The following is a 286,176-nucleotide window of genomic DNA, read 5'->3' on the forward strand; positions in this document are numbered from 1 at the left end:
TGGTTCATATCCGGGTGCCCCCTCAAAAAGAAAAGAAAAGAAAGAAGTATTGCACCCTTAGGTACCACGGTGGAGACATTTTCACATGGACCCCCCAGACATGGCGGTTCCTCTTCGGTGCCTGCGTTGTGAACCAGCGTCCATTGCGGATAACCCAGTTTCCTTCCCCCCCCCCCGCCCCCGTGTCTCTTTAAAGTGCGGAGCAGAAGTTCCCCCTCCGAATCCCTCCCACCTGCCTCCCTCGCTGCTCTCCCATCATCGCCCTGACGTCAGGAGGAGGAAGGCGTGCGGGTACCACGGCCTCCCCCGTGTTTAAAAATCACCAGAAGGCTGCCCGTGAAGAGGGAGGGGGAGGAGAGCGAGCAGGGAGCGGAGCGAGCAGAAGCCTCGCAGCAGAAGGAGCGCCGCTGGCCGCAAGGTAACTTCCTCCGCGGGCGCGCAGGGATGCTTTGTGAATTGGCGCCGGGGGGGGGGAGGAGGTCCCGCGGGCTCCAGACGAGGGTGGAAGGAAGGGGACAGATGGGAGAGGCCACGCCGAGGAGGCTTGATGGAGCCGGCTGCCGAATGGTCTCGCGTGGGGTGATTCGCTTAACTCTTTTGTGTCGTGGCTCCCGGGTGGCGAGAGAAGGTCCTCTGGCGCTAGGAGCGGAGAGGCGTGATTTCAGCGGGGGGCGAATGGCTGTGGGGGAAGGGTGTTTTCCGTGCAGGTGGTGATGGCGAATAGCTGCCTGCCTGTATGGTAGCTTTCCTTTGCAACCGAAGGCTGGGGTCGCCTTTCTCGTCTCCTTTTCCAAGGGGTGAGGGATCTGGTCAGGAAGGGGTGTGTGTGTGTGTTTAAATCTGCTTTGGCACCTAACAAGTTATAATGGACACGGCAGCAAGTCACAGAAAGGACTAATGTGAAAGCACTAATTGAAGCCTGGTGATAGTCCTACAAAAAAAAAAACCTAAAGTAGTATTTGGTTTGCATGGCTTTTGATGAAGCTATCAGAAGGGGCTATGGTTGTTTGGAGTCCCCACCCCTTTTTTGGTCCTGTCTTTCTAGCTGGCTGCCTTTCTTCTTTTCTCTCTCTCCCACCCCCACCCAAATATCTTGTTTCCCAGTTTCCAAGGATGCTTCTGTATTCAGATCATAAAGATGGCACTTGAATCTCATTGGATAATCCGGCCTCTTGTAAATGTGACTGCTTAACCAGAGCTCCACCAGAGGGATGAGACTGACTGTTTTTAGATAAGGGGATTGAGGCCTTGAAGGATGTAACCCAGGGGTTTTTTTGTTATAGTTATTTAAAATTTCTTTCTTGTTGTAGTTCTTTTTCACCGAAGAGGTGTCTGTCTGGAAATGAATGAGTCGATTAATGTTCTCAACTGCATGACACTATCATCATCACCAGTCTTGGAAGGAAATAGGCTTTTATGAGCATTGGCTAGATAGCCTTTGTATTTTTATTTTTTTAAAAAACCCTGCTAGATAAAAGTCTATGGAGAACAGTATAAGAGAGAGAATAAATGTAACCTGTAACCTGGTTACAGGTGACCTGGAAATCTGTAACCCGGAGGAAAGGATTCAGACCTGCTTTATGAATGTGGTTTATTTAAGTATTTATGGCTGCTTGTAGTCTGGTAAGAATAATCAATATTTTATAGCAAACCTCTTGGGCGGTGTGCTTTTAAGATGGGCATCTTAAAAATGGTACTCTGTTTAATTCTGTGACTATGGGCCTAATAAACTAGTTGTGGTACAAAATCACGTTTACTAGTTCATGTGTATGGTCCCAGTGCATGTCCAAACTGCATGTGTGGTCAGGGACTATGCTTTGTTCCTAGGATGGGGCATATGCAACCTTTTGGATGTTGGAGTGCAAGTCCTATTATCCCTGGCTGTGGTGGATGGTAGTTAAGAGTCCAACAATATCTCAAGGCCACAGGTTCACCTTTCCTCTTTTGGGGTTTCTAGCTCCATGTACAATCTGTATATCCATAGGGATTGTATTGTCTAGTACATGAAAATTGGGAGTAGGCACTGACGCCACAATCCAGCTCCTTTTGTGCCCATTTGCTGTCTGCACAGTGATCCTGTGAAAAGCCCTCTGGCCTGGTGAGTCCATGGCAAAAGGAAGAACATGGGAACTTCCTGTTCTGGAGCTCAGCATGTGCATACATTGACTGCTTACTCCAGCTCGCTCCCACTGCTGTTGTTTGAAGCAGAGTACACATGTTTTTAGTCACAATCCATAGGTATCCTGTAGCTTCTTGAGAAATACTCCTGTTTGACGTGCTTTCTCTCAAACTGTCTTCCAGTCAATTAGAAAATGGAAGTTGTGGTTAGACTGAGGAGTTGTACATTTCAGGCAGCTGTTGAGCATGTGACAGCTTCCAGGAATTGGAGTTAGGTGCAGGGAAGACAAATCCAGTGATGCACATTGGGTGAAGAAGGCATCCTCACCTTTTTCTCAGGAGTGAAAAGCAACATTTAAAAAATGACTTGAAAAGTAGAGGGGAGACATGACCTTGATGAGTTTCAAGCTGCTAATGTGGACATCAATAAAAATACATAACTGAGATTCTGTCCCCTTGACAAAAGACTTGCCTGCCCCCCCCCCCCCCCAAATCCTGGCTACGTCCACATAGCCACAGTCTCTTAGCCTCTGGCCCTGCCCAGATCTATGACCACAATTTAAATTGCAAGCCTGTCTGAGTAGGACAGAGCAACACTTTCTGCCTACGTAAGTTTGGGGTCAGCCTATTTCTGGAGGCTTACAAGCCAGAAAGCATATTTTGTTTTCTATCTCCTTTATGAGTTCTCTCTCTCTAAAAGTTTGAGGTGTGGCTATATATGGGAAGGTGCTAAGAATAAGTATGTGTGTTTATTTGGTGGGAAGGGAGAGGCTTCCACAAACACCCTGCATAAATGAACACTCAGTTCTTGCCTTAAGAAAAACAGCAATTTTATGATGTCTTGCATAGAATATTGAGGACACTTGATGGATACCAAGAGCCTAATGTGTATCTCTGAAAGGGGCAGACACCGGAAAGACTTAAATCAATTTCCACTTAAAAATGCAACCGAGGATAACTAGTTTAAGATGCAATGCTGGAAGTAAGTTCAGAAGTAACACCACAGTGGGGTTGCATCTAAATAATGTAGATGTGCATAGCAGGGGTGAGCAATCTGTGTCCTTTGGTCTAATTTAATGTGGCCCTTAGTCTAATTTAATAGTGGCAAGGAGGAGAAAATGAAGAAAGGAGTGATAGAAAGAGACACACAAATAGGTGGGAGGAGCTCTCTGGCCCCTTTCACTTTTTGTTCCAGCCCTCCCAGCTTCTGGCACTGAAATTTCACTGATGGTACGTGGCGTGTGACAGATTACTCCAAGGGAACATTCCTCAATGGAGGATTTTTTTTGCCTTTGATGCATAGGAGTACTGTGTATGGTTAGCCTCTGAGAAAGAAGGTGAGAATCTTTCGGGTGGGAGAAGGCCCTCTTTTAAGCTCGGATTTTTGTGTGAGTATACATTGATACACCACTCTTGCACTTAGTATTAGATCGAGGGGGGGGGGGGGCGGGTCCTGAGCAGTGAAACATGAGTGTGCTTTCTGGGCAGTTGGATTCCCCTCAGTCTGACAAGATATTTCAGGTATGTAAAAAGGAGAATTATGGGATTTAAAGATGAGGGGCCTGAGAGGAAAGAAGGGATTGGTCTGCGGGACAGCTTATGTTAATCAAATGTGTACGTAGTAGCTTAGCGGGAAGTGCCATCTGAGAGATTTGTTCTGCCTGCTGCAGTGGTGGCGGGGCTGGAGAGAGTCTGGGGCTGTTTCTCTATGTAAGGCACTTCCACTGGGACTAAGGAGGAGGAGGAGGAGCAGTGTTAGAAACTGGGATAGAAAAACTAGGAGCCAAATGTCTTCTGGGACCTGGGTTGTTTGGCGCCAAAACAGAATGTCTAGTTGCCAAACTAGGGAGGGGGGTTGGTAATACTTTTTATTTATTATTTTGATAACCGTGAACTAAAACACAATTCATATGACACATTATTAATACCACATTGTTAATTGTGGTAGAAATTGTTAATACATGTTTAATTTGGTGTTTACAACATTGCCTATGCTTAACATATACTTCGAGGCTTCAGATCACATACATTTCAGTAATCCTTGAGTGTCAGCCAGGAGCAAAAAAAAGGGCACCCAGACTTTTTGAGGTGCTCACAAATGGAGAATCTTTAGGAGCAAAATGCACCTAGCGCCCTGCTAATTTCGAACCTGAAGGAGGAGGAGGAGGAGGAGGTTGTCGGCTGCTGCCACCCAGTGGACTGGTTGTAAGTAAGAAGATTGGGGCACTGGCTTGAGAGTAGGCTGAGGTGGGTGGGGCAATCCCTAATGGACTACCGGTTATCTCTAATACCGTACTAGCTAGCCTGTGGGCCGGGAAGCATCTTGCAGAGTTCAGCAGCCTCTTTTCAGCCTGAGCATTACTGAATTTAAAGCAAAGTAAAAATAAACCCAATAAATTGCATTTAAGAATAAGCTGAAAATGCTGCTTTATTATTTATTATGGCAAAAGGTTTTGTAGACCGCAGTCCTGTATTATCAGGTACATGAAGAGTTGCAGTCCTATAGACACAGGGCTAGGGGATTTCAAAAAATAGTTGTTAACACCAACATCCAGGCATTGTTAAGCCAATTATGTGTAGTGTAGCTAGAAAAACCTTTGTCTTGATTAAACCTCAAGTTGTAGCACTGAATGTTTTAATGGCAGTTTTACATGCAGCCCCCCTTCTGAAGTTCCTTTGTTCCAGTATGGCCACCTTAAGGTCAGGTACAGAGTGGCCTGACAGAATGAAGCTTTCCTCCCACTGATTTTATTTATTTATTGCCATTTCTGATGTTAGATTTGTGTCCATTCCTTTGTGCAGAGACTGGCTTGTTTTGCTATGCATCATCTGCAGGAGGGCCATTTTCTGCAGACGATGGTGTATATCTAATGGGAAGATAAGCAAGAAAATGAACCTGATGTCGTTGTGGATGGCTTCAGTAGGTTTGGCCATAGTTTCGCTAGGTAGACAATGGGACAGAGCTGGCATCTGGGTCTGCAGTTACTATAAAATGATACCACAGAAAATCACCTTCATAGAACATTTCGTGTTTTGAAGTGTAAGCTGTTGAGCAGCTGATGAAGAATGCTGCAGTTCTGTGCTGCCTTTTGGATGGCTTGTTCCATTTATTTTCTCCAAGGCCATTGATTGCCAAGAGCATAACTTCTGCAGTTTGTTTTTGTGAAGTGGTTTGTAGTTGGATTGCAGTCGTGATGCACAAATCTGCTTCACCATATTTGAAATCTGGTATCCAGAATAGGAGTAGAACCTGTGACTTTGGCTTTCTTTTTGAGTAATGGACTAGAATCCCCTTTCTTGGCCTGCTTGTGCCATATCACAGGCCTCTGCTGCCATGTCCTATTCTTACTTTTCACCTTTTATTAATTGTGACACCTGAGAAAGCTCAGGAGGCCTTGCACAGTTAGCACGACTTGTCTTGAAACACTTTTTGGGAGTAGAATCTGTGGTGGTTGTTTCATGATGGATTTCAGTTGGTGACTTCCATAAGCAATGAAGAAGACTGGTAATGTGTGTGTGGTGTTCCTAGGCTTTTATAGCTGGTTGCCATCATGCCTTATCTGTGAGCTTTCCAGAGCATCTGGTTGAGGGACAGAATGATAGATTATGTAGACTAGGCCTCTGTGTGGTCCTCCAGGTGTTGCTGCACTACAGCTTCCATTAGCTCTTGCCAGCATGGCCAATGGTCAGGGATGATGGGAGTTGTAGTCCATCAACATCTAGAGGGCCACAGGTTCTCCACCTTGAGGTATTCCTTTGTTCCACCCACAATGGTGGTTCTTGTCATCTTGGCACCCTGGAAAGAGCTGCTATAAAATGTATTTTGTTAACAGTAGTTCAAGGGTTTTTGAACAGGGAAATGAAGTTTGGTATGGGACAAAACAAAAATATATTATTTGGACGCCAAAGTTTGATCTACGTTCTTCTACCTCCTCTCACATTTCTTCTGAATTTCCTATTATAGTAGGCCTGTTAGCAGACTTACTGCAAGACAGCATGATTTCAAGGGATTAATGAAATAGTTCTGCTGCTTTCTAAATCTGCAAAGTACTGTAGTTACTGATGCCAAGTGTTACTTCTTTTCATCCTACTAGCCTGCCGTTTAATCCATTGGCTATGAATATACAGAGAGTGAAATCGCACCCATAGAACACAATGATGGATATCTCTTCAGGGATGATTTCTGACAACCTGCCACGCCCCCCTGTTCCAGTAGGCTACAGTACATGGGCCTACAACATCCACTTGGATAGCAGTGGAAAGCCATTCCACTTCCTGTGAACCAGAGAACGGCTAGTGACCATATATATATCCAGTTCCTAGGTATCCACGGCACTCATCCTTTCTTCTGGAAAAGGACTAGTGGGCCTAAAGTGGAGTTAGGACGACTCCTCTTAAAGACGAAACACAGCTTCTGACATCTTTTCTCTCATCCCTGCTGAGCGGAGAGCAAGCCTCTTACACTGCACTAGCTAGTTCCTGATGGGTAGGTCTACCCACCTATCAGTCCTTTTATGTCCAGTGATGTCCAGTGACTAGATTTTACATGAAGGATTGAGAGGAGTGCACTCAAGATGCGCTGATTCTCCTTTCTAGCTGCTGATAGATTTTGGTACTTTTTGAATCCGCCACCATTCTCTGTTGTCAAATTCAAATATAGTGCTTAACTCTACCAGCAGCTAGAAAGGAAACATCGCTGCGTTCCTAATTCTTGTTCTGCAGCTTGGCCCTGTGGGTTTCTGTTCTGTGCTTGATGCCTCATGACATCAGGTGATAGACAGGTGGATAGAAGTGGGTATAGTTTAGGCCTAGGGTTTCCAAACGTGGATCTCCAGCTGTTTTTGGACTACAGTTCCCATTGTTCCTGACTACTGGTCTTTCTAGCTAAGCATGATAGGAGTTGTAGTCCAAAAACAGCTGAATACCCAATTTTGGGAAACCCTGGTTTAGGCTAAATAGGGAAGCTTGGTGAGCCTAATTATGATTGCAGACTGGAGGTTATCTGGCCTTAGGCCTGTGTTTGGCGCTGAAATACCCTTGGTCACCATGATGGAGGACGTATGGCAGAAGGACCGGGCAGAGGTGGCTTTAGGGTACTGTGACTGGTTTGGCTGCACTGGTTGCTGGCACTGCAACAATGATGTAGAATGGAGGGCGAGAGGCGGGGGTGGGTGGGTTTGCGCTGAATTTGAGCATCACACAGGACGCTGCTGAAACTTGAGAGCCCCAAGTACGCCACTAAACAGGAGAGTGTGACCTTGCTGATTCTACTGGATCTCTTGGTGACTTTGATACCACTGTCCATGGTATCATTCTAGGTAAGCTGTCTGTGGTGGTGGTGGGGTGGGGTGGCATTCCTCTGTAGTGGTTGTGGTCAGGTAGATAATTCCAGAAGACTGGGCTCGGGAACAGCCTGGGCATTTATACCATGGGGTCCCATAGGGTTTCAACTTCCATGCTATTTAACATTTCACATGAAACTAGTGAGTGAGGTCATCTAGATATTCCAAGTGAGGTGCCATCAATATTTCAGTGGCATCCATCTCTTTTTCTCCTTTTCATCTGACTCAGGTGCTGAATCAGTGCTTGGGAACAGTAATGGTCTGGATGAGGGCCAACAGATTGAAGCTTGGAAGTGCCGCTAATTCTACTTCACTTCTGAGCCATGCCCTGTGCTTACCTGAATATAAAGTATAACTCTGTAACTGATCAGATATTCTTCTGAGACAAAACTGATCAACAGAGCTGCAATAAAGAATTGGTCAAAGGCAACCATAATTTTAATTTTAATTTATGTTTTACATTTTTAATATGGAATACTTTGCCATTGTAATCTGCTTTGAGACCTAGATGGTGAAAAGAGCTGGATATAGTCTTTAAAAATAAATAAATCCAGTTAACATTAATAATTTACCAGCAACAAACATGGAGGCTGGTAAGAAATTAGCACAAGGCCAGCTTATCACAGAACAATTTTGGACTCTGCGGCTAGTCTTAAACTGGGTGGTTAAATACTTAATGGTCAGTAGGAAAAGCATTTCGCTCTAAAATCTGTATTTGGTTCTGGACTTATTTAAGTAGGCCTAAAATGCATATATGTTCTGGGTTTTCAGTGTCACATTTCAGGTTAATGATTGAGTGGTACTGGAGAGTTTGAATTGGAAACATATACTTGATTTCTATATAATTTTAATATCCCATCCTTTCCCCAAGGAGCTCAAGGACTCTTTCCCAACCCTAGTTTTATCACCTCACCGTTACAGTACAGTGCGGGAGGTTAGGCCCAAGACCACCCGTTGAGTTTCATTGCTGTGTTGGCATTTGAATATGGGTTTCCTGGTCCTAGTTCAACATATTAACCACTACACTATGCTAGTTGGCCATATCAAGCAGGGTCAGTCTTGAATGTATCCATATGAATGAATTAACATATGCACAAGCAATTACCATTTGTCTGAGAGCCCACACTGATGAGAGTTGTAGTCCATCAAGACATCGGGATGGAGGCGGCTGGCCTAGAACATTTAAAAAACACACTACCACTGACATTGCATATTTAAGGTCATTATATCCTAGTTATCTGTATCCCCTGATTGTTCTTGCCTTCTTCCCCTATTGCTATAGGGACTAGTTTTTGAGTTGGCCAAGAGGCGTTCCGGTGAATCTGTTGTCTTTTGCTGCCATAATTTAGCCTTGATCCCTGGTTAGGAAGCTTGCATGATTTCTCTGTGTCCTACTATGGTATTATGTAAACACCCATTTTGGCGAGTGAGAAGGAATGCAAGTAAATAGGCGCCTGCTGCTAACCAAATAGCTGAGCGCTTAAATCCCCGTTCTTTTGGCTTAGTGACAGGTTTGTGCTCTTTGAGTCAGCTGGTTTTCCTCTCCCTCTCTGTCTCTGTGTCTCATGCATACCTACCTAGTTACCGTACCTTTCTTTTCCTGGCCACGTATTGCTGCTACTGTAGCATCACAGTGCCTGCAGCATCCTTCTGTTTTTCACGGCAGGGTGGACTGGGGGACCCCAGGGGAGCATGGGATGTGTAGACGATTTGGGCTTGTGAGATCACTTGCAGAAATACTGTAATTCCTTTAGCCTTGAAGTGACAGCTCACGTAGCAAAAGGAGAGAAAGCAAATGATGTTATAATTCCCACCAAAGATTAGCAAGCTAGATATTTGGAGGATAATACTGAAGCCATAGACGTCATGCAGCCACCTTTTAATTATCTGCACAGTTCTGTGTGGATAATTAATATGGCTAAATAAGCCTGAAGCATCTGTGTTGCAACTGCATCTTGGGGGGGGGGGTTCTTTTCTTTTGCAGTGTGGTGGTCAAAAGAGACAAACCCAAAATGTCATAGGAAGTGCCAAAAGGTAGCATTGTGTGATGAAATGTAATTATCCAAACTGAGCTGCAGCATTTTTATCTCTTTTAGAAGTGACATTACAATGGTTTCTGAGGTTGGGCTGATCTGATCTCAAGGCTAGGAAGATGGAAGTGTTGTGTGCATCTTCAGCATTGCAGGCTTTCTACCAGGAGTAGCCGATAATGGTGCCCGCCAGACATAGCTGGACTCCAGCTCCCATTCTCCTGATTCATTGACCATGCTTGCTGGGGTTGATGGAGTTGGGAGTCCAACACACCTGGAGGGCACAACACTGGCTACCCCTCCATTAGGCAGTTAGTTATGATTCCAGAAGCCTTTTCAACCCCAGCCTGCTCAGTTCCTCAGTCAACTAGTTAGAACTATTTATTCCTCTCTGGGCTAATGACGACACGGACACAAATTTTTAAGTACCCTGGAATGCTGCTGTGGAAGTCTCCATAGATCATTGTCTTGGAGCCCACAGACGTGCTGGTGGCACCACTGTCAATCAACTTTTCCATTACTTAGGACTCTTCTTTTTCTGTTTGCTTGACAGGTTCATCCCAAAGGCTGAGAGTCGTTGATCACCTCTTTCCGGTTGACATACCAGAGGACAGCCACACTATGTCATCTGACCAGACTTCTCAGTCCACTGTGCCACCTCTCCACTCTCCAAAGTCACCTGTGTGGCCAATTTTCCCTTTTAACAGAGAGGGAAGCCGGATCTGTGAGAGAGGCGCCCACCTTCTTCGGGACTTACCCAGCCCACTTCCCACAAAAAGAACCAGGACATACTCTGCGTAAGTAACCAGACTGTGCCACTAAGCTAGGAATCACCAGGGTCATTTCCCCCCCCCCATTCTAAAATTGGTTAACAATTAGACTTTGACAATGTGGAATATACCAGGGCAAGGGGGCTTGGGGAGAGGAGGAATTGAGTTTGTTCTGAATTGTACGCATTATTTGATTGTGGTCGAGTTCTGACAGAGTTCTTTCAGACTTTGATGGAAAGTGGTGGTGTGATAAGACCACAATGACACTATTTTCTGATAACTTCGGTTAATTCCCAGTCAAATTGTCCTATTGAATCATTTTGTATTCATACCCCAGAGTCTTCTGAGGAGTCCTTGGCACAAACTATGAATCTTGCAGTTCATGAGCAATGCTACCCTTTCTTGGAGCCCATCAGTTGTATAACCTGTGAGGCTTTGAGGAACCTTACTCATCTGGACTAGAGTTTAAACATTTTTTTGGTGGGGGGGGGAAGAACTCTAAAGCAAAGTAAGAGTTTCCTTACCAACAATTCACTCTTTTAATTCAAACTTGCCCCAACATTCCTAGCTATGGTGGTTGTTGAATTGAGAGATGTTAGATTGTGCAAGTTGCTTTTGAATGTAAGTTGTTGTTTTTAAAAAAATGTTACCGTCTGTCAAATTTCAAAAAAGTTTTTGAGGCTTTGCTAAATTTGTCTAAAATTTTGTTCCAGCTATAGTCTGCTGCACTGTGGGGGGGAAATGGGAGTCTTGAAACCGTGAGGTTGTGTAGAAAAGTAACACATGAACATTTTCCTAGCTGGAAATGCCAGTGTGGTTTAGACTGAGTCTCGAACTTCTTTCTTTTTCCTAGGACGGCTCGTGCTTCCGCTGGTCCTGTCTACAAGGGTGTGTGTAAGCAGTTTTCACGCTCCCAGGGCCACGGTTTCATCACCCCGGAGAGTGGCACAGAGGACATATTTGTACATGTGTCTGAGTAAGTTCCATGGCTGCAGAGCCTTTAACATCTTATGTTATGATGCAAGTTTCTCACGTCTGAACAGTCACTGCTCCTTTCTCTCTCCCAAACCCTACTTGTGTCAACACTATCATTGTAAGGGCACATTTATGAAGGAGCCCTGTTACCTGGATGTTGATATATTTCTTAATAATAACGATGACGAATTAAACAGAAATTAAGAAACTGCTGAAATGTTGTTTACTTTTTCTTTTTCAGCATCGAGGGGGAATATGTTCCAGTAGAAGGAGATGAGGTCACATACAAAATCTGCCCCATCCCACCAAAGAACCAGAAGTTCCAGGCTGTGGAGGTGGTGCTTACCCATTTAGCTCCACACACAAAGCATGAAACGTGGTCTGGCCAAATAATTGGATCGTAAACTTCTTTTTGAGCCTGCAGGACAACCCCACCAAGGAGGTGGGGTTGAATGGTGTGGTGGGTGGTGGAACTGCTGGAGCAATGGAAGAGAGCCCAGGCTGCCAATTCTTGTTTGCAGTGTGACATGTTGGCATTTATGTTGTCTTTTCTAAGATTTACCTTTTGGTTTGTAGCTGTGATTTTTTTCAAAATGGCAAGCAGGAAGTGGAAAAGGGTTGCTGGGTGGATTTTCTCCTATGTCTCGTGAGCTCATAATTGTACCTGAATGGACAAAGGAAGAGCTCTGGGGTTGTTGTTTTTTTGGTGTGTGTTTATCCAGAAAGGCAGACTGGTATTTGTCTTGCTGCTACCCTAAATGCATTAACAAAAGTCTTATCTATTGTCCTGCTCCATTTAACAAATTCTCCCATTGCTTTTTCAACGGGCTGGTCCAGGCAGTCCACCCAGGGGAGTTTGCATTAAGTTCTCTTGTTCTCAGCCAGAGTAGGTAAGAGATGCAGTAATATTTTTTTTTGGGGGGGGGGACAATTGTACATTGCCTGAAGACAGTGTCTCCCAGAGCTCCACACAGATTGTGCCATCTTCAGAGACACTTGTAGGTATGTGCTTTTTGTCCCATCTTGTCCCCCTCCCCCTCCCCAGCCACCTTGCCCTGTCTAAGGGAGGGACCACATGACTTGCACTCCACTGATGTTGCTCTTGTTGTCTGTTGATCAGTGGTTTGGCTACCACAGCTAGGCTAATTTTGGCAACCGGATTACTGGTTTGGTGACAGATGCTGCTTCTCCCCCACCCCAACACCACCCCTGCACACATAATTGCAACTTGGATGTCTAGTATCTCAAGGATGTTGTGTAGAGAGCAAGTAGAATGCATCCCTGAAGAAGCAGTTTTTGAAAACTATCAAGATCCATGAAGTCCCTCTCTTGAGTGGTATTCACAACTGAATTTGTCAGATCTTTCTGATATGACATAAAATAAATTACTTTTCTTACTCAGTCCCCTGACTGAACCAGGAGACAAGAATTCAGGGGTTGGGGATTTGTGGTTAACTGGGCACGGGACATGATCATTAAGGTGAACTTGCGATCATAAGCTGTCTTGGAAATGTCAGGTCCTGTGCTGCTTCTATCTGTCCAAGGCATGATGTGAGTTACTTTGTGCCAGAAGCACTGAGTATTAAATTATTGTGAAAAATGCTGGTCTGTTCTCCATGCCATTGATACAGGTTTACTTCAGAAGCAGATTATTCTGAATGCTATGTTGCAAGGAGTCTTTATTCATTTAAATTCCTGTTGAAATATTCCCCCCTTTGGCAGATTCTTTCCAGTGGCTTTTTATAAGAACATAAATCAGGAGAGGAGGAGCCAGGAAAGAGAATATATATATATGAACACTAGAACAGGTTTTCTCAGGGTAAGGTGATCATTTGCTTGGACTAGAGGTACACAATAGGGTGCCCTTCAGTTGTTGTGGACTACCACTTTCATCAGCCTCAGCCAGCATAGCCAATGATCAGGGCTGATGGGGAATTGTGGTTCAGAACACCTGGAGGCACTATGCTGGTTATCCCTGCCTTAGGCATAGCCAGTTAACAGAAGGCTAGACATCCTTTTCAGTGTTGCAAAATATGTTCCTACAAAGTCTAAGATTGGAATCTTCCTGCACTGGATTACACAAGCCAATTGAAAATCTGCAACTAATACTTGACCTGTCATTATAAGTTCTTCCATTCTAATTGGACTCTGTACTCTCCTGCACATAGCGGTGGTTTGTTCCAGAATGCCCCAGTTGTGGCAGTGCCTCAGCCCCAGCTTGTTTCACTTTCCAGATTTCTTGATAGCAGTGAAGCGGTGGTAAAGAGTGTGTGGTACAGACATACAAGCCCTGCTCAGACATAGTCATAGTCTTCCTGCCTTAACTACTGAGATTCTCCCTCTGCCCCGTTCCCCCATCCTGTTACTCCTAAAGTAAATGCAGCTGCACACTGATGGCAGTGCAGTGTCTTAATTTGCAACATAATGTAATGCCAGAAGAATCAATACATGTATCATTTCCCCATTGGTTTCAAACAGAAGATAATAAGTTGGGGGAGGTTGACTTTTAAGTCTTCGCTATTAGACTATTACCCTGCTGACATTACATTGCCCACACATATTAAAATGTAAGCCCCCCCCCAATACATTTGTTTTGCTTAAAAATAATGCAATTAAAGAAAATACTGCAGATGAAGGCATTTTTGCTAGAAGAAGAATCTATTTGAAACAGAATAGAGCCTCTGCGATGCATCTGTTTTATGCTCTTGGGCAATGTATGGTGGTTCTTGGCCGTGGATATTTGCTTTGAGAATAGCATTTTGATTTTCTGCATCTCCAGAGATGTAGGCTTTAGTATCGTCTGCATGTGTTTGCGTTTTTGAATGTTGCAGATCATGTTTTCTCAAGATGGATGTTTGGACGTTCTCCTACTCTTCCTACTATTATCCTAACCTGTACATTTTGGTGGCCCTCTGTATCCCTAGTTCTGTAGCTAATGAGGGTCATGTGCACAAGAGATGGAGGAATCGTGTATCTATGACAAGATTCATGGGCCAGTAATTGATAATGGGCTCTAGTGGCATTGTATCTAGTTATGGTTCTTGTCCAGCCTTCCCCAAATTTTACTTCTCTCCCCAGGATATACAGGGTCATGTCTAAAGCACAAACCTGATTTCTAATAGATGTTCTGAGTAGAATCCCCACCCCCAGGATAGGGTGTGCATGGTAGGAATTTGCATGGTGTCAATCAGTTGCTAACCTCATTCTGAACAGTAGACTGACAAGTCTACAGCTTCTTGGGCAATATCATATCGGATGTTGCTTGACCTTGTAGAGGGGCTGAACATGCATCGTAAAACTTTTGTATGATGCACTAGAAGTGTACACACCACTGTTGTAGGAGCTAAGAGGGGTGATTAAGTGGCAAGTATGCACGTGAGAGGCTTAATTTGAGAGTTGGAAGGAGCCTGGTGGATAGAGCCCAAAGTATGCTGGAATCGTGAGAATGAGACGGGTGTCTTCAGAGTCGTGCTTTTTGTACTTGCGGTGCACCTTCAGAGGCTTTCATGTCATGGTGTGTGGCTGTTTAATGCACACCTGTCCTCTGTGGTTCACATCTGTGGGACTTCAGTGATCGTTGGTCTTCTGTAGCAGCGTTTCCCAACCTTGTGGTCCAAAAACAGCTGGAGACCCACAGTTGGGAAACAGTTGCTCTACAGTATAGAGCAGAGCTGAGGAACCTTTGACCCTCCAGATGTTGCAGAACTACAACTCCCTTCAGCCCTAGCAAGCATGGCAAAGGATGGGGGGAGCTTTAGTTCAGCAACATCTGGAGGGCCAAAGGTTTCCCACAGCTGGTGCAGAATTTGCACAGTTGGGTGCTGGAGTATGACTGTGCAGTCAGCATAGACTGCATACTCTGCAAGAAACAGGTGTATAATGGCAGCCTGGTGTTCTCTAGCGTTGTAACATCATGCTTTTTTCTTTCTTTCCAGGAGCAATTCTCATGTTTTCAGTTTAGCACTACAGTGTCAAACAATGATCACAGGAAAGTGTGTGCAAAGATGCCCAGAGGGGGAGTATTTCCCTCCATGTGTGCTGACGATGATGGAAGACTAAATGTAGTCCTGTTAGAACACTGGGGTTACGTCCACACCATACACTTAAAAGCACATGGCTCCCCCCAAAGAATCCCAAGAAGTGTAGTTTGTTAAGGGTACTTGGCATGGTAGCTCTGTGAGGGGGAGACTGCATTTCCCAGGATTCCTTTGAGGAAAGTGTATGGTGTAGATATGATCAGAGTAGCTTACAGTTAAGTATGTGGGCTTTGGTTTCTAAATGAAATGAGGACTGGCCCTTCAGGAGCCCATGGTCAGATGGATATATCTAGAATGCTTTTGGGTTCAACTACAGGTTAAACGAAATCATGAGTCTTTCTGGAACAGACTGAGCATTGCAGGTATATTTTTGAATATACACCCTACATCTAGAAAAGAGCGCATTGTTGAGAGGTTCTGACCTAACCCACCCCTGATGTGCTACTTTCCACATACAGGGAACCAAAATGATGACACCACCTCCTTGTACCTACTTTGTTGAAGGAACAACCTGGAAACTCTGACAATGTGAATTTTCTAAATCTGTAGCATACTATTGTGAACACAACCATGTGGTGTCAAAATAGCACTACTCAAAATGGCTGCCAACTACATTCTAGGGAGGGTGTTGGTTTTCTCTTGCTTCTGAGACTAGTTCTTCCCAAGTTCTAATCTGTTTGGTTATGGAAACATTCTGTGTCCTCCTCGGACTAAAAGGACAACACCCAAAACTATGTGTCTTGGAGCCAAATTGTACAGAGGGGCTTAACCTCTCTGTATTTGAGATAAAATGAGAGGAGGGAGGTGTTTATTTTAAAGGCATAGACATTGGGGAAGGAACATGTTTTAGTCTTTCCCTCCCAAGGTGAACAAACAGCCCAGTGGAAAAATGAAGCAGGAAAAGGAAGCAATTTCCCATGGTGCATCCAGACCCCCGTGTGTGACCTGCTTCCTGTGACAGCCAGAGGGACTTCCTGCTGCTGTTCTGCTTACGTTAAACACCAGCAGCTCCTTGGCTCTGCCCCTACCCTTGAAGGTGCAATAGCAGTGGAAGTGCCACAAAATGGCATCTTCTCTCTGCGAAAGCTTTTGATTCTTTCTGAAATAATCTTGTGTTACCTATGGTGTGTCTGTGTTTTTACAACTTTTGGTGTGGTCCTTGCCTGTCTGACCCTGTGTTGACCTTTGTAACACCGGCAATAAACCATTAAAGTGACTTTCCCACAATTCTCTCCTGTTTTTGCATTTTTCCTTTATAGGGCGGTTCTTTGGTACAGGAGATGATACCAGAATGACGTTACAAAATCTGGATCTAGGGAATTGGGTGGCTAGTCTTCAGGTGTCTGACTGTCCTGTTCAAGACAGGTGGAAAAACTGACCACCATGGGCCATATATTCTGCCCAGATGGCACCTTAGGAAATATGTAAGGACTCACCTGGCATCTAAAGTCCTCTTCAGGCATTGATGTCTAACCATGTAGGAGGTGTGGGGCTGTTCCATGGCTGACCACCTCCTGTTTAGGGGAAGATCTAAAGTGGGATTGTAAATACATTCCACTAAAGGCACTGACAAGCCTCCTTGCGACTGGGAGCTCCACTTGTGTAGGGTTCCCACAATCCCTTTGCAGACCTCCCTGCTCAAGCAGAAACTCTAGTGTTGCAGGAGATGAGAGCAGCATGTGTGCATCCGCCCCTCCTGCAGTTAGGCCACATTCACACCATACATGTAAAGCACAATATCACTTGAAAGAGTTCTGGAAGCTGTAGTGCCACAATCCCTCTCCAAAGGAACTTTGGGAATTGTGAGAGGAAGAGGGACCTCCCAACAACTCTCAGCACCCTTAGCAAACTGCAACTCTCATAATTCTTTGGGGGAAGCTGTGACTCTTTAAAGTGGTATCAGCGCTTTAAATGTATGGTGTCAATATGGTCTAGGACAGGCTTCCTCAAACTCTGCCCTCCAGATGTTTTTGGCCTACAACTCCCATGATCCCTAGCTAGCAGGGCCAGTGGTCAGGGATGATGGGAATTGTACTCTCAAAACATCTGGAGGGCCGAGGTTGAGGAAGCCTGGTCTAAGGCATTATAATGCTTTAAGGGGACAACAGCCATACATGTAATCATCTAGCACAGGACTCACTATTCTGAATGACAGCAGCTTTTCAAAGTTTCAGGCAAATGTGTTTCTCTCCCTCCCACCACAAGCTTTTATGTGGAAGTATTAGGGCAGCTTCCCCCAAGCTAGTGACCTCTAGATGTTTTAGACTACAACGCTATTATTCTTGGCAATTGGCCATAGGGATTGGGGCTGACTGAAGTCCAACATAATCCTGGCTGGAGGAGGCTCTGTGAGGGAATTGTATCTGTGACCTTCACAGATAATGTAGGTGGTTGGTCAAAATAAGCTGCCAAGTTGTTACTGTTTGTACTTTTGTCTGAATTTGAGCAAATGCAAATTACCCAGAAATAACAAAAACAAATAGTACTGATTTTCCTGTGCCTTCATTATTATTATTTAGTTCCACATTAAGTTACAATATTTAACTACAAACCATAGAAGCCTTGGTGTAGGAGCTCAGCTATCTGTTTGTGATGCATTAAAAAGCATATATATATATATTTATCTAGTATATATATAAAACAGCTGCCTGTGAACAAAAACCCACAAATTGGTCAGTAACAGACATCTGGTTTTCACAAAAAAATAAGCATATATTTCTCATTAACTGAACCTTGCTCTTTTTTTGGTCCATTCTAAAAAACCCAGTCGCTCTGTGTCGGAATCGGTTCATTCCTGTAAAAGTCATTCAAATATCTCCGGCTGAAAAGGGGAAAGGAGGAGTAATCTCTTCAAAACAGAAACACAGCAGCATAGGAGTTAAACCAGGTACAAGTGAAGATGCAGACATGAAGACACAGTATTAGGTGAAAACATCATTGATGCAACTTTTCAAACCAGACTTCTCCAGCCTGGTGTCCTCTGTTAGACTGCAGTGTCAATCAGCTACATTTGACTTCGGTAGTTGCAAGGCTGTCAGTCCTGGAGGGCACCAGGTTGGGAAAGGCAGTGACAATCACCTAAGATAAACCCCCTCCTCGCTACCCTTTATTTTCAAATATCCATTCATGCAGGTAGCAAGCTGTGGTCCTACACTAGTGTATTGTATATAAACCTTGCGTTCATGTTCATATGAAAGTAGCTGGAAGCATTCATTGCAGATGATGATATTATGAGCTACGTTATATGAACATTCACTTTGGAGAGCTCCATGTTCCACTGAGTAGGGGAGGGAATAGGGCAGCCTATTTTCTACTCATAAGAGGCTGCCCTGTCCTGACTACTACAGCTGTAACTTTTTTCCCTGGTGTTTCAGTTGAACTGTATAAGCTCTGATCTGCTGTGCCATACAAAGCCCACGGCCTGCCTTGAGGCAGAGGGTGATTAGTACAGACACCGTTTCTGAGACCTATGGAGTGTCTTCTAGTGAGGAGGAGTACATAATAAAAGGGTTGTGCCCTTTCTCCATTCATGTTTTTTGTGCTTTCCTCCTTTCAGGAATCTTGGGAGGGGACAGCCTTGTAGGACAGCAGGTATCCTGAATTTATTTACCTATTTAAAGGGCACTCTACCTCTGTCCTCCTTACGCCCTGCTCAAATGTGCTATGGACTGGATGTCATGCATGGGTGAAAGAACCTCTTCCCCTGGACATATTGCTGGACTCCCAGTGTCCAAAGCTGAAGTGGTCATTGGTGATGGGAATTATAGTCAAGTCACAGCTTCTGTACCCTTGATCTGCTGGCACTGACAAAAACAATGCTCAACCTCATCAGCATAAATATGTAAAATATGCAAATTATCAACCCATAACTGGCTCCGAGTGAAATACATTGTTGGCTTATTGGAAAATATTGAGATATTTTTTGACTGGGATAAAAGAGAACGATGAGGACAAGTGTAGAAGGGAATAGGATACAAAGGGCAGACAAGACAATGGCCAGAGGGGGAACTTAACAGATACAAAGGTAAGTCAAGCCATAGCATCCAGTTCTGTATTTTTTTGGCTGCTTGGAAGGCTTTGCTTCCAAATTCACAACACTGCATGAAACCATGAGAGTGAGGAACTGGGTTTTTTTGTTTAAATGAAAAGTCAGCAGCATGAAGCAACTCAACCTTAGTGTGGCACAGTATTTGGAACGTATATATTAGGGTTGGGCGATAATCTGGTTTTCAACATTGTGATATAGCCACAGCTAAACATCGTGATATACCAATATATCACAATGTCTGAAATAAGGATGGAGCTATGTAGAGGCGTCGGTTGGCTTCACAGTTTTTCCTGCATCGTGATTTTTGCCAGTGACTGCTCTTGTGATTTGCTGCTCCCTGCAGGAGGCAGGGAAGAGCTGAGCCACAGAGTTAACATTGTGATTTTTGCATAGCAATACACACACACACACACACACACACACACACACACACACACACCATGATTCATGATATTTTGCCAGGTCAAAAATTATGAAACTGATACCATGAAATGGACTTCAAACCAGTTTTGGATGATATATCATCCAGTCTGAACACACACTATGATTCATGATTTATGAAACTGATATCACCATATGGCCGCCAAACAGGTTTTGGACAATATATTGATATATCGCCCAGCCCTAGCATATATAATTGTACTCTGACAGTATCTAATGGGAAGTCACCAACCAGAGGAAGAACCTTTTGCAATTAACCATCACTCTTATCACTATTTTTATCTAAAGACAACTGGCTGTGGTAGAAACAGGTAAATCTTTAGTCTCTTTGCTTTTGCTGCAATAGACTAACACCATTACCCCTCTGGAAACTAAAGAAAATATTTCCATGTTAAATATAAAAATCTAGGGTTTGGAGACTACAGTAATGAAGGCTGCTACTCTGTCTACACTGAAGGTAATTTAAAATAGAATACTGTACATGTATATGCTTATGGAAAAAATAAACAGTAGCAATGTTTGCTACAGTTTGGCTATTCTCAGTAGTTTATAGCTAATTTCACATTCAAACATTTAGTAAATCTGAACTTTAGACTTTTAATCAGACAAGTCTAGAAGGAAATCTACATCGCAATCTGATGACTAATCAGGAATGATATTAAAGCTACAGCTGTAAACATTTCCTCATTCATAAACCTGGTTTAATTCATCTGGATTTATGAATGTGTGGATGCATTAGAACTTGGTCCTTCTGTTGCCCTATGCTCAAACCACCATTCTCCCCATTTTCAGTGCAAGTACCATTGTTTATGTAGACAAAACAACAGATATACAGAAGAGGGAGATAGCTGCAGGTTTGGGAAGAGCTCAAGAAGAGCAAAGGATTTTTAAGGAAAACAACCACCACCCAAAATAACTGCTGAAGCCTGAAGGTGCTCAGGGGCCACAGAATGCTTTCTGAGGATGGAATGGAATGTCCGGGGGGAGAGCACTGAACAGGAACTCTCCACACTGCAACATTTTGTTGAAGGCCCCACTTGTCTTTAATACTCTTTACTTTGGGGGCTAAATGAACATGTTGCCTTTGTTACAAAGTTCTTTACAACAGCACAATCCCTAACATTGCTCATAGGTCATCCAACTAACATAGCTGAAATCTGTTTAAAGATGCACAGCTCAGCACCGTTGTTCAGCCTGATCAAGCGATGGAGATCTGTGTGCAGCAGAAAGTTTCTGTACAGGTATCACTTGCCAGATCAGGAAGCACAGGCATAAATGAGATGTGCATCACAGTGTGGATGCCAGCATCCATACTGCATTGCTTTCAATGGGTGTGAAGTGCATATCCCATCCACATTCTAGCACAGTAGCCATGTGTCAATGTCTAAAAAACAAATCAAAACAATACTCCTGCTAGGAGGGGCCATTATTTATCGTTCAGGTTGCGCTCTCCTTTCGCACATTAAAAAGGCTCTCAAAAAATAATCTGCCAACCACATTGATGGTTCAAGAATATGAAAATACTTGACAGGTCTTGTACTTGTAACACTACAGGCCCTGCTCACTTTTAAATATAACTTTAGTGTCTTTCTGAGATTCGTCTCAAAAATATCGCCTTGGCATTTCTTCTAGAAATGGAAGGGGGTATATAAATTTTTTCAATGATTATAATCATCATCTCAAAAATAGGTTCATTTGTGTGAATCTGTGGGGAAGGGTGATTATTAGCTTCCAAATAAGAAAGGAAAAAAAGCCTTAACTAGAATACAGGTTTCACTTTAAACATAAACAACAACACTTTACCTCGTTTGGTGGGAATGAGGGTATGGCAACTGGGGTTCTCCCCAGTAGCAAGAGATGATGGCGCAACTGATGAAGAGCTTTCATCATTTCCCTCCCATTCTGACACTCCAGCTCCCGTTTCCAAAGTGCATTTTGACCTCGGGCCTCAGCAAGTCCTGAAAGGATCCAAAAGGTGCTTTCCTAATGTGAGTGAGGGTCTCGTCCAAGTGATCGAGAGCAGCAGGGACACCCCAGGTCAAGATTCATTCACTGTCTCTGGAAAGAAGATCTCCTGGCACCTCCGGACTGTGTCCTGGGGAGACTGGATGCTGTGCCCCACCGTGCGAGGGTCGTCATAGATTTCATAATCATTCCCACCCTAAGGATAAGAAGAATCTTTACTATTGGCTGCTTAGAATTAGGATGCTGGAGGTGGTGGTTAAAATGTGCAGGCAAGTATAGAATACAGTAAGCCACAACCTGGGGGCATTTAACATGTGAGCATTCAAGCTCAGCGTGCTTGGCATAAAAAAATAAATGAATAAAAGGGGGGCAGAAAGGGAGTGGGTGCCCAGGAAAAAAGACTTTGGCAATCCCACCTGCCATTGCACCCAATGTGTTTGGACTATACACAATTTTGGCTTTAGGTGTACTCCCTCTGTGAGTGGCAGCCTTACTATACTTGAAAAACACAGACTCGTTTCTGAGCACAATTCAAAGTGTTGGTGCTGACCTTTAAAGCCCTAAATGGCCTCGGCCCAGTATACCTTAAGGAGCGTCTCCACCCCCATCATTCAACTCAGACACTGAGGTCTAGCGCCGAGGGCCTTCTGGTGGTTCCCTCCCTGCAAGAAGTGAGGTTGCAGGGAACCAGCCAGAGGGCCTTCTCGGTGGTGGTGCCCGCCCTGTGGAATGCCCTCCCATCAGATGTCAAGGAAATAAGCAACTATCTGACTTTTAGAAGACGTTTGAAGGCAGCCCTGTTTAGGGAAGTTTTTATGTTTGATGTTTTATCGTGTTTTTACTATTGTGTTCGGAGCAGCTTAGTATGGCGGGCCAGGTATAAATAATAAAAATAAAAATTATTATTATTATTATTATCACCATCCAATTTACGCCCCCCATTAAGGCAGAATATAAGAGTCTCCCTAACAGACCTTAGATTGATTTATTTACTTCAAGTCATATATGCCACACCTTCACCCAAAAAATGGATTGCTGGGAATCACAAGTGAGCAGGATGCTGTTGCACTCAGGTCCCACTTCCCATAGACACGTGATTGGCCACAGTGAAAATGCAATGGTGGACTAGATGGTTTTGCACTTCAGTTCTCATCGTTTGTGACCATTGGCCCCTGGCCAACTGGGACCAATGAGAGCTGGAGTTCAGCAGCATCTGGAGAGTCTCAGGATCATCACCCTTGCCAGGAGGAGGCTCAAGCCATCTGAAACCGGCAAGGAATTGAAAATAATGCAGAGGTGGGCAGTGAGACACAGAAATCACTGCTTCTGGAAGGCACTGTATTTATTGAGCCCTGGAAAGAATATCTTCCCCCCTCTCCTGCTCGCTTCTAATCCTGACCTTGGGTTGTGTGGTGCCTATCGGATCAGAAGGTGGTTTCTGCATACCCAAGGGACTGCGTACCCTAGTTATGCAGAATTTGTAAATTAAAAGTATTTCTTGTGGGACCTTACTTCATGTAAAACCTAATCTGAAGTGATGCTGCTGCTCACGGTATTGATTTCCCCCTCTCATGCATCAGTAGTCATGACCTCACATGACCTTTAGTAGACAGATGCTGACAGGGAGGGAGGAGAGCCAATGAACCACACTATTTCAAGCATGTTTTATATAAGTGTATCTGCGTGTAGGTTTTTTTCTGTTTTGTTTTGTGTTGTGTTGGGTGTGCTTAATTGGTGAATCAAATCTCTGCAAAGCACCTACACCAGATAATCAGAATGCGTCCACAATGCACCTGAAAGCAATTACGTAAGAGCTAAAGTGTGGGCTGCGCTGTAAGATTCATGATGAGCACGTGAGACAAAAGTTGCCCACTTCCTTTTCTCCTTCCTCGCAAAGCTTCTGTGCAAATAAATCCCCTTAGAGACATTGAAATGAAATGGCACATTAACAGATGTCTTTGCATTTTCCAGTCACCAGAAGAGGGCACTGTTAGTTTATACTTGCTTTCATGCAGTCCAGGTACCAACTTGTAAGGCTGGAAAATGTGAAGGAGAGCCACTTCAAACCTTACAGCAAATGCTCACATCACACGTCAGTTGTGTCTTTTCTGAAACATCCAAAGGGCATTTGCACATCTGAAAACAGGCTTTCAGCCATGGTCCCCGGGTCTATTTAACATATGTTTTGAAATACACTAATGCCCTTTAAACATTGTAGAAAAGACACAGTTGAGCCACAGTGGAAATGGGAGTTTGCTGGTTATTTTAATGCTGTAGAAATTGGAGTTCTTGTTAATACCCAGAAGTCAAAAATTAAAGAATCCAAGAACTCTGGCCAGGCGGGAGATCAATTTTAAAGTCTTCAAACAGTTTTATTAATATAGAAGCAAATTCCAGTCAAAATAAATTCCAGGACAAGGCCCTGTTTCGCTAATTCTTCCTCAGCTAGATTTTCACTGTCAAGGCATACAGAGAATTGGTACACCTTGACCATGAAAATCTAGCTGAGGAAGAATTAGCGAAACAGGGCCTTGTCCTGGAATTTATTTCGACTGGAATTTGCTTCTATGTTAATAAAACTGTTTGAAGACTTTAAAATTGATCTCCCGCCTGGCCAGAGTTCTTGGATTCTTTAATTTTTGACTTCTGGTTATTTTAATGCAACGTAGCTCTGCAGAGAGCCTGCCAGTTTAGATATGGACAGCATTATCTTCCTCGATCCTACACAGGGCTTGGCCTCTGGTCAAAGAACAGGGGTTTGGTCAGATTTACTTACTGGACTTGTCTCATTCCCAAAGAAATGGATGGTGTCAAATCTCTCATCCTCAAGGATATCGAGGCAATAGCGCTTGTCCCAGCCCTCAGGGAAGACGTCAAAGCTGATCATCCCACCTGCCAGAGGGGGAAAAGTGTGATGCAATTAAGCGAAACAGACTGAAGGTGGAGGCTTGCAGGAAAAAAGGTCACCCCTCAATACCTCAGGAGCAAATGGCTTTTGTAGAATAAATTGTTCCGTGATAGATGGCCATGCACCACAGCTGCCTGCCTGCCTGCTTCTCTGACACATTAATTCAGTAGCTGCTGTTTCTATGGCAATGGGACTGAATGGCGTCAGCAAGGCCCCATCAGCCGAAGGCACAAACAAGAAACAGTTGGCTGGGGAAGTGTGAGGAGCAGGAGCTAATGACTTTTCAGAAAAGAAATATCTATAAGGGGGAGGGTGGCTCTCAAGCTTTTTGGCTGGAGGGCTGACAGGGAGCCCTATTCTAAAGTGTTCTTGTCTTCTAAGTACAGTGGCGCAGGGATAGGTGAGCCTGTTAACTGTGGGACGAATGTAAAATGCAGATTGGTCCTAGCATTGGATCACTACAGGGCAGAGCAAAGGACTTTTGCCATGAGACCTCATTCATTGTCACTTTGGCAGTACTACATCTGTATTCCACATAAATTATTCTGGCATGCTGGTGGCAACAGCTCCAATAGCAACTGCTCCCACCACCTGCCAGCCCCCTAGTAAGGGACAAAGAGCCCACTATTGCCAGCACTGTACTCCTAGTCACATGTTAGCCACATGAAGGATGTACACATGATTAGGACCACAATTTCAGGTTTATGAGTACAGCCATTTCCCCCTTCAGTCTGCTGCTGAATGCGTAGAGGTCAGAGGGGTGGCAGTGAAGGGGGCACACATACTTGGGATGGGGGGCAGGAGCACAGAGGGCTAACAAATGGATAGGGTTGCGCCCAAAACAGTGCAATGCTGCCAGACCACTGGGATATTAGGCAGAGCGCTGCTAGCCACAGACATGCTCTGATCCTGGCAATTCTTGGCAAAGCAAGTGATCCCTCAGTTAAAACAGCAGTCCTTCCAAGCACACTAACTTGGAAGTATGTTTCACTCAACTAAACTTTGAGGGTTTCAGAATAGTATGGAAAAGAAACTCATCGCAGACAGGGATCCTCACAGGGAAACCTCTTTTAAGTCCTGTAACAAAGCACTTACCCAGCTTTTTAAATATAAACAATTTTGCTTTTCTAAGACCCCAAAACTAATTGTGTCAAGCACCCAAAGTCACTTAAAAAAAACTTTTTTATTGTCAGTTTCTAGCACAAGAATAATGAATTTGTGTGCACGAAAGCACAATGCAGCCAAAACAAGAATATATGCATATTCTTCTTGAATACAAAATCAATTGTTTTTTCCTATCCATTCCTCCCAAATCACAGAGAGGACTAAGAAAACTCTCACCTCGGGAAAACCGCAGGCCTTTGCCAGCAAACTCCCTCTGCAGGGCAGCTACAAACTTCTCTCGAATCCTCTCTTTCTGTAAAGGAGATGAACAGAAAACAAGTTAGAGAGGACTGAAGAGGGATAAGGAAACATCCCCCTCAATTACTTTGATCCTTGTCAGATCCCACTTTCCCTCATGAAACACAGTATTTTGTGTTTGTGCCTTGCAATTTCTTTCAAAAAATGTGACCAGTCAGAATAATATTCCTTTTTAGCTCCAGCTTACAGGCAAGGTACCCTAGCAACAGGCTTAATACTTAGAACACACACACAACACAACACCCTGGGGTTCTAACAGGCTCCAGTGTGCCACAAATACATTCGGAGCCTAATGCTCATTATTTACCTTGTCCAGTTCTGAAAATTCTATTCGTTCTTCCAAAGTGCAGCTTCGACCAATAGGAGAGATGTTCAACATTCCATTGCGAAATTCAATAAACGTCCCCCTGAGAATTATTATTTTTTTAAAAGGGGAAGAGAGAAGGAGAAACTTGAGTATGTGGTTGTAAAAAAAGGACAGTTCTGTTGCACAGCCTCATGATTTCTTTAACATGAAGTCAAGCAGAATCTTCCCGCGGTGATACAACACAAGGTCAAACTAATCGCAAGAAGAGGAACCTCTACCTTGATTATGGTGTGTGGCATGCAACTTTTCCTAAGAGAGAGCTAATCATAGATTCCTCATGGCCCTTACCTATCGCATCTTACTTCTTCCAGGGTTTTTTTTTTCCCTACGAAGAGCTGGGGCTTTTAGAAGTAAATGCCTAGAATACCACTCTTTGATGTTTCATTTATTCAGGATGCAAAATTCCCATGGACAAAGTATGCAGTGTGTTTGCAATGTTGGGCACAGCATTATAGTGTAGCAAAATAACATAAACTGAGCTGAGGTTAACCTGTTTTTTTAGAAAGTGGTACTCACAAGACACAACATCTATGAAGGCTAAGTTAAATCAGCTGCACACAGAGTTGCTTTCATTCTGTTCTAAACACTGACTCTTTACAAATCTATAGAATATTGGAAAAAGTGGGAAAACAATAGCAACTGGTTACCCGGTATAGTGAATACAGGGCAATGAGTTTAAACTCCAGAAAGGAAGGAATTTCTTCTTAACATGTTACCCAACTCTAAGAACACTTATGCAATGAAATAAAGTGCTGAAAGAAATTAGGGAATATTTCCCTTTCAGGTAGAAGAAGAAGAAGAGAAGAGTTTGGATTTGATATCCCGCTTTTCACTACCCGGAGGAGTCTCAAAGCGGCTAACATTCTCCTTTCCCTTCCTCCCCCACAACAAACACTCTGTGAGGTGAGTGGGGCTGAGAGACTTCAGAGAAGTGTGACTGGCCCAAGGTCACCCAGCAGCTGCATGTGGAGGAGTGGAGACGCGAACCCGGTTCCCCAGATAACGAGTCTACCGCTCTTAACCACTACACCACACTGGTGTAACAGTGAAACAGTGGAAAGGTTTCTGTTATGTATTATTTGAAGATTAAGGTTCTTTGTTTTAGTTGGGCAGGCTGGATTATCAACTTTGTGGTTCTAAATACTCACATAGTATCTGGAAAATAAAAAGAGAGACCTGAATCCTTTGATAAGTTAACTTGAGGAAGGAAAGCCCCTCCCCAAGCTCAAAGCGACATGCTTGTCCTAAAAGTCTCTCTGGAGAAGTTGGGGGCACTTCCTGAACAATGGGACTGGGACACTTCCTTAAGGGGACAAGCCGGAGTCTGCATGCCCTGGAATAACAAAGGACCATTACCGTTTCTTGGGCAGCTTTAGAAGTGCCATATAGTTGAGGCAGAAGTTGATCAGATCTTGCAGAAGTTCTTCCCCAAGGTGGTTCTGGATAGCCTGTCAAAAAAAAGGCCAAAGGTCACACTGAGCCAACAGAGTGCAATTCTCTTACCAAATCCACCCACATTGTGAACGTCAGAACAGGCAATGTTGTTTTATTATATGTTGAATGGAACAAAAATGAAAAGAGAGGGGCAGCACCAAAAGGACCAGTAAATAAAGGAAAAAAGGAAGTGAAGATTCAAAATGCTGCTTGAGAATTTTATTTTGTGCTGTAATGTGCTCGACATGTTTTTGACATATCACTTTGCACTAAAAGAAATCACAACAAGGATTAGATGTCCACATTCCTGCATTGCAGGGGGCTGGACTAGATGACCCTTGGGGTCCCTTCCAACTCTACATGCATTTATCTAAGGCCTGGGGAGGGGCCTTCCTGCTATGGGAAGAGCCAGGAGCAAAAGATTATCCAGTTCCTCCTGTGAGGAGATGCTGTGTCCTCTCAGGGCTAAAGCGTTGAGTATTCTTTACAAAATCTTTATTGTCATTTCTGACCCCCCTGAATATGTCAAAATGTCAGAAGGATGTTAGGCATATTCCTTCACAAATTAAAATTATTCAAGCATTACTTCAAAGTTTTGCCTCCTTTTTTGGAGGGGGGGGGAACCCTTCCTCAATAAAATACTGACCTATCAGATGACTGTATGGAGCCAGATAACCTGAGAGGGTTTGGATACCATCATCTCTCTCTGAGAGATTTGGCAGGGAAGGAGGGTGAGAGGAGGAGGAAATTTGCAGCCTTGGTGGCAGAGCACAAAGCAGCGGGGCCTACCTGCTTGGAGACCAGTTGCCCATTCTTGTACTGCACGGTGCCATTTTCTGCAAAGACGTAATCAAACTTGTCGATAACTGTGGGGAACAGATTTGTAGGGGCAAAAGCGATGTTGAGGAGAAGAAGTGAAGGAAGGGAAATGAAGGTGAGAGAGAAATATCAATCAGTCAGATGGATAGGGGCTGCAAGGGAAGTGGATGCTGAATCACAGGATCTCTGTGGTTTTATTCTGACACTTCAGCAAAGTTTGACTTGAGATGCCCTGCAGGTAGTGATGCTCATGAATGCCGGTGGTGATGCTCCCATTTTACAGATGAAAGTGTGCAAGTTGCTGAGTGAGAACTCAATCCCCTGACAGACACAGCAACAAAGCTGAATTGTGCCTGCCCATGCTCTCTTTGTATGGCCTCCTCCCCTTTTCCATTTGGAACGACGTCTCAGTAACTCAGAGTGCAACCCTGAGCTTGTTTACTCAGAAGCACGTGTCTCTCTGTTCAATGAAGCTTACTTGCAAGCAAATGTGCACAGATCTGCAGCTATAGGTTATTTCACACTGGCCTTTCCCAACAGGGATAAAAAAGGCCAATGCTGAATCAGCAGTTGACTTTCTGTTTAAGGGAACATTAGGTTATCTCACCTTTTCTCCAGTCTAGAAGGAAGGTTTTAGAACCTGATATTATTCTTTGTTACTGGGGGAAGTGGCAATGGAGGGAAATGAAAAGGCATGGAACAACCGTTCTGCTTTACTTCTGTGAAGGGGTGCAAGTCTTGCACTTAGGACCACGGGCTCAGAGGAACCCCACCAGCTAAGTCTGGAAACATGGGCTGTGAATGAACTCGTGATGCCATTTACTGTAGGATTCCCTCCAGCCTTATTAGGATTATTGCAGGCCAAATAGGATTGACTGTTTGCAGTATAAATACAACAGGTGGATCAACTGGTGGCTTCCTTCTCGGCTTCTCTGGAAGCTGCTTCTATTCCGTACGGTGCCTGCAGTTTTCTGGATCCCTGTTTCTATATTTGTACCAAACAAATATCCCATGATGCCCTTGGCTCTGTCCCCATCTCCGCCTTTCCCCATCACCTCAGTACCTCCCTCTTTGCTGTGCTCCTGTTCCTGCTTTCTCTGCTGGGACCTTCATCTGTCTTCCCTCGTGATGTACCTGCATTGGAATAAGTCAGGCACACAGCTCTTGTTGGACCTGATCAAGAGGACGCTGAAACTGCATTGGGCCAATTTAAATCCACCCCTTATAGATATGGGATATAATGAGATGTCTTGGAAATCCTGAACTGAAAGTGCAGTGGGTAATGCTGCAGATATAGGGAGTAGGATAGAGGTGTCTGTCCTGTCCATGTGGCTCTGGAGGCCAGTTAACCCACTTTCGAAGGCCAGAGCTGATTCCACTTCCCACCAGTCTGAAGCCACAGGAGAACATGCTGAGCTTCCAAGGACTAATCGGAACCTTCCAATGCTGACTTTGGCTTTGTGGATCTGCAGTAAAGTTATGTTACAGTAGCATAGAAATGCCACGACTGCCTTGGGTTTGATTCTAATATGCAGAAACAGCACATGGATATTCCTTCCCAGGCTGTACCACTTTAGAGTAGTAAAGAATCACACATTTGAATGCCTCTGCACATAAAACAAAACTCTTCAGACGTGGCCTGTTTGGGTGAAGTTTAGGCCCAAACCTCTCCCCACACTAGCTTTCCTTGAAAAAGGATAGAGGTGCACGGAGTCACATGATCCCCACCCCTGCGATCTGAAATGGTGCAGTCCACAGCAGCCATACCACACACTTTCCTCTGCATATGTCAGTTTGCCCACCCATTGTTCACCAATATGACCGCTATGAATGCTTGATTTTGCAGCAGGTCATTGGATATGCTTCCATTAAACAAAGCACCTAGAGAGCAGAAGTGTGTATTGCTCACCTTCATCTCCTTCTCCCAGCTGCTCAGCTATCTTGGAGTAGTCTGAGCCACCCACTACCCCAATTAACACTCTTGTACGCAGCTCTTGAAGAAACTCGGCTACTTCAGGCTTAATTTTCTGGAGGGAAAAGGAGAAAGAGTGGTAGTTATTGGCATACCAGCAGGAAACAAAAACTATTGAGAGACAATGTGTTGCCTTAGAGCAGCCTTCCCCAACCTGGTGCCCTCCATATGTTGTGCACTACAACTCCCGTCAGATCAGCACTGGGTGGGGTGATGGGAGGTTGTAGTGCAAAACATCTGGACGGTGTCATGTTGCAGAAGGCTACCTAGAGATTAACAAACTCATTGCAGCGGAATGAACATTTGTAACCTGAAACAACAGAAAAAATGCCAGGAGAGCTGGTGGATTTATGCCATAGAAGTAGCAGAGCAATCAGCAAAGCAGAGCAATCAGCAAAATGAAGAGACTTATGCTTTTTCTTCCTGGTTGGGCTTTGATATCATAAAGCAGGTGTGGTGAACTTCAGGCCTTCCAGGTGTTGATGAACTACAATTCCTACTCCTGTGGCTAAAAATATTAACTGAATGGTCAAAGTGGTTAATCAATTAATTGTTTAATGTGTGATTTAAAAAAAGATTTAGCTGGAGTGGAAACTGTAGTGTATGTTACAAATAATGTGACAATTTAGATCTGATTCCAAACGCATACTGAAGTTCGCTACACCCCATCTCACCCCGCAAACAATTGAGATTTTTCTGTTATTTGTCAAAAGGAACAGTTGTATTTTCATTGTAAAGGGCTAGCATCTCAGCAGCTGGCATCCTTGGACAGCTGCCAGGGCCCCAGCGCCACAACAAGGTCCACTGTTGATGCCTGTCCTGCCTTGCCCCTTCTGATCTGGTACTGAGTGCCAGGTGGTTGGATACAGCCATCTTTTTAAGTTCCCACAATGCCCCAGACCTAGGAGGCACTGTGGGAAACAAAAAATGTTGCTAGATACAGTTGCCCACTGCTACTTGAAGCACTGGCACCATAGCCAGAGAAGCCCACCAGGACCCAATGACAAGAGGAGGGGGCCTGCCAGAGGACACTTTTGCCCAGAGTCCCCTCTCAAATCTGGAGCCAGCCCTGCCACTGACTATCATCAGAAGCTCTTGTGAAATGAACTGTACATTTATTTACACTGGTGAAAATTCACCCAGCACTTCAAAGCAAAAAGCAAGGAACCTCTTAGCGATCCAAGCTCTAGCTGTTGGGAACAAAACCATATATTCTTCAGCACCTACAAGAGTCAATTTAAAACACACACACACACACACACACACACAAACACACACATGTGTCATCTAGCATGTTTTGCAAATGAGTTTAGCTATGGCAGTAGCAGACATTAAGAAAACACCACCTGCACCCTCATTTATGTCTCTTACTTTGCAAAATCCACACGGCACCAGCATCCTGCCACAATTAAAATATTAGATGGTTAAATGAACAACCAAACACTTAAGGGGCAGGTGGGTCTAATTCAAAGGAATCATCAACAGAGCAATGGGAGCTCACATGATCTGCATGCAAAGGAAGCCACTCTGCCAACCCTTCAGAGTTGCTTGGACATACTCTCTCATCCACAGCGAAGCAAACCACCTGTAGTACGCCAAATCCAACACTTCTGGACATGCCCTATGCCCTTCCAAGAGAGATAAGACTAGTATCTGAGTAAATCAACATTGTGATCACAAGGCAAATAATATTTAGGTTGTCTCCTTGGTTTCTCCCCCCCCCCCACTAGGATTTTATCACCCAGTGAATCTAAAAATAAATAAATTTGAGGGGTGGAGTGAATGGGCACTCTGCCAAGCAGCAGAATGTAGGGACCTTCTTTAAGCAGCATTATGAAGGAACAGATGAATGCAGCAACTGATGTCCCAAAGCTGCAGCAAGACTTAAAGCAGTGTTCAGGGGATGACTGGAGTTTGAGTCAAACAACACCTGGAGGGCTACAGGTTTGTTCTTAGTGGGTAGGGCACCATTTGCACTCCAGGCAGCCAAATGGTTTGGGCTGACAGTGGTTATAGCATCATATACTTGTGAATGGTTAGTGGCAACAGCTGTCTAACTGTGCTCTGGAGTTGCTTTAAGAGTTTATTAGTTCTTCAATGAGAATACCAATAATGGCTACCTTCTTTGACTTACAGCTTGCCTGATATTATCCGTATTTCCCTGCAATGTGCAGCATCAGGTGAATCCTGTGGGTCTTACAGGTAGTTTTGATGCAGAACCACCCCACACCATTTCTTTAGTCTGCTGTCCAAGTTAGCTCCTTCCTGAACCTTGGCATACATGCAATCTGAGCAATCCTCTGAGATGTCCTGTAGGTCAGGAACATCCCATGAACTTAGCACCTCAACCACCCATCTCCCAATTTCCAAAAAGTGTTAAGCTTGCCTTCGTGTGTATGTGCAATGTCAATCACAGCCCACCTGGTCCTGGACTCCATAAATACTAAATTTGGTTCCTCCAGGGCCAATCAGAGGTGGAGGGGATGATGCCAGGAGGGTAATTTGGCCTGAATCTCAAGCTCAAAGGGGGTCTGAGTTTTAGATAACTTAATTTTTTTGCATTGGATGAGTTTTGCAGCTTGTTTCTATACACATTGGACCAAAAATGTGACACATTCTCTCAGCTCAGCTCAGCAAATTTGGGCATATCAATGCAGTTTAATGCATTACTTTGCTTAAAATTTAATGGAATGCATCAAATCTTTTTATTTGATGTGTTGAAAGTGTCTTCTGCTCTAGGAAGTGCTACTTTACCCTTTGAGCTAGAATCTTGTGAAACAGACATGAAACAATCTGACACATGGGCAAAAGGTTGCATAAGAGAAGCTTAAGGACTGCTATTCAACCTACCAATCTGGCACTGCACAAGTGTTTTTGGAACAACACTAGCAGCTCTTTTACTTCCATGTGCAGTACTTTGGATCCAGCCCAGTGGTTAATACTTTGAGGTGGCTTTCTTTTTTATTTTTTTTTCATCCTTCCAAAGAACAGTAACAATTAAAGTTGATTAAAAGACACATTTGTTTTTCTAAGCAAGGAGCCCTAATGTGTTCTAATTGCCTGACACATCCACCTTGCAGTTTGAGGAGGTGGAAAGGCTTAAAACTGAAGACCAGTCTCTACATTGGACATAATCAACTGCTAAGGCTTTCCTGCACTTGTGTGCAACTATAGTCTGAACATATATACTGGGCTCCAAGCCAGCAGGGACACAAAACTCTTAGCTTTGGTTTTTTCTTAAAAAAAAAAAATTAGTAAACCAGACATCTATTTTAAAAAGTTAGAAAGCAAACTGTGGAGTCAACACTGTAAGCCTTATTAGGAAAATAAACAGCTGTTGCTAAAGTCTTTTAATCACTTTTGTTAAGCAACCAGAGGAAGAAAAGCTGTCTGCCCCCACATAGGACTTGGAAAGGGAGCCTCCCAGAGCACCAGAAAAAAAAATAAGACAAGCTTGCTATTGTTTCTGCCAGTCCGACACTGGATGGAGAAGAATCTGCTTTTTAAAAAAACAAAAACAAAAACAAAAAGCTACTAATATTACTACTATCTTTCTAAATTATGAAATTTTGCACCCCTAAGAATTTTGCATCCAGGGCAATAGCCCCTGTTATGTCACTGGAAAAGTCCCTGGAAAAGACCCTGATGTTGGGAAAGATGGAGGGCACAAGGAGAAGGGGACGACAGAGGATGAGATGGTTGGACAGTGTTCTCGAAGCTACTAACATGAGTTTGGCCAAACTGCGGGAGGCAGTGAAGGATAGGCGTGCCTGGCGTGCTCTGGTCCATGGGGTCACGAAGAGTCGGACACGACTGAACGACTGAACAACAACAACAACATGTCACTGCGATTATGCTATGCCACTGCGATTAAGCAGCAGTTCTTGCCAATGCAAGGACCCAACCCACATACAGCATACAGGACCCAGGAAATCCTGTTGGCATCCCTGCCTCCAAGTTCCAGATCCTAGGAACAAGAAGTAAGCAATCACATACAGTAGTCCCATTCTGCGTTGCTTGTGAGCTTCCTAGAGTTTTCACCTAGCTGACCAGTTCGTGGAAACCAATAGCTCAAGCCTATGTCTGCTCAAAAGTTGCTCCTAGCGTGTCCAGCGGCGCTAAGACTGCAGTCCTCGCTCCGACACTCTTGCTAGGAAGCAAGCCCCACTGAACACAGCGAAACTTCCTTCCGAAAAGACCTACAGAGGATCGCGCTGTTAAGTGCTGCAATATTGCAGATGCACGTCCGCGGTCCGGTCCAATGCGCACCATTCTTACGTAACCGTCTAGCGGAGATGCCCTGGAGCAAAGCCCAGACGCCTGACCCGGCAGCCTGCCTGCATCCTGACGGACCTCTTGGCCCGCGGTTGAACTCTTTCGTAACCGGTTGCAGGAAGGAGAAGGGGGGCGAGGAGAAGCGTCGCTCTTGCCTTCCCCTCTGCCGGGCTTGGGCGAGCTGGGTCCGGACTGATCCAGGCACCTGCTCTGCCCACTAAAGCGCCAGAACCCGACCGCAGCCGTCCAGTCATCCGGACGTAGGAAAGGCGCGACTCCGGCGTGGGGTCTCCATTCAGTCCAAAGATCGCCCAAGGGCGACCCGGGCGCGCCCTCGAAGCGGGGAGGGGTCGGTTGGGGGGATCCACTACCTGGCGAGGCGGCGTGAGGGTCCCATCCACGTCGAACAGGCACAGGATCCGCTCCCGGCTCCCGGTGGCAGCCATTGCAGCCGCGGGACTCCTTCCCTCCTCCCTCCTCCTCGGCGGCGGCGGCTCCTTCGCAGAGACGAGGCTGCAGTTGGCAGGGAGGCGGGAGGGAGGCGGTGGCCCGAAGGCGACCCAACTGCGGCGCGAAGGGCCGCCCATGTGACTCGTGTAAACCGGCCTGGCAACACGTACACCCGCCGTGGGGCGGAGGGACCTCGGCGCGGCTCCTTCGACTCAGCTTGCCTCGTCCTTCCCGAGGAAAACAACGCAGAGCCGGGCAAAGATTCCCACCGCCACCGTTCCCCTCCGGCGGCGGCGGCGGCGGTGTAAGGGACGCCCGCGGTACTTCTCTTAACGTGTTGACATAGTCGTCTTGGTTTTTCCCGCCATCACGTTTTAGCAAGCAGAAGAAACCGACGCGGAACACAGAACAAAAAACACTTCCACGAGGAATTCTATGTTTTTAGCAGTAAGCCAACTCGAGTCCCTGTAAGGGGAAAAGGCGGGATGTAAAAATACATGTAGTGGTAGTAGTAGTAGTAGTAGTAGTGGTAGTAGTAGTAGTAGTAATAATAATAATAATAATAATAATTTTATTTATACCCCGCCCTTCCCAGCCAGAAAACCGGGCTCAGGGCGGCTAACATCAATTAAAATCACAACAAAAAACATAAAAACGATCAATTTAAAATAACAGATTAAAATACAAATTTAAAAATTCAATTAAAACTGCAGGTCTCAATTTCAAATTAACCCACCAATAAAAGCTGAAGCATAAATATTAAACAAAAACCAACCCAAAGGCCAGGTGGAACAGCTCCGTCTCCCGCAGGGCCCTGGTCTCTTGTGATAGGCTGTTCCACCAAGTCGGGGCCAATATTGAGAAGGCCCTGGCCCTAGTTGAGGCCAACCTAACGTCTTTGTTGCTCGGGACCTCCAAAAGATTATTATTTGAGGACCTTAAGGTCCTACATGGGACATACCAGGAGAGGCGGTCCCTTAAATACGAGGGTCCTAAACCGCATAGGGCTTTAAAGGTCAAAACCAGCACCTTAAACCTGATCCTGTACTCCACCGGGAGCCAGTGCAGCTGGTAAAGCACTGGATGAATGTGGTCCCACGGCAAAGACCCGGTAAGGAGCCTCGGCACGGCATTCTGCACCCGCTGGAGTTTCTGGGTCAGCTTTAGGGGCAGCCCCGCGTAGAGCGAGTTACAATAGTCAAGTCTGGAGGTGACCGTCGCATGGATCACTGTGGCCAGATCAGGGCGAGAGATAATAATAATAAGTCGTATGTGAAACTCCATACATACCAGGTATACAAAAGGATGTCAGAAAAACTGCAGTAGGTCAGAGACACCGCCTAAGCAAGTGAGCTGTAAATGGGAAATTAGAATCAGGAATATGAGAATCAGACAATGCTACCATTCAGTGGTTTTGTAACTGACTGACTGACTGAACCCAAAGGGTGCTCATCAATGGCTCCTCTTCATCCTGGAGAGAAGTGACTAGTGGGGCGCCACAGGGTTCTGTCTTGGGCCCAGTCTTATTCAACATCTTCATCAATGACACCAAATTGGGAGGGGTGGCTAATACTCCAGAGGACAGGATCACACTTCAAAATGACCTTAACAGATTAGAGAACTGGGCCAAAGCAAACAAGATTAATTTTAACAGGGAGAAATGTAAAGTATTACACTTGGGCAAAAAAATAATAATGAAAGGCACAAATACAGGATGGGTGACACCTGGCTTGAGAGCAGTACATGTGAAAAGGATCTAGGAGTCTTGGTAGACCATAAACTTGACATGAGTCAACAGTGTGATGCAGCAGCTAAAAAAGCCAATGCAATTCTGGGCTGCATCAATAGGAGTATAGCATCTAGATCAAGGGAAGTAATAGTACCACTGTATTCCGCTCTTTTCAGATCTCACCTGGAATACTGTGTCCAGTTCTGGGCACCACAGTTCAAGAAGGATACTGACAAGCTGGAACGTGTCCAGAGGAAGGCAACCAAAATGGTCAAAGGCCTGGAAACGATGCCTTATGAGGAATGGCTTAGGGAGCTGGGTATTTTTAGCCTGGAGAAGAGAAGGTTAAGGGGTGATATGATAGCCATGTTCAAATATATAAAAGGATGTCATATAGAGGAGGGAGAAAGGTTGTTTTCTGCGGCTCCAGAGAAGCGGACACGGAGCAATGGATTCAAACTACAAGAAAGAAGATTCCACCTAAACATTAGGAAGAACTTCCTGACAGTAAGAGCTGTTCGACAGTGGAATTTGCTGCCAAGGAGTGTGGTGGAGTGGAGTCTTCTTCTTTGGAGGTCTTTAAGCAGAGGCTTGACAGCCATCTGTCAGGAATGCTTTGATGGTGTTTCCTGCTTGTATACAATTTTGTTGTTGCCATAACAAACAGCACATTCCCTTTCTTTGTTTATTTATTGCATTAGTCATCTTAGGTGGCTGCTGGAAGGTTTCACACTAATATTTCACCCTGATGCAATTAGGGACATGATTAGAGCTGGCCCTGAACATTTTGCTGCCTGAAGCAAAGGACAAATGGGCCTCCTTTAGTCCATGTACACGTGTTGGATGGCTGAATCTTCATTCAACTGGTTCTTTGCTCAAAGTATCGGACAATTTATTTTTTACCAGCCAACCTGATCTCTGCCAAGCAGCATGAGATTCCAGGGGTTTTGACACTTAACCAGGGTTTGTGTTTCCTTTGGCAAAAATGAGGCACAGTGTAGACTCTAGTCTCTTTTTGAAATATGGTTTGTTTATACATATTTACACCTGAGTCTGGATGTAGAGAGGGTTCTGTGCATCACCTCTCAAGAGGAAGTCTCATGCAAAAGGGGCACTTTTTCCTGTGGTGACAACATGCCCCCTGTAACTCTGGCAACCTCCCCCTCCCAACTCTGCTATTGTCTTTTGCTAATTGCCACACTGCTGGGTGCCTTTTGTCAGGGTAATGACTTTCCCACCACCTGTTTTGTTCTTTGATGGCACCTCTCTCTGCCAGTCTCCTGAGGAAGTTGGCTTGACTTATTTTTAGGTGTTGCTAAATCCATTGATCAAACCCCACATTTACTAATTTCAGAAATTATGGGGAGAACATGGCACCCAGGAATTCTAGGGGATCATCCCCCACCCACTGCAAACCCATAACAATATACCACAGGGATGGAGATCAAAACTTCCAAAATTCTAGAATAGCATTCCAATTTGTACTAACATCTAAATACTGAGGAAAAGCAGGTAGACTGATAGAGCAATCTGAAAGCTATCAAACTAAAGTAGGTCCAGCCAATTTCAAATAGAGGTATAGGATTCCAAACAAAATCATGCTGAAATGCTTCCTGCCTTCAGGACTGGGCATATTGTTTGCAATAATAGTTAGTTCATGCTGATATAATTGGTGAAATCATAGGAAAGATATGACAGTTCACTCTCCCAGATAACAATGAAGTCATCTGTCTATGCCTGATAGCTGCATGGCATGATTACATTTGTTCATTTGTCCTGAATGCTGGGATGAACCCGAAGCCATCAATCATCGCATTTGGATGCAAATGATAAATCAAAGATTACTGTGTCGGAGTTGTGGCAACAAATTGCTCAAACAGAACAGTTATCACAAGTGCTAGCCTTGCTCAATGCAGGCATTATTATCATGTGTTCATCCTTCTCCCAGACCTGGCAAAATATTTGGCTTTAGAAGGCAGCTGCGGTAACTTCTTGAAATTATGGTGAGCTATAATTTAAATAGCTTGTTAAAGATTCAGTGGCACTAATTTATTATAGAATAAAACATATATACATTTTCCTCATGAATAATAATTGCTGGAAAAGTAATGTTAGCCATGCAACAGAAAGCACTGTCTTTTGGATCCCCTAAGATTAAGTTATTGGGACATTATTTTGAAACTTTAAAAAGCTTGAATAGTCACCATATTCCCTTTTGGATCTCAGCAGGACTATAATCTTAGTTCGGATGGGGAATGGGGTACAGGACACAATGCCTCAAGAGAGGAGGCACAAAGCGCAGTACCAGCCATGATTTCCAAGTGCTCAGGCTAGTGTGATATCTTTCACCTGTCATCGTTCTTCTGTGTTATGGTCTTGGAAGTGGCCAGAGAAGGCACAGAACATTTAGTTGCATGCATAGGATCATTCCAGGGTCACATGCAACTGCATTTAAAATGAAATGTTGCCGTGCCCAAGCAACTGTATAGCTGGGATAGGCCAAGCTATGAATTGCAGCAGGGTTTCTAAAGAGATGTTAGTCCACAAAAACTTTTTGTTAACTGCTTTGAGGTTTTCTACAATCAAGCAGTATATCAATTTTATGAAATAAATAAAAATTCCCCTTTATCTGTTTCTGCTACGTACCATTTAGTGCTGCCCTGTATGGTTTTTTTTTTTTTTTTTTTTTTTTTTAAAAGGCTAGATCGGCTAAGCTCAGTTTTATCTTTCCCATTTATTTTACAGAAGGGAATTGAGGCTTGACTTGCTTCAAACTGGTGGCGTGACCAAAGGCAGCCACTCAGTCTGTGGTGCTGCAAGTGGAAAGTTCTTAGAATGATTATAGCGCAAAGGCATCCCGTGTGTGGGTGCAGAAACAGAATTACTAAAAGTTCAAAATTAAGCAGACATTTCAGTTAAAAAAATCTAGTGATAGCACTTCATCAGGAAACTGTGTCCATTAAGGAACTATTTAAAATTTATCTGAAATATGTGTGTTAAGAAAATACCAAATTTGAATAAATAAGAGATTTTTAAAAACAAGTATGGGCCATAGGCAAAACTGAACCACTAGGCATTGTGAACCAGCTATTTTAAGCAGCTGATCTTGAGTTTCATGAGAGGGCAGCACATTGTTAGTCCCTTACCTTTATTCTATTTTTATTGCCAGGCCATATCCGCAGCATAAAAAGTTAAAGTGCTATGACTATGAGACCACTTTAACAATTTTGGCTTCCCTCAAAGAATCCTAGGAACTGTACTTTGTTAAGGGCGCTGAAAGTTTTTGGGATACCCCTATTTTTCCCCACATAACTTTTTTTTTTTGCCTAAAGAATCTCACTCTGACAGATATCTGAGAAACGAAGGCTGAGCACTAAGGAACCAAGTTCAGCGTTACTAAATATGGAAAGGGTGCAGCATGGCCATTATAACTCTCTCTGTGGATATTTGCTATTGCTCCTTAATGAAGCTGAGCTTGGCAAAAAGCCAGCCACAGTCCCAGGTGATTCTGAATGCGTCAACACTATACAGCCGCTTAGTGAGAAAGTCAGGATCCCTTTGCTCCTCTGTAACCTAGGAGAGAGAAATGCACACTCATTTTACCACCTTTACCAAGGCTGAACTTGTGCAAGGATGTATGAAGGTGATACGGTTTTCGTCCTGCCTTTGATCACAACCATAAGTCTCTGATGTTCAAGAGAGAACAGAAGCTGAGAGGTGAGTTTGATATTTGATTTGCACCTCCTGCTGTGACCAGAGATCATAATATGGGCTGATATTATCTGGGAGAAGCTAACTTTAGGCAATACAAATGCCAGTGGCAGTGGAAATGAGCTTTGGGATTCAGAGGAAAAGCAACAACACAAGCTAATACCGGTTGAAGGAAGAAGTAGCCCCACAATTCCTTTAAAAAACCTCTCTAACCTTGAAGAAGTTAATAATTATCACTAATTATGGTCACTAATACCCCCCCCTTTTTGGGTGTTGACCATATATGATTCCAGGACTCTTGGAGGAAACTGATTTTAGACCCATTTCAATCAGGTTTCAGGTCCGGTTTTGGTGCCAAAATCACCCTGATTATCCTGATATCCCTATTCTGGGATAGAGACAGAGTTAATGCAATTGTTGATTCTGCTGAACCTCTCAGTGGGTTTTGATTTCATTTATCATTGTATCCTCTTGAACTAGCCATATGAATTAGGAGTAGGAGGCACAATGGTGCAGTGTTTCTGTTTCCATTTGTGTCTGGTACCAAAAGGTAGTTCTGGGGAACAATGCATAGCATTTTGCTGTGCCTCTCAAAGATTCTGTGCTATTTAAAAATCTATATGAAGCCACTGAGAGAGAACAGCAATATGCAGGTGATGTTCAGTTCTGTCTGTCTAAAGAATGTACATCAGGAGAGGCAGTGGGTAAATTTAATTTGATTAAATCATTTGAGGGACCAGTCCTTCTAGTCTCTTGCCTACAAGCAGGACAGAAATGGAATCAGCAGTGCAGTGGGATGGGGAACTTTTGGCCCTCCAAAGCTTGTTGAACTCCCATCAGCTCCAGCCAGCATGTCAGGGATGATGTGAATTGTAGCCCAACGTGAGCCAGGGGTTCGTTCACACATTAGCTACTTCTGGTCTAAGCAGATAGTAGGCTGGAGGGTGTTGTGGCAGTAGAAAAAGGGCATATGTGGAAAGGTTTAACCACCCACCAGGTGTGCCGGGTTCTGCCCGACATTGGGGGAGCCCAGTGCGCGTGTGACATCATGTGTGTGGTGCATGTGATGTCACATGGTGGGAGGAGGCCCAACGGGCCTGGCACACCCTCCAAAAAGCCTGATGGGGCCTAGTTGCAGCCGTGGGAGGGCCCGACAAAGCCCGTTGCAGTTGTGGGAGGGCCCAATGGGACCTGTCCGACTGAGGAATATTGAGGGGGCCCAGCCCCCTCATTAATTTTTTTTTGGGGGGGCCTCGGCTCACCATAGATTACGCGCCAGCCAGCCACACTCCTTGTCCACTGAAAATCATTGCCTTCTGAAGCTACTTTTCCTTACTAAAAGTAGGGATAAAGTATGTTCCCATGCAAGTCCCATGTGTAACTTCTAGCTTAAGGCCCAATACAGTGGTACCTCAGGTTACGAACTTAATTCGTTCTGGAGGTCCATTCTTAACCTGAGGTGCACTTTCACTAATGGGGTGTCCTGCTGCCGCTTTCCATTCTCATCCTGGGGCAAAGTTCTTTACCTGAAGCGTTTGTAACCCAAGGTACCACTGGTATGTTAAAGGTCTGAAGAACTAAGAACAGGCACCTACTAGTGCCACCTAATGGTAATGTATTGTAAGAAATGAGTTGACATTCTACCAAGCCATCATAGTTGTGACAAATTTATTGCTAATAGTACGTTCATCTCCTGGTCAGTCATAATCTTTCTGCTTCACTCAATCGACTTGGGCCACTATGTAGCTCTTTACACAGCTTTCGTACCATTTTTATATTGGCTAGAAGAGCACTGTATTCCTCCACTGTGGCATCTTATGTGCATCAGGAATACTTTACAAAGGATATGATGAGACTGGAGTTTCAGCTCCCTTATTCCAAGCCTTAGATTCTAAGGCTTTGGGTTATTCCGCATGTATGTATGCTTGAACCAAATTCAGAGCTAAAATACCCCAAGTTCTGCATTGTCATGTTACATTTGCATGTATTTTCTCTTCATAATTCATTCTAATTGTTCCTCTTCTGCGAATGTTGGGAAACGATTAGGAGCTATAGCTACCTTCTGAGTCGTGGAATCTTTTTCTACCTCAGGCTTCTGAGGCCCCTTTTCCAGACAAGCAACTTCCTATTAAGAAGGCCTAGATAATCTCATCAGTCCCAGATGGTATGGCCAATGGCCAGGGATGATGGGAGGAGTAGACTCTACCCGTGCTCTTTTTCCTAAACTGTTTGATTGATTTGTTTTTAATACTGCAACCCACCCTGGGACCTTAGGATGACGGGGGGGGGGGGGGTTAATAATATAATAAATGATATGACTTGTATAATACAGTACAATTCCAGACTATTAAACAGGAACAGTGATGATAAAACAAAAAAACAACGAAAGAGACCAAACTCATTTCTGGCAAAGGCTTTATTTTAATTATAAAATGGCAAAATGGAATCCCCAGAAATGACAGATCCATCACTTGAACCAAGACTCTGCTCTCATACAAGAGCGGATTCAGGTTCCCCTGCCCACTGTCAGCCAGTTTAAGCTGGAAGTGTATCTATCCATTTACACACATATACACGTTTCATTTTTTATAAATACATGGGACTGAGTGGAATGCTGGGTGTGAACATGGCTGTCCTGTTTAATCGTTTTAAAACAAGCCCTTGACTATGGAATATCCATACTCAACCATGTTAACTGATAGGGGGTAGAAGATACAACTGGATAGTTTATGTCCTAAAATGCAGCTTCTTCTAGAACTTTCCTAGATGCAGAGGCTCTAATCATTATTGCACACAAGTGAAGAAAGAGCCCATACACATTACAGAACAGAAACAGGCTCATCTCTTTACTGGAAACAGCAGCGGGGGACAAATTAGGTTCCATAATGCAAGAGGCATCAACTACTTTCAGTCCCAGTGAAGATGTCCAAAGCTGCAATCCTATATGTACTTGCTTGGGAGTATGGCCCATTGAAATCAGTGGGACTTACTTCTGAGTAAACATACACCAGATCACACTGCACATTCCTGAAGTTGCGGGAAGGAAAGTGCTTGGAAGGGTGGTCAAGTAAGTTCCAGGACTTATTCCACTTCTCTATCTGGCCAGATGCACCAGTCAGCTGGAGAAAGGCATGTAGGAAGGAATAGAATAGAAGGAATGTTTATGGTATACAAAGGTAAAAACGAACTGCTGGCATTTCTCAAGCTGAAAACCTAAAACATGCTTACTACAAAGTATGTTCCATTGAACTCTATGGACTTAAGTAGGAAATAGATAAGCTTTGGTTGTAGTTGTAGCAATGGAAGGAAAAAACTTTAGCATAGAGTTGTTCAGTGCTCTGGCAACTTTCAGCAGGGTGGTTTTTTAATGGTTACTAGACTGCTGTTCTTCTCTCCTACCACAAACCCCCATCCATTGTAATAAATGAGGGGAGACAAGTGTGTTTTTACAAGCAGAAGATGATCTATTGAAAGAACATAAAGGACCAGATTTACTGCTACCCTACTTCACACACAGAAATGGCCATCAAAACAGGTTTAAAATGCTACCAGCAGAACACATGAGGTTGCCAGGTTGCAATCTGGAGATCTTGTCCAAAGGTTCTGAAGCAGCAGAGGTGGTTACCCAATTCCTTCACCACTCTCTTCATCCCTTCCTTTACGGCCTGCCATTGGAAGAATTCCATACCCGGAAAGAGATGAATGGTGGTGGCATGGGGCAAGAGAGTAGCCTTTCCTGCTGCCTCAACCTAAAGGCATACACACCATCTTCTCAGATGGTAATCTAGCTGCTTGTTTAGGGTTGTATTTCAAATTAACAAATTAGTGAATACTGCTGTATTTTAGGGTACATGTGAATATTATCACTGAGCATTAACAGAGTCCCCCTGTTCCTGCCATGTATGAACAGAAAATTATAGCTTTCCACTGTGCATCTTTCAGGAGCGTTAGTTATTGGGGCGGGGGGGGGGGAATCATCCTATTGTTAAAAAAAGGGCATAGACCTTTCAGAGTTGATTGATATTCAGTAATGAATTGATCATTTTGAATTTGGCAAAGGCCTTTATTAGGCAGACAGGGCATTTTCAAATGGTAGCAGCTATTGCTCCATAATGCTTTCCTGAAAAATGCTCTTGAGAGGGAAGAGAAAAGGTGAGGAAAGAATGATCCTTTTGCTTCTGTTCCTGAATAGATGACCCACCAAATATAATCTTCAAAAAATCTGGAAGACATGATGTTTTGGATTACTGGTATATGTGACTTTTAAGCAGATGGTTCAGAAATGTACTTAGACCAATTGTGTCTCTTTGTTTGCAAAAGCAGCTGCAGGGACTCCTGATCCAGATAGGGACCATGGTGTGGGAAAAGTTCCTAACCACTGAACAAACATGACAGGGTAGATATTTTTCAATCATGTTCTTAAGACATGTCTAGTTTGAGAACCAAGCTCCCTCTTCCTTAAATAGTGGATGATAATATTGATTTTGGACTTTGTTCCAGAGCAGCTATTATTTAGCAATTAACAGCCTTTGTCTTACCTTAAAAAAATAATTGTGATAGAAGGTATGTAATCAAACAGACTTTTCTGTTTATAGACTTTTCTGTTTAACATGGGTAGACTGCTGAGGAGGTGAGATCCCAGTTCTAACACGTTTTTCTTCACATAGGGTTAAAAATTATTTCCGGGGATGATCTCACCTGACACTGGAGAGAACATACACAGTCTCCAGTCCACTTTAGGTATTGCAAGACTTGAATGACTTGCAGTCACTCATACTCAGAATTAGAAATCCATTCAGTAGTTTACCATAGAGATTACTGCCATAAAGGAACTAACCTATATTATCAAATTAAGACAAAAATTAGTTTACAGTGACTGTTTTTAGCTTTTCCCCTCCTACAAAAGAATTAAAGGAACATTCAAGCTTAGCACTGAGTTAGTATTAGGAACTTCAGTGTTGCACGACTCACACCTTTTAGGTTATTTCTGCCAGAAATACACAGTAACAAGGGTAATGAAAATAAGCAAGTCTTGCGAGGAATGGCTTAGACTAGCATACTCGGTGCCACTCGCATTACTTAAGTTGTGCAATGGGTTTCCTAATCTCCATTTTCTCAGCAAGGGATATTTCAAAAGCACCCAAACATAACCAAGACAAAAACAAATTTAGTAAGTAAATACGCTATTTGACTTTATGACCATTTTCCCCCGGTAGCATTGTATCACATGCAATCCAGTAAATGCTCTCCCTGGAAAGTCTGGCGCACCATCTTGCTGTTAACGCTGGCATGAATGATAAGATAGGAATCTGGTACACTGGAGTTTAAAAAGTAAATGCCGTGGTGAATTGAGGCACTTTCCACCAGGTATGCTAGCTCTGTCCATTATGCCTGCTGAAATTATTTCCTCCAGGTGGCTGGATCTGAATAGAGTCGAGGAGAGGCCGTAGAGCTTGTCCAAAAGGTCTGAAGCCATAAGAAAGACATAAGGGATGGTTGGGGAAGAGAGAGTTTAAGTTTTCCAAGCACTCTAAAAACAAACGGGTTCTCAAGTAAAATGAAAAACAAAGCTGCTTATAGAGAAGAATGGGGTGTTGCACCTCTCCATTTGTGCCACAGCTGGCAATGTAATAGGCGGAGAATTGTGTTCCAGCATTCTCCCATATTGCAAGCCATATTGGGGAATATTTGTTTCAAACTGCATGCTGCATCTATTTTCCATGGCTGTTTTAGATGGGCCTAGATGCATAACAGGGTGTGCAACCCACTGAACCCTCCTCTACAGATGTACTTTTCAAAGCAATGCAATGCTTGTAATGCTTTTGAGCTAGTCCAGCCCAAAGCAGACAGGACTGAAAACTGACAATACTCCTAACTAATGCAACTAACAACCACATGTTCCAACAAGTTTCATGTCCAAAGAAGTCCAAGGTTCATCTCCAGCCACTGCTGTGTTTCCACAGAGTTTTGAGTAAGTCACTTCAAACATAACTTTGGTAAGAGCACCTACTATTGTTTCTCTGCCACCTGCCCCCACAACTTGCTTATTTTATAAAATAGCCTAAAAGCTCTTTAGTCCTAAAAGCTCTTTAGAGAATTACATTCTCTAAAGATGAAACAGTACCCCTCTTAGGCTTAAACAACATGTTACAATAAGCATGCTTTTTAGAAGCATGCTTAAGCCAGCCACTTTTATTTTGATGAAAAAGCAGCCACAAGTACCTTAACTAGATTAGGGCCCTGCCCTGGTTTCCTGTGACACATAACCCTCCCTGAAAGTGCTGTTGATTGCAAACATCACCTCCAGGGGCAAATAGAAGCAATGGAGGAAACCAACACAGACCCCCCCAATATTGATTGGGAAAATGTTCTGGAATGGGGCCCTGCAGTTGCTTTGTTTTCAAAATAACTGCTATCAGTTGCAGACTGCTTTTTTGGAAAAGGGTGTTTATCATAGTTTAGATCTTAGTGTCATTTGGTTGCAAGTCCGTCTGAAAGATATATCTGTATTCCAAGCTAGTAAAATCTGTGCCATGTCCTCAGTATTCCTGAAAAGCCATGGCTGTTAAATTTGGCATCAATAATATGGATGTAATAAAAAAGAGGACTCTACTTACGTTGCAAGAACTTCAGATGGAAGGTCAGTGATGTAGGAAGGGATCTTCCTCCCTGTCAAGAATTGTGCCACTTCATTGCTGAATGTATTGCAGTTATGGTCAAAAAGGTTATAAGCCTCTCCTCTATGACCCCAAGAAAAAGAAGTTCAGAGAGAATAATAATGAATGAATATAGCAAGACCGACGTCTTTCAGAGGGATTACAGGAATATATACTGTGTGTGCGTGTGCATATAAAGCTAATTCACCCCATAACACTCAGACCCGTGTTAAGAGCAGCTATGTAGGGGGAATGTCAAATGGAGAAGCTAGAGGTGAGATTTAACCTGTTTCCTGCTTGCAACTTTGCACCAAATTGGCCTCTCTTCATTTGGTTCAAAATGTACAGGCATATTTGCCTATTTGGGAATCTGGAATTGAAAGGCTACAAGCAGGAAATGGGTTAAGCATTCCATCCCCCAACTGCTTCTCCACTAAAAATCCTTTCTTCTCCAAATCACTTTTTAACACACAAAGCGTGTTGAGACTTCAATCTACATGCAGTTGTGTACTGTATTGAAGTACAGAAACTATTTAGAACTCACTTACCATTCTAAGATTATGACACAATTCTAATTTAACTAACCATAACTCAATAGTGAAGCAGCTTGGCAGGAAGGGGCATGGGCATCCCTAGCAACAGGAATTACATGCAGTCACCAGAATATTAGAATAGAAACGAAGCAGCATTCTCTCACCGGAATATAGATTCACCCAATGAGGACAAGTATTCCAAGAACAGCTCTTCTGAAACTTCTGAGCATCCCAGGTCTACAATAGAGTCTGGGGGCCCAAGCAGAGTCCCACCCTGTGAAGTGTATATGCAGGAGGATATTCAGACATCAAGAACAATTTACCAGTCTCCTTTGGGGAATATATAATGCTGAAATATTTCTGCACCCCCCCCCAAAATGCTCACATCAATTACCATATTTCCCAAAACACTAGTAAGAGCTTATAGCAGTCAAGTTCCAGAAGGACTCTTGCACATCCTCAGTTTGGAGGTGGTGAACAGAAGGAAAAAGATAACCAAATTTGATTCCTACTCTGCTTTGTTGCTTACAAATCAGCTTGAAAAAGGGAGAAATACTGTATTGTGGATTAAGAGGGGCTTAGGACCTCAGTACTGTATCAGCTATGAGAGGAAAACATTTCAGTTTCACTATACATTAAAATTACACCAAGTTTGATTGAATAAGTGGTTTAGAGCGGGGGTGGGGAACTGGATCCTGCTGATGGCCTAGATACTTATCTTCCCCCAACCATGGACCAACTTTAGTAGGTGGGTTGGATCATCTACCTGTCAATCACCTGACATAATAAAGACTTCAGGAGACTGACACATGTCAAAGTTAAAAGCAAGTTGATGATCAACGGTTAGAACAGCCTCTTTTCAATATATCCCTTCAGTGCCAATGATTGGCACAGGGACCACCTTGAAATAAGCTCCTTTTAACTAACAGCTGATTTTTGATTAGAGGGAGTCCCGTTGAAGTCTCTGCAGAGGTAAATGCTCCTAAAACTGGAATATCTCCTCTGCAGCGAAAGCTGTTTGAAGTGCTTTGAATACAACAACTTCCTTTGGAAATAAAATTAACGCACCTTTTAAAAATGGTGCATTTTTTTTCTTTCCAAAGGAAGCTTGCACTGCCCCTTGTGGAATCATTTCCATGTGCTAAGCACTGGGCTTGCAAAGTACCTTGAACAGCATTTCTGAAGTTCTGCCAATCAACTGACTGTTGGGCGCTTGGGAAGCACTGTGAAAAAGGCTGTTCAGCAGTGCCTGTTGTCCCTTTCATTCAAGCCCCATCTTTACCTACCCAACACCTGACATCCTACATGACCAGGTGTAGAGCAAGTGGGTGTGCCTTGGCTGAAATCGCATCTCAGGCCAACTGAGGAGCCTGAGAGCTGGAGCTTCCCCACCCTTGCTTTAGAGCATAATGTACTGGATGTTCAAGAGCTGGCCATAGTGCACTAAATATTCCAGTTACTGTACTTGCTATTTTGCTATTTTTCTGAATGGGATACAGAAACAAATCAACAAAAAAATATTGGGAAAAATAAGAGAGGGAAAAGTAGGTATAGAAAAGAAGTTCGAAGACTTACAGGTGGACAACTGGCGATCCCACCACTACCATAGAAGAACTCATCCCTGTGAACAACTATGGAAGTGTGCCTGAAGGGGGTGGCAAACAAGACAGGTAGAAACATATAAGTAGCCAGATACACCAGAGATTAAACATGACCAAGACTAAAAGTTACCTGCAGCCTCTAGCCTCATATAGTCCTATATCAATCTGTTTAGGAAGACTATTGAAAAACAAACAAACAGATCCTTACCTAATTTCAGACAGCATTTTCTGTCCTTACAAACTGTGAAAATAATTAATGAGTCTCTAATCAAATTGCCTAGAAAGTGTGTGAATGAGCCCTTTCTCCAAAATGTGAGGCAGCACCATCCAGCATTGAAAGGACCATGCAAAGCACCTAATAACACGGCCTAATTTGGTGTTGCTACTTTCCCAAACACTCATGAAATAGTTTGTGTAGCACATAATTGTGGAAATGTTTTATGCTATGAAAACACCAATTAATTTTAAGTCTAGCTACTCACCAAATGCCATCCAGCTGCTTACCTGCATATAAAAAGAAAAGGATCATTAGGAACTCAGTTTGCATGTTGCAATCTGTTACTCACTTTCCACTAATTCACATTTCCCTACAATACACTTACATGTAAACTCATAACAGTGCCTTTCTAAAAGAAAAAGCAGGAAAAATAGTGTTCTCCCCTACCCTAAAGTTGGTATTTGATGGAATTAGGAAGAGCTTGTGCTCTAATCCCTGGGTTTTATGATTACAGGGGAAGAATTCAGACTTTCTGAATAGGACACAGTGCTGATTTCTGAAAGCAACATGTTTTACCGTATTTTTCGCTCCATAGGACGCTCCGGACCATAGGGCGCACCTCGTTTTTACAGGAGGAAACCAGGGAAAAAATATTTTTCTGGTTTTCCTCCTCTAAAAGGCTGGGAGGGGGAGCGAAGGAGGCAGCAGCGGTGGAGGGACTGGGAGAGGAACATGCTACGGGCCTCCCCTGCCTCTCCCACCCTGCCGACACCAGCGAAAGTGGGGCAGAGAAAGGGGAAGCCCAGTAGTGATGATGTAGGGCTTCCTGTCCTCCCACCCCACTTTCGCTGGTGTTGGGGAGGTTTAAAGATTTAAAGACAGCTGGGGAGAAGGGGTGAACGCTCAGCCCTTCTCCCCCGCTGCCTTTAAAAAAAGCGGGGATGAGCCTCTCTGAAGGGGCACCATGCACCCCTTCAAAAAGGCTCATCCCCGTTTTTTTTAAAGGGAGCAGGGGAGAAGGGGTGAGCGTTCACCCCTTGTCCCCAGCTCCCTTCAAAGCAAGTGGGATGAGCACAGGGTGTGGGGTGGTGGAGAAAGCAGCTGCTTCCTCCACCACCCAGCACCCAGCGCTGCTCCAAAAAGCCTGATTTCGGGCGCTGGGTGGTGGAGAAAGCAGCTGGGATCCCGGCTGCTTTCCCCACCGCCCAGCTCCCCGCGCCGATGCAGAAAGCCTGCTTTTTGGATCGGCGCGGGGTGCTGGGTGGTGGAGGAAGCAGCTGGGATCCCGGCTGCTTTCTCCACCACCCAGCGCCCCGCGTCGATCCAAAAAGCCTGATTTCGGGCGCTGGGTGGTGGAGGAAGCAGCTGGGATCCCGGCTGCTTTCCCCACCGCCCACCTCCCCGCGCCGATGCAGAAAGCCTGCTTTTTGGATCGGCGCGGGGTGCTGGGTGGTGGAGGAAGCAGCTGGGATCCCGGCTGCTTTCCCCACCGCCCACCTCCCCGCGCCAATGCAGAAAGCCTGCTTTTTGGATCGGTGCGGGGTGCTGGGTGGTGGAGGAAGCAGCTGGGATCCCGGCTGCTTTCCCCACCGCCCACCTCCCCGCGCCGATGCAGAAAGCCTGCTTTTTGGATCGGCGCGGGGTGCTGGGTGGTGGAGGAAGCAGCTGGGATCCCGGCTGCTTTCTCCACCACCCAGCGCCCCGCGTCGATCCAAAAATCCTGATTTCGGGCACTGAGTGGTGGAGGAAGCAGCTGGGATCCCGGCTGCCTCCCCCACCGCCCAGCTCCCCGCGCCGATGCAGCACCCAGTGCCCGAAATCAGGGTGGGGGGAGGCCGCAGGGAGCGAAGCCTTCGCTCCATAAGACGCAGCAACATTTTCCCTTCCTTTTCAGGAGGGGAAAAGTGCGTCTTATGGAGCGAAAAATACGGTACTTTACAAACAGCTCAGAAGATGAGACATGATGCAAAAGGTCCTATAACTACTGTATTAGACAACAGATTTGCCAGGCTTGCAAACAGTTACTGGCCTGCAGTGCATATGAATGTCCAAATAACCAGGCGGAGCAACTTTTTGTAAACTTCTGAAAGGTAGTTCTTCTCACTTCTGTTAGAATGACAATTACTAGAGGAAATTATGGGTGGGACCTGGGGACAGGGGTAGGCTGTGAAGTATAATGCGTAGAACTCTATCATGATGATTTATTATAAATGTTAATCTTTCTTATAGTACAAATCATGTAAGTCCTTGTCAGGTAAAATGTATTTATTTCTCTTTTTGTGTTCACTTCTGACCAAGCAGTTTGGAGTTTCTGTATCTTTAATATTAACCTTCAAAATGCATGAAGTTTGAATACAACAGTGAAAGTACATTTTTTAAAAATTCTAACCTGGGAAAATCCCAGTAATATTCCCCCCTGCCCAATTCCCTACATATTGCTTCAGTCCTGTGCCTGTGCACTTCAGAGTAGGTGTCAACACATAAGGCTGCAGGTTTAGCTTTAAGATACTTGTACTGGCTTGCTGGTAGAAACAGAGATAGCTGAAACCAATATAAATTAAATTGGAATCACTGATTTGTGTGAATCAGTTCTCATTCAGTTACCTAGTGGCTCCTTTTAATCTACATTTATTGGAAAAAGGAATTGCTGTATTTATCACATACAAATATACTTCCCCTGTTTCTTGGGAAAGAATGTGGAATAACTTGCATAAGTCTGCAGAATAAAAGCAAAAGCCCAGCCTTAAGTAGAATAGAGTTCAGTGTGGGAGGTACTTATATTCCATGCAGGCTAAATGGATCATCTGTTGTGAAACTTTCCTTGTTCATAGTGACAGTGCAAACTCAGATGTGGAGATTTCCTTCAGTGAGCTTCATTAAGTTAACTCATTTTAGGATGCAAACTATTATTCTAAACTTCTAGTCTGTATGTATAAATGAAATGCTTCTATGTCTGTAATGTTGTCCTTTAACTCCCCTGCCTCTCATAACTCATGACAGACCTATTGTTGAACAGAAATTTTGCAGTGAAATGTAAATCTTGTAATGGAATTGCAGAACAATGTTATGTTCATCTTCAGAAATGTATAAAATACATAGGTTGCTTTTTGTATGCAAGCCCTCGTCTGCAAACACATACATGTCTGAAGGAGTAATTTCTGGTAACTTTGCATACCCTTACTTCAATATCAAAAAGCAACCACACTCTACTTTCAGGTTGTGTGATATTCTTCAGGTTGTTCCTGAAAGTGTCCAGGAATTCTCTCTAGAAATGTTGGACACTGGTGTCTGGATAGTGTTGGAGGCCAATAAACTGAGGCTGAATCCTGATAAGATGGAGGTGCTGTGGGGTGAGCGGTTTCTGTCTCCAAAAACTAGGTGGACAACTTGTTCTGTGAGGGGTTGCACTCTCCCTGAAGGCACAGGTTCATAGCCCGGGAGAACTCCTGGACTCTAACCCATCACTGTAGTCTCAAGTGGTTTCTTTGTCTATGAATGCATATGCCCAGTTGGTTCACAAGTTATGGCTGTTCCTGGATAGCCTGGATTCAGTTGTCCATGCTCTACTGTCTTCCTGCCTTGACTACTGCAATGTGGGGCTGCCCTTGAAGATGGTGCTGCCTTGTTGGGAATGACCCATGACAGGGCATTCTGGGTGGCTGTTTCCCCTTTATGAAATGCCCTCCCTGGTGTGTTTTGCCTGTTTCCCTCACTGCTAACATTCAGGAGGACTTTAAAACCATTCCTGTTTACTCAGGCATTTGAAGGCTTAAAAATACTGTTCTTTGTAACCTTGCAATTACTAGCCGTGTAGGTATGCTTTACATGTTTCTTAGTGTTTTAAATATGTTTTTAGTTTATTTTTAACTGTATTGGTTTACTGCTTTGGTGTTTGGTGCCCTGGACAACTTTCAGAGATAGAAATTTAAGTAAAAAATAGAAGGGAGAGCTAAGAATGTGATAAAAGAAGCATATTCTCACAACACTATACAGTATATTTCATAAAGCAGTCCAATGCTTTGCTCCCATATTCTTTTCTTAGTTAAACCACATAAAAAGCACTACTTATAGAAAAGTAGTTAATGTACTCTAGGCTTGTTAGATCTGTTATGACTAAGCATCTAGAACTACTTAATACAAGGAAGTAAATGATTCAAACCGGCAGCCCTTTCATCCAAACACAAACGCCTAACAGTTCTGTGCAATACAGTACTGTACAGTACTAAGAATAGTCCTTACTTCCTCGGTTAGCTTTCTACTGGGGGGGCGTACCCTGGAGGTAAGTGCAGATACTGTGCATATCATTCCTGATACGTTGAAAGGGTATAGTTGCTGCTGTTCCTTAACGTAACCCCCCGTCTACCCTCCACCTTTGAGTTGTGCAATCCAGCCCTCTACCTCCCCTTTGGGACGAGAAAACAGAGAAAGTTGTTCGGATTGCGAACAGGTAAAATCACCGCTTTCCCTATTACTTCGGGTCACCCTCCAAGTCCCGAAGAAGCCTCTTACGTAACATATGTGTGCGGGGGGCGGGGGAGGAGGACGGCGCCCGTTAAGGATCAATGTACTGTACATAACACAGACAGCGGTTAAGGATCAAGACCCACATCACCTCCTTTCCCACTCCCCGGCGAAGGGCTGTAGGACCCCTGCCTGTCCTCTTCCCCCCTCCCATTTGAGCCGTCAGCCACCCCCTTCCCCAATAACACGAGGAGGGCAAAGGCTTCTTCTCCACCCACCCCAGGCATCATCTGACAGAAACCGAGGCGACGGGGTCTCCTCTCCATCCCACCCCCGGGGCTCCTCTTACCGAGCATGATGGGGCTGAGGCGTCGAGCCATGCCCTTGGACAGGTCGTAAACGTAGAGCTTCACCGGGTGCAGCATCGGGGGCGAGTCCATGGCATTGGCGGAGGGCGGCAGAAAGAGGACGGAGGGGGCAACGGGGAAGGAAGCTCTTCACCGAGGCCAGTGGTAGTGGTAGTGGTAGTGGTGGTTAGTGGGTGGGCGGGGGGCCGGGAAAGCGGGGAGCCCAGCCGGCCCGGCTCCTGCTCCTGCGGCGGGTGATAGCTAACTGACAGAAGGGGACAGAGAAGATGGGAGGAGGGCAGCGGGGAAGGGAACGTTCGCCGCACGCATGCGCCGCCCCCACAAGGCGAATCCAGGTTGCCCGTCACGGCGCCTCTATGAGGGAACGGCGCTAGACAGCCGGTGGGCGGGGCCAGGGGGCGAGCGTGGTTTGGTTCCATGTGGGCGGGCATCAACGAGGACAATGTGACCTGAGTTATTCGGGGCTATTGGTTAGGATGCGGGGGGAAGGGCGGAGCGTAGATCCATTCCCTAGCAGTAACAGTTCGCATACTGACTGGTGGGCGGGGTTACTTAACGCAGGGGGAGCATTACTTGAATAACTGAGAGGAGGACCACCGAGCAAACTTCAGGCTGCCAACCATTCCATAGAAATAGGAAAGATGAGAGTAACAAATTCCATTGTCTGATCATGGATATTCCTGGTTCCTTTAGGCTTTTTTCCCTTCCCCAGGCGTACAGCCCACGGAAAACAATGAATAAGTGTAGGATTTCACGTACAAGCAAAAAACAGGGGTTCATGTTCTTCCTCATTTATTTCGTATTACGATGTGTGGTGTTGTTGCTTTTTAGAGTTGTTAATTGCCAAGTAGGCCGTTACATTTCATGTTGCATATTGGAAGGGCCCGGTGGGTCTGGGACAGTGGTTTGTGGCCCTTCGCTGCTTGCTATTCTTCCTTTTTTACCAAAAAATATACCCCAGCTTTTCACCATCTAGGTCTCCAAGCGGCTTAAGTTAAAGCAATATACAACGGAAAAATTTAAAAACATAAACCTTCAGGATTATTGCAAGTAAGAGAGCGGATTTTAGAAGGGTTAGTTTTCCATTCATTCATTCAAGCTACAGGAAGAGTAAATTTTGCCCTTTCAGCTCAAATTCGGCGCTCAAGTTGTACGTAGAAGCCTTTTACGCTGCAAGCGTGGCGTTTTAAAATGTTTTAAAACTTTTAGGCTGCAATCCGTTGCACACTTACCCGCGAGTAGGTCCCACTGAACTCAATAGGACTTAACTGTGGATAGATAGGAATAGGATCCCACTGCTAAGAGACATGTTTGAAAGGGCGGGAAACTCGCCTTTGCTGCTACAGTACTTTTGGTTTTGTGGGTGGTTCGCTGCTTCCCTATCTCAGCTAAGCGAAACTGCCCGAGACAATCATTTTATTTTATTTTCAATGGCTATATATGCACTTTTAAGTGGGGGGGAAGGGAGAACAAGCTGTAAGGGAGCCCGAAGTTGAGAAGCCAATGTGAATCTCTTTTTTTTAAAGTCTATGGTGAGTATTGATCGCGGGGTTAAGGCGGGCGAGTTTGGGATAAGGCGCAGCCTGCTTTCCCATCCCCATTGGACAACTGTGCTGTTAGGGGCGGGGGTTAGGCGTGACTGACGGATTCCGGAACTAGGAAGGTGTCGGGGAGGAAAAGAGGCGCTCGGGGAAACTCAGGTAAATGCAGTTTTCGCGCCTGCTGGTTGCTGCTGTGGTGCAGCCTTTCCATGTCTGAGCCGCCCCCGAGCTGGTGCACTTAGTGGCGGTGGGTTGGGAACGCACTGCTTAAATTGCGGGAGCTAAGGAAGCTCCTTATTCTCTGATTTCTGCCTACAGTAGGGCCCCAGGTCTTGTTCTCTCACACACGTGCATATTGTCATGTGTTTGGGGATGCCAGACTTCCCTAAATCAGTGTTTTTCAACCTTTTTGGGGCAAAGGCACACTTATTTCATGAAAAAAATCACGAGGCACACCACCATTAGAAAATGTTAAATAATTTAACTCTGTGCCTATATTGACTATATATCAAGTAATTCTCTTGAATAGGAATCAAATAAACACAAAGAAAGTATTTTATAATTCTTGGACTTAAGAGCAGGGGTCCCCAAACTAAGACCCGGGGGTCGGATGTGGCCCAATCACCTTCTAAATGCTGCCCGCGGATGGTCCAGGAATCAGCGTGTTTTTACAGAATTGGAACCTGTCCTTTTATTTAAAATGCATCTCTGGGTTATTTGTGGGACATAGGAATTTGTTCATATTTTTTCAAAATATAGTCCAGCCCCAAGTAAGGTCTGAGGGACTCTAGTCTTGTACCTGAGTGACTTTTTGTGACAAAGACATGAGTGGAGAAGCTCCTGAACATCCTGACATGATATAATTAACTGCCATGCCACACTTGAGAGCCCAGCCAATGTGGTGTTTCCCTTTTTTGTGATGATCTTGTGCTTTGGGAAGTTCAAAGAGGTTGAACCAGCAAGTGCAAAATAAATGCAAAAGGAAACCTACACATCCTAATTATTCATCATTTATTAGCAAAGTGCTCTCACCCAGCTGAAAGGAGCCAGGCTTGTTATTTCCTCCAAACAGCAAAAGAATTCTTAATTTATGTAGGTTGGAGATGACTACTCTTTGGGAAACATTTCCCTTGAGAGGTTATAGATGCGGTTTTGCATCCGATTTGGTACTCTATCTCTCCCCCCCCCCCGGCCTCCGCCTCGCGTGCGCCATTTCCAAGCCCCCACCCACGCCCACCGCCGGCTCCCTCCTCCTCATCTCCGGCCCGCTCTTTCCACCCCCTCCCACTTCTAAGATGCGCGCACCTACATTGGCCTCGGAACCCCACTCGCGACAAGGGGCGCGCGGCGCGCAGCGCGCAGGACCCCTTCAGGGCCACGCCAACAGCCGAGGAGGCGGGGAACTCCGGCAGGCCGGAGGGCGCTGACGATTGGCCGGCGGGAGGGCGAAGGAGGGAGGGAGGCGCTTTTGAGGCGGCCGGCCCGGCTGCCGCGTCCAGGGCCGTGCAATGCAGTGCAGTGTAGCCTCGGCGCTGCTGGGGCAAGGCGGGCGTCTCTTTTCGGCTCTCTGTACAAACGCGCGGGCTGACCCTGATTGGCTGAAGGAAGGCAACAACAACGGCCGGGACGTTTTTCCCACGGCACACCAGGCAACATCTCGCGGCACACTAGTGTGCCGCGGAACAGTGGTTGAAAAACACTGCCCTAAATTCCTGGATCCAGTAGGTGTCAGATTTTAATCAAGCCTCCTGAACTCCTGGATATAAAACAAGGGTTTATATAGAAGCCAGGCCAGCTTCCTCAGGAGGAAATTGCCTGGGTGACGGGCTGTTAAGAGAACAAAGGAAAGGTGATGAGCCATTAAGAAAGCAATGGAGAGTAGGCTCTGTGCCAGAGGCCAAATGGGTGGGGGCGCTTCCTCCAGCTCTCAGTGAGCTAGAATGGCAAAAGCCAGAGTTGGGAGTTGGCTGTGTTGTGACCTAGACTAGAGGGAAAAAAAGGTTGCAGGCTGGAAAAGGAAGGGAGAAAGCCATTGCTGATTTGTGCTAGAAACCAAGGATATACCGGTAGCTATGGGAGAAACAATAACCTCTGGGGGTGTTAATGCAGTGGACCCCTCCATTGTAGGCTCTGGTTATACAGTGGTACCTTGGTTCCCAAACGGCTTGGCTCCCAAACAAATCGGGTCCTGAATGTCGCAAACCTGGAAGTAAGTGTTCCGGTTTGCGAACTTTTTTTTGGAAGCTGAATGTCTGTTTCGGCTGTTGGCATTGTTTCTGGGGCCAATCAGCCAAACAGAAGCTGTGCCTTGGTTTGCGAACATTTTGGAAGTCAAACGGATTTCCAGAACCGATTGAGTTTGGGAACCAAGGTACCACTGTATATATGTGTAAATAAACCATATATCATAAAGACACCACATCTCCGCTGTGCCTCATTTCCAAAAGGAAACATTAACCCTGGGCATAGCATCTGAAACCACTGGGATCTCGCCCTGCTTGGAGATTGGAGTGGTGTGCAACAATATGTTTCTCCTGAGTCCCCCTCCTTGCAACTGTCATTGTATTTAACAATGTGAAGAGTCTAAAACTGGCATAAAATAATAGTTCTGATTTTTCACACGTGTCTGATTTATTTTTCAACATATGCCAGTTTCTTACCATGCCACTGTAAAGATTAACGTGCTGGTTAAATGAATACAACAGAGCTTACTTGAATTTTCTTCCTTTTCTCTCTCTATGGCAGACCACTTATTTACTGATAGGTAAGTGACTTTTTTCAAGCTTTAAATTACCTCCCTGCAGTAGTGCTGTATGTAGTGTTGTATTTTAACTGTAAATTTGACACAGATGTAATCATATTCCATTCGTAGCTCATTTTATTCCATGTGTCACGGGAAAGGTTATAACATGAGCTGCTGTTGAGAGAGCCATTGTGATACAAGATGGGGTTTGGGGATGCCAGACAGGGCCAAAGTGTGGGAGATACATGAACAGCCCGAGGACATTCTTGTGTTTGCTGAAAAGCAGCTGTGTAAGACTGCCAGCTTGAAAAAAGCAACAGCATTCTTCTTCTCCCACCTACTGTTTATCCTTTCAAAGTCATAGTTTTAGGGGATGCCTGGAAGAACATTTAATATAGTATATCCACCTTCTTTGTTCATTCTCCGTAGCACAACGTGAAAGCCATGGCAGACTGGCTATCATACTACAAAAATGAGGAAGGTGAAGAAGAGGAGGAACAAAATGAAGATGTTGAAACAATTGGTAAGAATTGGTCTAAAGCAGTGGTTCCCAACCTTTTTTTTTGGCCATGCCCCACCTAAGCATCTCTAAAATCCTGATCCCCGTGAAATATACAGGTGAAACTCGAAAGATTAGAATATTGTGGAAAGGTTCATTTCTTTCAGTAATTCAACTTAAAAGGTGAAACTAATATATGAGATAGACTCATGACATGCAAAACGAGATATGTCAAGCCTTTATTTGTTATAATTGTGATGATTATGGCGTACAGCTGATGAGAACCCCAAATTAACAATTTCAGCTTTGGGGTTTTCATCAGCTGTACGCCATAATCATCACAATTCTAACAAATAAAGGCTTGACATATCTTGCTTTGTATGTCATGAGTCTATCTCATATATTAAACTCCAGTAGCTAATGAAAACAATTGCTTACATAAATGGACTTTTCCACGATATTCTAATTTTTTGAGTTTCACCTGTAATTCTTATTATTTAAAAAGTGAATTCCTATTCACGTGGAGGCAGCCTAAAAGGCCATTCACTGTTAATAACTCATTCTCGAATTGCCCTCCTTAAAAATCAAATTGCCCCCTTGTGGGGCGTGTGTTGGGAACCACGGGCCTAAAGGCTTGTGTGGGCTAATTATTTATTATAGAGGAGTTGAAGCTATTTTAGCTTGCAGCTAATCTAGCACATCAATGGTGAAAATATATGGGAATCAGTACAGCTGAGCCAGTAGTTTAACTGGCATTTGTATATGTGAAACACTGGCATACTTACAATATTTTGCTACTCTTGATTACTGGTGCAGGATGCTAAGAAACCCGGGTTGCTTTTGCTTTTTTAAGAAGGCAAGTGCTTAGCCCTTGTGAGTACAGAGCTTGAGAACACATCAGTCTGCAAAAGGCTGATGTCACTTTATGTGCTCTTAGAGTGGGCTGCTTTATGCAGTTTCTTGGTAAGACAAACACACTGACCACTGCAATACCAGTGAAAGGCGTGATGAGCCGTGGTGCAGGCAGCCTATTGAGAAAAAGCAGTTGTCTCTTAGCCCATCATGGCTATACAAATGCATACCCTTTCTTGTACATAAGACCAAGTTTAATTGTGCATAGTCTAAAGAATGTGTGAGTTGTAATAAGGCAACATAGTGAGATACAAGAATTGAGTGAAAGGAGAATGATTTGCATACAGGGTTTGACATTTTTTTTTCTCCGTAGGAGAATATAAATATGCAGGTCGGGATACCTTGGTTTTCTTAGTGGATGCCTCAAAAGCCATGTTTGATTCCTATGATAATGGTGATTTGACTCCTTTTGATATGACAATCCAGGTAAGATGACCCTTCAGAAATTTAATACAGTCATACCTCGGGTTACAGACGCTTCAGGTTGCGCATTTTCGGGTTGTGCACCGTGCTGAACCCGGAAGTACCGGAACAGGTTACTTCCGGGTTTTGGCACTCACGCTTGTGCAGAAACGCTAAATCACGCTTTATGCATGTGCAGAAACGCTGAATTGCGACCCGCATGTGCACAGATGTGGTGCTGCGGGTTGCGAACGCATCTCCCGCACGGATCACGTTTGCAACCCAAGCGTCCACTGTATTACATATTGTGTGTTTTGAAAGTTCCTTAAATGTGTTGTTTGTAGTATAACCTGATAGAACTGGCTGTCAGTTGTGTTTTATGTTTTGCCAGTTGCCATATTATTCCATTTTCCTTAGGATAATGAACGGCATTTTATGCAGAGAGAACAAAGTAATGCTGAGTTCTACTTTTCTGTTAAATTCTTTTCAGTTTATAGAAATTTAGATGAAAGTTGTGTTCTTAAAATTAAAAACCAAATATGGGAGCAGAGCAACATTCTCTGGAAATGGTTGTCTTCTGTCTTCATCTATGGGAGAGTTTAAACTCTTGAAAAGCAGGCAATTGCATTGTCCCTGTGCTGTGCTACAATAAAAAATACATACTTTAGTCTAAGTATAGTTCCTGAGTTCTGTCTGTTGTGGGCACTTTCCTGAGTGCTGTTCAGCACAATTTTACACAGTTTTGAAAACCCCTCTCCATCCCTGAGTTTGTAAAAGGAACACTTCTAGAAGCTGCTGATTCTCTCCTTTCCTACTGCCTTTGCCAGTTTATTATATGTTCTAAATGTTAGTTGCTGCTGTGTTCACCAAAACCCCCAACAATTCTGGTGGTAGTGGCAAAAGGGGAAAAAATAAATAAAGTAGAATAGTTCTAGGATGAGCAGAGAGAATTCAAACTGCCCAGCCTAGTGCTCTGATGGAGGATGCAAACCCCCCACTCCCCATGAATCAGAATGATTATATCAACAGTGCAGAGGGAATTATACCCCACCTTTTAGCTGATCTGCAGGGGTCAGCTGAGGTGTGGACTGTGAGTGTGCAGTTGTGAGAGTGTGGATAGTGACACCCACTACTGGTAAGCAGCTCTCTGGAGGGCTGACTGTGGGTGAATGCAGCCCTCAGGCCCAAACAGTTTAACCATCCCTGCTTAAAAAATGGATGGACCTTGGTTCTGCAAAAATGTGAGACAATTTTTTTTAAAAGAAATGAAATCTTGCATGTATTTGTTCAGGAGTAAGGCCCACTTGTGTCCAGTTGCTTTGCTTCCATGTAAGTGTGTGTAGGATTGCAGTCCAGCACAATTCTGAGAATACCAACAAGATAGAATGGAGCAGAAGGCCATTGATCAGTGGTGGTACACATGCTTTGCATCTAAAAAGGCCACAGCTAAATTTATGGCATCTCCCGGAAGTGCTGGGAAAGACTCTGCTATGAAACTCTGGAGAGTCACTACCAGTCAATGGAGACAGGACTGAGCTAGATGGGCCAATTCAGTGTTGAACATCTTCTAGATTCTCTCATCTATAAATGTCCTGTAGAGGTAGGGGGTAAATGTCTTAAAGCACTGTGGCAGTCTTGGAAGTATTTCTAGACGTTTTCACACCATCTTTGATGTATAAATGCTGTTTTCTTCAGTGGTCCTTTTCTTCTCTTTTCTGATCCCACTTGAACTTTTTTTTACCAGTGCATTAAGAATGTCTACACAAACAAGATCATCAGCCATGACCGGGACCTTCTTGGTGTTGTGTTTTATGGTACTGAGCAACATAAGAATTCTGTGGATTTTAAACACATTTATGTTCTTCAGGATTTGGACAATCCAGGTAATTATATAATAATATGAGGTATTTGTTATGGCATTAGGTTCTGCAGGTAGCTGCATAGGAAATCTCATATCCCAGAAACTACAGCTTAGTCCAGTTTCAAAAAAATGTATATAGTTTTAATGATTACAAAGTTTAACTCCAGATTTAATTAAAACCATCATCAACATGGGTAACCAAATGTGATTCAGCCATCCACTTAGGTATGGCTGTTTCTTCCAAAATACTCAAAACGTTTTTTGTGGATAAGGTCTATCACCAAATGTTGAAGTTAGTTACTTCGTTCATCTCTGATGCTCCTCAAGCTTCACCTAGCCAAACTTGCAATTTCAGGCCTGTTCCAGTTTTGAGCCAAGTTTCATTAGCAACTAAGAAAAGGCAGTAGTCCTTGTTGCACACAGAGAACTGCTACACTGAACACTTGATCTCTTTTCATAAGTTGAACGAGAAACATCGTAGACAAACTACTGAAAGATTTGCAAATTCTGGCATATCATGGCTTAAAAGAGTAGTGCTCTTTTGTTTGTGTTTTGTAGGACAACATTGAACTGAAGTCATTCATTTTATGTTCTTTTTTTAGGGGCAAAACGAGTGTTAGATCTGGCCAAGTACACTGGAGAGCAAGGGAGAGCGCTCTTCCACAAATCCTTTGGCCATAGTGCTGACTACTCACTAGGTGAGGCATTCTGGGTTTGCTCTAATCTCTTCAGTGATGTCCGCCTCAAGATGAGTCACAAAAGGATCATGCTGTTCACCAATGAAGATAACCCTCACGGTCAAGACAGCACGAATGCCAAATTTGCTAGGACCAAAGCCGCTGACCTCCGAGAGACAGGTCAGTACTTCAAACTGAAATGGTGCTGCCTCTTAGCGGACTAAACTGTGTTTGCCAAACTGGTTCCCAATGCTATTTGTTATAAGTAGTCTTAGGGCACAATCATTTATTACATTGTGTGGTTCTGCCCCACCCTCCTGTATTCTTACAACTCTGTGAGTTAGGTTAGTCTGACTCCAAGAGATAGTGACTAGGCCTAGGTCACCCACTTGAAAGCTTTATGGATGAGTGGGTATTTGAACTTGCTTGTGCACTCAACTTTTTAAAAAGCTGTTTAGCATATAGTGCAGAAGGTGATTGGTGGCTGAATTTGAAAGCAGGCTAATGGAGAACATTGGTGTGCATTGACACTTGCTAGTATGAACTCCATACTCTTTGCTTCATGCCACGGGTGCCAAGTATGCGGAGCTGTGGGGACCAAGGCCCCCCCATCCCAAATCGGAGGGACGCCCCCCCATATTTCTTTGGTGGCCGACATTATGCACACACACCACAGAGTACAATGATGTCACGTGCATGGCACACTGATGTTACGCAGCCAGGGACCCCTCAATCAAGGCGGCACGCATGCTTCGTGCTCCTTCCCTGACCCCTGTGCTTCGTTTTGGGATTGTTTAAGCTCTTTTGCAAAATGAAAACCTGTAAAATTCTAGGAAATTGGTAATCTATATTGCTCCAATTCTGTTTTGACTCCAGGTATCTACCTTGACTTAATGCACCTGAAGAAGCCTGGGGGATTTGATATCTCCTTGTTCTACAGGGATATAATTAATACAGCAGAAGATGAGGACTTGGGAATCCACTTTGATGAGTCTGGAAAGCTAGAAGACCTCATGAAGAAGGTACGAGCAAAAGAGACCAGGAAGCGAGCTTTAGCCAGGTGTGTATTGAGAAAAAAATTAAATTCTCCTCCTTTTGTGGGGTAGTGGTCAAGAGAGATTTTGGAGAAAATACTTCCTCTCAATAAATGCCAGTCACTTAACAGTTATGTTAAAGTACATAATGCTAAGTTCTGGAAAGTTTCCTTTGTGATGTTTTGGGATGAGAATCTTTTCATATGCTTTTAAAAGTAGAAACTGAAAGACAGTACAGAATCTAGAAGGCTTAAATCTGTATTTGTTGATTCTTGGCAGGCTGAATTTGTATCTGGGAAAAGATGTGGCTCTTTCTGTTGGCATTTTCAACTTAGTGCAGAAAGCTGTCAAGCAGCCACCAGTGAGACTTTACAGAGAAACCAATGAGCCAGTGAAAACAAAAACTCGAACCTTTAACCGACAGACGGGTAGTTTGCTTCTCCCAAGTGACACCAAGAAGGCTCAGGTAAGGTACTTTGAGAATTATTTACGCAGTCTCCTCTCCCTCATTTCCCATTGGCAGAATTTGCAAGCCCATTTTAAAAAATGGAAGAAACAACCCAGACACATCATAGCACCTGCTGCGATTAGCAAGCCCTAACAACCTGACTCTGTGTTCCATTGTGACACATAAGGTCGCTTTAATATTTATATACCAAAGATTATATATGTACTGATTTTTCTTCCCTTTCCCCAACAGACTTCTGGGTTGGGGTACGAAAGTAGAGGAAGAATTTTATAAGTAATTATTTGCAAATAATTGGGCCCTATTGTGTCAAACACTGGCAGTTGTTTTAAGCATTTTCTCTAATTTTCCATTTTCTTCAAGCATAAATTTTTGTCTTTTTGCAGTTAGTTCTCACTAATTTCCAAGGTCTTTAAAGGATAGTCAACTAGTTGTTTGTTTGTTTGTTTGTTTGTTTGTTTGTTTTTAACGGAAGGAGCATGCAAATAAATGACCTCTACAAGGAATAAAGCTGAGGCTATATGTTGCAAAAACATTTTTGGCAAGGTTCATATGAATGGTTTTGCTGCATGACCAGTTTCGTTTATATTGTGGTTCTAGTTCCAAGGACCTCAGAGGTCCTGTGCATCTTGGACAACCTCTGGCTCTCCTCTTGAGCTTGGAACTGTGTAGGAGAATTAGAGATTGTCCCCAGACCGCTGCTTTTTGAAAGTGATCTAAGCCTGAGGCTCCCTCAAGTTGAAAATCAGCTGGGAGAATGTTGGGGGTCAAAATTTTGTCTGACTACCAAAGCCAGCCTAAATTTGTGGACCCCTGGAACAGCTATTCCCACCCTGAGGTGCAAAGAGAGGGAAACCACTGCAAGTGGGAGCTTTTGAAATACGAGTGACTAACCTGTGGTCCTCCAAATGTTGTTTGAGTGCATCTCCCATCAGCCCCAGCCACCATGGCCAGGAGTCAGGAAGGATGGGGGTTGTAGCAGTTCAGCAACACCTGGAGATCAAGAGGTTAGCCATCCTTGATTTACAGTATAGATAAAAACAGGAGTAGCTGTCTGATAAAATTACTCTTAGTGAGTGAGACAAGAATGATTTCACCCAGAGGCTTGCCATAGATCTTTTTGCTGGCTTTTTACAGTGTAACTTCAGATTTGCTAAACTCTATAGGCATGATTATGTTTCCACTAACACTAGACCTATATTTTACTTCACTTGTGCCCAAGGCTTGTTATTTTTCTAGCTACTTTTCTTCCTCCTGCTCCCTTTTTGTAGATCTATGGGAACCGTCAGATTGTGCTGGAGAAAGAGGAGACGGAAGAAGCAAAAAGGTTTGATCCACAAGGCTTGTATCTGATTGGCTTCAAGCCCCTGGTAATGTTGAAACAACACCATCATGTCAGGCCTGCCCAGTTCATCTATCCCGAAGAGTCTTTGATTAGTGGTAAGCATAAGGCAGCAGGTGAGGTTGGGGAAAATTATATCGAGCAACAATACCATCAATACCGGTGCTCCCCAGGGGTGTGTGCTTTCCCCACTGCTTTTCTCTCTATACACAGATCAGGATTTCAAACATGAAAATGAGGGATGATGATATGAGGTCGACTTTCTGGACCCATAGCAGTCAGGATACAGAACAGGATTAGGCTCAGTGCCATTAGCATATTGATAAGGTTGCATTCCAAAGTACCAAACATTATCTATACAGTATGTTAAAAGCACTCAGGATGAAACCTTGTGGCTGCACAGGTTAAATCCCATGGAGCAGGACAACAGTCATCTAACAGCAAGTAGCTTGGTCGACTCCCAACATCCACCCTGGCATCTTATGGAGGAGGGTGGATAAGAAATAAAATACATCATTATATTTATTTGATTTGTTGCCCTTCACCACAAGGTCCCAGGGTGGGTTACAGCGATTTAAAAGTGCAATATTAAAATGATTTCAAAACAAAAACCATAAAAATAATAGGGTGGGAAAAGAGGTGTGTCTTCAGCATGTAATGGAAACTACATTATGAAGGTGCCAGGCACACCTCTGGGGAGGGAATTCCAAAACTTAAAAGAGGTTGCCATGGAGATTGCCCTCTCTCGGGCTTCTGCCCCCCCCCCCCCGACTAAACTTTTGAGCTGCTGATTATTGCTACCTTCTAGAAAAGAAGCACATTTACAAAAAAACCCCCAGAAACTATACCTTTCTGTCTCAAAACCATGGTAACCAGCCACACACACAGAGATATAGTTCCATATAGTCCTCTGCAGAAGCTTGATGTGGTTATTTCAGATGTGTTTTGAGCCACCAGAGTTGTTTCATTAAAATAACAAGCATGGATTTTTGCTTTTAGGAAGCACCACACTATTTAATGCCCTGCTGACAAAGTGCCTGGAGAAAGGGGTGATGGCCATATGCAGGTACACACCCCGTCGGAACACTCCTCCTCGGTTTATAGCCCTGGTTCCTCAGGAAGAAGAGTTGGATGAGCAGAATGTGCAGGTGGCCCCCTCAGGTAACTGGAGTTGTTGGCATTTCTGTCTTACAGATGGCTAGTGTAGTGTTGCTCTACCCCTCTCAGAAGTTTTTTCTGCCATCTAATTAAAGGAGCGGAGGTTTATACTTTTATGAGCAGCATGGGGTGGCTATAGATTTATCTCCCATCTTGTAGAATATTAGCATTACTTTTTATGCACTGGTGCCTTATATAGTTTCTGGTGTATGGTCTGGATTACTTTGGCTGCTTCTGATGAATTCATTAAGGGTATCTCATCTCCTACAGATAGGTAATCAATAATACACAAGATAATTTTGGGGTTCATTTCAATATCCCACTGTTTAATTGCATCAGGTTAGTTCCTCCAGACTTAACAAGACTGTACCCAGAGATGCCTTAGTGAGAATATTTCTGCTTCTGTAAGGTAATACAAATACCACCAATTTCTACACTCAGTGCAGACAGTCCTGCCTGTCACCCAATACCACCCTATTCTGGAAGTTACTCTTAACTCTCAAGAACAGATTTTTAGGCCAGGCAAAGATCCTAGCCATCCTCCAGTCTTTCCTTTCCCCAAACGCCTTCAAAGTCTCCATGTTTTGTGTGTGGGATCGTGGCTCTGTCTGTTTCACCTTGCAAACTTCCATAAGCTATATTTTAGAAGCTGTTGAGATCTTCTTCCTAGCCTATGTGATGTTTCTCAGAACAGGAATTTCTCTCTTCTAGCTGAGATAATGGCATCTCTATCATGAGATACTGTTATTTGTGGACTAGTTTTAGAGCAAAACCAGAATGCAGACCAGAAATGTTTATCAATAACGGTAAAAAAATAATCCTTAATTGCCTGTGGGGTGAAATACATTTTACTCTTTGATTAAGTATTACATCATGATAAAGTAAAATGTACTTCATTAGATATTTCCTGGCTTATTGCTCTCACTATGGGTATTTAAGGATGCCTTATTCTGAGTTGTTTTTAATACAATAAATTTAGACATGCTGTAGCTTTTTTCTGGTCTGCCTCTGTTAATGTCTTTTGCATATTGTGTCCTTATTCTGACAAATTATTATGTTGTCTTCAAAACGTTCCCATTCACTGACACTCAAAACAACTAGTTCATAATTGGTAGTTTTAGTTAGTAATCAAGCATTCACATGTTGATTTCAATCTAAGTGGCAACCCTAATGATAATGTGAGTTCAGATCTATAAATCATTTGTCAAAGATCTGAGCATTTGGGGATAGGGAGTGTTTTCAAGTATCTTATTTCTCTCATTTATTTATTTGTTCCCTCTATTTAGGATTTCATCTAATTTTCCTACCTTATGCGGACGACAAACGGAAAGTTGACTTTACAGAGAAGCTCCCAGCTAATCAAGAACAAGTAGGCAAAATGAAGGAAATAGTCCAGAAGCTTCGGTTCAAGTACAGGTGGGTAGAGATGGGAGGAAGGTAGGATTAATGCCCATGTGTCCAGAAAACAGTTCTTGGACAACCCAGTGGCACTGTCTCTGTTTCTAGATAGTGGCTCATTGATACTTTAACCTGGGATTTTAACAGGAGTGAGAGCTTTGAGAATCCGGTTTTACAGCAGCACTATATGAACCTGGAGGCCTTGGCCCTGGACTTACTAGAACCTGAAAAAGCTGAAGATCTGACAGGTAATTCTAATTTAGTGAGTGTAGTTTGACATTTTTTTTCCTGTTGCAGTCCTTGGAATTTCCCACAAGCCACGAACTGTTTAATCCAATGGTATGTTTGAATCTTATTTTTGACCACCTGAAATAATCAGGATCTCATAAAAAGGGCCTTAGATCTCCTGTTTTCTTGAGGTTTTAGAAGCAGTGGAGCTCAGTTGGTAGAGCATGAGACTCTTAATCTCAGGGCCATGAGTTTGAGCCCCACATTGAGCAAAAGATTCCTGCATTGCAGGGGGTTGGACTAGATCTTGAAAGACCTACATTGGCTCCCAGTACATTTCCGAGCACAATTCAAAGTGTTGGTGCTGACCTTTAAAGCCCTAAACAGCCTCGGTCCAGTATACCTGAAGGAGCGTCTCCACCCCCATTGTTCTGCCCGGATACTGAGGTCCAGGGCCGAGGACCTTCTGGCAGCTCCCTCGCTGCGAGAAGCCAAGTTACAGGGAACCAGGCAGAGGGCCTTCTCGGTAGTGGCACCTGACCTGTGGAACACCCTCCCACCAGATGTCAAAGAGAAAAACAACTACCAGACTTTTAGAAGACACCTGAAAGCAGCCCTGTTTAGGGAAGCTTTTAATGTTTAATAGATTATTGTATTTTAACATTCTGTTGGAAGCCGCCCAGAGTGGCTGGGGAAACCCAGCCAGATGGGCGGGGTATAAATAACAAATTATTATTATTAATTATAGGTGATCCTTGTGGTCCCTTCCAACTCCATTCTGTGATCTATGGTTCCTTCCTTATCAGTGCAAGCACCATTTTTGCTACCGGACCTGATCATTAGTTCATGAAGACTGAAGCAAAAATTAAGGAGCTATTCACTTTCCAGTATTTTCTAGTTTTTTGCTTCCCCATTTCATTGTGGCTCACTTTTGTATTAAATAATGCCGTTTTCCAAATTAAAATGGTTTTTTATTTGTATTTCTCATTTCAGTTATGCTTTTAAACTATCTACCTTAAAGCTCAGTGTTTTGTATATATTTGAGTATTTTTGCTGTTCCGAGGTGTGGTATGCAGACATTTTCTCCATATTCTACAGTGCCCAAGGTTGAGGTGATGGATTGCAGACTGGGTAATCTTGCAGAAGAGTTCAAACAACTAGTTTACCCACCAGGCTATGATCCGGATGGGAAAACCACAAAGCGTAAACAAGGTAATATTGCAACAGAACCCAAAGAGAGAGGTAGTTACATCCTCCAAGTTCATTTTCTGCTCAATCACACCAGATTGTGGTTGGATTATCATGGGCTAGGTAGGAGTCTATCTTGTACTTTTGCAGGATATTTTGTAATGGCTGTATAAGATATATTTTATTCTTAACAAGATATTGGAAACACACAATTAATCCAAAAATCTCTTTCCAGCAGGGGATGGTACCGTACAACCAGAAAAGAAAGCAAAGATCGAAATCTCTGAAGAAGACCTGAGGAATCATGTTCAAAAAGGCACTTTGGGTAAACTGACTGTGCCAGTTTTAAAGGAAGTGTGTAGGAATTACAAGCTGACAGCAGGAACAAAGAAGCAAGAACTCTTAGATGCTGTGACTGAATATTTCAGTGGGCACTGAGAGTTCTATGCTCAGTCTCCTCCCTAAGATTTTGACAAGGAAAAAGGGTGCAGCATCTTTATAGCCACAGATCAAAGGGAGCAGGGATTTATTTTTTCTTGAGAGGTTAAGACTCTGTAATAATGAGGATTTATTAATGGGAAAATGCTTCATTTTCCCTACCTCTAGACTTAACAAAAACTGGCCTTAATAAATGAGCTTCTTTTGTATATCTGTCCTTGTCTTTCTTCTTCTTTTTCTTTTGCTGTTTCATAAACATAGTGAGCACAGTTGCTTGCATTCATGCAGAACTTGATACTGCACATTCAGTGGAAAAGTGTCCGCTGCACAAATTTTATGGGATTACCGGTAGTTTCAGTTGTTGTGGCCCAAGGAGGCTGACATGATGCTTAGAAAGGTCTAGCTGACCATGCATGTCCCTCAGCCCTTCCCTTTATGGCAATTATCATCATTATGATCATTAATAATAATAATAAACCTTTATTGTCACTACACCACTTGTGTGCAGTGAAATTAAACGAGCCCCCTCCCCACTATATACTCAGTCTTGTTCACAATCTTGTCGGAAGTCAATTGCACCACTATTTTTTTTCCATTCAGCAGCCCAACAGCCCATGGATATAAACCGTTCTTTAACCTGTTGGTGTGGCTGACTACTCTCTCTCTCTATATATATTCTACTTTCCACTCTGTACTCATCTACCAGTGGCACATGGATCTCAGCCCAGAAGGGAATGCAGCCCTGGAGCTGAAAAAGGTTCCCCATCCCCGGTCTGTTTGAAGCTGATGGGGACTGTTTTCATGAAGAAGAATTTATCCAGGTCACTATCACCTGATGAATTATTTCTTCCCTCTTGCAGAAGTTGCAAACATTGATAGCTTATATTCATAAGAACTTGGTCCCATATAAAACATAGTGACTAAGGCTTTAGTCATCCTGTTATATTCAGGCCATCCAGCAAATATTTTAAACCAGACAAAAGACTGAGATCACACAACATACAAACATAATTGTATTTTTAATATATATAAAAAGTTGAAGCCACTGCCATTGACAATATTATTTCATCTGCCCTTTATTTCTAACAGCGTCTATCCAGTTGTATTAGGACTAGAATTTGAAAGATGTACACCATCAATGGGTGAACATAATATTGACCAGAACAAGGTCATATGTTTTGTATTTACAAATCTTAAGCCTAATCTTCTGCAAATGAAATTTGTTTATTGCCGAAAAGGACTGCCTAACTAAAATTCCACTGGGGAGAGTTGCATCGGAATGAGGAATTTAAAACAAAAGACTGGGCATTCTCTTGTTAATCATCTAAATGTCAAGTGTAATGGAGGCAGGCAGAAGGGAGATCTGGTAGAAAACAAAAACAGTAGTAAACATTGTACAAGTGACAAGGCTCATCTTTCACAGAGTTATTTTAGTTTAGTAACTGAGTGGTCTGATAAGATTTAGACCAATAGTCTCTCGATAGCTTGTTGGACAGACTGAATCTGTGGCTTTAGCTGTGAGCCTTCTTTGATAGTAATTGAACAGGCAATGACAGGCCGAGAAACACCACATGCCCGCCCCAGGGCCTGCTTGGAGCGCACAAACACGTAGGGCACATTCTTGTCCTCACAAAGCAGTGGGAGGTGAAGGATGATCTCAAGGGGCTCTGCATCTGCAGCCATCACAATGAATTCAGCAATGCCTCTGTTCAAAGTTTTAGTGGCTGTGGAAAAGAAATTGGTACAATGAAAACTCCATTTCCTCACTTTGCCAGGATTCAGTAAAATCAAACAAGCAGCTAGTTTCAACATTAAGGGAGCAAATCCAATGTAAAAGGTTTTATGTACCTACCTACTGGATAACTGCTTGGCTTCTACAAAAAATTAAGTTTCCGTTACTTGTCAAAAGACATGCCAGGGATTCAAATAACTTTTGGGTAGATCCTAAAACTTCCATTTGCCCACTGGAATTTTAAGGCAGGTATACAGTGGTACCCCATGTTACGCACGCAATCCGTTCCGATCCCCCAAAAGAAAAAACCCGGAAGTAGTGCGATTTGAGTGCTTCTGTGCATGCGTGAAGTGTGCAGAAGTGTTCTGCGCATCCGGGTGTTGCGAGTGCTCCGGAAATGCTTCCGGGTTATGGGCGTTCTTAACTCGAACGTCTGCAACCCGGGGTATGACTGTACATCACTTTTGAAGCTTCTGCGAGTAGTCCTTACTAACTTGGGAAATCCAAGCCTGAAGTTGGGTGGGTAGAATTAGTCATGTGGCTCTTTGAAGCCTGACCCATGTTGGGGGTGGGGAACCAAAATATTCTATAGCTGCAACATTATGCACCCAATACAGGTATTCAATGAGAGAGCAATTGAAGAAGGTGACAATAAAATAGGCAAAAAACAATCCTCAGTTGTAGGTTTGCTTTTGCAGTTTGGACAATAGATCAAAATGTGACTTAAACACTTGAATAGCCCTCAGCTCTTAGTGCTCAATATAATATTTATAATCTGATTTCCTTTCACTAACTTGAGTGGCATACAAGCCAATACTAGATGACTGCAAAGATCCATCCAGCTAGCAATGACTTTACTATGCAAAGGCCCCTGTATTCTGAAGACAACAAATGCAATGTCTGGTCCTTGCTAATTTTACATGACCAAAGCAATCTCCCCAACTAAGAATGCTTTTTTGTGATAACCTTCCCTCTACTGCCCCAAATTTGCAGAACTGGAATACTGAGTAAGAAAAGTCAGGGTGTCTGGACTGATAGTAGCAAGTTAACCCAATCACCAAGGCCAGGATGACAACCACAGAATAGGTAGAGGTGTTTGGGGGCATATTTAGGCAAAATATGAATACTTTTTCCACAAGCAACAATGCAAACCTAATACTCCACGACGGGCCGGCAACCTAAAGCCCATGGGCCACAAGTGGCCCACAGGGGTCATTTAACTGGCCCATGAGCCACCCGCTTGGCGAGTCCCCGTGCGCTGCGCTAAACCAGCACAGCACAGGGACTCGCTTCTGTGGTGCCACAGAGGGATCCGCCACAGAGGGATCCGACCCGGCCCACAGAGGGATCTCCGCTGGAGTGAACCAGCCCAGGCAAGGTAAACTTTGCCAACCCCTGTTCTACAAGAATGGGCAATTAATAGTATAAGCTCAACCCAATCTCACCTTCATTGGCTCCTTTGCGTAGTTGTTTGTAGTTACAGGACTGCTGTACAAGATCAAGCAGTGTCTTGGTGAGCTGAGCATCAGCTAGTGGATAAGCTTTAGGATTCACTTCAGCCTCAGTCTATAGAAAGAAACAAAGAATCAAGGTACAGGTAACAATTTCTCTTCTTCCAAGCATTTGCTGTCATGGCTACCTCTTTCTCTGTAACCTGAGATAGTTCTGTAAGTCTGCGAGTTCCTACAACTGCTAGGTCAATGAGAGAAGGGCCACAATTGTTTCAAAAGAGACTTTCCACTGTTCAGGTACCGGTATTCCATTTTTCCAGCTTCTCTCAAGCCAATGAGGAAAAAAGGCAAAAGACATACTGGCCACAGAACGCAGGCAGAGTCTAAGTAGTTATTCAGCCATGAAACTAGCTTACAATCCTTTGGTCACCCACATGCAATCTGCCTAACCCAGAGGTTTTCAACCTTTTTGAGTCCACGGCTCCCTTAACCATGGAAGCTCCCTTAACCATGTTTGGTGGAAGCCGCCTAGAGTGGCTGGGGAGACCCAGCCAGATGGGCGGGGTACAAATAATAATAATAATAATAATAATAATAATAATAATAATAATAATAATAATTACCAACTATATCTTTCTGTGGCACCCCTGTGGGACTCAGGAGCCCAATTATGTCACCCCTGGCCTGCAGAGCTAGCAGCCTCTCATCCTTTTTTGAACACCCTCCCTTGTGCCTGTTCCCTCAGCCTCCTCTCCTTAGGATTCCTCTGGGCGGCAGCTGCTGCCGCTGCCTGTAGTCTGTGAGCTGCACCCCCACCCCAAAGAGAGGTGCCTCCCAGAGGCACCATTCGCCTGTGGAGCTTGTAGCCAGCTGTGCAGGCCTTTGGGAGGCAGAGACGCAAGAAGGCATCAGAAGAGGGAGGGAAGAGGGACAGAGGCCAGTGTTGTCCACGGCACCCCTTACAATCATTCAAGGCACCCCAGGGTGCCACAGCACACTGGTTGAATACCACTGGCCTAACCTCACACGGGGCACCTATGGGGGGGGTTTTAAAGGCTTGATCCTTAAGTGCATGATCATGAGATGGTTGGTGGTGGGGAGGGGCGAAATAAAAAGCGCGGAAGTCAACCGGAGAAGCGAGGCAGTAGGACCACGTGGGTGCCAAGATGAAGCACTGGCCTCCCTAACATGCCTACAAAGGCGCTTCTAAGCGGCACGAGTGACGACGAAGTTTCTGCAATAAATCAGTGCTACTTAAAAATGCGCATCAACTTAAAACATTAAAAGAAGCAGCCGCCTTGTGAGTGACGCCGAGGCTTCTTTGCTTCGCACGTGGCAGCCCCCCCCCCTTCACAGGAAAGGGGAAGGCCATGCCGGGGAAGCCTCTCCCTCATTCCCCACGTGCGACATTTCCACGGGCTACCCCCTCGCCCCCGCCGCCAGTACAGCCAGCTCGGCGTCCTCTGCGGCCCCCAGCGCAGACGGAAAGCCTTTCACGAGCCCCGCTCGCCTCGCCCCGAGTCCACTCACCATTTCTGCGAAGCAAAAGAACCACTGGAAGCGCCTCGCTCTGGATCGATCCTCTCGGCCCGAAAGCTTCACGGAGGAAGAGCCTAGCAATGCTCTCAAACGCGAGGGAGACGTGCGCGCGCTCGCAAGTGACGTCGCGGGGGAAAGGGCAGGAAACACCGCGTAGGCCTTCCCTTAGGGAGAAAAAAATGAACCCCCACAACCTCGCCATTGCGACCTCTAGCGTTGGCGGACTGTGAAAGAAACTCTCAGGAACTGGGCCTTACCTAAGAGGGGATGCGGCATTCTTATGCGCATTTGCCAGGGAGTAAATCCCATGGAGCCTAGCGGGATCGCCTCCTCCATAAAGGTGTTTAATGAAATTGATCCGGTGGTTATTTTGAGCCAGCCAGCCAAGAGTACAACTATGTAGTGCCTGGTCCATCCACAATATGCCGCATCCACAATGTGCTTTGATTCAAATTTAGGTTTTACCTTTTCCCGACTCCTGTGCAGTTGACAGCGGCGATACAGAAATTAAAACAGGTGTGACTCTCGTCCTCAAAATTACATCAGCTTGCCAGGAACAGTTTAACCTGAATTTACAGACCATAAGGCCGGTGGAAGCTGCCTTATGCTAAATTAGATCATCGGTCCATCTAAATCCATGATTGCTTACACTGAGTGGCGTCGAGTTTCCAGATTTCCAGAAGGATAATTCGACATAGAGGTGCCCGAGATTGAACCTGGGACTCCCTGCCTGCAAAGCAGGTACTTAACCACTCAGCTAAAGTCCTTTCGGGGAAATCTAGAGGATTAGTCTAGAATCCTGCCCGAATGCGCGCATATGAATGCAATCCTTAAGGTCCAATTCACTTGACAGTCGAAACAAAATAAAAAATAAATCCTTCCAGTAGCACCTTAGAGACCAACTAAGTTTGTTATTGGTATGAGCTTTCGTGTGCATGCACACTTCTTCAGAGCATGCACACGAAAGCTCATACCAGTAACAAACTTAGTTGGTCTCTAAGGTGCTACTCGGCTACGACAGACCAACACGGCTACCTACCTGTCACTTGACAGTGTAATTCTATGCAGTTAGTATGAAGAAAGATCCGCTGAGTCCAATGGGTTTCCATTCCTTAAGTGGTCATTAGGGAATAAAGCACATTGCGCTCCTTGGGATTTCTGAGAAGGCATGCTTAGGATCGCGCGGCAAGCCGCGCCTTTGTTTCAGGTGCATTTTATTGGCGTGCAGGATTTACACACCACGTTCTTCCAAGTATAAGAAATTCAAAGCAGTTTTCAACACAGAGAACTATACTAAAAAAAATGAAGGGGGAAAAAATAACCCCAACCCACAACCTTTTAAGAAAATGATTCGACCTGTGCTGCAAATGATCATTCCATTCCGCAGGATGACTCCATCGGTGGGCTCTAAGCCCGCGAAGCCACCAGACGGCAGTCTCGGAAATGCTACAGATTCCGTAGCAGGCGCTGCTCCTTCGGACGGCGATGCGCGGCAGGCACTGCGCCTGCGCAAACATTTGCCGCCAAATCTCTCGCTCTCGCCTTCTGGCGGTAGCCGACATCCGAGAGAGGGAGGGAGAGCGGTGAAGGGATGGAGGCGGCGGTGGCGGAGCTCCTTGTCTGCGAGCGGTTCCACTCGCGGCACGACCCCCGCTGGCTCCTGGAGCTGCCGCCTTCACCGCTTTGCTTGGCGTGCGCCATTGAGACACTCCAGGATGGCGGGGCCTCGGTGGGTGCGCCCGTCTCCGAGGCACCCAGCCAGCAGCACCCATTCTCCCTTGCCTCTTCTTGCCTTACCTTCCCTGTGGTCTGTGTGTCCTGTATTTTGGAGCTCTGACCTATCTGCAATGCAAGGCCTCTTGTTTACTCTTGACATTTGTTAATGATGATGGTGCCATGTACAGTAGCCTACATACAATGAATAGGCTTTACAAAAAGGCTTACAATTAAGTAAGAAAGCGGGGAGTAGCAGGTACGGTAGTGGAGCTGGATGAGTGGATTGTGGAGGACCCAGGAAGGGATCTATAACTGGGTGATGGGGATAAAAGGCAAAGGGAGTTTTATATCCTATGTTTCATTCTAGGAGGAAATTAAGAGTGAATTCGAAAACTTCCAGTACAGGTTGCCATGAGGCTTTAAGCTTTGCTTATTTTTCCTCAATAAATCACTGATACAGTTTTGCTTTTCTAATATTTAGCTGGCACGCAAGAAACACGTGCTTTCCTGCCTTCGGGATGTTCTGATTCGGCATGCAACCCTGGTCATGCCATTGCTTGCACAAGATGAAAGAGTGTGTGCTCATTTCATTGCAACTTTGTTTGGTAAGAGAAAAGCATACTAACTTGGTGAATGTAACAGGAATAGAAGTATTACTCGTGGCTTTTCTGGGATAGAAGATTGGAAAGAAGTATTTTATTCCACTATGGTGTACCATAGAGGCTAAGATTATGAGCTGATGGAAGGGCCAAACTAGAATGTTAAATGTGTGATTGCATTTAACATGTGTATTCTTCTCTGCCACTGGTAAATAACTGTTGGTCTAACTTTTAATCACAATGAATTATTTTCCAAGTGCATTCCAATCACAGGGATTTGGGGAGGGATGTTGAAGTTTAGAGGGACACATTTTATCCCTGTGAATTTTATCTACTTACATAATAAGAAAGAGGAATTATAGCCATTTTTGGATTTCCCAATAGAGTCAATAGGGCTTTGGATTTAACAGATCAGATTTGCTCCCTAATTATCAATTGGAACAATACATGTGCTAGGAAACAATACATGTGCTAGGAAATCTCATTCATGAGAATGGCTTTGGGAGTAATCCCTGAGGAAAAACTCATACCCACTGCCTTGCGTGATGTCTCTGGGAGAAGAAAAGTCTATGAAGTACCGGTAAACACTACACAGATCTGGAGTTGAGTCCCTAAGATAATTGGATGGCGCCTTGTATGCCTCCTGGCAGTTGCTGCAGCCAAGCTGGTGCCAAACATATTCATTTCCTCTCCTTTGCTCCTTTGAGGATGGAAGCCATAGGCACATCCACTTCTCTTTTCTTCAGCAGCAGCGGCAGTTGATCTGTTGGGTGGTTGGATCTGCTGCCCCTGTGGATCTTGCCAGCTGAAGCAGAAATGCTTCATATTAAAAGGCTGGCCCTGGGTGCAATTCTAACCCCCCAGATATACCACATCCTAAACTCTCCCAGCTGATTTATCCTGTTTCCTGCTACTCAAGAGCTGTGACTCTTGTGACCAGAAGCCTAGGTTCATGACCCTAGGTTACCAAAAGGGGGAAATGTGATAACGCTGGAAGAACCTCTCTTTCTCATCTGCCCCTATGATCTTCATAAAAAATTCCAAGCCCTGCAGCACAACCCTGTGTATGATTACTTAGAAGTAAGTTCAGTTTTGTTACAGATGGGAGCGCCAGTATGGATTACAAAAAATAATTGTGATTAATCTGTGGGTTGATCTTAACAGAGATATTGCAAACTGTGGAAGATGGCAGTGTACTGGATTTACTCATTGAAGGTGAGAAGCAAATGATGAATTGCTGTTTGGTAAGGGAAGCAATTACTATTTTTAAGGTAAAATTTGCATTAGCTTTTTTATCAGCATAAAAAGCTCCAATCCAAATGAAATGAGAAATTTCATAAAGGTTGCAATCCTAAACTCACTTTCTTCAGAGTAAGTTTTATCAAACAGTGTTTGTTAATCTGAGTAAACACGCTTAAGGTTGCACTGTGTAGAGAATAACTCAGCTTTTAAGATTTTCATACATTCTTATCAGAAAATATGTATGGAAATTAAATATTTCTGTAGTAGTAGCTATGGTTAGGGCAGAGTTTACATGTCAGGACCCCTTCCAACTCTGCAATTCTATGATACAGATTTCAGTAGAAAACAATTCAGTACAGATACTGTCATGTTTAGCCTGGAGAAGAGAAGGTTAAGGTGTGATATGATAGCCATGTTCAAATATATAAAAGGATGTCTTATATGGGAGGGTGAAAGGTTGTTTTCTGCTGCTCCAGAGAAGCAGACACGGAGCAATGGATTCAAACTACAAGAAAGAAGATTCCACCTAAACATTAGGAAGAACTTCCTGACAGTGAGAGCTGTTCGGCAGTGGAATTTGCTACCAAGGAGTGTGGTGGAGTCTCTTTCTTTGGAGGTCTTTAAGCAGAGGCTTGACAGCCACCTGTCAGGAATGCTTTGATGGTGTTTCCTGCTTGGCAGGGGGTTGGACTGGATGGCCCTTGTGGTCTCTTCCAACTCTATGATTCTATGATTCTATGACCCTTGAACCCGCCAGTGCAACCCATTCTTTAATTGGGTTGGAATTCAAAATTGTTGTATCAGGTGAGTTGGCATCAAATAAGTAACTGGAGCACACTTTTAAGTGGCTTTCTTCTCTCAAGCAGCATTTTCAAATACTTCCCTAGTTTTTAAGGAGCTGTGTAGTTTAGCAAAGAACCTAAGGAGGTTGACTCTAGGTCTCAGCTACTGCAATTCAAAGAACACACCCAATTCTTGAATCAAAATTACATTAATACTATTGATGCAAGCTAGGAAAATGATTTACCAGCTTCATATGAACCATCTGCTGCACTCTTCTTAACAAAGTCAAGGTTTTCCATGAGCTTATTTTTTGGTAGAACAGATGGAATAGAATCACTGTGCAGTGATTATGAGCCAAGAAAATACGTCTCAGTTGGTGGGTGTTGAGGAACTGAAACACTTATGATATGAATACCTGACAAATTAATTTATGTTTCCTGAGTTGTATTTCTCTCTGTGTGTCCTGTTCTGATATGTGGAGGAGAGAGCATAGAGCAGGGGTCCCCAAACTAAGGCCCGGGGGCCGGATGCAGCCCTATCGCCTTCTAAATCCGGCCCACGGACGGTCTGGGAATCAGCGTGTTTTTACATGAGTAGAATGTGTCCTTTTATTTAAAATGCATCTCTGGGTTATTTGTGGGGCCTGCCTGGTGTTTTACATGAGTAGAATGTGTGCTTTTATTTAAAATGCATCTCTAGGTTATTTGTGGGGCATAGGAATTCGTTCATATTTCTTTTCAAAATATACTCCAGCCCCCCACAAGTCTGAGGGACAGTGGACTGGTCCCCTGCTGAAAATGTTTGATGACCCCTGGCCTAGAGTATATTTATGAGAAAATAATTTTGCCCTCACCCAAGCCTGAAAAATCATTCTCTTGAGAGATTTGCTGACATCAGGACCTATTGCTCTGGTTGTGTGTAGGGATCTGCTATTTCTTGATTTCTCTTCATTATAAATATAACACATCACTGTTGACTTCCTTTCTGTTATCATGTATGACCTTATGATGTAGTGCTTGAGTTAAAGGTAAAGAGCAAGATGCCCTTTTCTCTGATAAGGAGGCCACATCTTCTCCCCCACTCCTTCCAGGCAAATGCTCTGTAGGGAAGAGCTGCATTGGAAAGGCTGGTGAGGCAGGTGGGGTTCAATATTTTATTATGTAATAATGCCAGCTGTAAGGCTCATCCACACTTCCATTTGCTCCTCTGGAAAACCCGTGGTTTAGCGCTGAATCAGAACCAATGACAATCAGGTTTTCCGTGGATTGCAATTTGTTCCAATTTAGTGGTAAAGAGTGGGTTTCTCAGGGGAAAGCAGAAGGACAGAGACAAAACTGCTGGGACCCATGCCTTCTAGGCATGGGATAAGTGGAAGTGTGTGAGAGACAGTAGTCACTGCAAAACCTATTAAAAGCAAGTGAGAAATGTGTTGTGCCTAACCTTCCCCTCCTTGTGTTTAGTTTTGGTACTGCTGGTAGTAGGACTGAAGTTGGAGCGGTATCTGCACTATCTATTGGATGAATGTCAGAAAGAGGTTGGTACAGATTATTTCCTTGCTGCTTTAAATGTACAGACTCACACCCCTACTTATGCACATTCAGTATGCTCTCACTCTCAGGCTTCTTGCCTGCTTCCAGTTCAGTTCACATGCAAAACTCTGGCCTTTGTCTTTCTCACTACCAGCCAGGTGAGGGAAGGGACCCACCCAATTGTCCTCTGGCACAGAACAGCTTCCTTTGTTGTACTAATGACTACACTTAGGTGACAACTTGTGGGATGCAGGTGGTGCTGTGGTCTCAACCACCGAACCTTTGGGCTTGCTGATTGCAAGGTCAGCAGTTTGAATCTGAGTGACAGGGTGAGCTCCTGTTGCTGTGTCCCAGCTCCTGCAAACCTAGCAGTTCAAAAGCATACCAGCGTGAGTAGATAAATAGGTACCACTGCGGCAGGAAGGTAAACAGCGTTTTCGTGTGCTCTGGCTTCTGTTACAGTGTTCCGTTGCGCCAGAAGCGGTTTAGTCATGCTGCCCACATGAAAAGCTGTCTCCCTATGCCTGAAAGCAGAGATGAGCGCTGCATCCCATAGTCGAGTCAACTGGACTTAACTGTCCAGGGGTCCTAGGTGGTAACTTAGGTGACAACTACAACCCTTGCCTGGCTAATTCAACAATGGAATCTTTCATTGGATTTTAACCCTTGCTGAATGCAAGACCTCAGGAATTACAAGGGACAAACATCACACTTACTAACCCTCCCTCCAATGCACAACAGTATTACTCTCCTGCAATAAATGGTAAATTCTTTTATCCTAAGCTTTCATCTCTTGTCTGTTGCTAATTCAGATGTCTTTGGTTGCTAATTGGTTGCCAATTAGTATAAGTGAATGTGAAGTGTAATTTGTTCTGTGCTTTGCCACTTGACTCTGACCAAACTTCTTTGCTTCCTGTACACAAATGTTTCCCCTACATATGCGCTTGAAGATAAGTGGTAACAAACTTGTATCAGCTTGCTATGAGGGTGGTGGTGTGAGGGAACTTCATTCTGAATAGTAAGTTCAAAGCATGCTAGGGAAAGCAGAACTACCGATAAATGGACCCTGCCATGCAAGTTGCAGTGCGACTGTATCTGTGAGGTAAAGAGCATTTTCAAAACAGATACTCCACTGAATTGTCTAGGTTTTTTTAAAAAAAATGTAAGGACATTTTCTCACTGCTTTGATTTTTCACTTGTTTGCCCCCACTATAGTTATGCAAGGTAGCTGCCACAAGAAGCAGCTTGCCCATGTTTATTCTTCTTGGAAAACTGGCAGACTCCATCCCAATTTTTGCTGATGTATGGGTGGTTGAACACAGTAAGTACAGTGGTGCCCCGCTAGACGAATGCCTCGCTAGACGAAAAACTCGCTAGACGAAAGGCATTCGCTAGCAGAAGGCTGTCTCGTAAGACGAATTTGTCAATGGGCTTGCCTCGCAAGACAAAAAAAATTCCGATTCCCCCCGTTGGTGCTTCGCAAGACGAAATTTTCGCTATACGACAGCACTTGCAGAACGAATTAATTTCGTCTTGCGAGGCACCACTGTATTACAAGTAAATGCAATGTTGGAACTAAGAACTCCTGTGAAGGTGAGAGATTATATGTCTTTTTTAATGCTCCTAAAAAATTTTTTGTGGTAGCAAAGAAGGAGATTAAAATGTAATCTTGGCAAAGCTCATGAAAGCCATTCACAAGACTACCTGTTCTTTTTTGGAGAGGTGGGGGTCAGCCTTGTAAATGTAACTAAGGGAAATGAGTTTTAGTCTCTAAGAGGCCTTTCCATATAGGTAATAGTAACTCATTCAACAAATTCCAAAACTACTTTCAATTTCCCTATATGAGGAAAAACCACAAGCTTATGTCAAGATTCACAAATATGGTGTATTGAAACTGGACATGAGCAGTCTTTGTGAGACTGGATTAGTAGATCAGCCTGTTTCAAGTTGGAATAAGTATCCAAATGAACAAATCCAGACAACGTTTTGGTGTAGGAGAATTTTCTTTGCATGTCTATATATGCAGACACTGTGTGAACTAGAGAAGGAGAGGCACACAAGTGGAACATGATAAGCAGCAGCAACACCAAGCTGCTGGGACACAACAACTGGAAACATGGCAAAACTCTAAGCTGAGAGTAGTTAGCTACAGGTCTGTGTATGCAGAGGCAATAAAAAGATCCAGGAACTTACCGGTAGACTTAAGGGCAGCATGTGAGGTAGTAGAAATGAAAAGAATGGAAGCAGCACAACCATGGGATGACCTTGCTTCAAGGATGACTTGGAGATGATTAGGGTTTTGGTCATATGCTATTTGGAAATAGCTGAGTGTTGGCTTTTGTAAGACTACCATTTCACATGCCAGTAGGGTCCCCATTTGTGTATGGAGGGAGGAAAGATTAAATAAGGTGCAAGGTTAAATTGTGGAAAAAACCCAGAGGTTAATCATACATACATACATACATACATACATACATACATACATACATAGTGTTTATTTTGATATCTCATATTAGCTATGTTATCAGTTATCAAGAATCCAAATTGTAGTTTGTGTGTTTTTTAAGCAAAGGGATTTGTGCCTTGATGTGCAGATGTAGTACGTAGGCTCAGTTAACTTTTTTTAAAAAAATCAGTTTGCTCAGCATACAGAACTAATGAGCTTTCTTGGGATAAGGGTGCTCATGAGGAATAATTGCATGAAACTCAGGATGAGGGTGACTGTCTCCTCTGTCTTCCTTAAATGATGCCCCTGTTGGCCAGAACACGATTGACAAAGTTATCAGTGTTTTCTCTCTTTACAATTGCCTTTTCTGTTCTCTCTGCATGTAACATGATGGAGCATCTGGCTGCAGGTTTGATGTACCCAAATGAGAGCATAAAGGCTGCTGTATGTTATCTTTATGGCAAGCTATACTCTGTCCCCAGTGCTGCAGAGAGGCTATTTGTTCATTTCACAGAGAGACTGTGTGGCATCTTTCTGACTACTCTAAAGAATTCACAGACCAAGGAGCTGCAAGTTAACTGTATGGGTAAGGTGCTCAATCAGTGGAATAGGAGGGGAAGAGCTTGGGATATTTTCACAAATGCCGCTAGTAATGACTTTCATTCTGGAATGCTTTGGAACAGAAAGTGGAAGAAATCCAGTCTCTTTTATCATTCACATAAGGATTTAATTTGCCTTTCAGATTCTGAACCCATGTGCAGGCATGTTGCTAGTTTTTTTCAAACCCCCCCCCCAAAAAAAAAATCCCTCAAGGACAGGCACCCAACACAAATTTGGATATGCTGTGCTATACTCTTATGGTCAAATTTTAAGCAATAAAGGTTGAATTGACTGATCTTTATATTTATATATGCAAATTTAGATCTATGGCATATTAAGTTGGTGAATGGCTGGGTTCTTGCTGGCCCTGCACTTTGCGGAATGCCCAGCTGCCCTGCTGGCAAAATAAAAACATGTGGTTTTTTAAAGTGGGGAAGGGGGCAGGAGATTTGGAAATTAGAAGTGTAACTCCTTAATAGCTAACCATCTGTTCCAGGCAATATCAGGAGTCAGTTTGACTTTACAGAGCCAGAAAAAAAATGTTGAGGGACAATGGCTTTTTGCTTTTCTGATGGAAAATCGAAAATACTGTATATACTTGAGTATAAGCCTAGTTTTTCAGCACATTTTTTGTGCTGAAAAAGCTGCCCTCGGCTTATACTTGAGTGAGGCGGGCGGTGGGGGCGGCGAGAAAGAAGCCCTTTCTCTCCGCTCGTGCCGCCACCCGCTCTCCCCAGTCAACCATTCCTTAAGAAGTGTACAAGAACAGTGGTTCTTTACTCTCCCCAGGCAGCTTGTTCCATTCCTGAATTGCTCGCATAAATGCAAACTTGGCAAAGGAGGCAGAGGAAGGAGCAGCCCAAAGGGCTGCTTTCGGGCTGCTCGTTCCTCCTCCTCCTCCACAGCGGCAAAGGTGAACCGGCTTATACTCGAGTCAATAAGCTTTCCCAGATTTTTGTGGGAAAATTAGGTGCCTCGGTTTATATTCGGGTCGGCTTATATTCGGGTATATACGGTAAATAATCTGATGTAGTTATCTGTATAGATAATACAATATTGCTAATAGAGTGGTAAAAATATTGTTTGTTAGTACAGCAACAATAGAATCGGAATCATAAAGACGTTTCAGAACCCAATGATGTGATGTTTAAATATCTCTTGTTTTGTTAGTTCCTCATTTTCTTTCCCCTTGCTCTACTGCAGGTTTGCTAAGGCAGCTACTGAAATATGATAAGTTTGTTTCAGTTATTATGAGTAATTCAGGAAAAGGAGCAGATTCTGCAAGCCCAGAGCTGTTTGAACGAGAAAGTCCATTACCTTTAATGATCAAGAAGGTAATTGCTAAAAAGATTTAACCCATCCTCCTAACATCTGGTGCTAGGTTTGTTATTACTGGTATTCCGAGTTGACACATCAATGATGAATGCTGAACTTGCTTAATGGCAAGTTTTTGTTACATATTCCCTAAATACAGGTATTAGTGAATACCTTGTGTTGTAGAAGAAAATTAAAGGTGCTATGCTACATCTAAGTGTATTCTGAGAGAATGGGTGGGAATGCTTTTTCCTGGTTGCACATGGGGTCATTTTCATAATACCGTTATGAGTCTGTGGGTGCAAGACACCCATAACTCTTTGATTTAGTAAGTGTTGGAGTTTAATCCATGCTTTAAGTATTAAGATGGGCTGCCAGATGCTGAATTTATCCATGTCAAAATACAGGCCAAACCAGTTTTTCTGTGCTTGAGAGATGGGCCATCAGCAGAGAACAAAAATAGGAAGGTGGGCCATCATCAGAGCAAAGACTGTGCAAGCCAACAAATGGGGGAAGCACCTCCCTGAGCTCTGAGATTGTTAGCCAGAAGACAGTGCTAGTTTTCTAGGAAGTTTTCTAGCATTTCAGTTCCTTGTGCCGTGATCAAGGGGAAAAGGGGTCAGCCTGTGAAGCTGGGGGCGGGGGGCAGGGTGGTCAAAGCATAATGTGGGCTGACAGTTTGAATCCAAGGTGATAGCAATGGGAGAAATGGAACCATCATGGAGTGTAATGCTGGAAGCCCCTCCGTTGTAGGCTCAGGTTATATATATGTGTCAATAAACCATATATCATAAAGACACCACAGTCTCTGTTGTGCCTCATTTCCAAAGGAAACACAAACCCTGGGTAAGCGCCTGGACCCCTAGAACCTTGCACCGCACAAAGATTGGGGTAGTGTGTAACAATACAATGGATGACACTCATTATGATTATTAGATGCAGCATATACAGCTGTTTGATTTACAAGTATTTGCCCATAGTTTTATGATTATTCTAACACTATTTTCTCAGTTCAATTTAGAAATAAAATCTATTCAGATGGTTTGGTTTGCATGCCAGAGTAACCCTAACCATGGTTTAGTGTAAATGCATGAGTGTGTGGGCTCCTAGAGAGGAATTTGTGGTTGGTTTGCTTTCCCCCATTGTCTTGCTGCTGTGTCTTGCTGAGCTAAGCCACAGTCCAATTTGGGCTTGTGGTTTAGCTCATAAATTGTAACCAAGGTCTGTCATTATTTTATTTTTTTATTTGTAGTGTGTTTGGGAGAACTAAGCCAAGAGCTCTAGTTTGCAGCAGCAAAATGACCCCAAGAGTTTTCAGTGAAGCAGCTGCTAAAAAGTAGAAAAAACCCTCTTCATTTTAGCAGCATCTTCCAGTTTATGAGATGATGTCGGATGATTGACAGGTAGATGGTCCTCCCTCGTGTCAGATTTGGCCCATGAGGCACAGCCTGATCAAGATCTGTTTGTCCACCCCATGCATAGTGTGACATGCGAACCAAGACATCTGAATAGTTAAGAATATTTTTTAAAAGAAATATTTGAATGCTAAACCGTGGTTTAGTTTAGTGTGGCTCTATGACAATAGCATTTCTTTTTAGCTTAAATTATTATTCTTGTTCTGATTTGCATTTGGTCAACACATTTTTTTTCTAATGCTGCAGTAATTTAGTGTAACAATGACTCTTTAATACCTAGCCTTGTGTTTTTCACAGCTGTTATTGTCTAGAGATGAGGTATTACAGGTAGCAAGTGCTCAGTGTATGGCTGCTGTACTGGTGCATTCTCCAGCAACATATGCTCCTGCCTTTATCAATGCCGATATCCCAGGTAACAAAAAGAATGTGCTGCTGTTTATTGTTTGCCACTTCGCAGGTTATCATGGTACTTGATTGCAAAGCTATGTTTGGAATAGTTGTAGCTATTGCAGCACTGTTAACCAATAATACTTCAGAGTGACGTAAACTTGAAATTGTAAGTACAGTATAAGGAGAATTTTATGCCCCGCGAATAACACTTTGCAGTAATCTAACCTAGAGGTTACTAGAGCAAACAAACAACAACAAGACACCCCCATTAAAAACAGTTAAAATAATTGTAGGAGCAGAGTTGCAACTTGCACAGCAGTCAGGTCAGAAACTATCTTTTTTTCGCCTTTCTTTTTCCTTCGCAGGGAGATGGCAGGGTTCAGCACTCGCCTCTCCCCCTGGTAGTTTTAAGTTAACAGAGTTTTAAGTTAACATTTACTTCTTTTGTTTTGTTTTTATTTATTTTTCCTCCTTTTGGGAGTAGTTGTGTTGGGCTCAACTGATGCTACAATACATTTATTTTTGTTTTTGTTTGCAGAGTTCCTGTTTGAGTGTCTCTTCTGCATGAGCGAAATTCTCATCTGGTCAATTTATTGCTGCCTGCTGCTGCTAACCGAGGAACCACTTTTCTTTTCCAAGTGCCACACTGTCTATGGTAAATCACCGTTCTCCGCAGCCTGATGGAGATGCCGCCATGTCATTCAGCATTTCCACACCAGCCATTTTGTCTGCAATTGCCATCCATTGTTCTCTCATCATTCTTTGTTCATTAACTTTTCAGAGAATCCAGATGATGTCATTGCCCAATCTTGCATTCTAGGGTTTTGTTCGTTGTCCTTCCATGAATTCTCGAACTTTATTTGTGGCGGTTGTTCGGCAGTGTAATACAACTGCAACTCCAGGAGTACTACTAAGGCTTTTAAAAAGCTGCAGTGTCTTTAATCAAAAGCTGCCTGTAATGATCATTAATTGTGTCCTGGGAGACAGGTGATGAATTGCCACTTAATTGCTCAGCTTTTGTTCCCTGTGGCTTTCCTGTCATTATTTTCTTTTTTCACTTCTATAGCAAGATAATGCCACTTCTCTGTAAAAGGACTGGGGGGCAGGGAGGGGAAACCCAGATTGAGAAAAGAAATGAGTAATTAAAGTTTCCATCCCCTGCAAAATGGGGAACCGAAACTGACTGAGAGCACGACCTTGGGAATCCTGCCATCTTCCATTCTGTGGACATGACCAAGGCACCTTAGACATCAATGAGACAGGATGGCGAACATGTTGGGAATGTGGGCTTGGGAGAACACATCTTTGTTAGAAATTCTGCCCTGTCATGTGCTACCCCAAATCTTTGTGATGCAGTGCATGTGGAAGGTGCTGAGGCATTGCTCCTGACGGTTATAAGTTGCCCACGACTCACTTCTATAAAGCAGCATGCTCAAAGTACTTCACATCTGTGGTGATGTGCTAAAGTGAGCCCAAACACCCTCTATTACTTGATGTTCAGGAAATAAGTTGCCCAAATCTTTACACCTTTCTATTTCACTACAGGAACCCCCTTCATGGATTGGGGCTTGCTTAAATATTTTTGACTTTATTCCAGGCATTGAACCTGTTTTAAGGAGCCTGAAAGAAATCTTGCATCTAAATAATGTGGAATTGCAAAAGCAGGGCCTTCTGCTTTTCACTGAAATTTTAAAATGGTAAGAGATTTCAAAGTTCCAGGTTGCCTTTAATTTGCTAAATTAGTGGGGGAGCACCTTTCATGGGTGATTTTTTTTTTTTGGGGGGGGGAGATTTTGGTGAAAGGGATATATCCAGGGTATATTCTCATAAGCGATAACACACTGTCCACTAGCTTGCTTGTGAAATAAAATTTAAAAAATTAAGTGGAGATTTTTATCCTGGTCTCCATTTGTATTAGACATGAAATTGTATACAGTGTATACATGCACAAATATTTATTGTTGTTGTGTTTATTGTTAAATTGCTTTGGTATGTTTTATGCGAAGCAATTCACTAAATAAATGTGCAATTTTGGCAATGAACTCACAACTTAACTTTTTGTTCCTGTAGGTATTTTGTAGCGAAAGCCTTCATGTTGTTCATACAAAGCATGCTTAGGATTATTATTGAGAAACTGTTACCAATAATATAATTTAAAGCTTCAGACCAATTCCCAACTGAGCAGTAACCGATAAAGAATTTATTCCTATACTGGTGTGCATGTGACAATCTTTCTATAGGAGGCTATGATTTAAAGATCTGATCTGCATTTCTTCTTTTTCAGGCAGCCAGCAGAAATCAAATTATTTACAAATACATCTGTCTTTAAAGATGCAGTTAGTGTTCTTCTAGAAGCTTTAAACTGTCCTGTTCTTGAAGTAGCAGCTGAAGCTGTGAAAGCTGTGGCTGCAATACTGAGGTAAGTGGGAAACAATTTGGTGATTTTTTTTTTGGTAGATGGACACCCAGGTTATTCCTTTCTTGCACTCTTGATTTTGCTGACATCTGGACCACCATCTGTCTCCCCTGAGGTTTGCTTCCAAGCCTATCTTGTCTTACTCTTTTTGCTGCAGAAAGGATCATGTGACCATCCCACCCGTACTATACAGAGAGTTACAGAAGCTGGTTGAAGGTGTATTAAAGCGGTGTAGTGACCTTCCACTGCCAATTCTTAATAGGAGGCTCATGGTTAGTCATTCACTGTTGTGTTTTTGTTGTGATTGGCAGGTAATGTGGGCCAGATGTCTGATGAAGTCCTCTTCTTCGTGCTCCCACTCCCAAATACTGTAGTGGTGGAATTCTGGCAGTCCTTTCCACGAAAAACCCTCCTCTCATGTTAGCAAACTTGTTGCTGTGCTTGAGATAGTTGATCTGCCGCACTCCTTTCCGAAGGGTGTTCTTTGAATCTTTTTGATATTTGGGACTGAATTTTCCACTTGGATTTCCTCATAGGACTAACCTAGTACTAATGTACATGCAAAGAGCAGGGATTTAAAAGAAAGCTGGTCCAAATAATGGGACGGCAAAACATGTGTTTTCAACGAAGTTTAAAATATAGAAATATAGAAATGAATAAATGTTTGCAGGTTGATGCTAGTGTAGCCCAAAGTCAGGAGTACTATACTGGGGATCTGAACATGCACCTGATGTTTACATGCTTTCCAGAACATTGTGAGCATGTGCAGCCAAATCCTATTTGTATTTGCTTGAAAGTATGGTGTACTGAGTTTAGTTGGAGTTCCTCTACAGTAGATGTGTAAAGATTGCAACCTTAATTGCAATACCACACACGTACTTAGGACAGAATGAGCAATTTCACAAAATGTGACTTTATGTGCATGTTCCAGAGACATTACATGAGTATTGCAAGTATATGTGCAGTGCAGAAGCATATTTTCAGAATCAAAGGATCAGTTTGCAATGGCTGACTGAGGCTAATTTCTAGGAGAACTTAGTTTTATTCTCTCCTGTTTTTATAGTGTGACAGAATTACTACTTTTATCTATAATGTGCTGTAACCCAAACACTTGGGAGTTACAAAAACTTCTATTGCTATTTATTGTTGACTAGAAAAGAGGGAAATTCTCTTCTGCCTTTTTCAGTACAAGAAGCTGGTGTGCATCTGCTGAACAAGAATTAACAGTGACTCATGATAGCAAAAAGAGAAGAAATGGATGAGCAGCCTTAGTGTTTCAGACAATTAGAGGGCTTTTCAAGCTAACGTTTGATGACTGCAATTGTTAATTTAATGTGATATTCTGTTGGCATGAAGTAGAAGGTCCATAAGAAAGACTTTTCCTCTCATCTCAACGTCACAGGGTCAACCAGCCAGCAGACATCAGAACAAAACAGTTTCACAGCAGGGACAGTTCCTGCAGAGTGCTTTAGAAAGCTTCAGAAATGCTTGCAGGTGAGGAAGTTTTGTCTGTCTTTGGCCTAAGAACATTTAAGAGAGATCAGATAGCAATTTGTTCACACCTTTCTGAAATTGTAGGGGAGATGCGCAAAGCTTGCATCTGTGTCTGAGGATATGATTAAAGGGGTATGAACTTGGGTTTCCTGCTTTGCTCCTCTACATTCAAGTGGCTCAATAGCTGATGACCTGGAGATTTACTCTTTGTATGTGCTAAAATACCAATAAGCCACCTTCGTGCAGCAGATATGGTTGTTTTCTGGCCGGGAGCCAAGTTGGCTTTGGGGTGGGGTGGGGAGCTGCCACTCTGGCTCTCACCAGCCCCAGGGACAAAGCCAACCCAAAGTTTTAGCAGGCTCTGGCAGGGTGGGGGTGGGGAGGGGAACCCAGCAGGGCCTTTTAAAGTAGGCTGCCCCACCCAAAGAAGCACCATTTATTTGTTGGTTGTGGTGCGTTTACACTCTACCCATCTTCCCAAAAGTTCATAGCAGTATCCTTAAGATTATATTTGTAACAAATATAATATAGGCAGGGTTGGTTGCTTCAACTCATACTCACCTCTTCAAAGTGCATGGAAAGTAAAGCAGGAACATGCCTGGTGGCCCTGTCCTTTACATGTTCAGTGGAAGGTGTGAATGGAACTCTGTGCTTACAAATATATGGCTAATATACAGCTGCGTGTCTGTAGAGTTCTATCATCTTCTACTGAATGTGCAGAACTTGGATGGGGACAGTAGGCAGTAGGCACAGTCTTGGTTTCTTTCCCCTTTCATGTGAGTTTGATGAACACATTTTGAAGACGTGAGAAGGGTTCTGCTGATATAAAGCTCTCTGAGTAGCCATTAATACCAGAGAGAAGATTGAACCTGTGTTTTTACACATTCAAACTCAACATTCTGTTCACGGAGTTGAAACCCAGCCAGGATGCTGTGGAAACATGATACAATAGCTTCTGTCCGTCTGACAGTCCTGTGTGTCTTTCTAGATTAGCTGTGGAATCACAAAGTGACCCTGTGGCTCAAGAGAATTCTTTCACTGCTCCCAACTCAGAGAATGAAGATACACTGAAAAGCTTTTCTGAGTTTCTGCTGAAGATCTCTGACTCTCTTTGCATTCCCATAGTCATGGTAGGGTTTCCTTTTACCCTGGTACCAAGTGGTTCACATATATTTATACGGAAGCAAGGAATGCCTAGTCTAGTGTCCTGTTCTCATAGCGACTAACTAGATGCCTTAGCCGGACCCGAGTATACCAGCACTAGGAAAGTGAGCATGACAGAGTTTGTGCCCCATGCAGAAGAGATTGGCTGGTGGAGGCAGTGATGCTGTGCCCTTCCCTCTACTTCCTGCCCCAATTATTAGGTATGTGGGAAATAAAGAGGAGCATCCAAAGATTTAAAAGGTAAAGGACTCCTGACAGTTAAGTCCAGTCACAGACAACTCTGGGGTTGCGGCACTCATCTCGCTTTACAGGCCGAGAGAGCCAGTGTTTGTCTGCAGTTTTTCCGGGTCATGTGGCTAGCATGACTAAGCCGCTTCTGGTGCAACAGAACACTGAAATCAGAGCAGCGCACGGAAACGCCGTTTACCTTCCTGCCAGAGGGGTACCTATTTATCTACTTGCACTTTTTGGCGTGCTTTCGAACTGCTAGGTTGACAGGAACTGGGACTGAGCAACAGGAGCTCACCCCGTCGTGGTGATTCAAACCGCCGACCTTCTGATCGGCAAGCCCAAGAGGCTCAGTGGTTCAGACCACAGCACCACCTGCGTCTCTTTCTAAAGATTAAATTAAGGCTATTGTCAGAAGTTATTGTAGATCTAGATTCTTGTTACAAGCTGTTTTTGGACAGGAGCTTTCTGTTAGACCCCCTGTGGTTTGGAATTATCAAACTTGTCAGGCCCATTAAAAAGATTTCCTCATGTCTTATCTGAGTTGCATGTTATTTCTTTCTGTAACAGTGAAAGTATATTTGCCCCCTTTCCCTCCAGAAATATTCTGAAAGAGCTGTCCACCCAGCTCTCATGGAAGTCTTAATTTCGATCCTCAACACCTTATTCAGTGTTATGCCAGACTCAAGTAAGAGATTCTCCATGAAGCTGGGTAAGGAAAACTGGAAGAGGCTATTTTCTACATTTCTTTCACAAGTATATTATTAAGCTGCAGAATTTGTTGCTGCTGAATGTTAATGCGTCATAAAGCTTAGTAAGAACCCCTAACATTAACGAAGCATCTATTAGAGTAGATGTGTTTTTGAAATGTCTCATTCTCCAATCAAAATGGAAGTGTTCTGTACCTAGAGTACGTCCAGGCTGGTGGCTCAGTTCTCCCCAATAATTGCTCTTCTGCTGTAAGCTACATGCAGAATTGAAATTTAGCTATCACACTTCAGGGGATATAGCACTTTGTATGTTTGTGTACATATTCCTTTGTTCCATCCACACTAGTGAATTTGACATAACCGTGGAGGAAAGGATGGGAAATTATAGGCATTTTTTATATTCCATATAATTTGTACAAATACATTTTTTTAAAGTGTTCTTGCATGATTTATTTAATCATTTTTTAAAGAGGCAGACAAACTGGATTGCAGGGGGTTGGACTAGATGACCCTTGGTGTCTGTCCAACTTTACAATTCTATTCTAACAGTTTAAAACTAATTAATTAATAATACCATGATGCTAAAATTGTGCCCCCTGGAAGGGCATTATGTCTTTAAACATTTTAAAAGATGTGATAAAATGCCTTTTCATTTAAGCACTATTTGCACAAACAAATTTTTAAAATTCTGTTAAGAATGGTTTGATTAAAGGCTCATCCACACTTCTGCTTGTCCCGTGAGTAGAAAGCAGGGGTCCAATAGGTTTTCCACTTGTCCTGTGCTTTCCATGCATGGGCACAAGCTGTTTTCCATTTGTCCCACCACTTTCCCCAGGAAAACCCACTCTATACCACTGAATTGGAGTAAACCTCAATCAGCAGAAAGCCCAGCTGATGTTTATTTCAATTCAGCAGAAAAAAACTGGTTTCCTCGAGGGAAACGGCAGGACAAGTAGAAGTGTAGACAAGCCCTCAATGGGGCTGGTTGGAAAGGTAACAATGAATACAAGCCAAAATGTAGATGCATGTGGACAGGCTCACCTGAATATGTCACTGTGCACTTCAGAACCACACCTTTAAAAAGGCAGAGGAGTACCTGTACCTGCAGAGACTGCGGTACTGTTCGGTCGTTCTACCATAAATTTGGATTATCCATGATCTGAGGAAGAAACAAGGAGCAAAAGGAAAATGCAGAAGGACAACAATTTGATGACAATATCATGTAAATGCCCCATAAAAAGTAAATAATTCCATAGTGGCAACTCTGGAATCTGTTCTAATGACGCTTGTAAATGTCAGCGAGACATTGTGAGACATGAAATCATGTTTAGTATGTAGAGAATCCTTTAGAATATTCAGAGCCTTGAAATTATTGTTGCCTTGGCTTGTGTAAGGCTTGGCTAGGTACTCTTCAGATTCTCTTAAGATTGTATCATTGAAAATCCTAACTCAAACATTTTGTGTGAGCACAGTTATCCTTCCCTCTAGCATCTTCATCTTTCATCCAACTGAACCTGGAGCTGAAGGCCAAATTCTGCACTGCACAAAGGTATTAAATTGGGATAGTAAAACTAATTGTCACGCTCAGCTCTCTTAAAACATTTCTCTTCACTTCCCATGTTAACCTCTAGACATTCTAATAGATTTGTAATGTTGACCCTTAGACATGAGATTTATGATTTTCATAGAGCACCAGGTTAATTTAGGATGTTCTGGAAATGGTAAATAAAGCCTACAATTAACTACTGCCTTAAGGCTTGGTGACTTCAAAGCTAACGATATTAATAAACTAGAGATGGTGCCTTGACCAAGTCTGCACCTCCAGTTTCTCATTTTGCACAATTTATTTTCTCTTTCAAGTAACCCTGGTTTGAATCATGCTTGTTCAAGCTTCCTGCATAGCATATGCCTCAATCTTCATTCATCCTCTAAGAAGCTGGAGGATTCCTCCCAAGAGGGCAAGTTTGATAAAGTGATTTCTGTGTGTGTGTGATGTGCCTTTGAACCTGGCAGCATACAGCTGGGTCTGGGAACAGAAATAGGGGCAAAAGCTTTGGGGAAGGTACGCTCTTTGAGTTGGCTGCCTACAGTGACATTAGCATGTTGGCAATATAAAATGATTTACGCTGTGTATACATTGCTAGCTTAAAGTGCAGCTAGGTCATTCTTTTTCTCCATTTGGATTGAAGCTGCTTTGGAGGAAAACACATCAAAATGCAGTGTTTCCTAAGAACCAACAGGATAGATACAGGACAGATACGGGATTGTGACCAAAGCCCATCGTTTCCCAAACCAATGATGGGAGCATACTCAGTGCAGAGTAAACAGGGTGTGTGTACACAGCCTTGTATTGTGAGTAGAGGCTCTTGCAACACCTGCATGGCCCCCCCCTTTTTTAACAAATCTTTAAAACAATTGAATGTAATCACTTTCTGGCCAGTGGTCCCATATAAGATAGCATGAGCTATGGAGCATATTTTATGTTCCTGTCTCTTTTGTGGAGTAAGGTGGAATAGAAGGGAAATATGAGAGAAGCATGGACTATTACAGTGGTACCTCGGGTTACAAACACCTTGGGTTACAAATACTTCGGGTTACACACTCCGCTAACCCGGAAGTAGTACCTCAGGTTAAGAACTTTGCCCCAGGATGAGAACAGAAATCGCGCTGGCGGCGCGGTGGCAGCGGGAGGTTAAGAACGGACCTCCGGAATGAATTAAGTTTGTAACCAGAGGTACCAGTGTATTATCAATATTTCTTTTTTTGGGGGGGGGGTAAACAGACATTGGGGTTCTGTGCCCCCAGCTTTTTATTTTGTGTTTGTGTGCTGCTGCCATTTTCATGCCATTTTCTGATTGCCTTTCTTTTTAGTGCATGACCTATCAGAGCTTTTGCAAAAGAGTCTGCCACAGTTGAACTTCGGGATACAGGAAAGCCTCAGCCTCTTATCTGAGACCCCGGAATCTTTCTGTTTAGATGAAATGCTTCGTAGTCACCAGTATAGTCTCCTGCTTCTTTTCTACTTTGCTTTTAGTCAAGGAGACAAGTAAGTGAAGTGACTGGAACAGGGGAGAAAATCAGTAGGTGAGATCAATCCACTTAACTTAAGAAACAAACCAAAATCAAACACTCTTGCTCTCAGATTTGTTCCAGAAACAGAGCTTTTCTCAGCTATAAGAAGTTTTCTTCTGTCAATCCAAGACCAGGGAGACTGTCCACCCCCATATGTCTTCAAAGCTGTTTTGTACCTTCTGGCAATCTGTCAAGACAAGACTGAAGCTTTAGACTTGGTAATCACTGCTTCCAAGAGCAGCTTTTAAAATCTACACCGTCACATTTCTGAAAGTTTGTTATTGATGTTCCTTTCCAGACAATTAAAAGTCACTGTTTTGTTCCCTTAGTGCTAGTATCCGGGATACAGCACCAGCAGCACAATATCTCATCTACTTTCTCAGGAGAAAGTAGACTTGCTATAGGAGAATAGCTATCATTCATTTTGGAATTATTATTCTTATTGTAAATACATCTGGATTTGTACTCTGTCTTCTGGTTTTGCATATTGTTGTAGTGTAGGACCCATATAGCAAGGAGAAAACTCCTCCTAGATAAGTTTGTGGAATAGTGAGACAGTACAGGAATATTGGATATCTACTGTGTTAGATGCCTGTTCCAGTGCTGTAGTAACACACTTGCAAGTGAGAGTGGAAAACTGTGTACAGGAGGCACCAAGAACACTAAAAGAAACGAGACAGGCCTTTGCAAAAAAAAGTGAGAGGATTGTCCCCACCCACAAGTACTGTCATAAATTGTATCCAGAATGTGCCGTTTATATTTGGAAAATACATAGCTGTTTCCTTTTGTTCTAGTATTCAAAGTATTATAGGATGCAGTTTTTAATTTTTAAAGAAATGTGCATGTGATTATATTTTTAATGAAAATTGTATTGTCTGCTTGTGAAGCTGTTGACTTCCATATGCTTTCATAGTACTATTCCCCTTGTATAGATGAATATAACATTGAAATTCTTCCTGTTATAAGGACTTGAAGGAGGATTATGCTCTGCATAAGAGGGACTATAAATGTACCAATCCCTAAAGAGGTTGTTTTGACTTTTATTATTTCCCCTTCCAACTTTCCAAATCCAGGCTTCGCTCTCTGCTATAAGGAGGATCTTGGATAGTATATCTGATCTGAGCCTGGTGTATGTCCATCATCCTCTGCTTCTCAATTTTTTTTTACGCTATCCTGAATTTATGGGAAGATTTGGTCACCGCATCCTTCATCTATGGCTTTCCTGTGAAGACTACAGCCACACCGAATCTGAAGATACCGACAAAAGACTCTCTGCTGGCTTTTCTGACTCCTTAAACAACTTTAACAGTTTGCTTTGCATGCTGAAGGGCAATCCCAGTACTTTACTTGTCTTGCTGGTATGTGATATATATATATATATTAAAATCAATACAAGATCACCTTGTAGAAATACTTAGATTGCCTACCTAGATTCCATGTGTTGCAAAATCTGTTTGTTTTCATTATCACCATCATCAGCATTAAATATCACACACATTTAAAGCGGAAAAGTAGCATGCCTCAGGTTTTGTTTTCTTAGAATGACGATCATTGGAGACTGTGGTGTCTTTGCGATGTATGGTTTTATTTGTACATACAGGCTGAACATAAGATGGAAGGGTTTGCAGTGTTAACACTCTTAACAGAGCTAGCCATAACTTCGTTTTTTTGTTTAAAAAAGTCATACCAAAATACTTACAAATATTGATATACAATAATGTTATAAAACCTTTCATACATACAACATTATCCATACATATTAGAATTTAGTATTCCATAAATTTAATTAATATTCCTCAAACTGGAATTCCTCTCATATCTACAAAAAAATCTTTTAATTCTTCTTCCTTGTCTTTCTCCATTCTTAGTCCAGTAAATTAACTTAGCCAGTTTAATCAGTGCTCAACTTTCCAAGCTATTATTTGGGGGGCTTCCTCATTTTTTTCCAATTACAGGCTATTCATATTTTAGCTGACATGAATAGAATATAAATCAGTCCTTTTTCCTTCTTAAAAACCTAATAACACTTATGAGATAGAATCATAGAATTGTAGATTTGGAAGTGACCCTGGGGGGTCATTTATTCCAACCCCCTGGAATGTAGAAATACTGCCCACAGCTGTCCCTGGGTGCCTCCCATTACTCCTCTTCATCCAGCCAGGCCCTTGTTTGTGCTACTGGCTTTAATAACAGACAGGAAACATTCTAATGACCTTAATTGTGCATTACACAAACACACAAATAATTTTGATCCTAATGGTTTTTAAATGTGTCGCTAATTTGACTGCATTGCAGTAGAGCCACCCAGTTTTGTCTTGGTGGGTGGGGGCTGTGCTTGACTGCATCTTGGCTTTTATTTTAAATAATTAGGCTACAAGAATTATTTTTGTAATTCAGACTTTAATTGTAACGCAACCTATTGATTAAAAAAGTACTTCATTTGAATATCTGCATTGCTATGATGTCTCATGTGTTCAGGTTAGTATGATAACTTGAAGATTTTGGAATTTGGGTTCTAGGTAGGGGTCCAGATCAGTCTCTGTGCCATAACCATAGAGAGCAGCAGCAGCAACATCCACTTAAACTGGGCCTGATCTGCTTTTCTTCTCAGGATCTAGTCTGTGTTGGCACCAGTGAAGTAGCCCACAAAGTCCTCATTACCCTGAAGGCCTTCCTGAAAATAGATGAGAATGCCCATGTCTGTGACCTACTTCGAAGCCAATTTCTACAGATTCTGCAGAATCTTCTGGTAGAAAACAATTCCAGTGTTTTGCAAGGTGAGTGACAGACCTGCCTTAAGTGCAGGAAGCTGTGGTTGGGTACCAAATGCCCTCAAGTAATTTAAATACTACCCACAGGAGCTCTTGGGCCAAGTGTTTCCCTGTTCCTATGTGTCAGAGCAAGACAATATTTTAGGGTAATTTAACAGAGGAATTTGGGATTTTTTCAAACCATAACTTCAAGTTTAACCCTTAGCCATGCCTGCTAATGTAATCTGTCTCTTCCCCTAATTTGCTTATTTGGTGGGTTTCTCTCTGAGAAAAGCCTACTATTTGCCACACAGAGGGTTCATAAATGGTGCCCCTGGACATGACATCATCATCCCTGCTGTGAAATAAGTGGTGGCTCTTCATACTTCCTCCATTATGCTACTTGATTCTTCCTTCTTGATTGGGATAGGAATTGTCGAATATGTGATGAATTAGCACTGACACAGTTTTTATCAAACAAACATGTTTTACCCCCATCAATTGGGCCAGCACTATGTTTGATTCAGGGCAGACATTGAAGTCTTTATTAAGAGCACATCTGTTCGCAAGACAAATCATGTTGATCATTGTGCATCCTTGCTCATCTGATATGCAGCATGCCATATGTTAGTTGTATATCGGTGTCCTTCTGATGCAAAATCAGCTGACCCTCTGCTGTAATGCAACACAGCCTTCGAGTCAATCTCACGTTCTGATTTGAAATGGTACGTGTTGTTTAGGACAGCCCACAGCAGCCTGTTACTTTAATTATAGCTTTTCACTGCTTCTAACAGGACATAATGACTCTTTAGCTCTCCAGATTAAAAAAATTGGTTTCTGTCCCTGACAAAGAAGGTGTTCACCATGTACACAGAAGATAGTTCCTACAGCACTTGTTTGTTTTCTCAGTTTTTGTAGTCTGGAGGCCATTAAGTAATTTTCTTTCATGTTTCTTTTTAGTCAACCAGGCCCAGCCCCTTTTATTGAACCTCCTCTTCCTGGTTCAACTCAGGCATGAGACCGAAAGAGAGCTGGACAGCACGGATTTCAGATTGCTTCATCTGGGTTTGCTTCTAAATTTGTTCGGTCTGGATCTTTGGTTTAGAGATGAGAATATTTTATCTGGGGCATCTTAGTTGACAGGCCTAATAGTGTGGTGTTGTGGCTAGAGTGCCAGATTAGGGTAAAAGAAATTCAGGTTCAAATTCCCATTCAGGGAATAAACTCACTGGGTGACTTTGGGTGAGACATTTATCTATTTGCCTAATCTCAGGGAGCTTTCTGTAAGGATAAAATGGGGATGAATAACTCCACTCCGAGCTCCCTGGAAGATTTATAGATTTATTTATTATTGCATTTATTTCCCACTTTTTTCTCCAAGGAGCTCAAAGTGGCATAGCAGGTTGCGTGTCGAGACCCCAAAGCCGCCCTCCCGGGAATGAAATAAAAACACCAGGACACAGAATATAAGGTTAATGTTATTGGGCAAAATTTGGCCACAACTTTATTGGTTACAGCATGTGAGCGGTATTGGCTTAGGCATTGAGTGGACCTGACTATATCTGACTCCTGCCCGCAGAGCAGGAAGTCCAGTAAGGGTAAACCACTGATAAGGGGAGCCCCGTCGATTCAGACCAACTCGAGTTCCCCTTGGGTTCCAATGGGGTCGTGGCATGGCCCTAGCCCCGCCCCGGGCTTCGGACAAGATCCCACACCCCCGGATTCCTTTAACGGACTACCCTTAAGCTTGGAGGGGCAGGCGATGGCCAGGCCTCCCCTCCCCCAACATTAGGTCCCTCAATGCCTAACCGCCACCTTACAAAGTTGTGACGATTGCTAAGTGGTAGGCGAAAACCAAATGGCCCAGCCAATCTGCCAAGTGGAAAAATTCCTACCAGGCCCCCGACAAGGGCAGGCGACCAACCGAAGTCCAAAGCAAGGCCATAGGGTAAAACCTGCCTACAGGGAAGGGAGGGAGGGTGGGAGATCCGAGGAAGCGAGCCGAAAGGAAGTCTCTCGGCTCGCGCCTCTCCTTTTGAAAGGGAGCCCCGGCCACGCCCCCAGCCGGCTGATTGGCCGGTTGCCTGCTGACGCGGCCGGGGACTCCTCCAAGCTGCGAGGGACGAAGTCCCCCGCCCACAGGAAGTGGGGAGAGCGGCTCTGCGGTCCACCGCAACTCCTCCCCACGAGGAAGTGGAGCGGATTTCTCCCTGCTGGTTTCACAGATCCTAGTCCAACATTCTAACCACTAGGCCACTCTGGCTATGTGTCAGCTCTCCCCAGGTTTTCTACATTCCCTGTAGTATGTTTCTGATGGTAGCAACAGTATCCTGCTTTAACCTCCAAAATGTATGCTGGTGAGGAGTTGTAACGTATATCCTACAGTAATTATGATGCACAGCTGTGGCAATATTTATTTCAGGATTTCTTGTGCTCTGCTTTGAAGCCAGATGGATTTTGTCAGTGTCTGTGAATTGCATTGCACGCTAATTTGATTGGCGGTCTGAGCAGGTGTAGCTGTTTTCGTATCGAGCCTTTCCCCCCAAATATTTAGCATATTGGAATTTGAAAAAAGATGAAAATTATATTGAGTATTTCTATCACACAGTCAGCAATTTGTCTGGAAAATGCAGCCCAACAGACCATGAAATTCTGCATCCGTCCCTCAACTACCTGTATTGGAGCCTTCAGCAGACAACACCAGCCAGCCAGAAAACAGGTAAAAAGTGAAAAATGGATTCTAACTGCCCATTCTCCCTTCAACCTTATTATTAATTAAATTTGTGTAGTGCCCTATACCCGCAGGTCTCAGGGCAGTTTGCTACAAGGGGCCTGTCCCTGCTGGAGTACTGTTGCTGTGTGAATCCACATTTCCCCCATTTGAATTCAGCCACTGTAGTATATGCATGTGCAAACTGAGTTTGTCCCCCTTGTCTGAAATCACAGTTTCTCTGGTCCATACTAGCAGGTGTTGGAGCCATGTGCAGGGAAGAAAGGAGGAGGCGCCAGGGCTCCATCTTGAGGGAAGCTGAAGGAGTGGGAAGTTCCTGGAGTCCCCCACCCCCATTCCCTGCCAGTGACAGGGGTGGGAGGAGAGAGAAGAAAGGGAGGGGCACCACACCTTCAGGAACCCTGCCCCCCAAAAGCCCCCACAGAATGAGGAGCATCTTCCATATGGCCAAATACATGGCAGGGGTGGTGGGAGGCCTGCAGCATCTCATGAGATTATTTAGCCAAGTCGCTGCAGTTTAGCAAGAAAGTATGGAAGCCACTGAAGGTCCAGCCACACACCCAACTTCCCACCCAGCATAAATCCCTCCCCCAAAGTGAAGAAGTAGAATGAATATGCTGTAGGCAGCCAGTTGTGATGGAAGGCAGGAGGGGGGAATCCTTCTTTTAGGCTGTCCCTGGAGCCTTTCTTTGAACCCAGTGCAGATGCCAGAACCTCTGTCTTTCAACATCTAACTATGAGGACTGCTAAAGACATGGCACGACAGGAGAAAAGGCTATTTAAAAAGGCCTCTCTCCTACTTGTTCATTTTGCACATATATCACATTAAGTTACTTTCTATTTAAAATACCGTGTTTCTCCTAAAATAAGACACCGTCTTATATTTTTTTTCGCTCAACAAAACACAATATGGCTTATTTTCAGGGGATGTCTTATTTTAACCGTGTCGCATCGGTACGCTGCATAACCACGCCTCTCCAGGCTGTTTTAATGGGAGGTACCACGTCACTATGGCTTATTTTCGGGGTATGGCTTATTTTTGGGGAACGGCTTATATTTCGCAAATGCATAGAAATCCTGCTATGGCTTATTTTATGGCTATGTCTTATTTTAGGAGAAACAGGGTAGGTATAAAGCACAAACTTAATTGTGATTTCCACTACACTACATGATGCAAATCTACAGGAGCCCTTGTAAGGGGCACTGGGAGGACATTGAACATCAGTTTTCTGACATGCTGGGGCATTTGTTCCTTCACTGGCATTAAAAATTCTGAATATTTTGTCTGCCTCTCTTGTGCAAAAGAAGGGGAGGACAGTCACACACACACACACACACACACACACACACACAATCAAGAGCCTATTTGTACTTAACAAGCATTGTTCAGTATTACATTGGTTAGTAAAGGTATTGTGCATGTAGTTAAAATATATTTGATAGTCCCAAGAACCAGGGTTGTGGTGGACCTGGGGCAGAAAAGGACAGTGCCCCTTAATTTCAGTAGCTGCTCATGACTGGTCCTTCCTGGTGCTCTTGGTAGCTGCTGCCTTTCTGCTACGCCAGTTTCACATGGCTTGTTAGACCCTTTCTTCCTTTACAGTGGTGGCTATGTTGTTTTCCAACACACCTTTGCTAGAGCTACTTGAGAAAATTATCCATCTCACTTGGTTGCCAGCCTGTTCTTCTGAACCTGCTTTGCCCTCATCCAGTGAAGCACTTCTCTGCTCTGCTTGGCTGCTGATTTCTTCTCTCTTGACTCAACAACATATTTACAACACAGAGGTTAGAAATACTGTAAAACATGTGCATAAGAAAGTACAAATAAAAATTACTGCTTTTATTCATAGGCACAATACACAAAGTTTAAGCATTATTAACTTCTTATTATTGCTTCCCTAAATCTATTGTATTAATTAACTGTAGTCCCAGTCTGAAAGTTCATATTGGTTTATTAGCCTTTTGTCTGCATAGGCAGCCCTTTGCTCCCCTCTTTGCAATATGATCAATCAAACCAGGAGGTCTCTAACTAGCCATTGTTTTCTTTTTCATCGAAAATGATGGTTGTGAGCTTTGAAACTACCCAGGACTTAAAACTACCTGGTAACTTCAAATTAAGGTTTAGGATTAATAGGTTCCCAGTTCAAATGAAACAGGAAACCATGCTGGTTTTATCATTTCCTCTGTGAAGGGACTGGTGTATGGCAAAGATCTGGTTCCTATCTTGGCTTAACAATGAACACAGACATAGTTTATCATCCCTTAGCCTATGAATAATTTAGCCCAATGACAAAACCAGCATTTCAAGTCCCAAACCATTTTATTCCGTAAGATAGATAGGTATTATATGTAAATGAGGCATTACATGAATGGCTTAGAAACAGGTGATATAAGGTCACTGTATTGATATCTTATTCAGAAATTGAACTTTAGTTTATCCTGTGTGTGAATTAGGATAATTCCTGATGGTCTCCTGTAGTTGTTTGATGTTGTTCCCTCAGTTTTGGCAAGCACAAAATGTTCAGAATAGATAGATGGATGCATCTAAAGCTCATGAATGTGAGCTAATGTTGTGCCGTTCCCTAATCCTCTGAAGGGGAAACAGCAGTTTAGTAAATGATTAGCCTCATTCATTTTGCCAGAGTGTTAATAATGAGGATGAATCAAAAGCAGATTTGCATAGCTGACTGCCTGTGTTCCCTCATTCTGTCTATAATCCCTTAGAAGTCATGGAAGCTCTGTTTAATTCCATAAGTGAATAATACTGGGAATTCATTTAATGAGCTGCAGATCCAGTGTCTTTTGAGGGGTTGGTAATAGACGGCTGGACAAAGAAAATTAGCAGCCCGGCTGCTTCCTTCACTCCAATCACTCCCATTGCCAAACATTTTCTGATTCATTTCTGAAAGGTTGATCATATCATCTGCCTTGATGTGGACCAGGTCTTCACCGCACTTGCCTTCAAGAGGAAGAAACCCACACTGTTCTTTGGTAGGCTGCATATTTGCCAGCATCAGCTAAGAGAGTACTAAAGGCTGCTTCACATGTTATAAAAACGGAAGTCACTTTTGCTAAGAAATGGCATAAATCTTGCCTAATGTAGAAATCCCTGGGAAGCTGCAGTCCTTTGTGGTTTCCCAATTTATTTATGTGTGCATGATCAGGGCATCTTATCTATATGCAGGGTTGCTCAATTACTACATGAAACTGCATGTTGTTATTATTATTAAATTTATTGGTTTAATATAATGGTGAACGTTCATAAGTAAATATGGAACATTCCCCCCTCCCCCTCTTGAACATGAAACTGTATATTATTAAGCAAAAAAAACAGGGGGGAGACTTGAATTTTCCTCCCCTTTGACCTATTGTTCTGTTTTAACAGCTCAGACTGTTCTCAGTGGTGTCGGCCTGAGCACTGATCAAATCTACACACACTACAACAGTGCTGCATCATCCAATGCTCCCAGGCCATTCACTGGGCCCCAAGTGGCTTGAAGATCATAGCAACATTTGAATACACTATAGATTACTATATAAAAGATGTGTGGAGGGGACGACGACTTGCAAACTTTCAAACATTAAATTTTATTTTCTGAGAATGCCAATCATTAAAATGGGTTTTATGTCATTTTCAGATGCAATTTTTTCACCTTATAATCAAGTCAAATTGAATAAAAGTAATTGAAATTTACACTGCATATATTAGAATTGAACTGATGCTTTTGTATGGGTTTAATTGCCTCTCTAAAGTTTATGGGTTTAATTGCCTCTCTAAAGTTTAATTGCCTCTCTAAAGTCCTTCACTGCGAGAGGCAGTGAAGGATAGGCGTGCCTGGCGTGCTCTGGTCCATGGGGTCACGAAGAGTCGGACACGACTGAACGACTGAACAACAACAACAACTAAAGTTTATGCAACACTATTCCAGAAAATAAGTCAGCTAATCCATTTTCTTTCCCAAAACAAAATGAAAAGATTAATCCAGGCATTCACATCCAGAGGCCTGATAGGCCAGAGAACAGTAGATTCAAAAAGAAGTATAAAATATGTTTAGGACAGGAAAGAGAGTGTGTGTCTTTGAGATTTTGGGGGATTTTTTTTTCTTTTTCTTTTAACATGTTCCTTGGGAAGGCTGTGCTGCAGTAGACTTAGTGCACCAGCCTCTGCTAAACATGCACTGCACATGTAGGATGGGACAATGTAAGTTGCTTAGAGCTGCCTGTAAGAAAGGTAACTAGCAAATACAATTGTTTTCATAATGCTAGAATAATAAATCATTGTTGCTAATGGTATGAGTGTAAAGTACTAATAGATGGTTTTATACCCAGTCAGCATCCTTCAGTTTCTGAGAGCCTTCTTTAGGCAGAACCTCTGCTCCTCCTTTGTGAAGTTTGCTGTCCGGTCTACAGACGAACATGGGAATGAACTGCCACAGTCCGAAGAGGATGCCTCTCTGTGTCCAGTAGCCATGCGGCATGTAGCGTTCTTGGTTATCCGTCTACAGAACCTCCTGCTCCAGGTAGAAGTCTAGTGATAATAACTGAAACCATTTTGCCATCAGCAATACTGTCGATCTATTTCAAACACAGAGGAGAAGGCATACAGTCCACTGCCGTTTCACCCACTTTCCTTGTTTCTAGAACTGAACTCTTTCACTACTGAGAGGCTTTTTGGATCATTATTTAATTTCCAGTGTAGAACGAATATACATCCCAGGACTTTGTCCATGACAAGTCTTCTTTTAAGTACTGTACTGTAGCTTCCTACAGCTTAAGTCCCTCACTAGCAACAGCTCACTTCTGCTACTTTACTAAAGAGGCTGCCATGCAATCTTAAGAGTTATCTGAGCAACATTTTGCATTCTTTTGATAGTGGAATGGGGGTGGGGAGCCACTTCTACATCAGTTCTAACCTAATAAGTAGTTTTGTTGTGGAATTTGGTGGCAATGATTCATGCCCTCACCCTTTTCCTTATATTTGCAGAAGGACCTTTTGCTATCTCAAACTGTTATTGGCTGTCTTGAAGTCTTGTTGGAATACCTGTATTCGAGGAACCCGATCACTGGTACTCCTTTCAGCATCCTTATATGTGTTCACTTCATTCTTTTGCTTTGCTGTGATTGTCTGCATCGGTGGGCACAGTATCGTCACCAGTTGCAGGAGAGATTTTCAGTAGCAGGGGAGGGAAGGAGCTGGCCTCTCATTTTCCAGAGTGTTCTTGCTTTGCATCAGGGTGGTAGGTGGTTGAGAATGCCCTCTACATAATGGAAAAGCAAAATGTAAGTTTCCAGTTCTAAGAATCTCATTCATAGAGTTGGAAGAGACCACAAGGGCCATCCAGTCCAACCCCCTGCCAAGCAGGAAAAGCATTCAGTTCCCAAGAAAACATTGCAAACTCTCTTGCCTGTACGGCAATCTGGGTCAGACCCAACAGGATACGTTCTGGTCAGCCTTTACCAAGCAAAAAGGTGCATTACTAGGACAGAGAGTGTATGGTAAATTATTGTATGGATTAATGGTAACCAGCAGCATAAGGGTGTCTCTGACAATTGGCTTAGAAAAGCACCAGGGCACAATCTGCACCGAAAGCCCCTATCCCAAGATATCCCTGTACTTTTTGCAAATGCAGTTGTTGCTCAATGATCACAGCGTTGTTCCTTATCACTCAATTCTGTGACATCCACCGCTGTAATTAGTTTTAATTGCACAAGGAAGTGGGTGGTATTTGAAAGATATTTTCGTTTTACTCTGTTAAAGTGCACGTGCACCTGTACAGACAGTCATTTATGCTTAAAATGTGATGTGCATTCCCCTTTTCCTCCTTGAAGGCAAACACATGCACCTCTCTGCATGCCTATTAAATAACTACAGGTAGGGAGATGTGTCATGTGACCCACCAGCAGCAAGCAAAAAGTGGCAATCCTGCAAAAGAACGCTGATATGGATTGTACACTGGTGTAGGGAAGAGTTTTATGGAAGGTTTCATTTGAAATGGTGTCAATGGCCACTGTGAAAAAGCTTTTTCAGTATTAAGGTGGTGTCATGTGGCATTTATAATGGTATATTCAACAGTGAGGTAAAAGTAGCTTTATTGAACAACTTTCATACTATATTTCACATAAAGTAGATAATATTCCAGTGGTCTAAGCTCAATTATGATAACATAGTCACTTTCCTAGACCTTGCCTTCCCTGAAATTATTACAGTATTTCTTTTCTCTGCTTCACTACTCCAGTACATTTTTGTTGTGAATGAATGAATTAGGTAAGAGTTTAAATTATTACCAGCAATATTTTTTGCGGGGGGAGGGGCAGGGAGGTGCAATAGTAAATTTTATCTCCGGAAATTCTTTTTTGATGACTTCAAGGAAGTTTCATTCCATATGAATAAATATCTTTAGCTAGAATGTTTTCCACTCGGTTTTTTAAAAAGCTAACTGTGATTGCTTTCTACATTTCTAGCATCCCATATTGTCTCACAACCATGGAATAAATTCCTGCTGATCTCACTCCTGGATAGTGTCGATAATTCATTTCTTCACCCAGAAATTCTAAGACTAGTTGCTTTGGTGAGTATGGGGGCTATAAACCGCTACCCTGAAAGTTTCTAGCATACTGTGTTGTTAAAGAACACAGTGTATCTGCAGGTATTTATGCTGTGTACATTAAAAATAGGCAACATGCAGGCAAATTCTGTAGCCCTGTAGTGTTTGTTAGGGCCAAAAAAGGTATAAATAATTGAATTTCCTGGTTTTAAAATAAAACAAAAACAATCAAATATTGTTGTGGTTAGCTCTTATTCTGATTAGAGCTTTGGCACTGGAGAGAAGTTATTTGTCCCTTTATCCTGCACTATTTCCTTGATCAAAATCTTCCCCTGCCAGTTCTGTATAGTATTTCTTCCACTCCAGAAAGGCTTCAGTGTGTGAGTAGAGTTTCCCATCAGGGAAATGTTGGAGCAGGCAGGATTAAGTGACGCTTCCCCAGTGCTCTTGCTCAAGTCAAAATTGGAGACCCACTTAGCTGTATTTAAAAAAAAAAAAACATTTTTTTTTCAAAGTTGGGGATTTTGTGAACAGAAGGAAAAGATACACACATCCCCCCGGGACCAGGGTTAAGGAACCCGTGACCCTCCAGATGCTGCTGGACTCAAATTCCCATCACCCCTGACCACTGTCCATGCTAGCTGAGGCTTATGGGAGTTCAACAAGACCTGAAGGGTCACAGCCAGTTCTTCATCCCAGACGTCTCTGGGTCAGCAATTTCTGCCTAAAAAATGGGGAAGTTGTTTTATGATACCTCTGGAGCATAGGAGCCAATTCCTAGGGGCTGTGAGGGCTTCGGCTCCCACAATATTTGAGGGGGCCAGGCCCCCACAAAGTTGATGGGCATTCTCATTCAAATGGTGTTTGTGTGCACCTGCATCCTGTGATCAGTTATGCAGGTGGGGTTTACCTGGGCCCCCACAATATTTTATTCAAGTTGGCACCCCTGATGTGGAGCCAGGGTTTGTATCATGCTTGAGGAAAGCTGAAATATGGAACTCCATGCCACAAGAAAATAAATTAACTTTAATTACTATGCTTTAAAGTTTATAAGGTTTCAGAGCACTAGAATTATTTCTCCAATTGAAATTGGCCGCATACTTGAAGAAGCAGCTAGTACTAAATTGCCAGAACTTTCTGATGTCACAATCAGTGCACTTCGCTCCTTTCTTGTTCAGGTGAGCCCTTTGGAAATGATCTCGTAACAATAAGCAGTAACTTGAGAGTGATATCATAAGAATGTTTGTTATGGGTGGTTGTTGTTGCTGCTGCTGCTGCTGCTGCCGCCGCCATCATCATCATTATCATTAATGGAAGGTCATTTCACAATAAAGCACTCACAGAAAATGACCTGAAGGTAAGGTCCATTTTGCTCTTTCAGGTCATTTTCTACGAGAACTGTGCTGTGAAATGATAGAACATCCTTGATAATAGCAGTTTTCTTGAAAGGCAAACCAAGTTGATGGACTATGCCAAAATGGCATGATTAACCAGGAAGCTTAGAAATCAAGAAGATAACTTCAACAAGGAATGGGAAAAGTTTATAATTTATTTACGAGACCACTGCAAGCGGGTTAAAACATTAGCAGGATTTTAATCACACTTGTAAAGTAATAGAATGTATGGATAATTTAGAAGGGTTAAAAATTTGGATAAGTATTGATATGTAGTTGTAAAAAATATAGTTAGGACCCATGGAAGGGATTGGGGGAAGTCAGGAGATTCAGAGCAATCTTGATATTTGGATTCGTAACTTTTTTGTTGTATGTTTATGCTTTTGAAATCAATTTAAAATATTAATTTTTTAAAAAGATAACAGCAATTTTCTTAACTGGTATTGTAAACTGCCCTGGGATATTTATTAGGAAGGTAATAATAAATACCTTAAATAAGGTGCAGTAATTCCTCAATGAGGTGATTCTGAAATGGTTCTAACAGCTTTAGCAAAAGCCACTTTCTGCAGGCAGCAGATTGCAGAGGATTTGGTAACTTAAGTCCATTAATTTCATTGGTCTCCTCTGAGTACTGGTGTGACTAATGTTAGATTCCATCTTCAGTTACTTATTCCTTACTTTACAGAAGCGCTCTTTCCATGTAACCTTTGTTCCTCTGGTTCAGTACCACAGTACTAAGACAGCATGGAAAGCTGACATATGGCTATGCCTTTGGCTTTTATTGCTATTGTAGGAAAGGGAGATAGGAAGAAACAAACCTGTAAATTATTTCTGTAATTCCTTTCACTTTCATGTAAGCTTCAAAGTGGAAAATGTCAGGTGGATTCAACTCAAGCAGCATCTGTTCAGACCTTGCTGGAGAGCCTCCCATCAACAAGCAGGAGCCAGCCAACCTTTACAGGCATGATGTATCCTTTTGGCAGGATGCGTGCAAAGTTATTGGAGTAAGGTCTAGGGCCGCCATCTGTGTAGGTCTGAGGCTGAGACTAGACTGGCTATTTTGTGACATCCACTGGGAAGAGTATGAATATATTTTCAAAAAGGTAAAAAGAAAACCCTGTCAAAGTGCTTTTTGCCTTTTCATCACTTGCACTCAGACAATAGGATGTAAAGCAGTCAACATTAGATATAAAGGGCCCCAGTTTACAATAATTACTTAATTTCTAAATAAAGTAAAAAGTCTGGTTTTGAAAAAGGCAGCTCTGAAGGCAGGCAAAAGCTTGCTGTTTGCCTTCCTCATTGTTCCATTAATAGTTTTCATTGTTCGGATTAGATTGCAAACAAAGCAGTGCTCAAACTAGTAATGTTTGCAATGAAGAACAGGGAGTCGGTTTTGTGGCATTGTGCGGAATGTCCCTGGGTGCCTCCAGATTGTTACTTTTTTGCATGAGCAATTCAAGTGCATACTGGAACTTTGGGTTTGTGCAGTTTAAATGGATTAATGGGCTCTGTTGCCTTAGCACAGGCATGGCCAAACCTGGCCCTCCAGATGTTTTGGGACTGCAATTCCCATCATCCCTGACCACTGGTCCTGTTAGCTAGGGATGATGGGAGTTGTAGTCCCAAAACATCTGGAGGGCCAAGTTTGGCCATGCCTGCCTCAGCACAACCAATGCACTTGGAAAAGAAGACACAGGGAGGAATTTAACATCATGCTATGTTGATTGTCATAGCATAGATTGTCAGGCTTGTCAGTGGGTGGCGCTGTGGGTTAAACCACAGAGCCTAGGGCTTGCTGATCAGAAGGTTGGCAGTTTGAATCCCCATGACGGGGTGAGCTCCCGTTGCTCAGTCCCAGCTCCTGTCCACCTAGCAGTTCGAAAGCACCTCAAAGTGCAAGTAGATAAATAGGTACCGCTCCGGTAGGAAGGTAAAAGGCGTTTCCGTGCGCTGCTCTGGTTCACCAGAAGCGGCTTAGTCAGGCTTAGTCCACATGACTCGGAAGCTGTACGCCGGCTCTCTTGGCCAGTAACGCAAGATGAGCGCCGCAACCCCAGAGTCGGACACGACTGGACCTAATGGTCAGGGGTCCCTTTACCTTTATGTTGATTGTTCAGTCAGGGCAGGCTTGTCAGCTTGCCAGATGCAACCACCTCCTTTCTCTTCACACAGCTGTTCCAGGGGTTCTCCTGACACACACACCCCAAGCCAAGTTTGTTTGGGGAGAGAAGACCAGTTGTGCAAGTGGTAGTCCTTCCTTGTGCCAGCTTCCACTTGCAGGACTTATTAGTTGACTCCAGCCCATGCGGGTTTTTTTGTGCTTTGGAAAGTTATGGGGGAAAGTATAGAATAGAGTGCAGATGGATATGGATATGGAGTGTGTGTTCATATGCCAAATATTTCAGAGTTTTGGGGGGGGGGGGGAATAAATGAATACATTTTCTAAGCAGCGTATTATCCTTTCAACACTTTATTCTTTCACTGAAGCCTTTGAATTCAGATGTCTTGGAGGAGTGGCAGTTTCTCTCTCACATATCAGAGACTGAAATGAGAAGGCAAACAATACTGAGCAGAGAACATAATGGATAAAGCTACTTGTCTTTATAATTTCTTACTGGCCTAAGGGTTAAAGGAATATAATACAAGTGATTAAAGCCTACAGAAGTGATTTTGTAATTAGTCGGTAGTTTATGTTTAAACTTGTAAATTAAAAACTTAAAATCTGTTTTTTGTCTGCCTTGAAAATGTGTTAAGCGAAGTATGCATTTCAGAGTTGTTTTCAGCACTGATAAAGAAAAGAATTTGCAGGCACTTCTTATAAATACCCTAAGTGCTTGACCTCAGTAAAAATCTATTTTGCTACTTTATGTATCACCTTCTTAATATTCAGGTGCCATGAATCATTCTTTTGGTTAATGCGAAATGATACCATGTTAAGAGAAAGCTTTTGTGGATCAAGGGTTTTACCATATCTAGCCAAAGTAAGCACTCATTTGTTTGTTTGTTTTTTACACACACACACACAGCAATCGCAACAGTAACAATGCTCTCAACCCTTTTGGTACAATAGCTGAGCATTCTCTAAAATCTTCCCTCTAAGGGCTGATTTTCAAATGTGATTTTCAAATGCACCCACATTGTGTTGCTCAAATTGTAGTCATTGTAGCATTTTTTAATATGTTGAAAGGATGTTCTGCCTTTCATTTAACAAAATATTATTGCCTGATGCTTCAGCAGTTATATAGGTTACATGTATGTATAAAATCTTTAAAACCACTATACAAAAAAGGCAGGAGTGAAACAGCCACTGCCCATATGTTTACAATACAACCAAAGGCTTACAACCTCATCAAAGACAAGACACACTGCAAGGAAAGGGAGGTAATATAAAAGAAAGGAAGGATGATCAGGAGAGGCATGCCTGCTGCTAAGTGGAAGGGCACTTTCATGGCACAGAGCGGCAAGACAAAAGGCCACAGGTGCAACTCAAAGGGTAACAAAGAGACTGGTCAAGTGAAAACTAGAGAATTAGGCAGTATCAAGGAGTGAAACAATCTGAATGGCAAGTGGGAAATAGAACAGATCACAGCAGAAGAGGGCTAAGAATAGAAGCAGGAAGCCAACAAGAAAGATACAAGACTAGTCTATTAAGGAAATAAAATGAACCAAAATGTTGGGGGGGGGGTGATTGTAGAGGAAGGTGAATCCTAGCTGTACTGAAAATGGTGAGTTCAGCAAGAAGGACACGAATATATAGAAGAAAGGCCTGTAGCTCATTGGTAGATGATCATCTTTGCATGCCGAAGGTCTGAGGTTCAACCTCTGGCATCTCCAGGTAGGGCTAGGAGAGACCTGTCTGAGCCCCTGGACAGCTGTTGCAAGTCAGTGTAGACAAGGTTGTAAAGTCTGGTGCCCCTCATATGTTGGACTACATTTCCCATCATTCCTCACTAATGGCTGTTTGTTGGGGCTGAGGGGAGATGGAGTCTAGCAGCATCTGGAGGGCATCAGTTTGCTGAGTTAGATGGTCCAATGGTCTGACTTGACAGAAGGCAGAATTAGCATAAGAAAAATATTTTGAGAAGAATCAAACAGTTGTTCGTGTTCCTTGGTTCTGAACTTGAGAAGATCAACATTATCAAGAATGTGAGAAAGTGTTTTTTTTTTTAAAAAAATGGGGATTTGTCCATTGAGAGAATAGCGTATGACTATTGCAGCAGTGCACATAAATTAAAGGCCCATTGTGACAAATACAAAAAGGGGAGCAAATGTTGTCATTAGTCTAAAGCATTTATACTACAAGATTTCATACTTCAATCAACTTACTTGGTGGAATGGTTGCCCCTTAATGTATTTTTACAAGCCTGTCAAATCTTAATGATTTTAATTAAATCATTTATATTTAATTGCATTTGCTTGTTTTAGATAATGTATGATTCCATAGACAAAAATCTCCACTAATTATTGGAAAAGGCCATCTTATTTTCACCTTCCCTACAATAGCACACCAAAACAAAAGTAGCCTTAAAAAAACTATTAAGTATGCCTGTAACTTCTATGCCCAAATAATTAAAATAAGCTCTGCCAAATATTCAGTAAAACTGATTATCTTGATTAATCTACTGATTAAAGAAAGCTTCCCCCCATACTACTGAGATAAGGAATTTGCATATAGGGTAACATTTCACAGTTTGACCCAATTATAAAATATGTTTATAAAAGGAAGAAAGGGTTGTGTTATGTATCACTTGCAATGCCATGGGCACTAGCCTGAGACATGTAATGCACAGTAATTTGAAGCACAATGGATGCATTGTAGATGAACAAATATTACGTGCTCTGGGAACAAGATATTGCTGGTTTGTTTCCCTGAGACAGCCATGAAAGCTTCGAGAAAGTTAACTTAGGTAAGTGTGCTAATTGCATTTTCCAAAGTGCTGGCTTTGACCTCTTAAAGCCTTATACCGCTCAGGATTCCAGTATCTCAAGGACTACCTCTCTTTGTATGAACCTACCTAAAACCTACAATGGTCATTTGAGAGCATTTCCCATGTGCAGCTCCTAGGAGTGCTCAGAGGGTGGTAGACCCGTTAGTGCAAAGCGTTGCTTGCTTTTTGCATTAGGTAATAGGACATTCCTCTTCACTCAGGCAGCTGGGCTTAGATATGATTATTTGGCTATTGTGGTTTTGGTGCTCCTCTTGTGGTTGAGTGAAACATAATCACTTCTAAGTCTCTTATTTAAAAAAGCAATAAATAAAAAAATATAATAATTTATTGTTCATAAGCGACTGGAAAGACTTTAAGGCTGGAAATCCCATACTCACTCACCTAAGGGTAAATCCCAGTGACCTCAACGTGTCTTACTTTGGGAGTGTGGTGTTGTTCAGTCATGTCCGACTCTTCGTGACCCCATGGACCAGAGCACGCCAGGCACGCCTATCCTTCACTGCCTCTCGCAGTTTGGCCAAACTCATGCTAGTTGCTTCGAGAACACTGTCCAACCATCTCATCCTCTGTAGTCCCCTTCTCCTTGTGCCCTCCATCTTTCCCAACATCAGGGTCTTTTCCAGGGAGTCTTCTCTTCTCATGAGGTGGCCAAAGTACTAGAGTCTCAACTTCAGGATCTGCCCTTCCAGTGAGCACTCAGGGCTGATTTCTTTAAGGATGGATAAGTTTGATCTTTTTGCAGTCCGTGGGACTCTCAAGAGTCTCCTCCAGCACCATAATTCAAAAGCATCAATTCTTCGGCGATCAGTCCTCTTTATGGTCCAGCTCTCACTTCCAAACATTACTACTGGGAAAACCATAGCTTTAACTATACGGACCTTTGTCGGCAAGGTGATGTCTCTGCTTTTTAAGATGCTGTCTAGGTTTGTCATTGCTTTCCTCCCAAGAAGCAGGCGTCTTAATTTCGTGACTGCTGTCACCATCTGCAGTGATCATGGAGCCCAAGAAAGTAAAATCTCTCACTGCCTCCATTTCTTCCCCTTCCATTTGCCAGGAGGTGATGGGACCAGTGGCCATGATCTTAGTTTTTTTGATGTTGAGCTTCAGACCATATTTTGCGCTCTCCTCTTTCACCCTCATTAAAAGGTTCTTTAATTCCTCACTTTCTGCCATCAAGGTTGTGTCATCAGCATATCTGAGGTTGTTGATATTTCTTCCGGCAATCTTAATTCCGGCTTGGGATTCATCCAGTCCAGCCTTTCGCATGATGAATTCTGCATATAAGACTTTGGGAGTAACGTCCAGCAATGCACTTTTTTTTTTTGCCTGCTGTGATCATGCAATTGTTAGGGCTTGTAAAGTGAGGCACCTCTCATGTCCCAGCATAGCCAGATGGATATTGGTCCTTCATATTTATAACAACAGAGACAGAGTACCTGTGCTTGCGAATTATTGCAACTGATTAAACAGCAAGCAGGTGTTCTCATTAATCACTAATTGCTTCCTGCGCTCACCCCGCTTCCCCCGGACCAAACTTGCGCGCAGTCTAAAGAACTACTCTAATTGCCTTTCAGTGCTTATTATGATTTACACGCTGCTACTCTCAGTATGTCTAGTAATTGCTTCCGAAATTGTGTGTGTGTGTTTTTTTAACCCACCACCCACCATGCAAATCAGCACCTGGCATCCCCCCCCCCCATTAGTAAACGTGGCTGTTTTCCCCTTACAGTTTCGTAAACGTGGTGATTGGGGGGGGGGGAGAAATCTACCAGGCCGGCAGAACTACAACACAGAGGCCTCTGGGAAGAGCACGGAGGAAATGACGCGCCCGTGCAGGGCATGCTGGTTTGCTTAGCAAGGGAGGCCAGTCCGCTGGGGAAAGCTGCCGGGAAAAGGAAGAGCGGCTCCAGCATGACAGTCTCGCCAGAGTGAGCTGCTGCTACTGCTCTCGGGCGGCTGGAGACGCCGGGTGCCCTTTTTCGGGCAGTGCAGGTGAGGTTCCTTCCGAGGGGCTCGAGAGCGAGGGTCGCTCGGGAAGCGGGCAGCTTCCACCCCCGTGTGATCCCAAGCTGGTTCTCGACGGGCGGGTTGAGCCCCAGATCGCGCTGCCTGGAACTGCCAGGCTGGCAGCAAACTGCTCCGTAGTTCGCCCCGCCGCTGAGCGTCTCCGATCCTGGAAATGCTGCGGAGGGAGAATGAGGAGGGCGAGAATTGAAACGCCGAAGCTCTTCGAGAGAGCCAGGCCCCGAGGAAGCGGGAGGTCCCGGGAGCCCCAGTGAATCGACCAGGGGGGCGGTGGCAGCAGGTGGCGGGGATCGGACTTCTGCTGCAGCCCCGGATCCGCGCGCTTCCGCGGTCCCGCTGCCTGAAGGACCACGCGGCTGCGGGGAGCGAGGGCTGATCGCCCTCGCTTTCTTCGCTGCTCGCGTAGGAAGGCTGAACGAGGCGGCCGAGAACTTGTTTCTCCAAACTTGGGGGAGCGCGCGGAGGGGGGGGGGGGTGTTGCCGGGCGGCGTGCCCTTCGGGAAGCGAGGTCCTCCGGCGTGTTAAACAGATTTATTTAATCACTACGTAGCTCTCATGCTGTCGGCTGGTGAGACGCCCCTCGGAATAAATAGCTGCGGAATGATCATGATCGATGCCACAAAGAAAGAGGATCCTGTCACAGCAGTCATTCTAAACTAATGGAGGAAGGTGCTCTCGTCTACACCTTAATAATGATGATTTTGGTGGTGAATTAAGGTGCAAAGCTCTCCTCCGCGCGGTGTCTGTTCGGGTCTTTTGCACTTTTCGTCTTAACTGATCAGCAGGCCCGCATTTCGTCCGGCTTTATAAATATATAAATATATATGGGTACCTAGTACCCATCGCATCCTGAATCCCAGGACTAAGCAGCAAAAGGGTTTTCACCTTGAGCTTGATTTTATATAGATATACAAAATGCAAAATGAATTATTTTCTCTGTGTTGGTAAGAGATTTTTTTTAATAGCCTATAGATTCGTTTTTAGTTAGCACCACAAACTCTTCTCTTGTTATCTAATAGCTAATATACAAGTGCAGTCTTGCAACATTTTATATATTAATCTTTTTGGATTATCTGAAACAATCTTTTTTAAAAAAAAGGTTTAAGAGATCTGCACATATTTGTCACACATTCTGAAAAGCTCTCAATTTGCAGATATTTGGGAAAACTGGAATAGTATGCACTTAAATTTTACTCAAGAGTCGACCCATTGAAATTAATTAACTAAGGTTCATTTTAGTGGATTTAGTGAAGTCCAAGTTAGCTGAATAACAACCCCAGTACTGTACAGTAGTTGCAAATTGAGGTAGTTGGGGTTTTTTTCTGGTCAAGTTGAGCATATTAAAAAGTACCCTAGGGCCTAAAATAGAAAGGCCCTGAATCTAGACATACCCTTGTATCTCTCTGGAATCCAATACCATTTATCACAGATGCCAGAGGGGAAATATCTGGATGTTGTTTTTGAAAGCAGGTCACTTGCATGGACAAGTAGTAATAAAGGGTTGAGGTTGGTTTTGACAGCTTCTTTAGTATGCATGTTACCGTAAATCACATATCTTAAATTGAGGCATGAAGAAGCTCAGATACTACTGCCATCACAAACTCCAAGGTTAGGGGCTTGTTCGTTACTGTGTTAGATGATTTTGGAACATGAGTTTGCCTGCAGATTAAGTTTTTGGGGAGGATGAATTTGCAAAGCCCCCAAATCGGTTGCTGTAACTGCTGTGCTCTCTCTCTCACACACCTCCTTGCACTACATTAATGACTTTTCCTATGGCATATTGCATTAAACTAGTTTCCCCCCCAAATTTGTTAACTTAAACCATTGTCTCTTTTAGTTCTCTGATAGTGACTTTAGTGTGGCATTTGTTTTGATCCTGTTATTTACTTGCAATGGGGGTGTCTTCTAGTGTTTGTAGGATTGCAGCCTTAAACCCTTAATTATACTTGTAACTCCATTAAACATTTACTTCCTATGAATTTTTTGTTCAAGACACTCCGGCTATTCTTTACTGTTGAACTTGAACGTGACCTTTGCAACACTCTGTATTGCTTGTTGGTATTTCATTTGTCTCTTGAAGCCAACACCAGTGATTCCATGTGGATCCTCTTACAGATTAACTATTGGATTTACTATTATTTAGCATTTGATAATCGCCCCATAACACTGATCTCTGGTGGAGAGGATGTTGAAAGACCTGGGAGAATAGAAGTTGGCTTGCCTTGGCACTGAAAAGCCACCAGCGTATGTTCCAGATGCGCCTCTTCTAGGTATAGTGTTTCATTATAGGGGGCCACCACTGAGAAGGCTCTTTTCCTCATCGCAATCTTGCACTCTTCCGTTTGAGTTGGTGATTGTAGAAAGGCCTTCAGTAATGATCTTTGAGCATGGGCTTGTATGTATGGAAAGAGGCATTCATTTAGACCCAAAGGTTCTATAACTAGAAAAGTTACTAAAGTAAATTAGAATTGAACGCAGGAGAGAGAACGGGGGAAGTCCCCCTAATAAGATTTGGAACAAGATTATAATTAATAGTCAGTGTGTTCCTGTGTGTAAGGTATGTATTTGTTTTCTCTTATTTAGTTGATGTTGTTTGTAATATTTGTTTTTTCTTTGAATGATTGTTATTATTCGTTGTTGTTCTTTGTTTGGTTGTATTTGTTTTTTTTGTGTGGAAAACCAAATTTTTTTTGTTAAAATAAAATAAAATAAAATAAAATAAAAAATAGACCCAAAGGTTCTGTTATGCAGAATTTCAAAGGTCAAACCCAGCACTTTGAATTAAGCCTGGAAGCTGATTGTCCCACCCTCTGTTGAGGAAGGTACACCTCTTACTGCCTTGTTATATTTGCCTCTACTCTCTATTTCTTTTCTGCTTCATGTCTCGTCTACATGGCTGCACAACGAATGGAACTTGCTTCTGACACTGAGCTTCTTCGCCTGGTGCTAGTTTGATTACATATTGTAAGAACGCAATATTATAAGAGAAGAATGTGGTGCTCAAGTCGCAACCATGTTGTATGTCCCTGAGGCTCATAGTATGCCTTATCCCAGGCATCCCCAACCTCCGGCCCTCCAGTTGTTTTGGACTACAATTCCCATCATCCCTGACCACTGGTCCTGTTAGCTAGGGATCATGGGAGTTGTAGGCCAAAACATCTGGAGGGCTGCAGGTTGGGGATGCCTGCTTTATCCCAATCCCTAGACTAAGGCTGTGGTCTAATAAACACTTACCTAGGAGTAAGTCCCATTCGAACTCAATGGAGATTACTTATGAGTAGACATATACTAGATTGCAATGTGATAATGCTATATTCACTATGCCACCTTCTTGCCTATTTTGGACAGTTTATCCAGGGGTATCCAGTATTGTGGCCTCCGTTTGTTCTTAGACTGTTGCTCTCATCAGCCAGAGCCTGCATGGCCAAAGGTGAATTATGATGGGGACTGCAGCCCAACAATATTTGGAGGGCATCATTTTAGTTACCCTTCATATAGCTAAGCCCTTTAGAGGGTTTCGGTTCTGCTCTTTGGCTTTTGTGTGTAGGTGCATCTTGCCATGTTGCTAATATGCTTATTATATTCTGCCTTTCATCCTGAACATATGGTATGCTGCTAATATAGAATACCATGCCTGGATCCTACCAGTGGCTGCCTGCTGAATACTGCAGAAAGAAGCAGAATCCAAAGTGATTTTTTTTAAAACAGTGCTTCAGTTTAATGTTTGCAAATGACAAGATATTTTGTTACAGATATGATTCTGGATTTGCTCCAGTAAGTGAATTCTCAGACATATTTTTCAGTGTGTGAAGCAGATTGTTCTTATAAAACATGCTGCTGCTTCGGTAGTTGGATGTTAAATCTTGTATACAATTGCTCTGTCTTGATCACCTCCTCACATGTATTCGCCTCCCAGGACACCCTTGCCAGATCTGCAAGGAGCACTGAGCATTTAATGGACCCCAAAAGGATACCTCCATGGTGCTTATCTTTGCTTCTCTTGTGTTCTTTGCATTTGTGTTGCGAAAAGAAGCTGCAATAGATAAAGACACTTGATGGTGCTTTTTCAATCCTTCATAACCTATATTCTGACAGGTTTTATGTCCTACTTTTGTGTTGCTCGCTGCTTCCTAATTGATAGAATAGCAGTGTGCAGATGACAGTCCGATAGCTGAGCTTTTCAGAATGCCCCCGGGGGTAAACGCAAATAAATTGGATGTTTACCCTCTGAGCACTGGGAAACTGTGACTCTTCTCTCCTCCGCCCCCAGACTGTTGAAATAGAAGCTTTTCTCTTCTAGCTCTGCCCAACCCAACCTGTAAAAGGTTCTGTGGGAACCTTCAGGTGCACATAAAAGGTAAAGGTAAAGGGGCCCCTGACCATCAGGTCCAGTCGTGTCCGACTCTGGGGTTGCGGCGCTCATCTCGCTCTATAGGCCGAGGGAGCCGGCGTTTGTCCGCAGACAGCTTCCGGGTCATGTGGCCAGCATGACAAAGCCGCTTCTGGTGAACCAGAGCAGCGCACGGAAACGCCGTTTACCTTCCCGCCGGAGCGGTCCCTATTTATCTACTTGCACTTTGACGTGCTTTCGAACTGCTAGGTGGGCAGGAGCTGGGACCGAGCAACGGGAGCTCACCCCGTGGCAGGGATTCGAACCGCCGACCTTCTGATCAGCTAGCCCTAGACTCTGTGGTTTAACCCACAGCGCCACCTGGGTCCCAACGCTGCCGAGTGGAAGGGCGCCGCGCCTGGATCGGGTCGCTGCAGAGGGCGACGGAACGCCGGACGGAGGCGGGGAAGGGGAGGCATCCGCTCCGCCTGAACACCGGTCGGCAGGCCGGCCCGCGGAGGGCCCTCCCCGACGCGACCGTCATTGCCCATGGCGAACCGAACGCGGGGTCCGCCCCACCGCGGGGCAGTCCCCACCCTCACTCCCGCGACTCTCTGGAAAACGCTGCCGCGGCTACGGGAGCACAGGGGCCGCTCGAGGGTTTCCGGGTCCTGGAGCCGGGGTCGCAGCCCGCCGCCAGCCGCTCGCCCACCTCGCTGCTCCTCTCCCGACAAAGGACCCGAAGGCCGGCGGGATCGGACGAGGCTGCTCACCGCTTCTCGAAGGGAACCGCGTCGGACGCCGCGCCTGCCCCGCGCCGTGGGTCCACCCTGACCGGGGAGCGCGGTTGGGTCGTCTTCGGTTCTCTCCAGAGGGTCCCAAAAACCCTGTCGCCTCAGGTGCACATAGTGCCCCGCAAATTCCTAATTTATCTTCAGAACAACTCTTTGCTATCATTGTTTAGGCTGAGAGAAAGTGCTTGTGCCCAAGGCTGCCCAATAAGCTTCATGGCGAAGTGGGTATTTGAACCTGTATCTCCCCAGATCCAAACCTGGTAGGGGTTGCAGAGTGAATCTCCACCTGAGATCCAGCTTGTCTCCTGGGAAAACCTCAGCAGTGCCGAGAGCCCCTGCTGCTTCACAAGTTACTTTGAGCATCAGGTCGCCTGCCTGCTGCAGCAGATGGAATTCTAGTATTGTCCTGCAGTGTATAGGAGAAGCGAGTAGGCAAAGACATGGGTTGCAGCAGGGAGATTAGGTGGGAGGCATAACGGCTACCAGAACTTGCTCACGCTGGCTTTTGAGCTTTCAAAATGAAGGTGTATAAGCCATATAAAACAAAGGCCAGCTGATCTGCAGCACCACATTTTTGCATTGCCATGGCCTAGCAGCAGCATTAGCGCGATACATAGCCTTAATATTTAAATTGCTGGTTGCAGACTTGTCCCACTGAACAGGGCAGGACTCAGTTCTGAGCAAATATTCATAGGATCGTGATGCACAGTAAGGATTCTGAAGCACTGTTTGCATTGCTCAATGGAAATTGCGAACGCCAAGCAAAGCAAATAGACTTGAATATCTCGTTCATTGTTCCTGGCATCCTTGATGGCATCTTGTTCATTGTGCAGGCAGAACTTGAAGAGGTCAATTGAACAAAAGGTTTTGTGGCTAAGATGCCAAATGGAGAGGTCTAGTACCCGACCACTGCCCATTTTGTCAGTTTTATATGAATATATACACTGGGTTGTATTGCACACTTGAATCCATTACAGTCGACTTCCGGCGGCGACGCCATCGCCGGGTGGTCGAAGGCTGCCTCGGTCTCGAGGCGCCTTGTCCATCCCGGGGGTCAGGAGCCGCGCTACCGCAGCGCGCGGCTCCGTTTGGGGTGCGGGAAGAGCGTCCCGCACCCTGGGCTCCCCGGCTGTGCCCGCGGAGGCTCCGAACCCTTCCCCTGCCCCCCCTGTAAAGGGGGAGTGGGGGTGAAGGGACAACCGGAGCCGGGCTTCAGGGGACATGCCCCAACCGGGATGCAAATGCGGCGACAAAGCCCGCGGTGAGCGTCCAAGTTCTACCTGCGAAGAATGGAGCTAAAAACCCGGTGGTCGTGAGTAAAGATTTGGATTAAAAATCGCGTTTTTGGAACGATCCGGGGGGAAGGGGAAAGGTAGCCTGCCTCCCTCCCTTCGAGCCGAAGAATGTAACCAAATGAGGGTTTACTGCTACAGAACTGGTTTCAATGTAGCTAAAATTGACACATGAGACTGGCAAACTCTTTTTTCGGGCAGTTAATTAGAGGAAAATATCTCCATTTAAAGTTGCGGTGTTTGCGCTTCAGCACAGAAAAATGGCGTTGAACAAAGAGGAGAGCAGAAATACAACACCCACTTCCTCCTCCTCTGCCAGTATGCTGGGTTTTGTCCTTGAACTGGTATTGAACTCTGGACTAACAGATGAACAGAGACTCATTGCCTTGAAGGTGGAACTTGTTTATAGAAAAGTCAAAGTCTTGTGTGGGGATCTGAAAGGGAACCAATTGCCCACAGAGGAGGCTTTTAAAACTTTTGACACTTATGAAGAATGTCTTGCTAATGAGCTGAGAGAGTGGATGGAAAGATGGAGAGAACTGAGTGAGCAACTTCGGAGAAGAAATTCGCTTTTTGGGGGTGGCAGCCCCAAGGCGACGTTAAGATTTGTTATATCCAGTCCCCGGGGTGTGAGCTCGGGGGCCAGGGACAGAGAATTAAGGTATTTACAAGAAGAAAAGGAACGTTACAAAGAACCGAAGAAGCAGGGAGATGATGAGATGGACACCTCTGAACTCGTGGCAAGAAGAGACATGGACTGTGCCTGGATCTGTGGACGTTGGGAGAGAGAAGTTACACGGATGTTCAGTGCCGATGCCACCAGGAGAAGAATAATGGACAGAGGGGGTGTGGGGTGAAGTCTTAAACAAAATTTAAAGTAGTCTAACACGGCAAATCGAAAGTGGAGGGTGAATACTGTCAACAATACTCTGTTATATTTTTGTTTGTATATGAAAGGAGATATTTCAAGTTTTTATGTTATTAGCAGTAATCTTAAGGATAGAAGAATTAGATTTGATGCGAGGAGCAAGATTAAGACTTAGATTAAGTTAAGAAATTGATAAGATTGAATTAAGAAGAACTAGGATGAGGTATTATTATGGTGATGTATTTACTAGTAAGGTGTTGAAAAGATAATTTGATGTAATTAATTTTTTTTTTTTTTTTTTTTCTTTCAGAAGAAATGGTTATAAAATAGATTAAGGATATAAAATCGAAGGTGAAAAGGCAGGGGAAGTCAATGGTCAAGATATGGAAAAAGAAATTTTTCTTTTTAGAAAGATACTATAAGAATCTTGACACTGTTTGTATTTGTCATATTTGTTTTGTATTTGTGGGTGTGGGTGAGGGTATATGTTGTTTGGAAAAATGCCAATAAATTCTTATAAAAAAAAAAAAGAATCCATTACAGTCAGTGGAATTATTGGAATGCTTAATATTTAAACACATATGCATTTTCTCTGCAATATTTGGGTCAATGCATGATGACACTGGGCTGGTAATTTAATTTTCTGCTCTTAATCATGCAGTTATAGTTCACCTGCCCCCTTTAAAAGTATTTTCAGTTCTTCTTAAGAAGTTTAAATTATATTGGAATTAGGTTTTATTATCCTGCATTTGTTAAAACTGGCTAAGAGAAGCCAGTGTTCTTGGAGGGCTCCCCTTTCTGCCGCCGCCCCTGTATGTGGAATTATGATAACTGGAAAAATGGAAAAGGCTTTATTGGAGCAGGGTTATATATAAACGTTGAAAGCTTCAAGATGAAAGGCTGGTGTGCCTTTCTCTTTCAGCCCTGTTTTATTTTGTACGGATATTGGTTAGGAAGCCATAGGAAAATTGGTGAACCAGAAAGCCTGGCAGCAAACTGCAATTCCTCTAACCCTCCAATTAAGAGCAGCAAGCTGCTCTGATTTCCATTAGCTCCTCTCGTGGAGCGGGTCTAACTTCTCTGTATGTAGTCATTTGCTGTCTTGTTAGCTGAGGCAGGACTGAACATGGCTCTCTTGTGGAATATTTACGTGTCACATTTAACCTGCGCTGCAGAGTAAAGATGATATAGTGGTGGTCGTGGTGGTATTGTCAATTGCCACCACTTCGTTTTCCTCATGGTTTAAGTCTTGGCAGATATCTTCCATTATATCACCTTTCATTCTGTCTCATGGAAGCTACTGGAGGCATGTACATCTGTCGCTGTATACAACATTTTCAGTTTCTGCTCTCATAAAGGAAAACAGCCCTGCTGGTAAATGCCACCGTCCCACCCAAAATTAGAAAGGTATCTGATCAACTTCAGTGTTGCACAGATAGCATGACTGGAAAATATCTGTGAATGGGTGAAATAGGTTGGATTTCTGAAACAGAAGTACTGAACCAAAGTAAATATTGGGGGTGGGGATCAGAAAAGGAAATAGCAATCAATAATCATAACACCTGGAAAACAAAACTGGATAGCAAAAAACATCTTAAGAGCTTGCTTACTTAGAACCAAGTCCCTTTGTGTTCAGTAGCACTTGCTCCTAGGAAAGTATTAACAGGAGTGCACTTTCTATTATTTTCTGTTAGTTGAATAATTGTATGACTTCAATTGTTGATTTTTTTTGTATTGCATCTTACTGTATTCTGTATAAACTATTCAGGGTCACTGAAACAAAAAGAGATTGCGAAGAGCTCCAAAATGACCTTGTCAAACTGAGTGAGTGGGAGATAATAGCAAATGCAATTCATAGAATGGTAGAGTTGGAAAGGACTCACTTTATTCCAGCAGGCCTTTTAATGGTAGTTTATTTTTATAGCTTTCCTAACTGATTCTAATCAGTTGTATTGTATCTTTGTAAACAACTTAGTCTGTTGTAGCTAAATGGTATGTAAGTTGTTTAAATAAACCAGAAATAAAGTTTATAAAATGCGTGGCACGGGGCAAAGTTTTTCTCCCTCTGTTCCCAACACTCGAACTCGTGGCCATCCGATAAAGCTGAACGTTGGAAGATTCAGGAACGATAAATGAAAGCACTACTACGACTACCGGTAATACTGCTTCATAGTTGAACTTTGGAATTTGCTTCCACCAGAGGAGATGATGGCCACCAACTTGAAAAATACAAATTTGTGGAGGAGAGGGCTAGTGGTGATGGCTATTAGCCATTGTGACTATGGTCTACCTCTATGGTTGGAGGCAGTAATGCTTCTGAGTTCCAGTTGCTGGAAGCCACAAGGGGGTAGAGTGCCCTTGTGCTCATGTCCCATTTGTGGGATTCCCATAGGCATCTGGCTGGCCACTGTGAGAACAGGATGCTGGATTAGCTGGGCCAATTGGCCTGATCCAGGAGGGTCTTCTTACGCTCTTGTGTACTGCCCTGAAAACTTCGTTGATCGTCACCATCTTCTTCCTTGGAAATATTGCCTCTGGCAGTGGAGATAGAGCCATTGGTTGCCTTATTCTCCATGGCATAAGGCTATCCTAAACTCCTGACAATGTCAAGAATACTGGAGCGTCTTTGCATTACTTTACCAAACATGCTCTCTTGGAGGTAAAAACAAAATAAAATTAGGAGCATTCTCTTATGTATGTCAAGTACCTGAGATAAGCTTGTTCCACGGAATGATCTTTACAGTACTTAATGCCGCTTAATGTTTTTTGTCCGCCCCATTCGTGTGTGTAGCTTTCAGCCACTACAATTTGCTTTGATATTGCTCGTGGATTAAAACCTATTATTTTCTCATTGTGAAAGTCCTTTTATGCACACTGTAATTGGTACTTAACATTCACTTCACAGTCTGGACTGTAAGCTCCCAGTGAACCAACCGATCTCTCACTAGCCAGCTCCATCTGTTTCCAAATTTGTTTTGGAATCCCAGGAACAGACAGGAAGCTTCTTCCACCACTGCGGGTGCATACTTGGGAAAATATCTACAATTCCTGGGAGCCACATATAATACAACTTTATAAATCAAGAGCTTTTCCAAATTCTAGCACCAACTGTCTAAGTACCTAAGTGACCAGATGTTTGCAGTTCCAGTCTGAATGGTTTTCATCTGCATTTGCCTCTTTGCTTGCATATTAATACCTGTTTGTTGCTTTTCTTTATTTCCTTATTGCATTTATAGCCCATCTTTCCTCCAAGTAGCTCAGGGTGGTGTACATACCTTTCCTCATTCCTATTTTATCTTCACAAAAACCCTGTGAAGTAGGTTAGGCCGAGAGGCAGTGACTGGCCCGAGGTCACCCAGTGAACTTCATAGCTGAGTAGGGATTGGAACTCTAGTGCAGTGTTTTTCAACCTTTTTTGGGCAAAGGCACACTTGTTTCATGAAAAAAATCACGAGGCACACCACCATTAGAAAATGTTAAAAAATTTAACTCTGTGCCTGTATTGACTATATATAAAGTAATTCTCTTGAATAGGAATCAAATAAACACAATTTTCCCCACGGCACACCAGGCAACATCTCACGGCACACTAGTGTGCCGCGGAACAGTGGTTGAAAAACACTGCTCTAGTGGCCCATGTCCTAGTCTGACACTCTGACCACTACACCACACTGTTTTTCAAAATGGCCCCTAAATAAAGTGTACAGCAAAAGGCTGGCTTTTCTGCATTAATCATATATTTATAAACATCTAGCTACTCCCTTCCCTCAGTCATTAAAAAAAAAATCTGAATGAAAATACCTCATAGATTTTCCTTGTATAGAAGGTCCTCCAGCTCAATAATTTTGCTTGTCCGTTTCTGCATGGAATTTTGCTTTTTCACTGCCATTGCACGCTGAGTTGATATTGCCACCTTCATCAAAATGTCTTTTTTTCCTTATTAGCAGCTCTTCAGCTGTAATGTGAAATTAGGGGTTGTTTTTGCTTGCTTACATTTTGTTGCCCATACAACTAGTTTGGAGATATTCTCTTGGAGGTCTTTGGAGTTTTCATCATCCTGAATAATTTGGTAATGTCCGCAGATTTCGCCAACTTCTCACTCCAGTTCCAGGCAATTTATAAGCAAAGTGATATCTGTCTTGTTATGGTTCCTTGCGTCACCCCACTGATTCCATCCTTCCTTCCGTTGTGAGATTTGTCCATCTGCTTTGGTGGCAGACTTTGTCAAAAGATTTTTGGAAGTCTAAGAGTATAATGTCTACTGTAAAAGGTTGATGAGACCAGACTTTCTCTTGAAATCCATCAATGTAGATTTTTATCGCTGAGGCAGAAACTGTTACCCGAGGTTTCAGATTTTGGGATGTGGAAGTGAAGGGATCCTATGTCACTAAATTTAGGTTGGACCCAAAAGTTTTAATATATTTGAGCTTGTGTGTGGTAAAGTTTGCCTTTAGGGAAAGCATTGGTATTGGTAGGCGGGCTCTTCCTCAACAATTTTAGTTTTTGTTGCAGATAAACTCAACTGAGAAGAACACAATTGTGATGTTGCTGAAGAAGATTCATAGGCGAAATTTCTGGATGATCATTGACTGACTGCTTTGCCTGATATGGTTTAGTGAGCATCACAATAGCAAGAACAAGTTGTTCTACATTCCTTTATTTGAATTACCAGGTAGAGGTCTTTGTTTTGTTTTTGTCCTTAAATTAAGGTCTGCTCTGAGATGTGCTTGTAGCTAAAGTAGATTTATAGCCAGTAATAAAAGTCTGCTGTTGTCATATTCCCAGTTTCTTTTATAGTAAATCTTTTAAAAAGATAACTATAAGTCTGTATTACTCTGGGCAAACATTCTTTCTGTATAATGGTAGGGTATACCTAATATAATTTTCTCAATAGTAATTGCATGGGTGGAACCAATCTTAAATATCTTGAATAAATTTACATAGGAAAGATGTCTACAGATAACAAAAACATGTTCTCTGTAGGTGCACATGTCTCCTGAGGTATAAGCTCTTTATACTCCAAAGCATGTTGCGTTCAAAACACACAACTTAATTAGGATTCTTACCCCAGTCTATAATTTCCTCTTTGTCAATGCAAGAGGCAACTGTTTTGTGGACAAGCCAAAGCCTATTTGGATTTATTTCCATGAATAGGTAACTGTGACCCCCATATAACTGATAAAACTGTAGCATTCCATGTAATTGGAAATCTTGCCATTTTTTAAGCAATAAAGGCATATTGCCTTGCTGGTATTTTTGTAAATTGTCATCTACATGCAGGAACCATTTTCCTTAATGTTATTGGGCAGGGGTGGCCAAATTCATAAGCCCGGAAGGGGTGGGTGAGAGTACTGGAAGTGTGTTTTAACTGGGTCTGTTTGTGCCTGCACTGGCATCTCTTGAGAGCCAGTGTGGTGTAGTGGTTAAGAGCGGTAGACTCGTAATCTGGGGAACCGGGTTCGCGTCACCGCTCTTCCACATGCAGCTGCTGGGTGACATTGGGCTAGTCACACTTCTCTGAAGTCTCTCAGCCCTACTCACCTCACAGAGTGTTTGTTGTGGGGGAGGAAGGGAAAGGAGAATGTTAGCCGCTTTGAGACTCCTTCGGGTAGTGATAAAGCGGGATATCAAATCCATACTCCTCCTCCTCTTCTTCTTCGGCAGCGGGAATGCCATCCATCCCTCCAATTCCCCTTCCTCGCCCACCTTCTTCCTGTCTGGCTTGTTCTCCTGATTCGCCAGCCACCACCTCTGCTCCTAGGGGAATCTCCTTCCCCAGGGATGAGGTCAGGACATCCTTGACACCCCCTCCTTCTCTGTGATGTCAGGTGGCCCCAGAGCGGCTTTGGGTGATGACCCTCCTCAAGTTCACTGCTTGGACTAGTCTCATCCCTCAAATTGAGACTGGAGCTCAGTGGCAGTCTGTCAGGCTCCTCCTTTACATCATTGCCCAAACTGCTGCCACCTCCCATCCTGGGGTCATCATCTTCTTCCTCCTCTTGACACACACTGCCAATCACACCCCATCCCCAGCAGAGTCATGGAGATCACAACACTTGGTAGCAAGTTTAGTATTTAGGCAGTAATGTGGAAACACATGGCCCTACTTCAAGTGCACCTATTACCAGTTCACATTAGGAAATAAATCCTATTGATATCTTATATATCCCATTTTTTGCCCCTTTCTGTTCTGACTAAATGTTTCCGAGATAACCCCTCAACCATGTTTTGGTATGTTGTTTTAATCTGAATGTAGAAAGACAGACGATCCATCAAAGATTTAAAATGGTTGTTAGAGATGGAGTCATTGCACCAATTTTTGACTTCATTTCAGACCACTTTGATTTGCGTTCGTCACAACATTCAACATGTCATGGAACCGTCTAGACACAATGCGGCACCTTTCTGTAATGTACATTATGTGCTGGATTATCTTTTCAGTTAGGGAATAGCACTGCACTCTCAAAGCCTAGTCTTCCATTAACATTCATCTGGCAGCAATTCCTGCTCACTTTGTTCCCGTTGAAAGCTAATCAGGTTTCTCTCATTGCATGAAACAACTTCTTACAGAATTGACTCAGGCTTCCTCCTGTTCAGACTTCCTGGCCTAAGAGGATGCTTCTTGTTCTGTCACCGTTGATGACTAAAACAGTCTGAACCAGTAGCAACATGTTTAACGGATTGTCTCACCATCAAGGTTGCGGTTCTGAAGGCTATCATTGTGCTTCATTGTGGTCTGCAACTCTTGATGGTGCATAAGGACTGTCTTGGATTAAGGCCTATTTTGGAATTACTGCCATATTCATTTCATATTAAGCAAACCACAGTTTTGTCAATCATTTCAAATCCTTCAGATGAGCAGAAGTGTGAATTGCATTCATTAGATGTCCATACAGCCATTTGATTTTTACTTGCATTGCATTTGTGAGTTTAGAAGAAGAGGTGCTAAATTTCATCGACTGTTCAAGAAGGAGTAAAGCTCTTTGAGCTTCTTCCCAGACCCTTGCTAGGTTTGTTATTTCTGGAGATTCACACATCCTACACAAGAAGCTCAGCCATCTTCAGCACTGCAGAATGTGTCTCAGTTGCAGATGTCTGCATGCCAGGAAAGTGGGACGTGGCCTCCTGATGTTTCCTCTAGCAGAATGCAATCGCCATTGAGGGCAGAAATTAAACCAGGGTTGGAAGAGCAGTGTTGCAGGGTGATGGACTTCTATTCCTTCTGCTCAGTAGGAACGCTATAGTCCTCCCATTTGTGGGATTGCACACATACTGGGAAATTGCTGTTGTGCAGTCACTTTAGCCAGCCTACCCTCCCTGCTTTAAAGGCTGCAGGTATCATTGATGCACACCTACAGCATTAGGAAGAAGCTGAACAGGTTTTTTGGCAGACGAGCTTGGTGGACAAAATGCCAGTTAAAGGGTGGGATGGGAGAGCCTCATGCTCAAAGTTCTAGGCGTCTCTGAGATTTGGCCTGTGTTCCTATGGGATTTGGCCAAAGAACAGCAGTTACTGGTAATCGCAATTTCTGTTTTACTATATTGAGCCACTCATGGACTGGGAATTTCAAGCCTGTTTTTGTATATTGATCAGATTGTGGATGTGAGACCTATGGTTTGGATTTGTACACAATGATGTTTGTGGTGATGCTGAAGTACAAGTAATGTATTCTAATTGCCAGGGAAAACAGTAACTTTCCAATTGGCTGCAAGGCTGATAAAGAAGTGGGTGGATTGGAGCATGCAGCTAAAGTCAGGACGTGGCCTGTGAAATGAGTACAGAGGTAGCCAATGTGGTGCCCTCTCAATGTAGTTGGACGCCCACCTGTATGCTGAAGCTCAGTCTTGAAACTTTGCCTATGAGAGAGAGGTTTACTGTCCATTTACTGCCCGTGGTGTCTGTTGCTTTAGCTCTTTGTTGTCTTCTCATACACATGGGGAGTTGCTTATGTTAATGAATATAAATTAGGTAGTGAGAGTGGAGAGGTTTCTGTGTTTTAACCTAAATCATTAGAATGATTAAAGTATTCTCCCTCCCCTTTCCCCCCTTCTTTCCATTCCAGGATTTTAAGGATGGATTATTTTCGAGCCTTCACATTTCTCTTTATGCTGATATTATCCAGAGGCGTCACTGCAGACACAGAGAAGAAAACCCCTGATTCAGGATTAGAAATCTGTATCCTTCTTTCATTGCCTTGATTTTTGTCTCTGAAAGTGGCGTGTAACAGAGAGTGTTGCTTGTTGGGGGCCCATTTGTGCCTAGCAAGGGTGGAGAAAGGGAGTGGATTTGTAAGCCTTGGGAAAACATGTAGATTTGTACAAGTGCATGTAAAAGCATATATACTTACAAAGGGTACGCATACATACCATAAGGGGCATTCTTAAGCACTAGGCTGGGGAAGGCTTATCTAGAAGACCCCTGTGAATTAAAATGTCTCTGCCTGGTGCCAAAAGGACACCAGTCACTGCCAGGTGAGCCTCCTGGGAAGAACATTCCAATGTTGAAGCTCCACCGCTGCAAAGTCCTCTCTTGCATCCACAGCTGTCTAACTTCCAGACCCTTCCAGCTGCTAAGATTGGCAGAGGAGATCCTCTTGGTAGTTCCTCCACCTTCAGAGACTTGGGGATGGGGGTGGCGTGGTGGATAAGACATTCTCTTTGGCAGCCCCTAAGTTGTGGAACTCCCTCCCCAGAGAGGTGTGTCTGGCACCTTCATTATGCTACTGAAGTCTCCAAAGACAGAGCCAAAGAGGCCACAAGTCATGCATGCCTTTTATTCTAAATGTCCTGTCTTGCCCAAATACTCTTAAAGGAATTTCCAACCATTTCACCATTGGGCCCTGGTGTATTTTTCTCAGATATGCAGTGTTGTACTGTGTGAGAAGAATAAAGACCTTGTCCTTCCCAAAGATCTCATCCTGGCTCAGTAATGTCAAATAGGCTTCACTTCCTTCCTAGCTCACTCAACTTTTCCCTCCATACTCTCCGTTTGAGCCATTCTTCACATGATCTTCATCAAGCTGGAAAGGACCACTGTGAAATAGATGGATTCTTTATGCTGACATGGTGATTGAAGCATGGCATGTCACATGGTTCTTCCTCTGGGCAAAAAGTTTCTCTGCTGTTTCTGTTTCAGGAGGGGGTTGTATTTTTCTCTCTCCTTGACTCCCTTGCTTTTAATTGGTAATGTGAACCCTCATCATTTGTATTTCCCTCTGGATTTATGCTGTCATCCTCCTTAGATTCTAGTTTACAGCTGCCAGGCCACCAAGAGCAGATATTCTTTGCAGTCTCTGTAAACTTTATTTCTTGTCATTCGCCTTTCCTCAAAGAAATTGGATGCAGTAGTTAAAAGAAGCTTGGTCCCTTATAAGGGCTACTTTGATGGGGTGGGCCCAAGATCTCCTATTGCCTTTCCTCCCTTTTCTTAAACTTACAACTTTTTAAAATATTGTTCAGAGGCATCATCCATACATAGAAATGAGCATATACACATTTTATGCAAAGTCCCCAAGTCTTTTTTATATACCTAACAATGGCCCAGGGTGAAGGGCAAAAAAGACGTTAGGATTGTGCTGTGGGTTGTGGGGAGGGGAACATGGGACAAGAGTCTGGATGTTCTGTAGCGCATGGTACCCTTGACCAAGTTACAGATAAGAAGCTGTTCGAAGTGAAACGCAAAGACCAGATGAATGCGTTGAAGAACCTGATTGAACTCAACGATGTGAACCAGCAATACAAGATCATAGACATCATGCTCAAGGGTCTTTTCAAAGTGAGCCTTGCCTAACAGAGTGCAGAATTTATTTATTTATAGTCATTGGGTGTTAGATAATCTTAAAAGCAGTGCGGGGAGCCTAAGTAGAAGAGTGTAGTGTCTTAGTCAGCAATGCCTCTTTACTGGAAAAGGTTGAGGATGGTGGTGGGAAAGAGACTTGGCACTATGACCACCCTACAATTCCAGTGAATTGCTGGCGAATGTAGCAGCTGCCACTCATTCCAGGCACAACTGGGTGTGAGGGGAGGGGAGATGGTACCTCTTAGGGTCTGCCAGTTTTAAATCTACTGTGGGAACATAGCCTAGGATGGTCTAGGCCTTACCTTAGGCACCCTCACCAAGTGCTTTCTTACACTTCCATCTGCAGAGCACAGGTGGTGACCATTTTAGGCGTGTCTAATTGATGCACAGCTGCCGGTGCATGGGTCCTTTTGGACCCAGAAAAGGGGGGGGGGGCAGAACGGGCTTATGCGCACCTCTGCTGATATACATGGCAATGAGGAATGGAACCCCATGCAAAATGGTTGCCGCCAGTATGTATGTAGAAGAGCATTTTCAGCACCTGCTCCATAAAAATAGATTGCCTTACACTGGAGGTTTGCCCAGGGCATGGGTCTGCACATTCAGGACCAGCATGAGATCTTAGTTGTTGTCCTGGGCTGGTATTTGGTTGGGTTTAAATGAATAGCTGAGGTATTATATTAGACTAGGTACTTGAGAAGCGATGTGCAGCTTATCGATGGTGCGATCACATCGCATGGAGAAGGCGGTTGTGGCTTCATACAGTTGCTGTTTGTCTGTGGCCCCCACCTGCTTGGGCAACAAGCTCGCATTTTGTGCTGTGTGATGTAACAGTGTCGCAGCACAAATGTTCCTGTGTATTTTGTGTTTGCTACAGCCAAGCCTGTTGAAACCAGACTTGGTTCAGGAACTGTAGCTGTTGGTTCCTCCGCAAATAATGTGAGGTGTTTTCAAGGGCTGGGGTATTCATTTTCACAATTTGGTTTCCTGGCTTTTGAGGATGTTATTTCCCCCAAGTTTCCTCATCTGTCAAGGCTGTGTCAGATGGGCATCTGTTTGTAGCAAAGCAGTAGAGGTGGGGGTGCGCGGCTGAGAAGAGGCTATTGCTGGCAGCACAGGTGTGGGAAAGAGATGTTTTTGGCAGGAGCTGATATCAAACATGTCCGCTTTCTGTTGTGATGTGCAGGTTCTTGAAGACTCGCGGGCTGTACTTATAGCAGCAGATGTCCCTCCAGATGGGCCGTTCCCTCAGGATGAGAAGCTAAAGGATGGTGGGAGCTCTTTGCTTTATAATCCCGATTTCTCCATCCATCATTCTGTAGCCATTAAGTTTGTAACAATGAGCTGTTCTGGCACTACAGCTCTCGTTGCCATTTTGGCGACTCTTGCTTAGCCACCCCTGTCACTTCTGTTCTTGTGTGTCATCATTTCTGACATTTGCAAAGGTCCTGGGATGGGAACAGAGCCAAATGAGGCTACATAGCATATGGTACATGAAGCAGAACAGAATCTTATTATTTCGCCTGTGCATATAATGGAAAGTTAACACTCGTAAGGCTGGTCAGTATCATTAAACAGGGACGTGTGGGTTCATTCAGATTGATAGCCAGTTTCTCCCCACCCCCAGTCGGATTCTGAAACTGGAACCCTTTGTTTTGTGACTGGACTAAATGTATGCAGATTTGCATTGTCTACAGATAGGTACATTAATTTACAATTTGAGACTGATTGATTATGTTTCCGGTCACTTTTAAAAAATGTTTGTTGAGCAAAGAAAAACTAAAAGAGTGGAAAAGGAAGGGCAATTGAACCTATGAGGGCAGCCAGACTTTAAGCTATTGCAGCATGAAAATGGTAGGTACTTGTATTTTCATAACTGTAGAGAAGCAGAGATTCCAATTCTTTAGTCCAAGGTACTGATTTAGTATATTAAGATATACTACCTTGTGCTCTTGGCTGGTGTTTTTTGGCCATGCAGATTTCCAGAATTAAATCCTCATTTAAACTGTTGATGCCAGCCTCCTAGACAATGAGCAGCAGTAGCCTCTCTCCCCCGCCCCCCAAATACTACTGCCATCAATATCTGTAATGAAGGGAAGGAAATAGTTTTAATAGTTTTCCTTTGCACTCATCACAGGTAGCCTGAACCCCCCTGGAATTCATTCTCTTATGATAATTTTGAAAAAAAAACTGCGACTCCTGTTTCCTTTGAATAGCTGTAGGAAAAATTATGTCAGATTGAATGACACACTACTTTGGGTTCCTTGCCAGATTTGTGGGCTGCTAGCTTGCTTTCTGGATTTCTGAAGTTCAGAGATCTGGATGTGAGCATATTAATCTGTCCCACCGATATTTTATTTTCAAATGCTGTGTACATAAGGTTGAGCCCTCTTTTTCTGTATTCATAAACTTGGAATAAAATACAAACCCTTTTCTGTACAATCACTAATATAGATTAAAATGCTCCTATTCTCCCCTCCCTTCCCCTCACTCACATAAGCAATAGGAATGGTTAGAGTGTGTTGAGGTGGTAAGCAGCCTGCATTTGGATCCCATGTTTATCCTCATGGAACTTGTCTGATCTCTACCAGCGGCAAAACTCCTGATTTCTCATTTGTGGCTCTTTACCTCTAGCATATTCCCATGTGGTGGAGAACACTGCATTTTTTGGTGATGTAGTCCTGCGTTTTCCCAAGATAGTACACCATTACTTTGACCGCAACTCCAACTGGAACAACCTGATTCGCTGGGGAATTGGCTTCTGCAACCAGACAGGTGTATTTGATCAAGGTCCGCACTCTCAAGTCCTCGGATTGGTAAGGCGGTGTGCTGGTTTGACTTCTCCTCTGATGTTCTTGGCCTCTCGTAGTGGTTGGCGAAATGGGATAAAGGAATATGAGTTGAGGAAAACCAATAATCTAAGGGTTGCTTCAGTCGTTTCAGAATCTGTATATGGAGGATGCTCTTGTGTAGGAACTAGCATGAAGCTTGCAAAAAGATGGTAATATGCAACGTATATGTGCATTTCACACTATGTGTGCACACGGAGTAGTAATGACTTTTGCTTCTCAGCAATAGTATAATCCATTCACACGTGTTCTTTCTTTCTTTCTTTCTTTCTTTCTTTCTTTCTTTCTTTCTTTCTTTCTTTCTTGGGTTTTATAAACAAGAATAATGTTATACAGATAAGTATACCAAGTTTTCTCATGTCATTTGTATATAATAATAAATAAATAAATAAATAAATAAATAAATAAATAAATAATTTATTATTTGTACCCCGCCCATCTGGCTGGGTTTCCCCAGCCACTCTGGGCGGCTCCCAAACGAATGTTAAAACAATACAGCGTTAGATATTAAAAACGTCCCTAAACAGGGCTGCCTTCAGATGTCTCTTAAAAAACAGGATAGCTGCTTATTTCTTTGACATCTGATGGAAGCGTGTTCCACAGGGTGGGCGCCACTACCAAAAAGGCCCTCTGTCTGGTTCCCTGTAACCTCACCTCTCGCAATGAGGGAACCGCCAGAAGGCCCTCGGCGCTGGATCTCAGTGTCCGGGCTGAACGATGGGGGTGGAGACGCTCCTTCACAAAAATAGCATAATAAATGTGGGAAAATATCTACATGTTTATTTATTAGTGGTCAGTATATAAGTTCTTGGTTCATGAATTTGTTTAAACCAGGCATAGGCAAACTTGGCCCTCCAGATGTTTTGGGACTACAATTCCCATCATCCCTGACCACTGGTCCTGTTAGCCAGGGACCATGGGAGTTGTAGTCTCAAAACATCTGGAGGGCCAAGTTTGCCTATGCCTGGTTTAAACAATCAGGAAGAAAAGGGGGGAGGGGGAATGGTGAGTGGGGTGTGGTGGGGTGGTTATACTTCTGTTCTTCTACTTTGTGTGTGGGGTTTTGTGCCAGCATTACGTGTATGGGTTCTCTTACTATTCACTTGTTGTATTTCCTTGGTGGTGCATACAAATGTTGTTGACCTGCATGATGGATCTGCACAATGGTCACATGCTAGTTTCTGCAAGGAAGAGTTTCCCATGTCAGAGTTCTGTGATGTGCAATCCCATATTAGCAGTATGGCTGCACATTTCTGCATCTTGGTCTCTGATAGGCTGCTTTAGCTCACCGCAACCCTTTAAGCCATGCTATCTTTGTGTGCAGCCTATGCGGTTCCCTGGTAATTTACACAGCAAGTGAATGAATTGCAAGATCAGTGGTTCAGCCTATAAGGGACATCAAAAATTCTTGCATTTGCAGTACCCTTAATTTGGGAGGGGTAGTTTTTTCACGTTTGAGGGAATTTGCATTGAACTACCAAATGAGGCTGGGAAACTTCAGTGGTGGGTGATGTAGTTGCAGGAACTGAGAAGCAGGCAGGAAAGTGAGAAGATTACAAGACATGTGAATGAAGCTGATCTTCACTATTTTTCTTCTGCAGATGGCTCAAGAGCTTGGAATAAGTGAGAAATCTCCAGAATACCGGAACCCCTTTAAAACAGACAATTCTGAAGTAAGATAATAAAGCCATTAGTGCACCCTGCCTATTTTTACCTATTCTGGCCATTGGGTTGCTGACACCTTGCTGAGGATTGGCAAGGGAAGAAATGGGCAGCACTGCTTCATGATGCATATGTGGGTAATACCTAGGCACAACTAGCTGGTAATAGTGACTCTGTTCTCTGCAGCATTTTCCAGTGTGGAAATCTTGCGCAGCCAGCAAAATGCACACTTGGTTGCATGTTTGACTGACAGTCCATATTGTTACCTCCAAAGGGAAATTGAAAAGGGAATCCGGCGCACCTGCGCAACCCGTAGAAGTTCCCCTTCTGGTGTGACAACCCAGCACTGCAGCTGGATGCAGGGACTGACCATGCGCTCAGCTTGGCCACACAGAAATCTCATCTGGAGCTGCCCACAGTGGCCATGCTCAGTTGCGTTTGGTACTTGACGCATGTTGCATGCTGCAGTTGGTCAAAGGCAGCTGCTAATGCCTATTTCTTTCTCTGTCTCTTTCATATCTGAACTGATTTAGTTGCTTTGCAAAGCAGATTGCCCCTGGAAATAGGTTTTTGAGTAGAATCATTATCATAGCTCAGGACATGAGAGCTGCACCCATTGACACCTTTCCTAGTTTTCTGTTCCTACTAATGCAGATTTGCAAATAATGCCATGCATGTTATTAGCTAACAGAAGTGTTTGCCGACATAGGTATGTGTGGCATAGTTATGTGTTGTTGTTTTTTAGAGTGCCAGAATTTATTCATTTTATTTTATATTCCACTTTTCCTCCAAGAATCTCAAAAAATTGTACATGGTTCTCTCCCTCCCCCCACCTCATGTCATCCTCACAAAAGCCCTGTTAGGTCAGTTAAGTTGTGAATGAGTGAATGGCCTATGGTCACCCAGTGAATCCTAATCTCCCAGGTCCTAGTCCAACACTACAGCACAAAGCCTCTTTATCTTTCTTTTATTCACAGAAGTGACTGAGGCACTTGACTAGGGTTCTGCAGGTAGCTCCATGACAGAATCAAGAGTTGACCTTGGAACCCTAATAAGTTATCTGTTCCGGTGATTATTGGGAACCCCCTTTTCCATAGAGATGCCATTTCCAACGCACAGCAGTAGTGCAGATTCAACAAGACTATCCACAATCCATTGTTTGTGGATGGGATTATATAATCTAAAGCCAAATTCATGTCTCCTGAAACCAAGTCACTGAAACTACAGATATGAAAAACAGGTGTAAGTGGCAGGAGGAGGTGTAATTGGCTAACTGCGAGGCTTCTGCGGAGAACTGTCTCTTTGTTCCCACGTGGCTGAGCTCATCCTGTTCCCTGTCAGTTTTTCCCCAGTGCGGACACATTCCAGAAGGCTCTCCGGGAGGAAGAGAAGCGAAGGAAGAAAGAGGAGAAGCGGAAGGAGATCCGCAAGGGGCCTCGCATCTCCCGCTCACAGTCGGAGTTGTAATGCTGCCACCTGCTCCTGTCACCATGACTTGCCCTGGGCGGGAGATGGAAGCCGCTGGGAGAGGAGCATCCCAGTCCCTTGGTGACCTCAGGAAAATGCCAGGATGTTGCGGTTTTGTTTTGTAAGGTTTTGGAAGTTTGTTTCTTCTTTCAGCGAGACGTTGGCTAACAACTGGATTGAGCTGTGGGAAGCGCCCCAGGCAGAGATTGCGGTCTTTGAGCACATCTTCCCTTATGGGAAGGCTTTTTCGAGTAACTGGAATGTACAGAGTTTGTCAGAGGCTGTTCCTCATGTCTCTGTGTATTTTTGTTTCATGTGGCTTTGCCAGTTTGTAACGCTTAGGGAGAGGGGCGGCGAAAGGGAAGTTCTCCGGTTCATGCCACCTCTGCTGTTTATAACACCAGAGGTTGTGAATTCTTGTGCAGTCAGAATGGGAAGATAACACAGAGTTGCAGGATTAACTTGAGGGGGCAGCAGAATCACCTTGAAAGAGTTAAGGATTCTAAGAGTTATGGGTTAAGGACATAGATTCCTTGGGATTATTCACACACTGACAGAGTACTCCTTTTGAATGTACCTAGGATACGTCAAAGAGGTGCTGTTATTAAAATGGTGTACCGGTAATAATCCACGCTCCTTTCTGGTTCTATGGTGTCAAAGTCTTCCTCTTTTTCACAAGGCTGTTAAGCCATTTTTCTCATAAAAGAGGAGGAGGACAGGAATTAATATGGTTAATTTTGGCTTGAGAAGATGAATGGCACGGTCGGGTCGTCATAAATGAGCATTTGCACTTGACAATTTCGCCATATTTCCAGCGGGGTAGCTGTACTGGTCTGCTGCAACAAAAAGAACAAAGACTTTTGTAGCATTTTCAAGACTTAACACATTTATTTTTTGTCATCAGCAGTGCCACTACTGCACAATGTGAAATTACTGAAACATTCAAGGAGATGGGATATTTCATTCCCCTTCTTTATGGTGAAGGGAACTCATTTGCTCTTCTTTGTGAGACACTAGAAGAGCTAGAGAGAAGTGATTATGTAAATTCCTTCAGATTCTATTGTCCAGTGGGTACAGAGTGGAACCGCTGTGTCCATAATTGCTGACTCTTGATTGTTTCAGTACATCCCCACCCCTCAGTTCATGGTGCCATTGCAATCTTGGTGATGACCTTTAATTTGAAATGTCAAGATGAGATACTCACTTGCCGCTGTTCTTACTCTGTGGAAAAGCACACAGTCTGACAGTGTAGATTTGCTCTCTCAGTTCTTCTTCTCTGCTTACCTATCGATTGTGTCTTTTATTACATGGTCAGTGAAATTCTGAGGGAATTGTCCTTCCCACCCAGTCTACTGCCTTATTGCTCCACAGGAACAAGCTGCCTTTTTTCTTGACCTTTTCAAGCATTCCATTTAGGTTTGGACCTGGAGCTAAGTTCGTTTTGGATTCCAGCTGTACTGTACTTGCTCTTATAATAAAGGCCAGCCAACCTTGCCCACAGTATGGTCAGTGTTCCTTTTTAATTCCTACTACCGATTTCTCCCTGGCCTGCTGACTTGTAGGCCCGTATACTGCAGGCATTCAGCATGAAGCCACTGTGCAGTTTGCCACAATGGGTAGCTCTTGTTCAAGACTGGGATAGATTTACACCAGCAAAATTATCTCCAAACACTGATTAACTGGAGTATTGTATTTCCCCTAAGTGTGATGGCCCCTCACTGTCATGAGTAGCGCTATAACTTGGCACACATGTTGTCAAGGTTAGTTTGGACCAATCTTGCCAGTGGCAAGTTTTGTGGGGAAGAAGGGTTGTGGTTTTTTTAGGGGACATTTCAGTTTGACTTGCTGCCTTTGGGCTGTTTTACAAGGTTAGAGATGGAGACGACTTTTATTATCAAAATTGCTTTGGTTTTGGATATGTATTTAAATGGACTTTGCTTTTCTTGAATAAAACGGAAAATTGTAAAAAAAAAAATGCAAACATTTGTCACTGGCTTGTGAGGCATGGTTCTTGATAGCATGGGAAATGCTTTTTGCGATTGTAAATGACGACACTCAAACTCAGGATGCAAGGGAGAAACGTGCTAAGAGGAAGGCATGCTTGGCAAATCCACACCGTGATCAACTCTCGCCCGGAAACCAATGTCCCCACTGTGAAAGGACATGTGGATCCAGAACTGGCCTCCACAGTCACTTACCTACTCATTGTTAAAACCGTGTTTATGGAAGACAATCTTACTCGGCTACGAGTGATCGCCAGAGAAGAAATGAAAGACCCTTTTTAAACTTGTGACATAAAAGTAGAAGGACTGTTTCAATATTGTTTTCTTGGCTGGAGATGAAGCAGCAGGTTTTTCAGTTCCAAATACATGTAGGATTTTTAGAGATGGTTTTCTAATCAGTTTGCAACATCAAACACCTGCAACAAATACCCAAAGCTGATCATTTCTCCCTAACAGTGCCCATTCCTAAAGTTTACAGAAAATTGCTTTATATCATCTAGCTCAGTATTGTCTACACTGACTGGAAGCAGCTTTGTAGGATTTCAGGCAGGGAGTCTCTCCCAGTCCTGCCTGAAGATGCTGTGGATTGAACACAGAACATAAGAATATAAGGTGTGTGTGTGTGTCCGTGTCCACCAAAAATGCCCTCTGTTTACACTGTAAACTTTACACCATACAAAACAAGGAGGAAACTAAAGCTATTTTGCATGGAAATTTACCCTAGGACATAGAATAGTGACAGAAATTCTAATTTAGGGAAACTTTCTTCAGTTAGCCACCTTAACTGAACACTCAAAACTTGTGGTAGGCGTTCTTGAATTCCATCTTGCCCACTTCCTTTAATCTGAAAGACCAAGGATTCCGTCCAAAACACATGAGCTTTTATGTTGTGTAATATATGGGGATGGAACGTCCATGAATTAATCATTCAAGGGTATTAGATATGGCCAGTATCCTTGGGTTTTTATATTCAGTATGGCTCTGTGCCACTGCTCCTCACATCAAATGCAACTTTCTGTATCCTGTTGACTTTGTAAAACTGATGCAGCAGTGCTAAGCAGATACAAGAAGAAACTTAATCCACTGGTGCTTGGCGAAGTGTTGGCATCAACTTTTCTTCTTGAAGCCACATCTGAGAATGTGAACATGCTCCATTTATTACTTTCAATCCCTATTTAAACCTGCACTGCCACCTCTTGAATAATCCAGTGAAAGTATGGCACTATTTATTTGGATAATTGATTGAGAAGCAATGGTGGAAGTGGGAGAGAAGCAACAGATGCAGAACCACAGAATAAGATTTCATGCATTGTAGGATTTAACACTTGTCTTTGAGTTCTAGAAAAAAAGGCAATCCCCCTCTTATCAGTGCTGACGGGAAAGGTCAGGAGCTGTTTTCACAGTGACACTCCTCAGCTGCTTCCTGTAACCTTGGAGAAACAAGCAATCATGGATATTTCTGGATAATGCATGTATTATGTGATGTTTGTTTTAAAAGTGTGCATAGGAAAAATTGTATTCCTGGCCTTGGCACAGAAAGCTGTAACTCTGATATTCATATATAAACAACTGAAAGAGACCATACCATTGACAAATATAACATGTTAAGTGTCTTTGAATGGATGCTTAAATAAGATTTAAATCCTTATAATACTGAGGAAAAAATGAGATGGAAATATTAGGTACCATACAAAATACCTTGCTCAAGATGCTCTTTTTTTTAATGGGCTGGGAAAGTGCACATGTAAAGATTTGGCGATCACTCATAGCCAAGTAAGATTGTCTTCAATGAACACAGTCTTAATAGTGAGTCCGTAAGTGACAGTGGTGGCCAATTCTGGATCCACACGTCCTTCCACAGTGGGGATATTGGTTTCCAGGCGGGAGTTGATCACGGTGAGGGTTTGCCAAGCGTGCCTTCCTCTTAGCTCATTTCTCCCTTGTGTCCTGAGTTCGTGCTTCTTCAAAGTTCATGACATCTTTGGTAAAGTCTATTCTCCAATTGGAGCACAGTGTCTAATAGCACCTGCTGTAGTAGCGAGCAATTTGTCATATCTAACAAATAGAACACCCAGTATGGAATTGCATCCCCATAAAGACCCATCATGTTTTAGAAAGACTTGACCTCTCAAGCCGAAACCTGTAGTGAAGTTGATTTTATTACTTATGCCTAATTCTGTTTGGAAAAGTAAACAAAGAGCTCTTGACCGAACCTGTCAATGCTCAATCCTGAGGGTTGAGTTTTGACTGCCACGATTTGTTCAAAAAGTTTGTGCAAAGGAGGTAAGTAAATCATCCATTTACTGCAATGATCAAATGCAGACTTCCTGCCCCATTCCCCTTTGCTTAACACCCAGACCGACGAAGATAGCTGGATAACTAGAAAGCTTGCTCCTTCTTTTGGCATTTTGACCGTTCCTTATAAAGGTATTCTATTGCCTGACTCTGGATCTTAGGACTTCCCTCTACGTGACCGACACACTTCGTTTTTTGTTTGCTCGTGCGGCGCATGGTGTCACAGTCTAGTACGGCGGCGATCCCGTACCTCTGCTGGGGGGACCGAGGGGCGCCCTGTCACTTTGAAGTTCAAACCCGAACACTGATTAGATCTCCGCCTCCTTATGCATATTCAAATCCAGCGAGGCGGGCCACTCGGGAGGGGATTGCCCGGCCGTACGCTAACGAAAGCTGCTGATCGCTGACGCACCATCACACCACGAGCCGCTCTGTCCGCTGATTGGCCAGCGGGGACCTGGTCTCATTGACAACAAGCTCCTCGCAGGTGGAGGCTCGGCCAAGATGGCGGCGCCGCGCGGGGCCGGGAGCTCCGGGAGCCTGAGCTGAGGCAGCGCCGCCCGGGCAGGAAGAGGTTAACGCGCTGGGTGTCACCCCGGCCGCTCCCTGGGACGGGCTGCTGACTCGCAGGCGGCGGTGGAGGAGCCGGTTGCGCCTCGCCGGCGATGGAGAGCGGGGAGCTGAGCAGCATGGAGACCATGGAGACCCTGACGGAGCTCGGCGACGAACTCACGCTGGGCGACATCGACGGTGAGTGCGCAAAGGGAGGGGAGGAAAGGCGCTCCCGGCCTGCGCTGGGGCCAAGGCGCCGCCGCCGCCGCCCGTGGATGCCCCCCTCCTCTTCCGCGGGGAAAGAGGGCTGTCGCCACAGCGGCGCCAGCCCCTCACCGCGAAGTGCCTGGAGGACGGGATAAGCCTGGCCGGATGGGCTGGCAGGTGTCGCACAAGATGCGCGGCGACAGCCATGGTTGTTTACACGCTCCTCAACCCCATATGGCTCTCCTCCCTCCTCCTCCCTTCTTCCCAAATTCACTGTTCAAGAGGGGGCGAAAGGTTCCTCAGAGGGATGCGCGCGCAGTAGACTTTTGACAGGATTCCCGTGGGACACCCCCCCCCCCGTGCGGTGCTTCCTCGCGAGCAAGGCCCGCTATGCAAGCGCTGCTATGTTCGGGATTGCAGCCCAGTATGCACAGGTACCTGGGATCCTAAGCATCCTTGAGTTTAGTGGGTGGGGAGGGGGGCTTATTTCTGAGTACAGTTACCCAGCCTGTGCCAGCAGAGTGAATTGAGTGAGTGTTACCTGCATATTGGAATTCATTACTTAAGGTGTGGTCCGGGTCAGGGCTGGGCAGAAGATAGATATGGATCTAACTTGTAGGTTCTCTCAGCGATTGGAACAAATCCCCGGTCTCGGAATTCTTTTGTATCTGGCTCTAGTTGGTTGGGACTTGGGGCTGTAGTAAAAAACAACAACAACAAAAGTAGACCCAGCAAGTCTGAAGGCTGCCCACCCCTCATCGCAGTGTCTGGATGCCCCTGATCTGAAGCCCCTGCCCCTACATATCACTGAAATCTGGAAGGTGCTGATTTAAGTTCATTCATGTGCCTTACTTGGCAGGTGGTTTTCACATCTATGTAAATGATCAGTGTAGCCAGTGGATATGTGGCAAAAGATTGTGTGTAGGTGCCCTGGGGCTGGACCTGGAGGGTGTTAAAGAAAAGGAAGTTATACAGAGGCATCACCCCCCCTTTGTTGTTGTTGTTGTTTAGTCGTTTAGTGGTGTCCGACTCTTTGTGACCCCATGGACCAGAGCACACCAGGCACTTCTGTGTTCCACTGCCTCCTGCAGTTTGGTCAGACTTATGTTGGTAGCTTCGAGAACAGTCCAGCCATCTCGTCCTCTGTCATCCCCTTCTCCTTGTGCCCTCAATCTTTCCCAACATCAGGGTCTTTTCCAGGGAGTCTTCTCTTCTCATGAGGTGGCCAAAGTATTGGAGCCTGTAGGCTTGTCATTTTGGAGACAAACGCTTTGCAGTGTGAGCTGGATCATGGTGAAGCTTGCCTTAATTTGGTATAGGATGTGTGTGACAAACAGGAAGCAGTTTCTGTCTCTTGGTTTCACTTGGTAATTGCTATCTGTAATGTTTTGAGTTTATAGCTCAATGTCAGATGATGACTTTTGCCATTCTGATCCTAAACATATTTACCTACCTCACCCATGAGGCAAGATGAGGTGACTGCTTTAGGCAGCAGGATCCACAGGGTCAGCAGATCCCTATGCTAGTATTCTCCCCACGTTCCTTATGTCCCCCTTCCTGTCAGGGAAAATCTACATCATTTAGGGGTCCTGCTCAGGTGCCAAAATATATTGGGGCTGGTCCTGACAAAAACCCATTAAAACTTAATTATCCAACCCATGGAAGAGTAAGCAACTTAAAAATATTCAGTAGCCAGATTTACAGGAATTTACTGTATGTTCAGCAACTATGAAAGCCGCAGATCTGATAGTACAATTCCTGTTGTCAGAAGATTGTCAGCACCCTAATGCCCTCTTGGTGCTATATCCAGGTCAGAAACTGAACTGGCAAGGACACAGCAAAACGATAGAAGAATGACCATCTGCTCAAGTATCTTGTCAAGAAACAGGGGAGTAATAGTGGAGTAGGTAGTTGGTGTCAAGACAGGTTTATTGAGTCAAATGGCCATAGTTTTCCATGAATCAAGAACCTACTGTCTGCAATAGCGAGAAGCTAGTGTTCTGCAGGTATTTTTCAGCTGAGTAGTCTGGTGTGATGGCCTGGGACTCGGGCTCGGACTCAGAACCGGAGGATGCTCAGGCCGTATCGGATCCTCTGCCGCAGGCATCAGCTGAACCTAGTCTGGGGCCTGTTCCTGAAGAGTCTCAGTCTGCTCAGGTACCCCTGCAACAAGCACCAGCTGGGCCGAGTCAGGGGCCTGAGCCTGTCCTGGCTCCTGGTGCTGAGGATACCTCATTGCCGTCAGTTGGGCCATCAGAGGCTGAGGTGGCCCCTGGGTCTAGTAACCCTCTGGTGTGTCCCGAGCTGCAGAGACTCAGGGCTGAGAGAAGGAGGGACCTGAGTACTCGTAGGAGGAGTGCTTCAGGCGAGACAGGGCGGTGAGTCATCGGGGGATCGGGATCGGCCATTACCTCGTCAGAGTTAAAAGGGCGGTTAGACCCCGTCCCAGGTTGCGGGAGCAACATTGCTGCTTGCCAGATCCTGCCTGTGTTCCTGTTCCTGACCCTGCCTTGACTGACCCCTCGTTGACTCCTTGGACTTTGGACCAGACTTAGACCTCACCTCTTGCATTACCCTTGGGACCAGCACATTTGGTGTACTTCCCTAAAATGTAAATAAAGGGATGTTATTTAAAAGCTACTGGACACAACAGATTTGCAGAATGTCTGCATTGAAAGTGTTCTGCTATTTGTACTATTTACAGCTGCTTAAGAGCTTCAAAAAGTAGAAGTAGCTGTGTTGGCATGTGTGAAAAAAATCCTAAATATTTACCTGCAAAGGATACTCTTCTCCATTGTCATATGACACTGAGGAATAGTAACCATTATTCTAAGTAATGCTGGCTCCAGGCTTGTCCAAATACTAGGTTCCACTTCTCCTGCTTTGCTGTTGTAGTGCACAGTTGGAAGCACAAGAAGGGAGCACAGTTCAGAGGAAAATACATGCTTTGCATGTAGAAGGTCATTTATTTACTCCCCCAAAGTATTGCTTGGAGAACCCCCTGCCTGAGACCTTGGAGAGTTGCTGCTATTTGGAATACTGGTTTGAGACAGTATGGCAGTGTTATTTTCAAGTGTCCTGTAGTAAAGTAGGTAGCTTTCACCTTAGGAAGCACTGCAATTGGGAAAATGGACTGCATAGCCCTCAGGTGGTCTCTCTCATGCTGGTTCTGCGACCTCTTCTGATTGGCAAGGACCTTGTGTGTGTGGAAGCATCCTGAATATAAAGACTGTTGACTGGAATGTAGCTTCCTGGAATGAGAACCAGATAGAAATGTCTTTTGCCTGTGATATAAGGGTGCTTATTCAGGTATCTCATTTGAATTTGAGTGTCAGTGTATTTGCCTGCTAGGTTTTTCCAGCAACATTCTTGATTCAATGCATACTAAAAATAGCTGTCTTAAAAGTTGGGGAACTTACTGCAAAGTCCTTCCTGCCCCACCTTTAAAAAGTCAATACAGTTCTTTTTTCCTCTCTATTTTTAGCATGACTCAAAATAATTAGCCTTTCAACATATTCCTTGTAAGGTTACTTTGTACCTCACTATTGGGAAACATTGCTCAGTGTTTTAAATTACATGTACCCACTTGATTCACCTTTGCACATTTCCGGCACTCCGAACTTCATGTACCGTATATTGGGAAAATATTTTGTTTGCCAGGAAAAAATTGCTTGACTTGAGGTGTAGCTCTTAAGAATCAGAGTGCTTGAAATAACTATCTGAAAAGAAGCGTGTTAAAGAAAAAACCTAGAATTCTTATAGCAAGTGGAAAATAGAAACCTGGTATTTTTAGTAGCAGATAACGTCAGACGTTACTCTTAACATTGCACAATGTGTTCTACAAGCTGCTGAGATCAGGAAATAATTTGTAAATTATAGGTTATTAAACAGCAAGGGTGACAAATTGGTTTCATTACTGTTTTCTTGTAAAGCTTTGTGTTGGGTATTTAAATTGAGATGGTTTTGGTTGTACAAGACAATTTGACCGAAGAAGATTTTTCATTATTGTCTGGTATCATTGTATTTCTGTTACAACCAACCCATAACTGTAACTTTTGCCTTGCTTAGGTACTGTCAGAGTAGCTTAATGCTTTACACGGCAAACATTGTTGTGTATTTACAAGTGTAATTTACAAGTGTAAATACACAATCAGTTGAACATATACAGCTGTGTGCATGCACTTATACATGCCCATATGGGAACTCTGGGCCAGGATTGCCACGTCTGTGAATGTGGATGTTTAAAGAGGCATGTGGATATTTTTCTTTCACACTTATGTAACTCTGGTGTACAGGCAGAAACCATATTTGCTACATAAAGTATGAACTGCCCTTTAGTCCTGTTATCTTACTGGCAAGTTTCTCTCTCCCTTTGCACATAATGCTTCTTGTGCAGCTGTGTTCCAACAACAACTGTAAGCAATGTGGTTACTGCTTCTGCAAGGTAGTCATCAGCTCTCTTATCCACACAGTAGCAGTCAGCCTCTGGGGAAACCTTTGAGGAAAAACAAGAGGATTCAGAAGAGAGATGTATGAAGAAACCTGGTCTAGAAAAAAAATTCAAATTCCTAGCATGCCACTTCACATTTTAAAGTGCTAATCTCTGTTCGTAGTAGAAGTAAATTCCTAGATGTTGATAATCGATCCTTGTCCTTTCTTGTTCCCGAGATGTTTTCAACTCTGGTATAGCCTTTGGAAATGAAGAGAGATGTTTAAGAGATAATTGCTGTCCACAGCTTCTCAGGGAAGTGCTGTTGTTGGCATTTACAGCTGTGTTATCCGTACCAAAGTGACCTGCCAGAGCACAAGCTTGGGCAGTGTGTGTGTGTGTGTGGGGTGGTGGTGGTGGTCCTGAGCTGCCCAGACAACAAGACCCCCCCTCTCGGCCTCACTAACGTGGTCCAAAGGAAAACAGAGCCAGAAGTTTGGCACCAGCTTGTCTGCAGGAGTTGCTGGAAGAAGGCATACAAGGCGCCATTCAACTGTCTCAGGGATTCCCCTTTGTGTAGGGTTTATTCCTTAGCCTTTTCTTCTCCCCAAGAATATCCCACAAGGCAGTGGAGGTAGCTTATGACAAATATGTGCAACACCTGGTTTGGCATTACATGGCAACCACCCCAAAGTCCTGACTTTTTAAAAACATAGGACAGTTTGAAATTCAGGATACATTTGACTATCTCTTGGCTATGGTTGTATGTTAAGATTTCTCTCTCTCTTAGTTTAAAACGAGTCTTTCCAGTTACAGATATTTTGGCTTCTTATCTGTGTCACCAGTCTCTGTTTATCAGTTGTTATAGTGGTTTCACAGTAGTAGTAACAGGAAGAAGTATAGCAGGGAGTTGTGAGTATGTTGATTCCTTTCTAAAAAGGAAGGAGATGTGATGAAATATGAGGAAGTCTCCTATCTCAACAGACCAGTACCCAGTAGATCATTTTGTAGCCCCATTCTGTCCATCAGGAAGGGCAATGGCTCCCTAAGGTACAGGCACAGATATTTCCATGCCAGTGATTTCATGTGGGTCTTTCTATGCTAAGCATATGCATGACGCCTGAAATATATACAGTAGCAAAATTTTGTGATTGTTTAATTTTCCAAGGGCCAAACTGCACATGTTTTTATACAGGAGGTCCAATATCAAAAGTAGGAGTTCTGGGGTAGGGTTGAAATGTTAGCCATTCATACTATCAACTTCAGCAGGGTAAAGCTGTCAGTGAATCATCTCCATACTTTTCAGATTTCTATTCCATGGTGCGGGTGTCGCTGTGGTCTAAACCACTGAGTTTCTTGGGCTTGCTGATTGGAAAGTCGGTGGTTCGAATCCACATGACAGGGTGAGCTCCCGTTGCTCTGTCCCAGCTCTTGCCAACCTAGCAGTTCAAAAGCACACCAGTGCAAGTAGATAAATACGGTAGGTACTTTTGCAGAAGGAAGGTGCTGTAAACGCCGTTTCCGTGCACTCTGGCTTCTGTCATGGTGCCCCATTGCACCAGAAGTGGTTTAGTCATGCTGGCCACGTGACCCAGAACGCTGTCTGTGGACCAACGCTGGCTCCCTTGGCTGGAAAAGCAAGATGAGTGCCGCACCCCATAGTTTCCTTTGTCTGGACTTAACCATCCAGGGGTCCTTTACCTTACCTTTTTTTACCTTTACCTTCTACTTGTTATAATTGACAGTTACTGGATATTTCCAAAGTTGGCTGGTGAGTTCCCATTTGCATTTTACAGAATAGTTCTGTCTAATAAAGGGCTCATAGGCTGATATCATCATGTTTCAAACCTTGTGGAATCAAAAGAAAATGGCTTGGGGATAGAGAGAGTAGCAACAATTAGGGCTTAATTGTGGCCCAAGGGCTGTGTGGTAGAAATTGTAACCTGTCATATGGGCTCCCTTAGGCACCTGCCTCTATAGGGCTTCTCTGCCTGGGCTAGTTACATCTCTCAGCAAGGGAGCTTAGTAGCTCTGAGATCATTATATGATATTTGCTCTTGCTGAAGTTTGAAAAATTGGTTGGACCAGAAAATCTGTGGCGTTATTTGAACAACATTGTCAATTATATATGATAGACTTGCAGAGACAGTGCCTGGGGGGTGATGAGAATTGCTGTCCAAAATATCTGGAGGCTAATGAAGGTTGTTGTAGAAGTTTTTCTTAATGTAGATTGGTTACATAGTCAGGTGGATCTCTGTAAGAGGCATGGGAAGCTGTCAGGGAAGACACAAACTTTTTGTTGATCTCTTTTAGTGATAACTTTTATTTTGGGAGAGTTTCAACCCATTGCTGCTTTCTCTCTACTGGAATTGCATTCCTGATTGCACCGTAGATTATAAATGGGCGTTCATATCTTCATTTTACTAAACTTGCACCCTTTTTGTTCTCCAAAAGAATCTTGGCTCCCTTTGCTTTCCTTTTACCCCTTCACCTCTCAGCTGAACTCTGTCAGGTGAATAGTTTTCCTTGCTTCTTTGTAAGTCTGACCAATATTCCTTGCCTAACAGGTTTCCATATGTATCAAGTCCTGTTTCCCACAATAGCCCTGATCCTGGGAGTGGCTCATCTGCTACTAACTTGGCGGAGCTTGCAGATTAAAGAGGAAACAAAAGGTGTTGTGGCATGAACAGAACTGCTTATCTGTACCCTGAATGGTTGTTCTTAGTTGCTTCCACAGGCTTCTGGGTTTGATTACTTAGTGACTTCTGCAGTTACAAGATCTGCTTTGTAAGCTTCCTACTTGGGAAATTGGCAGGTAGCTTGGTCTAGTTTTTGTGATCTCTGTATAATTAGGGACTTTCGATCTCCAATTTTTGGCAGGCTGACCTGCTCCCAATCTGGGAAGAGATCTTTGCACATGTTAAGAATGGCGCCCTCTTTAACGGTATGTGGTTGCCAAGATGTGGTGTGGGTACACTTTGGCTAACATGCCTGTATGTGCTGGGAGAACAGCAGCCTGCTCATAAATTGCACACGTCTGACTCCGTTCTGTTCTAAGGACCTGTTCTCAGCTACTTCAATAACATAACAGCAACTGTAATGTTATCCTGACTACAGCTTTCCTTGAAAGCAACACTTGTCAGCCAAGACAAATGTATCCACCGATGACTTGTATTGTAATGGCAACTTTCACTTCAGCTGATTCAATTGACTATGAAGCACAATTGGTATATGGAGCTTGGCAGAAGGACACACCAGCACAAAGTCACAGTTTACTACTTAGTGAAAAAATGCAGGTAGCTATGCTGGTCCTTTAGAAACAATCTAAAAGTGACAGTATGACAATATCCTTTATTGGGGTCACCTAAACTGTCCTCTTATTGCTGCAGCAATAAAAGTGCTAGCACATTTGCAAAGCTAAGCAGGGTCCAGTAAGGTTTCAGATTGGATGGGGGATTGCTTGTTGAAATTCCCGCATTGCAGGGGGTTGGACTAGATGGCCCTCAGGGTCCCTTCCAACTCTACAGCTCTATGGTTCTAAAAACAAACCAACATAGTAGCGGGTTCCTCCTAATAAACAGAACTCTCTGCTGTTAATGAAGTGAACCATGGCTTCCTCTCTTAAATCTTAGAATGAAATTACCAGCATACTTTGAATGTGCCTTACTCTAAACTTGCACTAGTAATGTCTGAAAGGTTGCACATACATTGTGTGCCCTTAGGCCATGTGTACATGTTCTGGGCACTTGTTAAATCTGTAGGAGGGAATGCTAATAAGTACCGGTACATGTAGCTGTTGGCAAAGTTGCAGCTTTATTCCTGCTTCCATTCTTAATGTTTTAATGCCACCACTTTGCAGCTGCTAACCGAACATGCTTACAGAATTTCTATACCGATAGCTGATTTTTGTTTCCTTAGCTAATTTATTTACCTAATCCACATTGCTGATATGAATGGTAGAACTGGTTATAAATTATAGTGATGCAAGGAGACGCTGAAGCAGACTCCTCCTGTGGAACCTTTGCAGCCTGATCCTGTGCTTGTTTACTTGGTGTTGTTGTTCAGGATCAAACTGCATGCCGTGGAGAAAAACATTGCTCTTCTATCATCCATTAAGCCTGAGCAAGGCAAGCACATACACTCACCCAGTTCCGAATCCAGAAGCCCAGGAAAGGTTCTGTCCGGCACTAAGAGTGAGCAATCCCGGTGGCCATTTCCTCCAAGCAATAACCATCTTTGCCTGCCCCAGTGGGTGTCTGTATCTCTCCAACTGTATCCAAGTGCCACACTAGTTATCCTCCAAAAGTGACATTCTTTGAAAAGACCCAAATGTCATTCAGACACAATGAGTGGGGGAAAACCCAGTAAAAGGGTCTGGGGAAATTGTTCTTTTGTCCCTTCCCTTCCCTTCCCTTCCCTTCCCTTCCCTTCCCTTTGGGTCCATCATTCACCATCAAAAAATGCCGCAACTAACCACCTATGCTATGTTACTTGGTTTGTAAGTAACTGGGTAGATTTGAGCAGCAGAACTCCTTTAGTTTTGGTCAGTTTTCTCCACTTGCCCTCTTCTGTCCCTTCTACTCTTAATAAAAAAATCTAATTTGGGTGTTGGGGTCTGAAGTGTGTGTTTGCCGAACTTCAGGTTTGGGTAATCTTGCCTGGCTGTAGTTCATAAGCTACTAGGGTGAAAGAGCAGCCTATGCCAAATCTAAGCATGGGAGAATCAGTTTGATACTAGTCCCATTGTCCAGAAGAGATATTGCTGGGAGGCACAGGGAACATTGTCTTAGAATCCTGGATATTTCCTTGAGCACCCCAGAATTCTTTCCCATCTGGGGGCTGTGATGAGAGGGAGTGGTGGCAGCAGTGATTACTGGATAGTTAGGATGCAACTGGCCAACCTTACAAGACTGTTGTGCAGCAGTTGCACAAGGAAGGGCATAAACAGCCACTCCTAGCTTTCCCCTTCTGTTACACATGCTACACAGGGTTGTCCAACATTCTCATTTTGTATTGAAATCTCATTTGATCAGCCCTCCTGGGGAGAGCATATATTGAGCCCTCCCCTAGTGCTGTTTTCCCAATAAACACCCCCCCCCCCGCAAGCTGCTGTTCTGCCCATTGAAGGAAAAGAATACAGTTAAGTACCAGTGGGGTGTGTGTGTGTGTTATAGCAGAAGGTGGGGTGGGAGGAGGAAACGGTTCAACTGCTGTGATCAAATTGTACCAGTGCTCCCCCCACCATGACTGCATTTCATTAAAAAAGAAAATACTGATGTCCTGTGTAGCATGCAGTTTAGTCCTTAGTTCTGTGAGGCTTATTTCCAAATACATATGCATAAGATCATTACTTAATATATCTCTGGCTTATGCTTTATTGAGGCTAAAACACCACTGTTATATGGGCTCTGGCATGTTGACCAAATATTTGTCTTTAAAATATTTATATTTATTGACCCTGTCAGGTTCTCTAGGCAGCATACAAGATAACAAAACAAACAGCAATATTATCAAAGCAGCACACATAGAATGCAAACAACAACTGAAGAATTCAAATAGCAGCAAAAACAAGAAATGCCACCCAGGCATCAAGAACAAATAACATTATGGGTTGCATACAGTACTAGTCCTACTCAGAGTAGACTCATGGAAATTAGCATCAGTGGCTGAGTTCAGTCCATTAATTTAAGTGGGTCGACTCTGGGTAAAACTTAGCTGAACACAATCCAATATATTTCAAATCTTAATCACTAAGAGGCAAATGCTTGACTGAAAGTAAAAGGCAAAAATGTAAATGTAAAAATCGCCTGGTAAATGTAGGTTGGAGTGATTGAAGAGTTTCAAAGTTTGGGTATGTCACAGCAGACAAGGCTCTGTTTCAAGTAACCAGCCATGTCACTTACTGGTATTTAGGGGAAATCCTGAAGTGGGGCCTCTGTTCATATAGGAGCTTCAAGTACTGTGACCTTAGACTGCTTGAGGCTATAAAGGTTAAAATAAGCACTTTGCATTGTGTTTGGATGGTAGCTGGTGGAGGTCTTTGTTATTTGGCATATTTATGCTCTGCCTGCTAACTAAAGCTTAAAGCTATATATTTAAAATACTACAAAATAAATAAGAGTTACAATGGAAGACCAAAGGTGTCCTAAGGTTTTTCCTTCAGATGTTCCAGATGTACCTCTGCTTCTAAATCTCTGGGTTATGTTGGAGGAAATTGGTTTTTTTTAGCAGTCTCATGCAGGGCAGGGCATTCTTATCTGGCCACTTCTGCTGATGTCACTTGTAGTTTTGGCCTCTGCTTTTAAGCACTGGATTGAATATGATCAAATTTTCAAGCTCAGGTTAACAACCAGACAGCCATGTTTTGAGCCCATTGAAGTTTGCAAGCAATTGTAAAATACAGCCAAACATATAGCTCATTGCAGTAGTAACTGGAATGTGACCAAAGCATTATGGCAAGGTTTGGTTTGGTCAGGAACAGCTGATGCTGGCCGATAACCGAAGCTAACAAAATACACTTTGGGCTACAGGCATCATTTGGGTGTCCAGTTATAAGACTCGATGTAAAAGTACCCCCAAGCCAAGGACGTGATTTATTCAGGAGGGAATTTGCTCACATCTCAAACAGACAAATGTGCATAGTATATATTTTGTTCCTGGAATTGCATCTGGTGACCCTTTCATCAGTCTCCATGGTATCAATGGTCCATCATATCATTTCACTGTTTTCCTTTCTTTTTAATTTATCTTTTTATAGAGATGCTCCAGTTTGTCAGCAATCAAGCTGGAGAATTTCCAGATCTGTTTTCTGAACAGTTGTGTGGCTCCTTCCAGAGCAGCAGCGTATGCAATGGTAGTGGAACCTCAGATCCCTCGTCACAGAGGCCCTACAACCAGGGGCAACTACAGACCTTCTCTTCTAATGCAGCTTCTCCCCAGCTTCAGACTGTGCAAGTGAAGGTGTCTCAGACAACCACCGCAACACCTGTTCCACAACGGACGGCACCTGCTCTTCAGCCTCGTCCCCAGGTTCAGCCTCAGCTCCAGCAGCAGACTGTGATGATTACTCCAGCTTTCAGCTCTGCTCCCCAGACCCGGTTCATTCAGCAGCCTGTAATATACCAAAACGCAGCCACAAGTTTTCAAGGTAACTTGCAATGTCTTTATAGTAGCAAGTAGTCCTATGTTGTAGCTAGCTCTTAAATGTCTTCCCCTAATCTTCCAGCAGAGCAAAAGGTGTCAGAGCAGCATTTACAGCCACCATTCCTGATTTCATATCTGTGAGAAGTTTCTAGTAATGCTTGAAATGTTTCTAAATAGGTGCATGTTTTCTAGGATCTCACAGGCAATTTAGAGAAGCTTGGCATTTGGGGTGAAGAAGGATATTGGAGACCAAGACCAAGGAGTTGGGGGGAGTGGCCTTAAATATTGTGCAGTAAAGCATAGGTGGCACTCAAAAATAACTCTGTGAATGGTATCACTGCAAAGTAGCGTACAATTACACAATATGTCCTTCACCTTTATCACTCTAACCTTCCTCAGGTGTTGGAAATCAAAGAAAGCAAACATATGGGGGAAGCAGTAGGGGCAAGTGGGCTAGCTCCACCATCAGGGGCCCACTCATATTTCAGGGTTCTAAAATACGGGGGGGGGCTCCATGAGTATAAAAGGCCTCTGTGCTTCAGATAGTCACCTGTGAGTTGGGGGTTGACAAACAATGAAGGGGTCAAGGTGGAAGTAGGGCTCTTGTCCCCACTGTTTACTTTCCTAGATTTATAACAACTGAAGAAGGCTTATGAATGGTTCCTGTACTCTTCTGTAAGAGCGTGACAGTTTCTCATTCTTGGCTGTCTCTCCAGTATCCGAATCTTCCACTTCTTCTGATTGTGTAGAATCTATTGTTTTCTAACCTTTCTTATGATGTGTTGGGTTCAGACTTTACATATGTAGAACTCAGCTTGAGGGATGTTCTGTGGTAATTTTGCCAGTTCCTCCTTTCTTCTGCAGACCCTTGTGTCCCATGGAAATATTCTCTGGTGGGTTGGGGGACTCCTGGTACAGCAGAGGATGTTGTACTGAGGGGTACAGGGGGGGGGAAGGCGAACTGGCAAATATTAACTCTCCCTTCCTCCCACTTTCTCAGCAGTAGCCACAGAAGGGCATGTCTTGATCTAAGTCTATATGTTTAAAACATCACAAACTAGAATAGAAAAACTTAAACTCCTAGCAGCTGTAGAAATCTTCAGTAAGAAAATCTTCAGTAAGACTTCTGTCTAGTCATTGTAACAGAATCATCTTTACTAACTTCTTGAAGACCAACACCCTCAGAAATGCTCTGACTCTTGTGCCACCCAGCCTTATTTGAGGCAATGCTTGTGCTCTTAGTAGGGGTCATAGCTGTCAACTTTTCCTTTTTTGCAGGAAATTCCCTTATTCCAGCGCCATTTCCCATTGCAAAAAAAGGGAAAGTTGACAGCTATGGCCATTTCTCAATGCAAAAAAAGGAAGGTTGACAGCTCTGGTAGGGGTATGTCTGATCTCCCCAATACATGGGAAGGCTCGTACAAGAGACATTCTCTGAAACTATCCTTAGAAAAGAAACACCTAGGAAACACATGCTGGGAATATGGGATGACCCTCTGAGCCATGTGGACTTGCTCATGGTAGCATTGATGTTGTTTTTTGGTTTTTTTTTTAAAGGGAGTTGGTCCAGATAAATGTGACTAGAGCTAGACAATCTTTCTTTATCTGTTTCCCTGACTTCTACATTTGCTGCTGGTTTTTAAATTCTTCATAGATTGCTTTGCTGGGTCTAATGCTGCTAGGAAGAGGAACCAGGAGAACCCCCCCCCCCCCAATAGCTGACTGAACACTGGCCATTCCTGAGAGGTCATGGATTGCAGCTTAGCATCATAATGAAAGCTGTAGTCTTCTGTTAGCACCAGCTCATTCAGGCAGTTTCTCAGATTGCTCTTGATTTCCTTTTAGTGCTGCAACCCCAGGTTCAGAGCCTGGTGACTTCCTCCCAAGTTCAACCAGTCACCATCCAGCAGCAAGTGCAAACGATGCAAGCTCAGAGGGTATTGACACAAACAGCCAATGGCACCATCCAGACACTGACGCCGGCCACAGTCCAGGCAGTAGCTGCCCCTCAAGTCCAGCAGGTTCCAGTGAGTAGTTTTATGTTGTAATATTATGTGGGAAGGTTTAGTTTTCTGCATTTCCAAGGCATGTATATTTATGCAGGCAGTTTCCTTTCTGTTCAAAGTCAGGAAGTGGCTTCACTGCTTGGAGACCAAACTATCCTCAGCAGTGAAGTTCCTTAGGCTTACATCACTGATGGACTGAATGGTAGGATAGCTTAGCCATAGAAAAATGGACAGCAGTGGTCCAATATCAGAAGAAGGTCAGTAGAGACTTATGAGAGGGTTTTTTGTGGGGGGAGGGATAGCCAGCTTTTCCAAACTACTAGATGTAGAGTTGTATCTATAGCATATTGGGCTTTAATATTTAGTAATGGGCCAGCTGCAGTATTGTTAAATGGAGGGGAAAATAATCGGAGACAACAGAGTATCCCTTGTTTCACTGCTGAAAGTTTTTAGCAGTTGGTTACAACACGTTTTAGAACTGCCTTCATAACTGCAAGGGTTAGAACTTGTACTGAAGGATCAAATTGTCTTCAGTGGCAGTCAGACTCCATACTGACAGCACAGTTCTTACTATATTCAGGGTCTTCCATACACCCAACAGTTTGGCTCATTGGCAAGTTCTTATTGGCCTTTGGCATTTGCAGGAAGGAGCATGGGGTGGACATACATTGAAGCAGTTGTTAGATATATATTGAAACTTGCATATTGGAACTCCACGCAGTCACACAGAAATCTGTTATAAAAAAGGTTGCCAGCTTCTGCAGTGTTTGCAGTATTGAGCTTTGTGTTGTTGTGCTAAACCTTTTAACTGCCTCTTCTCCTTCTAGGTCCTTGTCCAGCCACAGATAATCAAGACTGATTCTCTTGTCTTGACAACATTGAAAGCTGATGGCAGCCCTGTTATGACTGCTGTTCAGAATCCAGCCCTCACAGCACTGACCACGCCTATTCAGACAACAGCCTTGCAGGTACTGTAGGGCATCTTGCCCACCCTTCCCAAATATGCACCTTCTCCCCTCTTGCCAGCCAGTATAGTGTTTTAAGAATCTGTTAAATGATCCCTTCTGCCTGTCCCACTTAAAAACTGAACCTCTACAGCCTGCACCAGCTGCAGCTTCTTCAAGAGTAACTCCATGTGGAGTTCTTTGCTCTAATCAGGTCATGAAGTTATTAGAGCATGGATACTTGAGCTTAGGCTATCCTGGCCCAGTAATGGCTGCTGCTGGAAAACAGGTTGGAATTGGGCATAGGCTACTCTCACCACTGAGAGCACACTCAGACCACCTGTGGCCGCTTCAAACTGAGGAGAACCCCTAAGCTGCATACCAATTCCTTCAGGAGAGAGTGCAGTCCCATCCAGAACATGCCTCCCTATTTCCTGGGCTTGGGAAACACCCGTAGTACCTCTGTAGCATGAAGATTGACTCTGATCCAGTTTATCACTGCCTTCAAGCATCTATCCAGCATCTGCACAATCTCTTCTGATTCAGATGGATGGAGAGGTATGAACTGACTCTTGTCGGCATACTGATGGCACTATGTCCCAAATCCCTGGATGACAGTTCCCAGGGGCTTCATATAGATAGTGAACAGCATGAGGGACAGAATGGACCAAATGCCAAGGGGCCAAGCAGGAGTCCCCCAGGGCTGATCTCACGTAGCAACCTACAAGTAGGAGCAGAACCACCATAACACAGAGGCCCCAGCTCCCAACCCACCGAACCAAATTAATCTTTAACTAGGTCACTGTTGTCTTTTTTAAAGACTTTAGTTGGTAGCAATGGTACCATCTTGACCACAATGCCCATGGTGATGGGAGGGCAGGAGAAGATGCCCATCAAGCAGGTGCCTGGTGGTGCCAAGCAACCAGAACCACCAAAGGAAGGAGAGAGGCGAACAACCCATAATATAATTGAGAAGCGGTACCGATCGTCTATAAATGACAAGATCATAGAATTGAAGGACCTAGTCATGGGAACAGATGCAAAGGTATGAGTTGCTTTGTGGCTGAAAGCAAAAAGATTGCTGTGATTTCAAACCCAGTTGACAATATGCTTGCAAGTCATAATTCTCTGCTCCTTTTTATTTTCTTTATTTGAAAGTTAGAAAAATACATAATTATATGTGTGCTAAACATGGTGAGACGTAAATAAAAGAGATAAAAAGATATCTTGTATTAATATGCCTAGATTCTCTGCTGCTTAGTGAGATTATCAGTCTTTGCTCACTCAATATGGAGTTTTGGTCTTCCATGATAGATGCTAAATGTATTTGATTTGAATCCATTTCGTATTCTTCCCTGTGATTGGGAAAATCATTGCAGCTTTAGTGTAGAAGCATGTACTGAAAGAGCATTTGGTGGCATTATTGCTAAAAATTATTGTTCATTCTCTTTAATGTATGCACATTATTTGCAGATGCACAAGTCAGGTGTACTGAGAAAGGCCATTGACTACATTAAATACCTACAGCAGGTTAACCATAAGCTGCGTCAAGAGAACATGGTCCTGAAGCTTGCTAATCAGAAAAACAGTAAGTGTTTGGTGGCTATTTAAGTGCCTTTGACCTCCTACTTCACTGTTTGATGACGTATATTATTGGTTGCCCAGTTTTGTGTGGGCAGGTGAAGCAAGGGAAGCAAGGGAAAGCATGAAGGTGAAAGAAAACTCAATTGTGAATGTGAGTAGTTAATCTTTGCAATCTCTGGTCTTTTCAGAGTTGTTGAAGGGGTTTGACCTAAGCAGTTTGGTGGACAATGATGTGGATCTGAAGATGGATGACTTCAACCAAAATGCTCTGTTGATGTCTCCTCCAGCCTCTGACACAGGGTCACAAGCAGGCTTTTCCCCTTATTCTATTGATTCAGAACCAGGAAGCCCACTGCTGGATGATGCGAAGGTAGTCAGCATCCTAAAACATTCTACAGAGGAAAGCATGTATAAGGGTAGCATGTTACTTGTAGACATGGGTGATGTGTGCTGGTTGATCTGGAGATCATGTGCGTGGCATTAAATGCTGTAATGAACTATGGTTCTAGAGGAAGATGTAACTCAGAATACATAGGTTAATCAGTTCCATGACATTATCATCCCTGGCTAGTTTAGGCTGTCATTGTGTGAAGTCCTGTACCCAAAGCCTAATAATACAATATTTGGTCCCACAGACCTTTTAATAAAAAGGTTGACGTAACTCTGCTGTCTCCCATTCTTCTCTTGCCTCTTAACAGGAGTGAGAATAGGAAGAACAAATGTTGTGCACAATTTATACATATAAATTGGTTGGCTGCAACAATAACACTAGCTCTCCTTCTGATTCAGCACACTCAGAAACGTGTTGAGGCATGATAGCGGAGATTGTTCTCACCATGTTTGAAATGCTATGATAAATTGTGAACATCAGTCAATTCTTATACATTCTCAGTAGGCCAGGAACAATTAATTATCTTCACTGTTTCACAGTTCTCTTGCTCTCTAACAAATCATCCTCTACCACCATGGTCTAGGTTAAAGATGAGCCTGACTCTCCAGCTGCCGCTCTTGGAATGGTTGACCGCTCACGGATGTTGCTTTGTGCTCTTACATTCCTCTGTCTCTCCTTCAACCCTCTAACATCCCTCCTGGAGGGCCAAAGGACAGCTGACTCTGATGGTTCTGTACATCATAGCTCAGGGAGGAGTATGCTGTCAATAAATTCAGGTACCGTCAGAAACCCAGTCTTTCAGTATACTTCAGTATACATCTTCATGCTGCTTGTTTGGTGTTTGGAGTTCTTGAAGGCTCACATATACAGTAGCTGAAAACAGACAGTAGTAGTGACACTGGGGAAATGAAGTGTTATTTATTTGCTTTTTTAAAAAAATATTTTTTATTAAAGGATGTTATTTATTTGTATGCCCCCTTTCCATAGTTAAACCATACTCAAGGTTGCTTACATCAAAGCATTTACATCATTCATTCATATATCAACACTGCCCACTAAATTGGTTGGATACTGAGAAACCCCCACATATATTAAAGTAATGATTTGACCCTTGTTACTATATTCTCTAAAGAATTGTGCAAGGCACTCCTTTGCATGTTTACTAAGAAGCTGCGTTGTGTTCAGGGAAACTCACTCCTAAGGAAACTTGTATAGGGTTGCAGCCTTCATCTTTCCTGAGTTTTACTAGTTCATTTTAAAACCCCATCCTCATAGCACTTCTGCAAGACATGGGAGTTATTAAATGGGATTCTCACATGAATCACATAGTCTAGCTACACTATGAAATAATTTTTATCTGTTTGTGTAAAATTCTGCATTTGTAGAGCCAATACGGATTCTGTTGCACATTTTGAACGTATTATATATATGTAACATACACACACACACACAAATCTGCAATCCCAACTTTAGCAATGCAGTTCATCTGGGACTCAGAGGCAATGCACCCTATTGCCTAAGCCCCCCCACCTCCTTATATGCACAGCTTTTTTACATAATTAAAATTCATCCCAGGCTTGTTATTTTAAGATGTTACCTCATCCATCTCCCCTCTGCCCCCCTTCATATCTCTTCTGGCATCATCCCCTGTAGGCTCTGGTGGCTGGTTTGGCTGGATGATGCCCACTCTGATCCTGTGGCTTGTGAACGGTGTTATTGTCCTGAGTGTGTTCATAAAACTCCTAGTACATGGAGAGCCAGTGACCCGACTGCACTCCCGGTCATCAGTTACTTTCTGGCGGCATCGGAAACAAGCAGACCTGGATTTAGCTAAGGTAGGTCAGGTTTTTGCTTCAGAAAACAAATTTTGTTTCTTTCCTGAAGCTAATTGTAAAAGTGGCCAGATTGTCACAGATTTGCTTAATTTGCCTGAAGGTTTGAGGTAATATCTCCAGTAAAAGTATTTCAGAACATCAGTTACTATTGCAGTCTTTCTTTATATACCGTTAGCATATTTGAATAAGATAGAGAAAAAAGGCAGTTCAAAAGTTACTGTCAGTTTGTAAAACTGATTTTTTGTAAACAGCTTAGAGATTTTCTCATCAAGCAGTATATATGTTTTGTTACATAAATAAATGTAGAAATAGATTTAAGTGGTGATAAAGAGAAGAGACCAAAAATGCAGCCCTAGGGTCAAACATGCTGGATCTTTCAAGGCTAGGCTAAGGTGATTATGCTTGATTGTGCAAGTTTCCACATGCCATCTCAGAGAGTCTTTGAAGTCACTAGACTCTCACAAGTCTATGCTGCCCCTTCAGCTTTTCTGTTTTGGTTTTGTGTCTGCAGGAAGATTTTACTGCTGCTGCATCAAACTTACAGACTTGTCTGTCTGCCCTGGGCCGAGCATTGCCTGCCTCTCGTTTGGACTTGGCCTGCGGCCTGTCCTGGAACGTTATCCGCTACAGTCTCCAAAAGTTGGGGTTGGTGCGTTGGTTGCTGAAGAGGACATCTCGGCAGAGGCGAGCAACAGAAGCCCCTGCAGGTTTTGAGGATGAAGCCAAAACTAGTGCGCGTGATGCAGCTCTAGCCTATCATAAGCTCCATCAGCTCCATATCACAGGTAAGTGGAAAAGGGAGAAAGTGGCCATTTTTGTGAGTGTCTAGTGTGATGACCTAGACTTCTCTATGTACTTTGACTATGTTCAATAGAACATTTAAAAAACCTAAGTCTGCAGAATGTGCTTCATTTTAGCTTGATGATTCAAGTAGTGCTGTACTCTTCTTTTTTTGGGTGTGTGGGTGTGTGTCTTGTTAGATTTATTCTGACAATCAATAGTATAACCAGCTGAGATGATTCAGGTAGTGAAATGAAGGCTAGTTTTCTATTTGGCCTGTATGAAAGAGCTTGATATACATAGCTTGGGATTTGTTTGGTTGATTGTACATAGATATAAACCATGGCTTTGCATGGCAGGACATTACTACGCTTTAAGGTTTTAATGCAACAGAATCTCAGTAGCTCAAAGGGCTTTCCCATATCAAACCATGTGAGGCACTAATTGTACAGGAAGAGTCTCACATGGCATGAGTTTAAAAAAGTGATGTATATATGTACCTGCAACTCAGGATAGTACTTGTTGCATCTGGTGAAGTAGACTGCAGTCCACAAAATCTTGTGACATAATTAATTTGTCCAGTGATGCTGAATGTTAGAAGATTCAGGAAGAAAATATTCCAAGGAAATACCCCTTCATACAGTGGTATTTGAGCTTCTGCATGACTGTCTTTGCTGCAAGAGTCTATCTTGGCTGCCCCTCTATAAATTATTTTAAAGGAGATGACTCTTTGTCCTCTGTTTTCTGATGCAGGTAAGCTACCATCCAGCTCTGCCTACTCAGGACTGCACATGGCTCTGTGTGCTGTGAATCTGGCTGAATGTGCAGAAGAGAAGATTTCACCAAGCACACTGGCAGAGATTCATCTGACTGCTGCAGTTGGCTTGAAGACCCGCTGTGGTGGCAAACTGGGCTTCCTGGCGGTGAGTAAATCTCTTTCAAGCCTCCCATCAGAATTTAGAACAAATATGTATTGTGGCATATTTCAACTGATCTCACAGTTTTTCATGTGAATGGAAGTGGCTTTTAAGTTGATCTGTATAATTAACTTTATGCAGAATTACTATCCTTGAGTCAAAGGCATGCATAGCTTTCCTTCAGCACCATATCTTACCATGGCACTTTTTTCTTTCTTACCAGAGTTATTTCTTAAGCCAAGCCCAGAGCTTGTGTAGTTCTGAGCGCAGTGCCATCCCTGACTCTTTGCGTTGGTTGTGTCACCCATTGGGGCAAAAGTTTTTTGTGGAGCGGAACTGGACAGTGAAAACGGCTGCTAAGGAGAGTCTATATTGCACTCAGAGGAACCCAGGTGAGACCCAGCAGGCTTGTGAATGCATTGCCCTAAGTCTGCCATCCAGCTTATGGGACAGCATTATGCATGTGTATGCTCACTCTCTCTAGCCCAGGGGTAGTCAACCTTTTTATACCTACCGCCCACTAATGCATCTTTCTTGATGGTAAAATTTCCTTACTGCCCACCAGTGCTCGATGGAAGGAGGATTCAGCTTGTGCCATAGAACTCCCTACTGCCCACTTAGAATCCTGAAACTCCCACTAGTGGGCAGTAGGGACCAGGTTGGCAACCCCTGCTCCAGCCAATTCTTGCTTGAAAGCTTTTGGTGCTGTAAGAAATTGTGGATTATTGATTGAGCAATCAAATGGACAGTTTCCCAAATGATGGAGTTCTTTCTGCAAAGAATTTCTCTGCCCAAACAGATTTTTATTTATTATTTCATTTATATCCCAGCTTCCCTCCAACCAGCTCAAGGTGGTATTCTCACAGCAACCCTGTGAGGTTTCTTAAGCTGAGAGTTGGTGGCTGACCTAAGGTCTTCCAGTGAGCTTCATGACCAGGTGGGGTTTTGATCCCAGGTCCTAGTACAATATTTCAAATCCTGCATAACATGGCAAGGCTTTGCACCTGATTATTTCTGAGGGATACCTGCATATTACTAGGGAAGCAGCCCTGAATGTTTTGTAACTTATTCAGAAAAGGAAATAAAAGGAAATAAAGCTGATTTTTTTTCATCTACAGCTGATCCCATTGCACAGGTGCACCAGGCATTCTGTGAGAACCTCCTGGAGAGAGCTGTTGAATCCCTTGTGAAACCTCAGGTCCCAAAGGGGGCTGCAGGACATGATGATGAAGAGCCCTGGTAAGCTGCAATTCTGTCCTACCCTACTGGCATATTTTTTCTCAGGTTGAGTAGCCGATTCTGACTGCCTGCTCTATCAGTTCCTGTAGCCCAACAGGTGGGATGAAGGGTAGCAGCACAGATTTCATCTCTTTGGTTAGGAGCAATGTGGCGGGGCCAACAGAATAAAATTCCTGACATAATGCAGACACCTGAATCAAATTCATCTGTCATACCTATTGCCTATGTGGCAAAAGGCAGTTTCTCCTAGCAATTTGTAACTGAATTTTAGATAATGGATTAGTGCTGGTGGAGCATGCAGTTTAAGGGCAACACTCAAGCTCAACAAGTTCATCAGTAAATTATTTCTGTTCTGGAGACAGAAGCACAGAGAAATGCTTAGTATGCTGCTGGATTGTTGAGAGTTCCATGATAAAGAAAATTCCCCAACAGAACTTGAATAATAGCAATTTGCAGAGCAAGGAGAGAGCTGGTAACCAGGCACTCTTACTAAGAATAGCCAGGCCTGCAAGTGAGATGGGCGCTGCAACCCCATAATCACCTTTGACTGGATGTACCCGTCCAGGGGTCCTTTACCTTCCTTACTAAGTATACTAAGTTGACATGTTAAATGATGCACTGTAGAAATGTGTTGTATTGTCTTTAATGGTAAAAGTATGAATTTTGCTTGTGCTTTTAGTGAATTCTCTAATGCTTTGGAATACCGAAGTTACTCACTTCTTTTGTGGACTCGTTTGGGAATTGGAACACACCTTTCACTGGAAATTCTGTGTTGAGGTCTGCACTGGGTAAGTATGAAGGATGCCCAGGTTGCTCAATGTCCCATATTTCTCAGTTTCATGCTGGAGATCTGCAAGCATTCGCTGCTGAGTAGTGTTCTAAACTTGATTCAGATGCAACATTAATTAATGCTGCCCAATTGATCAAAAGTGTATCTTAAGTCAATTATATTTCTCTTAAATCCACAAAGGCCAAAATTCATTTTTTTTTGAAATTTCAAACTCTCATAACTAAAAAAAAACCTGGGATGATAAAAAAATAAAAGTTTGATTTAAACTTAGTTTTGAATTCAGCAAGTGTACAAAATATTAAGAAAATTGGTTGGCATGAGATAAAAAAAATGGACCCCTTGATATGGAATGACCATATCTTCAATCTTCCATGTGACAGCTCTTTAAATTTTTGAAGATGGCTATCTTATCTCATCTCAGTCTAAACATAGCCAATTCCATCAACCATTCCTCATATGAGGAAGACATCTGCTGATACAGAGATATAAAATTGAGCAGGTGGAATTTTCCTGATATCCCATGATAAATCTCTTTTAGATGCAGTGCAGTTTCTGCTTTTTAAGACAAGCAAGTGTCCAATCACATGTCAGTGATAGTATTCTACATTGATCATGGTGAGATTTGATCAGCAGCTGAGTGGAGACCTAGAGGAGAGTCCAGTAATTATGTAGACCTCTGTTTTTTTCTGCAGAGATCAGTACTTACGGCCTTCTCAGCTGAGTTCTGAAAGTAAATACATTTGACCACTTAATGGTTTTGTGGAACACACGGTGAGAGCTGGTAACTCAGCCAAGGGGTTAATGAGTCTTGTAAATTCTGGTTAGTGACTCCATTCCCAAGGCAGAAGCATTTTAAATGAGATGCTTATGTTGACAGGGCGGTACTGAGCAGCTTGTCTCTGGTTGCTGTTGTTGTTCCCTTCTGCTGAAGCAGTAAGATGAATGGGGGAGTGTCTGGCAAGATGCTTGGTTTTGTACCAGCCTGTGTCAGTGGTGGGCAGCAGAGCAGCAGCAGCAGCAGGTGGATGGTACCCAACTCTGCAGGATGGCATTCACTAATGTGCCCTGACTTCAGCACAAAGGGAGTTGATCACAGTTTTCTTGTCCAAGCCTGGCACACCTTGCCTGTCCCAAATGTCCATTTTGGCTCTCTTCTTTCCCACAATTTATCCTAGTGACCTGCTCTTGTACGAGTTCAACATCACAATCTGAAAGTCTTTTGGGACCCCGGGCAGGTTTACTTCAAGGAAGGGCTCACCCAGAAGCATTACTGTGATGGTGTCATGCTGCTAACCCCTTGTCCCTGCCCGCTTTCCCAAGTCAGGCCCTGGCATTCCAAAGCAGCTGCTTAAATCAGATCTGAGCAGGTCTTGCTGCAAACTGACTTTTTCAGCATTGTCCTTCTTGTAAGGGTCCTCCTACCAGCAGCAACCTCACACTATTAGTTCCTGGTAAGTTCATTTTCATTGCAAAGAAATATGTGTAACTGGGACCTGATGGCATTCTTCAAAATGAAAAGCAGATCCCAGATGGAAATTCAGAAGTTTGTGGGTGTGGGTGTGACTTTTCCCTGCCTACCATTTTCTTACTCCAAATTGCCTTCCTCCCATGGTTGGCTCCCCTTCCCAGGAGTAAGGGTTTCAGTGTGTTTGAATGCACTTCTGTAGGTTTACAGGGGGAAGGAGCTTGAAGTAAGGAAACAGTGGATGGGGAAAAGATTCCCGTCTCCTGAAGCCATTTTTCATTAAAACAAAACCTGTTGGGATTTGCATTGGTGAGAGTGTCTCATATTTATTGTTATTTTGTCTCTGCATACCTAGGCCCTGATGTGGTGTGCAGGTGGTGGTCATCCGCAATCACAATGACAATCAGCTGGCTCAGGGGTGATGATGCAGCCGTGAGATCCCAGTTTACCAGCGTGGAGCGAATTCCTAAATGTTTGGAGATGATGGAGTGTGTGGTCTTTTTGCATTACTCTCACAATTGCCTTTTGTCACTTTAAATAGTTTCCAAACTAAACTGCAGTATTTTGAGATTGTATTAACTGAAAGTACCAGCTATCAGGGTAGTGGATGCAAAGACTCTCTAAGTGTTAGATGCAGGGTAGAGTTGGTCTCATCCAGCTGTGGCCATCTCGGTACTCGGTGCAGCATCAGGCCAGACTTGAGGGTTGGGAAGGGGGAGTTGCTCTGGTCTATAGAGAGATTCTCTCTCTCTCCCTTCAGGCTCTCTATCCAGTTGGGTGGAGGATCTAGAGTGTGTTTTCCTGGCATTGGGAATCAGAACAGATTAGAGATTCTGCTGGTTTACTGCCACCTCACTGCCCAGCAGTCATTGTGCCTAAGTTGACAGATCTGGTCTTAAGGTGGTGTTGCGGATTCCCATTGTGCTGGCGAGGCCTTTCTTCATGTGCCACCTCAAGAAGTCCAGAGAAGGGGCAAATGAGATGAGCCTTTTCTGTGTTGCTTCCTGTTTGTGGAATGCTCTCCCCAGAGAGGCTCACTTGGCACCTTCATTATACACCTTTAGGTGCCAGACAAAATCATTCCTCTTCTCCCAGGCCCTTGGCTAATCTAAGCAATCTATGGCCTTTTAAACTGTGTGTGTGTTGGGGAGGTTGTTTTTGTTTGTTAATGTTATGATGAGTGGTATAGAAATTTAATAACATTGTTATTTATTATGGCAACTTAGTAAGTGAGAGGCTTATGGAGCTTATGGGTGGTTGGTCCATGACCACAATACCTTAAAGGCACTGACCTGTTCCTGGCTTTGGATCTTTCTTCTCTCTTCCCCCTTTCTAGGAATGCCCTTGTGAAAGCTGTCTTTCATGTGTGCAAAGCCATGAACGCCTCCTTGTCAAGCAAGGCAGATGGGCAGCAGAGCTCCTTTGGCCACTGTGAAAGAGCCAGCACTCACCTTTGGAATAGCCTCAACATGAGCAGTGGGGTCTCAAGCACGGGTCTCAATAACGTAAGTATCCATCCTCATCATCACAGTCATTTACAACTGGCTGTACATTTGCAACTGCCTTCTCCATCCTTTCCTGAGCCAAGGCTTGTGGGCAAATGTTTAGTCATCATTCCATGTGGATCTGAGGTCAAATATCCTGGGGCTGAAGAAGCAGCAGCTAACATTTTTTCTTCATGATTGGAGAGACAGAGAACGTTCCCTCTCCTCTTGCCCTTTTGTGTGTGTTGACTAGAGCTGCAGTGTTCTCTTTCCCACAGTAGTGCTTGAGGAGTGCATTTCTTTCCAGTGTGTTGGCTTCCAGTGCACTGCCAGAATTAGCAGGCTGAGCTCTTGTTTGGTCCTGTCCTTGTTGCTTTTAATTATGCCTCCTGGGTGAATTGTTCCCACAGAAGGCACTACATGTCTAGTCTCCTGTGGGCAAGAACAGTGTGAAGTCCTTGTATCAGGGTGTCAGCTTCACCTTCATTTCCTTGTTTCTATGAGAAGCTGGGCTTTCCAACTTTTGGCACTGTACAAGAATCGGAGCTGTTCATCACTGCTGGGTGGCAACTGTAGTGCATTGTAGTTGCATTGCATGTTCTGGCAGTATTCGTGCAATGTTTCCGCAGTGCAGCACAGAGGTGCACCCATTTCTCCTCTGCAGGTGGGAATTTCCTCAGCTTGCCTGGATTGAATGCTGTTCTTTCCAATTCAGTAATGTGGTAGAAACTTCCTAGGAACTTTACATCTGAATTGGAAGGGGCTAAGAGGTCATCTGTACAATCCAGACCACATTGTACTGTAAGCAGAAAGAATGCATGAGAGATGAAAGTGGAGCACATGGGTTGAAAAGGCTGAGAAAAGCTATATGTGGCAGTGAAAAGGCAAATAAAGTGCCCATCGTGATCTCTATTTTGCTTAGCTGATTCCTTTTTGGGCATGGCCTATGAAGCAGCAGCTGCGGCAGCCAAGGCAATTCGCTGCCCAATGGCCCTTCGCCTGAACAAGGGCCACAAGGTGACTAAGAATGGGGCAAAGTCATGCCAGTGCCATGGACACCTGACCAAGCACACCAAGTTTGTGTAAGACACAATCCAGGAGGCAGCTGCCTCGTCTCCAAAAAGATACGTGTGATGGTGCTGTTCAAGATCTCCAAAGACAAGTGAGCTCTGCGGTTCATCAAGAAAAGGGGGGACTTACATCCAGGCCAAGAGGAAGCAGGAGGAACTGAACAGTACCCTGGAAACAATGAGGAAAGCAGCAGTCTAGAAGGACTAGAAGCTCCGGGCCCCTCCCAAAGTCTCCGCAATAAAGCTTATTTTGAAAACCCTGTAAAAACAACACCTCTATTTTGCTTAGGTATTTTTGAATGAACCAATGTAAGTCCTTCAAAATGCAGTTCGATTGATATTAAAGATACTTTTTTGCCACCGGAGGGCGTACCAAAATACTATTCTGTAGAAGATGTTGATTTTTTGCAGCTTTTTATCCCAAGGGTACCTTCTCAAGATCATACTGCTTCATTTTACTTCTGGCTAATTGTTGGAACCTTTGGGACACATTTTCAAGGACACTTTCTTAGAGTCCCACTGTCGTCGTCCTGTTCCTTGGGTGCTTTGAGATTTGCAGGGAAAGCAGGTAGCATCTGGTCGTGGCAGGCAAATTGTTAGTGGGCAAGGTCAGGTTAAGCAGGTAAAGTCCAGTCAAGGCAAAGTCATGTACAAAAAGCTATTTTCTGGAAAGGGCAGCCAAACAGAATCTGTAGACTGACCAGACCTGTTGTGTGGCTGGCTCTGCCTCCCTGGCAGAGCTGTAGTTGGGTTGCTAAAGGATCCTTGCCTGATTTTGCTATCTTGTGACTCCTGCAAGGCTAGAGAGATGGGGATATTGCAGGGGACATGTTCTCTGAGTCCATAGATGGTGGCAGGGCTGTGCCCTCCAGCTGGGAGATCTCTGAATAAGGTACTGGTTGTTTCCCAAAAGTGGTTTGAGCCTTAGGCTCATTCATCTGTCACCACTCTCTCATCAGTCATGGCGGCTAAAATAAAAATGAATGTATACCCCCCCCATTTTGGACAGTCTTCTGTTAGTGGACCGTCAGTTCCACATTAAAACAATGTGGTGGTCTCAGTATTTCTTCATTTGGCTTAATCTTTCATTTTCTAGTGGTAAGTAGAATTCGCACCAAACACACAGGAAACAAGAACAAAGTATTTGTACGGCTAACCAATTCTTGTTAGGTAATTCTTTGATTATTCACTGTGATGGATGCTGTGGTAACAATGATTTGTCAGTGGTGGGTTGCTGGGAGTCCATTGCACCCTGATTTTCTGTTGACACCCTCAAGTTTTCAGAACACAATTATAGGTGCTGATTTTGACCTACAAAGGGGCACAGGATACTTCAGGGGTAGCCAGCCCTGTACCATCCACATGTTATTGGACCACTGCTCCCATCAGCCTCAGCAGCATTGCTCTTGGTCAAGTATGATGGGAATTGTTGTCTTAACAACACCTGAAGGGTATCACATTGGCTACCTCTGGATAACCTGGTTGCTTCCTCCATGCTATCTTGTTGTCATGTCCTTTGCTGATAATATTTGGACAACAAATAATTTAGAATGCTCATGCTGGGTCACTCTTTGAGAAGAAAGGGAATTGGCCACAGAGCTGTCGGTCGATACCATCTCATCTTTAAGATAAAAACACTATGTTTCATTCTGCTAGTATTTTTCGATATGCGTGAGAAGCTTTTGTCCATCTGAAGGCTGCTGCATCCAGCTGATGATGCTGGAATGTCTTGATACTCCTGTCACTGAATGGGTCTGTTTCCTAGCAGATGATCCAGCTGCTAGCTTGCGATCTACTGCTGTCCCTCCGCACCACTCTGTGGCAGAAACAGATGAACTCCAGCCAGGCCTTGGGAGGCCTACCATGCTTCTGCTTCTGAGCTGACAGGATTCCAGCGCGACCTCGGCAGCCTGAGAAAACTGGCCCATAGTTTCAGACCTGCTTATCGAAAGGTAAGATCCTGCCACTTGTAATGAGTGAGGAGGAGATGATGACCTGTCCCTTGAGTTCCTGCATGCTGTTATAGGCCAAAGGGGCAAATGGTCCACGAGCTAGGCCAGGACTGGTTTTGCTTTGAATTTCCAGCAGTGTGTTTGCAGTGGTGGCTTCCTGCTGGATGCATCCTTACTGTTGTAGGCTTTGCCCTTAAGTAGCATTCATTGGGTGTGTGTGTGTGTGTGTGTTGCAGTTCCCTTGGATTTAAACTAATGTGACACTTCCTGAATGTTCAAAACTCTATGCAAATTATCTCAATAATCATTAAAACAGCCCTGTGATGTATGCTATTCCTATTATCCACATGTCACCCGTGTGAGCTGTGAGGATGAGAGAATACGGGGTTGCCTACCGTGTAGCCTTTATGGTGGCTGCGAGATTTGAACTGGGGATTTCTAGCCGACAGGCTTAATCACTGCTCTCCACTGGTTTGTACGCACAAACAGTGCAGATGGTTCTGTGGTAGTGTGTGGACCACTGCTGGTCAGAAATAGTTGGGTAGCATGCCCCTCTTTTAAAGGGCGCATTCTCTGTACACTCTTGCTCAGCAGAAAGGAGTTAGGGAAGGAAAAGTGGCTAAGAGGATTAGCACCAAAAGGTTCAAGCTTATCTGATAAAGGTGCATGCCCAAATCTACAGCACCACAAGGTGATGGAAGGTTGCTAAAATGTAGACGCTACCCATTGTCTTCTGCTTTCCCCCTCCTTCCAGGTGTTCCTGCATGAGGCCACTGTGCGTTTGATGGCAGGGGCCAGCCCCACACGCACTCATCAGCTGCTGGAGCACAGTCTCAGGCGTGGACACCCCAGAGTACCAAGCAAGGTCAGGAAGCTTGTGCCCTTTCTTGTCCATCTCTACCCTGAACTGGGTCACCACCACCCCGCCCTGCACTATCTATGTAAAATGCTTGCAAACAATGCCAAACCGTATGCGACAAATGCCAGTTAGTTTAGCCCCCAGGCATGCAGTTCTAGAGACCTTTGGAACCCTAATTAACCTGAGGCGGTGGCAAACATGGTTTTGCTGTGATGAGGAATTGCCCAAAATCGGGGGGAGAGGGGAAACGTTTTCCCCCTTCGGTGAGCTGCCTTTTGTTCATAAATTGTAGGATCCAAGCCAGAGTGTTTAAAATGTTTTAAGAAGCGGTGGCACAAAGATGTTCGCTAGCTGACATCTGAGGCTGCTAATTTGAGCAAAAGAAAGGCCTGTCATGGAGAGGGTGGGCCCCGCCCACCTGTGCAAGTGTCATCTCTGTTACCAGGACAAGGCTGCTAAGTCTGGGCTTCCGGCCAGGTCTCAGCTTGGGGCATCTGAGCCTCTAGAATAAATTATTGCCTAGAGTTTCAGTGGGAGTTGGTTGATTGCTTCTTGCACTCTTTGGGTAGCACCCATTGTGAAGCAATCTTTTGCTCACCCCAGTGTAGTCTTAAACAAATGGACTCCCGTGGTGCACTTATTGCCCTCACAGCAGCTGGCATTCCTTGTGATGCCTCTTTTTTCCCCATGCCTAGGTGAACTGGATGCCCTTCCTGGGCAGAGAGAGAGAGCTACAGCAATTCTCTTAGCCTGCCGCCACCTTCCCCTCTCCTTCCTGTCGTCCCCGGGCCAGCGAGCCGTCCTGCTGGCGGAAGCAGCCCGCACACTGGAGAAAGTTGGAGACAAGCGTTCCTGCAATGATTGTCAGCAGATGATTGTGAAGCTGAGTGGCGGCACAGCAATTGCGGCTTCCTAACCGTGGAGGATTGCAGCCTCGTCGCTCATTGAACGGGATTCTTGCCCCTTCCTACCCTCCTCTTCCTCCTCCTCCCTTTTTGAGCACTGCTCCAGGCTAGGACCATGAAAGTTGTGATACGCTAGCCAGGGTAGGGTCTTCTTGTAAACCAGATTTTGTTGCTAGTATATGCCTTCTAGTACAAAGGGTGACCACACTGGAGCTAGAGTGTGTTCGCATTTTCGCACACTGACAAAATAATTTGCGATAGTGAGGAAGAAGGGTGGGTTCGGAAAAATTGGTCCCCCACCTCTTTACAAAACAATCTATCTTTTGAGGAGGTGTTTCTAGAAAGTAAGAAGAGCTGCCCTAAGCCCTTTTCCTAGCATCAGCGGTGGCCCTTGATCTGCACATCAGGTGCCATATGCTTTTAGCAGGCCCAGAGAGCAGATCTGGCTCCATGGTCCTCAGTGGGTTGCATAGAAGCTTTTCTATAGAGTCTGCATTCTCTGGGAGCCTTTGGAGGTTAGGGGGACCTCTGCTAAGGAAGGGCATCACAGTTTTTAATGCAATTTAGGGTTTTTATAGCATTTATGGCTTTACAAGCACTATGGACGACATCTAGGTTTCTCTTCCGTCTTCTGTGTCCTCCTTCCACCTTTTACATGTATCTGCCTCTTGGCAGCCGATGGAGCCATACTGTCATTAACTTTGGAGTTGTATTTCCATGCCCTAAAAGAGGGGACAAGGATGGACTTAGTGGTGAACCAGAAGCAGATTTAAGCTTGTGATTCAAAAAGCATGCATAGACAAACCACTGCTCTTTGTTTATGCTCTTTAAAAAAAAAAAAATACCTGCAGGACCCCCACTCCTCCCTAAAATCTGGATTAGGATCACAGGGAGGGGGTTAAGCATTACTCTTAGGAGTTCGTTGCTGCTGGGTTTTTTTGGGGGGGGAACCCCAAGACAAACTACAGCTTGGGGAAGATTTTTAGCAGGAAAAATAACACAGAGAGGAAAGGTTAAAAACCCCTCCTGATCAGCGCGCCTACTGTTGCTTTTTGTAACTAAAGAGACACCGTAAGTGCATTTTTTGAATCACACGCTTAAAGTCAGCATTGAGTTTTACTTTAACAAAAAAGCAGACTAGGGGCTGAATTCAGTGTTCTCTGTCCGTTAGTGCGAGAGCAGAGCTTAAAGGTTTGGGCCACAAAGAAATCCAGTGCAACAGTTATGCTAGCCGAAGCTTGTTGTGCAACAATTTAAGGCAATGCATTTGTGCTTTTTTGCACAACAGTGTTCTGCCAGTGCAACAAGTATACCGCTAAGTGACTTTAATTTGCGCTACATTGGATACAACCCTAGGAATCCTTTTTTCTGATGTTTGATTTTTTGGTAGCTGCATCTATGAGTATGTTTAGGATAACAGTCTTAGGACTTGTCCACACTACCAACAGCTGTCTCCTTTGGAGAAGCTTTGACGGTCAAACAGGTTTATAAAATGGTTTACATATGTAGTGTAGATGTAGCTCTAGACCTTGGAGAAAGAGGAGTGGTTGCAACTAGGCCTCCTTGTTGGAAGAATAGGTTCTAAGAAAAGAGAATTTATATTTCGTAGAGCTCAGAGTCTCACAAATCACTTTTGCCTTCTCCCGTTGCCTATGCACCATCTCTGTTCTTGCTCAGCCTCTCTTACTTCATCTTCCATATCTGTCCAAATCAAACACACAAGCACCAAACAAATGAAATTGGGGGCACATAATTTTTGGGGGAGGCCCACACAACTGTACATTGCAGTGGTTCTTGCAGCTGGTGTGCCTTCCATGGGTAACAGCTGAACACTGCTGCAACTAGAGACTCCATTAAAAAAAAAAAGAATTTCCACCTTAAGCCTCTCATTGACAATTTTCAATTATAATGAAGCTCTGTGTGTCCCAAAACACATGAAATCCTGGGGGAGAGGCTTTCCAAACACTGAAACAATTACATAATTAAAGGAATGTGGTCTGAATCGCAAAGAGATGCATATCACATTGATATCAATTTTTTTAAACTTTCCATAGAGTAAACCAAAAGACCATCCCACGATAAAGCTTTGGCTAACTTTGGTTATTTTGAAGACCAATTCTCAATCTTCCTGAATATATTGGAACTAATAAGAGGTGTAATTTCGTGAACATTCCAAATTTCCCATTGGTATACGTGAGTGGATGTGTTTGAAAGGTTGCACTTGCGAAAGGTATCGAAATACACAGTGAAAGTGAACCTTGGAAGTTGCTTTGCTAGGACTAGTTCGTAGGGGTGGGGTGTAGGGCATTTAGTTCCATATCTCACATCACATGGATAATCTTGGTTGCTTATCCTACAAACATGGGTAGCAACCATAGTCTAAACTCGTGCCTTGGATTCAGCACTGCAGACCTGTGGGCCGTTGTCTAAATGGGCAGGCTGGAAGCCGAGGACCACCTGTTCTCTTAAGGGTGCTTCCTGACAGCCGTTTTCCCAGTGATGGTAGCGACAAAACAGAAAGGGTAACAAACTACCTCAACGAAAAGGTTCATTCTAGCAGGATGCCTGGGGTGTTTGGTGCTACCATTGCTGGTTTCCTTCCACAGTTGTTCTGCCACTCATGCAGATTGTTCCAGTCTGCTTGGAGTTAGCAGCCATCCACCTGGGATTAACACAAGGACCTGCTGAATTGTGAGTGTTCAGCGAAGTGATTTAGCATGCCTGACACTTAGAAAGAAACCTTTCCCATCTAGAAGCTCTCATAGCAAATAATTCTGCGCAGTTAAGTTTTGAAGTGTTCGGATTAGTTAATGTGCATCAGAATGTCATTATTGACACTGTGTACCGCAGGACCTCAAAGTTCTATGGATTTGAGGCTGTGAAAGCCATTTATACTGTCAAGCAGGAGGGCATACTACGACCGAGAATGGGCATTGCAGTCGAGGGTAAAAGCCTCACGTTGTACAGCAGGAAGAGGCATTGAGGGTGGTACTGCTAGCTTGTGGAATTATGCTTGTGTAGATGGGACCTCCACAAGGGAATCACCCTGTCTTTCCATGTACTTCAACCATTTTTTAAAAAGACACCTCATTTATTTATGGGTTTGTTGTCACCCAGGCTATCTCTATATTATTTTTGTGTATATAATGTAACTTTTTGTGCTTTTATATATGATGTGAAAAGTATATTTATCCCAATGAAATTAGGAATAAGGATTCTTTGCTATAAGAAAACGTAGCTGGCAATGATGTGAGTGGGTGAGCGTTTCTGGTATATGTCCTGATTGTGACCCTCTCCTGGGGTTCATTGCGCTACTTGTCTAATAAAAATCAAATTGTACACAACGTCTGATACTTGAAAGAAGCTTCATTAAGAAGAGTGTGTTTTGTTGGGTGGGGGTGTATGAAAAATGTTTAAAACGTTCTCCCGCAAAGTGTGCTTGCACACCAGTGGTAGTACAATAATAAAAACATGATAATTGTAGTGGCTAAATAGGATTGTCAGAATGCTGCAGTGTTCAGGGGTTTAATTTAATTGATTAGTTTTTGTTCAAGGTTAAATGAACAGTGTTTCCTCTGTCAACACAATGTCCATAAATATAAGATAGAATAATTCATGAGGAGTGCAGAACAGATCAGAGCAAGTTGTTAAACATTAGGATTAATCTGGCAATTTCCCCAGCAATCTGAAGGACTTGGAACAGAAAACCTACACTGATGATACATATGCCACAAGTTTGAAAGAACTATGTGGAAGGGTGTATAAAATTGATAACATATCTCTTTTAGGGAGAATCCACAGTCATACAACATTTGAAAGCACAAGTTCCACATCTCTAGATAGACTGAGTCCCATAACTCTTTCCTATTACTTGAGCTTTCACATTGCTGGCTCATATTTCTGTTTATTTCTGTTAATGTTACTGTGTTTGAGACCAAGCTCTAGTTTTCTTTTTTAAGAATTTTAAATCTTTATTAAACTTAAAATTAAAAAACCAAAAAATACAAATCCATAAAACAGATAAAAAAATCAATCAAAACATATCTTACAAATATAATTCCAAACACATAAACAAATCTTGACATATGTCCATAATCTCACTATTTCATCATTTTAACATTTCCTGGTTTATCTCAACTCTCTTGTATCTACACTTATTTTCCCGTTCTTGACCACTGACTTCTGCTTGTCGTCCTCTCAGGTTATTAAACCTTCTATCTTTGCTACTATAATAATTCTTATATCTCTGTATTTTCTTTTATTCACCTATCATACTACTACATGTTCATACTCGGTACAGAATACTTAGAAATGGATCCACGACTTCAGTGTGGGGCATTGTTTTTTCAAATAGTCTTCCCCATTTTTTTTGAAATTTTTGATTGCTACGTCCCCTGATTGATTCTGTTAATTTGGCTAAATCTATGAAACTAAATACTTTTTCCTGCCATTCTTCAATTTTTGGTATTTCTTTCTTTTTCCAATATGTTGCAATCAGGATTCTTGCTGCAGCGATCATATAAAAATAATTTCTCATCCTGTTTATTAGTTTGTTCATCCACTATCCCCGATAAGAATGATTCCGGGTTTTTCCTTATATTATATTTCAATTTTTAAAAAAATTCTTCAAAGACTTTATCCCAAAACTTTTGAATTTCTCCACAATGCCACCACATATGTATGAAGCTCTAGTTTTCTTGACATGGATAGTGGAATTTGGGGCTATCCCTGGGCTTGCTGAATATAGCCTGGAAGCTAAGAAGACGCCTTTTCTCCTCTTGGTGCCCTTCTACAACATGGCCAGGAGGTAGGTGGCTCCCTGTCAGCAGAGCCTCTTGCACCCCAACATCGCTGAAGAGACAAATTAACAGGCGAGTCCAAATTTCTGTGTTTCCATCTTTCTCAAGCACATAACAGCAGAGACAGGTGGTTTGGCCCTTTATTTTTCCGTTGTCCAGCAGAGGGCAGAAGTAACTTAGAAAAGGAGTAATTCTAACAACTCCGCTGACCTTCATTTCAGCATTCTCATACTGGAGTCCTTGGAGTAGGTAGGTTGGGTTTTCATAACACCTCAATTTGAATATGTGCCACTAATTTGTAGTCTGAAAATCCTCCTGTATGGAATCTAGGACTCTACTTTGTGCAGGCTTGCATCTCTGCACAGATCACAACCCTGGCTGCAGTTTCTATTTTTCATTTTATTCCATCTCCTGGTACTCTTGTTTCTTCCATTCCCCATAATATATATGCATTTTTCTCCTCCCTCAATATGTTCTTTGGATAGATTAATGAAAACACAAAGACATACCCAGGATACGTGTGTGCTCCACAAAAGGTTCTGGAGTGAAATACACCTTGAACTGTCCTGCCTCTCCACCTCTCTCTTGTCCTGCCTTTCCACACACCTCCCTAAAAGCAAAGGCAGGTTGGCAGAGACTCGCACTGTTTGGCGAACCTGTTTTGGTTCAGCTATTAAAGATTAATCCTCCTGTGGATTTCCAACGTAAGGTTTTAGAATGAGGCCATTGTGCTCTGGGCAGTAGCAGTCTTCCTACTTTCTTCTCATGGTGCCAGTGTTTTATGTGAAGGCAGGAATCGTTTTGCTCCTTCCGAGTCTTGGAAAGTGACAACAAAGGGAGCACTTCTGAGGAACAAAGTGGAACAAGGAACTGATACTGCCTTTAAGGCAACCTCTGCTGCTACTGCTGCAAAGTGGTGTGTGTGTGTGTGTGTGTGTGTGTGTGTGTAGGGGGTGAGCAAGGAAATGAAGATTAGAGCTGTGCCAGTGGAGTGATGTGTCAGTACATCTGACTTATCCAGGCAGTGCCTGACAGTACTAGATTAAAAGATACGAGGAACTTGCTACAAGATGTCTTCGGGACTCTGAAAATGTGCTAAGAAGCCACTTTTCTCAAGCCAAATTGCTTTCACACTCCTTACCTCCTCCGTAAGCTGGGTCCAAGAAACTCCCTTTTCACAAATGTGGCAGGAAGTTTTCCATGTTTGCCCTAGCAGCAGAAGGCAGACATTGCTGCTCCTGCCAGGCATTGGAAACCTCTGTGTGAGGCGTGTGAGTGAACCTTCCAGCCAAGGGGTATAAAATTATGTATGATGTGGGCAAAGTGTAGGGTGGTCTGTCTCATAACATCATGCCAGAATCCAATGAAGCACTGAATATTCGGAGATTCAGGAAAGAGGAAAGGTGGTGCTTCTTCCACAATAGACAGTTTGCAGGGGGCAGGTTAGCAGGGATCACTTTTCTAGATAGGCCCAACACCTCAAGTTTTCCTTGCACAGAACATCCTATGTTATTGAGCAATCCCTAGGCTGATGCAACATCTCCATCTTAAACAGGAAGACTGGATAAGCAGGGAAGGGACAACTCAAGTTAATATTAAACTGGCTGCAGCCGTTCTTTTTTTTTTCCTTCCCCCGGCTACCATCTCCCCAACTATTTGCCCAACAGTCTGTAAAGAGCTTGCTGGCAAGAGTGATTAAAATGGATCAAGATGCCTTCTAGCTGTGTGTGCTCCATTTATTACAAGTCACCACAGAACAGACCTGCCTTTCGAAGAAGCTGACAAATGGTCCAGGCTATCAAAGCAGAACCCCAAAATGAGACCTCTCAGTTGGTGAGCACAACTAGTATCATCCAGTTGATGCTGCTGGCAGCATTTCACATATTTTGCTTCACCGGTGGTACCCTCTTTGGAAACACATCTGGTTCTGTCTGAAGACTGCATTGCCGAATCATTTGCAAATAAACTTAACTCCTGGTAAGGGGGAAATGGGTGCATGGGAGTGGGTAGCTATGCTATAGGTGAAAAGCTAAGGCATTCAGTTGTGAAACTGGATAGGTAGAAGCACGTGATTTAGTGGCAAATAATGTTATTTATTTGGAACTTATAGCTTGCCTTTTATATCATAAATTTGCTATCCATGGTGACTAACAATAAATAAGATGAAATAAGATTAATGTGATTGTGACCTATGAACTGTTGCCAACTCAGTGTATTTTTAAATATTTGTACTTACAGCTCACCTTTCCTGAACTATCTCAGGGATGCTGTCCACTTGGTCACTGAATATCCCATTGAAGCCTTAATAGATAACATTCCCTCACCATTTGCATGATAGGCATAATACTGGTCTTCCCCGCAGTGCTGGTTCTGGGTTTTGCCAGGATAATGTGAACAAAGAGTTTTGGAATCTGCTAAAGCATACATATTTATTTGTAGGTCATTGTGTGTCCTTCACCTCTTTTGGGTGATGTGAATCATATTATGATGTGCCTTCAAGACAGTTCTATGAAAGCAGCCTCAAAAGAGCTTGAAATGTGAGGAACGGAATACAGCATGTTTTGTATATGCCAAGAACGGCATTTTGCCAAGCTCCATTCATGTTGGGACACCTGGTGTTTTATTATATAAATTTCCATAACCCAGATTCAAATAAAAGCGAAGTTTTTCAAAATGTATGTGTCCTATCTATTGAAAATGAAAATGCCAATTCTGAGGAGAGGCTTCATGAACACATAAGTCCTCAGACACACATATACCCAGACAATGAGATCTCCTAGGAAATTTTATTATTTAATGAAGACAAAAAAATACAGACCAAATTCACTTGGGGTTCCTTAGGTTGTGTATTCCATGTTCTCGTCAGGCCTACGCCTCTTTCACCTGTATAATCCCCAGCCTAATAAATTTATGTCTGAACACAGTTGTTATAGCAGGAACCCAATAAAGGTGCCAACCATATTTCCAGAAGGGCAGCCATCTTTGTTTGCTGCAGTCCAAACAATGAAGCGTTCTTGTAGCGTCTTAAAGACGAACCAGTTTATTGTGGCATTTGCTTTCCTGGTATTAGAATTCACTTCAGATTTCTCAAGCCCAAAAGAAACAAAACAAGATTTTATAGAACAGATGTGCCTATCTATCTAAAATAAATCTGGCCCATTCCTGAACACACTGAAGTGTGAGGGGAAGAGGCTAATCCAGGAAAGCAAAGACTTAAAGATTTGTTAGACTTTTAAGGTGTGTAAAGGAAACGAACTGCTTCGTTGTATTGTACAATAATACAAAATCTGATTTGAGAATTAGGAGGTTAACTGTTAAGCCTAAACTGTCCTGGGATCCAATTCGAAGGAAAATAATCATTGAGAATGTGGTGCTTCGCTGTTGGGAAGAAGACGGCAGTACTTTTTTGAGGTTTTGTGGATTGGGATGAGCAGGAATTAATGTAGCTCCAGGCTGTATCTGCCAGTGACATGCTTTGAGAGTTAGATCAAGGTGGCATCTGAGAATGAAAGAATAAATAACATATGGTCAGCCTGGAGGCTGTATGCAGGACTATCACACAATTTTGTAATCTTAGGGCCTATATCAGGATAGGAAAAGTAGATTTGTATTTAATCCTTATTTGGTCTTCTGATCCAAGTGGGAGGCAAGCTTTGTATCTTTTTCCTAAGTACATACATAAAAAACTTAGTAAACCTGTTAATCTAATTCATAATGCTTTGTAGTCTCAATTCTTTTCACCGCTTCATGCTTAAGCCTAGTTCCCACATGCTCTGAAGTGTCCTTGAGGGCATTTAGGCGGTTTGGTGAGAGACAGCCAGGTACAAAAAATTCTTTCACCTGGTGGCAGTGGAAAGAAGCAACACATGCAATTACCTCACTGGATACAATCTCCTGTGAAAGGTCCAGAGGGAAATCATTAGAACTGTAGAGTTGGAAAGGATCCCAGAGTCATTTATCCAACCCCTGCACTGCAGGAATCACAGCTAAAGAATCCCTGGCAGATGACCACCCAACCTCTTTTTTAAAAAAAAGTGAAGACGAGTCTACCACCTTCTGAGCGAGCCAGTTCCACTTTAGAACAGCTCTTACTGTCAGAAAGTTTCTTCCTAATGTTTAGTCAGAATCTCCTTTCTTGTGATTTGAACCCATTGGCTCAGGTTCTATCCTCTAAAATACTTTAGCAGCTAAAATACTCTGCAGCTGAATGCTGGTCCCACCTCCTCTCTTGCCCCATATTGCACCACCCACAATCCTTCAGATTAGGTAAAGAGTTTGCTCTGTGATCCAGCCACCGCCACCACTTCTGCAGGTTAAATTATTTGACAAAAGGTTCCCCAGGGACTTGGTGCCACGCACCTCCAGAAAGAACTGGCTGATTTCCTGGATGTGATCCATTCCCCAACAAAGCCACACGCTGTGTGAACCTGGCTTTGTTAATTCCTGTGTCATATCTATGAACTCGGAAGGTTGTGTTTGTTTGGAAACAAGAGTGGGGATGCGTGATGATAAATTTCCTGCGTTGGGCAATCTCCTGCTGCGAGGGTTGAAGCGAGAAGCCTAGCAACAGTGGAGCCTGTTTGTTATGGGAGCATCAGGAACGGCATCAGGCTGTGCAGAACAGAGAACAGCAGTGGCCCAGTTCAAATTCACATCCTTGTGCTGCTCCCCCCCCCCCATTTGCCTCTGAAGTAAGCACCCTCCTGGTTGCTTCTGTGGTAGCACCATATGAAAAGCCAGCATTTGTATATGCCAGCCTTCCCAAACCTTGCACCCTCCAGATGTCCTGGACAACATCTCCCTTTGCTGGCTGTGGGTTGTCATCCAAAATAGCTGGAGGAGGCCAGCTTGGGAACGGTAAACAGCCTAGGGCTAGGTTTGTACCAAAAAAGGGAGATTTTGGTCCATTGTGAGAGAAGATTCCAAGAAGTTGACTCCAAATCCAGTCATACCAGCAGAGGAACATGTTGTGTCCAGTCTTGTTGGTTCAAAGCATCATAAGCTACATTTGCACATAACAATAAGACTTATTGTAGTTTATTAATGAATGAGCAATATGCTGGTGCCCGCTCTCCAATCTCTCCCACTTTGCTTCTCCCTTTATGTGAGTTGGGGTAGACAAGTCAGGAAGGTATGGCTTTCCAATTTCTTTGAATCAGGAATTATGGCTTGTTCAATCAATCGATCAATTATTTATTGCTGTCCAAAGAACCCAAAAGACAAAATTCAGTGCATATAAAATACATTAAAAAGTACACAGACTACTTGGACAAATCATTAAGACTATGCTTTTTTCAGACTTTTGTCTAATGCAAATTTATCTCTGATCCTGACCACCTCAGACAGAAATTTGACAATGGCCAAAGTCACGCTGGGAATTTTAATGTCTAGTAGGAACTTGGCATAGAATTGGCAGGTTTCCCTGGTAGATTTGCCGTTAGTGGATTTTTCAAATGTTGTTGGACCTGCTTACATATTCTACAGGACAGGAGAATGTGCTTCAGGCATTCTACTTCCTGATTAGTACTAGGACTTCATCATGTGAAATAAGGGACACCAGCAAATCTACCTCGGAACATTTCAGAGGGAAACACATTAAGTCTGGCCTTAGTAAAAAGTCCTACCATAAATGGTGACTGGCAAATTCTTTAAATATTCAACTGTGTAAAATGCTCCGGCATACTGTATATTCACAGCACTTGGTGAGCAGGATGAGAAGGAGGGGGCCCACAGATCACAGAAGGCAAAATCCCAGAGTCTTTGTTTTACTGATTTTAGAGCGGTGTCATAACCCATATGTAAGAGAAGGTCTGAAGACAAACCAACTGAAGCAGATTTTTTGGCCAACAAGCTTGGACCAACAGCTTAAGTACTCATCCTGAGATAAATGAAGGAGTAACCCTGTGCCCAATTTAAAAACACTGAACTTACGTCAATATTTGAAGGCTGACCACCAGGCCCTTGTCGGCAGAGGGCACCCCCCAGTTTCTAACAGCATGACTGAATTTGGAACACAAGCTCCTTAACAAGACATGATTGCCAGGTGATTTGTCGTTGGTTTGCTGACTATGGCTTATTATGGAGCAACACATCGCAATCCCTAGTTTGGGTGTAATAGGAACCAAGGTTTCCTGGCTTGTTTATTCCCCTTGCGCTGGAGAGGAGCAAAGAGGGAGAGTGAAATGGTGGCACAGCAAACGGTGGTTTGATAGAGAAGGACAACATGCTGCTGCGACTGTAAACCAAGACAAATCAGAAAGTCTGGCTTATTTTATGAGTCTGTGCACATATTTCCTACTCAGTGTTGTGAAATGAAAGCCATCTCCTGCTATTGTGGTGAACCACCAACTCCAGTCACACTGGTTCCTTTTTGGTTTGCTAGATCAAACCTTAAATAAGAAAGCTGATTTCCCAACCTATGGCTGACATTCTACAAGGCTCCATGGGCAATGCCACTAACAAGGTACTGTACACAAGTCACACTCTCCCCTGACACATAATCACACTCTTCCACACTCTTCACAGCATGGTTTCTTCCATACCTTGATGAACAGGCAGCACTACCCTTTCTCAGAGTTTGGTGGGAAATATCCCCTAGAAAGCAATGCCCCCTCCTCTGTTAAGGATCCACAATAGTGACTCTTTGAGTGGCAGGCAAAAAAAAACGTGTCAACAGTATATAGGATTTAAATGCAACAAGAAATATTAACAAATGGCCTTAAACCAAAAGGTTTGATAGAGAAGGACAGAATCAAGCAAAGAACAAAGGGAACTGTGTAAAATTTTCTTCCAGCCCTTGGCAGTTCCCTTTTTGAACAGTTTATAACTGCTTTCATTGTTATATTCCCATTTATTTTTATTTTTTGCATTTGTTTAACCACCAGGAAAGGCAAAGGCAGAAGAGGAATGTTATATTGGACAAATGTTCAAACACAATGTTCTGGTTAATTATTGCAGCAGTTGTATTGTCCTTTGACTTGGCCTTTCTTGGCGAGGGGAAAAGAATGATATATTTTATTTACCCCCCCCCCCTTTTCACTTTCCCTTTGATGCATCTCCATGCAGAACAGTAGTGGAGTCCTCAGGTTTCCGGTGGGTGCTGACCATTCTGGGATGTGCGATGTGATGAAGACATGAGCTACAAACAAGAGTCGTGCATCGAATTGTGGAGCGACATGCATGCCGGTTTCACCATGCATGCTGGCCGAGTTCTGTCAGGATGCAGAAAACAGAGGGCCACAGCAAATGGGCAAGTTTCTGTTAGGAGCTGCAGACGATCCCTCAGCACTGGTGGCCAAGCTTCCTTCCTAATTCCCTTGCTCTCTCACAGAACCTAGCAGTGGCCAGCTGAGAGGAGGGAGCCACTCTGCCAAGTTAACACTAGGTGCTCCAGCTTGACAAGGAAGGCCGCACCTCACAGGCTGCTTGACTATTTCAAAGGGAGGGGAGATTGAGAGGAGGTCTGCACTAGACAGTGACTTCCGTCTTGCTGTTGGTGGAGAAGGGCCGCTGCTGCTGGGCATAGTGGGTGGGTGTCTGGCTGAAGACCTCAGGGAGCTTCTCGATGCTGAACTGGCGCTTGGTGGTGTAGGCCTGCCGTCGAAGGTCGGGGTGGTTGGGATCCCACCCTGGTTTGAAGGCCGGGCTGCCTGCCAGTGTGTGGGCACTGGCTTTCATCACTTTGGCCTTCTGTCCTGGTGTTGCCAAGCCAATCAGAGCACAGCCGTCCTGAAAGGGAGAAACGTCTTTCTGGTGTAGTGTCAAGGGAGGGAAGGACAGCGTGGCTGATGGAGGCATGTCCACCATGGGAAACCGCTTGTAGAATTCCTCAGGAGCACTTTCTGGAAGGGAATATACGGAACAGAGGGAATATATGGAAAAGAGCAGAAAATGATGGACAAAACGTTCTTAAGGTAATAATAATAATAATAATAATAATAATAATAATAATAATATATTTATGCCCCGCCCATCTGGCTGGGTTTCCCCAGCCACTCTGGGCGGCCTCCAACAGAACATTAAAATGCAATAATCTATTAACCATTAAAAGCCTCCCTAAACAGGGCTGCCTTCAGATGTCTTCTAAACGTCTGGTAGTTGTTTTTCTCTTTGACATCTGGTGGGAGGGCATTCCACAGGGCAGGTGCCACTACCGAGAAGGCCCTCTGCCTGGTTCCCTGTAACTTGGCTTCTTGTAGTGAGGGAACTGCCAGAAGGCCTTCGGCACTGGACCTCAGTGTCCGGGCAGAATGATGGGGGTGGAGACACTCCTTCAGGTATACTGGACCGAGGTCGTTTAGGGCTTTAAAGGTCAGCACCAACACTTTGAATTGTGCTTGGAAATGTACTTTCAAGACCAGTGTTATGTGGTCTCAGCGGCCGCTCCCAGTCATCAGTCTAGCTGTCGCATTCTGGATTAGTTGTAGTTTCCGGGTCACCTTCAAAGGTAGCCCCACATAGAGCGCATTGCAGTAATCCAAGCAAAAGATAACTAGAGCATGCACCACTTAATAATTGTTGTGATGGCTCTCCTGACAGCTCTTTAACCATTTAACCATCCTGCTTGTGAGTATCAGTAGAGGGTTAGGGATGTTAAATGTTAACTAATTCCATCTGTACATAAGCAGGAGAAGGTTAATGTCAGGTCTGCCGAAAGCATTAGACACATGCAGTCTTGGTTTGTGTGTCAGGCTAAGCCAAACCACACATTATTGCAGGATTGTGCAGGTTCCCAGAGTCATTCTGCTGTGCTCAGCTAAGCCAGGGTTTGGCTTGGCAAGTTGTCTGAACCCAGGTTTGTGGTTTAGCTCTCCTGAACAAGCCACAAGCTGTGAACCACAGGACAAACCTTGGTTACAACTTGTGGTTAGTCTAGAGACGGCTGAACCGTGAGCCCAGATTCAAAGGATATGCATAGCACAGCAGCCGGAGATTGAACAAGGAGGAGCAAAGCAGTCACAACCTCCTCTCCTAGAGCTCAGAGGTTTGTGCAAAGCGATGGTTTGGCTTAACATGACAGGCAAGCCAAGCCATGATCAACAAAAGGGTAGATTTCAACAATTTAGATAAGAATGATACAAAGTCTAATATATAATTACATCAAAGAGCAAACATGCAGGCATTTTGATATTGGCAGGAAAAGCCACCATTGTTTTGAACACCTGTGAGTACAGCTAGATACACAGCTAAGGGAAAAAAGGGAAAAGTTGACAGCTATGGCTATATAGGCTTTGGCTTTCTGCATAGGCCTTTATTTTAAATAACTTTGTTTGTGGTTACCATAACAACGAGGCATTCTTGAATAGGTTAAAGCTGAAGAAATGGCTCAGAGTGATTTGAGGTGCTCACCCCTTCTCTATGTCATAGACTGGTCCATGGAGGCTCTCCAGCTGTTGCCTGTTGGTAGAATCCATCACCATGCCTTAATCCAGCCTTTGCCAACCTTGTGTCCCCCAAATGTTTTGAACTACAGCTCCCATACACCCCTATGCTATGCTATGCTGACTGAAGCTGCTGTAGACCAAAACATCTGGAGGGCACCATGTCGTCGAAGGCTGTCTTAAGGCCTTAAAAACTCTTCCAAAGTGTGAGGAATAATAATTGCATAAAGGGGTGATTAATATTTGTTAAAGGGCAAATAATCCACGTTAAATTATTTTTGTCATCGGCTCTTAGTCATCTGCTCTGTATTCAACACCCCCACTGTAGTTGGGCCATGAGACTCACTCTGTTTGCCCTCAGCTCATGACTTATTCATCTCTCCAAAACAGCTCCCTTTTCTGTCTTAGCTCATGTTTTTCTTCCCCTGCAATCACTTTCCTTTCTTTCCCACCTCATTCAATCCTCCTCTGGCATTAGTGAAATCCAGTATTTACTACTAGCGATGGGTGAATCTGTGAATTTTGATTTCTCCCAGTTTCTCATGTCTCACTTCTCCACATTTTCACATCAGTTTGTATTTTTTAAAAACAACAACAACCAAAGTTCTCATTAATATGCATCAGCATTCACATATGAACTGCTAATATGCATGTTTTCGTATGCAATTTGCCTAAACACATTTTTCGCAACACAATTTCCCCTAATATAATTTCCCCCTAGTATATGAACTTTCATCACATTGCATGGGTGGAAAACTGCACTGCAAAATTTGGAAAAGCATGAGTTTCAAAAGGTGGCAGCATTCCAGTTCATGTGTTGTTTTGGAAAGTGGAATTAGGCTTATCTTTAAATATGACCCGAATCCAGTTTTCTCCCCTTTCTCCAGCTACTACCCAGCAAAATGGAAGGCCAGCAACATGGTGGGGAAAACTTGGTCTAGCCCAATGGTCCTACTTTCTTGTGGACAACCTTACAACACCCCCCCCTTCACACATGTCAGAGGCCATCTCACCTCTGCACAGGAGGCTACATTCTGTCAGAGGTTCCTAGGCACACCCCATGCAATATCTCTCCATCAAGGCAAGCAAGAGACATTGCTGCAGTTCAAGAACACATTCCAGCTGGGCAAAAACACTTGAGGGGTGTGTGAAGCATGCCTAGGGAAGGGGCATGGTCTGGACTATGGCCAGACGGAAAAGCTTGGCCCATGTTTTGGCTCCCAGGCCTGAGGTTCCCCCACCCCTAGTCAACAAAGACACAATGATGATGTCACCCCGTACACAGCAATGGGCGGATAGGCATGAGTACAAGGAGATATAGCACAGCACACTGGGGCAACCAGCTCTCACAGCCTTCCTCCAGCAAATGCCAACCTTACTTTGCCCGTGAGGAGACGCAGTGCCGCAATACCTACCTACAGCCTTGAGAGTTGCATACTTGGCATAGTCGGGTGCTTGGTGTGGCAGCGTGCTTGCCATTTGCAGCCGGTTGTTGTGTGAATGCGACAGCCCAATCTGTGAGATGCTGGAGGGGTTAACCACAGCATTGTTCAAGTGGTTCTTGTCTGGAAGCAGAAGGAGGTGGCAAGGTAAGGCTTCAGCACAATCAAGTGTCCTAGGCCCTCCCAAGTGCGAGTAGAATTGCAAATTCTGTTTCCCAAGAAAGTGGACTTCATGCCAGGCAGAGAGCCAGTGAGGCACAGCAGACAGACACCTGGAGGTAACAGCGGTTGATGGAGAAGGACAAACACCTACAACCCACCTCCAATGCCAGGTCACCACCTAGAACTTGCATCACAGGAGGTTTGAGTAGATGACCCTTAGGGTCCCTTCAAACTCTACAATTCTATGATTGCCTATAGGTAACAGATGAATTCTTTTTAAAATGCCTCAAATATGTGACAAGAAGAGACGTAAACCCTAGTGGTTGGATGAAGTTGTCTGACTATGTCTGTGTGAATGAATTAGCATTAGAGCTATATGGCAATGGATGTTGAAGGCAAAGCTCTGTTAGGAAAAGGAACATAATTTGTTGCTCTCTCCACCTCTTTCTTCTTTGGCTGGTTTTCTACATTTACCATTCTTCTGACAGACAGAAATTCAGCAGGTGGGGAGGATGTGAGTCATTGGAATTAATGTGCATCGCTAACTTAGATCCATAAATTTCGTTGAGTCTACTCTATGAGTATGACCAGCATTGGAAACAGCCCATTGTAATGGATTGCTTTGAAGTCATTTCATTCTGCACCAGGAAATTTTTAGCCCCCCCCAATTCCCCCCTGACTTGTCCCAAAGGGTGGCAACCCTAGGCTAGGGGCTTCCCTGGAAACCTAGTGGGGAAGCAAGATCTGTTGGAAGGGTTAATGCTGTGAACCCCTCCATCTTATGCTCAGGTTGTTTACATGTGTAAATAAAACTATATATGCTAAAGACGCCAGTCTTCATTGACCTTCAATCCAAGGAAACTGAACTCTGGGTAAGCACAGGAATCTCTGAAGCCTCTCGCTGCTTGGGATGAGCGCAACAGTAATATAGCAAACAGTCTTTGGAACACAGGAGGCGGCTTTCCATAGTCTTATTGATTTGCTTGCATTGTGTAATTCTTTTCTCACCTCACCACCTGCTGCCGGTTAATCTTGTGACAGCAAAACCTTTAGGGCAGAGTTTGTGCCTTTTGCAAAGCATGTCGGGGGGGGGGGGGGATGGATCCTAGCCTTAATTAAGGATTTGGGGCCCCGGCAGTATTAGGTGACGGTGATTATGACGATGATCCGAATGATACCCCTGGCAGTGGCTGCCAATGTGGTTATCGCTCAGATTTCATTCTTCAGGGCCTCAAGCGAGTGACACTCATCAGTTCTCACTTCAGTTAACCAATGTTCAAAGGTGATGGGGAGGGAGGCAGGGAGAGGAGAGAGGAAATCTGTATTTAAACTGGGACAAGTGTCATGGGCAAACAAGAGAGGAGGAGACAGAGCGCTCTCTCGGCCCCAGGCAGAACTGAGTCACAACACAAAGAGAAGCAGCAGCAAACCATCCCCCTCCATCAGCTGGATGTAAATTGGAGCAGAGATAGCCCCTTGCCTGCCAGCGCCCACCCCCACCCACTGCAAGAATTAGCAAGGAAGAGATTTTATGCGTAAAATGTTTGGGGGAAGTGTGCATGTGGGGGAATCCTGCCCTCATCTAGTCACTGGTGCGCTCAGATGGTTTTCACCCTGGCGACTGTTCACCTTGCAAAATGTGGGGGCTGACATTGCCAGAGGTCATTCATCCCCCCTATGATGACCAGCTGCATTTCTCCGCAGGGGAATCCCACCCCCCCCCCCCGCTCAAGAGCAGCAGAGGCTGAAAAGATACAGGGAAAGGATTCCTGCCAATAGTTCCCTTTACAAAATGCTCATGAAAAGTTAAGTCAGAAGGCTATCTGTTCCAATAATAGGTATCTGAAAAAGTGTGCATGCACACGAAAGTTCATACCAATAACAAACTTAGTTGGTCTCTAAGGTGCTACTGGAAGGATTTTTTTTTTGTTCCAATATTAGTATTCTTATTCTTAATATTTACCAATATTTCTGTGCTGCCCAGTAACTATCATCTATCTGAACCAGTGAAGTCAGTGAAGGTCCTGTGTGAGTGTCTGGAGGCGGTTGGAGGATGGATGGCGGCTAACAGATTGAGGTACGCCGGCTGAGACCCTATCTGTCCGCAGGCTGTCTCACCAGTGGTGGATGCTCTGGTTATCTCCCACTTGGACTACTGCAATGCACTCTACGTGGGGCTACCTTTGAAGGTGACCTGGAAACTACAACTAACTAATCCAGAATACAGCAGCTAGACTGGTGACTGAGAGTGGCCGCCGGGACCATATTCTTAATTGTCTCCCAGTGTGTTTCCAAGCACAATTCAAAGTGTTGGTGTTTACCTTTAAAGCCCAAATGGCCTTGGCCCAGCATACCTGAAGGAGCATCTCCTCCCCCATCGTTCAGTCCAGCTCTGAGGGCCTTCTGGAGGTTCTCTCACTGTGAGAAGTGAGGTTACCAGGAACCAGGCAGAGGGCCTTCTTGGTAGTGGGCCTTCCCTTCAGATGTCAAGGAAATAAACAACTATCTGACTTTTAGAAGACATCTGAAGGCAGCCCTGTATTGGGAAGTTTTTAATGTTTGATGTTTTAGTATGTTGTGATATATGCTGTGAGCTGCCCAGAATGGCTGTGGAAACCCAGCCAGATGGGCAGGGTATAAAAAATAAAATCATCATCATCATCATCATCATCATTGGTGATGGGCATTTGCTAATCCCCCTCCCTGCCCAGGTTTCCTATGTGCTTCCAAAAATAAGTGAACAGGTAGAATTTCAACAGGTACAGCTTCTTTCCCTCATCACCCCCTGCCACTCCCAGCATGGAGGCAGCATAGCAGGAAGGCCTCATGTTTCTGCCTCTTGCACATATGCTCTGCCGGAATCATTTAATGGGGCAGTGCTACTGGATTACTGTTTGTTTACATTTGCATACATTATGTAGGCATTTATGGACTTGGTAAGTTTGTTGTACAGTTGATTCTGATGTGGATGCATTGATTGCATTTGTGTGTGTGTGTGTGTGTGTGTGTGTGTGTGTGTGTGTGTCCCCTTAGCCGCCTTGGGCTGCCTTTGGGGAGGAAAGGTAGGTTATAAATATGGAATGGCATGCAACATTCAACAAAAGAGAGGGAGAATATATTTTCTTCCTTTACTGATGCCAAGCAGTGCTTAGACTAAAGGTTTTCTGATGGCAGCTTGGCATATTGAGGGCTGAGGACAGGCATTATATAGGTCATGCGAGGATGTGAGGTGGGGAGACTGTCCCTGCTCCACACAGATCACGTATGATGAGGCTTCAGGAGTGCTTCCACATGGCAACCCGCCTAATAAAAGGTGCTGCTGCATAACCTTGAAGGGTCCTCTTGTGCCTTTAAGAGCCAGGCAGCAGGAAAATGTCCAGCAGGTGCAGCATTGTTCATTTCTAGGACTCTAGGTTTCTGTCCCTGCCATGCTGAAAGGGAAGAAGACTTAGGTGTTTCCTGGCGCATTCAGTGCGTAGAAGTCCTCTTTCGGGTTGTTTCACCCAGGTGATGTGCCCCCCCTCCCCCCGAATCAAGCTGGTTGTGTGAATTGTCACCAAACCTTCTAGGACAGGGATGGGCAACCTGTGAACCTGGGATATTCTGTATACAAAGAAACTTTTTTCCTACACAGTCTACACACAATACCACACATTTAAAGCACATGCCTTCCCCAAAGAATCATGGGAACTGTAGTTTACCCCCACTCTACAGTGCCCTTAACAAATTGCAGTTCCTAGATTTTTGGCAGGGAGAAGGAGAACAGCCTAGCTGTGTTTTAAGCTGTTAACATGCACACAGCTGAGGACTTTGTGATTATCTTACCTGTGCTGTTCCTGGGAGATCGAGAAAACCCATCACCAATCTGGACCTGCACACTGCCAATGTGGCTCTCTGGCAAGATGTCAGATGGTCCGTGTCCTCCTGGCTGTTTCAGGAGATCCGTGAGCGTCCTAGAAAAGGTATGGAGGGAAATTAAGCAGTGTGATCATGAGTAAAGACCCTGAGCTGTTGTTACTGTGGGTATACTGTAATTCCGACACTTTCGTCATGTGTTGCTTTGGTTCACACGTTGCTTACTCTTTGCACCTGCTTGCCTTTCCAGACACTGCAAGGTATGTGCCCTTGCTGTTCATTTGTTGTACAAGCCTCCCTGTTCAGGATGGAACAGGCTTCTGTTTGATGGATGCCTCCTTTTCTCAGCACTTAAAACTCTATCTGCTGATAGAGCTCAGTTTTTCTTGAATTGGCTGAACAATTTTCATGGTTATATAGTCTGTGAGTTGTGTCATGAACACCAGTGTTGGGGACCAGCTCTGGTGTTCCCACTGTCATTTAAAAAAAAAATCTCAATTGGACTTGCAGCTTTACTGAACCTGATAAGAGATCTAGGTGTTTTGAGACTACAGTTCCCATCATTCCTGACCACTGGTCCTGCTAGCTAGGGATCATGGGAGTTGTAGGCCAAAAACATCTAGAGGGCCGAGGTTGAGGAAGCCTGGTCTAGCACTAACTAACAGGAAACCAAACTGACAACAAGAATTTATTCACATTCTATAAGGGGGGGGGGAGAGGGCAGAGAGAATATCTTATCATTTGTTTTCAAATCGGAATTTTGGGGTCTGTCTGCCAAAATATACAATGTGGATGTTTGTTTTGGTTGTCTGGATCATGCTTCTTGTCAGCTGCCCTTCATTTCATTTCATTTCATTTCTTTGTAAAAACATCTATCCCACTTTTTAGGTAACAACCCATTGAAACACAAATGAAATCCAGATGGGGGGAATTGGGGGAAGTCACCCAAAGATGTTATGGAAAGTTAAGATTTATAAGAATTATGTGTGTTTGTTTAGTGTTTTTTATTTGTGCGTGTTTGTTTATTTTTTGTAGAAAATTGAATAAATATTAATTTTAAAAAAAGAAACACAACTGAAACTCAAAACCAACAACAGATACATAACTATTAGCAATGGAGAAACAATTAAGCCATATTATAAGTGGGCTGCTGTGTGGGCAACTGTGTTGGCATCTGGGCTGCTGCCAACATGGCACTGTTGCTATTATTTCCATTTTTCTGGCCTTCTTTCTTTTTTATGTATTCATTTCCCACATAATGCCCTATGGGGAATTTATCTGTTGTTCTCCATTGCACAATGTATAACATTTCCTTATGAGTACTGATCCAGAGTCTGCCAGGCTCTTTGTGAACATATTCTCTGGGTGTAGATTAAAAACTTGCCTTGCACCAAGCCAGGCGACTGGCCCATCTGTTTCAGAATTTGACACTGTGACTGGCGTCAACTCTCCTTCAGCCTCACTACTTTAATTGGGGCTATCAGGGACTGGGCCTGAGGCCTTAGCTGCCAGGGGTGGCAAGCCTTTTTTCCACTTGGGGGCTGCATTTCCTCCTGGATAGTCTTACAGGAGCCATGCAGCAATGGTGGGCAGGGTGAGAGTAGGAGGGGACAAAGCTGTTGAGCTTTTTGGGCTAAATTGCAAAAAAGTAAAAAAAGACGTTTTCGAGGTATTTTTATGTGAAGTCAGCCAAAACGGCACTGCCGACACGGGCTGCCATATGTCTGAATTTTCCTGGACATATTTACCAATTTCCAAATGGACACTGCTGCCGGCTGCAGTAGTCCGGATATGTCCAGGAGATCCCAGATGTATGGCAACCCTAGGCTGAGAGGAAAAAAGTAGGTGGGTCCAAGTGTGGGTAGAGTAAGAAGTATAATTGTGTGTGTGTGTGTGTGTGTGTGTGTGTGTGTGTACTTCAGGCTACCTTCCAGCCACAGAAAAGTCAAGAGATTTCTACACCAGCACCCTCATCTTTCCACCCTCCATTCAGGTAAGCAAGAGACATTATGACAGTTCAATAAACCCTCCAACATGTTGAGTCCCAAAACCAGGGCGCATGTTTTACTGGTCATGCTCCCGTGTGAGTCACAAGCCCAAAATGGCTGCTGTGCTGTTGTGGGGGGAAACAGGATGGCCCGTTTTTTCAGGGACACTTGTGGGGGATGGTTCAAGGGCACATTCCAGATGGACAGGAGCACTTGAGGATGGGTGAACAGCAAGACAAGAGGAGAAGGCTGTGGCCTGGTGAGAGGGGATATGGCAGGCGCAGGGAGTGCAGCTTATAAGAGTCATGAGGGCTAGCGAGAGAGGCCTAGAGGCTACAACTTTGGTTCTCCAGAAGTTTGGACCCCAGGCCTGAGGTTCCCAACCACAGCCTGTTACACATGCAAAAGCGCATCTGCTTTCTTAACAGAAAAATATAATCAGCTGCAAAAAAAAACCTCCCCAGAAAAATTATGGCAACTTGCATGATAGCTTTTAAAATAATAATAAGACAAATCCCCTAGAGAATAGCCCAAACCCAGCAGTTCTTGCATTCTCATACCTTTTTACAATTGCTTTTATAACTCCAGGATGAAGTGCCAAATTACTTCATGTAAGGAACATCTATAATTTGTGTCACATTTGCATTTGAAACACTAGGAGCCTTCCTGCGATTCACAGGGCTCCTGGGCCAAGGCATGTGCACTTACGATAGTGCGGCTCCAGAGTCTGTTATACGAAATGGTTCTTTCTTCATGCAAATTGACACAGAAGCAAACTGGGTGGCAGGAGATTCCTGGCAGGAGATTCTTAAGTGAAGTTCGCAACTGCAGCAGCTTTAACTATCAGCATGTATTTTTCTTGACAGATTACTGTGAAATGTGAAGCTAGAGCAATCAAGGACTCCTTGATCCCCGTTTCAAACAAAATGATGGTCAATGGATAACCTTTCTGTGGTATTCTTTTGTTCTGGCTGAAGAATAGTTGCATATCAATACCCGATCCCTCCCGTGGTGAAATGACGACACAGGACACCAGAAATAAGGTTAATGGGCATAAAAGGCCACAACTTTATTGGTTACGAATTTGAGCGGTATTGGCTTAGGCATTGGAACTAACTAACAAATATCCGACTCCAGCACGTTGTGCTGGCAGTCCTGGAAGGGTTAACCACCGATAGGAGAGGGACCCTGCTGCTGCACATCAGCTAGGGGCCTCACCCAGTGATCACCGGATTGGGGCGTGCCTTTGGCCCTCACCCACCGCGGCTTCGGACAGGGACACGCCCCCCCGGACTCATTTACTGACGTACCCTTCAGAGCCTTGGGGGGAGGTGATGGCCGAACCCCCCCCCCCCCCACCGAGATCCTAACTGGGATAATCCAATGCCTAACCGCCAATCGAGCCACGAAGGGGCTCGCCACCAATACCCTCAGATCCGCAACCAATACCTGATAGCTAACACGATATCCGCCAGGCAAGCATCATTTCCTTCATCCGAAAGATGAACGCCATCGTTCCGATAGAGAGCCGCCTCGCTGAATTTTATTGCCGGGTGAGGGATGACCTGACCCCCAAGGGCCACCACCCGGCGTGCCACCGCCTTATCCAACAACTTCCTGGCTCTGTTGACTGCAATGGGGCAAACACAATCGCGCCACGTGCGCCTTTCCAAAAGCGTGGACCAAAGCAATGTCATAGATGGAAAAGAAGTTGCAAGTTCATTAAAGTCCTCAAATATTTTCCATTGCAAGTCGACGCCCTTTCGATAGGCGAGGTCATTCTCGCCGAGCTGTATCATCATCGCGCTGAGGGGAGCAGGAAGGAGTAGGCTGAGCCCTGGCCGCGCACCGGCTTAAATGCAGCCGGCCACACCCAACAGCTGAGCCGGTTGGTCAGCAGGCTGGGCACCGCGCCCAGGGCTCAGCCAGTGGGCGCAGGGGATGCCACCATCCCCTGCGCACGTGCTGGGCTCGTGATGTATGCAACTCCCCCTCCTTCCTAAAGGGGCGGAAAAGGATTTCTCATTATCATGCTAGGTCAGTCATACCTGTCAACCCTCCCTGCCGTTCCCCACTGCTATATACATAGTTGTCAACGCTCCCTGCTGTTTCCCAATGCTATAATAAGGGAATTTCCCACAAAAAAGGGAAAGGTTGACAGCTATGGGTCTCATCCATGGCACTCAATGTGTGATATGCTTTCCTAAAAAAGCCATGAGCTCTTGTTACCAAGTTCCACTGAGCCTTTGCTTAAAACACACTGCCCTTATGTGCCTTGATGGGCTAAAGCACATACTGAGAGGAGAACCTCAGGAGGACTATGGGTTTTCCATTCTGGAATTAAAGGATGCTTACAGTGGCCCGTTCCTCAGAAACCTATATATATTGTAAAGACGTATAGCCCTTCATTTCCTGTATCTGATTTAGGAACAAGATCTGACACTGACCACTAAGGTACCTTTGTAATAGAAGAGCAGCAGCAGCAGCAGCAACAGTTCTATTATTTATTATGGGAATAATCAAAGCTATTCTTTTCATTGATATAATGGAGGAGCAGTATGACAAAGTGTTAAAAAGGATTGTGGTGCATTGAACCATGCAGTTTGGGGTTGGAATCTTGCAGCCCCTGTGCGATAGCTCAGTCAGTAGAGCAGGAGACTCTTAATCTCAAGGTTGTGGGTTGGAGCCCCACATCAGGCAAAAATATTGCTGAATTGCAGGGAGTCGGACTAGATGACCATCGCAAACCCTTCCAACTCTACAATTCCATGATTCTAACCCCAAATGTCATACACAACAGAAGCCTCATTGCCAGCGGGAGGGGATTTCAAACATAATTGCCAGAGGGCGGATGGAGTTTATGGAGATAGCAGCTGGCTATATATATGAAATCCTGTATGCCAGGATCCAAGTTTGGGGCAAAAACTCTTTGGTGAGAGAACCCTAGCAGAGATTTAAAGTCACAAAATATGCAGTAAAGTTTGGAAATATAGGCTCTTAGACCTTTAAAATATGCCCTTCCAAGTGAGTTCCAAAATTTCCCTCTTCCACCCCAGCACAGGAAAAACCCACACGTTTGGTAAGTTAAAGAACGGTTTACTTACAAACTCTTCAAAGGTTTGGTTTATGTGCTTTTCCATACATCAGCAGAAAATTTGCACAGCCAGTAAAACTTTGTTTAGTTACAAAGTGGTAAAAGTTCCTAAATTGGTACAGAAGCACAAGAGTGGCTGGTGAGAGCCATGCAGTTGAGGTGGAGCAACCAGCTCAAAACTTATTCACATATTGAAGGAGCCATTTCCCACCCCGATTTACACATATATACTGGCTGAATATAGGTGGAAATTCACAGCATGAACACCTCGGCAGATACTGATTCCCCACCCCAAGATGCTGCTAGGGCTTGAGTTTTGCTCTCTGACCTGCAGCCTGACTTGTGTCTGAGTTCCCTCCCAGTGACTTTCTTTGCACAGACCAAATTAGCATGTCCTCTTCCCGGAAGGCTCTCCACTTCCAGAAGTGTTTATATTTTCATGTTTTAATGAGATTGTGTTACTGTGCATTTTAATTATAGATGTTTGTATTTTAATGCTTGTGTAATTGGTTTTTATACTTGTAAATAGTTTCGAAGCCTATTCTGGCATTAAGCAGAAAAGTTATCCATCCTATTTATGCAACTGGCCCCGCCTCCCAATGGTGCTGATAGGTTAACTGGGGTTTGGCGGGAACCCACAATGACTAGCACAGGGAGGCGGGCAGCCCAATCAGCTGGTGAGTCCCACGTGACCTGAGGTGCTGTGTGCGGTCCAGCAAAGGGCACTCACAAAGGAAGGTGTGAGCGATATATATATATATATATATACATATATATATATATATATATATATATATATATATATATATACACACATATATATATATATATATATGAGAGAAAAGTTCTTCATCACATTGACAGAGCCATGAAGATAATGTCTAGGACAGTGGTGGCAAACCTTTTAGAGACCGAGTGCCCGAACTGCAATGCAAAACCCACTTATTTATTGCAAAGTGCCAACACCGCAATTTATCGTATTTTTCTGGGCATAACACACTTCCTGTTGGGGGGGGGTCTCCTAATTAAGATAATGGGGGGAGATTGCCCAGAGTTGTTGAGCTTTTTTTTTTGGGTGCAATGCCCAGCTGGCCTGGATCTCACATACACTCCACCACGCACGTGCACAGAGAGTGGCTGACAGGCAGGCATGCAGCAGCAGCGGCGACAACACAATCATTTTAAGAAAGGGACTTTTGAACTCCGGCACCCTCCTCCATACCTCCACTTCGAACACATGGGCTCACACACTCCCTTCCTCCCTCCCTCCCTCTCACACGCACACATACAGAGAGCCACCCTCTCGCATTCCCTCAAAATCTCAGCTACCCGCCCTTGTCAGATGCTTCTCTTCCAGCTGACGGTCACCTACACACACACACACTTGCAGGGTGCACGGGCACAAGGAATACTCCAGCAGCCTCCTACAGCTTCATTTCAAGATAGTGCAGGGGCTGGGATCGCCATTTCACTCAGTGCTGGGGCGACAGCACTCATGCCCACAAAGAGGGCTCCAAGTGCCGCCTCTGGCACGCGTGCCATAGGTTTGCCACCACTGGTCTAGGAGTCCTACTGGTAACAACAAGAGCATCCAGACCCTACAGTTACAACCAAGAACTACAGATTTGCACATTGACACTCTCGTTTTTATATGCAATATTTTCCTGTTAAAAGCAGCTCGAGCAACCCCTGTTGATAAAGATTTTTGCTTGTTAAGGTAGTTTTCAAAAAGTAAACTTCCATTCACTCTTCTGGTTGCTTTTCAAAGGATATTTAATGCTACGTATTTTATTTGTTATGGTATTTATTTCATTGCATCCTTTGCATTTCAGTCCACTTATTGCATTGTAATTTTAAATTGTTGTAAGCCACCCTTAGTGGTGCGTGTGCATTAGGAGGACATGATTAGGGTTGCCATATTTCAAAAAGTGAAAATTTCCAGACACAAAAGTTGTTGAGCTTTTTTTTTTTGGCAAAATCACAAAAAATGCCGACATGGGTTGCCATACCTACAGATTTTCCTGGACATTTTGCAGTATTCCAGGTATGTCTGGGAAATTCCAGACGTATGCCAACCCTAGACATGATAGAAATATTGATACCAACTGACCTCCTAAAATGAAACAGAAGCTTTCCTAGAACTCAGTTGATGCCAGCTTATTACCCGCAAGTAGGCACTCCAGCCAACATCAGCAAAAGGCTTGCCATCGTGGACAGATTAAGCTCCTTGTTAGGAGCTCTGAAAAAACCCATAAACGAGCCAGTGAGTACAGGCGAAGGGCCAAACGCTTGGAAGCATCTCTTCAAGGAGAAGCTGGTGTGAGCATCCCGGTGGCTGGCTTACAAGCCTGGGAAAGCAAGCCAGGACGTTGTCAGCTCAATGCTTGTACAGGGCCCCGCAGAGAAAATGCAGCCTGGCAGTCGCGGTCACGGGCCTGAAGCCCATGAGCAAAGGCGAAAGAAAGGACCCATGATGTTAGTCAAGAAGGATTATACTTAAGGGAACCTGAGGAGCCAAAGGGAGCCACCTCCCATAGCCTGTAACCCTGCTGCTATGTTTCAGGGCAAGCCGGCATTTTCGCACCAGTGTTGCCAATGGTCAGTAAATTTTAAAGCTAAGGAAAGAGAGAGAGAGAAAGAAAGAGAAATTCCTCTCTCTGTGTGTGCATGTCCATATGCCTATTTTTCAAATGTACATGCAAGCAAAAGGGCCAACTAAAGCTTACTCTTCATAGTGTGTGTGTGTGTGTGTGTGTGTGTGTGTGTGTGTGTGTAATGTAATGTAAACTCTGCTTCCCTCCTGCCCTTGCCATACTAAGAGGTGCCGGAACTGAGTTCTGGCGAGTTCTGGCTGAAAAAAAAGCCCTCTGCTCTAGTCCCAGTGATTTGTGCCACAAGGTTCTTGCCTCCCTGTTCTGACCGATCAGGAGTAGAGGGGGCTTCTCCTTTCACATGCGAGGAGGGAAGAGGAAGGAGACAGGAAGTGGGTTTTAGAGGGCAAGTGGAGGGCATGCAGACAGGGAACCTGCCTTTGCTGTGCCATCTGTTGAAAAGAAACTTCTTTGTTTCAGTGAGGGGTTCACTCACCTCCAAAACCTCAGCTGAGAGCTGATCTATATGTGTAACACGGAATGAAGGTGACATAGAAATATGCAGGTGAGAGACTGAGAGGGCATGTTTTGAATGCTTCCCATTCATACTCTTTCCTCCCCTACAGCATGTGTTAAATAAGCATATCTGATACCGGGCACTGCCCTCCTTTAGATATATTGTTTTACTACACCACACACAAGGGCTGCTGACAAAAAGTGGAGCAGTATTCAAAGTATTATTTTTTCTCTCCATATACTGCCTTTCTGCCAATGCAGTTAAGGTGGCTTGCCGTTTACACACACAAAAAAGCACTTCAACACATCTGCTTGTCCCATTGCTTCCCCCCAGGAGAACTCGCTGAATTGGAGCAAACATCAACAGCGTTTCCGCAGACTGACATTTGCTCTAATTCAGTGGTAAATTCAGTGTCCCGGGAAAAGCAGCGAAGCAAGCAGAAAACCTCTCAGACCCCCGCTTTCTAGACACAGAACAAGCAAAGTGTGGACGAGCCCTAGGGGTCGGGATGCAAAAAGAGAACTGGAAGGGAAAAAGAGCAATTCTATGTACCAGTTGCATAATCAATAATTATCATATACACAATGGCATTCTGAAGAGCATATCTGCTTCATTTTGCTCAATGGGTTAAATCAGCTCTGGGGGGGAGTTTGGCCTCCATGCTGGATTTCTGGGCAGAGTGATGAGCTGCAATCCCAGCTAGTCCAGACCATGTAGATTTAGAGCCCAACATATGTCCGAGCAGCTCAGAAGTATCGAAAGAATGACAGAAACTGGGCAAAGATAAATAGGGTCCATAGTGTGGCTCTGCAAGGGAAAAACAGTTGATAAGCAACAGCCGGGGGGGGGGGATCCTCCTGAGCATGAATCTTCTGACTTCATGTTTAGAGGTGAAGCTGGTCATAGGCTGCTGGGGAATCCTTGCCAGAGTAGTGGAGGGGCTGTTGGTAGGGAAGGGTACCATGAAGGGCACAATCAGGGCTGCAACAGCCTAGTATACAACCCATATTGGAGTTTACACACAATGGCATTTGGATTGTTGACTTTGATAGTATGTTGAATGCCGGGCCAGAGTAGGAGTGCGGTGCGGGGGACTGGAGAGGGCGGGGAAAAACCACAGCACCAAATTCCGAGGTGCCACTCAACATCTTTTCAGAACCATCGTAATTTGTTAAGGCACCAGCCCTACCACAAGGCTGAATAATTTAATATTTCAAAATCCTTATACATCACTGCTTTTCTAGCCCTAAGCTAATAATACTGAGCTAATCAGTGTCTACTAAAACAAGTGTCACAAAATTCTTGTTTGCCCCACCATCATTTACACTCCATACCAGTTTTAACTGCCAAGACTACTCGCGACATGTACGCCTAGTCACAATGAACAAACTACTTTTGGGATGTGAGCCAGTGAGAAAGAGAAGCAATGTTTGGGGTTCCCACGACAGAATGATGGAGGGAGAGGGAGAGGGCTGCTGCTTCCAGGCTGTCGTTACTTTGCAGGTGGTATTCAATCACCCAGCAGCGAATTCAGGGACTCAGCTAGATTGGTAAAGAAAAAGCGTTTTATATGCGATATAACACTGTGACACCAGATGGCGCTGTGGAGTCCCGTCTTTCCCTACTGGATGTCCCTGTATGAGTTTACAATCACTTCTTTGACATGTCTAGATCCAGCCAGGGTAGCACAATGAACATTGGATTTGGCACTCTTGCACAACAAACCCTGTTTTAGGATTTTTTAAAAAACAACAACATATTTTTGTGGTCAGGAAAGCAATGGGGAAGTGCACCAGACAGTATGTGATAACTGAAGTCATATAACCTTCCCACAAGCAAATGAGGATGAATGCTCAATAAACAGGCTGTCTGCAAGTGACCATAAAGTAAGGGTGAGGTGGAAAGAGGTGGAAAGAAAGCATGCAGAAAAATTCAGGATTGACAGTTATTTCTGCATTGCAGGGAATTTGACTAGATTACCCATTGGGTGCCTTCCAACTCTACAATTCTATTATTCTGTGACACCAGATGCTTCCACATTGCAGTTTATTGTCAGTGTTGCTCTTGACTGCAAGTTTTTCATAGCATCCACACAACAAAGTCCTCATTAAAATGATATCACAAATTATTTCCCTATTGAACACAGACTTGCTGTTTCTGTGGATTTTTCTAAACTTGCTGAATTTCGTGCACAAATAAAAAATTTGGATGAAATGGGGTGGCGGGGGGGGGGGGTGGATATGGCAAGGATGAGCTCATGTGGATGCCACACAAAACATGCCTGTGTGAGCAGCCCTGAGTCCTCCATAAACTGCTGTGTGGAAGTACCGGCACCCACTGTCTGTACAGCTGAACGATGCCATGAGTGATTAGCAGGGCCAGCCCTATCATTAGCCAGAGTGAGGCAGCCACTTCTGGCAGAACGTTTTGGCTGACATGAAAAGGCAACAAATTGTCAGTTATTCAATTATTCCATCTTTACTACCAGGAAATGCACTTATGAAACTTTCTGCCAAAATAACCTTCTGGATTTGTTCCTGGTGTTTAGTGCATCTTTGATCCTGTTTGTAGAAGGGCAACCCTTTCCTCCCCTCTGGCTTGAGCCAGCACCACAGTCGGAAGGAGTAAGTTCTGCGGCAGCCAGGGATGGAAGGAGCTGTCAGTTTTGGTTCTCTCCGTTTCTCATTTCCCCAATCTTAAATTCAGTTCTCCGCACTTTGCAGCGATTTGCGGGTTTGTTACCTCATGAAAATTCATCAACATTTCAAGGCAAATGTCTCCTAATAAACACACATATGCAGTTTTGACTAATGCAATTGTAGACTTTGTGTGGATTCTTTAGTGCAGGCATGAGCAATGACCCTGCAGGTGTTGCTGGACTACAGCTCCCCAGACCATCGGCTGCACGGACAGGGGCTAAAATGGGAGCTGGGTGCCCCACAACATCTCAAGTCCCACAGGTCCCTAGTCCTGCTTTAGCACAACCATTTCCTGCACTCCTGATCAGATCACCAAACGGACCTGCTTCCCTATGCATTTACCCAATTATACCTTTTAAAGGCTGAATTCTTTTCTGTGGGGAAAGACAATTATTTTCTGCATCTTTACAGCACCAAGCCAGTGTGGTGTAGTGGTTAAGAGCGGTAGACTCGTTATCTGGGGAACCGGGTTCGCGTCTCCACTCTTCCACATGCAGCTGCTGGGTGACCTTGGGCTAGTCACACTTCTTTGAAGTCTCTCAGCCCCACTCACCTCACAGAGTGTTTGTTGTGGGGGAGGAAGGGAAAGGAGAATGTTAGCCGCTTTGAGACTCCTTCGGGTAGTGAAAAGCGGGACATCAAATCCAAACTCTTCTTCTTCTTCTTCTCCTACTTCAGCTCTATGGGTCTTTAAATATTTATGGTGTCCCCTTATGTGGTACCTTCTTTCCCAACCTGTGGCCCTCCCAACAGGCTGGAAACCTCTTCTTAGGAGAGCCAGCTCTTCTCTAATAGACAGCACTCCACCAGCCAATCAGGCCTGTTCCCTGGGGCAACTGTATGTTCAACTTACACGCAAGCAAGACATTAGGACAGATAAAAGGAGACAAGATGAAAATTAGCTCTCATTAGTGAGCTGGGGGAAGGGCACTTCGTGCTCCCTCGCAGGTTCCTTTCTCAAGCATTGCACTGTTATCTTCATTCCCACTGTGGGTGATAAAGAGTACAATCATTTTAAGCATGCACGTACCTGCTTTGGGTAGTGCCTCCACAGAAATGTGCTAAGGATCAAAATGCTAGTCAATCACATAAAATATTAACATTCAATGTGTTTCATAGAACTGTAGAGTTTTGGAAGGGACCACAAGGGTTATCCCAATCCAACCCCCTGCAGTGCAGGGATCTTTTTGCCCAACGTGGGGCTTGAACCTGCAACCGTGAGATTAAGAGTCTCGTGCTCTGCCAACTAAGCTATCTCAATGCAAGTAAGTTCCACTGAAATCAGACGCACTTGCTTCCAACTCCAAGTAAATACATTCAGAATCAGGATTTTTTTCAGTGCACACACAAAAAATGACAAAAAACACAAGTAGACTTCTACCCTTTCATCCTTCCTCCAGTCCAAGACATTTGCACTGATATATCTGCCCGAAATCCACTATCAGAATCTCTGCAGTGATAGTATTTTGTCCGCATAACAAATTTAAACCAATATAACTGTCAGGGGTTATTCTAAACTGCTTCCATAGGAAGCTGTCATCTCCTGCGTACGTACACACACACACACACACACACACACACACACACACACACCATAACCGCTACTGCCCATAACTCACAACTACAATAGGCAGGCAACTCTGGTCAGCATATGTTTTCCAGCACTTCTCCTATTCCTTCCACAAACTTTGTAGATTCAGCTCCAGTTTGGCTTCTGCTTGTTTTACCTCATAGCTCTTCCTTGTCTGCCTGTGGGAAGCCTGAGAGGCCCAGGACAACAGAAAACCTGGAGGGAGCTGTGGGTTGCATAGGATGAGGCCATGGACCAAAATAAGGAGATAAGGATCCGGCCCCGTGGCTGGATCCGGTTCCGTATCTCTCTTCTTCATGGTCTTCATAGTCAGCACTCAAAAGATGCTATTCCTCACCCAGCCCAAACCACAAATGTGTTGTCGCCCACTGTTCAAATACAGTGGTGCCCCGCTAGACGAAAATAATTCGTTCTGCGAAAATTTTCGTCTAGCGGGTTTTTCGTCTTGCGGAGCGGCAATGACAGCCGCGCTCCGCAAAACGGAAAAAAAAAAGATGAAAATTTTTCGTCTTGCGAGGCAGCCCCATAGACTTTTTCGTCTTGCGGGGCAGCCTTCCGCTAGACGAATGCCTTCGTCTAGCGAGTTTTTCGTCTTGCGAGGCATTCGTCTAGCGGGGTACCACTGTATATTACAGTCCACTTCATAGCCCATGCCATCTTTTTGGGAACGGGTTATTATCCATGCCACCTTCTGCTGCTGGGGCTCTTGGCATGCAGTAGGAGACCATCTGGCTTACTCCTGGCTGCATTACAGCTTCTCCGTCCTTATGAGAACATTGCTATGAGCCACCCCCCACTTCTGCCTCTCAGCACCAGAATCCAGCACATTTCCAGGTGGGGCACAATATCTGCTTCCTGACACTAGCTTGTTTTAAAAGCCTCCATATCTGAAGGAGGAATCGTGAGAAAGCAACCCATTTGTTAATATTCAGTGGTTAATTTCTAAAATGAGACCTGTGGGGAACCTTTGGACCTCCAGATGTTGCTCCTGTCTGCCCCACAAGCCTGGTCAATGGCAAGGGATGATGAGAGATGTAGTTCAGCAACCTCTGGCGGGCTAGATATTGTCCACACCTGGTTCAGGAGTTCTAAATTTAGAAGGTTGTGTTTCAGTTATTCGGTGCTGATAGACCTCTGCCCATGCTCATTGGCATTCCAAAATGGCACTTTTTTGTTGTTGACATAAAATCAAAAGGATTTCTGCAAAATATAGACTTCTTGGGCAGGATGTACATTTTGCGAGCCAACATTTCTACACTGAGCCTTAAGTGTAAATTGAGATCTCAGTTAATTGATAAACTTCCTAATGAAGTGCTGCTTCTAGTCTTAACACCAGAAATTGCATGAACAGCACCAGAGAAGTGTTACATGTCCATTGGGGCCAATTCACACAACCTGTTTCCACAGCATATGGCCCTTTTTGCAATTACTGTAATCAACGGGTTATTTTAAAATGCTTTCCCAGAGCCAGTACTTTGCCTGCCTTTTTTAAAGAAAATAAATAGAAATCCTTTTTTTCACATTTTCTTCACTTCTTCCTCTTGCTTTTTGTGCCCCTGTCTGATACCACAAGAACTCCCTTCCTTCCCATTTAATTATTTCTAATAGTCCCTGATTGTATTATTATCAAACAAAGAATATTTTTTACAAGTCTTTATTCTTGGTCGATATTTCCTACATACATTATTTATTGAAATGGCCTAATACATACAGTGGTACCTCGGGTTACAGACACTTCAGGTTACAGACTCCGCTAACCCAGAAATAGTACCTCAGGTTAAGAACTTTGCTTCAGGATGAGAACAGAAATCGCACGGCAGCAGCGGGAGGCCCCATTAGCTAAAGTGGTACCTCGGGTTAAGAACAGTTTCAGGTTAAGAACGGACCTCTGGAACGAATTAGGTTCTTACCACTGTATATACATATTTGTGTTATAGGGTGACATCCCATGCTGTGCAAGCAGAGAGGACCTACTTTTCCATGTCTCCCCCTGCAGCCCTCTCCCACCTACCCCATCTGATCTGGAAGAATCTCCAACCTGCCAGAGCAGATTTTGGGGGAATAAGGGATTAGGGGAATAGTAATCAGTTCCACCATTTGTGCCCATTCTGCTGATGGATGGTGGGCAGGGCCTTTGGATTCTACCCTAAGTTATTTCCAATAACTATGCAGAATTATTCTTGCCGATGGCCCAGGGAACAGGCTGGAATGAGCATGGCTGATCTCTTTTCAGTTTGCTGTGGGTGGAATTCAACATCTTACTATTTTATTTTAATGCATTTCAATTATTTTAACAGCTTATTCCACTTTTCTCCATCAGAGATGGGCCCAAAGCAGCTCACAAAATTAAATAAAACAAAACACCATGTTTGAAATTAATATGAATGTTGTCGTTGTCTCATGTAATTGTTTGCTCACTTATACTATCTAGGTTTAGGCACTTATAAGAGGCCAAGCCCCACTTCTTTTCTTCATGCCATATATTGGCTGTGTGACTCACAGTGCATCCTATCCATGTCTACTCATAAGTAAATCCTATCGAGTTCAGTGGGCTTTATTCCCAGGGAATGTGTAGCTGAAAGGGATATCCACCACTCAGTTTCCATAAGCTGTGTCCAAGCATGTGAAGGCCAAGCCCCAAACATAAATTTAAGCGGTTCGTGCTGTAATTTGCAGCAGTTTCCAGGATCATTCTCGTTGCCCTAATAAACAATTTCTCGTAGCTTTTCAATTCACCCCCAAGACCCTACTCACCTGCAAATATAACATGGATTTATTGTCAAACTTGTTTCCCTAGCAGACAATCTGCAGACTAGAGCAGGCACCTTACTGATCAGACACTCACAGAGGCAACAAGTTACCAAATTTCCTGTCCATTCCAACAGCCTTATTAGCTTCTTTGAGAGCTGCTGGGGAAGGACTCAGGGACAGAGCAATTTATCTGGGGCAGGGAACCTCAGGCTCATGGACCAAGTTGGGGCTCTCTGGACTTCTCCATCTGCCCCTCAAAACTCTCTTAAAGCCAGGCCACACCCTATAACACAAATATAACACCTGGCTTTGCACCAGCCTTGAGTGTTTTAACCTGGCTGGAATGTGCCCATGGACTCTGATCATGCCTCTTGTTTGTCTGCGGAGGGGGGGGGGAGGGATAGAGAGAATTGTGTGTGTGTGTGAGTGAGTGTAGAAACTAATCTACTGTACGAAGGTAAAATTTACACCCAATGCTTCACCCCCTTTTGCCTGTGGCTCCACCCACCATTGGCATGTGGCTCCCAGAAGGGAATGTGGCCCTCAAGGTGAAAAAGACTCCCTTCCCCTGCCTTGTAAGAAGGAGGTCTCAGCTTCAGTCTTTGGCATCTCCAGGGGAAAGGATCAGATAGCAGGTGGTGAAAAGATGCCTGCGATCAAATCAGAAGCCAGGATGGCTTTTGTAATTTCGTGACTGTCCCTGGAAAATTGGTGCACTTGGAGGGCAGGGGGAATGTCCTTATTTCCTCCACCAGTGCAGCTGCTGCCAAGCTTGGGAAGGAGGATAAGCCAGTGCCAGTCCCGAGGGAGCTTCCTGTTGCCTCGCTATGGCCTCTCCAGGGCTGCCTTCAGGTGTAAAAGTTGTAAAGCTACTCATCTCCTTGTCATCTGATTGGAGGGCATTCCACAGGGCGGGTGCCACTGCCAAGAAGGCCTTCTGCCTGGTTCCCTGTAGCTTCACTTCTCGCAGTGAGGGAACCGCCAGAGGACCCATGGACCAGGACCTCAGTGTCCAGGCTGAATGATGGGGGGTGGAGACACTCCTTCAGGTATACAGGGCCAAGGCCATTTAGGGCTTTAAAGGTCAGCACCAACACTTTAAATTGTGCTCAGAAATGTAATGGGAGCCAGTGTAGATCCTTTAGGACCAGTGTTATATGGTCCCAGTGGTAACTCCCAGTTACCCGTCTAGCAAAGTTAGTCACGTGATAAAGTGCTGCCTGTACAATCGCTGTATTATGGAGGATAGAGTGGTTATCAAAGGTCAGGAAAGATGCAAAACTAGGGCTGGATATACAGGAAGCTTGTATAGGACCAATTTCCAAACGTTTTCTCTCTAGCAGGAATTATTAACACCTTGCTCCAGGAAATATTGCCGTGCACACATTTGACTTGATAAAATAGTAAAACAAGAGCATTAACTTAAGCAAGATGAAACAGTGATGCCTGTGTTAACTGTGATGGTGCTATTTCTGTGCTCTTTTCTCCTGCCACCTCTGCCAGCACACCTTCATCCCTAGCACCTGTCTCTATAGAAACCAAAATCTGGCTCTTCCTCTTCTGATTATAACTTCCCTAGTTTTGGCAACACATTTTGTTCCAGTTCACAGTTCCTGCAATGACCTCTGTAGATTCCAGCAGTAGCTTGATGGTAGCATCCATAATTTCCTTTGGGCTGGAGGACAAGTGCCTATTTAAACATCCCTTGTTTTGTTTTCCTTACTCCAGAGTGAGTTGCAGGGTCACCCGCCTCATTGGTGATTGATGAACTTATGCATGCATTTATGTATGACTTAGATTTATAACCCACCCTGCAAATACATTGGCTTACAATAATTTTAAAATAAAAATACAGTAAGTATCATGTTAATAGAAGTGAGGGACACGATGAGTTGCATCCCAAAGCACCTAAGAAGAACATCATGGTCAGGAGAAGACCAGCCTGGTTCTAGCCATGGGGCAGAGAAGGAGGTGCAGTTAACAGAGGAAAAGCACAAGAGACATTTGAGCAAAGCAATTGCTTCTTGGGCACAGGTTGGCCGGCCCCTTTAATCTAAAGTTCCTCTTATCAGCCGATCAAACAGAAATTTGCACAGCAGTGGCTGCTCAGCAAAGATCCCAGTTTTCAGTCATATTTACCTGCATTTAAAATAGAGGAACCATATCCAAAATCAATGCTTTTTATTTGCTATCAAGGGCACAGCGGAACAATTGCATCAAGATGCAATAATTTTGCCAAGCATAGAAAGATTTGTTTTTTCTTTTTAATTCCCAAGTTTGGCTGTTCATCCAAAGCAGAACTAACTTGGCTTTGGCTATAATTTAACATTAAGTTACACATGCTAATTTAAACTATTGAAATCAAGGCCTGTTTGCAATACCTACATTGGCCTACCACCGCAAAAACTTATATAGCCAAATGGAACTGGACTAGTAAACTGTAATTCACTGTGTTTGTTTTGTCCTAAGAAAATGAAAAACCAGTTGCTTTTGGTGGTCTACTGTATAATGCTAGAAGTTTGCATTGTGGCCCTTCTAGTTTAACACTATGGGCTCATTCACACTTCTGCTTGCCCCATGCTTAGAAAGCCTTGGTCTCAGTGGTTTCCCCCTTGACCCATGATGTCTAGGCACTGGAACAAGCAGCTTTCCCCTTGCTCCACTCTTTAGCAAACGCCAATCTGGAGAAAACTCAATTGCTAAAGATCAGGTTTCCCTCTGAGGGAAAGTGGTGGGGCAAAGAGAAGTCTAGATGAGCCCTATGTTAGTTCTATTCTCCCTTGCTCCCAAACAATCATTGTAAATTTGTTGCTTGCAAGAGGAAGGCTAGAAAAAATAGGTGTAAATTTGCAGGGAAGAAGATTTTGGCTAAATATTAGAAGACACTTCCTTTCAAGGGGGACAGTGGAACAGAATGCCGTGGGAGGTGGTGGGCAGAAGATGTTTAAGCAGAGGCCGGACAGCCAAATTCACAAGGATGCTGCAGTTGTACCCTGCATTGCAGATCCTGTTTCTATTTTATTTTCTTAATGAAATTTTATTTTATTTTATTTTATTTACTTAGTACTGCTTTATTAACCACATTTTCCAAAGCTGCTTATTCATGTAGCAGATGGGTTTGTGCTATTGTGCCAGTAATGTGCGTCATTACCAGATGTGGTATGTTGGTGAGTTTCAAAGCTGTTGCGCAGCGTAGCAATAGGAGAGGAGCATGGCAGTGGTCAGAGGGAGGTGAGTCGGGGAGACAACACACTTAAAACCATAAAGGCACTTTGGCCGTCACAGAACCAACCACTGCTAGCAAAACCCCAGACCCTATTGAAGCAAGCCATTACGCTGGCATTGCAGTTGACAGGCATCACAACACAGCTATGCCCGATCGGCCATGTATATGGTGCCACTTGTAACCACGTTACTGCTCTGTCGTAGAGAAGAGCACTGATGGGATGATTTAAAGTGGGCATAAAGTATTTGGATCTGTTCATGCACACATACAACCATATTTAGCTAAAGGGTCAAATTGTTAGAACAGGGAAGAATTTAATTTCTCCCCTATTTCTTCTTTTTAGATCTATAAAATGTGTCACATAACCATCATATGAAACACTTGAACTCGGGGACAGCATTACCAAATTTCAGTCTTGCTGAAGTTATAGCAAGTTAAGGCATCCATGGATTCAAACGTGATATGTGATGGAAAAGATAAGGAGTTTTGGACACCCCTACATTTATGGGGAGGGAACTAGCTCTCTATGGCTGTTAGACATCGTATGGTGGAACCTCCATGGTCAGAGGCAATACCAAAATCTAGGGACAGAAGGGGGCAGGCCATTGCCTTGAGGAGTTGCTTGTAAGCTTCTCAGAAATGTCTGGCTGTCCACTGTTGGAAACAGAACAGATAGACTTGGGTCTGATTCCATCGGCCTGTTAGGTTGTTTACATACTTCTGGTGTCATTAGAAACACTTCAGTATTTTGCACTGCCAGAAACAAAGAGAAGCCTGGGGAAATGACATTTGTGTGGTAGAATTTGGTACCCCCACCCCGCCCTGCAAATCTGGCATGAAACCCAAAGTTCAGCTTCCCTGGATCCTTGACTCCGTCATTCTAGAACTTGATCCTTTCCATGGGCTACAGCAGGTGGGGGGTCTTGCCACCACAGTCACATAGCTGCCTGGAAATAGTTCACAGCATGGCAATTAGAAAAGCCCGTTTGGCTACTTTTGTGATTGTGCGTCATGCAGGCTGTTGGGTGCCCCTGAGCTGAGACCGTTTCTGTGGATGGGCCATCATCCCTGGCAGCCTCCCATACACAGAGGTGGAGACCTTCATCAGATCCTTGATTCTGGTGCTGTGCTCTGGCTTGGACTCTGCCTCCCTTGCTGCCCAGTGGGAGTCAGAGGAGCAGCCGATCAGTGGATTTGGGCTGAGAGACATGCTCCAGGGCCATTTGCGCAGCAGCACAGGATGCTTATTATGCCAATGAGAAAGGGACACACAGTTGCCTCAACACCTCCCTCGATGCCAAGCACAAACAGAGAGTCACTGACTGGGCAAATAGCCCCCTTGGCTGCACATCTTTGCTGTTGCTACACATCAGGTAAAAAGATTGCAGTCCTGGCACAGAAGCAGATCAAGCGCTAGCATCACAAAGAGCTGGCACCCAGAGTGGCACTGCTTCCCTGCCCCCTTCCTCCTCTCCCCGGCACTTCCACGCTGTATGTCATCATCCCTGAGCCCCCACATTCTCTTCCCACAACAACTGACAAAACGACTGCGCATGTTGCTATGTGTGTTGTAGGAGCCATGACTCGTGACCTACAAGTGCTACATAGCCTTGGGAGGAACAACTTTGCCTTTGACAAGAGACTTAATCCTTCTTCCCTATTGCTTCTGGGGGATGGGTGGGTGGGGGAGAGAGAGAGAGAGAGAGAGAGAGAGAGAGAGAGAGAGAGAGAGAGAGAGAGAGAGAGAGAGACCCCTGGCAGAAAGGGCTGACAGGAGAATCAAGGGAGTGGGGAGGCACAGAAGTTGAGGGGAATGGAAAAGAGGACAATTCACAACTGGGCTTGTAACAGAGGGAGAGAATTAAACCAGAGGAAGGGAAGCTCAACAAGAAAAATAAGCGAAGGAGAGCAAAACAATGGAATGCACACTATGGGAGAATGCTTGCGTGCGTGCGCAAGAGATGCAGATAGGAAACGCCACCAGACAACCTACAATTAATTGCCAAGTTCAGTTGCTTTGCTTCAGAAATGGCAGCTGCAAAGTGAGAGGAGGCAAAGGGTTGGTCCCAGCAGGAGACGCTTAACCGCCAATACCCGCTTCCAATCTCCACCCCCCCCACCCCCCGCATGGCTTTGAACTTGTTTTCATCGCACATACCGCAGCAGCAGCCTTCTGGGCTGCTTTTCCTTGAGCAGTAGCGAAGTTGGAGAGGTGTCGCTTTTGAATATCCTAGCTTTTTACAGTGTTGCGCGCCACTTGCCTTTTAATCCCTCTGCAATGTGCTGGCAATGGGTGCAAGGGGCATGTGTCTGCTTGCTAGGCACCAGTGTTCACCACCCCCTCCACAAACGCATGCACAAACACAAACACGAAACTGCATCTAAAGTTCCACAAAGTTCCACAGCCTTACTTTAGAAACAGGGTCCCTGGAGAAAAGAAATAATATATTCTGAGGTACTGAGGTTCATTATGCACACACACCCATCTCTTCCTTTCTCTCTCAACACATGAAGATATCAAAAACTTTACTTTCAGCCTTGTAGATACCAAGCATAAAGTGTACCTGCCTGCCTGGGCTAATCTTAACACCCTTATTATTCTCTTCACAGTATATATCTCTCTCTCCCTCCCTCCCTCCCTCCCTCCACATTTTATAACAACTTAACATTTTCCTTTGAAATTAGCCTCTTAGATTTCTGTCTCTTAAGTAAAATTAACAGTTTCCACTCTCAAGAAACATTATTTGCTAAGCTTCACCTACTTGGACTCCTCATTCCCACCCATTTGCACAATTCCTTTATTATTCACCAGAGCCATATCATTCCCTCTCTTTGTCTTCTGAGGACTTAGATCTAAAGACAAAGAAGGTTGTATGTGTGGGGCAGAATGAGGAGATGAGAAGAGGAAAAGATGTTGGTTGACTTTGTAGACCTCAATGTCAGCCTCAAAGGAGGTGACAGCTACAGGAGGCAGTTGGACATGTTGTTTATTGAAATTCACTGCAAAGAAAAAGTCAAAAAGGAGACACAGAAGGGATAAGAGACAGAGATATTTTTTTGGGGGGGGGTGTCTTACCTGGACATGGTCATCTCTGCCTGAGGGCTCTGTGATTTCTCCAGTCCCAACTTTGTAAAGATGCCTACCAGCACCATGATGGCCACCACACCACAGATGATGTATACAATCATGTTGGTCTTGTCCCGTGTGGGATTCTCGGGGGTCTCGTCCACCTGAGGTGGTGGTTGGCCTGTGTTGATCCATTCTGGCCTGTCATAATTGGTACAGCCACTTTGGTCCAGTCGCCCAGTTGTGAACTGGCAACAGAAGCGATACCCACAGGTCCCACAACAAAACTTGTAGATCCCAGAATTGCAGTTAAAGGGTGGGTCCCACTGACCCATGACATCGTAATAACCAAGGCACCGATCACCCCCAAGTATGGCCTCAGTGGGGGCCACAGCAGTGTCCTCCAAAGTGGGGCTGAAACTGGCGTTGCTGTTGACTTCAATTTGCGCTTCTGGTTCAGGTTTCTGGGTACTGGGATTCCCAGTCCAAACCTGTCCTGGATCCAAGAGAACTAGGCAACAGAATCCAAAAACATATCCCCGTTCCATCTGCAAGCCACCCCAGCTCATCATGGAAACGGTCTCGTCTTTCTTATTCTCTGACTGACTTCCCCAAAGGAGAAAAAATGTCTTTTGTCCAGACAGACAATCCAAAGAAGGGAATTCAAAAATTCCCAGTTAAAAGCTCAAATAACCAGCACAAATCGTCGTCTACCACTTCTAGTGGAGAAAAGATACTTCAGCCCCTCCTCACTAGTTTCCTCCAGCGCAAACCCCACAGTCAAAGCAAAACCCTCTAGCCCAGAGAAGGGTGTGGGATGGGTGGAAATAAAGATGGGAGTTGGAAGTTAAAAGAAGGGAGGGAGGGAGGGAGGGAGGGGGATGAGGCTAAGGAGAAATATCAAAACAATGTGCAGCACTGACTAAGTGAAAAGACAACCTCACAATTTCCTGTGTGATCCCAGGAGGTGGGGAGATGTACAATTCTCCTTCTCTTTCTTCTTCTTTCGTAGCAAATATTGTACGCTTCTAGTTTCGTTTGAGAAACTGCACTGTGAAATACCACAGACTACATTCCCATCTTGGCTCGAACAGAATCCTGGAAGCAGCCCGTCCCTTTCTCGCTTTCGCTCCCTCTTCCTCAGAGACACTGCTTTCTGGAAAAAAAAGAAATCCTTTGCACCACTGAGAAAGGGAGGGATTGTCAGGAGGGAAAGAAAGAAAAGGGGAGGGAGGGAGAGGGAGCATAGGAGGAGTGAGAGTGGTCCTTATTTCTTCTTAAAGCCAGATCCACAATTCCCTGACAGTTTCCAAAGCAGACCAGAGAAGAAGCTTCGCCAACTCCTCCAATGCGCTCCGTGTCCTCTATGCAAAGTCCTGGCTTGCTGCCAGAGGTTGTCATTAGGCCAGAGGGGATGCAAGAGGACACCAGCAGCTCCTTATTGACCGTGTCCACAGGGCTGCATGCACAAGTGGCATGAGGAAAACAAGCATGCTACTTGCAAGGAAGAGGAGGAAATTGGATGTGCGCTGGATTCTTTGCTCCCCTTTTTCACATGTGCAGCTCTCTGCGGAGAAGTAGAGCTGCTTCTTAGCAAACACACAGAGACAGATATAACTTCAATCTGGCAGTATTACAACTGCAATGTTATGTTTGAGAGCACGACTGTGAAATGATGGTCATCTAGAGAGCATTGCTGCTGCTGCTGCTGTGTAAAAACAACAGCAACAACAAGAGCAACTACAGCTACTACCAGCCCCAGTCTAGATATCTGTTTGAGGTCAAACATAGCTTTGGATCTCTTTTAAAGACACATGCTATGGTTGGACGGGGGGCAAAGAGACTAATGAGGTACAGAATATGAACACTTGCAGAAAACATAGCTGTTTTACTAATTTTCTGCCCCACTTCAAATCTGACAAAAGAAAGCTAAACACAAGCTGCAGCCTGCAGAACCTCTACAGTGATTGGCTGTAAGGACATCGGCTTCTGTTCTGGAAATGAGTCCCCAGCCTTAGTCATTGGCTCAGCTGCTGAAGTGTCACGGAATGTTTACGAACATTCGCACGACTCGTGTTTATTTGGTCAGCCCACAGAGTCTAGAGACAGATGGGGCACTGCGCTGTTTTGTGGGAAGGGTTTCAGCAGAAAAAGAGTGTAGGCAACAAGAACGAAGTGTTGGTAAGCAGACGGTGCAAAATACTACTTGTTTATGAGAGCTACGCTGAATGGTGTGCGAGAGAAGGGCGTATATGGATATGAGTGGCATGAATACATATGCGAAAGAGTGAAAGGGAAAGGGGCAAAGAGAAGTTATCACATGTACACAGAGACACGCACACCCTCCCCTCTCCATTTGTGAACTTTATGCAATTCCCCACCTGTTTATGTGTACAGCTTTTGGGTTAACTAAATAGGAAAGCTCTGTGGCAGAGGCTGATGTTGTGACAGGAGGAGCTGCTTTTATTGATTTTCACCCCAAAGCATTTAGCTATGAATTTAAATTATTTTTAGGCCACTTTTCCTACTTCAAAGCAGCATTAAAGCTACTCTTTCAGATTGGGAGATGAAAATTCTAGCTCCCCTGTGCCTTTAGGGAATGATTCAAGGTGTCCAAATCTAGAAAAACATACACGGAGAAGCTCATCATATTTCTGAAAGGGCACAGGCTAATCCTTACTCTTATTCTCTTTCAGCCAGAGAACTTTTTCCAGGACACTTGAGAGAAAAATAAACCAAGTCTGAGGAGAAATGTCCAGGGCTTTGTACTGTCATACTTATTCTGGCAAGACTGCCTATTAATTTTAGAAAGGAAGCTTTGCCTGCATACAAAATGAAGGACAAGTTAGAACCAGGAACAAAGGCTTGGGGCAAACAAGATAAAAACACTTATTCGCACAACAAATAATTAACTTACACAATTAATTGCCACAAGATGTTGTGATGGCTCTAGGAAAGGCATGCAGGACCATCAGGAGGGAGGTTCAATTACACTCCTGGCCTGTCACACTGACAGGCCCTTAGCTAGTGTTAAAATATGCAGCTAAAAATAATTCCACTTGTTTTTCGTCAGTGGGAAGCTTAACTGCAAAAATGCCCCCTAAACAACCTCTTTCTCATGGAAGAGAAGCCAGATTGACTGACTGCTTGCAAAATACTCACTTTAGTGGTAATATCACATTACCTTTTAACGAAAAGAAGGGACCCAGGGCAGGGAGTATGATCAGGCTGAGAAAACTGTTGGGACAGTCATTTCCCTAATCTCCCCTGGAGCCACTTAAGGAAGGTGTGTGTGTGTGTGTGTGTGTGTGTACCCATACCCACATACCCAGAAGGAAGAAACACAGGCCATTAGCTCATGAAGGAGCTATGGTTTGAAGGAGCTATGGTTTGCCCTCTGTTATATATTTTTCATCGATTGCTTTCACCGTTCAAACCCGCAAATTGCCTTGGGCCCCTTCCGACAAAGGCGGCTTATAAAAATGCAATGATTTCATAAATGAAGGGTTTGATAATATTTTCTGTTCTTCAAGACACTGCAGCAGGTACCATCCAACTTCCTCCCCAGAGGATAACAGAAATCAATAAAAGAACTAGCCTGAACTGAAGTGACCAAGTGAGCAAATATTTAGCACCTGGGAAGCACATTTGACAGCAAAATTTCAAGGAACTGCTTTCAGGAAAGGATGTGGAAGAATCTATAGGAATCTCCTTCTCCCTGTTTTTCTTGAATCCAAGAACCTATGCTTTCCACCTAAGGATGGAGACAGACCTGGGTAATAGCTGGTTTTTGTAATTGCAGAAGTTGCAGTTCCAGAGATTTTGTTCTGCTTGTTCCCAACAGGACTAGATGCAACCCGATGTAACCTGCGAAGCACCTCAAAGAGCCACATTTGAATGCCTCCCCCACTGTGCCTTAAGGCTCTCGCATGAGGCAGGTTCTTGGTATTATCACCAGTCATGTTTCTCCCTCAGCCTTTTTTTTTTTAAACTATCTAGTCTGATAAAGAGTTCTGCAGAACTTGAAAGCTTGTGCCCTATTTTGTGGTATCTGATAGGCATTCTCCCAATGCTGTGTTTTTCTTTTGGGCCAACACAGCTGCCCTTACTTTTTACAAGCAAGAGGTATCATAACAGCTTATTATGTACAATAGGCTTACAATAGGCTGTAAACTGCCCACTGGCAACAAATCATAGTACCACAGACTACTGCACAACCACCCCACAAATCTAAAACGGTGGCAGATTTCCTAACAAGGGAACTGTCCAGCTTCTGAACTCCAGAGTTGCTTCTTCCTCGAGATCACCCCCTTCAGGGCCTGCTCATCAGTACCACTCACCCTCTAAGCGGTAAGATATTTTATTAAGAGTTATTTGCCTGTGGCCTTTAAATGTGCAAGTTTAGGATCTGTCTACATGACACCATGCTTAATCTAATGGTTTAATCTGCTTTCCCCCTTTTCGAGGAAAATCTTATTTGACTGTTGAACCCAAAATTAAAGAGTTCTCTCCAGCCATCGGTTCCTGATGTCTTGCTGAGAGGTGTCCTCTTTTGCCATTCCTCCCCCTTGCTTACTAGCACATACCTGTACCATTACTTGCTCCTTCCTAACCATGGTTTGTTATGGTGAACAAAGAATCTTCTTTCAGTGGTCGCAATGGTTGTGGAATCTTCTGGTGATCCCAAGAGACTTCATATCCCCTGGACACTTGAGAGGAGCTAAAATTCCAGGAAGGACTAAGAAGCAGCCACGGAAGTATAATACTGTATAGCGCTGAGGAGATAGGTGCTTGTGGCTGCAAGCTCAGGTGATTGAACAACCAGAAGGCTTCTCCAGAGACTGCTGGTATAACTCTGTGTCCCTGACTTGCAGCTCTATTTTCCGTGTCGAATATTACACAGATATGTGGAGAGGAATGCCTAGGAGCCCCTGCAAAAAGCGATGAATTATCCATAACCTGGCAAGAGAATTTGAAATCGGCTCCTCAGTTCTCCACTCAGTCCATGTTTGTGATGCTATGAGCAGAAAAGAGTGGGGATGCAACAGAATTTAATCTGCAGATGTCGCATGGTGCAGCGCATCTCAAGTGCTATGAACTTGGTCCTGCTCCCTATTTCTCTACCTCTCAAGGAATCCCCGTTTCAACCATCGGCTTAATGGCAGGGGGCCACCGCTGTGCCGAGGAACACAAATCAACAACAGAAGACAACATAGCATGCCCTTGAGATCCCCCTTTTCCTTGCAGCCCTCAAAATAAATAAGCACGCCCCTCTTTTTCTTACACGAGTTGAGGTAAAGGAGAGAAGGAATATCAGCAGAGACTGTGTTGTTACATACAGTCTCTACTTCCCCAAACAAGTGAGAAATTCCAAGAGCAACACAAAAGATTTTGGTTGACATAACCTTGGAGACTTAATGGTGTCTTGGCAATATTTGCCCTGTTTGCAAGCAGAGCAACAACAGGGAATAATGTATGCAGCCCCCCCCCACTATGAGCTGGAGAGCTCTTGCAGTCTAGAACACCCTGGGCAGGCTGCTCCCTCCCAGTTTGAGCTACTGGTAATTAGAAATAACAACCAGAGCTCTCCTAACACCCTCAATTCCAACTGTAAACAGCAGCTTTTACACACACACAAACACACTTTTCAGTTCATTATATATCATTTCACAGTAAGCTTTAACCCTATTACAAGACCACCACATATGATGAAAAGAACCTTCTTTCTTTTTACATTTCCAACTTATTTGATTTAGATTTATACATTTTTGCCAATTTACTCAGTGTTAGATACCATCGATATATCATTTTCATATAATTTTCTCTTAGACAGAACAGGCTGTAAATTTAATATCCATATTCCACAATTGTTCCCATGCTTCTATGTCTATATTATGCCCAATATCTATTACCCAATGTGTCATTGAGGATTTTACTTGCTCATCCTTTGTCTCCCATTGCAATAACATTTCAGACATTTAAAAGTGCTGAGTAAAAGTGTGTGTGTGTGTGTGTGTGTGTGTGTGTGTACTCACACACACTGCCAGGCGCTTACACTAAACCCCACTCCTGCAAGTGAATTGCCAATTCAGTTGAATGTCGGCAGCTGTTAAAAGGAACATTAATATTCATTTGTCAAATAGTGTATTATAAGAAGTCAATATTTTAAGGCAAAACCCATCATCATAGGCCAATTCAGAAAAAGCAGATAGCAAGCTCACAACAGGATGAAGTACAAAAGAGACAAAGAGCAGTTTGCTGTGTGCAGGAGCAGAAATCACTCTCGCTCCCCCAACGCAACGCGCACACCCCCTGCAATTTAGGCCGGTCCCAAGAAGGGAGGCTTCCTGAGGTTCTCGTGCTCTCACCAGTGCTGTGGAGACATTGCCATGGCATTGCTGGCATGTGCCTAGCATAACTTTCCATTTCTATCACAAAGAAAACAAGTTATGCCCAGAAGAGCCCTCAGTTTATACAAGTAGTCAGGGAGTAAGATTTTTCTTATGTATTGCCCACATCCAGGCTGACAGGAGTGTGTTTGCAAGTTTCCCTGTTGTTGAGGTAGCTCTCCCTGCAAACAGAAATTCAGCATGTCAGGGTGAAGGGGTCAGCCCAGCCTTCTCCTTGTATGCTGTTCATTTATGTGCAAGGAAAGTGTGTGCGTATGCAAGACAGCCCAGCATGCATTCTCCTCCTTATAACTTAAAGCTTAATGTGGTAAAATCCTGGGGGAAACCTTATTTCTTTTCTGACTGTGTAAACGGGTCACAAGCCCACTATAGCTGCAGCAAAATAAGTTGCCTGCCTTGTATGAGGGCAGTTTCTTACTTGCATGGCCTGGCAAGTTTCACCCACACCCATACACAGTGTGGCCAGGCTAGGAATCAGAGGGCAAGAGGAGATTTCTCCCAAAAGGTTTCTCCTCTGCCCTGGAAACTTCAGTACAAAAGAAGTCCATTTGGCTTGAACCTCTCTGACCTGAGAAAGTTGAGTAGCTGTCCTTCAACCCTGGGGACTCCAGCTCAGAAGTTCCAGTGGCATCATGCTAATGTTGCAGCCAACAACTGAGACAGCAGCTCAGGCCCTCCAAACAAAGAGGCTCGGCTTATGGGATGGCGGTGATGGATGGAGCCACCCAGATGGTGCTGCAACTATATTTAAGGCTCAGTCTGGTTTTGCTTGCTGTTGAAGCAACATTATTGGATGCTTCTGCCTGAGTGTGCCATATGGAGCTATCTAGGATGCTACTGCTTTGCCAGGGCCCCTCCAGACAGGGTTGTTGTTTTTTGGCAGTGGGGGGTATAATCTGCAGCCTGTTGTTAATGCAATAAAAGTACATTATTGATGGGTTTATACACATCATTGTGTAATGCTAGTTGTTCTGCAATGCCTCCAAATGCCACCTGGAGGGGCATCCTTGTGCTATAGCACAACAAAAGCAGAACAACACACCTCCTGTGAAACATTTGTGGTATGGAAAGTTTGCAGGATTTTAGCAGGAAATGATAGGGCATGCACTATTGCAAACCAAGCAGTGTCACCTCCCTGAAACCTTTACAGATGCCAATGATCTTGAAAGCAGAACTGCATGTAACCACCCCAATAAATGCCCTTTCATGGTCTCTGCTTTGCCGAACTTGCTTTGGGTACCCCTAGACTATCACTATTTGTGGAAGGGATTCAACAGCACACTGCAAATTCAGGTTTGTGCAATTGAAGTGGATTAAAGTGTTCTGTCACCTTAGTGTAACAAAGACTTTTTGCAGTTGGGAAAGTGATGGGAAATGCCCTGAAAGCTGGGATGGAAGGGCAATTAATACGAAGACAGGTAAATACCCTGCAAACAAATCAGGATGAATGCTGAATAAACAAATCATCTGAAGGGGCCCTTTATTGGAACATGACTCTTGCCTTGCTTGCTTGTGCCTTGTTTGCTGTACCAGAACCACCTGTCTGGTTCATGGCTTATGGCAGAAATCACTTTTCCCTTGTAGGTGTCTCACATTACATTGTTTTTATTTTAATCTACCTTTTTAAAAAACAAAATACATGAGTTATCTTTTTGTTCAAAGTCACCTTAGGCAACATTCAACAGTGAAACCAAGCAGTCCAATTTAAACAATACAATCATTAAATCTCACTTGTTGTATTATTATAGAAGCACAGGGCACAGCTGGAAGACTCAAGACTTTGTGAACTGCATCATTATTTCTAACCAGGAAGAGAAGACAATTTCCCCTAATTTAAATTTAACCTGCTCCTGCTCCCCTATACCTCACACCAGTTTATAGCTGAATATACTTAGGGGACAAATTCTGAAAGCTAAATTTAAAGCTAGCCCCATCCAAAATGTATTATCATTTCCTTTTTAATGATAATGGTTTGGTCCACTCTCTCCATCTACTGCAGAAGGACCTTTATAACTGCTTGCATGTCATGCTAAGCTAAACCATGGCTTAGCAAAAAATGTGCTGGTTCACAAGGAGGAGATTGCAGCTGCTGAGTTTTTCTGGCCAGTGAGGCATGGCAACTAAACCAAGTTTTGCCATATCCATGTCTTCTGAACCTAGCATCATGGGTAAGTTTTCTCCTCCTTAGCCACAATTTGTAGTCAATGTTTGTCCTATGGCTACAGGTTGTGATTAAGGAGAAGAGACCTTAACCACCTTCCTGGGTTTGGATGGATGACGTACTAAACCATCCTAAGCTGCTATCCTACACTGCCCAAAAGAAACATGGGGAGCAACAAAGTTGGAGCAAGCTCCTTTCTAGGATCCAGCACAACTGCATGGTCATGATAAGCCATGCTGTGGCATATCCAGGTGTGTAAATCTGGCTAGTATCTCTCTTGAGTGATACATGTTTTCACTGATTGCTTAGCTAAATAAATTATATATCTCAACATTTGTTTTTATGCTCTGATCCTCTAAGATTAGCACATGGATAGGTGCTCTTTTTGTCCTGTATAGCATGGGTGGCCAACTCCCAAGAATCTGCGATCTACTCAGAGAGTTAAAAACTGGCAGTGATCTACTCCCTTTTTTGGGGTTCAGGTCAAAGTTGTTGGGCTTTTTTTTTTTTAGGAAGGACGAAGACCCATTTTGGGGGGGTTCGGGTCAAAGTTGTTGAGTTTTTTCAGGGAGCAGGCAAAATGTTGAGCTTTTTTTAGGGGAGCCACAGTTGTTCAGCTTCTTTGGGGGAGCCAATGATCTACTGGTGATCTACCGCAGATGTCCAGTGATCTACCAGTAGATCACGATCTACCTGTTGGACGTGCCGGCTGTATAGGAAATGGATAGAATACTCAGCAGCAGAGTGACAGCCGTCCAGGGCAAACAATTACCAGGCTGTGTACATTTTTAAGCAGCAGTCAGTACATCTGGCACAAATGGGGTGCCCTGTATTGAATCGATGATTCTATGTTTTACTACAAAGATTAAGATCTGAGACACCTGAAATGAAAAATTAAGCACCTTTTCTGGGAGAACAGATTCAAGTCTGCGATACTTCAGTGCCACAAGAAAGCAACCCCAGTGGAATCATAAAAATTGCTCTGGATTTACATCACTGTGTGTCAGATCAGAATTCTGCTTCAGTAGCCACCTCAACTAACACTGGAAATGTAGGACCACATCTTGCCTGCAGATACATCTCTCTGCAGCTCCACAGTTGGAATTTATTGTGCTGATTCCAGAAGGCAGAATGTGACTGGCTGCGCACTGACTTAATCTTTAATGGCACAATCAGAATCCCAAATATTTCAAAGGTGCCACATACACAAGGCAGGAGAAGACCAGGGACATTCTGGTGTTAAGCAGAACACCCTTTGCAGCGGAAGCAAACCCAGAGGGCTACCTTCTCATTCACTGATCACCAAACTGCCATGCGCGCGGGTGTGCATGCACCCCCCCACCCTTTTATAGTCACTAGAGGAGGATGGGCATTTGTGAGGTCTGAACACAGAGACAGATGAATGCAAATGGGTTCACAATTTTGGGAAGTGACCTTTATGCTCATGCTGCAGTGACACACCAGCACCTAAGGGTGAGTTGCAGAAACATGGCTATTCCTCACACCACTCTCACTGGTTGGAACAGTATCCTGGTGTTCAAATGCCAGCAAATGGATTGTTGCAACCCAGATTTTGCTTATGAATGCTAGTTAAGTCAGTATTCATTTTTTCCTTTCTTTCTTTCTTTCTTTCTTTCTTTCTTTCTTTCTTTCTTTCTTTCTTTCTTTCTTTCTCGAGCTTTATTACAGTAACAAAATAATACTGTGGTCACAAATAGAAGACCACCCATCACAGAATATATTTCCATAAAATGGCATAACAACAGAATAAAACCAAAATGCAACTATACCATAACTAAAATGCAGTATACATTATGTACCAAGAAAGAGACATAAAACAGGTAAGTAAAATGAACAATCCAGTTGAGGCTAGATAGCTCAGTTGGCAGAGCATGAGATTCAGAATCTCATGGTCATGGGTTCGAGCCCCATATGGTGTGAAAGATTCCTGCTTTGCAAGGGGTTAGACTAGTTGACCCTCACACACCCCTCCAACTCTACAATTCTATGATTCGAAGTGTCACGTAAGACCGGTACAGACAAGGCTCTAAGTTGCAGACTAATTAAAATATATCCATGTTAAGAATAACTAATAGGCTCTGGGGTTGTTTTTTTTTTTTGCAGATGATCCATATAGATGAAGAGGAAGAGGGGGAGTTACGTTACCCATATCATTTTATATGCTTGTATTTGAAATTGTGCATGCTTGTCTTCTATTTGCTATCCACTCTTCCTCCTGTCCCACTGCTTCCCCCCAGGAAAAAACACTTTTTAGCGCTCAATCAAAGCAAACAGCAATGAGCATTTTCTCCGGATTGATGCTTGCTCTGGTTTAGCATTAAAGAGTGGATTTTCCCCGAAAAAGGAGTGGGGCAAGGGAAAAATCTCTTGGACCCATGCCTAGAAAGCAGAAAATATCTTGGACCTTTCCAGCCATGGGACATGGGAAGTATAGATGGATCCTGAGCCTTGCATTTAGGGTGCTAGATAATCCCCCCCCCCAATAAGGCATCCCGGAGTCAAATAAACTCTGGACATAATTTTATAGTATCAAAAACATTCTAATGTCTCTGTCAAAAGCAGTATGACAGAGGCCAATGTTTTGCTCTATTGCCTCATATGCACTGGATGCCATTCCATTCTGCTCTGAGTCCCTCCAGATCTGGTTGAACCTTGTACCTTTAGGGTTTGGTAAGACCATTATCAACTGGCCGGGCGCTGTTCGGAAATTTGTAAAGTCCTCCGAAAATGCAGGGTGTTCTGAGACATTTAGTGCCCCAGGGCAAAGTAGTTAACAGAGGTTTTAATTACAAATATTGCCAGCTTGCAACTGATGGGAGGGAGTGTACTTCCCATAGATCAGAAAAGGGGACAAATTTGTCGCTTCCCCCAATCAGCTGATTTAAGGCACGGATCCATCAGCCCATTTTCCCCAAAGAGAAAATGTTCCCCACCTATTCTAAGCCTAGGGTTACACCAGGCAGTCTATTTAACATACGCATAGGAATCAAACCCCTATTTTTGTGCCAACCGCTTCCACATCCCACGAACTCTTGCCACAGTCAGCAAATTTATAGCACATTTAACGCTTGACCATCCACTCGACGGAGCAAGAGAATAGGATCCAAAGGCAGCTCACAGGGGAGCGGCTGGAGCCAGTGGTGACTAGCTGCCAGCACATAACCTTTATGATACATTTCCGCATCAGAAAAAGCGAAGCCACCTTTTGTAGTTGGCGGAAGCGAAAATCTTGGGAAAGTTTTATGTGTATATATATGTGTGTGTACATGTATATTTTGTGGCTAGTATGGAGAACCTGGCTGCACCATACTTTTAGAGCAGGCATAGGCAAACTCGGCCCTCCAGATGTTTTGGGACTACAACTCCCACAATCCCTAGCGAACAGGACCAGTGATCAGGGATGATGGGAATTGTGGTATCAAAACATCTGGAGGGCCGTGTTTGCCTATGCCTGTTTTAGAGCATGTTTAAGGCACTTCCCTCGCCCCCCCCCAATCCTGGGAACTGTAGCTTGTTAAGGGTGCTGGTAAATGTAACTCCATGAGGAGTAAACAACAGTTCCCAGGATTCCTTGCAGAGTGCATATGTGCTTTCAATGTATGGTGTATACACAGCCCTGGTATTCTCATATGTGTACAAGAATTCTCACACAGTTGGCAACCCTGTTCTCTATGGGACTGCCACGTGGCATGTTTCTGGAGGGTCGCTCCATGTGATGTAATACACCCATTGGGACCTCCTGCCAGTTGGGAGCTTCTGGCCTGGGGTCCCTGTTACTCCACTCTTGCCTTCTCTGCTTGCATCCTAAAAACAAAAAAGGCTGAGCAAACCAGTACTTTCAATTAAGCAATAAGGAGAAATGCCACTCACCGTCTCTTTAAATTCTACTTATCTACATAGCAAGGCAAGGCAGAAGAAAACTCTGCTTGTCATTACCAACCTCTTGCTACTCTCCACAATAAATCAAATGGAATGGAAATTGTAAGGCACTATACTGGAAGCATTGCTGTGGAATTCCATGTTTGCCCAGTTTCACAAAGGCTTTCCCTGTCTGGCTAGCAAGGAAATGAATGGCTGGACTTTGCTCTCCATTAAGCAGTGGAAATCATTCCATCTCCGAGCCTGTGTATTTATGTTACTCCTCTTGGATCAAAAAAAATCAGAAACCCCAGTTAGGTGTGAATGGATTTTGTTTGTCCTGTGAAGGTTTGCAGAAGGCATCTCCTGTCACATCTACCTAAATGGTTGAATGGCATTTGCTCAAAAGTTCTGGGAAATAAATCACTTTTGGAAAATAAAAGTAAAAATCTATTTGGGGTGGGGAAGAGACACTTGCAGAGGATTGGACAACTGCATGCAAGTCTGTGGAATGAGGGAGGTTTATAAAGATGGGAAATGGTGAACTAAAAATTCACCTTTAAGGTTTTAAGATATCTCTTCATAGGAGCAGAATAGAATAGCAGAAGAACATTAGAATGCCTCATTTGAGTTAAACATTGCATCCACTCACTGGTGTCTGTGGAGGTATTCTGAGTGTACATTGTGATTCTCACTGAGTGATGGTGTCTCCCCCTCAACAGACCACTGACTTTGCAGGGCTGTTGTTAGGATTAAAGCTAGATAAGAGATGTGATGTACTGTTGAATAATTGACAACAGTATACAAATGTGATGATGGGAAGTGATATTATTGCTGCATAAGTACAACCACTAACACAAGAACCAACAGGAACACCTCAATAGAATCTGGTGTCTTTCTAGACCCCCCCCTTCCTTTCAGCACCATGTTATCCCTGTTGCCCCTAGCAGCTTCGGTAGGTCATGGCATTTCAATATATGCACCCCTTGCTCATGATCTGGAAACTCTTCACTTTAGGATCACAGTTCTTTTAGGCTGAAGAACCCAAATGCCTAGGTGCATGCCGTGGAGCCACAATTTACAGGATTAACATGTTCCTGAAAGGAAGAAAAAGTTTTGAAAGACATTTGAGGCAATAAGGGAATTAATATCTGCTATCCATGAATAATGAACCAATTTGTTTCCGAAGAAGTATGAAACGAGATACAATCATGGTGATCTTGTCAATTGTTATCTACATTATTCGGAGAACCTACTGTTTTATATACAATGGCCATAGCCTGGATATTTTGTGATGCTGTATTCTGTACACATATACTTGCATGTGTTTATATTCATGTTAGACACAGGATGGTTATAGTATAACTGGGTTTATTATGTGGAGTACAGGAGATGAGTTTGGCCAAACTACGAGAGGCAGTGAAGGATAGGCGTGCCTGGTGTGCTCTGGTCCATGGGGTCACAAAGAGTCGGACACGACTGAACGACTGAACAACAACAACAACAACAACAACAACAACAACAACAACAACAGGAGATCAACTTAACAGACTTCAACCAGGCAAAGATTGCACCAAACTCCCTTATCAAGCTATATGATGAATCTATGTTGCTAAAGGCTTTCTGCCTGGGAGTTGATCTTTTTTTTTTTTTTTGAGTATAATTTTTATTAGTTTTGATTAAATACCAAACATAAAACTTTACATTCAAAACCTTAATGAATACAAAATGAAATATTAACATATAAAAACATAGAATTCCAAACTATATCTATAGACTTCCTTTCTTTCATGTTATGTCTTCTTTATATCTTATTTCTGAAATTCGCACGTCGATTTTCTTCCTATTTCCTTTTATTTACCAAATCTCACTTCTATGACTTATAGATCTCTCATATAGTAATAATTCCGCTTGTAAACTAAAAATTTACAATACATTTTCCATAAACTTTATACACCTTGAGTTGTATGCCAATCTTTCACAGTTTGCATATCTTATCTAAATATTCCCTATATTTTCCCCATTCGTTTTTAAATGTTTCCTCTCCCTGTTGCCTGACCCTCGTTGTCATCCTTGCTATTTCCATATATTCAGTGGTTTTTTGTTGCCACTGCTGAACCGTTGGAATTTGTTTCGTTTTCCAGACCTGGGCCAGCAGAAGCCTCGCCGCTGTTGTCGCATATAGAAAAAATTTATGGTCTATTTTTTTTATTTCTGTTCCTACCATTCCTAGAAGGAATGCCTCCGGTAATTTTTTAAAGGTGTATTTCAATATTTTCTTGAGCTCATTGTATATAATTTCCCAGTAATGCTTTACTGGGTCACACGTCCACCACAGATGGAAAAACTCCCCGTCATGTACCTCACATTTCCAATAATACTTAGTTCCTGTTTTAAACATTTTCCTTAATTTAATTGGGGTGAGATACCAACGGTACATCATTTTATACAAGTTTTCTTTCAATGATGAACATGCCGTAAATTTCCAACTACTATTCCATAGATGAGTCCATTTAACAAATTCGATATTATGCCCGATGTCGATAGCCCACCTTGTCATCACCACCTTAACCTCCTCATCTTTCAGGTTCCATTCCAGTAGGTAATCATAGGCTTTAGATAGTACTTTTGTATTGTTTTGAATAACCTCTTTTTCCAACCATGACTTCTCTTGTTTGAAGCCTTTTATTTTTTTATCTTTTAAGAAGACACTATGCAATTGATGATACTCCAACCAACTTCTCACCTTCCCTTTTATTTTTTCATATGACTTCATCACTTGTGTATTATTTTCCAACTCTATTAGCTCATTATATGTTAACCAGCTCCCTTCTGTGTCAGGTTTTATAATTGCATAGGCTTCCTGTGGTGACAACCAACCAGGTGTCTTCGCCTCAAACCAATCTTTATATCTGCTCCATACCTGAAAAAGTGGTTTCCTGATGGTATGATTTAAAAAACCTTTATGTACCTCTACCTTGTTATACCAAAGGTAGGCATGCCATCCGAACCTATTACCTACCCCCTCCAAATCAAGTATATCAGTATTTTTCAATCTTAACCATTCTCCCAGCCAGTCAATGCATGCTGCCTCAAAATAGATCTTAAAATCAGGTAATGAAAAGCCTCCTCTTGTCTTTTTATCTGTTAGTAATTTGTATGCAATTCTAGGCTTCTTCCCTTGCCAGACATAGTTCGAAATGATCTTCTGCCACTCTCTGAAATACTTTTGGTTGGTTATAATGGGTAGGTTTTGAAAAAGAAAAAGAACCTTAGGTAAAATCGACATCTTGATGGCCGCTATCCTCCCTAGAAAGGATAGGTTCAGTCTTCCCCATATTTCTAACTTATTTCTAATTTCTTTCCAGAGCGACACGTAATTATCATTAAATAAATTTACATTTTTTTGACTTAACCAGATACCTAGATATTTGATCTTTTTAACAGTCTCGATTTCCGTGTCTCTTTGGATTTGTTCTAAATATTGTCCCTTTAGATTTTTAATCATCATTTTTGTTTTATTTTTATTGATTTTTAAGCCTGCCAGATCACCAAATTCCGTGATTACCTTCAGGGTCTCTCCAATACAAAACTGTGGTTCTTCAATTGTGATAACAATATCATCAGCATATGCTTTAACTTTATATTCTTTAATTCCATATCTTATGCCTTTAATTTGCGCTGATGTTCTAATCCTTTGTAATAGGACCTCCAAAGTCAATATAAATAAAAGAGGAGAAAGTGGACAACCTTGCCTTGTACCTTTACTAATATTGAAATTTTGCGTCAAATCATTATTTACAATTAAACTCGCTTTTTGTTCTTTATATATCGCATCTATACCTCTTCTAAATTTAGTGCCGAATCCTAAAATTTCCAAATTTGTTTTCATAAAGGTCCAAGACAGGTTGTCGAATGCTTTCTCAGCATCTAAAAAAATTAGTGCTGCTGGCTTATTGATCCTCAAATCTAGGTAATCGATGATGTTCAACATTGTTCGTATATTATTTTTCACATGCCGCCCGGGAAGAAAACCCGCCTGGTCCTGATGGATAAAGTTCGTCAAAATCTTTTTTAGTCTTAAGGCCAAGATGCTAGTAAACAGTTTATAATCGTTATTTAACAGTGATATTGGCCTATAGTTCCTTACATTTGTAAGGTCAGAGTCCTGCTTTGGGATAAGCGTAATATGTGCCTCTTCCCAAGACCGAGGCAACTGTCCCTTTTCCAAAATATTATTCATGACTTCTTTCAGTGGTGAGACCAACTGCTGATTTAGTTGTTTATAATATTTTATTGAGATACCATCCGGTCCCGGGGCTTTTTCATTTTTCCCTTGTTTTATTACCTCTGAAATTTCTTCTTCCGTAATCTGCTTCTCTAGTAGGTCCGTTTCCTCCTGTGTCAACTGTCTTAATTTATGTTGCTGTAAATAACTTTTTATCTTGTCGATTGGTTCTTTTAGAGCTCTATATAACTCCTTATAATACTTGAGGAAGATGTTTTTTATCTCTTTTTGTTTGTCTGCTATTGTATTATTATCAATCAGTTTATTAATCGTACTCTGTGCCCTTCTTTTCTTTAGTTTCCATGATAACCATTTCCCTGCCTTATTTGCATTTTCAAAATTTTTCTGTTTTAGTATTTTTATTCTCCATTCCACTTCCTGATTTATCAAAGTATTAATTTGTATTTGTAACAACTTATAGGTTTGTTTTAGTTTTAAGTCTGTCGGTTTTTCTGTCATTCGTTTTTCTACTTCCTTTATTTTAGATAATATCTCCTCCTTATTTTTCTCTCTTTTCTTTTTGAGTATAGAGCTTTGTTGTATAAAAAACCCCCTCATAACCGCCTTACTGGCGTCCCAGACCACATTTACGTCAGTCCCTTTGTTCAGATTTAGTTCAAAGTATGTTTTCAGCTGTTCTTTAGATCTTTCAAGAATTTCATTATTATCTAGAATACTTTCATTCAATCGCCAGCTTAATTGCTTAGGTCTTAAATTTTCGAGCTCTAACAAGACCGCATTGTGGTCTGATATGGTTTTCGGAAGTATCTCTGCCCTTTTAACTTTAGTTGTTAATTCTTTAGAGATCCAGATCTGGTCTATTCTACTCCAGCTTTGCTTTGGTTCTGAGTAAAAGGTGAATTGTTTGACCGTTGGGTTTTTGAAGCGCCATATGTCCACAATTTCGTTCTGTTCTATTATCTGCTCAAAAGTTCTTGGTAGTTTCCCTAAATTTATTTTCTGTTTCTTACTTGACCTGTCCATTTCCGCTGAGGGAACTCCATTGAAGTCACCCATTATTATGGTTTTATACTCCACATGCTCTATCAAGATTTTTTTTAATTTTCCATAGAATTCAGTTTTTTTATCATTTGGGGCATAAATCCCCACTACCAAAAACGTCTGGCCTTCCAACTGAACTTCCACTCCTATAATCCTTCCTTCGTTATCCTTAAATTTTTGTTGAGCAGAATATTTACTTTTAATATATAACACCACTCCTCTTTTTTTTTTGTACATCTGATGATATATTATCGGTTAATTACAGTCAGTACTACATTCTTTTACAAATGATACAACTATAATTTTTTGTTCAAACCCTTGTTAAAATTTGATTCGTCATCAAACTTTTTTACCTGAAACTTTCTAACACACTTATAAAAACTTGTTGATCTTAAAGCAAAAATACCAATATGCTTTCACTTTAATTCTTGATTTTCACCTGACTCTAGGCATAATACACATGATCTTACTATCATGTGGTGGCTGCTAATAAATTTACCATGGGGCACATGGAACCCCGTGAGGAGCCATCTGGTCACCTGATGGCTGTGTTTTAAGGCAGCATTTACTTATCTGAACACACTCTACGAAAGTAGAGAGCAAGTGCTTCCCTCCCATCAGAAGCACCTATTTCTGCAGAAAGTGTGAAAATGCTTCTGTGAATCTCAGCAGTTACCGCAGCTAAGAAACACTGAATAATGTAGAGCAAGAGAATTCAACAGGAGAGTTTAGAGAAGAAATGCATTGCTTCACCTCAAGTCTCAGGAGAGCGGAAGAAGTAGAGAAGGAAGAGGAAGTGGAATGGTATTCACTGCAGCATTCTGTTGATGCTGGACACTGGCTGGGCCTCCCCAAGATGCCTTCTCTTCTGTGAGCCTGTATGATGGCCCTCTTCAGAGTTCGAGGAATTCTGCGTTTGGCTCAGTAGAGAGGAGCAAACCAGAGGCTAGTGAACCCACCTCCAGGCCAGAAGAACATATGGCTTTTAACTTCCACTAGGAAATCTCCCCTTGCTACAGATAATGTGCAGTACTACTGTTCACAAGCTAAGTAAGCTTTTTCTATTTTCAGGTGTCACTACACTACCTGCAAGAGGTGGTGGAGAAGACATCACTCACCCCTATGTACATATTTCAGATGATACTGCCCTGCAACTCAGTTTGGATGTATCTCACAGGCATATTTCTTACCTGCCTTCACTGCCTCAACTTGCTCTCTGGTGAGAAGGATAAAGTCAGGGAAGGAACAATTGTCAGTTTCACCAGTGTTGCCAGTGGCAATGCACACCATACTTCCTTCTGAAAGGAAACAAAAGTAAAAATTCCTCCCCTTTTTGGATCAGAATCAGCAACTGAGGCAGAGAACAGGGGGTGCTTCCAAAGGAGCGTTGTGCTCTTCATGTAGGAATGTTCATCAAAATGCCAGAACAAACCCACAACCACCATTGGCCAATTCACAATATCTCAGTGACTGGTTTGTTTATGATATTAAGCTCCTCCTGGAAGCCCCTCAAAGTGAAGGAATGTCATTTTCTCCACAACAATGGAACTGATAGAAATTTTATTCAACCATTAGCTTCAACAAAACAAGGTTCCCCAGCCAGTTCTGTAAGGGGCATTCGGGAGGTTAAATTGTGGGAAAAGGCATGCACACATGCCTATGATGACCCCAGAAAATGGAATCCCAGAAAATGGGATTCAAGTAGAATATATATGTTCACAGGTGATACCAAACATGCATAAAATTGAAATGGGATTGTAAATCCATCTTCCTGCATGACCAAAAGAGGAGTTTCAGTCCTCTAACCCAGAGGTTTTCAACCTTTTTGAGTCCATGGTTCTCTTGACCAACTACATTCTTTCTGTGGCACCTCTGTGGGGCTCAGGAGCCCAGTTATGGCACCCCTTGCCTGCAGAGTTGGCAGCCTCTCATGCTTTTTTGAACACTTTCTCTTGTGGAGTGTTCCCTCAGCCTCCTCTCTGCTCCCCTCTCCTTGGGAGTCCTCTGGGCAGCCATAGCTGCCACCCCGGCCTCTAAGCTGCCCCCTCCAAAGAGAGGTGCCTCCTCACATTGCCCCACAGGGGCCTGGGAAGCACCCCTTGGCCCAGCCCCAGAGGCACCATTCGCCTGGGGAGCTTGTAGTCAGGGCTGCTGCAACAAATAGTTGTGGAGGGCTTTGGGAGGCAGAGACACAAGAGGATATCAGAGGAGGGAAGGAAGGAAAGAGGGACAGAGGCCAATGTTGCCTGCAGCACCCATGACCATTCAGTGCACCCCAAGGTGCCACGGCACACTGGTTGAAAACCACTGCTCTAATCAATCATTTTAAGACCTGATGCTAGCACAGTTAAAATTGCATTTCTGTTTTTCACATATGTACACCAAAAGCAGAAGAAATACTCAAGAGAGCTGTAAGTGGCAGGCATGAAATCAGTCTTACTCAGCTGTTTTCTACAATTCTGCTTGCTTTCAGTTAAAACATTTATTGCATTTATTTTCCCTTCAAGAGGTAGCCAATATATTTGCACCATTATTTTGACTTCTCAGTGAAGTCATGTAGAGCTTTCTTGCTGCCTGTCGCTTTTTCTGGGCAAACCAATAAAACAATTTCTTCCTTGTTCCTCTTCATGCCATCATCAGTATTATCACCGTCATGCATGCGTGTGTGTGTCTTTCCCACACAAATGTATCTAAAGCTCCTCACAGCTGAAGAAATAAGGATACAACTACACTATTACAATAACCAACTCAATGATGATGAAGAGGTAGCAAGAAGAACTGATACGCAGTTAAACAGTCATCTGCACATGTGCACAAACCGTCTCAGATGTACACCCTCTCAGCTTAACCATGGCTTACATATTCAAATCAGATGGAAACTGTTTTGAGGGAAAACAAATCAGCTGCATTTCTCAAGAAACTACAGGATACAGATGGATTGCAGGTAACATCATGTGTACTCAGCTTCAAGCGCCAGTGGTGAGATTGCATTGGAGTCTGAGTAAACAGTGTTGCTTACGCAGGCTAAGAATCACCCACTGCAGTTCATTTCATAACTATGCCATAGGAACAGAAATTGATTGAAAGATTGTCTGTCTCAAATCAACCTAGTGTGAAAGCAGTTCTTGTACCCTTCCCCACAAACAAAGCATGCAGATCATTCACTTCCAAAGCCTACTTTTTGAAATCTGCTCTTAATAGCCCAAGAACATGCCGGGCAACCACCTTTCAAATGTGATTGGTAGCTCATTAATGGCAGCTGAAATGTGATTGGTAGCTCATTAAGTGTTCTCCCACCCCACAAGGATATACATGCCCTTCCCCATGTCCTTGCCAGATTCCAGTGGGACCATTAAAATATAAGGCCGACAGTGGTTCCGTGGATCAATGGCCCATTGGTTTTGTTATCCTGCCTCTATCCATAGCTTGTTCCTGAAGGCTGAATGGAAGGCTTCTCATCCTACATTTCACTGTACAATACTACACTACAGGGGCACATTTCTCTCTGATTCCAGCTGGTAATCAGTCTATATACCCTGAAGCATGGGGATTAATAGCTCTTGTTTCATTACATTCTGCTGACCTAACATTCCCCAGCCAGTTTCAAGATGTCATTCTTCACTTCCACTTCTTAGGAAAACTGCAGTGTAGCATTGATGGTGCAATGCAGAATATTGGTTGATGAATATTCCTACTAATCTATATGTTATGCCAAGATCTGCTCAGATTTCTCGGTTTAGTGATATTGTCTTCATTTTTCAAATCTTGTTCTCAAAAAACTTGGGAGTTAGCTAGATAAATTTGGCAGACTGAAGTTTCCTCTGCATGTTCCTCTTCTTTGCTCCACAGGCCCCAGAGTTACTTACATAGCATATCGGCAAAGGGAATCTGTGCGTTTTCCTCTTCTAGTTCCCTTAAGGCTGACTTGTCAAGCTTTAGTTTATTTGGGTAAAAACACTGCATGACTATGTGAAACTGTTACCTTCTTCTTCATTATCAGTTATTTAGCCCAACAATAGGATTTTGTTAGGATCTCACAATTGCTAATTCTAACATTAATTGTTTTTTAAAAAACGTTTCCCTTCTAGAGACATTTTAACATTCACATTTTTGCTTTTTTGCAGAGTGTTGTTTGTTAAATCTTTCTATTCAACAAGTGAAAATAGCATATTTCCTCACCCCCACATCTTAAAACTCTTAGCAGTTAAGTCAGAATATTTTGCTATTCCCAAATAAGGAACATTTGGGCATCATTTACCCAGACATTTGAGTGTCTGTCTGACATTTTAATATTTTGCTCCATTTTGGAACAGCTCCTATGAAATGAACATCCAGTTGTCCAAACAATAATTAAGAGGGCTGTCAGCTTTAATTGGCTTAACTGGGTTGCTTGATCAGCTCGGGGGATTAATTGGTGAAGGACTATTTTCATCACTCAGGGCAAATATAAAAAACAGGGGCTGGAAGTTAAAGGCACACTTTATTATTATTTTGCTCAGTTCTGGATCTGGTGTGCTACCATAATATGGAACGAAAGCCAAACACTAAAACTGAGTTTTCCTTCTAACAACGAGTAACATATTTTGTTTACTTTGCTGTAAGTTATCTCATGCCTACTTTCTTATCAGTAAAATGTGTCTATATTGAGGTTTTTGGTATTATGAAAATATGATTAAACCAATCAACTTTTTAATTAGTTATAAAACAGCTAGTTAATCAATCTTTAATCAGTGGGTAGTATTAGTAATTAAAAATAATAAGGTTCTCTCCCGCCTTGGGGTAGTAAGAGAAAGCGAGAGAGCCCTTCTACTTCAAATGAAATAAATTTACTCTGAGAGCATCTCACTCTGCTTTTATCCCAAATCTATGGGTGATTCTCTGCTCTTGTGAATAAGGATCACGTGTTAACAATAGGGGTGTATTTGTGGTGGGTTTGTTTATTACTACTAACTTGCAAATGTCTATGTCACACATATTCTCGGGCTTTGGGATTGGCAAAGCTTAATGTGTGTGCTTATTAGAAATGTCTATGCAACCTCTTGTCTTGCTGAATAGGGCTGTTCGGAGAGAGACATATGGTTTGGAACAGTAGGTAGCCTGCCTTCCCTATGGCAGGCTGGCAGCAGCTAGAACAGCCTCTCTTCAGGAGAATAGGCTGTGCCAAACACATTTGCGACTAGCGTGTTCATATGGTCACAGTTCCATGGACTTTCATAGCAGTGAAAAGGACATGGAGCAAGGTGGTTTTCTAGCTCCCTTCATTATTTTTGCATGCAGACATGTACAACAAGCAAGATAAGAGGAGGAATTTACTTGTTGCTTCGTTCAGGGCCAGCCCAATACATTTTGGCACCTAAGGCAAGGCACCTGATGTGGTTGCGTCACCTTCCCTCATAGGTGGGCCAGTCCTGGCTTCATTGATAGAATGAAATGAAAGGTAAGGGAGGCATTGACTCATAAGCTCTACCCATCCCTGTAGCATTCTCAAAACAGGAGCCATACCCTCCAACATTTCTCCAGTGAAGATAGGGACGTCAACAACAACAACAACAACAACAACAACAATATCCCACCCATCTGACTGGGTTGTCCCAGCCACTCAGCACCTTGAATTGATGCATTTCCCCTCAAACCAGTTTTGATCCAAACTGAGAAAACGAATGGCCTGGCTTCATTTTAAACTGGTAATCTGTATGCAGCCTGATTGCATTACATGTGAAATACAGATCTAAGCAAGAACCCAGTTGTTTGGTGTCTCAAAAGCCCAATGGCACTATTTGGAAGTAGAACATCATTAGCACCAGTGTTCCAGCCAAATTCCAATTTGGGGGGGAATCTATTAAGGCCTTTTAAAGTCTCCCTGCAGTTCTAATTGGAGGCAACAGTCTTCTTCTGTTCCAGCATCTCAAGCTGCTATTGTGCATGGTTTGCTCGCAGTATATTAACCAGTAAGTGTCTGTGTGAGGTTAGGATTACTATTCTGAACATGTTCTCTACTGACTAAAGTCCATCAGACTCATAAAGCCAGCTCAGGCATAATGAACTTGGCTAGTTTCCCATCATAGTTCGTAAACCATGGTTAATTAAACCATAGTTTTGTGGCTCACATGTAACAGGAAACTGATATAAACAAAATGTGATTCAAATGCAGAAGCTGGTACACTGTGGAAGGAGGGACGAGGGAGGAGAGCATGGGCATGTTTCTTACATTGAGTTCAGGATATGCCTGAACCTATGTCTTTATAGAATTTAGAATCTTGGAGATCAAAAATTATTTTAGGCAGCAAAAGCTCTAAAACTGATCAAATGGATTCAAGTTCAAACCTAAAGCAAACAAAAATAGCTATTGACACAATATGTCACTTAATAGTACTTATTGCTACAAAAGTATACACCAAGAGTACACATTGAGCACAACAGAACTCAGTTTCTTCTGTTGGAAGGGCACAGATGGCATGGTGCGTGCGCATGCGCAGAAACACTAAATCGCACTTTGCGCATACACAGAAGCGCTGAATTGTGCTGTACACATGTACAGATACGGCGCTTCAGGTTGCGGGCTTTTCATGTTGCGAACGGGCCTCCGGAATGGATCCCGTTCGCAACCAGAGGTAGCACTGTACTGTATTGGTCTCAATATAAGCTGCCCAGGAATATAGGGCACATCCCTAATATGAAATCTATCTCCAGCACCGCCCAGGACTTTTTAACAATCATATATATAATTTCCCACATTTATTGCATTCCCTGTCCTCCCTTGGAGCTACCCACTAACGTTTTGCCAGGCTAACACACAACCATGTGCACACGCACACACGCTTCCCCTTCTTCCTGTCTCTTGCTTCCTTTTCTTTTTCTTGTCCTGTCTACTTCTTGATCTTCCTACTTATCTGATTGAAAACAGAAGAACAGATATTCAGTCATTCTACACAGGCCCAAGACAGTATCAGGGACACAGTTTAATTATTTAGAGCCTTCTTTTCTTCCTGATAGCAATGGCCTCTATCCCAGTGGACTGGTATAACTATTCCTCCCCTGCCCCAAGAAACATTAACATTTTGGTCTATTTTTAGTTAGAATTCTTTCTCTTTAATTCTGTTGTTTTAGTTGCTGTTATACATATTCAAAATTTTTGTAAGACTTTCCCCTCAATCATACATTTAAATGGTTGGAGTCATTGTGTCCAGCTGATAAACAGTCCAGTCTCAATCCACTAAAAGTCTATTCAATAGTCCTATTGAGTTCATTGGGGCTTCCTCTCAGGTGTATGCAGTATGGTGATATTGGAGAACTGAAATGGGTATGCTTTTTACAGGTTTGATGGAATATGGTTAAAGCCCAGATTGCATGGTCCTTGGCTGTAGCCTGGTCTTCGTAAGGAGGACACTGGAACAGGCATCCATGAAGAAGACATTCACATCTTAGCCACTGGTCTGTCGTAGCTATAGCTATAGTCCATGGACACCCTGTGGTCTTAACAGCCTTCCAGTAGGTAGCACATTATTAATCAGACTATATTAGTCTATATTATATTAGTCAGACACTGTGATATCAGCAGTAAAGCCTGGAGTGGTTCAAACAGAGTTGCCCAGCAATGAACACTGCCAGGTGTGATCAATGCCAAAAAATAAGTATATTGTCTTAAACTTGGCTGGGCTTTCGGCCAGAATATCCCACTCTATGTACAATTCTAGGTCATGCAGCTAATCAAGTATATGTATCAAAGAATCATAGAATTGTAGGGCCTGTCAGGTTTTCTGGGCATCTTAGAGTTAATGATGCAAGAGGCGTTCTGATCCTGGGAGTTTAGCCTTGCCCACTGTAATACGGGCACTTTTCCTTTGTCTAGAAAAGGGGAGGTTTGGTTTCACTTTCCCTTCTCTGCATTCTTCTGCCTTATTGCTTTGTGTTACTGCTGAATGTTAGTTTGCTGCAAGCATGCAGCTCAAGTCTGTAGGATTTGTGTGTGTGCTACTAAATAAAGCCTAGTTTAGTTTAGTAGCACTGGCGTCTGTCAAGTTATTTCACGACGCCACGGAGAAGCAGACCTAAAAAGCCATTGCGACGCTGTGCTTAACTCTGCAATTGGAGAACGCTCAGGACGCAGCAGAAGTGTGCCTGGGCGCCATTGATGTCGGAGACGATCGTAAGGGTGATTGATTGCAGTGCCGGCCAGCAGCACTACTTGGGTCAAAGTTTTTATGACCCAATATCAACACTATCCAAAACAGGTTATGGCTTAATGGCTTAATTGCTTTATTGCCAAGAAGCTACGCTTTGATGGCGAGGCGTCCTGAGGAGATTGATTGCCAGGACGGGAGGTCTGCATGTCTGCGGGGCCGGCAGCCGATAGCCCAGCTGGAGGACTGTTTTGTGCCATGCTTTTGAGGCACAAAGCAGGGAAACCTCGCTGGTGAAGAGAAGCCGTTTTCCGGAGCTGGGAGCTGAGAGGCAAGTGCTGAGTTTGCAGCCACGTGAGTTACCTCAAGCCCCAGGGGGGAGATGGCGCAGTCCCATGAGAGTTTCGTGCCACCTTTTCCAAGGTTGGATGGGAGAAATTGGCAAGATTGGGCCAAGAAAATGGAGATTTTTCTGATTGCTAAAGATCTTTGGACTTGTACTCAGAGCCCACCAGTTCAAGCCCCTGCTGCTGAAGCTGCTGCAGCACTTAAGAAAGACCAGAGGGCTACTGCTCACATAGTCATGGGCATAGAGGAAGAGCTGATGGTGCACATAGACGCTGCCACTAATGCCCACCAAATTTGGGAGTGTCTTAAGCGTGTATTTCAAAGAACGTCAGCTGGTGCCAAACTTCATACAACTAGACAGCTGTTTGAGTTACGTTTGCAAGAAGGAGGCTGTGTGCGTCAACATGTGGCCAAAATGCTGGCACTCTTCAACAAGTTGAGACAGCTGAATGTTCCTTTTTCAGAGGAACAAAAGGTCTATATCCTTTTGAGCTCACTAGACCCCAGTTATGAGACTCTTTCCCTAACGCTGGAGTCCATGCCTGCAAGCCAGTTGAATCTGGACTATGTTACTGGGAGGCTGCAGGACGAACAGGACCGGAGGCAGAGAGAGAAAGGGAAAGCTGTTAAGGGGGGTTGCTTTTTGCCTAAGCCCAGGAGTGGAGAAAACGCTGAGAGCTCTGTTAAAGCTTTTGCAGCTAAGCGTTGTTATCTGTGCAATTCTGATAAACATCTTCAGGCAGACTGCGATCAGGCTGACTTCAAAGATGGTTTCCATGGCAACCGGGAGATGAAAGGAAGACCACGTCGTGGGAGAAGAGGACCTTCCAGAGCAAGCAGAGGAGGGGCTGGAGCCCACTGCAAAGCAGCTGCATATGCTTTGGTTGGAAAGACAGTTGCTACCCCCAAGCTGCGTTGGTTTATCGACAGTGGTGCGGGGAGACATCTAGCGCCACCTAGCAGCCAGTTGCGGAACTGCAGGCCGATCCAAGATGCAACTGCAGTCACTCTGGCTGATTCAACCACAAGACCTGTTACAAAAACTGGTGTTATGTTCATGCCTTGTCTTAATGATGATATTGATGTGTATGTTTTAGATGGAATGAAATTTGGTTTACTTTCTGTTTCAGCTTTAGACAATGCAGGTTATCTGGTCAGCTTTGGGAACCAGGTATGCACCATCTCCAAAGATGGGAAACAATTGGTCCAGGTGAAAGGCCATGATGGGGTGTATATGCTGGAAACTGACAACAGCGCCACAGAGAGGGCGCAGGGTGCTGAAACAAGTAATGGCATCTCTGAGGAGACTCAAGCTCAGTATGCCAACTTACCCACGCATGATCAGTGTTTGCATTTATGGCAGCGCAGATTCTCGCACGTGAATTGGAAATACGTGCGCAAGCAGGTAGAGTGCACTGATGGTTGTAAAATGAAGGAGTGCTCCAAGTTTCTAGACTGTAGAGCTTGTAAAAGAGCCAAAGTGCATTCTTGCAGCTACCCATCGTCTGATAGGGTGACCAAGCAAGCTTTCGAGCTTGTGCATGCGGATCTCTGTGGTCCGATGGGGGTGCCAAGCATGGGTAATTCTCGTTATGTTCTTTGTCTCACTGATGATTTTAGTCGAGCAGGATGGATTTTCACGCTCAAAGACAAGGGGCAAACAGCGAAGGAGATTATAGAATGGGTGAAAGCAGTAGAGGTGGAGTTTGGAACCCGCGTGAAAGCGTTTCAGACAGACCGAGGTACAGAATTTACTGCATCTAAGCTGCAGGATTTCTTTCGTGCCAAAGGTATCAATCATAGAAAAACTGCTCCTTATTCTCCTCAAGAGAATGGTGTTTCTGAGAGGAGGAATAGAACAATGCAGGAGGCAGTAGATGCTCTCTTGTTTGACTCAGGCTTGCCAAGATGCTATTGGGCTGAAGCCTGGAGAACTGTCTGCCACACTCTTAACAGGACATACAGTTCCGTGATAGGGACCACGCCCTACTTTCTACTTTATGGAAAGAAGCCCAAGGTCCACTATTTTCGGACCTTCGGGGCAGAAGCTTGGGTTCTTATCCCCAAACATTTACGTAGAAAGGGCAGTCCAAGATCACAAAAGTTGATTTTCTGTGGCTACGAGACAGGTTCGAAAGCCTGGAGATTTGCTTTCCCAAATGGCGATCGTTCACGAGTCATAATCAGCAGGAGCGCTGAGTTTTGTGAGCAGCAAGGCTGGAAAAGGATTCATGGAAATCCTGAGGTGCTCACAGATCCGTTCAGCGATCTTGATTATGAAGATCAGCCAGTTACACCTGCTAGTCGTGCAGAAGGTGGTCAACCTGCTGGTGTTTCGGGCCGCATTCCCGAACACGACCAGGGTGCAGTGTCAGAGGGGGCAATCCCAAAGAGACAGGTGAAGACAGAACCAAGGAGTGCACCCACATCTCCAGAAGCAGCTAGGAGAGGCAAGCGAGGTAGGTCTCCAAGGTCCCCAACTGGGAAGCCCAGTCCAGGGGGACATAGCAAGCGCAGTAGGTCGCTTGGTGGTTCACCAGACGCCAGGGACTCCCAGGCTGAGTCTAGCACGTTTGGGTCAGGGGGCGAGTCACCGGTGGTGCCACGGCGTTCCAAGCGCACTACAAAGGGGAAACCTCCTGACAAGTTCCAAGCCACTAATGTTTGGGCCAGTTTTGCTCACTGCGAACCGGAAAGTTTCGCTGAGGTGCAGAGATTACCTCAGGCAGAATCCAGCAAGTGGCAACAAGCAATGGAGAAAGAACTTAGTGCCATGAAATCTCTTGGAGTTTTCACGCTGACAACTTTGCCAGCTGGACAGCAAGCTGTGAGCTGTCGCTGGGTCTATAGATTGAAACCCACTGCAAGTGGAGAGCCACAATATAAGGCTAGATTGGTGGCAAGAGGTTTCAGCCAGAGGCCAGGAGTGCATTACTCACAAGTCTATGCACCCACGTCCCGTAGTGAAACAATGAGATTGCTTCTTGCTGTAGCAGCGCAGAGAGGCGCAGAAGCTGCTCATTTTGACATTGATGTCGCCTACTTAAATGCACCGCTGCAGGAGGAAATCTATATGCTACCTCCTCCGGGTTTTGAGGGCGACAGGCCAGGTCTGGTATGGAGGCTACACCGCTCCATTTATGGTCTCAAACAGTCCGCGAGAAACTGGACTCAGTGTCTCGACCAAGCGCTGGAGAAGCTAGGTTTTAGGAAAAGCCATGCGGACAACTGTTTGTACATAAAAGGGAAAGGTCAGCAACAAGAATTGGCCCTGATCTTTGTCGACGACATTGTTCTAGTGGCCAACACAAACAAACAGGTGCAGGAGTTTGCAAGTAAGCTGAGGCAGCACTTCAAACTCAAGGAGTTGGGTCCTGTGAACATGTATCTAGGGGTTCAGATTCACAGAGACCAAGATGGCAGTTTTGTGTTGAACCAGAGCGCAAAGATTGATCAGTTACTCAGAAAATTCAATATGGCAGACTGCAAAGGTGCAAGGACACCAATGGAAACGAGTTTTGTAACTGACAACCAATCTGTTGAAAAAAGAGAGTTTGAGAACCAAGAGGTATATCAATCTGCTCTGGGAAGCCTGCTCTATCTCTCGCAGTGGAGCAGGCCCGATATTGCATTTGCAGTTAATCTGCTGAGCCAAGAGGCAGCAAAGCCCAGTGTGATGGCATGGAATGGGGTCAAAAGAGTTCTTAGATATTTGCAAGAGACCAAAGAGTTTAGCCTCACACTGACAGCCCAAGGTGATGAACAGCTTCAATGTTGGGTGGATGCTGATTGGGCTTGCGGCTCAGACAGAAAGTCAATTTCTGGAATAGTGGTAAAATTTGGAGGTTCTGTAATTGGCTGGAGGTCAAAAAAGCAGAGTTTAATTGCTCTATCGTCAACTGAGGCAGAGTTCAGTGCTCTTTCAGAAATGTGTCGAGAGCTTGAATTCTACAGGTGCCTAGTGCAGGAAGTGTGTGAGAAGTGTTACCTACCCATCACCATATGGGAGGATAACCAGCCATGCCTGAAGTTGGCTGAATCCGGTCAATTCAACGCACGAACCAAACATGTGGATATTCGGTTCAAAAATGTGCATGAGAGCGTTAGGACAAATGTGGTCAAGCTGAAATATTGTCCTAGCGAAATGAATCTTGCCGATGGATTCACAAAGCCCTTGAGTTTCCAGAAACACGAAGTTTTCTGTGATGGGTTAAATGTTGAATGAAATGTATATATGTCTACCCAGGATTGCGAACGAGAGGGGGTGTCAGGTTTTCTGGGCATCTTAGAGTTAATGATGCAAGAGGCGTTCTGATCCTGGGAGTTTAGCCTTGCCCACTGTAATACGGGCACTTTTCCTTTGTCTAGAAAAGGGGAGGTTTGGTTTCACTTTCCCTTCTCTGCATTCTTCTGCCTTATTGCTTTGTGTTACTGCTGAATGTTAGTTTGCTGCAAGCATGCAGCTCAAGTCTGTAGGATTTGTGTGTGTGCTACTAAATAAAGCCTAGTTTAGTTTAGTAGCACTGGCGTCTGTCAAGTTATTTCACGACGCCACGGAGAAGCAGACCTAAAAAGCCATTGCGACGCTGTGCTTAACTCTGCAATTGGAGAACGCTCAGGACGCAGCAGAAGTGTGCCTGGGCGCCATTGATGTCGGAGACGATCGTAAGGGTGATTGATTGCAGTGCCGGCCAGCAGCACTACTTGGGTCAAAGTTTTTATGACCCAATATCAACACTATCCAAAACAGGGCCCAACCTCCCCCGATATAGGAATCACAGTTCTATATTTCAGTTGCATTCAAGTGACAACTTGGAAGAAAGACTGAAGAACCAAAGTTGCAAATGCTCAAGGTAATATAGGAGTAAGAATGCACTGTATACACAGTGGCTACTAAAACAATATTGCTACAGAGAAATAATTTATTTATTACATATATATCCCAGCTTTCCTCCAAAGAGCTCAAGGCAGTGTATATGGTTCTTCCCCACACCCTTTCTGTGGGGGGAAAAAATAAGTAAGACAGATCACATGTGTGGGGTAATTAAGGAATCCCTAGATCCAAAGTGCTGAGCTAAACACATAGTCCAGCAAGAGAGAGCCCTCAGCAGAGTTTTAAAATAGCAGAGTAATGCAGCACAGAGAAGAGCTAGGAATATAAGTTGTTAGACCTTTTTAATATCCCATTTAGTCTGTGCTTCCCTGTTTCTACCCCTCTTGCAATGAACAGACCACACCATTTAGTAAGTTTACATGCATTACTTACAAACTTCAAAGGTCAAATTCATGTGTTATTCCATGCGGCAGCAAGAAGGACAGAGGAAGAAAATTCTTGGGGTACAAAATACAGAAAAATACTTCTTAGCACATAATCTGGGCTTGAAGCAGTCCAGACATGTTGCCTGGTTGACTTCACATTGTGGAAGAGAGTGAACAAAGAAGCTTTATTTCCTTCTTTGCTGGAGGTGAGGCGACGTGACCTGAGTCTAGGAATACAATCTTGTGGTCTTAACCCCTTCATGCATTAACTAGCCCCAAGCTTGCTAATTATAGTTGACTGCGATTTCCCACACTTTCTCCTTACAATAGCCTTATGAGGCAAGCCAGGCAGAACGATAGTCAACGGTCCAAGGTCACCCAGTCCTGTTGCTCCCACCACTCAGCGCTGAAGGTGTGAGCGGTGTGTGTGGCAAGCATAGCATCTAAGCTCAGATCATACCCTATGTAGTCAAGTGATTCAGCAAATCCCAGGTTATCTCAACCCCTTGCCACCCCCAGAAGGCCCCCTTTCTGGGCTTTGATGAGTTACGTCGGCTAGGAAGGCCACTGACAGCACTTCTGCCAATCTGGAACAGGGAGCTCAGCACCCTAAATTGGGATTTAATCTCTCCCCCTCCACTGGTTATAGTCCAACACTCTGCTCCCTGGATCTCACATGTAAATACTTTAGCACACCATGAGCAAACATGTGGTCAGTATATGCAGCTGTCAAAATCACTGCATCAGAGAAGATGGGTGTTCAAGACAGTGAACAGTGAACTACTGAAAATAAATGTCAATGGCAGCATTTTTAAAAAGTTAGCTGCTCTTGTAGCAATTAAGTATGGCTTATTATTTAGTTAATGTGCATAAGAAACTTTTGTATATCTCCAGAATGTGATAGGCCTTTATGCACAAACATATTTTTGTACACCCTCACCCTCTTCAGTCTTGCCATGGGGTGCTGGGAGCCTGTGGAGCTCTGCCCACCTTCCCCCCACCTCCACCCCCCCACCCCGCCCATACCTCTTCCAGCTGCTGCGACTGCCCTAGAGAAGCTTGAGAGAGTGGCTTATGTAACAAAGATTAAAACACTGAACTACACAGATAATAAGTAATGCCAACTAAAGGGGAATATCACAGTCTACAAATATCTGCAGGATGCAAGCGTCAACAAAGGAGCATGATTCTTTAATGTCCTACTTGTGGGTATAATTAAAGGGAATTGGTAAATTATCCAAGGAATATTAGAGGAAGAATAGGCATAAACATTTCCTGACAATGAGATAAATGTGGCCTTTAGAATACTTTGAAATTAGGCTCCAAATCGGGCTCAGTAAGCAGTGCAAGAGTGTAGATGGCTTACACATCCTCTCTGCCAGCCCATGGGAAACAGGGAAGCCAACTTATTTTTCCTTTTTTTCCTTCTTCCTCCCTTGTGCGTTTAACAACAGCTAAACTTGCAGAAGTTAAGCAGCTGAAGCATACTTTGGCATGGAAATAAAGCGATGGGGCGATTTCTGTGCCGGCCTGCTGTTAATGGCTCAAAACAGAGTGAGTGAACCACTGTGGGAGAAGTAATGGTCTGAAGCAAATTTTCAGTTCATCAGTAGCCAGGTGGAGCTGAAGTGAATGGCCTAAAACAGCCTCTCCGCCCTGCTCCCTTTACAGTACTGCATCTGTACTGGAGACAACTAGCAGTTTCCCCTCAATCTGTTGTGTTTAATGTATACTGAAAACAGGGTTATTTTCACTTTTTCAAAAGTAAAAAGGTAAAGGTAAAGGGACCCCTGACCATTAGGTCCAGTCGCGGACGACTCTGGGGTTGCGGCGCTCATCTTGCTTTACTGGCTGAGGAAGCCGGTGTACAGCTTCCGGGTCATGTGGCCAGCATGACAAAGCTGCTTCTAGAGAACCAGAGCAGCGCATGGAAACACCGTTTACCTTCCCGCCGGAGCGGTACCTATTTATCTACTTGCACTTTGACGTGCTTTCAAACTGTAGAAACCCGCAAAAATGCTCGGCATAAGTCCCAGAATGATTTACCCCTGTAAATCTATCATATCCATCATTAATTTTGATTTTATTTAGTATTTGTTTGTCAATCTATGATGTGTATGATGAATGGAATATGATCTTTGGTGAAGGGTGAAAACTAATGATCACTCATCAACTGAGGATTGTTAACCAATAAATCAAAATTTCTATCTATCAGTATCCCCACCACTACCACCACCTGAAATCCAGACATGATTGAAGGATTTAACTGACTGAAAGTTTTTTTTAGCTTTTTTTATTAAAAAAAAAAAGAACTTTCTCATGGATGTTGGCAAAATGATTTCCACCCCCGTGGCAATGTAAAATGTACCATGTAGAAATTGATATTTCTTTCAGTAATTGCTGTGAGGCAACACTGCCTATTTGACTCTTCCAAAAAAGAGACAGAAATATATCCAATGGGATATATGCAATCCTATGCATGTTTGCGTGGGCTTAAGTCCTCTATTAGAACCTACTCTTATAGGTAAGTGCGCGTAGCATTGCAACTTTAGTGAGCCTATTGATTCTTCTTGCAGAATTGTAGCAAATAATCGGCAGTCCTACTACATTACTGATCAATAAACAATGCTGAACTTGCTTACTTGATTTCAGTATTACACCCACAATGGGTGCCATAATTGCCAAGGCAATACAATACAACAATCAGGGCTCTAAGTCTAGACTGCCGCCTTTAGCATTGTGTGAATTTGCATTAATTTACACACGTTTAACAAAACGCATGTTATATCATTTAAGGATTGTCCCCCATAAGTCTTTATTTATTTATTTTTACAATGCAGCCTTTTATAACAGCATAACCAGCTTCTGCCTATACACAGACAGCATCTCGCTGCATAAGACAAAGCTGAACTGTCAGTCCCCTTTTTGAAAGTATCTGTCCCTAGAGCTTTAAATGTTAGCCTTAAATATAAATCTAAGGGATGCTTCCAGCATCACATTTCTCTACAAGAGTTTTTAAAAGGTTCAGACAGGAGTTTGAAATCAGCACCATTATGGTAACCCAATTGCATCAAGAGCTCATTCATCTGCACACTTAGGATTGCAATAAACTTTCCCGGGTTTACTCCAGACAAAACAAGATACTGCTGCTGATTTATTAGATTTCTTACCTGCCTCTCACCATAAGGTCCCAGGCTGAGTTACGACAATGTAAAAATACAATTTGAAAATCAGTTTGAAATAATTTAGAATCGGAAGAATAGGGTGAGCCCAAAAAAATATGTAGGTTTCAAAGACCAGGGCAAAGAGGTGTATCTTCAGCATATGATGAAAGCCGTACTTGGCAGAGAGGAAATTCCACAGCATGAAATTTATATACTACTTGATTGTAAAACCTCACCAAAGTGGTTTACAAAAAGAATAAAACAATGAATTTACTGGAAAAACAGTTAAAACAACTGTATTTAAAAAAAAACTAGAACCAGCAATAAACTAAAAACACAACAGCATTCTACGTATCTGGGTAGGCTTGTCTAACCGAAAAAATCTTTTTCAGCAGGTATAGTGAAGGTACCTGTCTGGAATCAGTAGACAAGTTGTTCCAAAGCGTAGAGGCAGCCACACTAAAAGATGGGTTTGTTACAAGAGCAGAATGGGTATTCTCTGCTGACAAGCTCTCACTTGCCTCAGCAATTGTGCTGCAGCATTCTGCACTAACTGCAGCTTCCAAATCAAGCACAAGGTAAGCCCCACATAGAACGTGCTGCAGGGATCCAGCCTTGAAGTAACCAACACATTAACTGCCGTGGCCAAGCTTTCCTGGTCCAGGAATGATTGTAGCTGTTGTTTCAATTTCATTTGGTGAAAGGTGCTTCAAGCTGTTGAGGCTACCTGAGTTTCTAGTGACTGAAGTGGATCCAGAAGCACTCCCAAGCTAAGAGCCTGCTCCTTCATGAGGAGTGCAAGCCCATCCAGGGAAGGCCTTCAGCTTCTGGGAGGAAAGCCAGGATAAAAAATAAAATAGGCCAAGCAGGAAAAAAATGACAGTATAGTATCTTTTGTCTTGCATCTTAATTCTCAGATTAAACCTTTTTCACACAACCAGGCCTTAGGAGGAAGGTTTGTTCATTCTTAGGCCACCTCATACCCCAGCTTGAACCAGCTGTTAGTGGGTAGGCTCTGAGCCCACAAGTGCCCCACAATGACTTATGGGGCTACATCCATAATACAGCTTCTTCCGAGCAGAAGAAAACATGCTTTGATGATAGATACTCTCCCACATCTTTGGCTTTCTGGTCCTGTAAGCCATCATGGAGCATTTATGTATGTGCCTTGTTCTGGGAGCTGCTACGCACCACAGCACTGACTTGATGTATGGAGATGTGAATACGAAATGTATTATGTGTGCTCTTATATAATGCTGGTTAACATTAGTATTAACCGAGGGATGGGAAACCATAGTACTTCACGTTGCAAAAAAAAAAAGCATCTGTGGGTTAAATCAGGACTGGTCCCTACAATGCAGAAAAACATTCCTTTGTTTAGTTCACTGAAGCATTGGGTTTTGTTCCTTTGGGAGACAGCCTTCCACAGTCCAATAAACCTCTCACTCTGGAAATGTTTCCTGATGTTCAGACTGAGTTTCACCCCATTACTCCTAATTACCTCCTATTGGACCCTCCTGAACCAACTCTTCTCCCTTTTACTAATGTGTATCCTGCAGATATGAAGTGAAAGTCATGTGCCCTCTTCTGTGGCTAGGAGTTGCTTATAGTAAGAACCCCCCCCCCCTTGAAAAAAACCCACCCAGCTTTGTGTGTGGGAAGACATGTTAGTAGTTGAACAGGAAGTCCATGGAGACAGAGCATAGCCTCTCTCATGGCTAGTAGCCATCGCTGGCCTTCTCTTCCATAAATTTGTCTAATCCTCTTTTAAAGTCATCTAATGTGATGGTCATCACTGCCTCCTGGGGCGGGGGGGGGGGTTTCCATAGTTTAATTATGTGCTGTGTGAAGATGTACTTTCTTTTCTCTGTCCTAAATCTTCCGACATTCCGCTTCTTTGGATGTGCATGAGTTCCAAAGTTATGAGAGAGGGAGGAAAACTCTTTATCTATCCACCTTCTCTATGCCAGGCATAATTTTATAAACTTCAGTCATGTCACCATTTACTTGCCATTTTGCTGGAATCTTTCCTCATCGGGGAGTTCCCAGAGGCAGCGCTTCTTGTTTTGCTGCCTGAGGTGAAACAGTGAGGTGCCACCCTGTTCTGCTGCACCACCCTTGCCAAAACCACCCTTACCTGGGCTGGCACCGATGAAGCAGCAGTGACAACAGTGGGTTTCGCTGAGATTTCACCAGAAGCCAGCACTGCTGCCAGTGCCGATTTTTCTCCACCTCTTGGGCTTACGCTGCCTGAGGCAACTGCCTCAGCCTGCCTCGTGGACGGGATGGCCTTGGTTGCTCCACCCCCTTGATCATCTTCGTTGCCTTTTTCTGACCCTTTTCCAACTCTACAATATCCTTTTAAAATATGAGGTGATTGGAACTATATACAGTATTCCAAATAAGGCCACACAATATATTTGTATAAAGGCATTATAATAATGCCCAGTACTCATTAGCAGTTTAGCAGTTATATAGTGAACTAACTGCAGCCTTCAGAGGCAGCCCCATGTGTAATGCATTACACTAGTCTGACTAGGTTACCAGAATTGGCGACCAGTGGTGGATTTTGAGCTTTAAAATTGCTTCAGTGCCCTGTGCAATGCCTTCCATTGTTCATCATTGTTGCAGTGCCTCCTGCAGTGCGCTCTCAGCTCAGCGCCCAGTACGGGCGAACCAGCCTCACTCCACTAAATCTGCCTCTGTTGGCAACACACATGCACAAATCTCCTTGCCAAAGTGAGTGGCCTGGCCAAGGCCCAATGGAGTTGTCGCTGGGAGCCACTTTGTGGCTGAAAAACCTAACTTGTTCTCAGGGGAATCGTTTGTATCAGTCCTTAGGTAATTGCCTAAAGTTGGTATCTAACTTTCCAGTGATAAACTAGGGCACAAACTACCCTTAACTGCATCATATTTGTCCCCCCCAAATAATATTTATTCTTTTTCAAAATAAGCATAAAAAATATAACATACAAAAACATAAAAACATACAAAACATACAAAAGCCTTAAAAAAAACATTAAAAGATTCTTTTTTCTCCTCTACCTTTCTTTAACAGTGTTAGCTGGCTTCTCTCGGTCCTTCCCATCTGATTTTCATTGTTAAATCATCATTAGCAGTTTGGTTTATCATCATACTTAACATATTAATAATAATTACCAATTCAGCTGTTATTGACCTATATTATTACTTCACCATAAAAAAAACAAAAATCCCATACTAAAATCAACCTTCATGCTGTGTAAGCCTATAAGTCCTCCTCTACGAGTCCATAATTCTATATATTGCAATATTTTTTCAAATAAGCTTTGAATTTCTTCCAATCTTCTTCCACCGCATCTTCTGTCTGGTTGCGCAGTCTCCCCGTCAGTTCAGCAAGTTCCATAAAGTCCATCATCCTCATTTGCCATGAACCACATCATATTTGTAATACTGTCAGTTTGCACTGTATTGAGTCATTACATGAAATTCAAGCAATCTTTAGTTTGCAAAAATAAATAAATAAATTGAGGGTCGAGAGAGCATCACTGAAAGTTGTAGACTGGACATTTTGGCTCTAGGCAGGATAAGGCATTCCTGTGTATCTGCCTGCTTTGGCTAACATGCTCAAAAGCTGGGCAGAAACTGGTAGGTAAAGAGGAATCCCTTTCCGCCCCTTAGGAAGGAGGGGGAGTTGCGGGCATCACGAGCCCAGCACATGCGTATCCCCTGCCATTACTGGCTGAGCCCTGGGCGCGGTGCCCAGCTTGCTGGCCAACCGGCTCAGCTGTTGGGTGCGGCTGGCTCCATTTAAGCCAGCCCGCGACCAGGGCTCAGCCTGTTCTTTTCCTGGCCCCTGGGGGGCGTGTCCCTGTCCGAAGCCACGGTGGGTGAGGGCCAAAGGCACACCCCAGTCCGGTGATCACTGGGTGAGTCCCTAGCTGATGTGCAGCAGCAGGGTTCTCACCCATCAGTGGTTAACCCTTCCTGGACTGCCAGCACGACGTGCTGGAGTCGGATATTGTTTAGTTAGTTCCAATGCCTAAGCCAATACCGCTCAACATCCGTAACCAATAAAGTTGTGGCCTTTTATGCCCATTAACCTTATTTCCGGTGTCCTGTGTCTTCATTTCACCTCGGGAGGGATCGAGTATTGACACGCAGAGCACCGTGCAAGTGCAGGGTGCTCAGAGAAGAGGATAAGGCATACTAGCCACAATGTCTATGTTGTGCCTCTGCAATCTGAGGCAGTATGTTTCTGAATACCAACTGCTAGAAAAAGGATGCTCTTGTCCTCAGGTCTTGCTTGTGGGTTTCCCACAGGCACCCAGTTGGCCCCCATGGGCCTGATTCAGCAGTGCAATTCTTCGGTTCACAAAGATTTGCGATACATTGCGGGGCTGGCGGATGGTAGTGCTGAGGGGAGCATCACACTCCAGTGAGCAGAATCAAGTCCTTGGCTGCCTTAGCAAAGGGGCTGGGGGAGGGGGAGGGGGAATATAAAAATATATAGTAACACCTGACCTGCCTCTCTGCCATTTTCCACATCATTGCAGGAGACATTTTCTCATTTCATTCCTCTCCCAATTCTTTCACCTCAGGGGGAATGAGGCAGCAGATGCAGTGAACTCTTTCTCATACTCTTTCTAATACAGGCCCCCTCCCCTCCTGCTCTGTCCTTCCTTCTCCCGCCTCCTACTCACTCTGTGCAACAGAATCTGGGACAATTGAGCTATTGGCTGAATCAACTGGAATTATTCCATGGTTCTGGGGTACTCTCCTCAATCCTGTGTGAAACAAGCACCTAGAACCAGAGTTATTCAGACTCCATATATCTGCACACATTTTGTATTATTCTAGTACAGCCCCCCCCCTTATGCAGGAATTATGTTCTGGGCCCCAGTGTGCATAAGTGAAATCACATAAAGTGGGGGGTAAGGTAAAGGTAAAGGGACCCCTAACCATTAGGTCCAGTCGTGTTTGACTCTGGGGTTGCAGCGCTCATCTCGCTTTATTGGCTGAGCGAGCTGGCGTACAGCTTCCGGGTCATGTGGCCAGCATGACTAAGCCGCTTCTGGCGAAACCAGAGCAGCACATGGAAACACCGTTTACCTTCCCGCCAGAGCAGTACCTATTTATCTACTTGCACTTTGACGTGCTTTCGAACTGCTAGGTGGGCAGGATCTGGGACCAAGCAACAGGAGCTCACCCCCATCGTGGGGATTCGAACCACCGACCTTCTGATCAGCAAGCCCTAGGCTCTGTGGTTTAATCCACAGCGTCACCTGTGTCCCTCTATAAAGTGGGGAGACCACCTAAAAAGCCTATATATCCCTATTTTCCCTAGCCACCAGGTCTCTCCTCCACCTTCTCTCGAATCCAGACCAAAATATCTAGAGCTGAAGTTCTGGGGCTGGCAGGAGGCTGGAGGATGTGCAGGAAAGCTGCTCCTGCTGCACTACTCCCCATGCAAGCTGTTAGGTGGAGAGGCTGAGCAGCCAAAACAAAGTCCTGCTGTGTTTACAGTCTCTGGATTCCTCTGCCCTCACTGATGTCTTCTTCGGCCACTGGGGAGGGTCTCCTAGCAAACCACTAGGACCCTCCAACTTCTGGGTTCAAATCAAATTATTTATCCATTTCCCAGTGCTGGGCATATATGCAGCCATGTGTGTCGATTTCATGTATGTGGGGGGGGGGGGGGCGCACGCATCTATATAGAATAACAAGCCCAACCACACAGGTGTTAAATACTTGCAGGCAGAATTTCCCAGCATACACTAGGTTAGAGAGAAAGGCCTGTGCTGGGTAACAGCGGAGGCAAATAGGATTTGCAACCCAATGTTGTAGTGTGGACGAGTCCTGTTCAGGGTTTCAAGGACACTCCATTCCAGCCCCCCCCCATTCATTTCTGCTCCTCTCACCAGCAGCTCAGTCCTCATTGAGCAAACAATCCCCAAGATTCAGGTAGGTAGCTGTGTTGGTTTGATGCAGTAGAAATATATTAAAAAATAAAAAAATTGTCCAGTAGCACGTTACAGACCAACTTAGTTTGTTCTTGGTATGAGCTTTCATGTGCATGGTATCTGAAGAAGTGTGCATGCACATGAAAGCTCATACCAAGAACAAACTTAGTTGGTCTCTAACATGCTACTGGACAATCCCCAAGATTGTTTGTAACCCTTGCAGTTTCCCATTGCCCCTTTGATACTGTCTCTCTCTCATGTGCGGGTGTTGCTGTTTTGGCGGCATGAGGCTCAACACTGATGACTACAGGTATATGCAACACAACTGCCCATGAGCTGCAGCCAGGAGGAGGGAGCCTTGTTGTAAACATATTGGTGGCTACCAATGACAATCTTTCTCCTTGTCTTTTGAGTGACTGTTGATACTACAGGTACGAGGCTACCAATGACTAGGGACATGAAAGGATGGGTGGGAAAGGGATGAACTCACAGATGAACTCCCCAGCCTCCAGCACAAGCGGCATAATGTCAGAGGAGGGGCTAGAAGTCTGGCCAGCCTCATTTTACCTTTTCCCATGAGCAACCACTGCAGAGGGCTTTTGAGCCTCCATCACCAGCTTCTGTTCAAAGAAACACCCTGAAATGCCACACTTAAGTGGAGCAGACAGGAACTTTTGGGTCTCAAGGTTATCAGCCTGTGGACTATGATTGTGTAGTCAAGCTCCTCATATAGCAGGATTGGCAAACTCCCAACCCACAGGGTGGATTTGGTCTGCCAAGTTGCTCCACCTCTGACGATATTGGACAGCTCTCATAGAGCCACTGTTAGGAGGACTTACCATCCAGGAGACAGGAAGTGGGTCTCCTTCCTGTTTCCAGAGTGCCAGGACCTCCTAGCGATTGTGCTATGATAGAGGGAGAAGAAGTGACCTTGGAAGGTAAGCAGATGGGGCTTTCCTCTTCATTGCAGTGCTGTGATGAGAAGGAAAAATGATCCCTAAAGTGCAGGGACTGTGGTTTTGCTCCCAACCATGCTGCAGGGCTAGGAGAAGAGAAACTTATTCCAGCATAGTGCTAATCAGCTTAAAAAGGTGCAAAAATGTTCACCACCTCTGTCATGCAGCCTAATCTGGTCACACACTCCTCAGCAGCAATCACACGGGAATACCAGTTAAGTTGATAGTGTGGCTCACAGATGCCAGGGTCTCAAGACCCTTCTCCACACAGAGTGAGATAACAAATAGTGTATTGTTCAGAAAGGCCTAGAAGGAACTTAAGGGATACTTAGTATGCATGGAGCAAGAGCTGGGAGACTGATCATGGTTCCTTCCCGTCTCGCCTTCCCCAGCAGGATAGAACTGCTGTGCGGGTTTTAAATTCCCATAATCACTTTTTAAAGAATAATCTTTCCACGGTGGTTAGAAGCAGCTTGAGCCATGTAATTAACCTGCAAATTAACTCACAAAGCCTATTGCTCTAAATTATTCCAAAGATGTGCTGCTGTATAACGTACCGTATCACACATTTATTCTTTCAGTTTTAGCAGCAAAGCTATTTTCCCACAGAACACAGACAGACGAAAAGAAAAGGGAAGTGAGAGAGCTCAGTGGAGAAAAGAAACCGCTTCTGTCTGTCTCTTTTTGGCTTTGCACCAAAACCCAGATTCAGATCTTAGGTTGCACCCGGCTAATTGCTGCTGATGTTTTTCTGTGCTGTCTTGCATCAAAGAGTTGAAATATTTGCAAGGATTCAAAGTTTTCTAAAATTTTGAATTCGGTCTTTTTAAAGTGCTGGATGTGGAGTTTGAAACTTGGATGGCATATACACTAACCTATTTATAGCAGAAAAAGATGGTTTTTCTCAGTCATGAATTGTTCGTGTTCATCCTCAACACACTGCTTTCAATCAAGATTAGATCCTGATGCTTCTCTTTTGCTTCAGTTTGTTTTCTGCTAAATACTACGTTGTTTGTCTCACTGTCTGCTATTTAATGTAACTCATGACTATTTCCATAAGTCACACTCATTTCATGGTAAAGGAAACATCAAAACAGTATTTTAAAACACCATTCCTTTTTATTGTTTGAGGACTTAAAAGCAACAGCAATGATGCTAACAAATACTGTTCCAATTCTTTTGATTGATTTCCATCCCTGACCACGAAAAAAATGTGCAAACTGCAGCAATTCGTACTTTCTTTTCCACTTTTGTCAGAATTCTCTGAGGTCCCTAGATTGACTTATGAATCACCCCTCAGGTTGATCCTTTAAGAAATGTGAGGTTGGGAAGATAAATCCATTTTTTCTCTCAGAGAAATCTTTGGAAGCTGGCATGCTTTCTCAAGACTTGTTATCTTCTACCTGCAACCGAGGAGATGAATCCATTGTGACACCGTCTGCCGAGAACAAGAGAAAGTACACTGGGAACATGAGTTACCCCACAGCAGATGTCAGGCCCAGCTGACTCCCCATTGCTGCCTTGTCCAAGAGTTTTATTTTTAACAGCGGAACCATCCAGAGGAAGTCACTTCCAATGTGTGTGGGGTTCAGAAGCCCAGGAAGCATGAATGATGCTATTCCAAGGTGCATGTAAATGTGTGCCCTGAACTCAGCGGATCCTGCTTCTGTTTAAGGCCGGACTATACAGTTGCATTTACCTTATGACAACAACTACCAAATGCTAAGCCTCTGGCAGAGGAATCCTGCTGCTGCTGCTGCTGCTGCAGTATATAGCTCTGCAGTGGAAAGAACAGTTAATTTTTATAAATGTTGTTTCAAAGAAGGACAGGGATTTGGGGAGTCATATTATGGGTTTTCTTCCCTGAACTGTAGTATACATGCAGACATGTCGTGTGCCCAGCGGATGAGCATAATTTCCATGCCGTTTCTGTGTCAATGCAGAGCTCCTCTTGTAGACATCTCCCAACCAGCCAATCCAGTCTCAACTTCTCTTCCCTGGGGCATCAGTACTGCTGCCTGACATGAAAACACAACATTACGGGCAATTTATGGAGACAAGATGAGCATGAACTCTCTTTAATGTGGAGGGGGAGGCCTGCCAAGTAATGCACCCCCCCCCCACTCTCCACCACCCTCAGTTTGCCCCTCTGCTCTTTTGCTGCTTATTTATTCTCCCGGGGCAGGAAATGTCGTGTTTATTACCGACCAACTTTCCTTTTGACCTCTGCAGCCCTCCCTCTAGTCTCTCAAGGTCATTTTTCTGTTTGCCTTTGTTCCCTCCAAAACTGGGTGTCATCTGCAAGATGGATTGCAGCTGAGGAATGCCAGACAGAGGCTGATCCTCATGGGGGCAACAAGGGGGTGAGAATGTTATTTTTAGCTGGCATAACCCTAAATATATCTGAGTTGGGGTAACAAATGATGGCATTGCCAATGCCTGAAGGACAAACTGAATCTTTGGGTGTCGAATAGGGAACTTGTCAAAGCGAAACAAGGAAAGGCAGGAAGCCGTTCAAGCAACACAGGCTGGTCCATAGCTCAACGGTGAGTCTTTATGGGATTCTATAATGCTGGTCAGGATTGAGAAGGTGGGCCAGGACTGACAGAAAGGACAGCTGGTGGCCTCTGAATCTCTCGTGATCACCCACCACAGTGTGCCATGAGAAGAAGGGAACTTCCACGCAGCAGATGAGTGTGGACTTGGAGGGATAGTGGTGTAATTCAGTTTTGTCTGCATTTTAATGACGAACTATCTAATTCTCACTGCTTGAGACAATATGAAAACTGAAACACCCCTGTCATTCAAAATTTTCACTTCACTGAATTTTGCGATGCAGTTCTAACATCCAATGTGCATGAACAATGCATGTTTTAGGCGGAAGTGTGCATGAAAATGCATATATTAGTGAAAATAACATGCAAAAATGAATTACATTAGGAGAACTTGCTTTGCAAAAGAGTGTTTATTAGTCAGAACAGCATTAAAGTGTCTTTATTAGGTGAAATCGAAAAGGCCGATGAATTTTTGTTAGAATCTTATCTTTTAAAAAATCATAAATTGCTGTGGAAATGTGGAAAGATGAGAAACTGAGGGGACAGAAATTGACACATTTGTCCACCTCTAGTGCACTTTAAGCAAAATGCTGCCTCTGTTTATTTCCTCCTTTAATTCAGATTTACAATTTCTGCAGAAAATCTGATAAAAATGAAGAAAAAAACCGGGGGGGGGGGGGAGGTAAACCATGATTCATTTGTTAGAGTGGACAGGATATGGAATATCATTTTGATGATGTTGTGTAGATGCTGCAAAAGAATGTTCAGGTCTTTATAAATTGGACCAGACCTTTTGGGTCTGGGATTGATCGATCTAATGGGAGGATGGGATATTTGAATATCTTATAACAGGAGAATAGAGGTAATCCCTTTGACTTTCCAAGATGGAAGGGTGCAGCTAACTTAGCTTGGACTGGTGGTGAACATGACTAGGGAGAGACAAGCATGGAGTCCTGGCAAACTGTTTCACCCACATTCCTCATTGAGCTTAAAGCACTAGCAAAAATAATACTGGACTCCTGGCAAAACCTGGAACCCACCTGTGATCTTTGGCTGGGTTCTGCTTTCTTTTCATGGCCAGTTCCTTTCCTCCTTTCACTGCTGTTACAGGAGACTGAATGCTCTGCTGTGAAGTTTGACACCTCTGCACCCTGGGCTGCCCACAGATTCAACGTTCAATGGGAAGTTAATTGCCTACCCAACCAAGGGGGATGCTTGTTAAAGAATATAAGGCTTCAGTAGTAGAACAAACGACAAAGCAAAATAGGAGCTGAAAAAAGTCAATACTTTTGGTCGTGAGTGGTGCATAAAGATGATATATATGCCACTATGGGCCTTTGGGCATAGCTGATCCCTGGACCCCCTATGTACTCCTTGTGTAACTAAGCCGAGCCCACATTGGACCCTGCCTGACTTCATGCAGTGGTCTTTAATTTGCCAGGAGCAAACAACTCTGATTGAGCTTTAAAGAGCAGGTTTTCATGGGGAAAGCTCTGGGGCAAAAAAGGGGGGGGGGAACAGACACAGATTTTTAAAGCGTGGATCATGCCTGGAGGAAGGGTATGTGTGGATAAGCCCTGAACTATACCAAGACCCCAAAGTCTCATTCTTGGTCAGTCACCACTGGTTCAGACCCTGTGAGCAGATACAGTAGTACCTGGGTTCTTGAATTAAATCTGTTCCGGGAGTCTATTTGACTCCCAAAACCATTCAAAAACCAAGGCACGGCTTCCGATTGGCTGCAGGAGCTTCCTGCACCCAATCGGAAGCTGTGGAAGCCATGTCGGACTTTCAGCTTACGAAAAACGTTCGCAAACCGGATCACTTACTTCTGGGTTTGTGGTGTTCGGGAGCCGATTAGTTCGACAACTAAGCTGTTTGAGAACCAACGTACCACTGTATGTGAAATTAAGATTTTTGGCCCCAATATGCATCACTTTAAACAAGGATTGGAATGGAAACCCATGGATTCTATAGGGCAGGGGTGGCCAACTCCCAAGAGACTGCGATCTACTCACAGAGTTAAAAACTGGCAGTGATCTACCTCCTTTTTTGGGGTTCGGGTCAAAGTTGTTGAGTTTTTTCAGGGAAGAGGTAAAATGTTGAGCTTTTTTAGGGGGGCCACAGTTGTTCAGCTTCTTTGGGGGGACCCAATGATCTACCGCAGACATCCAGTGATCTACCAGTAGATCACGATCTACCTGTTGGACATGCCTGCTATAGGGAATAGGTTGAGCTCATCTGAACGCTCCTTGCATTCAGGGAACATCTCGGTTCAGCTGTTCTATCAGAGAACCTTTCCTGACTGTGAGTACTCCTATATCTTGCCTTCCACTATCATTGGCTATGTGTGTCTGGATAAATTGTGCACTACTTCCCCACTTCTGCCTTTATTTTCCTTAAATAAGGGGATTTTCTTTTATATCAAAGTTGAAATCCACAGCAGCACATTAGTACAGGAAATTTATCATGCACGTTCTTGTAAACTGATTGCTCCTTTTGACCAATTTAGGTTTTATTAGTTACCATGGTGTGTTAGGTTGTTATAAATACCTAAGGCAGGCAATTATTTCCTGAAGGGTGTAATAATATACTTGCTATTTCAGGAGTACCCCATGCCCCCTAAGGCACCAAGCTTATAAATCAGGGTAGCAAGCACAATAATTTCTTTTATCTCTTTAACAGGCAGGGAACTAAAGCTCAAAGTTGAACAAATGCCCCCAAGGCCAGAGGGTGATTTTCTGGAAGAATGAGGATTACAACAACACAAGAGTTATCCTGCCTGCTATCAGTTCAATAGACATTGGCACCTCTAGGGCCAGCCCAACCACGGGGCAAATTGAGCATTTGTTGTCTTGGCTTTCAGTCCTGAAGTAGGGATGTATCCAAGCAGCCTCTATACTATTGCATGCCACCCCAATCTCTGAGTGGTGCGAGATTTCAGAGGTTCCAGGTACTTCCCCAGGGTCTGTGTTTCCTTTTGAAAATGAGGCACAGCGGAGACTGTGGTGTCTTTATATGTGGTTTATTTACACATACAGTCATACCTTGGAACCCAAACGCCATGCGAGTCGAATGTTTTGGCTCCCAAACACTGCAAACCCAGAAGTGAGTGTTCCTGTTTGTGAATGTTCTTTCGGAACCCAAACGTCCGACACGGCTTCCGTGGCTTACGAATGGCTGCAGGAACTTCCTGCAGCCAATTGGAAGCCGCGCCTTGGTTTCCGAACATTTTGGAAATCGCACGGACTTCCGGAACGGATTCTGTTCGACTTCCAAGGTACCGCTGTATATGCAGACTGAGCCTATGATGAAGGGGTTCACAGAATTAATAGCCCCAAAGAGTCTTGTTTCTCCCATAGCAATAGCCTTGGATTCAAGCAGAAATCAGCCATGGCTCCCTTTCTTCCTTTCCAGGCTGCAGCTTTTCTCTCTAGGTCACATTACAGCAAACTCTGCCCTCAAACTCAGGCTTTGTCTTTCTAGGACTATCTGAGAGCTGGAGAAGGGGCCCGATCCATTTTTCCTGTGGCACAGAACCCCCTTTCCTTTTCCCCCTTAATTGCCCATCACCCAGGCAGTTACCTCCTCAGGAGCAACCGTTTTCAGCCGTGGGCTGGTCCACCGTCCCTCAGACCATGTGGTGGGCCGGACTTTTTTTTTTTTGCGGCAGGGAAATGAACGAATTCCTATGCCCCACAAATAACCCAGAGATGCATTTTAAATAAAAGCACACATTCTAGTCATGTAAAAACATGCTGATTCTCGGACCGTCCATGGGCCGTATTGAGAAGGTGATTGGGCCACATCTGGCCCACAAGCCTTAGGTTGCCTACCTGAAATATACACGGAGTAAAGTGTGAATTTCATGCTCTTTATTCAGCTCATAGTAGCAAGGAATGAATCTTTCCCCAAAATGTCTGCTATATATACATTATTTACACAATGGGCCCCATGTGATTGGCTAATTCTCGGCTACTCCTATAGGCCAATTAGGCTGAGGATTCACTTCCTCCAGGAGCCTGCTGCATTCTGAATCCTATTGTTCTAGGATTCAGCTCAGTACATAACACCACCCCTGTTTTAACACTTGCTAGGATTGTGCCTGGCACCCACAAACTCATAACACTATAATGTTACCATGGCTGGGCATGGAAAGAAAGCCAGAAGCTTTTTTGGGGGGGGGGGGAAGACGGCTGCACAGCAGGGGCACAGAACTAGACTTGGACATATCCATAGCCACAGCAAAAATCAAAAGGGCACATGGATCCTTTTTAACAACAACAGAGATGGAACATGGAGCAAAGAGAATGAAGTGACAGAAACAATTGATTCCTGTTGACTTATGGTAGCTTGTTTGTGCTGATACACCTTCCAAGATGTTCCTGTGCCTACTGCCAACCTATCTCATTTCTCATTCCAATGGAAGCTACTTATTTTAAGAAGGTAAGAAGAGTCCTGGTAGATTAGACCAAAGGCTCAGCAAGCCTGGAAAATTGTAATCAAATGAGGGCTACAGTTTCCCCATCCCTGATCTAGACTAATGTCATAAGAAGAGGCTGCCAATGGCTCATCTAGACCAGCATCCTCTTCTCGCAGTGGCCAGCCAGCCCAACCATGAGGCGAGGCAAGACGACCGCCTCAGGTGGCAGGAACCACAGGGGCAGAAGATCTGGCCTCCAGGGAATGTGCACCACTCACTGCCACCTCTGCTGCCATAGTAGCAGTGTGACCGTGGCATGCTCTTTGGAGGCCGGATCTGCTGTCTACTCAGCAGTCCCACCAATGCTGCCTCTACAGCGGCCTCTTGGTGAATAGGAGGAGCTGCTGGTCTCCTCCCACCCTTGTCCCCAATGTAGATCTTTATTCCACCCTTGCTCTTGATGTACACTTTCATTCACCCCTTCTTCCCTGGCTGGAGTGTCTGTGTGCACCATTTTGTGGTTCACCTCAGGTGCCAAAATGTATTGGGCCGACCCTGACCATAGTCCCCGAAGTTGCCGAGACAATATTATATGGTCTGGCACAAAAGATTGCTCAGAAGACGCACTTTGTCTTGCCCCCTATAAAGCCAATACTTTATGGATGGGGCACCTAAGAAAAAGGGATAGAGTGGCTCCGACTTTCTCATTGGCTGCTGTGACCCCGCTGCTGTTACTAAGCAACCAGATGTCTCTTCTAAGTGAGCTGTCATAGCCAGTTAGGTGCAGGCGGAAAGCCAGGGTTTCTTGAGGGGGGCTTTTTTCTACTTGCCATTTTGGATCTTGAGTCTGCTCCTTGTTTGGACAAGAACTTGGGTAGGCAGGCCGGAGAGAATTAAGGAGGAGAGGCTGAAGGAGCCAAGGCAGAGCTGCCGCCTGGCTCCCTAAGAAATCCTCCCAGAGGACGTGGGGCTTCTTTCCAAGCCGCTGGAGACCATTTACGACATCGCCTCTGGCAGGAGGGGCCTGCGCACGGAGCCTGTGTGAATATAAGCCACAGACCCAGCCCATAAGCATGTGGAAGGGCATGAGGGTGGACTCAAGGAAGGAAGGAAGGAAGGAAGGAAGGAAGGAAGGAAGGAAGGAAGGAAGGAAGGAAGGAAGGAAGGAAAGCTTCTGCTCATTAATATATATAAGGGTCAAACTACACATTATGTTAATCATGTCACAAGTCTTTCTAATTTAACACAGTAGGTGCAGAATCTCTGATTTTCATCAGGACAATATTGTGCCAAGGAGAGGTTTAACTCTTCCCATCCCAGCTGCCATCCTGGTGAAAATCCCACCCCCCCAATAGTGTGACAATTAGCCTTACTGGGGAAGTCTTCCATGGACTGTGAGCAATGGCTGCTAGCCATGATGGCTATGTTGTACAGTCAGAAGCACTTTTTATATCTGTTGGAAGTCACCCAGTGTGGCTGGGGCAACCCAGTCAGATGGGCAGGGTACAAACAACAACAACAACAACAACAACAACAACAACAACAACAACAACAACAACAGCAACAACAACCTAGCAGACTTCACAATAAAACAGTTGGAAAGGCATCAGATCCAAGGCTTTTGATGCCTATTCACTAATGTGCAGAGCATAAGAAATCAGCAAGGTGAGCTTGAACTTCTAACATGGGAAGTAAATATTTTTCCTGTGATTGGCATGTAAGAAGTGAAGGATGTAAGTTGTTCAAAAAGAATGATGCAAGAGGAAACGAAGGGGAGTGGCATTCTGTGTCAAAGATGTGCACACTTGCACAGAAATTCAAGAGAATGGATGGTGTAGCCCCATGAAGAACATCTGGGGGAAGTACATAGATAGTGACAGACATAAAAACTGTAGTGTCTGGAGTCTACTTTCAATCACCACCACTAAGAAAGGCTGTAGATGATGCTTTCCTGAAACAAACTGCTGTTGTTTCAGGGTAGCAAGAATTTGTAATAATGGAACTTCAGCTGGACTACCTGGCCTCCAAGAACCCTTCTCTTTCTATAAGTCTGTGATTATGCCTTTGTTATCAGTGATTCCCCTTCAGCTGATCATGCCATGCCAGTAGATATGAACAGCTATGCATGGGTGTCTCCTTGACCTCTGCAAATTCCAAATAATCCTGCAGAACCAGGGGAGGGTTGGAATTGTGGCCAGATGTTTCTGCATTCAAACTCCCAACCAAGATGTCCCATAGCCAGTGGTTAAGGGATAGCAGCATTCATAGGGCCACAGCTTCTCCATCCCTGCTGAAGAAGGACCCACAGTTTATCACCCCCAGCCTGTCTTCCAATGTGTCGTCCTTTGCCTCACAGCTTCCAGAGTTGGTGCAAGATGATGTGCTCCCAAGCCAGGTTGCCACAGCATCCGTATTTTGCTGCTGCAGATGCAGTGATGGCACTGGCAGTCCCCTCTTCTCTGCACTACTAACTTGAAACTAATTTTAAATGAGAGCTGCTAGCTGTTGCAGAAGAGTGGCAGTGGTATGGGCACTCTTCTGGACCACCTTGTCCAGAATGCCTTGCTTTGAAGAAGGACCCATTTCTTCAGAGTGAGAAATGGGGCAGATGCTCTGGAGAGCCCTGCAAGAGCTGGGTGGGTGACATTGGCACTTGGGTAGGTGAGCTGATCTACTGCAGGGGGTGTCATTCTGCTGCCCCCCACCTCCACCGCTAGAGGCCGTTGCCTCAGTTTGTTTTAATGTATGCACGAACCCAGGTTGCACTACATCATAAAAGGTGGCCACTATACTCAGGTTCTCCTGCCCACCTAGCAGTTCGAAAGCACATCAAAGTGTAAGTAGATAAATAGGTACCACTCCGGCAGGAAGGTAAACGGCATTTCTGTGCGCTGCTCTGGTTCGCCAGAAGCGGTTTTGTCATGCTGGCCACATGACCCAGAAGCTGTATGCCGGCTCCCTCGGCCAGTAACGCAAGATGAGCGCCGCAACCCCAGAGTCAGACACCACTGGACCTAATGGTCAGGGGTCCCTTTACCTTTTATACTCAGGTTAGTCTGCTTGATACCTGGTTCATAGGTGTCCTCTCCCTCATTCGTTCTTTTTTACAGCTGTGGATTTTGAGCATAAAGAATGAATTTGCAGCAATTTCATTGCAGCCTGAATTTTTCTCTCCTACCAGTTCCCCCCCCCCCATCTTCCCACTCCACTGTTGCTGTTATTCTTTTGTACTTTTTCTAAGAACAATGCAAAATCGATTGTGATGCCCTCATTCTCCTTTCCAAGTTCACACACAAATCCTGGCAGCCTCCTACTCCATGCCTTGTTACTGAAAGCAAGGCCTTGCCCAAGGCATTGATTGGTGCTTAAAATAACTTCTGGGATTCGAGAGCATCCATTCAATGGCTGCTAGTAAACACTGGAGCCAGCAGGAGCAGGCCATCCCCTTGCTGCCAGTATGAAGGACACTGACTGCTATTTCCGACTTAATGTGGGTTTTGCCTTTTCACACAGTAGGATTTTGTGCCATAAACATATGCAAATGATATTCATTTACTGCATAGGGTGCAGCATTGCCCATCGAGGTAGGGCTTTTGTTGCAAGAACTTCACATGTTTCCTGCACGAGTGTAATACAGTGTAAATGCTGGTGGGAATATCATTTCATAAGTGCTACAAGCTCCTATTGGATAGTACATGTGACATCACGAGAAATGAGGGTCTCAGCTTCTCCCACCAGTGGCATAGTTAGGTAATTCAGAATAATTTTATTTAAGCACTTTGTTGCCCTAGTGTGACAAATCCACTTTTGGTAGTTAGGATTGATGGGAAAATGAAAAGCGGCTAACTGAAAGATGTGCAAACACCCCACAAGCAAACCAGGAGCAATGCTCATAGTCATATAACCTCACTGAGAAAAATTCAGAATGAATGCTGAATAAGCAGCTTGTCTGGAGGATGCTTGGGTGATTCTTTTAGATCTCCTTTAAACTACACAAATGTAATCCAAATAGATTATCCCCGTGAAGCAGCCAATAACAAGACGTTCCTTTCCGCAGCAGATTCCTGCTTCAGGTGGAAGGATTTTAATCAGAACTGGGATGCAAAGATGGTTAGGAGATTCCTTCTGAGTGTTGCAGATGCAGTTCTCATCAGGGCTTCCTGGCACCTGCTGTTTCTTTTGAGATGCATGAAGTGTGATTATACATTTCTCATATCTTCTCATTTTTGCCCTGGTGTAAATAATAAGGACTCAGCTACATTCGTAAAGATAAAGCACTTTATATGCTGTGACACCAGATGGCGCTGTGGAGTCCCATCTTTCACCAACGGGATTTCCCTATATGAAGTTTACAACACGTTTAACTGAATCGCTTTTTTGATATGTCTAGATTCAGCCTAAGTCCCTGCATAATGTTATAAGCCCAATTCCCCTGGCCGAAACTTAAATGGTGTTAATATTGTCAAAGACATACTTATTTAAACACAATGATGTGAAGTGCTCAAATTGAAAAGGATCAAACACACTTTGAGAATCTCTCAGCTTCTGGCCCTTCTGTTCCAGACAAATTAATTTCTATAATTTATAAAATACTAATTGATGTTTCTTACAGTACCACTTTAAGCTACATCCTTACTCAGGGAACAGATGTAACTGTTTAGCTAGATTGGGCAGGATAGCTTCCAATAGAACGAAAGTATCGCTCAGTTCACACACACCAGTTCACATAGTTCAAAATAAACTATGGTTGGTATGCATGAGTGCTTTGCTCCTCCCTTGCTTCTGACCAGAGTCTGTTTTGTTGTGATATGCAAACCTGGGCTTGTGGGTTGTTTCTTCCCAAACAAATCATGGGCAGAAAGCCAAGGTCTGTTCTATGCTTATGGTTTGTGGTTTTTTTTTGCTAATTGCAGTCAAAATCCAACTGACGGAACATAGGGACATATGAGCAGTGGCGTAGGAAGGGGTGTGTGGTGGGTGCAGACCTCCCCAGGTGTCATCGCTGGGGGGGTGGGGGTGGCAAAAAGGCAAAAATATGTGTTTTTAAAATAAAATTTAAAAAATTGGTCTTACAACACTTTTTTTAAAAAAAATAATAATGTTATTTAAAACAAGTTTAATGCCTTCGTCTGACAATTAATTAACCTCAACAAGTCAACATAATACGTATTTAAACTTTTTAGTTCAGTCAACAAATGCAATGAAAAGTGGCTGGGCGCAAACTGGCGCCCCCACAGAGGACTCCTTCACCGGAGCCTGGCTCTGCTCCAGAAGGTGCTGTGCCTTGGCTTTGGCGCTTATGCCTGGCGCAGCTCCGCCCTGAACCAGGGGAGAAGAGCAGGTGAGTGGACGGCAGCACTGCTGCCCACCTTCCTCAGCCACGGCACACCTCACACCCGGCGGCAGCAGCACTTCTGAACCGGCAGTAGAGAGCAGCCGTCCTCAGCCATGGCAAGGCGCACCCGGTCGCAGCAGCTCCATTTGCCGGGTCATGTCTGACCTGGTAGCGGAGAGCAGGGGGAGAGTGAACAGCAGCTTCCCTGCCCCTCTCCTACCCTGAACTGTGGCGTGTGGGAGGGCACCCTTCGTGCCCCGCCCCCCTCGGGGGCACGTCCCATGCGCCCGTCTCGGGCAGCACAGGCATATGCTCCACCGCTGCATATGAGCAGTGTTTCACCAATATAGCAGCATAAAACGATAAAAAATTAAGTGATAAAAAGACCAGATAATAACACATTATGAACATAAAAAGTAGGATATCACGTATCTATCTATGTTATCAAAACAATTCCTTAACCGTTCCTTAACACTAAAAACCACGAGTGTACACCCACCCTTGGTCTCCTTTTTTGCCTTCTCCAGGGAGTAAGGTGCTTCTAGGAGGGTGGGGGAAAATGTCTGTTAGGGTGATGGTGGCAAAAGTTTTTATTAGATCATGAGTACTATGTTCCTCTTTTTAGAAATAACCCTATTCTGCATGTACAGGATCACCCCGACTCTTGTTCTGCATCCCTAGGCCCAGTTGTGTGTGGTTTTTTTAAAATGTATAAACATAGTAACTGCCGTGCTGAAAGAGACCAATGGTGTTTACTGCCTGGTGACATGCCTCCCGGTCTAGCCCAGTATTCTGTCACCCAGGGTAGGGACCTCCAGCCCTGAGACTCCAAATGTGTCATCCATCGACAAACAGATCAATCTTGCCTGTTCTAAATGAGAAGGGAAAGAGGGGACCATTTTATCATCAACAGCAGCGTACATAAAGAACTGATTTCACTACTCCTGGGCAACAGTCCAAGATGCCCCAGGTGGGAAAGGGTCAGTCCCTTGTCAACAGGACACACTGACACCAGCCCAGACACACTCCCGCTGCAATCTGCCTGTCGCCTTTGCTCTGCTCAGGAGTCAGGAAACATTTGTGTCACTCTAAAAGGCGTCCCCTTACTCCTGCATCCAGTCTGATTTCTACCGCATCCCACAAGGTGACAGACTCTGTTCTCATAGTGCAAAAAAGAAAGACAGAAAAAGGAGGGGGGAGTCAAGAGACGGTTGCAGAACACACTCACAAAGACAGTGGTGTGCTTCATAAGTGACCAGAAGAAGGAGTGTACTTCAGAACATTTTGGACCAATAATATCTGTGTATTTTTCACCTCCTTTCCTTTATTCCTCTTTGTGGTGCCTTTTCTCCTTTGTTGTTTTGTATAAGCACACATGAATGGTGTGCTTTTTCTTCGGGGGGGTCATTAATTGGTTGCTTGAATACACCAGGGGGGGGGGAGGAAATCCCCTTGCTGAATTTCTCTCACCATGGAATATAGTGTCTTGCCAGAAACAACAAATGGGCGGCAATAAATTGTACTAATGCTGAAATTTATTATTATTATTATTATTATTATTATTATTATTATTATTATTAGGAATAAGCCAGTCATTGCACCAATCACAATTTACGGATCTGTAGAACATCAGCGTCTGTAGAACCAGGAACCCCAAAAGGTAGCTGTGATCCAAATAATTCTGCCATGAATGGGGATATTTGTGCCTCTGATTGCTTCCATGTTATCTTGGTCCTGCAGGCTACTGAACATTTTTGTTCCGTAGGCATTTGGCTCAAAGTTTCCCTTTGCTCCTTTTTTTTTGTCCTTTGCTCTGTCTTTTTCTTAACATGTATTTCTGGACATCCTGAAGGATGTCCCATTCTTTTTTCCAAAACCACTTATCCCTTCAAGACGTTCCAGTTTTGTGATCCTCCCACCGCCACACGAACCCTTTCTCTTCATTTACTCCAGGCAAAGCAGCCCTCAACACTTAGCTCTTTTCATCTCTCCTCTCCAGTCACTCCTAGACAGCCAATTAAGGGACTCTTTTCTCCCAGCCTCAATGATCCTATAATTAGTTCTCACTCCTTTGTTCACTGTCTGCTTAAATTCAGCCTTGTCTCCCCCACTCTCTTGGCAGCTGGGACTCTGCTCTTCCAGAACTTTTGCTGTCACTTAGAAGAATGCCCCACAGATCTTCCTTCCAATGGGACCCGTCCTGGAAAGAGGCACTTTTCACCTTTGATTCTGCCAGACGCGGCTTCTCCTGTCATCACTACAGCAGCACTGTAGTGGGGAAAGAGTCAATGCAATGCAGTGTTCTTTAACCTTGGATTTTGTGAGACTACAGCTCCCATCATCCCTGACCATTGACTAAGCTGGCTGGGGATCACGGGAGTTGCAGTTAAACAACACCTAGAAATCTGGGGTTGAAGAACACTGGGGTGGTGGTTACAGTGTTGGATTAGGACCAGAGACCAGGAATTAAATCCCCACTCAGTCCTGAGGCTCACTGGATGACCTTGGAGCAGTCATGGACCAGTTTGCATTTAAAGGAGAAGTTGCTGAATTTCCACTTTCCGAAGCAATACCTGAACCAAAACACAGCCCTGCTTTGAAATTCACACTTCCTTGAATTTTGCAGTGCAGTTTTCCAGCCAAGCAACGTGTACAAAAATGCATATACTAGGATAAAATGTGTATATATGAAGCATTTATTGGCAAAAATAGCATATGGAAATTATTATTTTAGGGGAGATAAAAACACAAATCTCCCCTAAAACAACAATTTCCATATGTTATTTTTTGTAGCAAGGAAGACTTCTGACGCGGGTGGCGCTGTGGTGTAAACCACTGAGCCTCTTGGGCTTGCTGATCGGAAGTTTGGCGGTTCGAATTCCCGCAACAGGGTGAGCTCCAGTTGCTTGGTCCCTGCTCCTGCCAACCTAGCAGTTCGAAAGCATGTCAAAGTGCAAGTAGATAAATAGGTACCGCTTCAGTGGGAAGGTAAACGCCGTTTCTGTGCACTGCTCTGGTTTCACCAGAAGCGGCTTAGTCATGCTGGCCACATGATGCGGAAAAACTGTCTGTGGACAAACGCCGGCTCCCTCAGCCTATAGAGCGAGATGAGTGCTGCAACCCCAGAGTCGTTAACGACTGGACCTAATGGTCAGGGGTCCTTTACCTTTACATTTTTAAATACACAAATACCCACCTACCTAAATATTACACCAGGCAAAATCCACCCTTCTCTGCAATAAATTGCATGAGCTCCATCCTGGTTGCTCCTCGACAGTCGTTGACTGGGTGTTTTCTCCAGCTGACTATCTGTTTACATATATCCTGATGCATAAATGGCTTGTAGGCTTGTGCTGAGAGAAAGTGTGACATAACTGAAACTATGAAGTGTAAGAAATAAAGGACTGTTAATCATCAACCATGGACCCAATTTGGGTTGGTTAAACAATGACACTGATTTATTGAGAAAGTTTCATTGCAACTGGTAGACTCTTTCAGAGGTCTTCCTTGCTACCAAGTGTAGTGGACCTGTTGGTGATATTTCTTAAGAGGAATCTTACTTGGGCTGGATCTAGACACATTAAAAAAAACAACGTTTCAGGAATCCATGTTGTAAACCTCATAATGGGAAATCACATTGGTGAAAGATGGAACTCCACAGCGCCATCTGGTTTCACAGTGTTATAACGCGTTTAAAATGCCTTTTCTTTACTAATGTACCTGAGTCCTTGGTCAGGTCTGAGAAGCAGGAGATGCAGTGGGGGACAAACTGCCAAATTCAAAGCCCAGGCGAAATATATACCCCCAAAATAATGGCCGCAAGGATGGTTCGACTTTCAGCATAATTTTTACCACAATTTGCATCCTGCACTAACCGGAGAAATCCAAACATCAAAATAAGATTTCCTAATTTGGCAAAGCTGGCCTGAACAGGGAATGTTTCATTATGTCATCTTATTACAAGAGACTCCCACATCAAATTCTTCTGAGGGCTTCGGAAAGCATGCCAGTTCCTGCTGACTGTTGTACAACAATGCCTACAGTAGTAACTGTGTTCAGCAGCCTCTTCTGACCCAGATGTACTGGGAACATCTGAAATTCCATCCTTTATCTTAATGTTTCCAGACAGGCAATTTCATCCACAGTGTGTTGGATCTCAGAGGCAATGGATTCTCTCCATAAAAGAGGTTTGGTTCAGTCTTTCTCAGCAGGGTAACTGAGGCTAACAGAGGATACGGATCTTAGAACACATTCCAGCACAGATACCCAAATCCAGTGCTATGGTTGTCCAACTGAGGCATGAGAGCATTAAGCTCGATTCTTCCCAATGACCTTTCAAAACAGCTTTCTCATTTGCTGTTACTATTCCTAGTTCAATTACAGAACTAATTACATGAAACTGAGCATTAATATAAGATAGCATTTGCTCAATGCCTTTCACCTAAATAAGAAATTTCCTCATAATTTCCCTGTCAATAAGCCGTGTGTAGATAACCTCTCCTAAGAGTGATTTTCTTCTCCAATGGCTAAATTTGCTGAAGGAGATTCATTTGTCCAACAGATCTGAACCCTTGCCTGTTCAGTTTGCAGTTCTAAGAGAGAATCAAATTAGGATAACACTGGATCAATGAGCCAATTACCCTCTCTATCTGACGGAACCATTTCTGAGGAGGATTTGAATTAAATGTTTGTTTAATAGTAGAAAGAAATCCTTTTCACCTGAACCTTCAGCTCTTACCCTCCTTTTCTCCTAATGAGAACAGTTTTCTCCCTTTTATGTGAGCAGTCAAAATACATACATGATAAAACCAAGAAGTTATAACGTGACAGCTTAAGGTATTTGAATACTGCAGCCTCACTCCAGCTCTTCTGTGTTGTGTGACTTCAAAGTTCTGATGCCAAGGTGTACACTTCAGTTTCACACTACTCTCCGATTAGGTTTTTAGAGTCCCCAGTGCCATAAGACAGAGAGCGAGCCAAGCCTCTGCTCTTCTTTCAGGTTGCCAGTTTCAAGACTGCCCCCCCACCCCACAGAAACTTTTGATCACAGGCAGGAGGGGGTTGGGGAGTGGTCCTTCCCAGTAGGCACTGTTGGAGGAAGAGTGGGGCGGGGGGAGTGTACTGACCCTGGCAAAACAATCCTAGTGGGGTGCCATCGCGGCTGGCCCCCCCACACAAACACTGGGTGCCACACCCCTGCAGGCAGCACGGCACGCCCCCAGGACGCACACCACACCCCTGTGGGCAGCCACACCCCGGGACACGCCCCCACCACACTCCAGTCTGCTCTCCACCCCCGGTGCCGGAGCATGAAGCTCCACCACTGCCAGGAGGATCTCCAGGTATTTCATTTCTGTAATAACAACACCTGCATTTAGCCATCACTTTTGTTATGCAACCTGCCAGGCTAAGTTTGTCCACCCGATGGGACTTTTTTAGCAGTTCCTTTTAACAACTAAAGGGACAGAGTTGGGATTGAGGTCCATGAACACCCATTTAGTTCAAGTCTGTGGATGTGGCTGAGGGAGTGTGGGTTACACCAGCCTTGCAAAGCAACCTTGGGTTCATATGCCTTACAGGGATCAAATCTGCAACCTTAGCATTATCAGTACCAGGCTCTAACCAATTGAGCTACCCTGGTGTGTTCTTTCTTAAAAAGCAGGGAACGCAATGCGGGGTGGGGAGCATAGGTGCCAAATCCTAGGGGACAAGGGGGCTTCAGGCCCCCAGTAAAATATTTGAGGGGGTCTGAACACCCAAAGTTAATGGGCATTGCCATTCAAATGGTGTGCATGTGATCAGTTATGTGGGCAGGGCTTACCTCCCCTCCCCCATATTTTATTCAAGTTGGGGAGGGAGCCAGTAAGATTGATTGCAGCAACAGTGCAATGAATGAAGGGCTGGAGATCATGAAGGGAGCATGGGAAATAAGGCTGCCAGGTTGGGAACATCCTAGAGTAGACCATGAGATTTCAGGGTGCAAACTTGAGATATAGGGATGACCCCCCTGCTGATGTCATGGGGTGGGTCCCAGAGTTGGAGGTTAATTGGGAGAGAGGAATGGAGGGCAGACCCTGCCACCAAGTGCCTATGCTAGAATTTGTAGGCAGCTGCTGGCAGACTGATGCTTGCAAGCTGTGTGCACAACCTTCTTAATCCTTGTGTTATTGTTATTAAAGGGAGTCTTGCCCACCTGGAGATTCAGGCCTGCCACCTGGATACTGCAGGTCAGTCCTGGAGGTCTGGCAACCCTACTGGGAAAGAATTGTGGGTGGGAATACATAGATAAGCAGCAGATGAGAAACAAGAGAGGGGTAGAATTGACAATACCAGTTTCTCAGAGGCCAGAGCTATCCAGGTCCCATAGTCACCAGGTCTACCAAAAATGGAAGATCAGTTTTCTGAAGTTCTTTGATGTTAGTTGTGTGCATATGTATGTGTATTTATTTGAACTGTTTACACACACCCCCATTCCTCTCCCCCCCCAACAGGTGAATATGCACAATACAATATTTCCACCTTGTTCTGTGTGGATATGCTCCAAGATTCAAGGGTGATGGGCTGGCAGGTCAGACGCAATACACTTACTTGCCTTTCGCCATGCAGTAGATCTGGTAAATTTAGTGCACTGAGTGACTGACCAATTATCTGGAAGCAACCAAAGGGGAGCTGCAGGGTTTCCGAAACCAGGTCAAAGTTTGTTTGTAGCTGGAGCCTCGAAAAGCCTCCTTGCAGCCAAGCAGCAGCACAATACTTGTGGCGCCCACTCTGCTGCCAACTGTACATGATAAAGCAGCCAATTGCACTCTCTTGCCCTCACCTTTTGTATAGCCCAATCACATCAACATGGCGGCTTCAGTTGCATGCCGTGCCATAGTTCCCCGACAACAATTTCCTGAGTAATAACTGAGTAAGGAGCAGCCTTTTCTTACACAGGAGTCAAATGACACAGCCAGTTAATTATGGGTCTTGGGTGACAGTCTAGCTCCACCCATCCCAGGGAACCAGCCAACCAATCTCTCCCTCGCTATTGTTCTCTAGGTCTCTTTTAATATCTCGCAAGTTCCAGAGGTGGTAAGTAGGCAAGATATTTATATCTCAGAGTTTTAGAGAAAGAGAGATGATCAATTCCAAATTCCCTTGAGAATTGAGGAAAGTGTATTGAACAAAGGCGAAGAAGGGGAAAGGCTGTAGCTCAGTGATGAAGCATCTGCTTTGCATGCAAACTCCCATTATCCCTGACCCTTGTCCAGGCTTGCTGGGGCTGATGAAAGTTGTAGTTCAGCAACAGCTGAGGACCAAAGGTTGTCCACACCTGGATAGCTCAGTTGGTTAGAGTGTGGTGTTGATAACACCAAGGTTGCAGGTTCAACCCCCATAGTCAACAGCTGCATATTCCTGCATTGCAGGGGGTTGGACTAGAAGATCCCCAGAGTCCCTTCCAACTCTAAGATTCTAAACTGGGTTGTTTGATGTTCACACTGCAGCCATTCCCCATGATTCAGCCACTGGGGTGACAAGGGAGGATGGTCGAATAGTGGGAAATGGTTTTATGTTCACCTGCAGCAGGTTACAGATAGAAGAGCTACTCTGGTGTTATTAGCATGTGTATTCAACAAGGGGAGAACAAGGAGCAGGGTCGTATGGACTAGTCCTGCCTCTGACACCCACACTTCCTAGGCATCCACACTTAAAGCACAAACATCTGTAAGGAGGAGGATCTCCTCAAGATCTGGAGTCCTGAACAAAGGGATGGTAGCTCCAGGGGAGCCTTTGCATATACAACTACATGCACAATTGTCTTGTTTTGTGAACACCCCCTACCCTAGGGTGTGGTATGGTCCAAATGTTTTTGTATTAAACCAACTCAAATGTATCTGTCCAGGGAAAAAGAAAAAGAAACCCTCCACCTTGCCTCATATACATGTGTTAATACATTTCAATATATTAATGTGTAAATACATCATTAAGGGGACGACAGAGGATGAGATGGTTGGACAGTGTTCTCGAAGCTACTAACATGAGTTTGGCCAAACTGCGAGAGGCAGTGGAGGATAGGCGTGCCTGGCGTGCTCTGGTCCATGGGGCCACGAAGAGTCGGGCATGACTGAACGACTGAACAACAACAACATCATCATAATCCCTCCGATTATATGAATTTTGGAAGATTTAGGAGCCAATGTGCTTGGAAGTAGAATGCTAACATGGAAAAATAAGGCCATTGTTTCAGCATCCCAGGGATATAGAAATTTATTAGGTTGTAAATTAAAAGAAACCTATCATGTAAAACGAAAACAGGAAAACAGGCCAACAGTGAGCCATAGAATTTTGGAAGGAAGTTGGAGGGAGAGGGAAATTAAGTAAAGCAAGACAGGACATTGGTCTGTTTCAGCACCTTAGATTTCTTAACAGCCTGGAAGGGATTGTGGTTTGGGATTAGCACACTCTCCTCCCCTCTTCTTGGGAAGTTTTTTTTTTTATTGAGGGGAGATGTTTCCCTTTTCCTACTGTGGAGAAACATCTCCCTGATAATGCTGGCAACAAATAAGGCACTCAAGTTCAGGGTGGGCAATGTGTTCCAGGGGAAAGGGGATATTCCCATTAGAATCTGCAATATATGTTCGGATGGTGGGGGCTTGGTGTTATACAAACACAGGAAACCGGGAATAGTGAAGCAACAGATTGGAGTTGGACTAAATCAGGGGTCAGCAAACTTTTTCAGCAGGGGGCCGGTCCACTGTCCCTCAGACCTTATCGGGGGCCAGACTATATTGGGGGGGGGGATGAACTAATTTCTATGCTCCACAAATAACCCAGAGATGCATTTTAAATAAAAGCATGCATTCTACTCATGTAAAAACACACTGATTCCCAGACCGTCCGCAGGCCAGATTTAGAAGGCAATTGGGCCAGATCTGGCCCCCGGGCCTTAGTTTGCCTACCCATGGACTAAATGATCCTTCAGGTATTCCTTTCAGTGCCATGAATCTCATTGTAAGAGGTTCTGAATCAGTGGGAGCAAAAGATATAGGAAAACCATTTGGTAAGATCTTCACCCAAACATGTTCTTGTGTTAGTGATGGTTGTCACTTCAGATTTCTACCACTTTCATGAATAGACCAAGAAAGAAAGCAGGAAGATGATTCACCTTTTGGTCCCCCATCTGGTAAGGGAGAGGAGACTGGGGAAAGGACACAGAGAGCTGAGACTCTCTGTAAAAAAAATAAAAATTGATTGTTCCCCTAGAAATCTGGTATGAGCAGCAAACATTGGGACTGTTGGGGCATTTAATGCTGTGAGTCACCTCTGCTCAACCTGTATATTTATAAATAAATGCAAATATTACAAAATGTCACGAGACCTTTCAAAGGTAACTGAACCTGAATACACTCTTCACTCCTGAAGTTCTCACTGCCTGGAGAATTGGAGCCTGTGTAGAACAATATTGATGGCTTCTACTACATTAGCTGCTCAGTATTAGTTAACTACAGGTGCCCGGGGGGAAAGGATGTGTTGTGCTTCCCATGCCCACCTGAGCCTATGAACTGCTAACTCAGCACAGGAGCCCATAGGAATGGGCTGTGTGATAATCAGCCATGTTGTGGGTGTTTATTAGATTTCTGCATCAATCGGACATGCTGGTGTGCTGGTCTGCAGAATCTGCCAAGTCCTTTTGTACTCTCACTACGACCAAACGAATTGTGACACTAAATAAAAGAAATGAAAGCTGATTTAACGAGATGAGATAATCTCCCCCCCTTTTTTTGCAATCCTTCCTTAAGTGCAAACACCATCTGGCTCCCCTAAACTCTGTCAGCTCTTCCAGTCCTGAGGCATTTTTGCTCTTCCTAATTACTGTCATTACACAGTGGGTAGTGATTACGGACGGATGCTGATGAGAGATACCAGGAAGGCCTTGTCCCCCTATAGACTCAGCACGCGGAACCAGCCAGCCTCTTCCCTGAAGTCATTTAAGAGGGGAAAAGAAGGGAGGAGGATTAGAGACAGCAATTTAAAAATTATGAATTCTTGGGAATTTTTTAATTATCAGGGATGGTGGGGACCAGATAAGCAAGGCAAGAGAAGCTGGGAGTTCAGGGAATGAAATCAGTGAAGACACAATTTCATCTTTAAAAGTAGAAAGAGGGGGGGGGAAACCACCACTGGCTTTTAAATTTACGATTACACTGGTAAGGATAAGAGGGAACAAATTGAAACGCTTAACATTTCCAAGTAATTAGAAGCTTAGAATTAATTGAGAGAGTCGTATAGCCACACACAGGGAAGGTGAGAGAATTATTTCTAGGAATGAAGTCATCTGCCCCCAAATTGCATGACACTGAATAAAATGTGCATCCTTTTCAGGCTAAAAAAAAAAAAGAGGGGGAAATAGCAGAAAATACATGATTCAATTTCTTTAATGGTGCTTTACAAGCTTGCTATTTAAGGAGCCCAATAAGGAGCGCATGATTCTGAGGCTGTGATCCTGAGCTCATGCTAATATGCAGGCAGTTGCCCCTTGCTAATACATGTAACCAACTCCTACGGGTCGTTTCTTCTAAAGGTAGCAGGTCCCACTGAACTTCATGAGATTTACTTCTGCATTAATACAGACTGGATTAAACAATAAAAGTTGAAGCAACCCGATATCACATTCACTCCCCTCCCCAAATAACATCTGTGGTGAATTAATACCCCAAGTTGGTATTATTAGTAACTACTCAGGAGCTATAGGGATTAATCACAGTGATAATTAAGTAACTACTCAGGAGCTATAGGGATTAATCATGGTAATAATTAAGCCCACTAGCTCCAAATAAATATATAGCATCAGCTTTATCTCATCTCTGCTAAATTAGGGTCTTTGCGCAGGGGTGCAGAAAAGAAAGCACTTAATGACCTCTGCTAATACTTATTGGATAAAACCTGTGTATCTGAAGAAGTGTGCATTCACACGAAAGCTCACACCAAGAACAAACTTAGTTGGTCTCTAAGGTGCTACTGGAAGGAATTTTTTTTATTTTTTATTTGGTTTTGACTATGGCAGACCAACACGGCTACCTACCTGTAACTTATTGGATAGTCAGTCAGTAAATGCAAGGGTGATATTATCTGGCTACTCCCCACCCCCCACCCCAGTGTTTGTATGGGTGCATTGTTGAAATTCATAAATGACTCTTTGGGTTTGCTAGTTGGACAGCTCTGTTGGGAAGGCAAACTGCTGGTGTTAGAACAGTTGCTGAGCCTGCTGTCAGCTGTGAAAGAGCTAAAAATTACATAATTTGTGCTCCCAAGGATATTATTCCTCAGCAGGTTACTTCTTTTTTCCTGGCAATCCTCTCCTCAGTAGCATCTCCTTTCTCCAGCTGCTGGACAAGTGATGGACACACAAACAGTACCTTTTAAATCAAGGATGGCGTTGCACAGGTTGAATTGGCATCAACCTTGCCGATCAAATTATGTCTATGCCAGAAAAATATGTCTGTATCAGTCAGTCTGCAGTTTGAATTCTGTGCCACTGGCAGCCCTTTTAGGGTGGGGGGTAAGTAAGTGTTTGGGTGGCATGAAGAAGCTCCGTCCACTCTTCCCCTACAAATAGATTTCCCCCTTACATTCCAAAGTATTTCATTAACCAAGAACAGGGGTGAGGAACCTTTTTGGCTCGGAGAACCAGATCCCTACCAGTTCCCACCCCTGAGGGCCAACTTTCACAGGTTCCTCTCACCTGTCAAAAGTCCCTTGCGCCATGTTTCTCAAACACCTGACAGCCTGCTGCCCCCATTTCCCTCCCTTGATAGATAAGAGCAGTCACCAAGATCTTTTCTGATTACAGTTCTGACCATTTTTATATAATAATAATAATAATAATAATAATAATAATAATAATAATACGGCCAGAGGCCTCTCTACAGCCTTGAATGGTGACCGATCCAGACACAAACAAAGCCAGGAGAAATAGGTCTAAAACCAGCCAGATACCAATCACAGTGCTTAGTGTTTCTACCTGAGGAACTCTTTTCATGAGGCATGTGGTAAAAGAGTGCCACCTGGTGACAGGAGGGCACCTTCTGATTAACAGCATGTAAGAACCAAAAGCAGAGCCCTGCTGGATCAGGCCAAAGGCCCATCCGGCATCCTGTTCTCACAGTAGCCAACTAGATGCCTGTGAGAAGCTTGCAAGCAGGACCTGACTCTTCCCACTCTGTAATCACATTTGCTCCCCATTTTTCCTCTGAAAGGTGCCACAAAATATCCACACTGCATCCGTAAGAACACAATAGTTTTGTGTGGCAGCACCAGCACTCTGACATTTTTAATTAGACAAGCCTCCCCAAGTGTTTAGAAAGTTTATATGAGTTTTCATTTGTTCTAGTTGTTCTATTGTGGTTTTAACTTTCTGTAAATTTTTAATTACGGTTGTAATTTTTTTTAGTGATAATTGTATTGTTTTATCTTTTTGTAATCCACTTTGAGGGGTTTTTTGACAATCAAGTGGTATGCAAATTTTATGAAATAAATAAAACAAATAACAATAACAATAACAATAATAATAATAATAATAGACCCAGGAGACCCATTGCCAGTCAGTGTAGATTATGCTGGGCTAGATGGATCATTATTCTGACTTGAGATAAGACAGCTCCTGTGTTTGTATGTTCCTAACCTTGAGATTCACCTACTGGAGTCAGGTGTGTGTACACATTGCCTCTGAACACATGCTTATCTCAGGTACTTATTTTCAGAACCTGAATTGAACTCTCAGAAGTCCTTCCACACAAAAAAATCACTCCTGGCTCACACCCCCAGGGTAAACCTTGCTGTTTGTTTGTTTGTTTGTTTCAGCAGCCTAATTTAGAAAATTCCATAGCTGCTTCTGCTGCTGTTAAAGCACTGGGAGTCAGAAATCTTGCCAATTTACCACACACTGCCCAAAGATCTACTGTAAGATTCCTTTCTTTGCAGCAAAGCAATCCATTCACTCCTAACAACAGAGGATCTGTTTGGAGCCACAATTCAGAGAAAGCAAAATGCTCTATTCATGCTGTGGGGTTTTGTGGATGTTGTTGGGGTTTTTCTTTTGCAGTGAAAAGATTTGCGTTCTCTCCCCGCCCCCCCCTCGCCAACCCGGCCATCTATCACCGGGATTTTCTAAGACTCTACTTGTGTTGCAAATCAGCACAAGCCAGGTAAGCTTTCCTGCCTCTGCCCCCCCAAGCAGAGAAATTAATAATGTATTCAAACAAACACAATGCAGACTCTGTCTTGAAAGGGGAGGTTTTTGTCTTGTTCATGAAAGGGAACTGGGGGGGAAATGTCAGTGAAAACTTACACAGAGAGATGAGAGCAGCTGTCACCACACTCACCTCCCTGACCCTAGACAACACACACACACACACACACACACACACACACACACACACAGGCACCATGAGGTGATCAGAGTCACATTAACAAACACTTCCTGGCAGGATACTGAGAAGAAAACAACAGAGGCTTGTGACAGGCTGTTAGCATGTCTGGGACAAAACTAGCAGACCTCCTGGCAGTCCAATCAATCTTGCATTTAACAGGCACCCAAAGACAAACATTCCTATCCAGACATATTTATATATTATTTACTTTATTACTTTATGTGTCCTCCACATGAATCTCATAGAGGTTTATCTAAAAACAACTAGAAACAAAAATTTAAAAGTACAAAAAGAAGAATGAAAGATAGGTTTTAAAGCAATACAGAACAAGCACTTCAGGTAGAGGCCTTTTCGCCCATCTGGAGAAACCTGTTGAAACAAAAAACACCTTCAATTGTTTCTGTCAGAACCTAAGAGTAGCCTTCTGGATCAGGCCATCTGCTCCAGCATCCTGTTCTCACAGTGGCCCAACCAGATGCCTATGAGAAGTCTGCATGCAGGACCCCAGCATGAAAGCGTTCTCCCCTCCTGTGGCTTTGAGCAACTGGTATTCAGAGACAAAACAAAATAAAATAAAAATTCCTTCCAGTAGCACCTTAGAGACCAACTAAGTTTGTTCTCAGAGACTACTGCTGCAACCATGCAAGCAGACCATGGCAATGATGGCTAGTAGTTATGGATTTATCCTCCATAAATTTGTACAAAAAGTACAAAAGTTCCAGAAAATACAAATAGTGGACACCTGCTGTATCTCAACAGGGATACTCTTCTGCAGAACAGGGGCAGCCACACAGAAAGCTCTGCTCCAAGTTGCTGTGAAGTGGGCTTCTGGGGACTTGAAGAAGAAACTCTCCTGCAGGATGCAGTTTATCAAGGAGACATGCTAGGCTGGGACTGGCTAATAGGTAGCTGCTGATGGAGAGAGAGCACTGTGGTAGGTCAGTTCAGTCTAGCAAAATATCTCAGATATTTTGCATATCTACTTCCCTTTTGAACATAGTGAGTTTTGCCACAGGATATGCATTTATAAAAACTATTTAGAAGCTCAACCTCCCTTCTTTACCTGGTCATAACATCTGCATCCTGTTAAACTGAGTTGTGGAACATGAAACTTTTACGTGTGTGTGTGTGTGTGTGTGAGAGAGAGAGAGAGAGAGAGAGAGAGAGAGAGAGAGAGAGATTTGAGCAGATATACAGTACTCACTATACAGTACCTGTATGTGCTATAGCAAGATGCCCAGATCTCTGTCCATGGTCCTGCAGGACCTCAGCTGACCATACCCTACCTTCCTTCCTTTTCTCTCATGTTCTACAATTCTGAAACTTTTCAGACCCATTGCAGTTATGTTTTCAACCCTAAGAAATATTGGTGGGGGTTATTTTATAGGAGTATTTAAAGCTGATTTTAATAACAGCTTTGTAGCTGTGCAAGTAAGTGTCCTTTGGACCATGCATACGATCTGTAACCCCCCCCCCCAAAAAAATGGGTCCTACCATGTTTGGCATTCCTTGACCAGGATTAAGAAAAGAGAAAGAACAGAATTGTAAAGTTGTGGGCTGAAGTGTTGGTAAAAAAGAAAAAGTCCAGCTTCATTAAGCTATCAAATGTTGAAGGACAACAAGAATATTGCAGAATAAGACCCACTAGCCATTGAGCGTACGTATGCCACATTCTAATTATTTTGTATTACACCTAAAGAAAATATGCAGTCTTGCATCTTATATTGCCAATGTTTATTTTATCTTATTTCAGAAATTTTATACACCGCTTGCTTGTAAAAAAAAAAAATCACACACAACGCTGTTTTCAAAAAGAATTATATAACACTGTGGAATAAAAATAATTTTAAACATTAAAAAAGATGCTCCTTAGTGGTTCAAATAGCTCATTTAAACTCCCACTCGGTGTTTCTGTCCACTTGCATTCATCATTTTTCATGCCCACTTAGTAAGTCACCATCATATTGCCAGGGGAGTTTCAGGGTGCGGAAATTAAGATTAAGGTAAATGTGAGCTCAAAGCAATCATTTTATTCCATGAGATATATATTTTCCAGAGCTTCTCCAATTGAAAACATTACAGAGGAGGGGTGCCTTGACAGGGTGGGAAAACGCTTTTCAACCCAAGGACCACATTTCGTTGTTGGGGTGGGGTGGGGGGCATGGTAGCGGTGGGGATGGCAGTAGTGGGAATGGCTAGAGACGTAAGTGAGTGGTGCAAGGGAAGTGACTCTCCTTTGTACAGCAGGCTGCATTCCTGCTCTGCCAAAACACAGCAGTTCACACTCTCTCTCACACATGCACACCTCCATCCAGGCAAGCAACAGGAATTGCCACTGTTCAGGGGCACATTCCAGCCAGTTAAGTCTTCAAAGGGGGCCCTGAGCAGGGCCAATGAGAATAGCCAGGCTTGAAGTCTCCTGCCCTTGGTATAAAGTGTCCCAGTAGCTTCCTTTTTCTTAAAGCAATTGCTGGGAGTTTCTGGCAGCTAAAAGACTGTTTTAACATCTCTACAATGTGGGAAATAACAAACTCTCTTCCAGTTACAATGAGGCAAGCCCTTTGTAAATCTGTCCATCCACTATTCCTCTTTTGAGTTGAAAGGGAGCTTTATGATGCTTAAGGGAGAGTCTTCAAGTCTCAGCCCTCTAAAACCGGTTGCTATGACTCCTCCTCCTCCTCCTCATCCCAGATGACGCTCTCCTGAGTAGTCTTGGTGGTCACCAACACAGTTGCCCCGAGTTCCGTTGCCGGCAGTGGAAAGGTGGGGTTGCATTTTTTATCACAGGAAGTCAGGGAAGCTGCCTCTGTGACATCACTTCCTGCCATAGCAATATGCTGCACTTCCCTCTTTAAGGCGTCATCTCTGGCAGTGTTTAAAGCATCATTTGAATGTGGGCACCTAAGTATTTCAGGATTGCCATCTCCTGGACTGCAACTGTGGCCTTTGTGGGGTTCATTTTCAAAGGCAATGACACACTTCTCATTTTCTGAAAGAGAAACAACTTAATGAGTAATGTGAAAGCAGTAGAGAAGTGTAGGATAAGAGGCCCCTTTCCCTTTTAGAACAGCAGCAGCAG

General features: G+C 43.9%; 10 protein-coding genes and 1 pseudogene across 15 annotated transcripts in view; 6 read left to right on the top strand and 5 right to left on the bottom strand.

The window, feature by feature from the left end:
* The first annotated feature begins 300 nt into the window (after positions 1-300).
* On the top strand, positions 301-11,796 carry CSDC2 (cold shock domain containing C2). The gene is made up of 4 exons (XM_033161999.1): positions 301-418; positions 10,044-10,287; positions 11,114-11,236; positions 11,477-11,796. Exons 2-4 carry the CDS (start codon positions 10,112-10,114, stop codon positions 11,637-11,639), a joined length of 462 nt encoding a protein of 153 aa, XP_033017890.1. The 5' UTR covers positions 301-418; positions 10,044-10,111; the 3' UTR covers positions 11,640-11,796.
* Positions 11,797-21,435: 9,639 nt separating this feature from the next.
* PMM1 (phosphomannomutase 1) lies at positions 21,436-35,525 on the bottom strand. Its single transcript, XM_033162327.1, has 8 exons — positions 35,295-35,525; positions 30,586-30,703; positions 28,647-28,723; positions 27,780-27,871; positions 26,364-26,463; positions 25,976-26,051; positions 24,503-24,618; positions 21,436-21,922 (listed from the first exon to the last, which is right to left on the bottom strand). The coding sequence occupies exons 1-8, from the start codon at positions 35,508-35,510 to the stop codon at positions 21,800-21,802; spliced, it is 918 nt and encodes a 305-aa protein (XP_033018218.1). The 5' UTR covers positions 35,511-35,525; the 3' UTR covers positions 21,436-21,799.
* Positions 35,526-45,979: 10,454 nt separating this feature from the next.
* DESI1 (desumoylating isopeptidase 1) lies at positions 45,980-54,795 on the bottom strand. The gene is made up of 6 exons (XM_033161416.1): positions 54,631-54,795; positions 50,086-50,107; positions 49,578-49,647; positions 48,167-48,276; positions 47,431-47,553; positions 45,980-46,279 (listed from the first exon to the last, which is right to left on the bottom strand). Exons 1-6 carry the CDS (start codon positions 54,719-54,721, stop codon positions 46,186-46,188), a joined length of 510 nt encoding a protein of 169 aa, XP_033017307.1. The 5' UTR covers positions 54,722-54,795; the 3' UTR covers positions 45,980-46,185.
* A 1,431-nt stretch (positions 54,796-56,226) lies between these two features.
* Positions 56,227-70,694, top strand: XRCC6 (X-ray repair cross complementing 6). 5 transcript variants are annotated; one of them, XM_033161410.1, is made up of 14 exons: positions 56,227-56,349; positions 58,936-58,954; positions 59,363-59,456; positions 60,658-60,770; positions 62,491-62,629; positions 63,210-63,464; positions 64,161-64,344; positions 64,598-64,784; positions 66,056-66,224; positions 67,126-67,287; positions 68,571-68,700; positions 68,830-68,930; positions 70,009-70,122; positions 70,334-70,694. In XM_033161410.1, exons 3-14 carry the CDS (start codon positions 59,378-59,380, stop codon positions 70,534-70,536), a joined length of 1,836 nt encoding a protein of 611 aa, XP_033017301.1. In that variant the 5' UTR covers positions 56,227-56,349; positions 58,936-58,954; positions 59,363-59,377; the 3' UTR covers positions 70,537-70,694. The 5 variants fall into 5 exon arrangements, with proteins under 5 accessions (XP_033017301.1, XP_033017306.1, XP_033017305.1 ...); XM_033161415.1 differs by having other exon boundaries at positions 70,337-70,694; XM_033161411.1 differs by having other exon boundaries at positions 56,308-56,349; positions 58,933-58,954.
* A 1,160-nt stretch (positions 70,695-71,854) lies between these two features.
* SNU13 (small nuclear ribonucleoprotein 13) lies at positions 71,855-76,706 on the bottom strand. 2 transcript variants are annotated; one of them, XM_033162724.1, is made up of 4 exons: positions 76,615-76,706; positions 75,250-75,422; positions 73,714-73,834; positions 71,855-72,260 (listed from the first exon to the last, which is right to left on the bottom strand). In XM_033162724.1, the coding sequence occupies exons 1-4, from the start codon at positions 76,631-76,633 to the stop codon at positions 71,998-72,000; spliced, it is 576 nt and encodes a 191-aa protein (XP_033018615.1). In that variant the 5' UTR covers positions 76,634-76,706; the 3' UTR covers positions 71,855-71,997. The 2 variants fall into 2 exon arrangements, with proteins under 2 accessions (XP_033018615.1, XP_033018614.1); XM_033162723.1 differs by lacking the exon at positions 76,615-76,706 and adding an exon at positions 76,298-76,382.
* Positions 76,707-76,837: 131 nt separating this feature from the next.
* MEI1 (meiotic double-stranded break formation protein 1) lies at positions 76,838-112,521 on the top strand. The gene is made up of 31 exons (XM_033162634.1): positions 76,838-76,987; positions 77,456-77,579; positions 78,738-78,788; positions 81,059-81,132; positions 82,343-82,448; positions 83,956-84,159; positions 85,377-85,507; positions 87,200-87,314; positions 87,831-87,947; positions 88,890-88,989; positions 89,577-89,711; positions 89,866-89,980; positions 91,111-91,202; positions 92,191-92,332; positions 93,195-93,306; positions 94,793-94,853; positions 95,165-95,285; positions 96,169-96,350; positions 96,447-96,594; positions 97,450-97,734; positions 98,988-99,153; positions 100,087-100,191; positions 101,735-101,845; positions 103,461-103,642; positions 104,767-104,848; positions 106,187-106,377; positions 106,842-106,923; positions 108,320-108,426; positions 109,449-109,580; positions 110,655-110,764; positions 112,297-112,521. Exons 1-31 carry the CDS (start codon positions 76,850-76,852, stop codon positions 112,340-112,342), a joined length of 3,867 nt encoding a protein of 1,288 aa, XP_033018525.1. The 5' UTR covers positions 76,838-76,849; the 3' UTR covers positions 112,343-112,521.
* A 4,075-nt stretch (positions 112,522-116,596) lies between these two features.
* On the top strand, positions 116,597-140,458 carry CCDC134 (coiled-coil domain containing 134). The gene is made up of 8 exons (XM_033161537.1): positions 116,597-116,737; positions 128,567-128,726; positions 132,118-132,230; positions 133,708-133,829; positions 135,040-135,124; positions 136,488-136,669; positions 138,304-138,375; positions 139,706-140,458. The coding sequence occupies exons 3-8, from the start codon at positions 132,128-132,130 to the stop codon at positions 139,829-139,831; spliced, it is 690 nt and encodes a 229-aa protein (XP_033017428.1). The 5' UTR covers positions 116,597-116,737; positions 128,567-128,726; positions 132,118-132,127; the 3' UTR covers positions 139,832-140,458.
* Positions 140,459-144,647: 4,189 nt separating this feature from the next.
* On the top strand, positions 144,648-178,021 carry SREBF2 (sterol regulatory element binding transcription factor 2). The gene is given in 22 exon segments (XM_033163165.1): positions 144,648-144,879; positions 156,075-156,464; positions 158,306-158,487; positions 159,294-159,434; positions 160,231-160,455; positions 160,884-160,998; positions 161,183-161,364; positions 161,969-162,161; positions 163,039-163,220; positions 163,732-164,005; positions 164,754-164,923; positions 165,141-165,309; positions 166,036-166,156; positions 166,836-166,858; positions 166,861-166,944; positions 168,767-168,899; positions 169,748-169,916; positions 172,734-172,819; positions 172,821-172,917; positions 173,672-173,756; positions 173,759-173,782; positions 174,472-178,021. Coding segments are annotated over 22 exon segments (3,351 nt in total). The 5' UTR covers positions 144,648-144,794; the 3' UTR covers positions 174,693-178,021.
* Positions 170,681-171,267, top strand: LOC117054390 (annotated as a pseudogene).
* Positions 178,022-186,153: 8,132 nt separating the features above from the next.
* Positions 186,154-217,395, bottom strand: SHISA8 (shisa family member 8). Its single transcript, XM_033163067.1, has 4 exons — positions 215,853-217,395; positions 194,290-194,417; positions 190,276-190,425; positions 186,154-187,321 (listed from the first exon to the last, which is right to left on the bottom strand). The coding sequence occupies exons 1-4, from the start codon at positions 216,413-216,415 to the stop codon at positions 186,948-186,950; spliced, it is 1,215 nt and encodes a 404-aa protein (XP_033018958.1). The 5' UTR covers positions 216,416-217,395; the 3' UTR covers positions 186,154-186,947.
* A 68,076-nt stretch (positions 217,396-285,471) lies between these two features.
* Positions 285,472-286,176, bottom strand: part of TNFRSF13C (TNF receptor superfamily member 13C) — a 6,898-nt gene continuing 6,193 nt past the window's right edge. Inside the window, exon 5 of the mRNA XM_033162635.1 lies at positions 285,472-286,086. Coding sequence (XP_033018526.1) covers positions 285,758-286,086 — 329 coding nt within the window. The 3' untranslated portion in view covers positions 285,472-285,757. The remainder of the gene's footprint in view (positions 286,087-286,176) is intronic.

Source organism: Lacerta agilis, chromosome 10 (assembly GCF_009819535.1).
Source record: "Lacerta agilis isolate rLacAgi1 chromosome 10, rLacAgi1.pri, whole genome shotgun sequence".
Lineage (NCBI taxonomy): Eukaryota > Metazoa > Chordata > Lepidosauria > Squamata > Lacertidae > Lacerta > Lacerta agilis.

What these genes read in the sequence shown, in the direction of transcription:
- CSDC2 (XM_033161999.1), top strand. Translation starts at nt 10,112, where the DNA reads ATGTCATCTGACCAGACTTCTCAGTCCACTGTGCCACCTCTCCACTCT. An exon ending in AGAACCAGGACATACTCTGC is followed by an intron (nt 10,288 to 11,113) that starts GTAAGTAACCAG and finishes TCTTTTTCCTAG; the next exon opens with GACGGCTCGTGCTTCCGCTG. An exon ending in ATATTTGTACATGTGTCTGA is followed by an intron (nt 11,237 to 11,476) that starts GTAAGTTCCATG and finishes TTTCTTTTTCAG; the next exon opens with CATCGAGGGGGAATATGTTC.
- PMM1 (XM_033162327.1), bottom strand. Translation starts at nt 35,510, where the DNA reads ATGGGCGGCCCTTCGCGCCGCAGTTGGGTCGCCTTCGGGCCACCGCCT. An exon ending in GCTGGGAGAAGGAGATGAAG is followed by an intron (nt 28,724 to 30,585) that starts GTGAGCAATACA and finishes TGTTCCCCACAG; the next exon opens with TTATCGACAAGTTTGATTAC. An exon ending in AGGCCTGCGGTTTTCCCGAG is followed by an intron (nt 24,619 to 25,975) that starts GTGAGAGTTTTC and finishes CCCCTCTGGCAG; the next exon opens with GTGGGATGATCAGCTTTGAC.
- DESI1 (XM_033161416.1), bottom strand. Translation starts at nt 54,721, where the DNA reads ATGGACTCGCCCCCGATGCTGCACCCGGTGAAGCTCTACGTTTACGAC. An exon ending in GGATCGCCAGTTGTCCACCT is followed by an intron (nt 48,277 to 49,577) that starts GTAAGTCTTCGA and finishes TACACTTCACAG; the next exon opens with GGTGGGACTCTGCTTGGGCC. An exon ending in TTGGGTGAATCTATATTCCG is followed by an intron (nt 47,554 to 48,166) that starts GTGAGAGAATGC and finishes TTGGGGTCATAG; the next exon opens with AGGAGAGGCTTATAACCTTT.
- XRCC6 (XM_033161410.1), top strand. Translation starts at nt 59,378, where the DNA reads ATGGCAGACTGGCTATCATACTACAAAAATGAGGAAGGTGAAGAAGAG. An exon ending in CTTTTGATATGACAATCCAG is followed by an intron (nt 60,771 to 62,490) that starts GTAAGATGACCC and finishes TTTTTTTACCAG; the next exon opens with TGCATTAAGAATGTCTACAC. An exon ending in AGGAAGCGAGCTTTAGCCAG is followed by an intron (nt 64,345 to 64,597) that starts GTGTGTATTGAG and finishes GATTCTTGGCAG; the next exon opens with GCTGAATTTGTATCTGGGAA.
- SNU13 (XM_033162723.1), bottom strand. Translation starts at nt 76,367, where the DNA reads ATGGAAACCCATTGGACTCAGCGGATCTTTCTTCATACTAACTGCATA. An exon ending in ATTACACTGTCAAGTGACAG is followed by an intron (nt 75,423 to 76,297) that starts GTAGGTAGCCGT and finishes TTTCTCCCTAAG; the next exon opens with GGAAGGCCTACGCGGTGTTT. An exon ending in TCTTTTGCTTCGCAGAAATG is followed by an intron (nt 73,835 to 75,249) that starts GTGAGTGGACTC and finishes TTCTTTCTATAG; the next exon opens with ACTGAGGCTGAAGTGAATCC.
- MEI1 (XM_033162634.1), top strand. Translation starts at nt 76,850, where the DNA reads ATGGAGGCGGCGGTGGCGGAGCTCCTTGTCTGCGAGCGGTTCCACTCG. An exon ending in TTTCATTGCAACTTTGTTTG is followed by an intron (nt 77,580 to 78,737) that starts GTAAGAGAAAAG and finishes TGATCTTAACAG; the next exon opens with AGATATTGCAAACTGTGGAA. An exon ending in GAGATTCTCCATGAAGCTGG is followed by an intron (nt 93,307 to 94,792) that starts GTAAGGAAAACT and finishes CCTTCCCTCTAG; the next exon opens with CATCTTCATCTTTCATCCAA.
- CCDC134 (XM_033161537.1), top strand. Translation starts at nt 132,128, where the DNA reads ATGGATTATTTTCGAGCCTTCACATTTCTCTTTATGCTGATATTATCC. An exon ending in TGCTCAAGGGTCTTTTCAAA is followed by an intron (nt 133,830 to 135,039) that starts GTGAGCCTTGCC and finishes TGTGATGTGCAG; the next exon opens with GTTCTTGAAGACTCGCGGGC. An exon ending in ACTCTCAAGTCCTCGGATTG is followed by an intron (nt 136,670 to 138,303) that starts GTAAGGCGGTGT and finishes TTTCTTCTGCAG; the next exon opens with ATGGCTCAAGAGCTTGGAAT.
- SHISA8 (XM_033163067.1), bottom strand. Translation starts at nt 216,415, where the DNA reads ATGATGAGCTGGGGTGGCTTGCAGATGGAACGGGGATATGTTTTTGGA. An exon ending in GCAGAGATGACCATGTCCAG is followed by an intron (nt 194,418 to 215,852) that starts GTAAGACACCCC and finishes TACCTTTTCTAG; the next exon opens with GACGCTCACGGATCTCCTGA. An exon ending in ATCTCCCAGGAACAGCACAG is followed by an intron (nt 190,426 to 194,289) that starts GTAAGATAATCA and finishes TTCTGCTTCCAG; the next exon opens with ACAAGAACCACTTGAACAAT.